Source organism: Perna viridis, chromosome 13 (assembly GCF_037379345.1).
Source record: "Perna viridis isolate PV_CMFRI_1.1 ecotype Kerala chromosome 13, ASM3737934v1, whole genome shotgun sequence".
Classification (NCBI taxonomy): Eukaryota; Metazoa; Mollusca; class Bivalvia; order Mytilida; family Mytilidae; genus Perna; species Perna viridis.
The window spans coordinates 19,722,444-20,002,742 of record NC_142457.1 but is presented as its reverse complement, the minus strand read 5'-3'; the positions used below and the strand labels follow the sequence as shown (position 1 = coordinate 20,002,742).

Genomic DNA, 280,299 nt, shown 5'->3' with positions numbered 1-280,299 from the left:
TAGTGAAATATGGCATACTTTTGTTTGAATTGCCATGAAGGCCGAGTATGTGCAAAACTCTTGGCTGGTATGTGTTAACCACTGATGCCAAGTTGCTCACAATACCAGGTGGGTTCAAAATAAAGAGAATTGTCACTAATCTACAGTTTATTACGATTATCCATAAAATACATGTTACAGGATGAAAAGTTATTTTGACATCAGAAAATTACGAACACTCACATATACGGTGCGCTGAATCAAGTTATCGTCTAGAAATTCTTAAATTCCTTAATATGGATGGGATCCATATGGCACAGGGGAACAACACAACAGACGTCAACAATCGAGGAATTCTCCATACAGCAATAACTTCCTGTTAAGGCAAGTCACACTATCGTCAACGCATGCAATCTACGATCTTGGACCACCATCCGGCACCTCGGAACATATTGTCCGGAACACGGTAACTTCCTGTTAAGGCAAGTTATACTAACGTCAATAATTCACAATAACCTCGGACCATTGTCCGGAACCTCGGAACATATTGTCCGGAATACAAATACTTCCTGTTAAGGCAAGTATACTTCAGAACGTCAAAGAAACATCATCAAGATTGAGTGAACTTCAGTTACGGCAAGTTGTAACTCTCAAAAACAATATTCTTCTGGCATCACTTGTCTCCAAAAACACACCCCTTAACCACATAAAATAAATCCAATTTTACATTCAGTCTGCAACGGTATATTCCTACTATACCAACTATTTCAATTATCATAAATTACATAACTGACCTAATTTAAGCACCAATTCAACACCAACTTAGCACCAATTTCCAATCAAAAACTTTGACAAATACTTATAACAACATCCTAAATGGGTAACATGACACTTTGCTTCATCACTTTTCCTATAGAAAACCACTTAAAATTATAATAAAGATAAACTTCTGGATATAAGACTAATGGTACAATGACTAAATCAAACTATGCTTATCTAGACATACAACTAATTGTCATGAAAATATACATCTCTACAAAATTACGGTAATTGTCCTTTAAATAGCTTAAAGCCCTATATACATTTTTTTCTTTTAATTTCAAGTTAGATGATCCACACCCTATATATCAAGTGTAGTTGCACTATTTCAGCTGAGCAGTTTCAGGTGGTCGTGCGACACACCTATAAATATGAAGGGTCAATATCTAACGTAATAAAACCATAACCAACATATTCATACAGTACCATACATCTTAAATAATATGATCTTTCATTTTTCAATGAAGAAAAACAAAATAATGTATAATTGGAATAAAATAAAATTAATCACCTGATATGGGGTTCCACAATGCAATTTATTTATACACAGTCTCTCATTTTATTTATTTATTTTTACTATTATTATTTTTTTTTTGTTAATCATGTACACATTTGCTTATGACTTATATACCGCGACGATAGCTCTAGTCGTGTGTAGTATAATGTCGCGTGCGTTCTTAAAAAAACTCCGGTTTATACCTAGTCATAAAGCTAAACTCCTAAACTTTGGCTTATAAATACATTTTTTATTTACTTCTTCGGCTAAACTTTTGGCTGTTCTAAAGTCCACGTGTAAATATTGGATTTACATTTTACACTTGTTAAATTCTAAAAGTTGACCAATCTAACCAATGATAATCAATCCAGTTTTCAAACTTTAAAAAAAATTGGTCAACCCATTCACCAGAAGCATGAGCTGGAACGGTGTCGTGTGGCGTTAGTAAAACTGCGGACTAACGTCGTGTGCTAGCACGGTAAAATCTGGGAAATACGCCCGGCTAGACAAGGCAGTCTAAATTTACATACACTTTTTGGCTCGGCATAAACTTTTCGGCATTCTAAAAAAGCATACGCCTTTGGTAACTAAAACTGTAACATCAATAACTAAATCTGCACTTCACCTTTGGATATACACCAAACCACACCCAGTTGACTCTAAAATGCATACACTATTTGGCAAACTAAATCACACAGGTCTTCCGCCTTCTGGATCTGACTGGTTGTCCTTGGCTCTTCTCCATTCAACTTTGCATTTTCCTCCTTTACATGGTCCATTTTCAAATTTCATTTTTATTATTTACTATTTGATATCTAACATTTCAGCTATTCATAATTTATATTACCTTTTTCTTATCTTTTTTAACATATTACTTCTTTTTTTTTTTTAGTTAAAAATACAATTTTAATAAATAGCAAAATTATTAAAAGTCCACCAGATTGGGCCGTCCGTGCGTGACCCGACAGGGTAGTCAAGGACGTTAAAAACCCCCTTAGTTGGGTTAATTCAGGGGTTAATGTAGCGATCGATAATGAGTGGTATATAATGGCTGAATTATTCGTTAGTCCTATATTGGTAAGGAGCTGTCGTCATTAAGCACGAGACCACAATTAATTTTCAAGCGTATGGCAAGCCAAAGTGGACAAAAATCAATATTTTGTAATATTAGAAAATGAATTTTTAATATTACAAAATCATTTTCTAATATTAGAAAAGATTTTTTAATATCAGAAATTCATTTTGTTATATTAAAAATTCATTTTCTAATATTATAAATTCCTGATTTAGTAATATTATAAAATATCACACATTTTCTAATATTAAAAATTGAATTTGTAATATTAGAAAATGAATTTGTAATATTAAACATCCCTTTGCAAAATTGCAAAATCAGTCACATTTTTAAATATTACAAAATGATTTTCTAATATTAAAAAATCGTAACAGAATACGACAAATCCATTTTCTAATATTAGAAAATCAATATCTTATATTAAAAAATCGTTTTTCAATGTTAGAAATTCAATTGAATTTTTTTTTATTAAAAAGTGTTTTGTGATATTAGAAATCTGATTTGTAATATTAGAAAATGAATTTGTAATATAAAAAAAATCATTTTTTAATTATGGCGCAGTGAACAAACGTTTAGGGTGTTAGTCAGTCACTTCCAGTTGTCATACCGGTTAATTTTTAAGTTATTAAGCGTTATGCATTTATAAGCGATATGCACCATTGTTTTATAGCAAAGGTTTTGTACTTGGTCGAATAAACTATGTGTTTCTAATGGTGTTTTCATTAAGACAGTGTTATAGTTACAGAGCCCAGTGCACGAACGTACCACACAACATGGTGTCTTAATAAGGTTATTGAGTCTGAAAAAATGTAGTTGATGTAGACACACAAAATCTAGAAAAGTGAATACATTAGTGAATGTTCGAATATTTTCCATAATTTATTAAAAGAATAACACACTACTTATATGGTTAGATTGGTATTGCTGTTTTCTTAGTCAGATGCCCCGTGCAGATCCTGGTGTTAAAAGAATAGGCCTGCAGCAGCGCTAAGCTTGTCGTATAAGGCGACTAAATAGTGCTCAGACACCTAGCCGGAGGCTAGGCGCTCTGCCCACAGAGCAACTGGGATGTGTGCCCCAGGTGGTGGAATGGGGTACCCCTGGCGTGTTACATGCTGGGGTTGTCAGGCTATAATACGGAAAACCTGACCACAAACCATAGTGGTGCACCGCGTTGGGAAAGATGCCACGTTCCTCGCACGTTAAAGAACCCTGCTGTGGCATCGATAGGAGTAGGAACCTTTGCGCTCCGCCACAGGAGGCTAAATTGCCCGACCTTACCCATCCCCCCTTTTTCCAGTGGCAATCAAAATTTGTCGACCCTATTATCCTTGTGACCCATCCTTTTTTTTCATTTCATGTTCAATTTATCATCCATTTCATGTTCATTGTCTGAATATAGCTGAAATATTGCTGCTCGGACGTTAAACCCCAACAAACAAACAATCTTAGTCAGATTTCAAAGTGTTCACTCCTCATTTTCACTGAGAAACTTGCACATACAGAAGACTCCCGTTACATAAACATATCATTCACTTCTTTAAATAGCTAAAACACATTAGAAAAAGACTTGAGAACTATCAGAAAAGATGAATTTATTTTTACTGAAACGTAATCTTAACCCATATTTTTTTATTTGTTTGATTGAAGGAAATGGTGATTTTTCTCCGTAAGGACAGTCACTTTTTGTTACTTCCGGGACATAACTTTTTTCGTTAGTATATTGGGGAATCTTAAGGGTAATTTAGGAAGTACACGTAATAACGGTAGAGCTCACCCCGCTTCGCGGCGCTCGCTAATATGGCCACTACTTTTGCACGCTGCAATTACACATTATGCCCTTTATTTCAGATGCAAAACAAGACTTTATTGCAATGACATTAACTATAAAACTAGACATTGGTAACTATTCCAATGTCAGCAAACCGTTTATTGGTCATTCTTGAATGACGATATTGTATCTTTGTCGTTAGACCACGCCCATTCAGTTCCTCGCATATTTGTTGACAATCATGCATATATAATCCTGAGGCTTTCTGAATGTCGATCGTCCGCACGGTAACATGAAGCTCCTTAATCGTACGGCTTTTTTTCAGGAGATTCCCTACGCCATCTTTATCAATATTGAAGTTTCGCAAAAGCATTAACTTTTCAATATTTTGTCCATTATCACTGACTGAATTTAGGACTTTATTTGTAAATTCAGATATACCTAAAATTGACACACAAGAAATATCTAGCACTTTTAAAAACTTGCATCTTTGAAGTAGGTAATCTATCGCATTGTCTGTGACTTGGAATGTTCCGGTGAGGTAGAGCTCCCTTAAATCAGGACAGGAGTTAGATATCTCCCTAATAGCACTATCATTTACATTTGAACAGAAGCCAAGACTTAGCTTCCGAATGTGTGAATGTCTTTTAACTTTAGTAAACCCGTCAAATTCATGTAACTCGAAGTTGATCATCAAATCCTTGATGAATGTACATCCGTCTGCCTTCAACTTCTTAAGCCATAAACATTTTTCAATTACTGTATTGATACTTTTGTGAGTTACCTTAGCGCACTTAGCTAGATTTATATGACGCATATTTTTGCAGTTATTAGCAATAGATTCAACTCCGGAGTCGGTGATTCCGGAACATCCAGCTACTTTCAATACAGACAATTTTGAACAGTTTGATGCCAGAGCCAGTAAACCTACATCATTGATACCCTGGCAGTATTTAGCAACTAATGTCTCTAAACCTTTACACCCTACTGCCACATATTCTAAACCGACGTTGGTTATATTACGACTTTCAGAAGTCTCGTGTTTATCGATAATCAGTTTCTGTAGCTTATCGCAGTGTTTCCCAATATATGATAGTCCGATATCGGTAACGTATACACATTGTTCCATAAGGAACTCCCGGATATTAGGAATACTTTCAGACATTCTCTCCAAACATTTATCTCCTATGAACGTATTACTTATATCTAAGTAAGATAATTGATTGAGTACTGGCATATCTTCAAATCCTTCTTTCGTTAAATCGTCGCAATTTCTGAGTGAAAGATGACGTAGTTTCCTGTTGTTTGCAAGGAGACATCGTAATGCGTCGTTCCTCATAATATCTGTGCTAAACTCTGTAATATTCAACATACCTCCTAACAATAATTGAAAACATTTGTTTACATTATCTTTGTCAGAATCGACTAGATTATTATCGTCTTCATGTTTGAACACTGAGTACATCTCGAGTGTGTCAACTTTCGTAAGATTAGAAATGTGGTTTGTTGAAACTTCTAACAAGGGTTTCGTTGTAATTATTCGAAGAACTCTGATGCTGCCAATACAGTTTAAAAAACTGTTGAGATGTTCAAAATTAAAAGAGCGTGTTGTTTCACGGATTTCAATACCATCCAAGTGTAGGTTCCAAGTTTGTTTGTCAGTACCATTATTTCCAAATCTACTATTACTTTGCGGAAGATAATTTATTGCATCATCATTTTCATTTCTTGAATCAAAACCGTATTGAGATGTTTTATTAGAACCCTGGTCACAGTCAGCATTCCGTGATTCCTTACTCTGGTCAGAAAAATTACTTTTCTGTTCATTTTTCTGATCGGAACAGATTTTAACATCGCTACTGGAAAGATTGTGTTCACCATTCGGTCGAACAATAGCTTGTGTTCCGTCTGAATTAGCACTACGATCGCCATTCTGGATTTCAGCAACCTTACCATCGTCGGAACTCAGAAAGTTGTTGCAAATTAGTTCATATAAACTTCTCACAGTAGTTTCTTCTGTGATTGGTCTCAATCGTAATGGTACTGATTTGGTATCAAAACTTAACTTTCTTACGTTATGACACACAGTAGATATCATATCAAATAACATCGCGTCTTTATCATCCTTTAACTGGATGCTGTTTCTTTCCTCCTCCACATCTAAAGATTTCCACAATGGCTGACTCATACAAACACAGTTCCATCGTGAACACACATATCTAACTGTAGAGAAAAGTTCCAAGTGTGGAAGATAGGAAAATATTTTGAGCAAAATTTCCTCAGGAAGATCACTCACAAACATGACCACTTATATCTTAACTATGGAGGGTCTCTACCGGAAGTCTCTGAAATTAAAGTAAGAAATAGAAGTACAATTTAATAACACACATCGTCCAGTATGCATGAAGGGCGGACAGAGATATCTTTATTCTTTCTCCCATCCCTTCTCTCATTTCTCTCACCCCTTTCTCCTTCCCCCTTCTCTTGTCTCCCACTCTTTGTTACTTGAAAAACTAATTTTCAGAAAAAGCGATCAATGTCTTGGTTTATTTTAATATAGCTAGTTACTATTTTGTTCTTCCACAAGATAAAAACGATGTTTCTTGCAATTAAAACTGACAAAAGCATCGCCATGGAGAATTAAGCATTGCGATGAAAGACTTACTGAAAAAATCAGGATGACGTTAAAAGCATCACAATGAAAATCAAAGATCGTAAAAGTATCACGATGGAAATCAAAAGCACCATGATGAAGTAAAAAGCATCATGATGGAAGTCAAATGCCGTTTCACCATGATGCTTCAACTTTAATAGAGGACCCTTGTAACAGTATATGATGAACAGATTAGATTACATCTATTAGTGTTTATCACATCAATTAATGTGGGGTTATATATATCAAGTTTAAACTACACCCCAAATCTAGAATCGATGTGAGGTTGCAAATTTGCGATGCATAATGCATAGCATGCACGGTGATGATCAACATAGTATGTTAATACAAGGATGCATATATATATATATATATATATATATATATATATATATATATATATATATATATATATCTTTATAATCAAGTCTAAACTACAATCCAACTCTAGAATCGATGTGACGTTGCAAATTTGCGATGCAAAGGATGAAGGTACATAAGGCTTTGTAGGGCCTACTAGAAGAAACGAAATTATCTCCCTTTATTAAACTCGAAATTGGTTTATTTTTTAAAATTAAAACAATTTATTTTTGTTGTTAATAAAATCATAAGAAAAAAATATTTCTGTTTATAAAAGAAATAAACAAAGTTGTATGCATATTCAATCAGTATATGTTGAATAAAGTAAAAAAAAAAAACAATTATACCTTAATGTTATGTTTAACGCAATCTGTTAGAGATATAATATAACAAGATATGTAGAAAAACCTTCTCATCAATAAAATTGTTTATATAAATATCTCCTTTCTTCTAACATGTAATGGCTAAATTTGGCTAAATTCAAAATTAAGTATATCAAAAAGACCAAAAAGACATGAATTTATGTTCACACCCATTTATATCGTCATATATATATATATATATATATATATATAAACGTCTCAGAATGTGACGACTCTATTCACTACACTGCTCCATCGGATCAAATTGATACAGGAAAGATATGTAAACGTATAGAAAGGTCTGAAAAATTCCCAACGATGTTAGAACTGTCAAATTTGCGATGCAAATTTTTTGTCGTTCCCTCCGCGGGACTCGAACTCGTACCGCTGTGACATCTATGGCAACACCGCCTGCACAAAATACAGCGCCCTAGACCACTCGGCCAGCTAGGCCAGCTAGGCTATATAAAAATATAGCTTTCTCTGGCCGGGTCATTCCTACTCATAGGATTAATCTAGGGGTGTAACTTAGTACACGATGTATGGTAGTACGGGACAGTTCATTTAGATGTTAATATGTAGGATAGAGGATCAAATTAATAATGCATGTCACAACAAATCAATATTATACAAACGTCTCAGAATGTGACAACTTGTATTTTTTTTATCATATATGATGATATTAATTGATTATTAAAAATAAATAAAAAGTAATAAATAAAAAAAAGCCTTAATTTATCTTAGTTTCATTTCGCGTTAACGTTTTTCAAATTATATTATTTTGGTACTTCTAGTTTGTTCAATCCAAATATCTTTCGGTAATATTTATGAAAAATAAAGATTTGATATACATACAAAAAAAAACTTTTATTTTAAACCACTAAAAAAATAGAAGTATCACATACTTATTAGCGTCTTGTGTCTACTTTTATTGTTATGATGTACTGTATACCGAATAAACCAGTCATATGTGAAAGACCTCATTTATTTAAAGCATTGCAGAATCAGGGGGAGGGTCATATTACATCAAAAGGGGGGTCCGATCCAGATTTGTTTCACTCTTTGGTACGTTTACTTACTTTAGCGTGTTTAATACTCTCAGACCCACATAGGGTACGTATGGTATTAACAGCTTGTTTTATTTTAAAAGACGATTCTTATCAAATGCCCATCATTTTGCTTTAAATGGATTAAATTCTCAATTGCAAAGGGGATAAACACACTTAAATAAACATTAACAGTACCTACATGTGTATACATGTAATAAAAAAATTATGTAACATATGTGACATGGTTTTAATAGTCTAAATTTGAAGATTTATTTAAATGAGGAAAAAAATAAATATATCCCCCACGTCATTATTAACCTAGACCCCGCTTATTGGTATTACATTTTGAATCCTATACAATATTTCAAATTTATATGTACTGCGTGAAAACTGAACGAAATTGTCTGTAAACATATACCGTATTTACAGACATGTAGATGTAATCGGATTGTGCGCTGTTTACATCATCAATAAAACCATAACAAGAGCCATTCCCGATTATTCTTTTGTGTTCAAATATCAAGTGTTTTATAAATATTTTTTAAAATATTGTCTTTTTTTCTGATCTTGGGTTTTGTATACCCCGTGACGTGAAGTAGCGAGGTATTATGCGAATCAGGTTACTGCTTTGAAACTATGCATAGTATGTTTAAGTACCATGCAATACAGGGTAAGTTCAATATGCAATCAATTCAGTTCCATTTTTGAAGAGTTGGTGCGTATTCCCTAAGACACCGATAAATCTTCATGCAATTGAGATATAGGTACATGTAGGTATGCAAATGATTAGCGGTTGAAGAAGCATCAAGTATTTGTAGTGGAATAAGCAGGAACGCAGCAGCAGGAACGGTTGATTGTTTTTTTTTCTGACCTGTAAATATTAATATTATTTGCGTGTACACATTTGAATGATGGTGTATTTTATACCTACATGTTTATCGGGCCAATATTTTTTGTTTGAACCGCACGCCGTGTGTATGCTCTTTTCGCTGTACCAATCGAGGTTTGAGTGCTAAGCCACACCTCTATGTATAAACATGTAGGTATAAAGGCTAAAAACCACTAATTCCACTTTCCATAGGCTTCTATGCTAATTTCACAATATTCAATGGCTTCTCTGGACTTTACCTTAACTTTAACCTGCAGAGGACTATATATCAGCATGATTCTACATATGTCAGCTCACAATCCTCAGAATGGCATGTGGGGTTAGCAGACTTGCAGTGCAGTACTGGTCACCGGAAGTGAAGGGTCTATAAATAGCATGGGAAATCCCAGTGTTTTCACAAGATAGGGGTATATTTAAAAATCATTATGGAGATTAGGCTTCACATCATAAGAAGCAAAATGCACCTATAAAATGTACAGAAATGTTTTTCCTTTCAGAAACTGTTTAAATTTTTTAAAAAAGATGAGAACTTTTTTCACAGCACTATGAGGAACAGGGGTAATTTCTGCGTAGGACTATTTTTGCGTACGTTCCGAATGCTCATTGGTTGAATTGGTGGTCTGTAACCTAAAGAGTCACTTTTTGTCTTAGAAAAAATAAATAACTATACAGGTATCTTCCTACACACATACTGAATGCATTTGCAAAGTTTCAGTGAAATGTGACAAGCACTTTTTTAAATATTTGATTTTTAAATATAGGGTAACCAAGTTGTGCGAGCAAAAAAGTGACAATATTCTACCATACTTAAATGCATTAAATATTTGCAAAGATTTTTTTCTGACTTTTCAAATAAAAAATATCAATCACAACTTGTTTTTTAACAATATTAATGAAGAAATAGTTTTAAAAGTAATCATTTTCTGCGAAATTGGTCTATTTTTAAAAAAATTATTTCTGACATGCCTCCCCCTTTTTCTTGATCACATGTCAAAAATCCTAAATCTTTAAATTTTCACAAAAGGTGATATATTTGGCTTTAAATTTGTAAATACAGTGTTTTCACATTAAAACATGACCAGTAAAGGGCACCTAAAGCAAAAAAAGGACTCAATAATGGATTTTCCATGTTGCCATAGGGGAATGTTGATATGGCCTTAACCGCAGTAATGAAAGTGAGTTTTTCCTCATTTCTAACCTAATTTTTGCTCAAATCTACACAAAACTTGATTTCAAGTGCTTATTACCACCATATTTAGGTAAATATAGCCCTCAAAGTTTAATATTTGATATTTTTACTAAATTTTCTACACTTTTTACAAGATAGGACATAAAAATCAGCCAAAAAGACCAATTTTCCATAATTTGGACCTATAACTTAAAAAATGCATATTTTGAAGGATTTTTGTAGTGTATTCCTCTCATGGCAAAGTTAACAAGATCTTCAAGTAGTTTAAAGCTATTTCAAGAAACTTTTCATTTTGCCATGGCTTCAACTTAAGGCTAAAAACCACTAATTCCACTTTCCATAGGCTTCTATGCTAATTTCACAATATTCAATGGCTTCTCTGGACTTTACCTTAACTTTAACCTGCAGAGGACTATATATCAGCATGATTCTACATATGTCAGCTCACAATCCTCAGAATGGCATGTGGGGTTAGCAGACTTGCAGTGCAGTACTGGTCACCGGAAGTGAAGGGTCTATAAATAGCATGGGAAATCCCAGTGTTTTCACAAGATAGGGGTATATTTAAAAATCATTATGGAGATTAGGCTTCACATCATAAGAAGCAAAATGCACCTATAAAATGTACAGAAATGTTTTTCCTTTCAGAAACTGTTTAAATTTTTTAAATAAGATGAGAACTTTTTTCACAGCACTATGAGGAACAGGGGTAATTTCTGCGTAGGACTATTTTTGCGTATGTTCCGAATGCTCATTGGTTGAATTGGTGGTCTGTAACCTAAAATACACCATCATTCAAATGTGTACACGCAAATAATATTAATATTTACAAGTCAGAAAAAAAACAATCACCCTTAAATGTCACATTGACAAGATTGTAACATGTTTAGCTATTTAAGTCCAAATTCGCATTTTGAAAAGACTGATTACATTGTACATCGATTTTTGAGACTCACAATCTTACAAAATATTGCTGACTCTGAAATACAATAAAAGTATCTAAAATGTATCCCCAGGTAACAATATATATGACAACCAAAGACTGTTTTTTTGCTCCTTCAAATATAATTATTTTTGTTTCGGCAAGGATTTATATTTAACTCCTTGGTTTCCGAATAATCTATTCTACGCTACATTTTAAAAAATCTTGATTCACTACCTATAGAACGGTTTAATCTGCAAGCACGAATCCAAGGACGGGTGTACCGGGTGTAAGCCCCTCCACCTAAAATAAAAGTTTTTTTTTTGTATGTATATCAAATCTTTATTTTTCATAAATATTACCTAAAGATATTTGGTTTGAACAAACTAGAAGTACCAAAATAATATAATTTGAAAAACGTTAACGCGAAATGAAACTAAGATCAATTAAGGCCTTAATGACCTTTGTCCCTCTTTTTAATCTCATGTATATATTATCAAAAGTATGAATAATGGTATGAAGTACTAAAAAGTGAAATAAAAATAGCATACATGTACAACAAACAAAAAGACTTGGATAGAATTTTTCGGCAATTGGGGAGGGGTACACAAGCTTTTTTCCTGCAATCCGGACAGTTAATGTTATAATATTTAAGTGGATAGATCTCCTCTAATAATTTGTACCACAGTATTAAACTCATCAAAAAGTAATTAAGGGACTGACTTTGAAAACTGTAAATGAAACATTTAGGAATTGGGAAAAAAATAGGGGATAGTGTGATTTTGATATTATATTATTCTATGTCAAATATTAATCACAATCCAAGTTTAGATACATGTAAAGCTAGAATAGTTATTAATTTATTTAAAGTTGATATAAACGATTAGTGTCGATTTCAGTCTGGCCATGGACAAACATTTCTAGCCACACCATTAATGTGAATTAAACTTATCTGACCCGTTTTAGCAAAAAAAATAGTTCTTTGATTACTTGAAGTATGTTAAACGAACCACGGAAAACAGAGGCATAACGACTGTTTGAATTTTCGAGATATACACTCAGATTTATGCACGTACGCAGAATATAAGAAACAATATGAAGTGCATTGGACCGTTAATTACATGTATATCACACTGTCAGTGCAGGGTGTGTACATTTATTTTACAAAACCGTATCCGCAGACCTCTTGTGAATTCGCTTGACACACGTGTGTATTGCATAGCCCACCGTAAGCAGGTAATCCTGGCCCAGGGGCAAAGTCATTAATTAATGATACACTCTACCAAACCAAACAATCAAACCAAATAAAAAAACTGTATTGCAATTAAACATATGATATACGTAAGTAAGGACTATGACAAAAATTTGAACATTACTGAATATTTAACATGTTGTGATAATAATATTGTCCTCAGTTCCTTTGACGGCTTAAAAATAAGTCAATAAGCCAAACTACTCAACAACAAAAAAAAAAAGGAAAAAGCAGTCCTATTAAAAAGATGTTCTTTTTTGTGTTATTGTTATATAAATACATATAGGGAAATAATGTTATTATCTAAAATATTCTATCGAATTATTATGTTAACAACTAATACAAAACTGAGCTTCATCTTCAATTTAAGTAATAGAAATTTTAACGCTTGCCATCCGCCTCGGCGGGATGGCACATATAACGATGCATTCTACTCTCGTTTTACAATGAAGCCTGTAAGTCAAGTGTTCATTTTTGGAAACTACTAAGATAATAGCATTGTACAGTAGGCTAAAAAGGGTTTTGTCTGTCTTTAAAGACAAATTCTAGCCCCGTGCTGATCCGGGTGTCAAAAGAATAGACGGCAACAGCCTCAGGCTTGACGTAAAAGGCGACTAAATAGTGCTTAGAACCTTGACCGGGGGGCGCTCGGCCCACAGAGCAGTAGGGTTGTGTGCCCCAGGTGTACATGGCATGTTACTGATAAAAAAAATACTGAAATCCCGACTGTACATCATATAAGTGCAATTTGGGAAAGATACCACGCTCCTCGCACGTTACAGAACCCTGTATGGTATTCAATCGGAGTAGGAAGCTTTGCGCTCCGCCACAAGATGCCGCTAAATTACCCGACCCTACCAACCACTCCCTATTTCCAGTGGCAATCAAAATTTATTTACCCTACTATCCTTGTATCCCACCCCATTTTATTCATTTCATCATAATTTCATGTTTATTGTATCATTCATTTTATGTTCATCGCTTGGATATTCTTAAAGTTTATATTTAATAGCACTTCTTTAAATGACAAAAGATTATCTGAAAACGAATTGTTCGAAATCAACTTGATAACGTGATCATTGAAAAATTTTCTAAGATATTACTAAGACAGGATCTATAAAGGGTTTATCTTATCCGTGCACCGACAGTTTATACCAGTATCAATTAAATTACACACTTTAAGTAAAGTGGCTTTTTATCAAAATCACTACATATTCCGTCCATCAGAAAATAGAAAAAAAATTACATACATGTATATGTTATTTTATTACCTAATTATAAGGTTTTATCTTGTTTATTAAATATACACAAATTTTTCTCTATTTTCAAAATTTATTCAGGACAGGGGGATCTATTGCACTGTCGATGTACTATTGCACGGTGCAATAGCCTCCTTGAGGAGTCTATTGCACTGACCCCATAATGACCTTTATTTAAGCCTTTTGATTGTTTGAACTTTTTTTAAGCTCTTCATTGAATTGGAATTTACACACAAAAAATTCGTCTGTAAAAACGTAGATGTGACTCTCGTCTGCCCATTCGTAAACATGGAGCGGTCAATTTCCCATGCCTGGTCGAATGGTTGTCTCTTTGACATATTCCCCATTTCCATTCTTTATTATATCTCATAGACAAATTAGGTAATAAAACAGTTATTAAATGGGTTGGATGCAATAGACCAGAGCATTTGTCCTTTGGTACTGAGAATGATCAAGTGTTCTCAGTACCTCAGGACAAATATTCTGGTCTATTGCATCCAACCCATTTAATAACTGTATAATATTATATGTTTTATAGCGATTTTTAAAATAATTATAAAATCAACGATATACATATCTGAGTTGTTCCTTTGCTGAATGAGAAACTCTTTTACTGTCATAAAAAAGTTTGGTTGCGCAACGGAAAATACTAATAAAAACATGCATTGTTTTAGTAAAGAAGCTGTAGTTCCCCAAAATTGTGGCGTGCTTGTGCATATCACACATACAAAGCATAATTTGAATTGCCTTTTAATATTTTTTTTTCCAAAATCGTTGACAGTTGGGTAGAACAACGCAGCTGCTCATCCCTATCACATCGAAAGTTACCCCCCCCCACCACCCCCAAAGAAAACCTCGAGGTTGAAGACTCCGATTGTTGCCACGTTCCTCGCACGTTAAAGAATGGGGTACCCCTGGCGTGTTACATGCTGGGGTTGTCAGGCTATAATACGGAAAACCTGACCGCAAACCATAGGGGTGCACCATGTTGGGAAAGATGCCACATTCCTCGCACGTTGAAGAACCCTACTGCGGAATCCCCTGCAGACAAACACAACGGCGTTTCTAAAATTTACAGGGTGTTTCATTTTGTTGGTGCCCCGTGCAGGTCCGGGTGCTAAAAGAATAGGCCTGCAGCAGTGCTAAGCTTGTCGTAAAAGGCGACTAAATAGTGCTCAGAACCCTAGCCGGGGGCTAGGGCGCTCTGCCCACAGAGCAACTGGGATGTGTGCCCCAGGCCCAGGTGGTGGAATGGGGTACCCCTGGCGTGTTACATGCTGGGGTTGTCAGGCTATAATACGGAAAACCTGACCGCAAACCAGAGTGGTGCACCATGTTGGGAAAGATGCCACATTCCTCGCACGTTAAAGAACCCTACTGTGGTATTCTCCCGGAGTAGGAACCATAGGGCTCCGCCACAGCCGCACAGGAGGCTAAATTGCCCGACCCTACCCACCTCTCCCTATTTCCAGTGGCAATCAAAATTTGTCGACCCCATTGCCCTTTTGTACCGTCCCTTTTCCATTTCATCATCATTTCATGTTCATTTTATCATCAATTTCATGTTCATCGTTTGAATATAGCTGAAATATTACTGCTCGGACGTTAAACCCCAACAAACAAACAAACATTTTGTTGGTAGGTTACATAAGGATGATTTTCATTAGTATCCCAGGTAAAGAAAGTTTATGGCAGGGTCAGTACAACGAGAAATTCCCTTTTGACTTTCGAGATTTTCTAAAGTATCGTCGATATCGGATTTGTATTCTATTTTTATTTTATATTCATAAAACCTTACGTGTTCCGAATAGATACCTGCTACAAAGGGAGATAAATGTTGACAAAATGTTGGTCCGCAAGTCGGGAATCGGTCTCAGTATCGTATTAATTTTCCCATAGACTTCTATAGTGAAGTGCATTTTTTTAGGATTAAAAAAAGATATGTAAATTGATTCAATAAAACTTTCACTTATGTAGCATTTCTAAGGACATGTGAAAAAATAATTTCCCGCAAAGAAAATAGGGTGAGTCCACGAAGGTCGGACAGAAAAGTAGTCTCGAACTATAAATAGCCATTTTCCCTACTTTCACTTTCGTTTTGCACTAACCAAACCAACCTTTTCAGTGGAACATTTTTATGATATTATGTTAGATTTTCTTTTTAAAAAGTTCATCTTACAGTGTGATGTTTGCTCTATTTTATAAGTCATTGTTCATATCTTTTGACAAAACATTAGTTTGTAGAGAGGCAAAATGAAAATGCACTATATTTTTATAGCATCCATGTTTTGACGTACACCCGCTCAGGGATATGCAATACGATACTGGTACCAATCATGGTGTGGTTGCAGTGCAAGGGAGGAAACTGATGGACGCTGTAAACTGCTACCACAGTGGAGAGGATTATGGGCTTCTGTTAAATCAAATTAACTATTTTTTGGGGTTTTGTTTGTTTTGTTTTTATTTTGGATGTTTTTTCCTTCTATTTTTATTTTATATTCATAAAACTTGAAATAACTTATATTAATTATTAACTCTTATATATAATGTTTGCTCCTGAGCTAGTGAGTTTTTGTGGAAAGCAATCGATACGTAACAAAATACTTCAGAAATTAATAGTTACCGCCCAGCATATTTCCGTAAATCGACAATTTTGATGTATACCATCATACATGTACGTTGTGTCACTCATCTAATTTCCCCTTTTATTCTTAAAATGAAATTTGTCATTGTGAAAAGCTAGAATTTAAAAGTTATTACATACTATTCGATTGAGAATATATGCATGTATAATGTACGTATTGACCATGGAATAGTGACCTCAAGTAGTAAAGCTATATTATATACAGTCCTTGATACAGTCCTATAAGATGAAAAGGTATTGCGGTTACTGAAGTACGTGTTTACAAAGTTATTTTTTTTTAAAAGTAAAACTGAAATATTTGTATGAGAATATACTTTGTAAAGTTAATTTTAGAAGTTAAATTGTAATTATAAGGTCATCCAGATTTCCTTTTTACAGTTTAGTTGAATATTATAGTTTTCTTTAGTACCGCACAACCATAGACCTGTAACTATATGTCTATGGCACTACCCGTGGAGACATGTAATGCAGTAGGTAGATGCCGAATACTAGTAAATAATATCATTAGAAACAACGCGTGCATGCAAAAATCTATAGAATTTATAAGAGTCATAAAATTATGCCAATCTTGTATAATATATATTTTTGTCTTCGAGAGATCACCCATCAGTTAGGAATATATGGACCCGACCGCCGTAATAGATAAATAAGCTAAAATGCCACATACAGTACTAGTGTACAGCCGAATCTGTTCGAATCTGCTTAAAAATATGACATACCGGAAATCAGAATTTCATATGGTTGTCTTGCTGTAATAAAAAACCAACAAAACAAAAAAAAAAAAAGCCAAACAAACAATAAACCAATACACATCCCTAAAATACAGCATCAACCTTTCTATCTACTGGCCCGAGACAATTAAGCAATGACACTAGCATTTTAAAATCTAGCAAGTGATATTATAATTATATAAGAGGATGGAATTCCACATTCGTCTATACTCTGCTCTCAAGCATATAGTTCCAAATTACAACATTTATTCCTTGAGAAATACCCGTTAACTACCCGGCTCCTATAAAATTGTTTTAATTTACAACGGCATAAAAAGTACTTTTTTGCAGTGGTGGTATCTATAGTTCACAATTTTATATTTCTTGTTACACTACAAAAATTCATGCTGTTGTACATTGAATCCAACACCTTTTAGCATGTTCACGTTTTAATTTTACAGATTACCGCGTCTTGAAAGCATTTACTCCGGGCACTAACATTTTCTCTGTACGAAGGGCGCCACCTACACTCGTGAAAAAAATTTAGGTTTTAAAAGAAATTAATGACACATTTTAAACAAAATTTGTGAAAATTTAACTGGAACATCACCGAATTTAACCGAGAACAACGTCGAATTTAATAGGGTTTGTAAGTCTCGTTCTAGATTCAGTTTCCCTTAAGGAATTTCCGATGTAGAACGTATTGAAATCCGAAGACCGATTTGCATTTTGTGTGTACTCTCGGGAAATTCAAACGCTGCTTCACAATGCAAAATCTTCTATTCTAAACATTTTTATCGCTTAGAACTTGATAATTGTCATTTTTAATCAGTATTTTTTACCACAAAATGATACCTCGCTTTTAATATAGAACTCAAAAATGCCATGTTAATGACGAATCTCCATACATTTGAATGGTAGAGTAGGGCCCATTCTTACGAAACCACGGAGTCACGTGACGAGACTTACATATCCTATTAGGAACAAGTTCGAATTTAAATGGGAACAACCCCGAATTTAAATACGCTGTGTATCCTAATTTTATCGTACACACCGAATTTTATCGGGAATATCCGAATTTTAAATCGATACCCTAATTTAATTATTTTACTCTGATTTTAACGGCACAAGTCCGAATTTAACTCGGAACATCGAATTTAATATGTAAATTATAAAAATTAGCTATTTCACTTATAAAATTCTGTAAAACTAGGCATTTTTAATGATCAGTGATTAACTATTTAAATTTTGACGCAGAGAGCTGGACTATTTAGTCAAATTGCCCCGAACATTCGCAAGGAGGAAAGCTCAATCGAGAATTCCCAATTTATTTCTTTCGATCTGACCCTGTTAATGAAGAGATCGGGAGCTTCTAATGACGGATTTTCGGAGCTGAAATGTACACTTTTTGTTAGTAAGTATAGATTACAGGGGCGGATCTAGGGGAGGGGGCATAGGGTTGGCACCCCTCCTTTTTACTGGAAAATTGCATGTGTGGTTAGTTTGATCCCAGGAATTTAACTTCTATACATAAAATGCAAGCACTATGTACATATGTGTTAATTACTACATGTACATAAATAAAATAAAATGGTAAACACACATGTACATACATGTAGCAAACAATGAGGTGTTTAAAGTAGAAAATACACAGAACTGATAAATTATTATGATTTCAAAGCAGAGACTTAAACAAAGTCTCTGTTTCAACGGTAAGGATGAAAGGAGGTCATGTGGCATATTCATCACATTCAGTGGGTAATCTTGAACTATAAAAAAGGGGGGTATGCAGTGAAATAAAATAATGTCTGCTACAAAAAAAAAAAATCTCTCTTGTTACCGAGACAAGTGCTTCAGTATGGTGACAACACCCGGAGTTTGCATTACTATGACATTTATTACCATTTTCTTAAAGCTTTAAAATATCTATAATTTCCCCAAAGCAATTGCTTTCCGGCTCACTTTGATTATTTTATTAAAATTTTAGTCTCCCTTTTCTGTCCCGTTTCCTCCTTTCTCCTGCCCCTTCCCTTCGTTCTCCCGCCTCAACTCTTTCTTCCGACTTTCTCCCGACTGCTCTCTCCTATCTCCCGCCCCATCTCTCCCTGTCTCCATTTACCCTGTCCGCTGTTCCATGTATGCACTGATTTATATATACCAATTATTTTATTTGCTTAAAAACAAAATAAAAAGATAGAATTACAAATCTCATATCAAATGTAACAGATATCAGATAACGAACTGGCTAATTAGGAGTAATTATTCTTTTTTCATCTATTGATTCTCGCATGTGTTTGGTAAATGTAGTTCTAGGTTGATGAATATAATCAGAATCATAAGAACATTGGCTGAAAATGCAAAGAACATTTTTTATACAGGTCATAAATACATCAAATGGGTTCAACTCACCCCAGAAACCATACTTACTGATTCGTGTATACTACATCAAATATATTCCATTCACTCAAAAACCATACTTACTGATAAGTGTATACAACATGAAATGTATTTTATTTACTACAAAAAACATACTGATTCGTGTACACTACATGAAATGTGTTTTATTTATTCAAAAAAACATATACTGATAAGTGTATACTACATAAAATGGTTTCCATTCATTCAAAAAAACTTACTGATTCATGCAAATGTATTCCATTCACTGAAAAAACATACTGATTCATGTATGCTACATCAAATGTTTTCCATTTACTTAAAAAACATACATACTGATTCATGTATACAAATGTATTACATGAAATGGTTTCCATGCACTCAAAAAATAAACTTACTGTTTCGTGTATACTACATGAAGTGGTTTCCATTCACTCAAAAACCACACTTACTGATTCATGCAAATGTATTCCATTCACAAAAAAAAAAAAACAAACAAACAAACAAAACAAAAAAAACAAAAAACAAAAAACAAAAAAAAAACCAACTGATTCATGTATACTACATCAAATGTTTCTGTTCACTCAAAAACCCATACTTACTGATTCACGCAAATGTTTTCCATTCACTAAAAAAACATACTTGCTGACTCGTACAAATGTTTTCCATTCACTCAAAAAAACTATATTTATCGATTCATGTATTCGTGATTTACGTGTAGTGAACTAAATGTATCAAATAAACCTCAGGAATCATACTTACTGATTCACGTATAATGCACCGAATGTATCAGTTACACCTCAGAAGTCATACTTACTGATTCATGTGTATTGCACTAAATGTATCAAATAAACCTCAGGAAGCACACTTTCAGATTCACGAGTAGTGCACTAAATGTATCAAATACACAACAGGAATCTTACTGATTCACGTGTAGTGCACTAAATGTATCAAATACACCTCAGACGTCATACTTACTGATTCACGTGTAGTGCACTAAATGTATCAAATACACTTGGGGAATCATACTTACTGATTCACGAGTAGTGCACTAAACGTATCAAATGCACATCAGAAGTCATACTTACCGATTCACATATAGTGCACTAAATGTATCAAATAACACCTCAAGAATCATACTGATTCACGTATAATGCACATAATGTTTAAATTACACCTCAGAAATCATACTTACTGATTCATGTATAAAGCACCAAAATGTATCAAATATATTTCAGAAGTCATACTTACTGATTCACGTGTATTGCACCAAATGTATCAAATACACCTCAGGAATCATACTTACTGATTCACGTATAATGCACCAAAATGTATCAAATGCACCTTAGGAATTATACTTACTGATCCACGTGTAGTGCACAAAATGTATCAAATACACCTCGGGAATCATACTTACTGATTCACGTGTAGTGTACAAAATGCATCAAATACACCTCAGGAATCATACTTACTGAATCACGTGTAGTGCACTAAATGTATCAAATGCACCGCAGGAATCACTTACTGATTCACGTATTATGCACCAAATGTATCAAATACACCTCAGGAATTACACTTACTGATTCACGTGTAGTACACTAAATGTATCAAATACACCTCAGGAATCACGCTTACTGATTCACGTGCAGTGCACCAAATGTATCAAATACACCTCAGCAATCACACTTACTGATTCACGTATAATGCACCAAATGTATCAAATACCTCAGAAGTCATACTGATTCACGAGTAGTGCACCAAATGTATCAAATACACTTCAGGAATCATACTTACTTATTTTATAGTAATGGTAAAACATAGCAAATCATTTGAAAATACTTTGGCAAATGAGAATGAATCTCTGAATACGTGTGGCATGATACGCGTATGGACATCCACAAAAAGACTAACGAATGCGCCATATGTACGTTCCCTAAACTGTCCACAGATTGGTAATACATAATTCAAATTCGTTGTCATGTCAGAGTACAATGGTATGGAAATCCACGTGAAGCATAAAACGAATTGCCAAATGTGGAACTTACCTTGATCTTTTCATAAACCATTAAAAGTACACACATTTTTGTATTAAGACTTCCAAACACATGTATAGTATCAGTTAATTTGTGGCTCGGCGGTGAATAATCTATATTTCACTTTTTGTTGAAGTGTGTATTCAACAATACTTTGGACATTTAAACGTGAATTTGCTTTTCATGTGATATTTAAAATCTACTAAATAAGTTACAGGTATAGGGGATTCCCCGGATTGACCTACCAATCAAGTCAATAAGATACCAGAATACGTCATTATACATATACTGCATATTGCTGCGCCTCTGTCCAATATGCCTAGCCTCGGACCAATAACTAAGTAAATATGGAAAATCTTACTATATGCATATTTACTATAGTATATATGAATCGAGACGTAGTCGATGGTGATATATTTTCTGAGTGTGTTACTCGGTTGCTGCTGGCAGTATATGTAATATACTGAATACCCTTTTCAATGCATCACACTGTTATGTACATGTGCAAGAGCGTTAAGAAATTTTTGTGAAATTAAAATATGGTGTAATTGATATTTTCTGCATTAGCAAATCTCAGGAGCCTATTATATTGTCCGAGGTTTTGCACCACATGAACGTGACACAGTCTCATAAAATTGAAGAAATCTATTTCGTCAGATGTATTTACTAATTTACCCAGAAATATTTCAAATAAGTCAGATTCATCACGCACGTACAGGTTGATAAACAAACACAACGGAAAATGTTCAATAATAAGGTCCCAGAAAGAGTTTGGTAATGGTTTGGTCGCAGGGCATCCGTAGCAGGCGTGAATTTATATGTCTGTAAATAATCTCTTGCACAGAATACATAAACCAGCGGTTATATTTGGAGTTTGTAAAAAAATAATATTTTTTTTATCATACAGTTTTTCTGCTTGTTTCCAAAACGGTGCTAATTCGACGTTGTTGATGACATTTCGAAACCGAAGAAAGTCTCCATCAAAACTAGCGCGGGATTTCCAGTTAGTCTCTTGCACATGCCAAACTGAATTATTCACGACTGATTTCCATTCACGTTTAGTAGGAAAATGGCCAGTAAATAAAAAATTCTTTTAGGTACCCATGGAGCTGATAATAAAATATAATTTCCAAAATGTCAGGAATGGAACCAAAATAAGAGCGTTCCGTATCAACGAGGAATGAAAAGAGACGAATAAGGAATATCTTCTTTGTTAGGCAGTTGTCATCTAACGATACAAGTTTCGGTAAAATTTTTCTTTTTTCAATAGCAGCAGTTATCGGGTAGAGTCCTAACAGACTTTCGCACATGTCCGATCTAGTTCTAGTTTTTTAAGTTGAGTATTTGTTTTGCAATAAAATGTTGAAAACGTTCAAGCACTGTTTTTTCCGCAGTTTTTAGGTTAGTCCATACTTCACATCCGTATAGGGTAGATGGTAACACAACATTTTATGCAAACGTACAAGAACATTCGGGTTAGTGAACTTGGAATGAAGTTTATTCAACGCAAATAATACATTACGCCCTTTCCTGTAGGCATTCGTAGTGCTTTCTAAGGATTGGAATCCATAGTTCATTTGCACACCTAGGTGAATATAGTCATCTTGTATTGGAAATAACTCATGGCTTATCTTATTAGAAATTTAATCGAATTTTTAATAACAAAAAAGGGTTTTGTAATATTAGAAATCAACTTTGTAATATTAAAATTGAATAAGTAATATTAAAAAACACTAATTTTTGTCCATTTGGCTTACCATATATATGTCTACATGCTTATATGTTTTAATATTTGTATGTCTTGTGTTTATTTAATGTATAATTCGTTACGAAAGCTCATAGGCCGGAGCTTATGGTTATTGTTAATATGAAACACGCGACCAAAACTACTTACTGACTTACATTTGTAGGCCTACTTTCTTTTTTATTTCGTTTCGCCGTTCTATTTCGGCGCAGTCTTACTTCTTGATGTAGTCCTCGGACTACATCATACACAATATAGTCAACCGAATATAAATGAAAAAAAATAATAAGGTAAAAGTGACGACGGATAGAGGTGACGATTTATCGCACTTACAACCGGATGTTCTGCAATTTAAAAGGTAAAGGTTATATTTGGTTTTGGTATGAGTTGGCATGTTATGCCACTGTCAGTGTTTATGCCCGCTTAAAATTCACCGTTATTTTAATGGAACACACTATATCTTCTAGAGACACGAAAAATAGTATTGATTAGAACATTGATTTGATTAGTTTTCCTACAGAAATACGACATGACACTGAAGAGAAGAGCCGCTAACAGGCGGAGAAGTTGAAACAGGGAAGTCGTTCTCAGCGGCTCAGGCCCAGACCCGCACAATGGAAGGCGTTCTATGGAAATGGACAAATTATTTTTCTGGTAATTAAGGGAAAATACCTATATTTTGTAACAAAGAGCAATTGTACGTTCGTGGACACAAATGTAGCATTGCAGACTACTGACGTACTGTCAACATAAATTTTAATTTCTCCCCTCTCCACAGTGGAGATAATATGAGACACCTTAAACACTCCCAGAAAGAGGTGAATTAAAACACCTTAATCCTGTCATAATTTTTGTCACACCTGTTTTTTTTAACTTCCAAATTAGTAAAATTTGTCATGATATACAGTTTTTTATTGTCCTTATGCAATCTCCTATTGTCATGGTCTGATATATGTATGGGCCAAAATGTCCAGCTTTGGTAAGGAACTGTGGGTTGTCATGGTTGAAAATGTCTTTGAGTCGAATTTTCTGGTATTGATAAGCTGATTAGGTCATTTTCGTAAACATTAAGCCATAAGGTGCCATGTTTTGACCATCCCTATCTGAGAAAAAGCGCAGATTCGATATGTACAATGTATTAAAACATCAAATCTAGCTAATGTTACTTGACTGGTGTGGTCCTTAATTGCATTTACCAAGTACACGAAAATGAAGCTGCTATTGATATTGTTTATAAGCTTCTGATTTTACATGCACAAACTGCCCAACAGTATGGCGGACTCAGTTTGATAATGTATTATAAGTGAAGTCACAGTGGAGTCACCATTTCAAGAATTGTTTGTAGTTTATTAACCCTGTCTATACCAAGGTACATTTAATAGTTCTAACAGTTTAATAATATTTCTCAGTTATGTGCAGAAAAAAATACTGAAAAGTAAAGAGATCGAGCAATTTTATCTTAGTTTTTACTTTGGTGGAGTCACAGTGGAGGACACAAGTGACTCCACTGTGAAGAGTGGAGAAATCAGAATTTTGGTTGAGTATGTATGGTGTATTGAGTGTGCATAATTTGCCTATGAGTGAGCACAGCATTCTTTTTTTACAAGTATTAAGTTTCACTGTAAATGACAAATAGTTGTAGGCACATGCATTCTTTGGCAGTACTTACAGTACCTGAACCAATCCGGGCAACTATAATTGGTTTCTGATCAGTCATTGATCCATCAAACTGATTCATTAAACCAATGATGACATCACATGACCACTGAGCAGTAAATATATTCTACAGATTTCATTGTTTCTTTTGTCAATGTTTACAATACTTACTACATTGTATTTTAAAATCAACTAATTACTATTATTTTACATTTGTAATATTTCTATAAAAAAACTAATATGTGAATTTAATATCTTAAATTTCAGATCAATTTAATATGGTATTATATTGGATTCATTCCAATGAAAATTCTAGAATTGGTATGAACTGATCATTTGCTATTTTACATGTAATGCTCTGGTTCTTGCTTTCTGCGCTGGCTATTACTGCCAATATACAAGTACATAATACAGGTGTATACTGGTTTAATCTCTTTCTGAATAATGGTCTGCTGTGATAGAAGATGATCCTAACCAAAGTCTGATGATAATTGAATGCACCCATGACCAAGAACTTTGTCTTTGCACTGGAACAAGATTTAACAAAAACATTAATGAACCTTGTCATTCATTTATTCCTTAAGTAGGTCAGCATTTACAATCTTGATGAATATTCATGCTACATGTATAGAAACAAAAATACATGCATTTTGTATACACGTATGTCCATCACTTGTTGTTTTTGAATTTTTATCAAAGACTAGCATTTTGACCACTGGAATGGAATTAACCCAGTATATTCATGTATTGATTTTGTGATTACATCCCCTGGAATCAAATAAATGCTAGATGAGAAGCCTCAATTGGAAATACTTTCAAATGTCCACAAAAGAGAGTTCTTGAGTAAAGTGTAAATTGAATAGAATGAGCATTTTGAATTTGTTTCCTATCATAGTCCATGACTTTATATACATGTACATATACACTGCCTAGCATACATGTACATTTCCAAGCAGAATATCTTTACAATATTTTCACAATATCACCTGCCTTACCTATTTATCTTTGTTACCGTATAAATTCCCTGAAAAGTGAAATATTTTCAATTTTCAGATGGACCCAAAATGTACCAGTACCTCTTTTTTACATGTACATGTAGGTGCATTGTCTGATCAGGGACTAAATAATACTTTCAGTACTAAATAAATAGTTTGCATTGTCCTGATACACTGTCCATGTTATCATAGTTTGAAATGTCAGGGCAGAATTGCTGTGCATTCATAATAAATTGAAGGTAAGACTTACGATGTCATTTTAGTATATCACACATGTGTATGCTTTAGTGCCATCATTTAAGCATGCTAAAAGAAGCATTCCATCATTCTGTTGAATGTTTGGCCATCCCTTTCTTAGGAAAAAAGCTATGTTTTTATTATTTTTTATCAATGAAGTTAGCAAGTGCTTCCCAAGACTTGTTCCCTGAAAATATACAAACATGAATTTCTTGATGCTATTTTTAAGTTCCTTAATGAAAATGCAAACTATTTCAAAACTTGTTATTGTAATAGGATACAATATCTAGTAGATCATTTTGCATTATTTTTTTAAGGTTGGCAGTCTCGATGGTTTGTACTGTCTAATGATATATTATCATACTACAAGTCCCAGGAAGAAGTTGTCAATGGCTGTAAAGGATCAATCAGAATGGCTGTTTGTGATATAAGAGGTAATTAGTTGTTCTGTTAGAGGTACACGTTGAGGTTCTATCATCATTGTTACAAGTAAGATACAATGGACAGGTACACAAAATACAGTTATTGCCTTTAATTTTCTGAATCATCTTTGAATTGAGGCTTTTGTACATGTATGCATCTCCATAACATGAGAATTAATGCATGGGTTTGTATATAGAATTTTTTAAACACACGGTTGGGTATATTGAAAAATGGTAGGCCTTTTTAGATCTGTTAATGTATGCACTGATATTAGTGTGTGACCCCCACCTTTTAAGGTGATTTTAGTGTGTGATCTATCTTCAAGTTGCACCATTGTACCTTCAGTGTTATACCTATATATGTTATGGTGATTTCAGTGTGTATCCCTACCTTCAGTGTGGTACCCTGTCTATTCTGGTGATTTCAGTGTGTATCCCCACCTTCAGTGTGGTAGCCACTCATGGTGATTTCAGTGTGCAACCTACCTTCAGTGTGGTACCCTGTCTATAATGGTGATTTCAGTAAGTGACCTACCTTCAGTGTGGTACCCTGTTTGCTATGGTGATTTCAGTGTATATCCCTACCTTCAGTGTGGTACCATGTCTGTTATGGTGATTTCAGTGTGATACTCAGTCTGTTATGGTGATTCAGTGTGTGATCTACATTCACTGTAGTACCCTGTCTGTTATGATGATTTTAGTGTGTATCCCTTACCTTCAGTGTGGTACCCTGTCTATTATGGTGATTTCTGTGTGTAACCCTACCTTCAATGTGGTACCCTGTCTGTTATGGTTATTAGTGTTTGACCTGCCTTCAGTATGGTACCCTGTCTATTATGGTAATTTCAGTGTATGACCTACCTTCAGTGTGGTACCCTGTCTATTATGGTGATTTCAGTGTATGACCTACCTTCAGTGTGGTACCCTGTCTATTATGGTTATTTCTGTGTGTAACCCTACCTTCAATGTGGTACCCTGTCTGTTATGGTTATTAGTGTTTGACCTGCCTTCAGTATGGTACCCTGTCTATTATGGTAATTTCAGTGTATGACCTACCTTCAGTGTGTTGCCCTGTCTGTTATGGTGATTTCAGTGTGGGATCTACCTTCAGTGTGGTACTCTCTATAATGGTGATTTCAGTAAGTGACCTACCTTCAGTGTGGTACCCTGTTTGCTATGGTGATTTCAGTGTATATCCCTACCTTCAGTGTGGTACCATGTCTGTTATGGTGATTTCAGTGTGCAACCTACCTTCAGTGTGGTACCCTGTCTATTATGGTGATTTCTGTGTGTGACCTATTTTCAATGTGGTACATTGTAAGTTATGTTGATTTCAGTATGTGACCTACTGTACCTTCAGTCAGTGATGGTGATTTCTGTGTGTGACCTACCTCTAATGTGGTACATTGTAAGTTATGTTGATTTCAGTTTGTGACCTACTGTACCTTCAGTCAGTGATGGTGATTTCTGTGTGTGACCTACCTTCAATGTGGTACATTGTAAGTTATGTTGATTTCAGTATGTGACCTACTGTACCTTCAGTCAGTGATGGTGATTTCTGTATGTGACCTATCTTCAGTGTGGTACCTAGTCTGATATAGAACTAAGGAGGTGCCTTTTTAAATCAATTTACTTGTTTCTATTAATTGCAAATATTTATTAATAAATTATTAACTCACCCAGCTTAAAGGCTGTGTGAGCAATTGTCATGACTTTGCGTCGTTCATTGTCGTGTATCATTGTTAGTTTTTTTTAAACATCTTTTTCTCTGAAACTGCTTGACAAATTGGAATGAAACTTGGCATGGTTGTTCCTTGGGGTATCTGCACAAACTGATATAAAATTTTTGAAATATTGAAAAACATAGCATATGTTATTAAAAATAGAACATAGGAGTCAAAATTCATTTTTGTTTGCAATTGACTCAAAAACTGTTGAATTAAGCAAAATTCTGACATTTTCTATTATATTGCTCACCACCAGAAAACGGACCTATGCCAAAATTTTCATAACGGTTTGTCTCCTTAACTAGGAGTTATAGTCCTTGAAGCAGATTTGTTTGTTTTTTTTTCACATGTACAATTTGAAAATCATCTTCCCTGAAACCATGTGGCAAAATTCAATGAAAGTTGGCATAATTGTTCCTTAGTGTATCCTGCACTGACCAATCATTTAAAATTTTTCATCAATTGGAAAACATGGCCATTGTTGCTAAAAGAGGAAAATAGGGGTCAGAATGCCTTTTTTGCTATTTTTCCTCAACTAGAGAATAAAGAAGATGGAAGATACTCATCAGATAAACATGATATTCTGAGTTGACTGGTAGTATTGAAAATTTTTTTAGGTGGCTATTTTCAAAATGGCTGCCATTTTTCAGTCATTTTCATCAGTTGCTCAGATTCAAACGATTGTTTGGTTTCTCTAGGAGACATGGTACAAATGTATTCTAAGTTAAGGTACGAGAACACAATTAATTTCCCTTGGTTTTCATTGTATACGAATATAGTTCCAAATACACATAATATGATGCAACCAATGTAAAAAATCACAAAAATATTGCATTTAAAAAAAAATGTACATTTTAGAGGGGCCTTATTTCCTTCGACCATTGGACATGCGAGTCATGCAATGTACCACTGATACTAAATTTGCTATATCTTATATATTTTTCAACTAATCATGATTAAACTTTGTACTTGAAGTCAAAAAAGGTTCATCTTGACATGAGTGCAGTTTTTATTCAAATTGGGCACATTTATTGATCTAATAGGTACGAGAACACAATTAATTCCCCTTGGTTTTCATTGTATACGAATATAGTTCCAACTTTGGTAGTAGGTACCTTCCACATTTTTTCATATTTTTACTGGAAACTTATTTGCTGAAGTTTTGCCTCTAATTGGTAGAAAATAGGTTAAAATTACATGGGATTTTTTTTCATTAATCAATTCTGACTAAAAGTTGTGATTTGGTTCAGTGGAAGAAGGTTAAAATTTAGGACTTTTAACTCAGTTCATTTGTCATGTTTACCCCATCTCCCAATTATATGTATTAATTTCAGAAAATGATGGTAAAATTTTCTACAATTTATATATAAAATCCTGTTTGTACATATCTTTAGGCCAGAGAAGTTTCATTCAGTTTGCGCCGGTGGAATTTTTTTAATCTGCTCAAATGTGTATATTGAAATGCACTTGAAAATTAATTGCGGTCTCGTGCCTTAAATTGTGGTGATGAAAATTTGTTTTGGACAGCCATTTTCAAAATGGCTGTCATTTTATTAGAAACTAGATAAATAACTAGATTTTTATACTTGTTTTGATTTCAAAGATATTTGGTTTATATTGTATGGTCTCACGAGTTGAATGGTAATAATGAAAAAGTTGTACAGCCCATGAATTACATGGAACCTCATTTTATGTTCTTTCTCAGCAAATGTATAGCAGGCCAATGCCCCTCTGTATTCATTAATTTATGCTGTTTTTGTGGTCAAACATGGTAACAAAGCATTATACATTTACTTACTTAGTTAACAAGGCATTGTTTGCGAGGTGAACGATTCAGGCTCTTTGAGAGCCTCTTGGTCCATGCTACCAGTTTTTAGTGGAGTCCTGAGTTGCTCATTTGCTTTTGTTACTTTGAATGTATTATTTTAGTTACTTTATGTTCTTTGTTGTGTATGTGTTTTCCATGTCTGGTCTTTGTCCCTGGATTACATTCTTTTGATTACTGCTAGAACCTTTGGTTCCCTTGATTACACTTTCATTCACTTTCTTTCAAAAACCTATACAGTATCAAATATTTAATGATTTAAGAATGTGTCGAGCTTTAAAAAAAATGTTGATCTATTAGCCTCAGTGGTAATAAAACCTCATTTTGCAGACATTTTATTCCTTTAATGTACTTTTGTTCTATTTTGTTGAAAGTTAATTACATTGTTGTTATAGTTCACCAGACAGATACTTGTAGACTCGATCTTATTATACCTGGGGAGCAACATTTTTATGTCAGAGCTGCCACTCCTCAAGAACGACAGCAATGGCTGGTAGCATTAGGATCAGCTAAGGCATCAAAGATGAATGGTAGAAAACCAGAAGATGTTGTGATTAGTACAGGTAATAGTCTCACAATAACCTGGTATATCAGCTAAGTCTGGTGAAAGATTAGTAAAAGCTGTACAAGGTTTTTCATACTTGGCCCATTCAATGAGTCTTTGGTTTGCATTGTAACTGAATGTCGTCCGTCGATCAAATCTTTTTCATCACAATTGTTTTTTCTCTCAAGGGATGGATTGATTGCAAAGGAGAATGTTCAGTTATGGCCAATGTTGAATTTTGAAATTGTTCAAAATGAAGATTTTTATTGTTTTTGTGGACATAAATGTTTACTAAAGCTAGTTCAATAAGATTTAGGCCAAAACAGAAAAAGCATCTCGTCATTGTAGCACCAACAAAATTGCATAAATTTTGAAAAATCCATAAAATCTCAATATTTCAGCATATTTTTGATGATTTTTGTGAAAAATATATATTGCTCATGTGTGTTCATTCTTGATCTTTGTATATCTTTGTAAGACACAACAGTCAATATATATGGCCCCGTGCAGGTCCGGGTGTTAAAAGAATAGGCCTGCAGCAGCGCTAAGCTTGTCGTAAAAGGCGACTAAATAGTGCTCAGAACCCTAGCCGAGGGCTAGGGCACTCTGCCCACAGAGCAACTGGGATGTGTGCTCCAGGTGGTTGAATGGGGTACCCCTGGCGTGTTACATGCTGGGGTTGTCAGGCTATAATACAGAAAACCTGACCGCAAACCATAGTGGTGCACCGTGTTGGGAAAGATGCCACGTTCCTAGCACGCTAAAGAACCCTACCGTGATATTCTCCCGGAGTAGGAACCATAGGGCTCCACCACAGGAGGCTAAATTGCCCGACCCTACCCATCTCTCCCTATTTCAAGTGGCAATCAAAATTTGTCGACCCCATTGTCCTTGTGTCCCATCCCTTTTTCATTTCATCATCATTTCATGTTCATTTTATCATCAGTTTCATGTTCATCGTCTGAACATAGCTGAAATATTGCTGCTCGGACGTTAAACCCCAACAAACAAACATACAACATATATGGGGATGCGGCCTCTTCACTTTTAGGCAAAAACCACAGAAAAATATGTGCATAAATGCAACAAAATTGAAGATTTCTCTAATATTGTGCTAAGTTTGGCCGCTATTAGGTCAGAAACATTCATGATGTTGCCAAAATTGGCTGAGATGTATTTACTACAACCATTATCCTTTCTAATAAACTAACTAGTAATAGACCAATCCCCATATTTCATATGTTTTTTTAAAAAAAAAACTTTTTCTCTGAAACTGCAAAACCAATCAGAACAAAATTTGGTATGATTTTTCCTTAGTGTGTTCTGCAAAGAACTGTTGTGTTTTTTTTTTATTAGTTGAAAAACATGACCACCATTACTAAAAATAGAACATAGGCGTCAGACAAATGTTTTTTGCATATATCTCCAAAGCTGTTAAGTTTAGCAGAATTCTATATAATGTTCACAACTAATTTTTATTAAGCCTTTGTGTATAATAATTGTTTAATCAACAGTCTACCCTGGATTGCAATGAAAAGATAAAATATTGCTAGAAGTGTTAAAATCAGGAAATCTATTTTTTCACTATGACATGTATCAATAACATTTATTTTGTAGGAGATATGTCACCTGACCTTTTACGAACAAAGAAGTCTGAACTTCGTCTTTACTGTGATTTACTGATGCAGCAGGTTCATTCTGTTAAAAGTTCAGTACAGGACCAGAAGGATGCTCAGGTGAGAGGTCAAAAGTTGCATACAGGGCAATAGTTCAATACGGAACTAGCAAGATCTTCAGGAGAGTTGGTAGGGTTGAAAGTTCTATACAGGACTAATAGGATGTTCAGGTGAGAGGTCAGAGTTCAAAACAAGGTCAGCAGATATTCAGGTGAAAGTATAGGGACAAAAGTTTAATTCAGGACTAGCAGAATGTTCAGCTGAGAGGTCTGAATTTCAACACAGGGCCATCATTGTGTTCAGATTGAAGTCAAGATTGGAGGTCAAAATTTCAGTACAGGGTTAACAATGGTAAGGTAAAGTAGCTTTGTAGTCTGTTTTTCAATTATTGAAGGTTTAGGAGTATAGGTCCATTATTAACATGTTTGATGAAGTACAGAATATATCAATATAAAACCTTTGTTATGATGCAGATGTAACTTTTAAAGCAGATGAATTTCATTTTATTGTAAAATATGTTAAGCAAGTTACAATATTTTATTTTTCTTGTTTCTGAATATAGAAGCTGGAAGAAGCAACATCTTTGCTGGGACCAACTTGTGACACATTTATACAGACATTAGAAGAGTGTATGGCTTTAGCTAAAGCTGGTGTTGGTATGGAGACTGGAAAACAGACATCTCCTATACATTCCTCAAAGCCAACCCTTCCATTACATATTCCCCCTAAAAAGGTTGGTTTTTTTGTCAGAGATTAGAACAACAATGAAGTACCAATCCACATAAAATTCAGACACTGCCAATTGTAGGGTAGTTTGTGGTGCAGAAAGAAACCCACCAATAAAACAATGCTTTAAAATTTTAAAATCTACATACATCGTTTCTATGTGATTATATAGTCTGAATGACAAATAAGGACTGGCCATGTGGTCACAGTTTCCTAATAAAGACTGGCCATGTGGTCACAGTTTCCTAATAAAGACTGGTCATGTGGTCACAGTTTCCTAATAAAGACTGGCCATGTGGTCACAGTTTCCTAATAAAGACTGGTCATGTGGTCATAGTTTAATAATAAAGACTGGTCATGTGGTCATAGTTTCCTAATAAAGACTGGTCATGTGGTCATACTTTCCTAATAAAGACTGGCCATGTGGTCTCAGTTTAATAATAAAGACTGGCCATGTGGTCACAGTTTCCTAATAAAGACTGGCCATGTGGTCACAGTTTCCTAATAAGGACTGGCCATGTGGTTATAGTTTCCTAATAAAGACTGGTCATGTGGTCATAGTTTAATAATAAAGACTGGCCATGTGGTCACAGTTTCCTAATAAAGACTGGCCATGTGGTCACAGTTTCCTAATAAAGACTGGCCATGTGGTCACAGTTTCCTAATAAAGACTGGCCATGTGGTCATAGTTTAATAATAAAGACTGGCCATGTGGTCACAGTTTCCTAATAAAGACTGGCCATGTGGTCATAGTTTCCTAATAAAGACTGGTCATGTGGTCATACTTTCCTAATAAAGACTGGCCATGTGGTCTCAGTTTAATAATAAAGACTGGCCATGTGGTCACAGTTTCCTAATAAAGACTGGCCATGTGGTCACAGTTTCCTAATAAGGACTGGCCATGTGGTTATAGTTTCCTAATAAAGACTGGTCATGTGGTCATAGTTTAATAATAAAGACTGGCCATGTGGTCACAGTTTCCTAATAAAGACTGGCCATGTGGTCACAGTTTCCTAATAAAGACTGGCCATGTGGTCACAGTTTCCTAATAAAGACTGGCCATGTGGTCATAGTTTAATAATAAAGACTGGCCATGTGGTCACAGTTTCCTAATAAAGACTGGCCATGTGGTCATAGTTTAATAATAAAGACTGGCCATGTGGTCATAGTTTCCTAATAAAGACTGGCCATGTGGTCATAGTTTAATAATAAAGACTGGCCATGTGGTCACAGTTTCCTAATAAAGACTGGTCATGTGGTCATAGTTTCCTAATAAAGACTGGTCATGTGGTCATAGTTTGCTAATAAAGACTGGCCATGTGGTTGCAGTTTCCTAATAAAGACTGGCCATGTGGTCACAGCTTCCTAATAAAGACTGGCCATGTGGTCACAGTTTCCTAATAAAGACTGGTCATGTGGTCACAGTTTCCTAATAAAGACTGGCCATGTGGTCACAGTTTAATAATAAAGACTGGCCATGTGGTCACAGTTTCCTAATAAAGACTGGTCATGTGGTCATAGTTTCCTTATAAAGACTGGCCATGTGGTCACAGTTTCCTAATAAAGACTGGCCATGTGGTCATATTTTCTTAATAAAGACTGGCCATGTGGTTGCAGTTTCTTAATAAGAAATAAAAGTGAACTTTGTTAGTTTTGACATGCATGAATCACCTCTTGTCTGATAATTATACTTAAAAACAAAAAGGTTAATGATAGTTAAGTGAAGTTGTTTACCATGTTGTCATCTGAAGACCTAATAACTTACATATTTGAGTAAAAGTCAACTAAAGTAACTAAAGGAAGAAAGATTGGGAAGTTTGGTTATAGGCACTACCGTTAATAACCAGGGACAATGATTGTGTTTGAAATCCTATTTTTTGATTCATTTGTTACCAGGGTTTGTTCAAAAGTACCGATAGTATAATTCTGGCTTTTTCTGAAACTTAAGTGTCTTATCTAGAGCCTACATTTTTGCTGTGATCACCATTCTATAGACAATTAAGTTTCCAGACTTGAGTATAATTATATGGATTTTTATGAAGTTATACATGTACCAAAAGTTGCAATACCAAAAAAAAAGAGACTAGGATTCATTTTTTGGGTTGTCACAAGAATCGTTTAGGAATTAGGGACGATAAACAAGCATTTCCATGATTTATGGCCAATACTTGACTATAAGTGAATGGATCTTTATTTTTAACAATGTTTAAGTTATACCACTTGGTGCCATAACACAAAAGGAATGCTTGAATGGATTTAGAGGGTTGTCACAAACTATTTAGGAATTTGGGGGAAAAGGGGCAAGAAACAAGCGTTTTCATGATATCTGGACGATAACTTGACTAAAACATGTAAAAGTGAATGCATCTTTATGGAATTACACCACAAGGAGCCATACCTGAGAAGGAAGGCTGGGATTGATTTTGGGGTGGTCACTTGTAAATTGGTGCCAAAAGGGGAGGAAATGATCAGTTTCATTATAGAAAATATACCACAAATGAAGACTGCCATTAACTTTTGTATTGTGACTTGAATTGCTGAGGAATTAAGGGCCAAAAAAGCCAACATTGTCATGATGTCCTGAAAATTACTTGACTGAAAAGTGACATTTTTTCAAGAGGGTGCCATACCTTTAAAAGAACTGAAATTGATTTTTGGGGTTGTGACTAGAACTATTTATGAATAAATGGCCAAAAAGGGGACACTTTGATTCTGGTCAATTTCTTATCCTGTGTTAAACATTTAGTTGAAATCAAAATTCAGAGCTGTATCAAGCTTGAATGATGCATTCATACTCAACTATTCAGCTGTATCAAGTTTGAATCATGTGAATGATGTGTTCATACCCAACTATTCAGCTGTATCAAGTTTGAATGATGTGATCATACTCAACTATTCAGCTGTGTCATGTTTGAATCATGTGAATGATGTGATCATACTCAGCTATTCAGCTGTATCAAGCTTGAATGATGTGTTCATACTTGAGTATTCAGCTGTATCATGTTTGAGTGTTGTGTTAATACTCAGCTGTTCAGCTGTATCAAGCTTGAGTGGTGTGTTCATCTTCGACTGTTAAGCTGTATCAAGATTGAGTTGTGTGTTCATACTCACTACTCAGCTGTATCAAGCTTAAGTGGTGTGTTTATACTCGACTATTCAGCTGTATCAGTCGTGAGTGGTGTGTTCATACACGACTATTCAGCTGTATCAAACTTAAGTGGTGTGTTGATACTCGACTATTCAGCTGTATCAGTCGTGAGTGGTGTGTTCATACTGGACTATTCAGCTGTATCATGCTGGAGTGGTGTGTTCATCCAGGACTATTCAGTTGTATCAGTCTGGAGTGGTGTGTTCATATTCAGCTTTTCAGCTGTATCAGGCTTTAATGATGTGTTCATACTCGACTATTCAGCTGTATCAGTCTTGAGTGGTTTGTTCATATTCGGCTTATCAACTTTGTCAGGCTTGAGTGGTGTGTTCATATTCAGCTATTCAGCTGTATCAGGCTGCACCCAGCAGTACATTTTATTGACAGTTAATGGATAAGGGTGAAGTGTATGTACAAGGTACTTTATAGCATCTGAAAGTTTCTGACTTATTTTAAAAGGTTGTTTGCTTAGGCATCTAAAAATAAGGGAAAAAAAGGAAGTGCAAAAGTGTTTTTCCTGTAGTAGTTTACTTAATTTATTTCAACACAACATAAATTGTTTGAGGGTATATTGATTGGTTTTGTGTTAATGTTATATAAAAGTTTGCATCCAAATTTAAAGATGTGTAAAGCTGAGTCAGTGCAATGTAAATGATTTTTTTTTATTAATTACATGTTTTGTTTATTTCTTAGAATGTTTAAGAATTGGGAAAATAAACTGGTTACCTGTTCATTTTGATGTTTTTCTTCCTTGGAGTACATATAATAGATGTAGGATGTAACAATGAGTTCATTTTGGATTTTGTTCATCCGCGACTATTCAGTTGTATCAAGCTTGAATGATGTGTTCATGCTCGACTATTCAGCTGTATCGGTCGTGAGTGGTGTGTTCATACTTGACTATTCAGCTGTATCATGCTGGAGTGGTTTGTTATTGCTTTGTTGAGTTTAAAATAGAATTTTGATGAAGTCACTATTTCAGTAAGGTCAACTGGAAGTTCTAGTTCCAAACCTTTGATGTTTGAAACAAGTTATCATCATTGCAACTCACAAATGTAATAAGTTTTAATGTGTTATTCTGAGTAAATACTTTTGACCTCCTGGATCATATTAACCTGAGGCAGGATCCATATTTTATTGCATGTTTCTTGTAATCAATTTTTTTTATTTCAGACAAAACATGGCTTGCATAGGACAATGTCTCACGAAGCGTAAGATCATTTCCATCAGTTACGGGACAAATGTTAATTGATTATCAGTGGATTATATAACATTTACCTCAAAAGCAAAATTAACTGTAATTTTTGGGTAATTTTCAAAACTTTGATACTGAGTATCTTCATCTCCATTTTTAAAAGAAATATTTTGGCATACATTTAATTTGTTTGAGTCAGGTTTAACCAGTTTTTGATGTGTATTTGTTTTGGATGGTTTGTTTTTAAAACAAACAGATTTTTGGTAAATACTTGTTTAGGTTTTTACCAATTACTATTGACTCAATTAATTTTGCCTCAGAAAGTAATTTATTCATGAATGTAAACTGCCAACATCAGCTGTGCAATATCAATTGTAATTGAGATGCCAAGAGGTGAGTATCACAAAATATGGGTGTGTCAGAAAGACATTGTTAAAAAAAAAATTATAAATTATGAAATGTAACAATTCATAGTCTGGTATTTGTGTTATACAGAATATTCTATTCCGACATTTTGTAAAGATTACCAAGATAAAATCAAGTCTGATTAAACTAAGATGAAAGCTATTAAGATCTGACATATAAATTTTATCTTTTTGTGAACCAATATATACAAAAAAGATATCACCATGAGGTACAGACTTTTCAGTTTCTGTGAAGTGAGTGCAGCAAACCTGCTCTGTAAAGCTGGCTATCACCTACAAGTTACATTACATTAGATCATCACAATAGCAAATTTCTAGTAATATGGTATTAGGCTTTCTATAGAACAAAGCTTTTAAAGTAACATTGTTTATCAGTTATAAAAAATATTATGTTTTGCAGACACTCACCAAGGAGTAGATCAGGCAGTGAGTCACCAATCACAACTAACTCTACCAGGAATAGAACTACTTCTGAGTCATCAATTTCAAGTCACTCTATTTCTGAAATGGACATCACAGGTGTTCTTACTTCACCAGGCAGTCAATCACAAAATTTTTCCCATAATGCATTGCCACAAAGTGGGAACAATTTTCAGAATATATCCCACAATGCATTGCCTTCAAATAATATGGACCATGATTCTGCACACATTCCATCATTAGATAGGATAAAACAAGAGACTAACTTGATCAGTGTTGAATCAATGTCAACAACAAGTGTGAATAGTGAAGAGGAATTTAAGGACGCCATTGATGCTAAAATTCCTACATTTTTCTCGACAATGGATACCAGGTATTATTTTATCTCCATACTAGTTAACTTCTAATAATTCAATTGGCTTAGAGAACATGTCTTCACATATACTCAGGTCATATATCCATGCAACTTAAGCACTAGCATAAGGTTAACTTTAAACAGAGGAATTTATGCCTAATGTTGACTGGGAACATTCATTTTCTAGCAAAATGTGAAACATATTTTCAATTTAATCCTACTCTAATCTGTTATTACCATAGATGTGGTTATTTTACTTTTGTCATGTGTTTTATGTACTTGTGTATATCTCCAGTATATTTAGATTAACTTTATTGACGTAAGTATATGTATGATGGCATTAGTTGAGAAATATGGCACGAAAATCGAAACTGTAAATTCCAAAGAAAGAAGTCTTAATACCTACATGATCAATCAATCTAGAATATAAATAAGTTTTATAACTCTTGATGTCAGCTGCCTTTCAATTTTTTTTTAATGAAATTCTGATTTTTTTTTCTATTTTTAGTCTTTAGACTTTAATAAAATGGGATGGTATTCTGTTTTTGGGCTATGATACTAAATATCCTGCAGAAATGTATATGAAACTTTAACGAAATGTTTATTGTACCCCACAAAGTTTAGGAGGAATATATACGAATCACAGTCTGTTTGTGGCCACATTTATTGTAAGTGGGACTACTCCTAAATTGTTCAAGTGATGAAATCTTACTAGAAGGTTTGGCATCATATATATAGATGGAAGACTTATAGTTTGTCGGATGACTCCTTAGGATAATTTATAGTTTGTCGGATGACTCCTTAGGAAGATAATCTAACAATGATTTTACTTGTCAAAACCTCTTGAAGACAACTCCCCCTCGAAATGTACTTATGTAGTCATCCTAAATAACTGAAGGGATTATGATGAAATTTTATAGAAAGGTTATACATGGTATGTAGATGAAAGAATAAAATTGGTATTGAAAGACTCTAAAAAGAGATTATCCAACTTAGAGATATAACATGTTACAGTTTTTTATTCATATTCCATTCCTTTAATAATCTCTATTTTTGTTGCAGTTTTATGGATATCCACCTAGATAACGATGGAAGCATTCCTGTAGAAGATTTCCTTAGAGCAGCGAAGGCCATATTACCCTTGTTTGGTTAGTAATTATCAACAGGGACTTGCAGGACAACTTACTTCTGTATAATTATGTGTCTGTTTGTCAGTTTGTCTTCCCTTTTAAGCATATGAATTAAATGTCCATACTTGTGAAGATTACTCAAGGTCTACACACTTAATCAAGCTAAACATGCCATTAAAAGTTTGTTAAGTCTTAGAAATTGATCTTATGAAATTAATCTGCAGAATATTTTAATTATTGAAACCAGTGTTTTGATAACATGCTTCTTTGTTTGTAGACAAGTTTAATGCCACGGCTTTTGCTCCAGTGAAAATGGATTTCCAAGGCAATATTAGGGTATGTGTGATCACAGGGTATAATCAGGTCAAAGGTTATAGAGCAAGGCAGCATGCTGTAATATAATCATAGATTACAGGCTGTAATTGGTTCATATTTTATATAAGTGTTTTAAATTCAATGCATTGTAAGACTACGATTGAAAAAGCTTTGATTACCATGGAAACAAACCAGAGTTATTGATTTCTGTTTTCCAAACTACAAAAGGAAACTTGATGTGGATGTCATACTTGTTTTGGAACTAAGAGCCAAAATGAAAGCATTTCAAAAGTATGTAACTCATGTAGAAAATCACAATGTTCTATATTGCAAAAGTTAGACTGTGATTGACTTGAGTCATTATTTGTTATTTACATGTAACAGTAATAACTAGTAACATGAGTAAGATTGTATGTTATAAATCAAAGTTTTTCACTGGATACCAAAGAGATATGTTTTATAATCTCCATTCACGAAGATAAATACTCATATATGTTCAATACAGCTCTGCAGTTCTTTTCACAAAAGATTGTAAGTGTGAAGTTAGTCATAACTGATGATGTCATAATAGATCAAGGTATTGTGACATCATAACTTATAACTAATTTTGCTCTTAGGATTTTTTGTGAAAGGGCTGCTGTAAGGAAACAAAGTAATGAGAATAGGTATGGTGTATATGTCAAAGAGACAAAAACCCCAGGTTAATGAAATTGTCAGCCAAAGGCCACCCTTTGGTCTTCAATGAACAACAAGGAAACCTCTCATACCACAGGGCTGGCTGCAACTGGTTTCAAAACGTCATTATACACAGGTACAGTGATTTTCCCCTATATACCAAGTAACATAAAAATAAACTAAAGGTGAAAACAAGACATATCTGTACAGTGGCCATAAATACATGACTTGGGACAGGCCCAAAAAAAGACTGGTGTGGGAGTATGTTAATACTTAAATGATTGCGTGATTATTATTTTACAGAAAATCCACCAGAAGTATTCAACCAATACAGCACATTTCACAACATTACAAAAGATGATTTTAGCAGAACTGAGTCAGAAACAACATCTACTGTCTAACTCAGCTACAATGGCACTGCTCTGGATGAAAAGGTTTGGGTAGATTAGTATGATTACCTCTGGGGGGGGGAGGGGTTACATGGGAATCACCCTGACTGCCAGACAAAAATAACATCATTTGGATTACTGCCATGTCACCAAAAATGAATCTTCTCCTATCTGGATCACTGACATGTCACTAGTAACAATCTGACCCTATCTGGATATCTGTCATGTCACTGATAAATTTTCCCCCTATCTTGATCACTGCACACATTACCAGTTACAAATATCCCTTTTTCTGGATCCCTGCCTTGTCACCAGTAACACATCTGCCCATATAGCTATAGGGTCTCAATGCCTCATCTCCAGTAACACATCTTTCCCTATACCTATAGGGTATCACTGCCCTGTTACCAGTAACACATCTTCCCCTATAGCTATAGGGTATCACTACCCTGTCTCTAGTGACACATCTGCCCCTTTAGCTATAGGGTATCACTGCCCTGTCTCCAGTAACAAATCTACCCCTATAGCTATAGGGATTCACTTCCCTGTCACCAGTAACACATTTTCCCCTATAGCTAGAAGGTATCACTGCCCTGTCTACAGTAACACATCTTCCCCTATATCTATAGGGTGTCACTGCCCTGTCTCCAGTAACACATCTGTCCCTATAGCTATAGGGCATTATTGCCCTGTCTCCAGTAATACATCTGTCCCTATAGCCATAGGGTATCACTGCCCTGTCTAAAAAGTAATACATATTCCCCTATAGCTATAGGGCATCACTGCCCTGTCTCCAGTAATACATCTGTCCCTATAGCCATAGGGTATCACTGCCCTGTCTCCAGTCACACATCAGCCCCTATACCGACAACTTGAAACTTAACATCATAAACAAAAGTCACATTATGAGTCGCAAGTTATTATTGAGATTTTCTATAATGAAATCAGTTACTTTCTTTCATTTGTCTTATCATCATAAGCATTTTTCTATACTTAACCCCACTTACATAGAGTATGATTTTTGACATGACTGTATCAATATATGATATTTTAGGTTTATGCTTTGGAATCATCGAAAGTTGTTGTCAGAACCTTTTTTGAATCTAGATTTACTTAGATTACTGCATAAATATGCATATTTTCATCTAAATGAGGCTAAAACAGCTTTTATTCATAGTAGTACCATTTTCTAAAACCACATCACCAACTCCATTCCACACTTTAGTATAACCAAGAAAATATCAGAAATTATTATTGATGTCTGAATTTACATTGTAAACTAATAAAACATGACTAAAAGAGGAAAAATAAAGTATATCTCCTAAAAACTATTAAATATAGTGATAAACATACTCTCATAGAACTTAAACATATTTCCTAGATTGCTCAGTCATGTAGGTAATATAAAAATTACTTCTGGTTTGCATAAAAGTGGTTTAAATGGAAGCAAAATATTGAATTATTTCAATTTAGGTCTATTTTATGCAAAATTTCCAAAATGTTAAGAAGGATCACCATGAAAGGCTGATATAAGGTTTTTTAATATGCTTAGTTCCACAACTTTCCTTTAAAGTTGGCCACCTGGAGCCTCTTTTTTACCTTATATTTCACAATAAACAGACAGCAAATTAAAAATATTCTACTTATCCTCACAGGTTGTTATATTATAGAATTTCTCATCCCTGAAATTTGGTACTGCCTCGAAAGATGCAATTTTAATTTGAATTTGCATTATGGACCATATACCGGCCAAAATTATGCATTGTTGGGTGGTAAAAGAAGCATAATTACATGATCATTGTTTTAAGTTCTTAAATATAAGAAAAGTGCCCAATCAACATGAAAATATAAGAAATGGAGCAAAAAATAGACAAAACTTTATTTCAGAGCATTTTTATATCTTCCCATGTTGAATAATGGGAGCAATCTGGAAATGTTGACTCAGCAAAATTTCATGAACCTGCTCAACAAATGATTTTAATATTTGTGTTTTTCAGCTATCTGGGCTGATTTCTTTAATTTCAGGTACAAGAAGAATTAGAAAAAAACCGGGAACGTTAAATTTCTCAGTTTTGCCAAAAATCAGTATAGGTAGAACGGTACTATTTATTTCCCATATTGACCATAGTGAAACTTTTGAAAAATTCACACCTTTAAAACAATGAAAGAACTATAAACTGACTTTTTTACAGTCATATCTTCATTTCCCTAACTAAAATTGCAATCAAAGTCATAGCAAAACTGTCTCGATTCTTTGGTATTTTAAGTAAATAATGTTTGGGGTCAAAGTTTTCCCCTTTTTCTGTGAATAGCACATAAATTTTAAAAAATCATAATATTTATATAAAATGGTTTGAAAAATAAATTAATGCAATTTTTTTTTTATGTATAATAATGTTAGTGCCTGGAATTAATTAAACATTTTAGGTATCAGCACAATTTGTCCAATCACAGTGTCCGGGAGTATTTACTTAAGTAGGGTACACAAAAGGCCAACCTAAAACAATGAGAAATAGTACCATTCTACCTATAGCTATAGGGTATCACTGCCCTGTCTCCAGTAACAAATCTGCCCCTATAGTTATAGGGTATCACTGCCCTGTCTCCAGTTACACATCTGCCCCTATTGCTATAGGGTATCACTGCCCTGTCTCCAAGAACAGAACTGCCCCTATAGATATAGGGTGTCACTGCCCAGTCTCCCCCTATAGCTATAGGGTATCACTGCCCTGTCTCTAGTAATACATCTCCCCCTTTAGCTATAGGTATCCCTGCCCTGTCTCCAGTAACAGATCTCAACTTATAGGGTATCACTGCCATACTGGTGATACTATCTATACAAATTTTAGAAATGGAGAAATTCTACATATCTTTTAAAAAGTACCTTATGAAAGCCCTTATCTAAAGCTTAGAACATGATATACATGTGCTAGAGTTGATAAACAATCAGTGGTGTTCACCTTTACAGATCTGCTAGTGTTTCTGTGAATTATGGATTGTGTATCTGTCCATAGTATCTATGTTAAGTCACAAAACTCAGAATTTTATAACTGTATTAAAATATGCCCATAAAAATACTGATTGTCATACACAGGAATAAACAGGTCTGTGCTAGTTTTCTTAATCACATGAATGAATCTCATATTGGCTTGTAGATTATGTTTTATTTATTAAAACTGTGAACACTTATAACTTATATATGTATTTCTTTTCAGGGGACTGGAATTTATCAGAGAGTTTCTGCATGAGATTTTGAGAGGGGAAGTAGATTTGTCTCTTGCTGTTGGAACAGCTTATGGAAAAACTCTTAGGAACTACCATGGCTGGGTTGTGAGAGGTGTATTTGCAGTAAGTGTGTAGTCCTTATAGCCTCTTTCTTTTGGTTCACAAATGATATTTAAAAAAAACTTTTAAACATTTATTCATAGCTGAGAACTGAAAAATAGTGGTTATACCTCCTGCAAACAAAGTTAGGTTATATATGATTCATCCTGCCCGTATATCTGTTTAAATTTCTTAGAAATAAACAAGTCATCCTAAACCACTCAAAGGGTTGGATGTCGTTTTATAAGAAGGTTTTATGATGTTTTTGGGGCCAGCTGCAAAAACATCATTGTTCATTGAAGACCAATGGATGGCCTTGAGCTGCTTTTTTCATCCCAGTGGGGTTGTTTTCTCTTTGACTTATACACTGTACTTATTCTTGTTATATTAGTTTCAAATTTAGATATATATAAGGAATTATGATTACTTTCAAGAATTCCAAAGGGAGATATCAACTTGTGTTTTACATGTTAATGCACTGTAATCCCAATTCCTCCAAAATCACTTGAAGGGATTATGATTAAGTTTTTAAGAAGTATTGGGCATCATATATAGATGTGAATATTGTTGGATGTTAATCCAGCTAAAGGTTTGTACATTCAGCTGTGTTTCCTATCCCTAATTGTTTATTGGAAATTTATTGACAGGTGTGTGTCAGTATATTGGCCAAGTCACCTGTGATTATGATTTATCTGATTAGTTGATTTTATGATTAAACAGTACATTTGCAGCACCATTGCGTACACGAATGAATTGAAGTGACTGGGAGAATTTTCATACATTACCTGATTTATTGTCCCCTTTCGGCCAATGCCGAAGGGGGCTTAGGTTTGCGCTCTGTCCGTCAGTCTGTCAGTCCTTCAGTCACACTTGGTTTTCCGGACTTTTTTTTGTAATGCCTCATTCATTTGGTATATAGTCTTATCATGACAAGTTACAAGTTAAGTTTGAATGACGTAACGGTTGAACGATTTTTACAGAAGTTATGGCCCTTGGACATAGAAAATCTCATGCAATTTTATGTTTTTCGGACTTTTTTTTGTAATGCTTCAACCAATTGATTTCATATTTGGGATATAGTCTTATCATGACAAGTTACAAGTTCGAATAACCTTACGGTTGAATGATTTTTACAGAAGTTGTGTCCCTTGGACATAGAAAATTTCATAAAATTTTATGTTTTCCAGACTTCTTTATAATGCCTCATCTAATTGATTTCATACTTCTTAGCTAGTCTTATCATAAGTTAAAAATGAAATTTAAATATTGCGGCAAAATGGTGTATATGGAACTGATGGCCCTTTGACATAGAAAGTTACATAAAATTTTATGTTTCATCATTTTGATGCAAATTGCTGCTGTCATTCTAGAGTTATTTGCCTTTTAATTCATAATAACGAAGTTTGTTTCAACTTTCCAGGTGATAGAAAGAGAATGTCTTTATGCAGCTTTCTGTAATGCAAAAATGTTATTATCTACTGTAAAATGAAGCTCAGGTTTGATTTTGATGGAATGTGCTTTTGCTGTTCAAGAGTTATTTTCTCTTGATTGTTAAAAAATAACACCATCCATTGTTAGTTCACATATATAAAAAAAATCTCATAAAGGCAATGAGTTCAAAGGTTGGAAGGGGACACTGTATTGCATCAGCAATACTGTCAGAATGCTTGTTAAATTAAGAAATAAAATTAAAAATCCATCATTGTCATGTCAATCTTTCAGTGGTAACAAAAACATGTGATGCCGAAACTGCAAATCATTCGTAGTTTTGTAATTATTAATTATCGAATGAATAAATTGGATAGAAGCTGTACCACTTCCTTGTAGGGTTGTCAGGTTGATGAAAAGGAAATATCACAAGCTGTACCATTTTCATGTAGGGTTGTCAGGTTGATGAAAAGGAAATATCAACAAAACTGTACGTCAAGTAGGAATCTACTATGTGGAAGCTTTATACAGAATGTTTTAAAATGTTTAAAGAAATTAATATAGATGTTAGTTTACAGAAAAAATTATGAACCCTATACTGACAAACTAGAACTCATTGAAATTTCAAGTGATTTGACATACCACATAGTGGGTAATTATGTTCAGGTTCTATTTTTGACATACTTTATTGTCTGTCTATAAACCCCAAAATAAATTATGCCAAATATTATAGTCTGTGCTTAAGTACTAACTGCACATTTAAGCTTCCATAAAAATTAAAAGTGCCAATGTTTATACCTATTTGCCTCAATGTTTTACACCCATCAATATAACTTCCATATGGTAAATAGCTGCTGGTTTTAGAGGAACATCTTGTTCTATGGCTGCTGGTTTTAGAGGGGCATCGTATTCTGTGGCTGCAGGTTTAAGAGGGGCATCGTATTCTGTGGCTGCAGGTTTTAGAGGGACATCTTGTTCTATGGCTGCAGGTTTTAGAGGGACATCTTGTTCTATGGCTGATGGTTTTAGAGGGGCATCGTATTCTGTGGCTGCAGGTTTTAGAGGGGCATCTTGTTCTATGGCTGCTGGTTTAAGAGTGGCATCGTATTCTGTGGCTGCAGGTTTTAGAGGGGCATCTTGTTCTATGGCTGCTGGTTTTAGATGGACATCTTGTTCTATGGCTGCTGGTTTTAGAGGGGCATCATATTCTGTGACTGCAGGTTTTAGAGGGACATCTTGTTCTATGGCTGCTGGTTTTAGATGGACATCTTGTTCTATGGCTGTGGTTTTAGAGGGGCATCATATTCTGTGACTGCAGGTTTTAGAGGGACATCTTGTTCTATGGCTGCTGGTTTTAGATGGACATCTTGTTCTATGGCTGCTGGTTTTAGAGGGGCATCGTATTCTGTGGCTGCAGGTTTTAGATGGACATCTTGTTCTATGGCTGCTGGTTTTAGAGGAACATATTGTTCTGTGGCGGCTGGTTTTAGAGGAACATCTTGTTCTATGGCTGCTGATTTAGAAGGGCAGGCATTGTATTCTGTGGCTGCAGGTTTTAGAGGGGCATCTTGTTCTATGGCTGCTGGTTTTAGAAGGGCATCGTATTCTGTGGCTGCAGGTTTTAGAGGGGCATCTTGTTCTATGGCTGCAGGTTTTAGATGGACATCTTGTTCTTTGGCTGCTGGTTTTAGAGGTGCTTCTTGTTCTATGGCAGTAGGTTTTAGAAGACTACTAGACTTTAACTCTTTGCCACAACTTTTGCTTCACTCCATGACATTTTCAACTCTTGACCAGAACTTCTGCTTTACCCCATGTTAATTTTAACTCTTTTAACTCATTTTCAATTTTCCTTCTCCCCATTTGCTTTTGGTAGGCATCTTTTACCTTGTAGGGCCCATCAAAGGGACAGGTTTGTTTTATGGTGGCCAATTTAAAAGTTTAAGACTTTTCTTTAATTATGACATTTTAGTTTTCAATGTGTAGTAAATATCATAATAACTTATATATATTTTCAGGTAGCTTCTAAAGCTTTGCCATACAGAAATGTGTTCTTGACCCATTTATCCGTACCAGGAGAGGAGAGAAGTGGGACACTATTTACCCAATCACTCATGTCAGACATTGAGCAGTATATTACAGCTATGGATGTTGTTATTAAGATACTTAATGACTTTTATCGATTACATGATTTAGATTCTAATGATACTGTATGATTGGTACTATGTAATAATACATGATTTAGATTCTAACGATACTGTAGAATTGGTACTATGTAATATCCAAACTCCCAATATGAAGGATTTATTTCAAATTTGGTATACATTTGTGTCTATATATAGATGGGGGATAAGTAGTAGCAACCTATTACAACATCAGGTGCAGCTTCCTGGTATTACTTTGATCTATATTTTTAGAGTTTGGGGTATGTTAATTGTTAGTCTGTGTTAAACAGGACTTATGTTGAGGGATACTCAAACATGTCATAGCTTTTTAGGTCTCTTTGTCCACAGCATTTGCGAAGATCAAAGCGAGACGTTGCAATATTTTTTTTTTTTGCATCCATTGTCTCTTTTTGTTACATATGAACATGATAAACTTTTGCTCATTTACATGAAAACCATTGACTGATTTTAACCAAACTTAATTGGAATATGAAAGGGAGAATCTCTACAGAATCTAATTATTCTCTTAAAAATTTGATACAAAGATGATCTAAGTGGCCTCTACAGATGGTCTGTATTTGAATTGTCCATGGTTAAGTTACCATTGAAGACCTCTACAGATGATCTGTATTTGACTTGTCCAGGGTTAAGGTACCACTGAAGCTCTCTACAGATGATATGTATTTGATTTGTCCATGGTTAAATTGCCTTTGAAGACCTCTACAGATGGTCTGTATTTGACTTGTCCAGGGTTAAGTAACCATTGAAGACCTCTACATATTATTGCAAAGTCGTTATGGTTTGTTTTTTCGTTAATACTTAACCATGATACATGTCTAATAAGGGCTCTCTAATTTATTTTATTTTTTGTTTTATTAGATCAAGGAACATGCACTTTTAATTCCTAGGTTTTAAGATTTAAGAATCTAAAGAGCCTCTAATTGTTCAGTAAAAAGAACTTATTGAATTAATCGTAGTGCAGGCATATACCTTTAAACCATTTGAAGTTTTTATTGTTTTTGAGATCTGCACATTTCTGTTAGTGATGTTTTGTTAGATATGATTTGATTAAATTGCATTTATAATGTACTTCATTAATTGCTGTGGAAAATAGAGTAGCTATGATGCCTGTCATTACAAAAACTGTACTGTAACTGACCTTAAACATACTCTTCACATTTATTTAAGCTGGAAGTTGGTCCTTCAATACTCCAGATTTTTGTAATTCATCCATTCTAACTAATCATATTATATGACAAATCTTTTTCCAGAGGAATTGTATTGAATTTTATATAGTTAATAAGATGGTTGACTTCATAGTGTTGGTCAGAAACATGTCTTATGTAGTTAACCGCACAATTTACAAGGAGATATAAACTTTCTATCATTTCATAGGTATTTTAATATAAGTTTGATTTAAGGTTTAAATATATTTTCAATTATCCAGTAAAACTACACAATCAAATTCTTCACATGAATTTCACAAATATTTCACATGAAATTGGCATTAAGATAGTTGACATGATTTCCACATGGAACCTTGTGAACTTCACATGAAATTGGCATTAAGATAGTTGACATGATTTCCACATGGAACCTTGTGAATCTCACATGAAATTGGCATTAAGATAGTTGACATGATTTCCACATGGAACCTTGTGAACTTCACATGAAATTGGCATTAAGATAGTTGACATGATTTCCACATGGAACCTTGTGAATCTCACATGAAATTGGCATTAAGATAGTTGACATGATTTCCACATGGAACCTTGTGAACTTCACATGAAATTGGCATTAAGATAGTTGACATGATTTCCACATGGAACCTTGTGAACTTCACGTGAAATTATTGCAGATTAAGTTCATGTTGATTTAACATCAACTTCATATGATTTTCACATGAATTTTACATGATGAAAATTTGCCTAAGGAAGTTCATCAGTAGATTTTATAATGACTCGACTAGCTGTAAAACTCAAGAGCAGAATTATGTTTTTATAGCTTCCACTTACTGTAATTTTCTTTCACAGTTTAAGAACGTTTAATTGTTGGTAAGTACATGTATATATTGAACAAATGACTTATTTTTTTACAGTTACCTGAGCAGTTTGAAAACATTTCATAATTGTATGAGGTCCACAGCATAGAATACACAAAGATGTCATAGGATTCACTTATATTGTGTTGGATCTTATTAACAAAATGTCTAGAAACAATGAAGGGGAGCAATAGATGGAAGGATAATAATCCTATTGGTTTTTCATCATTCTAGTTCTTGACATCAGTTTGCATACAAACTTTTTTAAGTATTAAAATGCAGAAACACATTCTGAATTCTTTCATGAAAGAATATTTTATTACTAATCGAAAAATACTGAATTATATAATATATGGCCCAAGGCCAAAGGCATATATTTATATTTATTGTGAGGTAACTTAATATTAGATACTTTTCATTATAAATTTGTGATTTATTCTGGTTGTTTCTGATGGCTACTTTAATTACTGTTCATGTTGATCCTTAACACAAATTCTATGAATGAGGCTTCTCTTTGGGTTTTTGTTAAACAAATGAGGCTCCTCATGGTTTTTTTTTTGTTTAATGAATGAGGCTCCTCATTGGGTTTTTGTTTAATGAATGAGGCTCCTCTTTGGGTTTTTGTTTAATGAATGAGGCTCCTCATGGGTTTTTTGTTTAATGAATGAGGATCCTCATGGGTTTTTTTGTTTAATGAATGCGGCTCATCATGGGGGTTTTGTTTAATGAATGAGGCTCCTTACCGGGTTTTTGTTTAGTTGATTCTTTTAGTGAGTTATTTTATGAAAAGAAAACATCCCTACTGGTGCACCTGGTCCATGCTCCCAGTTTTTAGTGCAGTCCGAGTTGCTCATTTACTTTCATTACTTTGTATGTATGATTTTAGTTACTTTATGTTCTTTGTTGTGTATGTCTGTTTTCCATGTCTGGTCTTTGTCCCTGGATTACATTCTTTTGATTACCGCTATAACCTTGGTTCCCTTGATTACTCTTTCATGATGACTAAATGATTTATGAACAAAGAAAATCTTCCAGTTTTCAAAGCAAAAATTTTATGATTACAAGATTTTATTGGTTATCATTTTGAGTATTGTAACCCCCACCAATTTTGTATGAGGAACATTTTGAATGGGATCCATTATAGGATGCTGATATTATTTGTTCTAACTTGGTTGTGAGGTAGTCATTATTCGTGCTCTTGTGATATTGTTTTGTAATAGTTTATCTATTTATTTCAGTTTTCTTATTTTGTCGTTACTTCTATTTGTATATTTTAAGCATCGTTAAGTTAATCAGATATTGTATTCAACCATTTACAAAAATTTTTTTTTACAAACCCAAAACTTTTGTGGTTATATAATGGTATCATGTTGTCCATAGACACTTTCCCATCTACCCAATAACTGAGTATATAATGGTATCGTATTGTTGTCCATAGATACTTTTCCATTTACCCAATAACTGGGTGTAACTGTTTAGATTTTTATGAAATTATACCACAAGGTGCCATACAATAAATAGTGCTCAGAACCCTAGCCGGGGGCTAGGGCGCTCTGCCCACAGAGCAACTGGGTTGTGTGCCCTAGGTGGTGGAATGGGGTACCCCTGGCATGTTACATGCTGGGGTTGTCAGGTTATAATACGGAAAACCTGACCACAAACCGTAGTGGTGCACCGTGTTGGGAAAGATGCCATGTTCCTCGCACGTTACAGAACCCTACTGTGGTATTCTCCCGGAGTAGGAACCATAGGGCTCCGCCACAGGAGGCTAAATTGCCCGACCCTACCCACCTCCCTCTTTCCAGTGGCAATCAAAATTTCTCGACCCCATTATCCTTGTGTCCCATCCCATTTTTCATTTTATCATCATTAAATGTTCATTTTATCATCCATTTCATGTTCATCGCCTGAATATTGCTGAAATATTGCTGCTCGGGCATTAAACCCCAACAAACAAACAAGCCATACAATAACAGGAAATCTCAGATTTTTGGGATTGTGACTTAAACTGTTTTAGAATTAGGGAACAAAAAGGGCCAGAAACAGGCATGTTTTTGATGTGCAGTCAATGACTTGAGTATAGTGTATAGATCTATATGAAATTACATCACAGTCTCATACCACAAAAGGAAGCCTGGGATTGATTTTTGGAGGTTGTGACTTGAAGGGACCAAGAGCAATCATTTTGCTGACATTATCTGGACAATAACTTGATCTAAAGTGAATTGATCTTTTTGATGTTGGAGAGCAAGGTGTCATACTACCAAAGGAAGGCTTAGATAGATTTTTTGAGTTGTGACATGAAGTATTTTGGAATGAGGGGCGAAAAGTCAATTTTTTTATGTTTTGACAGTAACTTGAGTAAATTTGAATGGTTTTTTTTTCTTAATTTTACCACAATGTGTCAATCCACATAAAGAGAATTAGAATTTAATTCTTGGGTTGTTGCATGAACTTTTCAAGAATGAGAACCTGAAAGGGACCAGAAACAAAACTTTATCAAGTTTAGATAATGGCTTTAGTAAAATGTATTGGATCTCTTTTTAATTGTAACATAAGGTTCCACACCACCAAAGGAAGGCCAGAATTAATTTGTGGGGTAGGGGGTTGTGACTTAATTTCAGAATGAAGGGCCCAAAAGGGGCCAGAAACAAGTCTTTTTTATGTCATGACTATAATTTAAGACCTCCTTGAAATTATATGGTAAGGTGTCTTACAGTAAGAGGAAGACAAGGATTAGTTTTGGGTTATGTTACTTGTATTGACTAGGAATTAGGTGCCAAAAAAGGGCCACATCATTTCTGAGCTAATACATGTCCTGTATCAAACAGTTTATCTTAATCCTTATTTAGATCCATACTTGTTAAATTTATATGTGTTTAAATCTGTACCAATAGTGTGTTTCATTATACTATAAGATTTGTACATCAGATAAGGTCAAATACTTGGATGGAATTGCACAACCCACTATTTTTAGGTGTTACTCAATATAGTTGCACATTAACTGTTTATTGATTTTAACAGTTTATCTGTTGTTAATAGGACTAATTAATTTGAATGTATGTATATACTATTATAATTATTGTATACTATGTGATGAGAAATTTAATGATTTTTAAAACTTTCTACAACCATCCGAGTAACTAACAAATTTGTATAAATAAGAAAGGTTCAGTGTAATACCGTAGTTTTTGAGGACTTTCATTTATTATTCTCTTTTTATTACTAGGTATATTTTCATAGTTGGATCCAGGGAAAGGGGATATGGCATTTAACTGCCTTTTATGAAATTGAAATATTTTTAGTGTTATATATTTTATGTCAAAACTTGAAGAATGATTAACCTTTAATCCCAATCCAAACGGAACTGCATCAAGCTTGTATGTTGTCAGTAGTTGCCTCAACTCTTCAGGGTTGGCCATTGTGGTTGTATCAAGCTGCATCCTGCAAATCATTTTATTTCATGCTCCTTGGCTTTCTGACGCTCATTATCAATAAAGTTCATAAGGCCTATTAATGCCTTGCCTAATACCTTTTTAAGTTTCTGTTGATGTCTGATGAAATTTGTGTTACTGAAAATGCTATAAAATAACCTTTGAATATCGGCAGAAATAACCAATGTGACAAAGATGGGACAATTCAGGTTCATCAAAATACAAGTTCATGGTCTTCACGTATAAACAAGAAACAGAGACAATCTACATACACAATGAAGAGAATGGAATCAAAATATAAAATTGCATGTAAAAACTGAAAACAAAATATCACAAGAAAATATTGCATTAGCAATATGATCCCCCCTTCCCTACCCCCCCCCAAAAAAAAAATAAAAAACAAAAAAAACAAAAAAAACAAAAACAAAAACAAAAAACAAAAAACTAAACAAAATAAAACAAAACAAAAACAAATAACCGGGAAAAGTAGAAAATCTTTTATCTAGTTATAATTTCAAAGAAAATCGTGAGTACTAATGTCTCCAATATAATGTATTATTTTCTATTTAGTAACATTCTAATTAATTCCGCATGCGTCTTTACACTTGTATGTTTTTATCAATAAAGATCGAAGATATAGCAGCCGTCAGAGCCTTAAGATTTGTAAAGCCTGACAGCATCTGAAATTATCTTACATTACCACAATGAAATAGTTCCGTTGGCATACCCCATTCAGGTTCAGATGCAGATAGCTAGGTCCATTTTATAGGTACTTCTAATACATCAAATTCAATTCTATGTTATTTACTCCAATAAACAAACCCAATAAACAACTTTTACTGCGATTTGAATATGCTGATTAATTAGGATTGTACATCAGTATAAACAATGATACAATTAGAAATAGTTGACCTCTAATCTTTTATAAGTACTTACGTATTGTACCCCGCGACACTTTGCAAGGGGACATGGAAATGCCAGACGTTCGTCCGTCCATCGGTCCGCGTTTTCCACATTTTTTTTGTAATGCTTCTACCAAATAAGTTTGTTTTTGGTATACACCAAAATTATGAAGAGTTACATAATAAGTTTGACTTTGGTTACGGTTGAATGATTTTTACAGAAGTTGCGGCCCATGGACTTCGAAAATTGCAGTGAATTTAAAGTTCTCCGCACTTGTTTTACGCGGGGACATTGGAAAGCTGTTCTTTTATTTCTATGCAATCAATGTTGCACGGTCGATATATTCAATTTGTCTATTTATTTTCAGACGCATAATATGATATTTCAAGCAGGATCCGAATATTTACAGGGGGGGGGGGGGAGATTTCCCGATCAAGAAACTATCATTTGCCACTCATCTGTTTTTCTTTTTTGCCAAATGTTTTTAAAGCATCCCGATGTATCGCTCACTGTATCGTGTCTTTTATTACGGTTACAAACTCGTGAAATCAGAGATCCAGAGATGAAAAATAAAAATAAAATTCTGCTTAGACGATGGCATAGGAATTTCGATAATGCATTTCATCGGGAATGGTGTCAGTCTGTGGTCGGATGATATTGCTTTTTTGTGATAATCGTTCGATTGTTGGTCTATTTTGGCCATATGGAAAAACAATAGAGCAGCAGCTGTTCCAGGGCCTTAAACGTGTATGGCTAGTGTTGTCTGCACCATACATAATTGTTGAAATTGTATTCTTTTTATGTTAATGTACGTGCGTATGGAACTAGATGCCTAAGAAACTAAGCACTTTAAATGACACATAGGTGTTTATGCGATAACATGAAGCATTTATCAACAGAGAAACGTAGCTAGTTGAGAGGAACATGTATCTAAGGTCATTGAATTATTTCAATGACTGTGGCGGCTTAAGTTGAAATGATTTGACAGACAGTTTCGACCTGGAGGTCGGTAAATTAAATTTCAACTTGAAAAGCTTTGTGTTCATTTATGTAGATGTTTCGTGTAAACCGACATCGAACCTGCAAACTGCATTATGAAATTGGTATATGTGTTTTTGTAATGTCCTTCATAATCAAAATGGTGAATTTAAAAATAAATCATAGATCGAGTTCAACATTAACTACATGTATTTACAACAATAAGATTATGTTAGATGCGTTTTAATTCGATCCCCATATTTTCCTTTTATCACATTTTTTTTTTACAATTTAACGATTATTTGAGGCGTACAAATTCAGACGATCGATGTAAATTGATTTAGAATATGAGTACTTTGATTTTTACCAATTGCAACCATTACATTGAGCCACATACCTGCTTGTGTATAACTACTGGGAAAAGGATATATTATCAACAGATACCAATAAGGTTTTACGTACGGTGTGTCTGTTACGATGTGCCCGTTTCCAGTAAATCAAACAAAATACTTCACACTTGACAGTGGGTTGTTTTGCAAGAACCGTTTTACCATCGTTCATCTCTATCGGGCAATTATGTCGATGTTAATTCAGACAAATGTTTTTACTAATATTACAGGCAGGAGAAAATAAAGAAACGTGTATGATTGGCTATATCAAAAAGAAAAATGGTTTGAAAAATATACCAGGAGTAAGGAACTGAAAATGATTGATCTAGAAGTCTGCAGACCGTAAATGTGTATTTGATAAAGCAGGAGTAACTGAAAATTGTTGAATCGTTGAACTCGATAAATGCGGTATGATAGGTCATGTTTTTTTTTAATCAAAAGTTATCGGGTGTGAATTGCGAATCTTACATCAGATATGGAGATAAAGAAAAGGAATATGTAATTACAAATAAAAGACGGTTTTGTTTTAAAAAATGATGTATTTATACCCTAACCCAATTTAAAAACCGCCTTGTTCGGTCCAAACGCTTTGCCTTATGCAAACACATTATATCAGCAAAACCTGCAAAATTAAGTTTTCGGAAGTAAAACTTTGTGATAAAATGGCTTTGTACGTTTTCATGGCCATTAAATTAAAATTATTGTTAATTGTAAAAATGCAATATATATATATATATATATATATATATATATATATATATATATATATATATATATATATATATATATATATATAAAGGTCTGAAAAATTCCCAACGATGTTAGAACTGTCAAATTTGCGATGCAAAATTTTTGTCGTTCCCTCCGCGGGATTCGAACTCGTACTGCTGTGACATCTATGGCAACACCGCCTGCACAAAGTCCAGCGCCCTAGACCCATTCTGAGGACGTTGTATATATATATATATATATATATACCATTTTTACAATTTGCAATAATTTTAATTTAATATCCATCACAGATCTTAAGCTTGAATTTGTGCCTCACCGAATTGACTTACCACCAATTGTGACGCTGTATTCAACTCACTTGCAATGTGAAGGGTGCCGATGGCGAAGCAGAACCAATCTCCGAAACAGAGGTCCTTGTATCTCCTATGTCAAACAATCACCTCTCCCACGCATGCTGGATAAGCTCCATCTCCTTTTGCCTATGATTCCATAATTTTCATATAGGAAATTATAAGGCATTATTGTGTGATCCTTATAGAATAAAAGTGTTTAACTGATTTATTTGGGTTTTTGTCTTGAAAAATCTTATTTTAAAGTGATTGATTTAACTTACTAAAGTAAAGAAGTATTTTTCTATATGAAAAAAAACATGTAGCACTGTATTATTTATGTGTGGACAGGTGTCAACATGGCGCAACATCTCTTCAAGCTGGGAAGAGACATAAAATGTCTGAAGCCTCTGCAAGAAGTTTTTCATAATGTTAGCCGTTATAAAGAAACCCTTGGAATTTTGGAATAAGCTTGACTTATCAACTTTTGCAATACATACTGAATGGGACAGTATTAGTGTTCAGTCCTCTGTCGGCCAGTCAAGACCAATAACTTGACATGTCCGATCTCAAGACATGTATACTAAGTACAAAGTTTGCATCACTGAAATCACACATTAATGAGCAGCAGAACATGAGTTTTAAATCAAGCAAATGTCCTCGTGTCTTGAATGCGTGTAGTGGCGGATCGGGGGGGGGGGGGGGGTCAGAAGGTTAGCACCGATTCTTTTTATTGAAAAAATTGTCATTTTCATGTGTAAATTTGACCCAAAAATGGTATATAAGGTCTTAACACGCCACCTTTTCTATGGAACCGCGGCTGGCACCCTTTTTTAAAGTGTCTGGACCCCCTAATAATACATTTCTGCATATCCAGATCATGAATACACGATAATAGTATTTTTTTACTCTGACCATAGGCACAAGACGTTCAAGAATGGGGAAACAAATGTTAATAGGAATGCAAAGAAGTAGAAATGGGGAGGCTTCAAAGATGGCATAACTATTTTGACTATATAATTATATGATATGATGATTTAATAGGCTAACAAATTATGTGTTCGCTGTAACTAGACCAACCTTTATTTTTGTCCCCCATTTGGTAATTATAATTGGAATTAGACTAAAGCCAAACTTACTGTAATTCAGCTTCTGAAAAATTTCTCCCGTAGGAAGTCAGTGAAAACAATGAGTAGTTTATCATTTACATATAAAGAAGGCGTCCTTTTTATCTGGAGATATACAATGAAAACCCCTTACAAGTATGTGTGGCACTAATGGCTGTGGAAGATGAAAACCCCTTACAAGTATGTGTGGCACTAATGGCTGTGGAAGATGCAGTGTATCTAAAATGTTAAATTAAGTAGACACATAACAGTGATCAAACACAAGTACACTAAATGGGGCAATAATAAAAAGTCTAATCTACTGACCATATAGTTTACAATAAAAACACATTTTTTGGCCTTTGTTGATTTGACGAGTGGAGAGTAGTACATGTAACAGGCATAGACTTGGACCAAAATATCCAAGATCTTCAGGTTGATTCTTCAAGAAGTGAAATAATGGCAGCTGATTTAATATTTTTACATCTTGGTGCCCTTTTTCTACATTAGAAGGAAACCAGTCGTTAGAGAGTGACATATATGGCATCATCATATGTACGTTACAATTATTACATGTATAAGTTGAAATTAGTGATTTAATTGTTGGTGTTTTTTATTATACAGATCACTTTTGATAGAATAATCAAGGGAACCAAGGTTATCATGGTAATCAAAAGAATGTAATCCAGGGACAAAGACCAGATATGGAAAATAGACAAACACCACAAAGAACATAAAGTAACTAAAATCATACATTCAAAGTAACAAAAGCAAATGAGCAACTCGGACTCCACTAAAAACTGGGAGCATGGACCAGGTGCACCGGTAGGGTAAGCGTCTTCTGGTTATCTAGAAACACCCGCCGAGTTGCTCATAAAAAGTCATGTCAAATGAAAGCAGGTGGTACTTGTATATATACTAATAGCGAAAATGTTTTTCTTACCTTTTAGCCTAATCGTCCAGATTTTCCTATTGTTTTGTAGTATGAACATGTCCCCGACCCCCAGCAATATTATTTGACTTGTACGGACTCAGATTGTTAAGTTTCATTATTCAGTAATTTTTTGTTTGTAAATAAAAGAAATTTTTTTTTCTTTTTTCAGTTATTGAGTTATCTTTGAACAAAATGTAAATTATTTACATGTAATCTAGGTTTAAATCATCAATAAGGGCTGATCCAGAAATGATTGTATAGGGAGTCGGAAGGCACTTTTTATTTGATCCCACCATCATACTTGTCAAATGTCACTATTTGTGAGTGTTTCTCCTCTTGAGGCTGCAAAATTTATAATTATAGATTCAAATGAGTGTTTTGTATTTTGTATTTGTTTTGTCATAAAGAAGCCAGAAAACGACAGTTTCATGAATTTGAAGGCCCCTGATATGGTTTTCCAAGTTGCTGAGGAGCATTTCAATCTTAAGCCCGCATTGACATTTTCAAAAGTTGGCAGGTACGCTCACCATGCACACAATTTAACCATATTTTAAGACAGGTGCCCTCTGACGTCAACACTCACAATTACATCTGGGAACCGTCTATGAAAGATTTACTGACACTGTCAGTTAGTTGTAGTTCTCTTTGAAGCCACTATGGAATTTGAATGTGCACTTTACTAGTAAAATAACTAATACATACAATCAAACAATAACAAAACTATAATGTAAAACGCAAACGAATACCAATTTTTCCTCACAAAAATCAAACTAAAATGCTTTTAAATGTAATGTTCAACATTAGATTGTAACTATTTTTCACATGAGTTGAAAGCTTATTGGTAAATAAATCATTTTGTAGCTGTTTCCATGTACCTGCTAATCATTTTGCAGCTGTTTCCATGTAACTGCTAATCATTGTTTAGCTGTTTCCTTGTACCTGCAAATCATTCAGCTAGCATATTTCCATGTACCTGCTAATCATTTTGCAGCTGTTTCCATGTACCTGCAAATCATTTTTTAGCTGTTTCCTTGTATCTGCTAATCATTCAGCTAGTATGTTTCCATGTACCTGCTAATCATTCAGCTAGCATATTTCCATGCACCTGCTAATCATTTTGCAGCTGTTTCCATGTACCTGCAAATCATTTTGTAGCTGTTTCCTTGTATCTGCTAATCATTCAGCTAGCATGTTTCCATGTACCTGCTAATCATTTTGCAGCTGTTTCCTTGTATCTGCTAATCATTCAGCTAGCATGTTTCCATGTACCTGCTAATCATTCAGCTAGCATATTTCCATGTACCTGCTAATCATTTTGCAGCTGTTTCCATGTACCTGCAAATCATTTTGTAGCTGTTTCCTTGTATCTGCTAATCATTCAGCTAGCATGTTTCCATGTACCTGCTAATCATTTTGCAGCTGTTCCCATGTCCCTGCAAATCATTTTGTAGCATTTTCCTTGTATCTGCTAATCATTCAGCTAGCAGGTTTCCATGTACCTGCTAATCATCTTTTAGCTGTTTCCTTGTATCTGCTAATCATTCAGCTAGCATGTTTCCATGTACCTGCTAATCATTTTGCAGCTGTTCCCATGTACCTGCAAATCATTTCGTAGCTGTTTCCTTGTATCTGCTAATCATTCAGCTAGCACGTTTCCATGTACCTGCTAATCATTTTTTAGCTGTTTCCTTGTATCTGCTAATCATTCAGCTAGCATGTTTTCATGTACCTGCTAATCATTTTGCAGCTGTTCCCATGTACCTGCAAATCATTTTGCAGCTGTTTCCTTGTACCTGCAAATCATTTTGTAGCTGTTTCCATGTACCTGCAAATCATTTTGCAGCTGTTTCCATGTATTTGCTAATCATCTTGCAGCTGTTTCCATGTACCTGCTAATCATTCTGCAGCTGCTTCCATGTACCTGCAAATCATTTTGTAGCTGTTTCAATGTACCTGCTAATCATTTTGCAGCTGTTTCCTTGTACCTGCTAATCATTTTGCAGCTGCTTCCATGTACCTGCAAATCAATTTGTAGCTGTTTCCATATACCTGCTAATAATTTTGCAGCTAGCCTGTTTCCATGTACCTGCTAATCATTTTGTAGCGAGCCTCTTTCCATGTACCTGCTAATCATTTTGTAGCTGTTTCCATGTACCTGCTAATAATTTTGCAGCTAGCCTGTTTCCATATACCTGCTAATAATTTTGCAGCTAGCCTGTTTCCATGTACCTGCTAATCATTTTGTAGCGAGCCTCTTTCCATATACCTGCTAATCATTTTGTAGCTGTTTCCATATACCTGCTAATAATTTTGCAACTAGCCTGTTTCCATGCACCTGGTGATCATTTTGTAGCTAGCCTGTTTCTATGTGCCTGGTAATCATTTTGTAGCTGGCCTGTTTCCATGTACCTGCTAATAGGTTTGTAGCGAGCCTCTTTCCATGTACCTGCTTATCATTTTGTAGCTGTTTCCATGTACCTGCTTATCATTTTGCAGCTGCTTCCATGTACCTGCAAATCATTTTCCAGCTGTTTCCATGTATCTGCTAATCATTTTGTAGCTAGCTTGTTTCCATGTACCTGCTAATCATTTTGTAGCTGGCCTGTTTCCATGTACCTTTTAATCATTTTGTAGCTAGCTTGTTTTCATGTACCTGCTAAAAATTTGGCAGCTAGCCTGTTTCCATATACCTGCTAATCATTTTTTAGCGAGCCTCTTTCCATGTACCTGCTAATCATTTTGTAGCTGTTTCCATATACCTGCTAATAATTTTGCAACTAGCCTGTTTCCATGCACCTGGTGATCATTTTGTAGCTAGCCTGTTTCTATGTACCTGCTAATAGGTTTGTAGCGAGCCTCTTTCCATGTACCTGCTTATCATTTTGTAGCTAGCCTGTTTCTATGTACCTGCTAATAGGTTTGTAGCGAGCCTCTTTCCATGTACCTGCTTATCATTTTGTAGCTGTTTCCATGTACCTGAAAATCATTTTCCAGCTGTTTCCATGTATCTGCAAATCATTTTGCAGCTGTTTCCATGTATTTGCTAATCATCTTGCAGCTGTTTCCATGTACCTGCTAATCATTCAGCAGCTGCTTCCATGTATTTGCTAATCATTTTGTAGCTGTTTCCATGTACCTGCAAATCATTTTGCAGCTGTTTCCATGTATTTGCTAATCATCTTGCAGCTGTTTCCATGTACCTGCTAATCATTCTGCAACTGCTTCCATGTATTTGCTAATCATTTTCCAGCTGTTTCCATGTACCTGCTAATTATTTTGCAGCTGTTTCCTTGTACCTGCTAATCATTTTGCAGCTGCTTCCATGTACCTGCAAATCAATTTGTAGCTGTTTCCATATACCTGCTAATAATTTTGCAGCTAGCCTGTTTCCATGTACCTGCTAATTATTTTATAGCGAGCCTCTTTCCATGTAACTGCTAATCATTTTGTAGCTGGCCTGTTTCCATGTACCTGCTAATAGGTTTGTAGCGAGCCTCTTTCCATGTACCTGCTTATCATTTTGTAGCTGTTTCCATGTACCTGCTTATCATTTTGCAGCTGCTTCCATGTACCTGCAAATCATTTTCCAGTTGTTTCCATGTATCTGCTAATCATTTTGTAGCTAGCTTGTTTCCATGTACCTGCTAATCATTTTGTAGCTGGCCTGTTTCCATGTACCTTTTAATCATTTTGTAGCTAGCTTGTTTTCATGTACCTGCTAAAAATTTGGCAGCTAGCCTGTTTCCATATACCTGCTAATCATTTTTTAGCGAGCCTCTTTCCATGTACCTGCTAATCATTTTGTAGCTGTTTCCATATACCTGCTAATAATTTTGCAACTAGCCTGTTTCCATGCACCTGGTGATCATTTTGTAGCTAGCCTGTTTCTATGTACCTGCTAATAGGTTTGTAGCGAGCCTCTTTCCATGTACCTGCTTATCATTTTGTAGCTAGCCTGTTTCTATGTACCTGCTAATAGGTTTGTAGCGAGCCTCTTTCCATGTACCTGCTTATCATTTTGTAGCTGTTTCCATGTACCTGAAAATCATTTTCCAGCTGTTTCCATGTATCTGCAAATCATTTTGCAGCTGTTTCCATGTATTTGCTAATCATCTTGCAGCTGTTTCCATGTACCTGCTAATCATTCAGCAGCTGCTTCCATGTATTTGCTAATCATTTTGTAGCTGTTTCCATGTACCTGCAAATCATTTTGCAGCTGTTTCCATGTATTTGCTAATCATCTTGCAGCTGTTTCCATGTACCTGCTAATCATTCTGCAACTGCTTCCATGTATTTGCTAATCATTTTCCAGCTGTTTCCATGTACCTGCTAATTATTTTGCAGCTGTTTCCTTGTACCTGCTAATCATTTTGCAGCTGCTTCCATGTACCTGCAAATCAATTTGTAGCTGTTTCCATATACCTGCTAATAATTTTGCAGCTAGCCTGTTTCCATGTACCTGCTAATTATTTTATAGCGAGCCTCTTTCCATGTAACTGCTAATCATTTTGTAGCTGGCCTGTTTCCATGTACCTGCTAATAGGTTTGTAGCGGGCCTCTTTCCATGTACCTGCTTATCATTTTGTAGCTGTTTCCATGTACCTGCTTATCATTTTGCAGCTGCTTCCATGTACCTGCAAATCATTTTCCAGTTGTTTCCATGTATCTGCTAATCATTTTGTAGCTAGCTTGTTTCCATGTACCTGCTGAAAATTTGGCAGCTAGCCTGTTTCCATGTACCTGCTAATCATTTTTTAGCGAGCCTCTTTCCATGTACCTGCTAATCATTTTGTAGCTGTTTCCATATACCTGCTAATAATTTTGCAACTAGCCTGTTTCCATGCACCTGGTGATCATTTTGTAGCTGGCCTGTTTCCATGTACCTTTTAATCATTTTGTAGCTAGCTTGTTTTCATGTACCTGCTAAAAATTTGGCAGCTAGCCTGTTTCCATGTACCTGCTAATCATTTTTTAGCGAGCCTCTTTCCATGTACCTGCTAATCATTTTTTAGCGAGCCTCTTTCAATGTAACTGCTAATCATTTTGTAGCTGTTTCCATATACCTGCTAATAATTTTGCAACTAGCCTGTTTCCATGCACCTGGTAATCATTTTGTAGCTGGCCTGTTTCCATGTACCTGCTAATAGGTTTGTAGCGAGCCTCTTTCCATGTACCTGCTTATCATTTTGTAGCTGTTTCCATGTACCTGAATATCATTTTCCAGCTGTTTCCATGTATCTGCTAATCATTTTGTAGCTGGCCTGTTTCCATGTACCTTTTAATCATTTTGTAGCTAGCTTGTTTTCATGTACCTGCTAAAAATTTGGCAGCTAGCCTGTTTCCATGTACCTGCTAATAATTTTGTAGCTGACCTGTTTCCAAGTACCTGCTAATAGGTTTGTAGCGAGCCTCTTTCCATGTACCTGCTTATCATTTTGTAGCTGTTTCCATGTACCTGTTCATCATTTTGCAGCTGCTTCCATGTACCTGCAAATCATTTTCCAGCTGTTTCCATGTATCTGCTAATCATTTTGTAGCTAGCTTGTTTCCATGTACCTGCTAATCATTTTGTAGCTGGCCTGTTTCCATGTACCTTTTAATCATTTTGTAGCTAGCTTGTTTTCATGTACCTGCTAAAAATTTGGCAGCTAGCCTGTTTCCATGTACCTGCTAATCATTTTTGGCGAGCCTCTTTCCATGTACCTGCTAATCATTTTGTAGCTGTTTCCATGTACCTGCTTATCATTCAGCTAGCCTGTTTCCACGTACCTGCTAATAATTTTGCAGCTGTTTCCATGTATCTGCTAATCATTTTGTAGCTAGCTTGTTTCCATGTACCTGCTAATCATTTTGTAGCTGGCCTGTTTCCATGTACCTTTTAATCATTTTGTAGCTAGCTTGTTTTCATGTACCTGCTAAAAATTTGGCAGCTAGCCTGTTTCCATATACCTGCTAATCATTTTTTAGCGAGCCTCTTTCCATGTACCTGCTAATCATTTTGTAGCTGTTTCCATATACCTGCTAATAATTTTGCAACTAGCCTGTTTCCATGCACCTGGTGATCATTTTGTAGCTAGCCTGTTTCTATGTACCTGCTAATAGGTTTGTAGCGAGCCTCTTTCCATGTACCTGCTTATCATTTTGTAGCTAGCCTGTTTCTATGTACCTGCTAATAGGTTTGTAGCGAGCCTCTTTCCATGTACCTGCTTATCATTTTGTAGCTGTTTCCATGTACCTGAAAATCATTTTCCAGCTGTTTCCATGTATTTGCTAATCATCTTGCAGCTGTTTCCATGTACCTGCTAATCATTCAGCAGCTGCTTCCATGTATTTGCTAATCATTTTGTAGCTGTTTCCATGTACCTGCAAATCATTTTCCAGCTGTTTCCATGTATTTGCTAATCATCTTGCAGCTGTTTCCATGTACCTGCTAATCATTCTGCAACTGCTTCCATGTATTTGCTAATCATTTTCCAGCTGTTTCCATGTACCTGCTAATCATTTTGCAGCTGTTTCCTTGTACCTGCTAATCATTTTGCAGCTGCTTCCATGTACCTGCAAATCAATTTGTAGCTGTTTCCATATACCTGCTAATAATTTTGCAGCTAGCCTGTTTCCATGTACCTGCTAATTATTTTATAGCGAGCCTCTTTCCATGTAACTGCTAATCATTTTGTAGCTGGCCTGTTTCCATGTACCTGCTAATAGGTTTGTAGCGAGCCTCTTTCCATGTACCTGCTTATCATTTTGTAGCTGTTTCCATGTACCTGCTTATCATTTTGCAGCTGCTTCCATGTACCTGCAAATCATTTTCCAGTTGTTTCCATGTATCTGCTAATCATTTTGTAGCTAGCTTGTTTCCATGTACCTGCTGAAAATTTGGCAGCTAGCCTGTTTCCATGTACCTGCTAATCATTTTTTAGCGAGCCTCTTTCCATGTACCTGCTAATCATTTTGTAGCTGTTTCCATATACCTGCTAATAATTTTGCAACTAGCCTGTTTCCATGCACCTGGTGATCATTTTGTAGCTGGCCTGTTTCCATGTACCTTTTAATCATTTTGTAGCTAGCTTGTTTTCATGTACCTGCTAAAAATTTGGCAGCTAGCCTGTTTCCATGTACCTGCTAATCATTTTTTAGGGAGCCTCTTTCCATGTACCTGCGAATCATTTTTTAGCGAGCCTCTTTCAATGTAACTGCTAATCATTTTGTAGCTGTTTCCATATACCTGCTAATAATTTTGCAACTAGCCTGTTTCCATGCACCTGGTAATCATTTTGTAGCTGGCCTGTTTCCATGTACCTGCTAATAGGTTTGTAGCGAGCCTCTTTCCATGTACCTGCTTATCATTTTGTAGCTGTTTCCATGTACCTGAATATCATTTTCCAGCTGTTTCCATGTATCTGCTAATCATTTTGTAGCTGGCCTGTTTCCATGTACCTTTTAATCATTTTGTAGCTAGCTTGTTTTCATGTACCTGCTAAAAATTTGGCAGCTAGCCTGTTTCCATGTACCTGCTAATAATTTTGTAGCTGACCTGTTTCCAAGTACCTGCTAATAGGTTTGTAGCAAGCCTCTTTCCATGTACCTGCTTATCATTTTGTAGCTGTTTCCATGTACCTGTTCATCATTTTGCAGCTGCTTCCATGTACCTGCAAATCATTTTCCAGCTGTTTCCATGTATCTGCTAATCATTTTGTAGCTAGCTTGTTTCCATGTACCTGCTAATCATTTTGTAGCTGGCCTGTTTCCATGTACCTTTTAATCATTTTGTAGCTAGCTTGTTTTCATGTACCTGCTAAAAATTTGGCAGCTAGCCTGTTTCCATGTACCTGCTAATCATTTTTGGCGAGCCTCTTTCCATGTACCTGCTAATCATTTTGTAGCTGTTTCCATGTACCTGCTTATCATTCAGCTAGCCTGTTTCCACGTACCTGCTAATAATTTTGCAGCTAGGATGTTTCCATGCACCTACTAATCATTCTGCAGCTGTTTCCATGTACCTGCTAATCATTTGGTAGCTGTTTCCTTGTACCTGCTAATCATTTGGTAGATGTTTCCATGCACCTACTAATCATTCTGCAGCTGTTTCAATGTACCTGCTTATCATTTTATAGCTGTTTCCTTGTTCCTGCTTATCATTTTGTAGCTGCTACCATGTACCTGCCAATCATTTTCCAGCTGTTTCCATGTATCTGCTAATCAATTCGTAGCCAGCCTCTTTCCATGTAACTTCTAATCATTTTGTAGCTGTTTCCATGTACCTGCTAATCATTTTGTAGCTGTTTCCATATAACTGCTAATAATTTTGCAACGAGCCTCTTTCCGTGTAACTGCTAATCATTTTGTAGCTGTTTCCATGTACCTGCTTATCATTCAGCTAGCCTGTTTCCATTTACCTGCTAATAATTTTGCAGCTAGGATGTTTCCATATACCTGCTAATAATTTTGCAACTAGCCTGTTTCCATGTACCTGGTGATCATTTTGTATCTAGCCTGTTTCTATGTACCTGGTAATCATTTTGTAGCTGACCTGTTTCCATGTACCTGCTAAGAGGTTTGTAACGAGCCTCTTTCTATGTACCTGCTTATCATTTTGTAGCTGTTTCCATGTACCTGCTCATCATGTTGCAGCTGCTTCCATGTACCTGCAAATCATTCTGCAGCTGTTTCCATGTACCTGCTAATCATTTTATAGCTGTTTCCTTGTTCCTGCTTATCATTTTGTAGCTGTTTCCATGTACCTGCTAATCATTTTGTAGCGAGCCTCTTTCCATGTAACTGCTAATCATTTTGCAGCTGCTTCCATGTACCTGCAAATCAATTTGTAGCTGTTTCCATATACCTGCTAATAATTTTGCAGCTAGCCTGTTTCAATGTACCTGCTAATCATTTTGTAGCGAGCCTCTTTCCATGTAACTGCTAATCATTTTGTAGCTGGCCTGTTTCCATGTACCTGCTAATAGGTTTGTAGCGAGCCTCTTTCCATGTACCTGCTTATCATTTTGTAGCTGTTTCCATGTACCTGCTTATCATTTTGCAGCTGCTTCCATGTACCTGCAAATCATTTTTCAGCTGTTTCCATGTATCTGCTAATCATTTTGTAGCTAGCTTGTTTCCATGTACCTGCTAATCATTTTGTAGCTGGCCTGTTTCCATGTACCTTTTAATCATTTTGTAGCTAGCTTGTTTTCATGTACCTGCTAAAAATTTGGCAGCTAGCCTGTTTCCATGTACCTGCTAATCATTTTTTAGCGAGCCTCTTTCCATGTACCTGCTAATCATTTTGTAGCTGTTTCCATGTACCTGCTTATCATTCAGCTAGCCTGTTTCCACGTACCTGCTAATAATTTTGCAGCTAGGATGGTTCCATGCACCTACTAATCATTCTGCAGCTGTTTCCATGTACCTGCTAATCATTTGGTAGCTGTTTCCTTGTACCTGCTAATCATTTTGCAGCTAGGATGTTTCCATGCACCTACTAATCATTCTGCAGCTGTTTCAATGTACCTGCTTATCATTTTATAGCTGTTTCCTTGATCCTGCTTATCATTTTGTAGCTGCTTCCATGTACCTGCCAATCATTTTCCAGCTGTTTCCATGTATCTGCTAATCATTTTGTAGCGAGCCTCTTTCAATGTAACTGCTAATCATTTTGTAGCTGTTTCCATGTACCTGCTAATCATTTTGTAGCTGTTTCCATATACCTGCTAATAATTTTGCAACTAGCCTGTTTCCGTGTACCTGGTGATCATTTTGTAGCTAGCCTGTTTCTATGTGCCTGGTAATCATTTTGTGGCCGGCCTGTTTCCATGTACCTGCTAATAGGTTTGTAGCGAGCCTCTTTCCATGTACCTGCTTATCATTTTGTAGCTGTTTCCATGTACCTGCTTATAATTTTCCAGCTGTTTCCATGTATCTGCTAATCATTTTGTAGCGAGCCTCTTTCCATGTAACTGCTAATCATTTTGTAGCTGTTTCCATGTACCTGCTAATCATTTTGTAGCTGTTTCCATATACCTGCTAATAATTTTGCAACTAGCCTGTTTCCGTGTACCTGGTGATCATTTTGTAGCTAGCCTGTTTCTATGTGCCTGGTAATCGTTTTGTAGCCGGCCTGTTTCCATGTACCTGCTAATAGGTTTGTAGTGAGCCTCTTTCCATGTACCTGCTTATCATTTTGTAGGTGTTTCCATGTACCTGCTTATAATTTTGCAGCTGCTTCCATGTACCTGCAAAAATCATTTTCTAGTTGTTTCTATGTATCTGCTAATCATTTTGTAACTAGCTTGTTTCCATGTACCTGCTAATCATTTTGTAGCTTGCCTGTTTCCATGTACCTTTTAATCATTTTGTATTTAAGAGGCCATTTAAAAATCAGGCAGATCCTACGTTATGCCACATTGGGTGACACGATTTTATTCTATTTACTTGTTCCAATGTGCTGTTTATGACATAAGGGGTCAAATAGTATATAAAGATTTTTTTATTAACAATGGATGGCTTACAAAATGATTTTATGTTTCACTAATAAAGCAACCAAATTTTGCATAAAATAGAGAGTTAGCTCCCAATTAAAATGAATTTTAATGCTTCCAATTTAATAAATCGTTGCAATTAATCAAAAAACCAATATAAACTTTGAGACAGCAAACATTTGTGATATGGAATGGATGAATATTATTGGAGAACAGAATATATCATGTACCTCCCATTGCCTAATTTTTACATGGACACTCTCTTATAAATACTAGCAAACAAGTCTATGGTAGTTTGACTTTATGTCCCGTAGTACACTATTTTACATATGAAATACCGATTTCCTGTTAAACCAAAAAAGCATCCACGTAAAGCCTACAATGCCATATTCTCAAGTGCAAGCGACTTATTCTGGTACATATATAAGTAAAGGGCTGCAACGGAAAGATTATGAGAGAATAATTGCTTTTCTTAGTTTGAAATTTTCATTTATAGTCAGCTTGTTCGTAGTAAATCTTATTGTGTGTATTCACATTGATTTCACCAGTCTAGTTCAATAAAATGAGTAGAGAATAATATGGTACCAACCTCATCACTGGTATTGTCTTTAACAGCTAACAAAGTTGTCATGCATTGAAATGCTGAATTAATTGCACCTACCAAACATAAGAATATGATAGCTGGTTACAATACTTTTCAGTATCTCATCCTAACTTTAGATGAATTGCTTTCAGTGGCAATTTTGTCCAAAACTTGGAGTATGTCTGAACATCAAAGAAAACACAAATATTTGCCATGATGTGTCATAAAATATGAAAGTGACGACTGTTTGTGTCATGTATATGATAGAGGTGGAACCATGTATGCTTGGAAGATATTTAAAGAAATACCAGTATTTCATGAATCGATGCATTTTTGTGCATAATTTGTTTTCAATATTTAATTCAAAACATCTGATTTCACCATGTTTAAATTATCAATTCTCAAGGTAATTCACTAGTGACCATCAAAATATGAAATTCTATGACCAAAAATTGCTTCAACTGGGTGGAGGAAAAGAGCAGTTTCCTCCATTGGCACCAGTTGATGTTTTGTGTATAAAAGTTATTATTAACATGTTAATACCATATTATAATTTTAATTCAATATATTTGTCCTTAAATGTAGTTTGAAATTAAAAACCTAATGAGAACACAAAAGAACTTAAAAAAAAACATTCATTAAACTTCATGCAAACTTAAACCTTGTACACAAGAAGTAATAAAGCTCTTGGTGGGAACCCACATACCAAGAGATGTAATCAATGAAGTAATAAAGCTCTTGGTGGGAACCCACATACCAAGGGATGTAATCAATGAAGTAATAAAGCTCTCGGTGGGAACCCACATACCAAGAGATGTAATCAATGAAGTAATACTGATTATGTAGCTACGAAGGACACGTGCAGAAAAATATTGGTAATGAGCTGTCTCCTTATTTGGATTGTGATTTATTAATTTATACAGTATATGGTTTTTGCAGATAGAAAATATGTGTTATTTAAGACCATGTCTATTACGAGAAGTTCCCTACTCCCTTCCCATATAGTCAACTCATATAGAAGAAATATAAACAATGTCCTCAGACAGGAAATTTAGTCTGAAATTGAATCCAACAATATGGCATACCTATATTAAGCTTCTGTAAAATATCAAAAGTCAAAAGTAGTGAAGCCGTGAATCTGGTCTGATTCTGAAACGACTTTTTTGAAAGGTTTGAAAGAGGACGGTTTGGTACACTGTAAAACCTTGATTTAACCCATCATTTTCTTGCAAATGCCTGTATTAAGTCAGGACCATTGGGATACCAGCTAATTCTCCTATGTAATATCTATTTTTTTCAGATTTATTTTGGACTTGACTTGATTATGGATTATAAGTGTTCGGTTATTTTGTTGTTACCCTTATTTGCAATTGTTTTACTTTTTTCCCTATTTATGACTATCTGTCTCATAAGGTGAACCATGTTTCCATGCTTTGCTCTTTGATGAAGGGATCCCTGTATCCATGTCTTGTTCTCCGATGAGGGAACCCCGCATCCATGCCCAGGTGTCTGATGAGGCGAACCCCATATCCGTGTCTTGTTCTCTAATGGGAACCCTGCATCCATGCCTAGGTGTCTGATAAGGTGAACCCTGTACCCATATCTTGGTATCTGATAAGGTGAACCCTGTATCCATGTCATGCTCTCTACGTAATATCCTTTCTAAAGGTCCCAAGTACCGTGAACCACGCTCCATAAATTGGAATTATAACTTTAAAGTTCTTATGGATGCCGTCGAGGACTATGCAAGAAAATGGATAAAACGAGAACAAGAAGACATTGATTCTCTGTCAGAGTGGTTAAAGACCGTGAGGTCTTTAATGTTGAAACGAATGAAAGTTTTAAGTAGGTCAATGAATGCCAAGGCAACATCATTTTTCAAAGACCCCGATGTAGCAAAACATTGTCTACTATACATGACAAATATGTTGTCGTACCAGCAGACAAAGCCCAAAACAACATTGTTTTTGTCTGCAAAACGTTTTATATCCAATGTTTATTATCAGAGGTAGACGTAGAAAATAATACCAGTGATAAGACCTATACTGCTACCACTCTCTCCAAAGAAGAGATTGTGGAAAACTATAAATCTGTGCTATCCTCTTTTGGTCTCTCTACCAAGGACGATGATTGTCATTTACCATCTATCTACTGGATTCCTAAACTTCACAAGAATCCATACAAACAGCGTTTCATAGCTGGATCTGCAAAATGTACCACCAAACCTCTTTCAAAATTTTCACTTCTATACTCACAACTGTCAAAGAGGGTCTGCAGTCCTACCACAACACTTGTTACTCCCGTAGTGGTATTTATTCAATATGGATCCTGACAAATTCGAAAGATCTTTTGGAGACAATCAGTTCAAGACTTTTTTCTGAATATAATAGCATTAAAACCTATGATATTTCAACACTGTATACTTCTATTCCCCATACTCACTTAAAATCCCGATGTTCTTTGTTGTGTATGTCTGTTTTCCATGTCTGGTCTTTGTCCCTGGATTATATTCTTTTGATTACCGCTATAACCTTGGTTCCCTTGATTACTCTCTCAGATGAGGGGATCCATGAATCAATTACTAGATGTCAGAAAAGGGACCCTTGTATCCATGCAAATAGCTCTTGATCCGGCGCATTGCGCGGAACGAAAGTTCTCTTTTAGCGGAGAATACAGCCATTGTCAACAACATGATAAAAATTCATGCCCATTAGGGTAGAGATATTTGTTAGTTGCATTTAGAGTTTCCATTAATTGCTTTGGCTGCTTATTTATGCAAATAAATAAATAAATAAATAAATAAATAAATAAATAAAAGTAATAATAATAATCCTTTTTTCTTTCCATTTGGCGACATTATCTAGAAATGTTCACTTCTCGCCAAGATCGACTTTGAATCGACTGTATCATCTCAGGGGCGGATCCAGGATTCTATGGGAGGCGTAATTGCGATAATCGGTATAAAAGGAAACCCGGCAATCATAGTTCCGATTGAACAATCTTAAAGAGATATGTCTATCTATTATCTTGCGGAAAGGGTCATGTTTTAGAAGAGTGAATTTTTAAGAGCAATCACCCGAATGTTTTTGTTTTTTGTTTGTTTATTTGTTGGTTTGTGTGTATTTTTTCTAATTTAACCATTTTCTTTTGACGAAAATCAGGATTCAGTGTATATTACCTGCTTTTTCACAATTGTTTTTATCAAAACTGTTTAAAAAAAAACCAAAGCATTTATCCCGGAAAGATTAATAGTCGGTCCCCAAAACTACTGTTTAGTTCCATTTCATCAGTGGTTAACAGGAAACTTCATGTGTCTAGTTGACGAAGCGCTCAATATATGTTATTATAAGCATTGGACAGAGGACCAGAATATCAGCTGTGGTTTTAACACTTCAAGTTAGTCTTTACTTTTCGTCTCTTTTCCTTACTTAATTCTCGTATATCTATTGGGAATATTTGTGACATGGTAAGATGCATCTGTTTTGATATTTCCATGCCCAATCAATTATAGATGACCTCAAAATGAAAATGATGTAACAGCTGTACTCTTAGTATTAACTTCAAACTATTTTTCAGACTGAAAAGCTTCATTCTCAGATGGCTTGTCGGCATCAGAAGTCGCCCTCGTTTGTTTGAACATCTTCTTCAGTGTCCTCACTTTCCGCTTGTATTCAGTCATGATTATATATACCGTCTGGTCTCAATTGCAATGCATGCCTGTTAATAGTTAAGGACTTAGTGCAGACGGTGTTGCCATAGATGTCAGAGAAGGGGTTAGCTTCCCGCAGAGGGAAGCTACAAAATATACATCGCAACTTTGTAACCTCGAATCGATACTAGAGTTGGGGTGTGTCAACTACAGGCCACCCATGGGTTTTCAGTGAATGACGGGAAAAACTTCAAATCACAGGGCAGGCTGCAGTTGGCCATCATAACAGCATTATACACAAGTACAGCGAAATAGATGCCCTCATATAATCCAGCAACATAAAAATAAAATTGGAAGTGAATAATAGACAATACATACAAAGGCTGGAATTTTCTGACTTGGGACAGGCGCAAAAAAAAGCAGCGGTGTTTAAGTACTAATGTATGACCACTGTGCTGCTTTCCCCTCACGTGCAGACAGTGACTTCTTGCCTCTTATTATTGATACCTGTAGTTCAATATTCGTTTCTTTCGCCGTATATTCATTCATTCTATATTTGTTTTGATGACAAAATGTACATTCATGTCTTTTATAATTTTTGATGTGTACTCCTGATTCTAGTACAGTGTATGTTTTTATGCTTATTCATATTTATGACATACGAGAAGTTCAATGTGTATTTACACATTTTTCATAGTTTAAACATGATTTTTTTCCGGTAGTATGACCTAGAGCATGAGTCAACAATTTCATTGTGGTTTTGTTTATATTTTGCACAGATAATTTAAGGCACCCTTTTAATGATCCTTTGACCTTATTCATTCATTTTTTTGTGTAATTTTTGACGTTTCATACACCTCCCCTTTTCTATGTATTTTCAAAAAGTGTGGAACGCCAGTTTGTCACTTTAAATCACTGTCATTTTTTAAGACTTGAATTTAGGCTAGAACATACATGTATTTTGTCATATATTTTATGATTTTGAGTTAATTGAAGTAATTTCACGATATTTCTCATCAGAAAGTATGTTTCATGTTGTTGCATATGTATGGTGTGAATTTAGGTTCATTTTTACATGTTGCATTTTTGACTTATTATGATCACATGTGTTATGATAGGTTCTATATTGTCATTTTTTCTTTGATTTCAGCTTTTTACCGTTTTCTTGTTGTTTTACGTGTAACTCCTTTGAACATCAGCATACTTCTATGTCTTCATGCTACTTGTATTATTGGAAGCGTAAAATAAAGGTTAGCTCTAGTACATTTTTTATTTGTCCGCCCTTTGGAGGCACTACAACCACAATCCTCTCCATTTAAATCTCGCCAAATATACAACTAAACACACCTAAAAATCAGTTCAAAAAGATCTCAGTACCTTGTTAAAACAGAAGTAAAGAAACTGAATATATATTAAACAAATGCACAAACAAATGACTTCTAGCAGTAAACTGCCATACAACTTGAAAAAAAGTTATACCCTTCACCGTATGTAAAATCAATCCCAATTCTTGCCATGAGGGGTTAAGAACCGTGGTACATCATAAGTCATACAATATAAGGACACAACCCGTGTGATGCCGAAAACTGCTTTTAGATATTGTGTGTTGGTTTCTATGTAAAAACCTTATGATGGAATCAAATTGAATGTTAATACCACAAATGATATCTGTAACGATTTTGCAACAATATCATAACTATATCCATTATTTATGAATTAGTCTATTTTACAGTTTAGTTAATTTATCTGGTGACTATTGAGCTTTCTGTGGTTTGTGAAGAGTATTACAATAAAATATAGGATGGGAATACCAGCATGTATTAATTGTTTACATCTTTATTTGAGAATGAGTTCCAATTATAGTTTGAAAAAACTTTGTGAGTGTTTTTACAAGCTTGTGATGTAGAAAACTTTGATGTATTATTTTCTCATTATGAAAAGATTTCTTTCGTTAAAATTCGGAACATTGTTACAAATACAAGCACATCAAACCCTTGAACAGATTCTAAAGATTTCACATGGTCATGTACTTCATCAAGGTATTAAAGCCTGATTACTCATGCAATTAATCATGTAATTTTCTTTTATATAAAAAAATATTCTTCTAGTACGTGGGCTGAGATAACCCCCGTGCACCCAACACTCATCAACCAAAATATGATTGTCAGGTACCTTTATACCTCCCATTTACGCATCTTTTTGTCGCCACAAAATAAACTGAAGCATTTTTGTATTATTTGGTTACTTTTTATACCTCGTTGAGGCAAAAATCAACTTTTAAAGTTTTATGATTCTACGAACTACTTATGTATTTATCATCATATAGCCTATAATCTCAGCTTTACAATGGTACCAGGAAAGTTGCAGTAACACTTCGGTTGTTGCGGTATAATGAAAAAATGTACCCCTACCCGCCGAAAAATCGCTTAAATTGACATATTTTTAAATGTCAAAACTTCTAGAGTATTAATGCTTTAGTAAAAAATGTCTTATTTTGGCATTTTCTGTTTGGTATTATCACAATTTATACTTCTGGGGTTCTTTTGATGAATTTTGGCGAATTTCGTAGTCCGATTTCATAAAAAAATGCAAAAAAATGTAATTTTCGATTTTTCGGTCAAAAGTCGAATAAATTCGACTCTACAAGTTATTGCTCATCTATTTTGAATTTTCAGAATTTTCTTCTATATCACTGATATTTTTAATTACCCTAGTTTAAAGAAGATTTTGTGTAATACGGTACATTAATATGATGTCTTATTGGGGGGGGGATTGCACGGTGGATGGACTATTCGTTTTATTCCATTGTCATGAAGATCCCTCAATCCAATATGTCAGAGAATACAATATTGTTTATTATTTTGTGGGGGGGGGGGAGGGGGTCCTTGTCATTTTGACCAGTAGTTTTTATACGTGATATGCGCTTCTTCGAATGAAGCGTTCGTTGTCTCCAATGGTCTGCATATATCTGTCCATCTATCCTACTGACCGCCCATTCGTCCGCCTACACATTCACATCACTCCGAGACAACAATTGTCACTTTAACCATTCAAATACCGCGTGCTTGCATATATATCAAATTTCAAGTAGATAGGTCTTTGGTGTTATTTGGCTGTTGGCTGGAAATCGAACCCATGACCTCCCATACCGAGCACGCTACCCCGTAGGATTGACGAAGATATCTAGTACTTATATTTCATCTATAGTACAGTTCAGACATACAGCATGACGAATTTCATACAATGGCAGCTAAGTTTTCATACAAAGCAGTTCTGATCAGATTTCAAGTAGATAGGTCTTTGGTGTTATTTGGCTGTTGGCTGGAAATCGAACCCATGACCTCCCATACCGAGCACGCTACCCCGTAGGATTGACGAAGATATCTAGTACTTATATTTCATCTATAGTACAGTTCAGACATACAGCATGACGAATTTCATACAATGGCAGCTAAGTTTTCATACAAAGCAGTTCTGATCAGATTATGAAAACTGGACAAAAGTCTTTCATGTTTTATAATTTCAAAGTGCTTCATTATTGTTTAAAAGAAGGACCTTCGTGTCAGACCGCTTGATACGGTATCATTGTCATGGTTTAAATTTCAAGTAGTAATTGAGCGAAATATGACAACTTAATATGTTTGTGAACATTCAAAATTTGGCTAGGGTTTAAGCATGAAAGAATGGACCTCTCTATAAGTTTGAAGGTTCAAATTTTGATTAGAAAAAAAGTTCGTTTGGGAATACTGCCTTCTTTTCTATATTAGAAAATATCTGTCAATTTTGAATGCATAACGCGTTCGTAAAATTCAAGCTTCAGTGTTAATAGGTATTACTTCATTTTTCTTGATTATATAAAATAAAGCTTCACATTGATGTCTTGCAAACTAAGATTAACTTAATGTTTGTTTACATAACTGAAATGTACAATAATTGGAAACTAATTCTTTCTGTTGATTTGAACTACTTTGAATTCTCAAACTACTACATTTGTAAAAGAGTCTCATGCAATGCTATTAATGATGAAGAAGTAATACGATGAAGCGTAGAAAAACACATACTTAACGAAATTGCACATATCATAGTTGTCAGCTGAAATGGAAGGTGCAGTGGCCCGTCAAAAAGGAGTGCAGGGGGTTGGCCCCCTTTTTTGGGAAATTGTGTGATTTTCATGTGTAAAATTTATTTAAAAAATGGCAAATATATCCTAGTACCTTCTTTTATCCGAGGAACGTCGGCTGGCACTCCTCCTTTTCAAAGTGTCCAGATCCGGCCCTGAAAGTACATTAAAAAGATTAACTAATATAGCCTAGTACAAGTAAAAGATAAAAAAATCAATCTTACTGGTCAAGCTTACTGGTAGTAGGATGAAAGTCAAAGTGTTAGATACAAATTATATCTATGGCAATTCATATCAAATTTACAGAAACAATGGAGTTAAATTTGGTATAGACTACAATATATTACCATAGTAACAGGACAGTCAACCTCATGTGTAAAATATAATAAAATATACTAGTTTGGTATGTAAGTGGGACATACTTTATTATACATGTACGTGTTTTGGATATTAAAGGGACATAATTCATTGTAATGTATACATATAGTCTAATTGCATATTAGTGGAATATACTTTATTGTTGTGTATACATGCACTAGTATAGGGTATGTAAATCCCGTCATGTGACCCCGTGATTTCACGACTCAGAATGGGTCCTTATCTACTATTCAAAAGCATAGAAATTTGTCATTTAAAGAGCGTTCAGTCAAGTGTTAAGGGTAAAAATCTTCCTGTGTAAAAAATACCGATAAAGATGACAAATAACTATTTCTACGTGATAAATGTAGTAAGAAAAAAAACATAAAGTTAAATATTTTGCATTGTTATACATCGTTTTGAGTACCTGGAACTAAACACTAAAATCCAGGTCTGTCTTCGGTTTTCAATACGTTCTACATCGGAAATTTCGTTAAAGAAAATGAAACTAGAACGAGATTGAACAGCTATTTTCGGTCGTTTATTCATGTTTGAACTGATCTCGGAGCTCCCAAACTCAATGAACGGCCGAAGCACGTTCATGTAATTTTTGGGAGTGGAGATATCAAACTTACCTTCTGAGAGCCTCAGTCGGTTATATTGATACCCTGTATTCACACTTCAATACACACACATTTCTTTTCACACGTATGGAAGCGCGGAGAAATATTTATACATAATCAGCTGCACAACGACGGTGAAGGCGGCACGGACGAAGTGATAATTGGCATTGGAAAATACGAGATGTAAACAATTCAACAGGAATATAATTATTAAGGAAATACAAGAAGAAAGATGGAAAATTACAAGACGTTGTTTTCAAGGGTTCAGTCAATTATAAGTTCCTTTCCCCGAGCTGAAAATTACTCCTTGACCGGTAAAATCAATGTGCACGTAATAAACTATTTTTACGGCTATATTATGTCGTTCAGTTCGTTGCCACACTCTTTCGTAATACATGGCCGCCATATTGGTTTCAAGTTGACTGGCGTTCATGCATGTATGAACGATCTGGCGAAGGTCATGCATGTGTGAACTTTCTGGCAACGACGTTCTCGACCAGTAAAAAACGGCTATAAGCATGAAGAATCTCATGATCAGAATTATTTTGGTATATACATGTACTAGTATATATATACTGGTATAGCATGCTCTTTTTCTGTTTTAAGTTTTCCTGTTCCAACCTCAGTCACTTTTTAATTTGACAATACAATTAGAAATGTTTGGGTAGAGATTCGTAGAAGATTGGACACCATAATTAAAAAAAATCGTCTATGTTATTTCAGTTTTTGATATTGATTTCCTTCAAACCCAAAAGTGACTAAGATTGCATTTGTACCTGATTTTTACCGGAACCAGTTTAGCTTTTCACGAGAGGAAAAATATCATCCTCTGACACATGTGATACACTGAATATTACATGCCAAAATATGTATCCCATGCTGTATCAACCCGACACTCCTATATCATTCCAAAGGCCATGTGAAGGGATGCAATATAAGATATGCGATATAGGTCTAGGGGTGTGGTATAGGGTATGCGATATAGGTCTAGAGGTGTGATATCGGGTATGCGATATAGGGCTAGAGGTGTGATTTAGGATATGCGATATAGGTCTAGGGGTGTGGTATAGGGTATGCGATATAGGTCTACGAGTGTGATATAGGGTATGCGATATAGGTCTGCGAGTGTGATATAGGGTATGCGATATAGGTCTACGAGTGTGATATAGGGTATGCAATGTAGGGTAGACTATATAGAGTAGACAATATAGAGTTTACAGAAACACTTATAATGTATATATTAAAAAATATATTTAAATCTAAATATAATATATCAGAATATTACCCTCGTATTGGTACAATCAAAATTCTGAAATTTGAGATGAAGTATAATAATATTGTATCTTGGAATGACATACTTTACAGTAATATATACATGTACTAGAAGGGCATACTAAACTATAGTATATACATGTACTAGTATTAAATATTAGACATACTTTAATGTAGAATATACATGTATCAGTATTGTATATAACTGGGGCATACTTTTGTATATACGTGTACTTGTAATGTGTATTAAAGGGGCATACGTCCTGTAGCACATTGTATATACATGTCAAGTATTTAAGAGCAATACATTTCACTGTACAACATGATTGTTCCAGTATTGTATATAACTGGGACATAACATTGTTTATACGTGTACGTGTAATGAGTATTAGAGAGGAAATCTTACTGTAGTATATACATGTACATGTACAAGTATTGTATTTTAGAACGGAACACTTTACAGTAAAATTTAGACCTAAAAAATTGTTGTATTATAATGCTGGTCCAGGAAGTAACAAAGAGACGACCTAAAGAATTGTTGTATTATAATGTTGGCGCAGAAAGTAACAGAGAGACGACTTTAAGAATTGTATTATAATGTTGGTCGAAATAATTGAGGGACATATCTAATAGAAGTGTTAGTAATATATTACTAGTTAATGAAATGAACTTGTATTGTAAAGGTTAGAAACTATCAAATCCATTTTACACTTTACACTTTTCACAAATTTCAATGGGTTTACCTGAATTATACCTTAATTTAATTTTAATCTAAAGAAGACCATAAAGCATGATTGTACATATGTTGGCTTACAGTCCTCAAAGCAGTATAGGTGTTAGAAGACTTGGTGTGAAGCATTGAATGATCTTCAGCATGGCCATTGGGGGGAATCCGAATATTTTGTCAAGATAGAGGGTATATTTAGATATAATAAAGATAAAGCTTAACACCACAAGAAGATACCTGTACTAACAAAATGTACAAGAATGATTGTTCTTTCAGAAGCAGTTTTAATTTTTGAAATAAATTAAGTACTTTTTCGCAGCGCTATGTCGAAGAAAATAGTAATTTTGTGTACATTTAAAATGCCAATTGGTTGAATTTGTTGTAAGTAACCTCAATGGAGGGATATACTTGGTATTCAGATTGACAAGTTTAATTTAGTTTATACATTAGTTAGTATGTTCACGATTCCTTTCAAAGCCAATATCGTAATAGTAATCCCAAATAGTTAACAGATGAAACGAAAGAAATTGAAACTGAAATAACTTCTCTACAATATAAAGAGTTTATTGTAGTCCGTTAATTTAAAAATAAATAGAGTTATTTTGATATGATAGACAAATGAAATAAAACTTCCTTTAAAAGTCGCTGATAAAAATCTGATCAGCCAACACATGATTTAAATACTAAACTTTATAGTGAAGTTTTTAATGACTTTACAATCGAAAAGTATCATATATCAAATCATACGATATAAAGTATTAAAGTTGTTAATCATTGTGCAAAATAGTCACAATAAAGGTAAAAAGGGTTTCACGGCGAAAGAATTATAGTTGTTGTAAAAATAAAAATAGATTTAATAAACAATACCAGCGTATATCATTAATAGGCCATTACTTGTTCCATCATAACAGTAACGACTGCTAAACATACAAAATGTCGACGTCTATCATAGAAAATAGTAAAAGTGAAGAAACTTTAATGCAAAGAAATTCATTAGATCTGATCCACACTTCATCATAGAATAGTTCAGTCCTTAAAATTCAGAAATACACAAACAGTCTGCAACTTTATTCAAAAACATGACATGAAACCAAGACGTCTTTTACGTGTTTGTTATATGGACCGGCAGTTATTTCTAAATAAGTAAACAAATAAAATTCATAAAGTATTATATATAAATGTATTACATAATAATCGTATTCCTTTCCATTTCTGTGCATATTTTTTTACAATGAAATGCTCAGAAATTGCATTATCTCACCATTGAATTATGTGAAAGAGTAATCAAGGGAACCAATGTTATAGAGGTAATCAAAAGAATGCAATCCAGGGACAAAGACCAGACATGGAAAACAGACATACACAACAAAGAACATAAAGCAACTAAAATCATACATACAAAATAACAAAAGTAAATGAGCAACTCGGACTCCACTAAAAACTAGGAGCATGGACCAGGTGCACCGGTAGGGTAAGCGTCCTCTGGTTTTCTAGAAACACCCGCCGAGTTGCTCATAAAAAAACAAGTCCGGGGTAGACAAACGAGGAAAGGAAAACTATGACCCGTTGAATAAATCAGTTTTCATGGTGCTGCTGGATACACCATAACGATCCACGAGGTCATGATGACGACCGTAAAACCTCTGTAGTGATGACTTTAATCTTGTAGCAACATATCCCTGTTCCAGAAGCATATTTGTTAGAGTTCTAGCGCAATACAAAAAGTCTGCGTAGTTTCGGCAAGCTCTGGCATAACGTATGAGTTGTGATATGAATACTCCATATGCAGGAGCCGAAGGGATGTTGCCACAGATGAACGGAAAGTTGACAATTCTGAATGAAAAGTCATCACGTGTGTCGTAAAGTTTGGTCAATAGTTTTCCTTTACCATCGATTTTTAAGTGTAGGTCAAGATATGAGGCTGACTTCACAGTGTCTGTAGTATCCTTTATCTCAAGTTCTTTTGTGAGCATTGCTGTTCCCGTCTTCTTTACTTCATTCGGGACAATAGTTACTAATTTATTATTAACAACATGTCAGTGCTTCCCATTAGCTTATCTTTCATTGAAACACGATAGAAACCAATATTTCAAAATTCCCGAATACTTCCTGCAGATTTGAACTTAAACAACACTCGTGACAGGCTATTAATGATAAATCAATATTGCGGTGAGTCGTAGAAAAAAAACAAAACAAAACAAAAGCAACAACAACAAAAAAAAAAAAATAATAATAATAAAAAACTCCATACTGTTTACTTCTGATCAGCTCAAATTTCATTTCATTTCATACAAGAACCAATCGCTACATTTAAGAATAACTAACAAATAGTGCCGTCCGCAGCAGTTTTTTGGTATATGTCCGAAATGAAAGACCAATTTTGACCTTTGAGGTATCGAAATATGAAAGTAAATATTAAAAAAAACACATTCAGAAATAATTTTTTTAATATCTAACAATTATAACAGTGTGATAATCTGTTACTGCTATCTTCCATGGCCATGATCAATAAGCAGACGCACGACTGGTACTTTTATTATTCAGCAATCACAGTACAACAGCAACGTACAAACAATCAAAAACCCCATTTTCATCACTATGTTATGATTAATTTATTATGTTTATTTTCCCCTTTTATCCAGCATTAGCATTTTTCCGGGTGGATTAGGATGGATTTGCGCATGCACATGACATAACATCCGGTGGCCGTGGACCGGAAGTGACCGGTTGAGGGGACCGGAAGTGGCCCTTGGTATGACCGGAAGTGGACCTTGGGTGACGGGGAGTGGACTTAGATGAGGGGACCCATGACCAATAAAGGGAACATTGGGACCTATTGATGCAGGAAGGGTCATGAAGGTTAGGAAGGATGAAACGACCTCCATAGATATGCTAATTAGGTGTCCTTATTAGTGTCATTATATAGTATGGTGTTAACTGGTAAGTATAAAAAGGGGGTATTATGACTAGATTTACCTATCTTTTTTTTATATCTTTTTTATGTTTATATTTTCATTAACATTAATTGTTTTTTAATTATTTTTGTAAATTAATCATAGTTTCATTGTCTTTGTGTAATAATGTAAAATTGATTGGGCACTTTGAATTGATTTTAAATTTTGATTTTTATTGTGTTCAATGGATTGTGTAATTTGAATAGATGTCTCACGGTTTATACAGATGTTTAAAACTTCCATTTTTACTGGTGATTTCAATAGCCCGTGTATTGATTTTTAACTGTTCCTTTTCTGCTTTATGAATACATTACAGGTGTAAGGACATGTTGTGCAATGTTTACCACTAAGAAATAAATTTTTATCATTGTTTTTTTGTTTAATTATGTTTATATTTTTTGTATTCAGTTTGAAATTTTGATTAATCACCAATGATTATCCTGACAATTAAATTTCATTTGGAACGTTAATTAGTTGTTGAATATTTCATTTCAGATTTTTTATAGTCGACCATTTCATCACCTATTACAGACCCAGTCAACCTTTTCATCGATTTTATCTGTGTTATGGGTAAACCGATTTCTTTTTTATGGGTAAACCATTGTCAATGTTTACATGTCGCATGTACTTGATTTGACCCGTTATGGGGTTGTTTTGGGTAAACCATTGATTTGTTGATTTTTTTCTCTCCATATTATCATTCGGACTTTGTTTCTTACGCCCTTTTCTGTTTAAGTTTGAGACTTGTATGATCGTTTAATGTTTGTCTTTTATTATTATAAGGAGATTGAACTTTTTGCTGCTATAGTGTTTTCCATATTTGCATATCGCCTACACCCTTTGAACGTGTTATGAGGCTCTATCGGGTAAACCGATATCTTTTTCATACTTTCAATGTTTATATGTCGCGTGTACTAGATTTGACCCGTTATGGAGGTAAACCATTCAACTACGGAATATATTTTTTCTCTCAATATTTTCATTCGTGTTTTGTTTCCTTCGCCCCTCTTTTGTTTGTTTAAGTATTGTATTACGGGTTTTTTTATTGCTGTAGTATGTTTTCTTATACTTTGACCCGTGTTATGAGGCTCTGATAGTAAATATGTTTGTTATGCTATCGCTAACGGTTGTAGTAGGTGTTATCGATTTTGAGCTACCCTGTCTTGTAAGGAGGTCTTTCTTTAGTCTAGTTTTATTACATAACTCGATTATTTTCTTTTACATTTTATTTACAATATATATTCATTGTTCCATTCGTCGGGGTGTCGTCTGTATTTCAAATCAGGGTCCTGCTAAATGGTCTGTTCCATAAACCATATTTTATTTCTTCCTGATTAAGTAATTTCACGATCCGATATTCTCTTGATTCCGTTTTACAGTGAGTCTTTTTGCCGTCCGAGAATCGTTGACGTCAAGGCTTTTTTCCACTCCATTTAACCTCTTCCTTTTGTTTCTCGGTAACATGACTTCTGGTGGTGTTCGTTGTATTTCCCATACAGCTCCTCTTTTTTATGAACTATCCTCTCACTATGTAACATTCTGGCACCGTAGATCAATATGATTCATCTTGTTGAACTTTTGTAACTTTCTTGGTTTCTTAAGGTCGTTGTTTCTTATACAAGGATGCACGATATTCCGCTCTGGTTTCCACTTGTATTTGATATTCTGATGTTGTACATTTTACGTAATACAGCTACACGATCTTTGTTCCGAACTTCCCTCTATACAGTTCTATTTATAGGCGTCACATCTGTTTTCTGGTTGGCTTTTTTCTTTCCTCCAGCTGGTCTACCACGAGGTCTTTTTGGGACCTCCTTTTCTTTTGACAGTTCATCATTTGGTTTGCATTGTGCACGTTCTGTCGTCCATTGCACGTGTATGGCATCACGTCTGGTGACCTCCTTTAAATGAATCCCTCGACAGGGAACTATCTTTATTTCTCCGATGCGTTCATCTTCTTCGCGAGTCGGCCAAGAAGAGACCATACATCCTTTTTCATCTCTATACTTTTTTTCATTCAAGAACACATCCTGAATTTCCCATGGGAAAATGTTGCTTCTCAATCTCAAGTTGTCGGGAGTGCCCTGTTTCATGTCGATCAATGAATATCCGTGGAGTTTGGCGGTGGCATACTCGTACGATTTCATAAAGTAGTTTGTATTTTTGGGGAACATTTGTTGGACCATGGTCATTGCCTGTGATACGTCTCTGGGATTTTTAAACAGAACCAAGTAATGGGCATTCAGACTGATGGTCCTGTGATACTTGTTTTTGTTGAACAGATTCTGAACCAGCAACATGACGCTTATATTTTTATGGTGAGAATATTTCGTGAAAAGATGCGAGATAGATTCAGTGACCGAATTCATCATATCGTCTAGAATAAAAGAGTAATCAAGGGAACCAAGGTTATAGGGTAATCAAAAGAATGTAATCCAGGGACAAAGACCAGACATGGAAAACAGACATACACAACAAAGAACATAAAGTAACTAAAATCATCCATACAAAAGCAACAAAAGTAAATGAGCAAGTGTTTCTCTCTTGGGATCCAAGGTGTCAAGGTCGGGGAGTCCTTGTACAAAGTCGACAACCTCCATGGTTCCATAAATGGTCTGGTACACATCGAGGTACAAACATCTTCACTTCTGCTATGACACTGGTAAAGGGATGGGCCCACGGCATGAAATGGTCGTTCAAGTATCCTTTGGGAACGTCGAAAGCAAAGGGGTCGTCTGTCGGATGTATCAAAAAGTTTTTGTCAGTTGTGTCCTTTGGCAAGCTTTCTTGAGTTTCATCCTGGATCGATTGGCGTAGCCTTTTCATCAAATTATAAGGGTCTTGACGTAGTCCATTCATCAAAGTATCTTGGTTTTCTTTCCTCAAAGAATACTGGTGGAGTCCGGTCATCGAAGTATCATAGTCCGATACGTCGGTTTGACTGGGTCTTATCTGTGGGTAGGGTCTGTACTTTGTCGTATCTGAATTTTTACGGTACGGTGAACTAATCTCATATGTTTGTTTAAACTATCCATTATACTCAAAGACTTTGAACAGGTGGAACAGGGAAACATGTTTACTATACGACAGTCCATGTACAACTGTCACTCGTTTTTATATGGTTTCCCGAACATTGTTTGTGTGTGTGTGTTTGTACGTGTGTGTGTTTGTATGTACGTGTGTGTTTGTACATGTATATGCTTGTATGTACGTGTGTGTTTGTATGTACGTGTTTGTATATACGTGTGTGTGTATGTGTGTTTGTACGTGTGATTGAGGTCAGATACAACTTAACCCTAACCTATCCCTGACTCTTACCCTAACCTTAATTCTTGTTCTGTATGTTGTTCTGTTGTTTTAACACTAACTCTAACTTTGACTCTTAACCTAACCTTAATCCTTTTTCTGTAAGTTAGCCATTTCCTAACTCTATTCGACCTCAAAGTGCATCTCCTTCTAGAACTGTAACCTAATCGATAAACAATTTCTCACATTTATAGGTCATTGCCCTAACTCTAAATACCATGGCTTGACCCCAACCCTTAACATAACCCTAAGCCTAACACTTTGCTTAATCATACCCCTAACCCTAACCCGAACCTAGATCTAACGTTTATTTCTAACTTTCTTGACACTGGACCTTATCTGAAACTCTAACCCTAACCTTAGTTCTTTGACCCATGATAACACTCGTTACTTGTTTAGGTTCAGTGTTATGACTTGGATCAGTGTTAGGAAAACAGTTAGAAAGTTATCGTATGGGTCAAAGAACTAAGGTTAGGGTTAGAGTTTCAGATAAGGTCCAGTGTCAAGAAAGTTAGAAATAAACGTTAGATCTAGGTTCGGGTTAGGGTTAGGGGTATGATTAAGCAAAGTGTTAGGCTTAGGGTTATGTTAAGGGTTGGGGTCAAGCCATGGTATTTGCCTATGGTAAGAGTTAGGGCTATGGCCAATAAATGTGAGAAATTGTTTATCGATTAGATTATTTCTAGAAAGTCTAGAAGGAGATGCACTTTGAGGTCGAATACAGATAGTTGAAATTAAAAGGCTAAGGATAGAGTTGGTGTTAAAACAACAGAATAACATACAGAACAAAGATTAAGGTTAGGTAAGAGTCAGAGATTAAGATTAGGTTGTTTCTGACCTCAATCACACGTACAAACACACACGTAGAAACGCACACGTACAAACACACACACAAACAAACACTGTTCTAGAAACCATGTAAAAACGAGTTAACTTCGGAAAAAGTACAGACTCTACCCACAGATAAGACCCAGTCAAACCGACGTATCGGACTATGATACTTCGATTACCAGACTTCACCAGTATTCTTTGAGGAAAGAAAACCAAGATACTTTGATAAAAGGACTACGCCAAGACCCTTATAATTCGATGAAAAGGCTACGCCAATCGATCCAGGATGAAACTCAAGAAAGCTTGCCAAAGGACTCATCTGACGAAAACTTTTTGATACATCCGACAGACGACCCCCTTGCTTTCGACGTACCCAAAGGATACTTGAACGACCATTTCATGCCGTGGGCCCATCCCTTTACCAGTGTCATAGCAGGACCCACCGGAAGTGGAAAAACGCAGTTTGTATGTCAATTCGTACAAAACGTGAAACATATGATGATGCCTAGACCCGATCCAATAACGAGGTGCTACGATGTGTACCAGACCATTTATGGAACCATGGAGGTTGTCGACTATGTACAAGGACTCCTCGACATTGACACCTTGAATCCCAGAAAAAAAACACTTGCTTATTCTAGACGATATGATGAATTCGGTCACCGAATCTATCTCGCATCTCTTCACGAAATATTCTAACCATAAAAATATAAGTGTCATGTTGATGGTTCAGAATCTGTTCAACAAAAACAAGTATCACAGGACCATCAGTCTGCATGCTATTACTTGGTACTGTTTAAAAATCCCAGAGACGTATCACAAGCCATGACCATGGCCCAACAAATGTTCCCCCAAAAGACAATATTAAACATTATACAATACTAAAAAAAAATCAAGAAAGTTATAAAAGTTCAACAAGATGAATCATATTGATCTACGGTGCCAGAATGTTATATAGTGAGAGGATAGTTTATAAAAAAGGAGGAGCTATATGGGAAATACAACGAATACCACCAGAAGTCATATTACCGAGGAACGAAAAGAAGAGAGGGCTCAATAGAGTGGACTCACAGTAAAGCGGAATCATAAGAAGATCGGATCGTGAAAGGCCTTAATGGGGAAGAAATAAAAAATGGTTTATGGAACAGACCATTTAGCAGGACCCGGATTTGAAATACAGACGACACCCCGACGAATGGAACAAAGAATATTAATTGTAAATAAAATAGGAAAGAAAAAAAATGCACTGTAATAAAACTAGACTAAAGAAAAACCTCCTTACTAGACAGGGTATCTCAAAACCGATAACACCAATTAAAACCGTTAGCCATAGCATAACAAACATATTTACTATCAGAGACTCTTACCACGGGTCAAAGTATAAGTAACTTGAAAACACGTATTACTATAGCAATAAAAGGTTCAATCTCTTGATAAAAAACACATCATACAATATTAAACAAATAAAAAAAAACCAAAACAACAAAAAAAAACAAATAAAGAAAAAAAAAACCCAAACAAACAAAAAAAAAAAACACACAAAACAAAACAAAAACAAAAAACAAAAACAAAACAAAACAACAAAACAAAACAAAACACAAAAAAGCAGTTAAGGAAACAAACCACGATTGAAAATATTGAGAGAACAAATATATTCCGTGGTTGAATGGTTTACCTCCATAACGGGTCAAATCTAGTACACGCGACATGTAAACATTGAAAGTATGAAAAAGATATCGGTTTACCCGATAGAGCCTCATAACACGTTCAAAGGGTGTAGGCGAAATGCAAATATGGAAAGCACTATAAAAGGGAAAAATTCAATCTCCTGATAATAACAAAAGACAAACATTAAACGATTATACAAGTCTCAAACTTAAACAATTAAAAAAAAAAAAAAAAAGGCGTAAGAAACAAAGTACGAATAAAAATATGGAAAGGAAAATAATCAACAAATCAATGGTTTACCCAAAACAACCTCACAACGGGTCAAATCAAGTACACGCGACATGTAAACATTGACAATGGTTTACCAAAAAACAAGCCCATAACGGGTCAAATCAAGTACACACGATAGGTAAACATTGAAAGTATAAAAAAGAAATCGGTTTACCCGATAGAGCCCCATAACACGGATAAAATCGATGAAAAGGTTGAGTGGGTCTGCAATAGGTGATGAAATGGTCGACTATAAAAGTCTGAAATGAAAGGCAATACAATATTCAAAAGCTACTAACGTTCCAAATGTAAATCTTACAATTGTCAGGATAATCAATGGTGGTTAATCAAAATTTCAAACTGAATACAAAAAATATTAAACATAATTAAACAAAAAACAATGATAAAAATTTATTTCTTAGTGGTAAACATTGCACAACACATCGTTACACCTGTAATGTATTCAAAAAGCAGAATAAGAACGGTTAAAAATCAATACATGGGCTATTGAAATCACCAGTCAAAATGGAAGTTTTAAACATCTGTATAAACCGTGAGACATCTATTCAAATTACACAATCCATTGAACACTATAAAAATCAAAATTTAAAATCAATTCGAAATGCCCAATCAATTTGATATTATTACACAAAGACAATGAAATTACAATTAATTTACAAAAATAATTAAAAAAACAATTACTGTTCATGAAAATGTAAGAATAAAAAAGGTAAATCTACTCATAATACCCCCCTTTTTATACTTACCAGTTAACACCATACTATATAATGACTCTAATTAGGATACTTAATGAGGATACTTATGAAGGTCGTTTCCTCCCTTCTAACCTTTATGACCCCCTTCCTACATCAAAAGGTCCCCGTGTTCCCTTTATTGGTCATGGATTCCCTCATCTAAGTCCACTTACGGTCACCCAAGGTCCACTTCCTGTCCACGCCCACCGGATATGACGTCATGTTCATGCGTATTGGGGCTAATCCACAATAATCCACCAAAAAAAAAATGCTAATGCTAGAACTCATAGTATTCTACTTTTGTTTATATACTATCTGTCGTCCCCATTGGAATTTTATTATGTATTGGTAGTTATATTATACCTGTTCTCATGTTTTGTGTTGTTGTTTTACCCCAAATACAAATTAATTTAATCGATAGTCCACATGACAGTTACAAAGTCTCAAAATGACCATACACTTTCCTCCCTTTCTCAAAGACTAACATTATTTAATCAAGAATGTCTAACCACCGTCCTACCACATATTGGCAGTAAAATATCGACTTTTCTATTTAAATAGCAGCGTTGGAAGTGGCATTTCTCCATTTGTCCAAAAACAAGTTCCCAAATTGGACTATTTTGTGAATATTTTGTATATTTGCAATGATCATCATATAATACTAAACAAAACTGTTTAGTACACATAAGTTATATATAACCATCTCTGTTCTTGACAAAAATTTGTGTGTGAGAAACATGGAATATTATAAACTCAAAGAAAACACCACTTTAAACACGTTTATCGTGTTTAAACGCACGATAGACGAACGGCGAAAAATAATAATATTGACATATAATGAAGATAGGAAAAAAAATAAGAAAATAAAATTAATGAAATTATATAAATTAATATTAGCAAAATATATAAAAATAACAGTCGACTCAAGAAAAAAATCTAAGAACAAAAATAAACGAAAGCTTCCATCGTGCGTTTAAACGAACGCAAAATGATGTGTAAACGGACGATAAACGATGCACGAACGCTTAAATGGGAAACGTGAACGTCTCAAGGAGTGTAATATAGATATGAAAACTTCTTGCTTGAGTGTGATTTAACATGATAAAAATGCATATTTAAATGTTGTCAATCTAATTCCTCGTTAGTTCGGTTCTGTGTGTTCAGTTTATGTTCCCTTTGGGTCTAATGGAAAAAGTAAAATGCCGTTTGCGACATGTAGCAAACAACAATATTACCATTTCAGCCTGACATAGGTCTTAAAGTCATTAGTATTATTCTTCATTGCTTTGTAAAGCGTTCGCTCGCTGCGGTATATCAGATCGGTTGCTGCATGCATAAGCGGCAAAGAATTTTTCGATAGCCAAGACTCCTTGTTTTATACATTATATCTTGCTCTGGAGGGATGCGACAAGCAACTCTTTTTGGCAATAAGTCTCATTTGAAACTAGCATTCATATGTAAATTTTAAATGCAAGGACACAGTAAAAAAGAACTGTGTCTTGAGATTTTATAATGAGATAAAATTCAGAATTATGGTATATGACATTCGATTTAGACTACATGTAATAGTACATTAAAGAAGGGACAGCCTTAAATGTAGAATATTGCAATACTTTAGGGACATACTATACTGTATCATATAAATGCACTGTTATTGTATAACACACACAATCTTTTCTTAATATGTTCAGGCCAAATGAACGATAATGTTATTAACTCTTCATTGATACACAAAACTCTCGCAAAATACGCCATGTAAGCGTGCCATTAAATACCTTATTTGAGATTCTTTCCGCATTAAATTCTTCGGTCTAAATTTGAAAAACAGTTCATCGAAATTTGTGAGGAAGAACAGCACACGTACTGGGAGAGTAATCAAGGAAACAAAGGTTATAGCGGTAATCAAAAGAATGTAATCTAGGGACAAAGACCAGACATAGAAAACAAACATACACAACAAAGAACATAAAGCAACTAAAATCATACATACAAAGTAACAAAAGCAAATGAGCAACTCGGACTCCACTAAAAACTCGGAACATGGACCAGGTGCACCGGTAGGGTAAGCGTCCTCTGCTTTTCTAGAAATACCCGCCGAATTGCTCATAAAAAGTCAAGTCCGGGGTAGACGAAAGAGGACAGGAAAACTATGACACGTTGAATAAATCAGTTTTCATGGCGCAGATGGATACAACATAGCGATCCACGAGTTCATGCATGACGACCATAAAACTTCTGTAGTGATGACTTCAATCTTGTAGCAACATAATCCTGTTTCAGAAGCCTATTTGGTAGAAGTCTAGCGCGATACAAAAAGGTATCAGTCTAGCAGTCTGTTTGTACAACATCCGTACCGAATTCAGTCGGTATCATTCTAGCGCAGTCTGTTAGTACAGTATACGTACCAGTCTGAAAGTTACAGTCAGATCAGCCAGGTGAGTATAAAGATGACTGATCTCCGAAGTGTTATTAAGTCTGAGATTTACTGTCAGATCAATCAGTCGGGTGAGTATTAGGATGTCATATCAACTTAGTATTACCTGGTCTGACAGTTACAGACAGATCAAATGCTTGAGTATCAAGCTGTCATATCAACTGTGTATTATCAGATCTGAATCTGACAGTTACAGTCAGATCAGCCGGGCGAGTATTAAGCGATCTGATCACCTGAGTATTATCCATTCAGACAGTTAAAGCCAGATCAGCAAGGTGAGTAATCAGTAGTGCCTTATCCAATCGGGCAGTTACACTCAGATCAGATGGGTGAGTATTAAGCTGTCATATCAACATAGTATTATTCAGTCTGACAGTAACGGTTAGGTGAGTATTACGCTGTCATATCAACTAAGTATTATTCAGTCTCACAGTTACAGTCAGATCAGCCAGGTGAGTATTAAGCTGTCATATCAAAAGAGTATTATTCAATCTGACAGATACGGTCTATTCGTATTTGCAATATCTAATCTGAGAGTTACATTCAGATAAGCCGGGTTAGTATTAAGTTGTCTGATCAAATTAGTATTATTAAATCTGACAGTTACAGTCTGATCAGATGGGTGAATATTAAATTGTCTTATTGCCTTAGTATTATCCAGTATGACATGCAGTTACAATCAGATCAGCCCTTTGAGTATTTAGATGTCTGATTACCTCATACATGTATCGGTATAAAGCAGTCTCATTGCCTTAGTATTATCCAGTATGACAGTTACGATTACATCAACCGTTTGAGTATTTAGATGTCTAATTATCATATTCATGTATTGGTATTATCCAGATTGACAGTTACAGTCAGATCAGTCGGGTGAGTACTAAGCAGTCGTATTGCTTTAGTATTTTCCAATCTGACAGTTACAGTCATATCAGTCTGATGAGTATTACGCAGACAGAGTACCGTAGTATTATTCATTTTGACAGTCATTGAGCCACATTTCCTGTGTCAATAAGATACTATTGCCGTGCCTTTGAGAAAATGTGCATGTGCTATTGGGACACTATTTTTGAAGCATTGAGACACTGCACGTTTGACATTGGGACAATATTCCAGCGTCATTTAGACACTTTCTCTGTACAATTTGGAAACTCTCCCTCATCATTGAGATATTATGCCAGTGCCATTGAAATAATTATCAATATTCCCATGCTCCATTTTCAATTCCCTAAAAAGCCTGTCAATAATTCTTCCTTAGGACGAAATTCGTAGTGTGTGATTTGCTAAGAATTAACATCTATAAGGTCTTTGTTTTTACATTTCTCCTAGTTAAACAGTTCTCTAGGTAAAGAGAATAAAACTGAATAATGGAAAAATTTCCCACTTACAGTCATGTACTCAACAGAAAAACATTCGAAATTCTTATGAAACAAATTATTATACCAGGATATGAAGAACTTTAGACTAAATTAATCGATACTGGTTCACACTAAACACTTCAAAATCAATATTTCAACTAAATCTTGTATTAAACAATTTTATCAACTTCTAAATAGTTATATACATTTGTAGCCTGAAAACTGTTTCCTTAGACAAAAATGTATACGATAGTATTTGTTTTGCAGTTATATAAAAATATCCAAAGGCACTGCCAGTATCATTTGGTTTCAGAACCAACATATAACGTGTATGTACATTAAGCACTTCACAACACTGTCATTAACTTTTCTTTAGAATCTCTATTTCATTTAATCCTGTATATTTTCTTCACAATTTAACAAAACTTAGTTTTTTTACGTGTGTAATATTAATGTCACGGTACTTAATAAAACAGTCGCCCTCTTAAAACTTTACAAAAATGATCAAAAATGTTTTTTTTTTGTACATTGTTATACATCAATGCCTGCATTTGTTGATTGAGTATATGTTGTTACTCGTACATCTATAATCATTCAATAAGTTTTACTGTGTAATTCAAAATCAATATTAATTGAATATTCTATGGAAAACATCATCTGACATCACTATGACTATAAAACATTTTTAAAAGAATATTGCATGTACAATGTTTTTTAACCTACATGCAAATATGTATGCAATATCGCTCAGAAAAGGAGATTTTATTTCTTAAATGTTCAAAATCAAAAAATCAAATTTTCCCATTTCCAAGGGAGAAATAATGCAGAGGGAGAATCTTGAGTAATACAAATACACGCACATATATACAGAAATCTGAAAAAATAATCAGCATGTTTGTCAAGTTCAGATTTTGTTCGTGTTTACACATGTATTTAAGTGTTTTGATTTCAAAAAAGGCAGTTAACTTTATGTACTTTTGTAAATGCATAAAACATACTTGATTTAACGATTGTAGACTTGACAGACCCGTATGTCAGGAAATAGCTTTGAGCCTAACTCAAAAGTTTCTTTTTGTGATTTTGGAAAAAATAGTCTGCCGATTGTCTTTCAGAAAAAAAGAAGAAAATAAGACCAAATAAATTGTTTCTATCCTATATGGAAAAACAAAGACTTAGAAATACTGGTTGTTTATCGACTGGTTGTCGATAGTAAACACACAAGTCGTGAGTGTGCTCTTGGTCATGGATAATACCATTTGGGATTCGGCTCTTGAGATTTGTTTTTACCACCACCGTGAAAAAAAAAAAAAAAACAACAAAAAAAAACTTAGAAGACCATAATGGATTAGGCCGTGGACTAAGTTTAGTCATGTTTAGTCTTTGCATATTTGATTTTCATTGTATTCTGAGTTTGATGTCACTATAATGACTTATTTCATTTCAAAAAAATAAAAAAAATAAATAAATTAAATCCTATACCTACTAAACCTATAAAATTTGAAAACGGTGATCGGAAACCTAACATTATTCTTCTTGACCTTGGAGATTTGTCATCAATTGACTGGCATAAACCAATAAGCACGAAAAAGGAAATTAAACCAAGTATAGGAACAGTCAGCTGATGGTCAGCGCCTCTCATATCGTGCAAATGATTGGCTACATGTAACACTGTGTTACGAAAGATTTTTGGGGATTTTAGTGGTTTATATCCACAAAGACAGTCGAATTATCTGCTAGATGCAATTATGTCCTAGCTTTATAATGCACGAAATGAAGGGTGTAATGGATGTACGGAAAGTGCTATCTTTTTCAACTTTATTGTTATAGTGTAATTTAATGACCGTCATTTATCAGATATTTTGTATTTTTCACATTAATTATTTTTTATAAGTCAATTGTAATAAAGCGTGTTTTCTCCAGAGCGTTTCTCCTTTGACCTCTGAGATTTTACCTTAAAGGAGTTCATTATTATCTGAATTTTTGGAGCTTCAAAATATGTTACCTGTTCCACTGGCATGGCTGATTGCAACTTGACTCGTCAATTTTTTGTATACTATTATTTTCATCAGTTGTTGAAATTTTGACTTTATTTCCCAAAAGTTTGCTATCATTAAATATAACTGCAGCTTAAATGATATATTGCGTTTTTTCTTCTAGATTTAGCCTAGAGGGTATCATTGTTATTCATGATTTAGCGTTTTGTATTTGTGAACTTCAGTAAGTATTTAGAGCATTTATAGCTCCGAGTATTTCCTTTTTTCCTTGACTACCATTATAATCTATTTTAATTCAATAATCTTCCTAAAGATCGTAAGTTTCCATTTATATGCATATTTATTGATGAAGAGAGATATTTTATTATTTTACCATTTAAATAATGACTTAAGTTAGTTCTATGTGTTCTACTATCCTCTATACATCACTCCCATCAATAATTATCTGAAGAAGCCTCAACCGTCTTTAAAAGATATTAACAAAATATACTAAAACTAAAGTACTGTTTTCTAATTGAACCAGCTTATATCATACTCAGTGATTAATCAAGCTCAAGCTAGCGAACAATAAGCCAGCGAACAATAACCTAGATTATGCTAGCGAACAATAACGCAGCGAACAATAAGAAAGCGCGGGAAAACTTCAATACCTAAAAACCATAAAACAACGGACTGTGTCATTCACATGTGTCATTGTGATAACTTCGTAATAAAATTTTTGACTACACTATTTTTATACAGGTACTTCAAATGTATTTCAAATTGCTTTATTAAAATTGAGATTAAAAACTTTTAATCTAAAGGCGACAGAATGTCGAGTCTACTAATTCCTATTTTTTAAATGTTTTATTTTCCATGTAAAAACAGATTGAAAAATTGAATTCATTCATTATTTAGCTTTTCCTAGATAGGCGTTAGAAAGTAGTTTTCATACTGATATAATCTTTTTTGGACACTGGGTTAGTGCCCTCATTTGTTGATCTGAGATTGATATCTCCGTTAATTTTAATTTTATGACGCAAATCAGTTACAGGAATAATAAATCAGCAATTCCACTTGTATATAGACACAAAAATAAATTTCACCCACTTTTTGTCAAAACACTGAAATAAAATCATATAAACAGAAAAAAATAACCAACAGAAAAACAAATTGTTAACGGTCACTTTTAAATTTCAATCCTGAAAAACATTTCTATAAATAGTTAATTCATGAAAAGAATGAGAAAAATAATGTGTGTTTTTGGGGGGTCCCGATTTTGGGGGAACAATCTATATGCACATCGTAGAAATTGGGCGGTTAACTAACCTGTAATATTGAAAACTCAGGTCGTGATTTTCCACAAAAGCTTTAGGCTTATAACTACTTCAAAAAGGGTCCCCTGAGTAATTTATACTGTCAACTTTTAAACGAGACACCTAGATACAAATATATAGTTCTTGGTAGAGATTCCTCATACTTTGTAAGAAATAATTCCAAATATACAGAAGAAGATGTTTACAAAATGCTGGAATATTTAATCGACAACATATTTGTCCAGTGTGGTGGACGTTTTTTTCAACAAACGGTCGGCATTCCAATGGGTCCTAATTGTGCTCCTCTACTTGCTGACCTATTCCTCCACTCCTATGAGGCTGACTTTATAGCTGATCTGATCCGAAAGAAAGAATCTCAGTTTCCGCTATACAGATGACGTATTATCTTTAAACATTCCTAATTTTGGGGATTTGATAAATCGCATCTACCCAAACGAATTTGAGATAAAGGATACTACAGACACGGTGAAGTCGGCCTCATATCTTGACCTACACTTAGATATCGATAGTAAAGGAAAACTATTGACCAAATTTTAAGACAAACGTGATGGCTTTTCATTCAGAATTGTCAACTTTCCTTTCATCTGTGGCAACATTCCTTCGGCTCCTGCGTATGGAGTGCTCATATCACAACTCATACGTTATGCCAGACCTTGCTGAGACTACGCAGACCTTTTGTATGGCGCTATAATTTTAACAAATAGGCTTCTTGAACAAGGTTATGTTGCTACAAGATTGAAGTCATCACTACAAAAGTTTTATGGTCGTCATCATGAATTGGATCGTTTCGGTGTATCCATCTGCGCCATGAAAACTGATTTGTTCAACGTGTCATAGTTTTCCTTTCCTCTTTCGTCTACCCCGGACTTGACATTTTATGAGCAACTCGGCGGGTGTTTCTTGAAAAGCAGACGACGCTTACCCTTTCGGCGCACCTGATCCATGCTCCCAGATTTTAGTGGAGTCCGAGGTGCTCATTTGCTTTTGTTACCTTGTATGTGTGATTTTAGTTATTCTATGTTCTTTGTTGTGTGTGTCTGTTTTCCACGTCTGGTATTTGTCCCTGGATTACATTCGTTTGATTATCGCTATAACCTTGGTTCCCTTGATTACTATCTCAGTACGTATGCTGTTCTTTCTCGTGAATTTCGATAAACTGCTTTTCAAATTTAGACCGAAGATTTTAATGCGGAAAGAACCTTGGTTCCTTTGATTACTCTTTCAAGGTGCCATAAAAAAGTTCCTACGGCAAACATCTACAGACCATATAGGGTTAGTTAGTCACAATACCGCTGAGTTCACCACTTGATTTCCCGGGTGTGCATATGAACCGTTCTCTCAAACATGGAGTTCAAATTTGGCAAAAACGTCATGTAGGGGACCACTCTTCAGAGTGTAATAAAAAAGTTCCTACGGCAAAGCTTCTACAGGCCATTCAGGGTTAGTTAGTCCATACCGGTTAGTTAACCACTAAATTTCCAGGATGTGCATATGAACCGTTCTCCCAAACATGGAATCAAATTTGGCAAGAAATGTCATGTAGGGGACTCCTCTTTAAGGTGTCATAAATAAGTTCCTACGGCAATGCATCTACAGGCCATTCAGGGTTAGTTAGTCACCATACCGGTTAGTTAACAACTAAATTTCCAGGGTGTGCATATGAACGGTTCTCCCAAACATGGAATTCAAATTTGGCAAAAAACGTCATGTCTTCAAGGTGTCATAAAAAAAGTTCTTACGGCAAAGAATCTACAGGTCTTTCAGATTTAGTTAGTCACCATACCGTCATGTAGGAGACCAACCCTGCATGCTCTGAAAAAACCTATGCCGAAGGAAATTTTTATGTCCTTAGGCCATTAGAAGTATTGTGTATAACATGTATAAACACAATAGTGTCAACAATTTTGTACTTACATATCAAAAGAAATCTTGACACTTAAGACGGTAATAAGCATTCAAATCAAACAAATATTTAACATTAGCGTAAAAAGGCAGCGTTCCCGAACAAATATTTTTTCCTCTAACAGTTGCAGTCTACCTTTCCCAATTTTTAATCTTTTGTAAACTAAGATTTCACTTAATTACTACGTGAAATTTAAACCACGTAAAAAAATTTAGATTGAATAATGCGACGTTTGATGGGAACAGGATCTGTAAAATGAAACGTGGCATTATTGTCTTACAAGTCAATGTTAGCTTAATGTTTGTTTATTTAGCGTACAAAACACACATTTTCATGAGGAGTCATTGTATCTGTTATTTGAACTTCAGAATCATAAATAACGTAAAGAAATAAATGACGATTAATAATACAAGGAAGTCTCAGAAGTTTAACATTCAAGATAAGTACACGTTCAAGATAAAAATGTAGATTGAAATAATTGTATTTCACATCGAAGTATTGAACACAGTACACATAATGCTTATGGCATTTCAAATCTCTTATCATTGGATTAAACTAAAAGTATTCGCTGGCGTAATTTTTGACTAAGAAGATATGTTCGGCTTAAAAGGCATCATCAGATATTTCTTTCCCTGAATCGATTGTATATATAATCTGAAGGCTATTATAACAACAAAGTATGATACTACTTATGCATAAAAATTAATACAGTTCACAATAGCAGAAACTTTATTCGACGACATCACTGTAATTTTCAAAAGCATTCATGATCCCCAAAAGACGCCGATTTAACAAAAATAAATACCATACGATAATTTTACGACCGACCAAAAGTAAAAAGGACAATTATAATAGAATACATATACAAAAATTCAGCTTTGTGTAAGGTGGGTGCAATAAATAACTAAGCGTCTTTTTAAAAAAAGATATCACTCGCCCATATTCTTTGAGTAGGGACAAAGCACACTGTAGTTTAAACATGTATTTAGTAGGGTTTAATGGATGGAAAAACCTCAGTGTAGTATATACTGTCCCATACTTCCAGGCACCGCGTACTAAATTACAGCCCTAGATTAATCCTACGAGGAGGAATGACCGGCCGGCGAAAGCTATATTTTTATATAGCTTAGCTGGCCGAGTGGTCTAGGGTGCTGAACTTTGTGCAGGCACTTTGCCACAGATGTTACAGCGGTACGAGTTCGAGTCCGGCAGATGTAACGACCAAAAATACAGATTTTACCTTTAAAATGATCAAAACGTCTGTAAAATCATACTGGTCTGGCGAGAAAAATGATGTAATTACATATCAAAATAAATCTTGACACTTAAGAAGGCAATATGCATTCAAATCAAACAAATATTTAAAATTAGCAAAAAAAAAAAAGCGTTCCCGAACAAATAATTATTCCTTCTAACAGCTGCAAAATCTACATTTCCCAATTTGAAATCTTTTGTAAACTAAAATTTCACTTGATTACTACTTGAAATTTAACTCACGTAAGAAATGATTTTTCGATTGAATAAAGCGACGTTTGAAAGGAACAGGATCTTTAAAAAGAAACGTGTCATTGTTGTCTGACAAGTCAATAATAGCTTAATGTATGTTTATTTAGCGTAAAATCATACATGATGAAATTTCACAAGCGATGATAGACTGGCAAAGTACATTAATGTCTTTTTCTATATTAACTTGTACATGTTCAAGAAAAAAAACAATTTGGTACATGTATTCTAGTTTTAGTTGGAACTAGTTTTATTTCAAATACAAATAGTGAATAGCGTAATTTAGTGCTCAGTATGTAAAGATGTGAGCCTCTGTTGTAGGATGTGGCTAGTTCATATCATTATTGTATATTAGAGGATCATTCTTCTTTGTAGTTTTTACATGAAATTATTTTATATCTATAAAGGCCATACTTTACTTTAGTCTATACTAGTTTTTTATGTAAAGGGGCCTACTTTATTGTGGTACTGCTGTTGTATATTAGAATAGCATTCTTCATTGTAGTATATCAAGGTATTATTGAATGTTATCGGACAAACTTTATGGTAGTGGATTCCACTAAAAACTGGGAGCATGAACCAGGTGTACCGATAGGGTAAGCGTCGTCTGCTTTTCAAGAAACACCCGCCGAGTTGCTCATAAAAAGTCAAGTCCGGAGCAGGCAAACGAGGAAAGGAAAACTATGACATGTTGAACAAATCAGTTTTCATGGCGCAGATGGATACACCGTAACGATCCACGAGTACATGATGACGACCATAAAACTTCTGTAGTGATGACTTCTATCTTGTAGTAACATAACCCTGTTCCAGAAGCCTATTTGTTAGAGTTCTAGCGCGATATAAAAAAATTGTGTAGTTTCGGCAAGCTCTGGCATAACGTATGAGTTGTGATATGAACACTCCATACGCAGATGTTGAGGGGATGTTGCCAGAGATGAAAGGAAAGTTGACAATTTTGATTGAAAAGACATTACGTTTGTCGTAAAGTTTGGTCAATAGCTTTCCTTTACAATCGGTTTCTAAGTGTAGGTCGATATATGAGGCTGACTTTACAGTGTCTGTAGTATTCTTTATCTCAAGTGATTTTGGGTAGATGCGATGTATCAAATCCCCGAAATTAGGATTGTTCAAAGATAATACGTCATCTATATAGCGGAAACTGAGATTAAAGGATCTAGCCGAACGATATTCTTTCTTTGGGATCAAATCATCTATAAAGTCAGCCTCATAAGTGTGAAGGAATAGGTCATCAAGTAAGGGAGCACAATTTGTTCCCATTGGAATGCCGACCGTCTGTTGAAAAACACGTCCACCACACTGGACAAATATGTTGTCGATTAAAAATTCTAGCATTTTGTAAACATCTTCCTCTGTATATTTGGAAGATGATTGGGAAATATTTCTTACAAAGTATGAGGAATCTCTACCCCGAACTATATATTTGTATCTAGGTGTACCATCTTTTTTGGAAAAACAACGATGTATAATGCTTTTAAGTCGGGATTTTAACTGAGTATGGGGAATAGTAGTATACAGTGTTGAAAAATCATAGGTTTTAATGCTATTATATTCAGACAATAGTCTTATCTGAATATAATAGCATTAAACAAGAACAAAGAAAATCTTGTGTCTCTGTTAGAGTGGGTAAATGAAAAAATATAAGTGTTTCATATTGAAGCCCGTATGAGTTATAAAAAGGTTATTGGGTGTCAATGCTGTGATCTGTCATCGATCACCGATCAGTTTCCGGTCAGTCATCGATCCGTCAACCCGATCCATTTAACTGGTTATCGTATCACGTGACCAAATAGCGGCCAATGTATTTTACTGTTTTTGTTGTTTTCTTTATTAATTGTACACATATTTACATAATATAATAGATATAAACATTAATTTATGCTTTTATTTTACATTTCTTTAATTTAAAACAGATCTTACGTCTTTTTACGTAACAAGACTGCGATTAGATCGGTCACCGGTCATCGATCCGTCAAATCGTTTCGCGGATCGGTTCAAGACTGTACATAAATGCACATCTGAAATATGAACCAAGTTTATAAAAAGACTTAAATTTTAAATGTACTAACTATCACATTCATTACTTGAGTTTTATTTTCCCGCCTCCTTGTATGATCAAAGGTGTATCCTAAGTTTTAAGTTACAGATCCACGTGTCTCAGTCATCTCGTATTCTATTTTGTTACGAAGATTATAAGTGTCTATTGAGCAAAATTTACCAATTTTTAAAAAATCATACAATTCTTTTAAGTTATGTAATGATTGCCTTGCAAGACGACCATGAGACGTTTATTTTGCACAGTGTCTAGGTCTCAAACATAGCCAAATACGGTCTTATTAAATAATGTTACCTTAGCCGTAATATAGTGAAATATGCATAGTTTTACATAACCAACATTTAAATTGGAAACTGTTTATAACACATTCGTTTCTAGATATTATTTATATCGGCAATACTCCCGAAACTGCAATAATAGGCAGTTCAGGTACATCAAAATCCAAGTATACAGGTTTTTAACTGGAGTGCCAGGTGCTCCGTAATTATACTCATGTCTAACACAGCCAGCGGTATCCGTCACACAACAAGTGATTATAATCTGGCAATTATAATAGAGGTGATCGACGGGTCACAAGGGAATCCCATAAAACAACGAAGCGATTTGCACTTCGGCGATATCATTTGATTCAACAAAAGAGTAATCAGGGGAACCAAGTTTATAGCGGCAACAAAAAGAATACAATCCAGGGACAAAGACAAGACACGGGGAAACAGACATACACAACAAAGAACACAAATCAACCAAAAAAAAAAAAAAACACACACACATACAAAGCAACAAGAGCAAATGAGCAGCTCGGACTGTACTAAAAACTGGGAGCATGGACCAGGTGCACCGGTAGGGTTAGCGTCCTCTGCTTTTCTAGAAACAAAGTACCATGGTGTTAACAAAATAAACAAAAAAGAAATACTGGAAAGCAATCAAAAACGAAAAAAAAAACCAGTTTATGTTAATAAAAAATCACATGAGACAATACAAACTACACATGATCGCTAGAACATTAGATTCTGAACTAGATCAAATAGCAATACAATTGTAAATCATGCGAAAAACTGACACAGCTTTTAGATATCAAAATAAATAAAATGCATTTCGGGGTAATTTCAACATCCTCACTTGATGTGATTAACAACTATAGTTTGAGAAAGACACAGTTGTGAAGGACTACACCACTGCAGCTAGTGTTAATTTCTTGATAATTCATTTCTCATCCTTGGAGACCATAAACCTCCAGTATAATATTAACAAAATCTGAACGTACTCCTGATTAAGAAGATTATTTATTATTATTTGTGTTTTACAGGGAAAATACGTGAGCAGATTACATGCTCCACAGTAACGGATGAATAGTAAAATATTTACTCTAGGTTGAAAATGTTGGTTGCTGAAGTTTAGTATTTAGAAATCATTACGGTTGTCATAAATCTTCAATGTCCTAAGTTAAGGCCTTGGTATAAAGCAGAAAAAAATGTATCAGTTTAATTTTAAGATCATTTGGATGGATAAGATGTAAGTAATCTTTGAACGTATTATCCTGAAACTATCCCAATTTCGGGGATTTGATACATCGCATCTACCCAAAAGAACTTGAGATAAAGAATACTACAGACACTGTAAAGTCAGCCTCATATATTGACCTACACTTAGAAATCGATGGTAAAGGAAAACTATTGACCAAACTTTACGACAAACGTGATGACTTTTCGTTCAGAATTGTCAACTTTCCTTCCATCTGTGGCAACATCCCTTCAGCACCTGCGTATGAAGTGTTCATATCACAACTCACACGTCATGCCAGAGCTTGCCAAAACTACGCAGCCTTTTTATATCGCGCTAGAACTCTAACAAATAGGCTTCTGGAACAGGGTATGTTGCTACAAGATTGAAGTCATCACTACAGAAGTTTTATGGTCGTCATCATGAACTCGTAGATCGTTACGGTGTACCCATCTGCACCATGAAAACTGATTTATTCAACGGGTCATAGTTTTCCTTTCCTCGTTTGACTACCCCGGACTTGACTGTTTATGAGCAACTCGGCGGGTGTTTCTACACTAAACACTGGGAGCATGGACCAGGTGCACCAATAGGGTAAGCGTCCTCTGCTTTTCCAGAAACACCCGCAGACCTGCCAATAAAAAGTAAAGTCTGTGGTAGGAAAAAAGTCCTGAAGGAATAAGAATGGGTAAAACAAAATGCTTACGAGAAAATTGTGAGTATTGAAGAAGAAATAAGTAATGATTAAGTAGCACAAACAAAGAATAAAGACAAATTAGGTTTTCACGAATAACGGATAAAAAATAATAATTGTAAAATGATACGAAGAAGTTGAATAAAATTTCTTTTTTGGTTAAATTGCAAAAATAACCTTTGATGTAGACTCAATATTATGCAGATAGTCTCATAAATAAGAATAAAAATGGTTGATTTGATAGTGCTTCCAAATATTGTAAAGGAAGTTACGTAACGACTTTTTAAAAGATATAAAAGAAGTTTTATGAGTGTTTATACGGGATAATGTCTTGTAACTGGAGTAGGTTAGCCTTTGATTTTGAGAATTTTAAATCACATCCCAATCATAAAACCATCGTTATCTGAAATCGTATCATATTTTATTAACCAAAATTGTTAGATAACAGATAATATTATTGGCATAAACATGTCAAATATTTCATCCTTAAACAATGATTGTTAGTGAAACACGATAAACAGAAATATGAATATGTTAAACATTTAATGTCTTTCCTAATTTGTCCACCGGCTAAATTGTAAAAAACAAGGCATATGCAGTTTTCTGCAGATGATCGCAGAACACAATCATTCAATCTGTCTAAAAGATTGATTTTCAAGACATACATAGTATTCACTCTTTTATTGCAACAAATTTAAGTCGTACGTTTTACTTTAATACAATAATGACCATATTACCAGGACTTTTGTTTTATACTCACATCGTCAAACACGTATCTGCACTCATGAATATGGCGCATTCTATAAGATGTAATGAAAGCATTATGAAGATATATATGAATCTGTTTCAAATTTATTCAATGCTAATATGTTATTATGAACAAATACTAGAATCAGTGCCAGAGGACGATATTGTAAGACTTTAACATCATTTCACATTATAATATTGTGTGAAGACGCGTGTTTGATAATTGTTACAATTTTGATAGAGACGTATGTAAATAATTCATAATTCATAAGTTTGTTTTTAGTGTAAGGGTTTGGGTTTTTTTTTAATAAAAAATAAGACCTGTCTGACTGCATACTGGCCTTTAATGTGACGTCCTGTCGTTTTTTCCCACTTATTAGTTTGTTTTGAAGGAACACTAGTGTCATCGTTCTTTTACCGTGGACGGTGTATTACTTTTAATGTCGACGCTTTTCATAGCTTACTTGAAAGTGCGTTTACACCTATTGAAGACCTTTTGGCGATCTTTTTAAGTATAAAATATTTTTTATAGGTGTTTACGATGGTGACTTTTTTTTGCGTTTCCCCATATCTGTTTTCTTTTCTACCTATGTCATCGTAATCCAAAACTAGAAGGTGATTCATCATTTCACGAACATCTTTCCAAATGATGAGCCACCTTGGCTTAATAATATCATCATTTGATTAAAAATATTTATTTGAAAGTGTCAAATTTCTTAACCGGTTGAATTAAAAACATTCATTCTATAGAGTAGTCTTTTCTGTCATCTTATAATATCGTAAAGACAAATATATTTTCAATGAACTAATAAAATTGAAAAATAATGTAAAAACAGCGACATAGAAAATTGTATGGTAAAATTACAAACATCAATTGTAAAGATAAACATTACATATGTTTTGAAGGGGGTCAGTTGAACATAAATAAAAATAATGAACAAATGAACAAAAGCAACGATTAAAAGGTAAAAACGAAATACATACAGATGAAATACAAATTAAAAACGTAAAAATATGAAGAATATGGAGCCCAAATTTTCGGCCTTCAGGCCTTTGTCAGGGGTAAGAAGTATTGAAAAGTTGGAGTCACCAAACTTGTTTTCAATACTTTTTTTGTCTCTGACGAAGGCTGTGAGGCCAAAAATTTGGGACTAATATTCGCCATAACATAAATATTGTAATACTGTCAATTTTAATTGTCAATTGTAAAAGGCGACTAAATAGTGCTCAGAAACCTAGCCGGGGGCTAGCCGCTCTGCCCACAGAGCAACTGGGATGGAAAATTCGTCTTATCAAAGAGGAGATTGGGAGGAATTGATTGTTTATCTCAGCATTACTAATGACATAAAGCTAATTTATTCCAGTGAACACCGTACATTACCGTGTTATTATAGATTTAATGCTACAATAAAGACCTTAGGTCCTGCCAGAGTTTGCCGAAATTACTCGGACTGCACGATGCTAGATTTCTTACAATTAGGCTCATGGAAGAGGATTATGTTGGAAGGAGTGATCAAAGAAACCAATATTCTAGTGGTAATCAAAAGAATGTAATCCAGAGACAAAGACCAGACATGGAAACAGACATACACAATAGTGAACATAAAGTAAATAAAATCATATATATAAAGGAACACAAGCAAATGAGCAACTCGGACTCCACATAAACTGGGATCATGGACCAGTTGCATCGGTAGGAAGTAAGTGTCCTCTGCTTTTCTAGAAACATCTGCCGAGTTGCTCATAAAGTCAAGTCCGGGGGAGACGAAAGAGGGAAGGAAAACTATGACACGTTGAACAAACCAGTTTTCGTGGCGCAGATGGATACACCGTAACGATCCACGAGTTCATAATGACGACCATGAAACTTCTGTAGTAATGACTTCAATTTTGTAACAACATAACCCTGTTCCAGAAGAGCCTAGTTGTTAGAATTCTAGCTCGATGCAAAAAAATCTGTGTGGTTTCGGGAAGCTCTGGCATAGATGAAAGGAAAGTTGACAATTCTGAATGAAAAGTTGTAAAGTGGTCAATAGTTTTCCCCTACTATCGAGTTCTAAGTGAAGGTCAAGATATGAGGCTAACTTTACAGTGTCTGTAGTAACCTTTATTTAAAATTCTTTGGGGTAGATGCGATGTATCAAATCCCCATAATTAGGAATGTTTAAGGATAATACGTCATCTATATAGCGGAAACTGAGATTAAAGGATCTAGCTAAACAATATTAATTTCCTTCGGATCAGATCAGCTATAAAATCAGCCTCATAAGAGTGCTGGAATGGGTCAGCAAGAGGAGCACAATTTGTTTCTATTGGAATGCCGACCGTTTGTTGAAAAACGCGTCCACAACACTGGATAAATATGTTGCCGATAAAAAATTACAGCACACGGTAAACATCTTCTGTATATTTGGAACATGAGTTGGAAATATTTCTTACAAAGTATGTGGAATCTATACCAAGAACTATATATTTGTATCTAGGTGTACCATTTTTTGGGGAAAACAACGATGTATGATATTTTTAAATAGGGATTTTAACTGAATATGTGGAATAGAAGTATACAGTGTTTTATAGGTTTTAATGCTTATATATTCTGATAATAGTCTTGAACTGCTGGTTTCCAGATCTTCCGAATTTTTCAGGATCCACATTGAATTACTACCACTACAGGAGTAACAAGTGTTTCGTAGGACTGCAGACCCTCTTTGACAGATGTGAGTATACATGTGAGTTTTGAAGAAGGTTTGGTGGTACATTTTGCAGATCCAGTTATGTAACGTTGTTTGTGTGGATTCTTGTGGAGTTTAGGAACCCAGTACATAGATGGTAAATCACAATCATCGATTTGGTAAAGAGACCAAAAGAGGATAGCACAGATTTATTGTTTTCCACAATCTCTTCTTTGGACAGAGTATAGTTCTTATCACTCCTATTATTTTCTACGTCTACCTCTGATAATAAACATTGGACGTAACACGTTTTGCAGACAAAAACAATGTTGTTTTGGGCTTTATCGGCTGGTATGACAACATATTTGTCATGAATAGTAGACACTGTTTTTGCTACATCGGGATCTTTGAAAACTGATGTAGCAATGGAACTCATTGACCTACTTAAAACTTTCATTTGTTTCAAAATATTAGACCTCACGGCCTTTAACTAGAGAATCAATGTCTTCTTGTTCTCGTTTATCCACGGCATCCGTAAGCAATTTAAAATTATAATTCCAATTTCTGGAGCGTGGTTTACGGTACTTGTGACCTTTAGAAAGGATATTACGGAGAGATTCGTTTTTGATGATCATTAAATCTCCCATAACTACTTGACCGGAAGGACAACAAATTCTCTTTTCCTGTAAAAGGAATGAATTAACATACACTTGCAGCTTCAATCCTTTTTTTTTGTTAACGCTGGACTTCACTAAAAAATAAGTTGTAAAAAAGTGAAAAAATGCTATTTGCATTACTGAATAGCATTCAAGACTTAATGCATAAAATTGAAAATTTACATGATGAATTATTTTATTATTAAGTTTACTTCCGATCTTTTTTTTTAAATAATTAGTTTACCAATTATATCAGTAGGCAGAATAATGCCTTATTGGCCCTCATCTTGTGGACCTCATATCTTCAATTATTGAAATATGATATGCTTATGAAAGTAGAACAACAAGCTAAATTATTCATTTAGCATTTTAAAAACCCCAGAAAACAAACTTTCCCATATAAAATTCAAATTTCAAGTAATGTCCTTTTTCAGCAAATACAATTGATTTTTGTAAGATACAATGTATTTTGTGAAACATTTTATGCAAAAATATGTAAAACAACAAAAACAATTTTCCAACTAGAGACTAGAAATATCATAATTCAATTACGGACGTAACAGTAACGAGAAATGTCATGTTTTATCCATATGAATAACCCTTTCAATATTATCTATGAACCAATACATCACCGTTTCGACTGACGATTTGTATGATAAAATTATGTTAAACTTTTACTACTTAATCATAAGTAGAAACATTAGTGAATTATTAAGAATTATCGTTTAAAAAAAAGAGTGGTTGAGATTTTCTATAATTTTGCATAAATAACGTGTAGTATATTCAAATCCTAATTAAATCATTTTGGTAAAGAGACCAAAGGAGGATAGCACAGATTTATGGTTTTCCACAATCTCTTTTTTGGAGAGTGTGGTAGCAGTATATGTCTTATCACTGCTAATTTTTTCTATGCCTACCTCTGATAATAAAACTATTGAACAAACTTTACGACAAATGTGATGACTTTTCATTCAGAATTGTTAACTTTTCTTTCATCTGTGGCAACATCCTTTCGGCTCCTGCGTATGGAGTGTTTATATCACAACTCATACGTTATGCCAGAGCTTGCTGAAACTACGCAGACTTTTTTTGTGTCGCGCTAGAACTCTAACAAATAGGCTTCTGGAACAGGGTTATGTTGCTACAAGATTGAAGTCATCACTACAGAAGTTTTATGGCCGTCATCATGAACTCGTGGACTGTTAAACACCATGAAAACTAATTTATTCAACGGGTCAAAGTTTGCCTTTCCTCGTTTGTCTACCCCGGACTTGACATTTTATGAGCAACTCGGCGGGTGTTTCCAGAAAAGCAGAGGACGCTTACCCTACCGGTGCACCTGGTCCAAGCTCCCGGTTTTTAGTGGAGTCCGAGTTGCTCATTTGCTTTTGTTACTTTGTATGTATGATTTTAATTACTTTATGTTCTTTGTTGTGTATGTCTGTTTTCCACATCTGGTCTTTGTCCCTGGATTACATTCTTTGGATTACCGCTATAACCTTGGTTCCCTTGATTACTCTTTCATATCACCTGTTTTACTGATTGAAATCTGTCAATTGTGATAACGAGTTCAAGTAATTGTGTATTATAAAGGCGTTTTCCACATAACAACCAACCAATCACATGCTAAGTTAAACAAGATTTTAGTTTGATGACAGTGCAATTGTGATACAGACAATTTCCCTTGTTAAATAAAGCAGTGATACTTTCCGGTTTCTGTGAAGTGTCTTGTCTTCGTCTAGTATAAGGTAAGTTCTTAATTCTATTTTTTGTTTCCCGATATTCAACTGTATTTCTATATTTTTTTACTGTATATATATAATCAAAAATATTTTAAAAAAGGGTCTATGTTTGAATAATATCGTTATATCCATTAACATTATGTTCGGTCAACACAGAAATAATTTAGAAAGCGTGATGAACTTAACATATGCATTAGTTTGTTAACAAATCTAAATTGTGAACTCCAAACAAAAACTTTAACATATTTTTAACATATTTTAACTTGTACAGACAAATGTTACGCAGTTTAACAAGAGATACTTCTACTGTTCTCGAATCAATTGACCTTCGAATAAAAGTTAGTGTCGGATGTTTGCCGTAATATTCGTCAAACCTCCGAAAGAAAAAAAAAGGTAATTTGGTCAGCAATTTTATCTCACATTCAGTATTAATGATTGCTTAATTAGCAATTAACGTGATTGTGATCTCCATTGAATATTCATAAAAAAAATTTGAATCCATTCGTTTATAAAAAATAATGTAAATGTACGTGTAAAACTTTAAAATAAAGATAGATTTCTCCCCTCTATGAGATATTCCGTTTTAACAATTTGAAATAGAAATAAATCCTCCCTTGTCTGTGATATTTTGTAATATATGACATTTTTATAAAATGTTAAGGTGTTTTTAAGAGAAAAAATTTCTAATGTTTCTAAAGACGACATTAAACGAAAAAATTGTAAAATTGTACAATAAATAATAAGTTATCGAACTTTAATTCGAGATAATTGAGCCTAAATATAGAAGATTCTTTAACAATATGCTATATAGATTCTATAGGGAATTTTCCCAGTTTTGCAAAAGAACTGGTAGGTACAATTACCTAAATATTTGTAAACTGAACACTTATCTGAAATTATTTATATTTCGAGAAGAAAACAGGAGTCCCGAACGTTTTTCTTGTACTATTAAAAAAATCAAAAATTCTCAATACATTTCTATAGAACATTTTACCGTCTATTATCCCCTCCTTGAAAGAGGGTTTATAAACATAACGCTCATGATTATACCAAATATAGGTGTATCCAAAACATATTTTAGTTAAATTAATTAAAAAAAAAAAAAAACTTTTGGCATCTTTTCAAACACTGTTTGCTGATTGAAAATACATACTTTTCTATAATTTTGAATTATGACAGACACAAATGCTACGTGTAATAGATTTAATCTACCTTAATGAAACATTTTGACATTAAGTGATATTCAAGCTATTAAAGGAAAGAGTAATCAAGGGAAACAAGGTTATAGCAGTAATCAATAGAATGTAATCCAGGGACTAAGACCAGACATGGAAAACAGACATACACAACAAAGAACATAAAGTAACTAAAAGCATACATACAAAGTAACAAAAGTAAATGAGCAACTCGGACTCCACTAAAAACTGGGAGCATACTCCAGGTGCACAGGTAGGTATGTAATTTATAATTAATAAACTAATCATATTTTAATATCAGAATATTCAAACATATACATCTAAACAGATCAAATATGGTCAATATATATATATAGAAGGGTCTGAAAAATTCCCAACGATGTTAGAACTGTCAAATTTGCGAAGCAAATGTTTGGTCGTTCCCTCCGCGGGACTCGAACTCGTACCGCTGTGACATCTATGGCAACACCGCCTGCACTAAGTCCAGCGCCTTAGACCACTCGGCCAGTTAGGCTATATAAAAATATACGTCATTACTATTATTTACCAACACTATTGATTGTTTCAGTATAAAGGCATTTAAGAAAGATAATTACTTTTAAATATTTATCATTAAACTGTACTCCGACAGGCTTATGCGATATTTGGCCCTATAACTTTGCAACGTACTCCCAAAAATACCTTCTTTTTTATTAAAATGTATATATTTTTTATGAAAAAAAATAATGATAACAATTAAGCTTTGAAGATAACTGATAGTTAAAATAAGATTGTAGAGAACTTGCTACAGTTATAAACAAAAAAAATGGTCATTCCTTAACAGACTGTTCATGTTCTAAGATCGATCTGTTTTCCAGTATATCTATATTGCATTGCTCGAATGAAAAATATTTCCTAATCGAGAACGGTTCAGTTGTGTACAGGACAATGGCGTCAGGGGAATAGGAATCTTTATTAATTAATCATTGGTTAAGAAATGCGTTGCGTTATGTAAAATTATTCAATATAGTGTTATAAAAAATCAATAATTAATTTAATACGTGACCTATACGTATTGGCCCATTGTAACTTTGAATGGGGAGTTGGAAATTTAGATAGAGTGAAAAAGGGAGAGTAGGAATTTAATCTTAAGGTCATACCAACCACTTCCGTGTCAAATGGTCAGGTCATTACCCCTATGTAGTACCAAAAACACACTGAATACAGATCTATACATTGTTAGTGCATTATTTCTGTTTATTCGGATCAGAAGTAGTCAAAATGAAGCTGAGAATGCGTACTTAATACGCATGTTTGTAATTTACTACAAAAGTGCATGACTATTGTTAACATGTGTAAATAATTTGCTTCCATGCAATCATCGTACCATTAGCATATTAATTTTGAAAGCCTTATTTTCCACGCTTTGCAAAGGCATGCAACTTGAAGATATCATTTGTCCTGGGAATTCACAGTGAAACATTGAAATTTACTTTTTAACATGTAAAGTAATGGAAATGTTAGAAGTGGTTAGTGAGACTTTATGGAAGACGTTATAAAATGTAAATGCGCAACCTGTTCTTGTTAAAGAATGGTTTCAGAATCATTGTTTAGATGGAATATGTTTTTTTTCTGTAATGTTGTTTTCAAATGACAGGTTTCTTACTTTATAATGATTAAATGGCAATATTGGAAATACCAGGAGTTTTGACTGCACTTAGTTCCACTTTTATCCTTACACGGAAATAATTTTCCTTAGAAAATTCTGGATATCGGCAAAAAATAAATAAATGAATAAAATATATTTAGATTGAATTAAACAAATAAAAATTAAAAAAGCGTCAATAATTTGACAATTCAGATACATGGAATGTTCTTCTGGTACTTCTAACAGTAATAGATTTATGCAAAAGAAAAATCTACACAATAAAAGTTTGTACATTTTAATTTTTTTTTAATATAAAGATAACGTATTCAAAAATATTTGATATATTTTGCCATTTGAATTCTGCTTAAAAGTGTGGGTTTAGTCTTCTACCATAAATGTGAACTGCTATAGCAATGGTTTTGTCTGTCTGATTCAATCATTTGGTTGTAACGATTAAACCAATTAAATTTAAATTATGCTTTGTGAAGGCGTATACCACATGAGTAGACCAACGAATCACATGCTTTGTTAAACAACATTTTAGTTTGTTAACTCTTAATTTGTGATGCAGTTTTTGATAGAGTTTCTGGTACTTGTTCATTGTAAGGTGAGTTCTTTTAAAATTTTAATGTTTTCAAATGTTCGAAATGTATTATTTTTGATTATGAGTTGTTGCATAAGACAGACATTCAGAACTGTATCACACTAAAAATGCGTAAGATTTTATCAGTAGTCGGAGATAAAACTTTTACAATATAAACAAGTAGAATTGCAACATAACTTACAAAGCATATAGAAATATATATTTAGAACCGGTAAGGAAATATATCTATTTTTGCCTATAAAACTCATGAACTGCATGTTTTGACTCAATTCAAATGAAAATAAAATATGCCTTTAATGATTGAAATCATCTTGGAAACTGTTGTTTACCTATTCATATTTTAATAAGAGAGTATCATATATTGAAATTTTAATTGAAAACATATATATTTTTCTTGTGTTTTTTCGTGATGGTCCTTGACATATGAAAATCACATGAAAAGTAATCAAGGGAACCAAGGTTATAGCAGTAATCAAAAGAATGCAATCCAGGGACAAAGATCAGACATGGAAAAAAGACATACACAACAAAGAACATACAGTAACTAAAATCATACATACAAAGTAACAAAAGCAAATGAGCTACTCGGATTCCACTAAAAACTGGGAGCATGGACCAGGAAAACAGGGCGTTTACAGATAAAAAGGGCGTCCTTCCTTCCTTCCGTCAATACTTCCGTCCTTCCGTTACTCCTCCTACACCAAGGAACGGAATTGAATGACATTTTTTTCAGAACTTTTATTACCAGTAGCCATTGTGCACCTTTTTTAAAAGATTTTGCTCTGAAGTAATCTAGGAAATTCACATAGTAAATCATGGACTTTGTCATATGTGAATATGAAGTTATTGGGGCCTTTCTCTTATCCATTATACCTCCTATACCTCAGAATAAAATTGTATGGAACATGTTCTTATTGTGCTCACTATATTTTATATTATAATCCGAAGCAATTAAAGGTTTCATATGGCAAAATGCAGACTAAATCTTTTATGCATATTGGGACATCTCTAATCCGTAAATCGCCCTACACCACCGAATAGAATCGAATGAAACTTTCAAAGAAATTTTATAACATTTTTTTTCATTAGATTGAACAAGTTCTGTACTCTTGCTAATCAGTGCCTTCGCGTCCTTGGACACTTATGATCATATTTTGGTTATTCAATACGTACATGACTTCTAATAATAATGATTAATAACTGTCATTCTGTCATGACGGAGCCTATTCATGAAAATAAAATACAAATTCTGCACACTATATTTGCAAATACTGATGCGATAAATAGGAGCTACATGTTTATCCGAAATGACATAATGTAAGAGATATTGCCTTATTACAAAATTGTTTCTATAGCTTTTGTCCATTACTATTACAACTCCATTGCCGAAAATTTTCAACTATGAACAAACATCGCAAGCCCTAAGCACTTAAATGTAATTCAAAAATCTGTTCTAAAACCAATCATTCAAGGAGAGAGAACTTTTGAAAGTTTGAAATATTGCATGTCCCGAAATTCGATAAGGCGCAGCAAGTAGACTGGTATCATAATTTCAATTCATAATGGATGCAGTTATAGATTATGCGAGCGCATGGTTGAATGAGGGAAACACCAAAACTACCGTACACTAATCCGACCCAGGATCAAGTCAAGTCCTAAAAAATCTGACAAAATAGATATTACGTCACCGGAATAGATGGTACTGCAAGGGTCCTGACTTGGAATAGGTATTTCAAATTTACAGCGCGCCAAACCTACCTTTTCTACCGCGGAGTAAATAAACATCAAATGCATGCAATTGTGGCATAATCAGAAAAATCAGTATCAATACAAAGCACAATTTACAAAAAGCAACCATCTCTCATTGTTTTAAAAGAAACTGGGTATTTTTCAACCAAGGACTGATATCTGAAAAAAAAATGTTAGAGACATTTAGAGAGATATTTCCTCATATCCCTGATTCAGGAGGCTGTTACGGAGATATGTATGGCATTCAAGGAAATCAGAGCAGTAAGTACTTGCTCTGGCATGGCGAATCAATTGTAAAATATAAACACTATATACAGGAGATGAATTTATATTACTGCATGTAAAGATATTATAATTTTATAATTGAAATCGTCTCATACATCATAAATCTTAGTAGTGAAACGACCCATGTTGTCGAATTAGAGATGAAGGTAAAAAAAGATGCTGAACAAGTTGTTCTTTAGTCTCCTTAATCTCAAGCTCTGGTTGATATATTGAATTATTAATAAACAGAAGAGTTGTTAATTGACAATACATCATTATTAATATTAACTTTGCACTTCTGTATGTTTCAGAAAAATATTTCGGTTTTTAACGTAGAACAACATAGAATTTGTAAATTAATACTTTTAAACGAGATTTCAATTTATCATGTGGCAGTATAGTGTAAAGTGTTGAAAAGTCAAAAGTTTGAAAAGGATTTTAGGTTTTCAAGTAAATGTGTAGAATTTGTAGGTATCCAAATATGGTTAATGCTACTACGATTTTAGATGGTTGTGTTACTAGCGTGTTTCCACCAATATCGTTGTAAGGTGAATTGACATTTCTTTCGTGGAGCGAGATGACAGAAAGATACATTACACGATTTTGACTATGAAAATATAAATGTCCCTTCCATAAGCAGAACTATACCAACCATTTGAGCATATGGTGTAAATATTAAAGTTTCCAATATCGAGTACATGTACCTACTATTATGTGGCTTCTAAATAAGCCGTCCTTGCTTGAGAGACGGGGTTTTGGACCAAGGTTAAAAGACATTCTATACGCTGTCAGAAAAAAGTTGTGCATTCTGATCTTATGAGAAATATTCTGTTTCGGGCAAAAATTATACGTGGACACGGGGCCGCTACGTTACTCTCCGCACCCGATTGAATGGAATTGAATGACTCTTTTACATAATCTTTATTACATATTTCCATTGTGTACCTCATATTCCAGAATTTGATACAAATCAATTTGGGGGTTTCACATAACAGAGCATAAACTCTGTAATTTTTAAATATGGGGACATGGGTGATTTAGCTCTTATCGGCTGCTTCTCTTGCAATTCAGAATGGAATTAAATGAATTTTTTACCGATTTTTTATTACATATTCTCAATGTGCACACTTTATATTGAAGATGTTGGTCTGAATCAAGGTGAGGGTTTCATAAAGCGAAACACTCACTTTGTCATTATAAATATGGGGACATGGGGATATATCTTATCCGTTATTCCTCCTACACCACTGAATGTAAATGAATGAACCTTCTAAAAGATTTTTATTACATGTTCCTATCGTGACATCATATTATAGATGTAGATTTTACATTAAATCAATGTAGAGGTAAAGTTCATGTCATTAAATTGAGGAGTGGGTTATTATGCTTGTAAGGATTGCTTACAGATTTTCTAAGTTTTTTTTTATTCCTGATTTGTTTACTCCCTGATTACTTTTTGTGCTTTCCAAAAAGTAACATTCCAATTCAATTTTTATAATAAAATATATACGTCAATGAAGCATGATAGACACATCTTGCTCGTCATTTGTTTTGAGTCACATTGTCTTTAACTATGAGTTGCTTGAATGCGTTTTCGTTGGCTGTAATTTGAACGTCATTTCTGTCGCAGTTTTGCCCTTATTTTTGTTATCACCTTCGCCACACATTATGAATCACAAAGAAAGCGTAAGAGAATTTCAATTTCTAATTCAGACTTGCCTAGAAGACTGAACCATATTTTAAAGAAACTACATCGGAACCAATATTTTTCGGGTTTTGATCAGTATACCATAACTTAATACTTTAATATTTTAGATTTCAGAAAGTAACAAGGAAGAGGATGGAAAGTACCACTGCGTAACTGTCGAATGAATATCCTGAACTGGTAAGAACATTGCACTTTTGTATTGAATGATGCCTTCGTAACATAAGAATACAAAAAAAAAAAAAAATCAATACAAACCGATACTCGATATAAAAGAAAGCATTGATGTCGATTTTCATGATTTATTCCATATGAATTGGAAACATTCGAAGAAAATGTACAGTCAAGGGGAGGTAACGCCAAAAAAGATTAGTTAAAATGTTTTCGAAAAATAAAATCTAAATCAAGCACCTTTGTTTAGGAAGTATGTTAACACACAAATACGAACAGCTCTAAAGATTACAACCCTGTACCAAAGGTATCTACCAACATAAGCTAATACTATCAACTGAAATGACATAATGTAAGTAACGTATTGAGTTTTTCAATTCCATCATTTCTATAGAGATATTGTAATCCTACCTATATTAAAAAAATGTCTTTATTTCTATATCTGATCACGCAAAAAATACGAGCATGGTTTATTGCCATTATCATTTCTAAATTGCACCCGCAAAAACGAAACTAAGGCACACACACACACACACACACACACACACACACACACACACACACACGAAGCGATGATTAATGTTAAAATTGTAGATTTTTTTATTTTGGAAATCATTTTGATGACAATAATGTAGAGATATTTATGCAATATATGTTTCACTGAATCTCCAACTCACTGTTTTCATCGTTCTGACCCCAACCCGACATATCAATATCCAAATACAAAAGAGGAGGGTTCCATGGTCAGAGGAAATTCGGACTAGTATAAATGTAGCTAATGAGTACAAAATATAAATATTCCTTGAACAAATATACATGCAGTGTTCTTCAAAGTTTCCATCTCTCTTTTGCTTTTTTGAAAGATTTCCAATAAAAAATCTGTTTATTTACACAAGTTATCACAATTTGATGACATGCGGAATTTAATGCAGAAATGTGCATGTAGTAGTCCAATCTTGCCTTTTTTCCGACATGATACTTTGTGGTTAATGTTTTAGGGAAGAAAACCAGATCACAGTATACAGAAATACATATACTGTAAATATATACCGTCATTTGACTTTCTTAACTTAGAAGATTAATTGATATTTACACTTAAAAAGGGGGCACCAATATCAGAGGGATATGGACACAGAAAGCATCTCCAAAATTACTGAGCATATATTAACTTTCTCAGTAAGTACACTTGCACTTGTAAAGTTGACATAGGTAAGAGAAATATAATTGGTTGGTAAACAGTAGTTGGTTAATAGTGTATTACATGTTTTAAGGGGAGGAAATAAAACAAATACCCTAACTATTTAAACAGGCTAGCTTCGCTGAAACTGAATTTACCTCGAGTGAAGGTTACTGCACCAATTACCTTTATGAGATGTTGAACAGAAAATTAGGTGGCCTACCAGGCAAGCACTGTTTAACATTGCTTTGCCCATCAGGAAAACTTGCCACATGCGTCCTGGAAAGTGTAATTTGTATACTTATGCATTATTAAATAATTTTGTATCGTACAGTCCTTGAACCGATCCACGCAACGACTGAATGATCGCTGACGGATTGATGACCAATAAAGGTACTGTAAAAGTTTTGCAACTGTGAAAAATATTAGACAACTAAACACACCTAAAAATCAGTCTTTAAAGATCTGAGTCCTTGGCTACAACGGAAATAAAGAAACTAAATATAAATTTTACAAATGTACAAACTATTTTTTTAATAGCAATTAATTGAAATGTCAGCTCCAGACCAGTTTAAATCTTCAAAACGTTATGCCTCCATCATATGGTTAATAAATCCCAATTCTTTCCATACGGTGTTGAGAACCACATTTCATCAAAAGTCAAACAATAAGGACACAACCCATATCATCCCAAAACACTGCTTTTAAATTTAGTGTTTTAATTTCTATGTAAGTTAACCATTAGCGAATCAATGTTAATACCACTTAAATACTACCAATTAACGATTTGACAACAATATTATGACTATATGTCTTACAAATGAGCCTATTCAATGGTTCAGTTAACTTATTGGGTAATTATCTAAGTGTATCATGTCTCAAAGTTCTGTCAAAATGCCAAAATGGTATTTAGATCAATTCTTAATGAATTGATCAACTTCAAATGTTACACTGTCCTTATATATGATAATAATGAAGGAGAACAATATATTTTTGATAAAGAATAATTTTGTCTGTTTTAAAGGAGAACTATTATGAGCTTATTTATTTCAAGAAGTCAAATTGAAAGTTTATATAAAATTGACTGCAGGTTATTTTAATGATGCCCTCAGTCAAGGGGAGGTAACGCCAACATTATTTTTGCTGATAATGTTTAAGAGGTCATAAAAATGTTATAACAATTTCCCTAAGTTATGCTAAGCAATCAAGGTAATCATATTCAGATAAATTGAAGGATTTTATTCCTATTGTTTTTCACAGGAATATCGCTAAAAACGAATGTTTAACAAATGTATGATATAATTTATGTTTAGAAAAAGAATCTCTATTATTTAAATGAAGAAAGTGTATCTTAAAAACATGATTTAGATATTATCATTATGCAGACTAAAACTGAATGATATGGTCATTTTTGATTGTAAAGTTATTCATTAAAAATGAATAAAATGGATCTTCGAAAAGAAATATTGTGAAATATGAAGTACAGGATTTAGATAAGATGAGTCATCAAGTAATTCGACAGAAAAGTCATAAAATACAAATTGAAGACACATCGACGAAGTAACACATTTGTAAATTCCTATAAGAGATAGTCTCACCTGAAGTGTAAAACATTACCCGTTTTCTCATTTGCAGAGAATTTGTTGATTTTCAGAAAATGATAACAAAACATGAACCCTTGATCAAAGAAATATTGGGGAAAATACACGATTTAGTTAAAATGAGTCATAAAAAATGCAAGACATATCGAAGAAGTAAAAATTTGTCAATTCCTGTATCAGATAGTGTGTCCTGAAATATAAAACTACCCTCTTTCTTCATTTGCAGAAAGTTGGTAGATTTACATCATAGAGGACAGAAAGAGACAAGAATAGAATGAAGAACAAACTAGAATTTTGAAAAGGTAAGTAGTTTGTTCAACACTCAGGCAAACAAATATTATAGTCTTTAAAAATATATTTTGACCTTTCCTTGTAAAAAATTATCAATATTTAGATGTTGTTAAATGTGCTGTAAAAATGCTAAACGTGAAACTGTATGAATGTCTGTGAGATGGTTTACACGATCATATTCTATAACTCAAAATGCCTGTCAAAGGCATAATACATATTTAGTATTTCGGTTTTTAACGTAGAACAACACAGGATTTGTAAATTAATACTTTTAAACGAGATTTCAATTTATCATGTGGCAGTATAGTGTAAAGTGTTGAAAAGTCAAAAGTTTGAAAAGAACTAATTTTAGAAAAAAAAAACTGCGGGATTTTAGGTTTTCAAGTACATGTTTAGAATTTGTAGGTATCCAAATATGGTTAATGCCACTACGATTTTAGGTGGTTGTGTTACTAGCGTGTTTCCACCAATATCGTTGTAAGGTGAATTGACATTTCTTTCGTGGAACGAGATGACAGAAAGATACATTACACGATTTTGACTTTGAAAATATAAATGTCCCTTCCATAAGCAGAACTATACCTAACATTTGAGCATATGGTGTAAATATTAAAGTTTCCAATATCTAGTACATGTACCTACTATTATGTGGCTTCTAAATAAGCCGTCCTTGCTTGAGAGACGGGGTTTTGGACCAAGGTTAAAAGACATTCTATACGCTGTCAGAAAAAAGTTGTGCATTCTGATCTTATGAGAAATATTCTGTTTCTGGCAAAAAATATACGGGGACACGGGGCCGCTACGTTACTCTCCGCACCCGATTGAATGGAATTGAATGACTCTTTCACATAATCTTTATTACATATTTCCATTGTGTACCTCATATTCCAGAATTTGATACAAATCAATTTGGGGGTTTCACATAACAGAGCATAAACTCTGTAATTTTTAAATATGGGGACATGGGTGATTTAGCTCTTATCGGCTGCTTCTCTTGCAATTCAGAATGGAATTAAATGAATTTTTTACCGACTTTTTATTACATATTCTCATTGTGCACACTTTATATTGAAGATGTTGGTCTGAATCAAGGTGAGGGTTTCATAAAGCGAAACACTCACTTTGTCATTATAAATATGGGGACATGGTGATATATCTTATCCGTTATTCCTCCTACACCACTGAATGTAAATGAATGAACCTTCTAAAAGATTTTTATTACATGTTTCTATCGTGACATCATATTATAGATGTAGATTTTACATTAAATCAATGTAGAGGTAAAGTTCATGTCATTAAATTGAGGAGTGGGTTATTATGCTTGTAAGGATTGCTTACAGATTTTCTAAGTTTTTTTTATTCCTGATTTGTTTACTCCCTGATTACTTTTTGTGCTTTCCAAAAAGTAACATTCCAATTCAATTTTTATAATAAAATATATACGTCAATGAAGCATGATAGACACATCTTGCTCGTCATTTGTTTTGAGTCACATTGTCTTTAACTATGAGTTGCTTGAATGCGTTTTCGTTGGCTGTAATTTGAACGTCATTTCTGTCGCAGTTTTGCCCTTATTTTTGTTATCACCTTCGCCACACATTATGAATCACAAAGAAAGCGTAAGAGAATTTCAATTTCTAATTCAGACTTGCCTAGAAGACTGAACCATATTTTAAAGAAACTACATCGGAACCAATATTTTTCGGGTTTTGATCAGTATACCATAACTTAATACTTTAATATTTTAGATTTCAGAAAGTAACAAGGAAGAGGATGGAAAGTACCACTGCGTAACTGTCGAATGAATATCCTGAACTGGTAAGAAAATTGTACTTTTGTATTGAATGATGCCTTCGTAACATAAGAATACAAAAAAAAAAAAATCAATACAAACCGATACTCGATATAAAAGAAAGCATTGATGTCGATTTTCATGATTTATTCCATATGAATTGGAAACATTCGAAGAAAATGTACAGTCAAGGGGAGGTAACGCCAAAAAAGATTAGTTAAAATGTTTTCGAAAAATAAAATCTAAATCAAGCACCTTTGTTTAGGAAGTATGTTAACACACAAATACGAACAGCTCTAAAGATTACAACCCTGTACCAAAGGTATCTACCAACATAAGCTAATAATATCAACTGAAATGACATAATGTAAGTAACGTATTGAGTTTTTCAATTCCATCATTTCTATAGAGATATTGTAATCCTACCTATATTAAAAAATTGTCTTTATTTCTATATCTGATCACGCAAAAATACGAGCATGGTTTATTGCCATTATCATTTCTAAATTGCACCCGCAAAAACGAAACTAAGGCACACACACACACACACACAAACACACACACACACACACACGAAGCGATGATTAATGTTAAAATTGTAGATTTTTTTATTTTGGAAATCATTTTGATGACAATAATGTAGAGATATTTATGCAATATATGTTTCACTGAATCTCCAACTCACTGTTTTCATCGTTCTGACCCCAACCCGACATATCAATATCCAAATACAAAAGAGGAGGGTTCCATGGTCAGAGGAAATTCGGACTAGTATAAATGTAGCTAATGAGTACAAAATATAAATATTCCTTGAACAAATATACATGCAGTGTTCTTCAAAGTTTCCATCTCTCTTTTGCTTTTTTGAAAGATTTCCAATAAAAAATCTGTTTATTTACACAAGTTATCACAATTTGATGACATGCGGAATTTAATGCAGAAATGTGCATGTAGTAGTCCAATCTTGCCTTTTTTCCGACATGATACTTTGTGGTTTATGTTTTAGGGAAGAAAACCAGATCACAGTATACAGAAATACATATACTGTAAATATATACCGTCATTTGACTTTCTTAACTTAGAAGATTAATTGATATTTACACTTAAAAAGGGGGCACCAATATCAGAGGGATATGGACACAGAAAGCATCTCCAAAATTACTGAGCATATATTAACTTTCTCAGTAAGTACACTTGCACTTGTAAAGTTGACATAGGTAAAAGAAATATAATTGGTTGGTAAACAGTAGTTGGTTAATAGTGTATTACATGTTTTAAGGGGAGGAAATAAAACAAATACCCTACCTATTTAAACAGGCTAGCTTCGCTGAAACTGAATTTACCTCGAGTGAAGGTTACTGCACCAATTACCTTTATGAGATGTTGAACAGAAAATTAGGTGGCCTACCAGGCAAGCACTGTTTAACATTGCTTTGCCCATCAGGAAAACTTGCCACATGCGTCCTGGAAAGTGTAATTTGTATACTTATGCATTATTAAATAATTTTGTATCGTACAGTCCTTGAACCGATCCGCGCAACGACTGAATGATCGCTGACGGATTGATGACCAATAAAGGTACTGTAAAAGTTTTGCAACTGTGAAAAATATTAGACAACTAAACACACCTGAAAATCAGTCTTTAAAGATCTGAGTCCTTGGCTACAACGGAAATAAAGAAACTAAATATAAATTTTACAAATGTACAAACTATTTTTTTAATAGCAGTTAATTGAAATGTCAGCTCCAGACCAGTTTAAATCTTCAAAACGTTATGCCTCCATCATATGGTTAATAAATCCCAATTCTTTCCATACGGTGTTGAGAACCACATTTCATCAAAAGTCAAACAATAAGGACACAACCCATATCATCCCAAAACACTGCTTTTAAATTTAGTGTTTTAATTTCTATGTAAGTTAACCATTAGCGAATCAATGTTAATACCACTTAAATACTACCAATTAACGATTTGACAACAATATTATGACTATATGTCTTACAAATGAGCCTATTCAATGGTTCAGTTAACTTATTGGGTAATTATCTAAGTGTATCATGTCTCAAAGTTCTGTCAAAATGCCAAAATGGTATTTAGATCAATTCTTAATGAATTGATCAACTTCAAATGTTACACTGTCCTTATATATGATAATAATGAAGGAGAACAATATATTTTTGATAAAGAATAATTTTGTCTGTTTTAAAGGAGAACTATTATGAGCTTATTTATTTCAAGAAGTCAAATTGAAAGTTTATATAAAATTGACTGCAGGTTATTTTAATGATGCCCTCAGTCAAGGGGAGGTAACGCCAACATTATTTTTGCTGATAATGTTTAAGAGGTCATAAAAATGTTATAACAATTTCCCTAAGTTATGCTAAGCAATCAAGGTAATCATATTCAGATAAATTGAAGGATTTTATTCCTATTGTTTTTCACAGGAATATCGCTAAAAACGAATGTTTAACAAATGTATGATATAATTTATGTTTAGAAAAAGAATCTCTATTATTTAAATGAAGAAAGTGTATCTTAAAAACATGATTTAGATATTATCATTATGCAGACTAAAACTGAATGATATGGTCATTTTTGATTGTAAAGTTATTCATTAAAAATGAATAAAATGGATCTTCGAAAAGAAGTATTGTGAAATATGAAGTACAGGATTTAGATAAGATGAGTCATCAAGTAATTCGACAGAAAAGTCATAAATACAAATTGAAGACACATCGACGAAGTAACACATTTGTAAATTCCTATAACAGATAGTCTCACCTGAAGTGTAAAACATTACCCGTTCTCTCATTTGCAGAGAATTTGTTGATTTTCAGAAAATGATAACAAAAAATGAACACTTGATCAAAGAAATATTGGGGAAAATACACGATTTAGTTAAAATGAGTCATAAGAAATGCAAGACATATCGAAGAAGTAAAACATTTGTAAATTCCTGTATCAGATAGTGTGTCCTGAAATATAAAACTACCCTCTTTCTTCATTTGCAGAAAGTTGGTCGATTTACATCACAGAGGACAGAAAGAGACAACAATAGAATGAAGAACAAACTAGAATTTTGGAAAGGTAAGTAGTTTGTTCAACACTCAGGCAAACAAATATTATAGTCTTTAAAAATATATTTTGACCTTTCCTTGTAAAAAAGTATCAATATTTAGATGTTGTTAAATGTGCTGTAAAAATGCTAAACGTGAAACTGTATGAATGTCTGTGAGATGGTTTACACGATCATATTCTATAACTCAAAATACCTGTCAAAGGCATAATACATATTTAGTATTGTCGGACACATTGAGTATAAAACGTAACCCACTTTTCTAATCTGCAGTGAATTGGTCGACTTAGATCCAACGCGACAGAAAAGGATAACATTAGAAGGGAAGAACAGACTGGAATTCTGAGTAAGTTAGTAGTTTTACAACACTCAGGCAAACACAAATTATAGTTTTTTTACAAAAATATTTATTTTTTTTTTACCTTTTCTTGCAAAACTGTCGCTATTCAAATGATGTTACATGTGCTGTAGAAATGCTAAACGAGAAACTGTTTGAATGTCTGCGGTAAAATTTGAATGATTATATTCTATAACTCAAAACATCTGTCAAAGTCATAAGACATATTTAGGATTGCCGAACATATAGTTATATACAATGTAGCACAATCTGTATTTATGAGATTACGAATTATACCTCATGTGAACAATATGAAGTGACATTCGTAGTCTAAGCGAAAACGAAAGAGTTGCCCCTCTATACTGAAGTAACATAAAAATAAAGTGAAGAAACAAAAAATAAAGAGTTACGAAATTCCTGACTTGGGACAGACGCAAACAATGCAACGGGGTTAAATTATTTTGACGTGATTACAACCCTACTCCTTACAGTCCATGTATGGGATAAACTTACCACTTGCCCAATATCCCATTTCCCCATCCCCCCATTCCTCATTGCCCTATACCCCATACTCTATTGCCCCATGCCCCTTTACCCATAGCCCCATACCTTATTCCCTATAGCCACATTACCTTTTTGCTCCATCCCCATTGCATCGACGCATTTCCCGTTGTCTAATGCCTTTTCCCATTCCGAAAGGAAAAAGTAAAGTAAACGTTACGCATATAATGCATTAGGATGTAGACATTTTTTGTGCGATCAATACTATTTTTAGAATCTCGCCGGCGAGATCGAAAATTACCGAAATCTCGCGATATTTGCATTGTTTACATGCATATGTAGTATCGCCACTCCGAGCTGCATGAGAAATAATCATGCAAAATGTTTTAAAACTATAGATAAATGTATAAATTGTGAATGAATATGATTTATAAATTATTCTTAAAAAAAATTAAAATTGCTCAGATAAGATTTTTGTTGATTGTTGTCATACATACATTTCGAACCAGATTCTTGAAAATGAGATATTTTCTTTGCAAATTGAATGATTGCATACACTTGAAATATCCTTAATGGCCTTATGTTATTGTTTAAAATGTTAAAATTGTCAAAATAAGCATCATATGTGTGGCTGTGATACATTTATTTCAATCAAATGTTTCAAAAATGACATATTTCTTCAGATTGTAAGGGTTCGAACAATTTTAATTTCAATTATGGTTCCAAATTATTGTTAAAAATTAAAAATGGCAATATTAGTATTAAAAATGTTAAAATTGTCTATGTCATTATTATGTTGATGGCTGTGATATATTACAGACCAAATTCTTGAACATGAGATATTTTTGCAAATTAAATGAGTGTGAACACATGAAATAACCTTTATGGTTGTATATTATTGTTTAAAATGTTAAAATTGTCAAAATAAGCATATGTTTGGCTGTGACATTTTAATTCAAGTTAAATTACTCAAACATGACATATTTCTGCAGACTGCAAGGATGCGAACAGTTTTAATTCAAAAATAGTCTAAAATTCTTGTATAAGAGTAATCAAGGGAACCAAGGTTATAGCGGTAATGAAAAGAATGTAATCCAGGGACAAAGACCAGACATAGAAAATAAACATACACAACAAAGAACATAAAGTAACTAAAATCATACATATCTAAGTGTATCATGTCTCAAAGTTCTGTCAAAATGCCAAAATGGTATTTAGATCAATTCTTAATGAATTGATCAACTTCAAATGTTACACACTGTCCTTATATATGATAATAATGAAGGAGGACAATATATTTTTGATAAAGAATAATTTTGTCTGTTTTAAAGGAGAACTATTATGAACTTATTTATTTCAAGAAGTCAAATTGAAAGTTTATATAAAATTGCAGGTTATTTTTATGATACCCTCAGTCTAGTCTCATTATTTGTGATAATAATGTTTCAGAGAACTCCCCTGAAATATAAAACACTACCCTCTTCCATCATTTGCAGTTAATTGGTCGATTTACATCCTAGAGGACAGAAAAAGATAACAGTAGAATGAAGGACAGAATAGAATTTTAAAAAGGTAAGTAGTTTTTACAACTGTCAAGCAAACAAATATTATAGTCTTTAAGAAAAAATATATATTTTGACCTTTCTTTGTAAAAATATCACTATCCAGATGTTTTTTACATGTGCTGTAAAATGCTAGACCAGAAACTGTTTGAATGACAGCGATATGATTTACATGATCATATTCTGTAACTCAAAAGATCTGTAAAAGGCATAAGGCATCTTCAATATGTCCGGACATATGTTTATATACAGTGTAGCGCAATCTTAACTTATTATATTATAAATGATACCTAGTATGAACAAAACTAATTTTATATGTATGTTAACAATTCAAGCTATAAAAGTCGTATGTATAATAGTGCAGCAGACAGGTATCAAAAAGTGCTTTTGTTTTCGAGTTTAATGGGCCTAGAGGGTATACGGCTTTATCATATGTCAATGTAGCTTTTGAATATCGTACTTATCAAAGTGAAAAGACTTTTCTGCTATTTTGCATTAATTAGAGGATGGGTCAAAGATCAATGGACTCCAATACACTTTGAAAAGTATCTTATCTTACATGACTCTAGTTGACTCTTGAAAAACATACTGGGAAAAAGTACACGAATCAGTAGTGCTGCAGACTGGTATCACAAAGTACTTTAGTTTTAGAATTTAATAGGTCTAGAGGGTACACGGCTATATCACATGTCAATGTAAAGATAAATTAGTATAGTTTTGGAATATTGAACATATCAATGTGAAAAACGGTAAAGTTGAGGAAGGGTCAAATATCAATCGACCTAAATATACATTGATAAGTAATTTGAGTGAAATCGTTTATTGTAGGTATCAAGTAACATGTAAAAATCACATGTATAGAATTTCAGAAATATTTAAAAATTTAAAAAAGAATTTTATCCGACAAAAGTTGACTATTTAATCACAAGACAAAATTGCCTCTAAAAATGATTGCTTTCTAGTGGTGTATTTTCAATGATTAAGAGATAATAAGATACCGTAGAATATTACAATGCATTTAAGCCATTTGTTTATTAATATCTTTACAATTAAAAATGACCATTTCATTCAGTTTTAGTCTGCATGATGTAAAAATCTTTATCATGTTTTATAAATATATTTTCTTTATTTAAATAAAGGAGAATTTCTACAAAAAACATTTTTGTACATTTACAGAAGATCCGGCTTCAGCAATTTTCCTTCAGGAATTTCTGGATTATGCATGTCTTTCGTTTCGTTTTCACATTTAGCTTATTTTATTTATGTTGCTTGAGCATGTAGGGGCAACTCTTCCGCTGTACCTGTATCTACTGATATTGTGGGGCCAACTGCAGCCTGCCCTGTGGTGTGAGGGTTTCCTTGTCGTTCTTTGAAGACCAATGAAGTGCTATGAGTTGGCCTTTTTTATTCCGGTGGCGTTGTTTTCTCTTTGGCATAATCAACATACATATTATTGTTATGTTATGTTTGATTCCTTTACTACCATATGTATCAAAAAAGGACAAAATGCAATAGCCTGAAACATACGCAAACAGTATGAAAAATGACTCGTCTGCGTATTTTCATCATCACATTGATTCCCCTGATTACTGTTACTTGAAACATACGACTCCTTGAGTTGTACAGTTGAAATTAGTTTTGTTTATGTGAGGTACCATTCGTAATCTAATAAATACAGATTGGGCTACATTGTATATAAATATTTCTTCAGCAACACTAAAGATGCCTTATGCCTTTGACAGATGTTTTGAGTTATATAATATGGTTATGTAGATTATCTCGTCGGCATTCAAATAGCTCCATGTTTAGCATCTCTACAACAAATGTAACTACATCTGAATAGTGATAATTTTGCAAGGAAATGTCAAAAAATATATCGCATTGTAAAAAAAAAACAGTTTGTTTGCCTGAGTGTTTTAAAAACTACTAACCTATTCAAAATTGTAGTTTTTTTTCTTCTTTCCATTGTTATCTTTTTCTGTCCTGTAGGATGTAAATTGACCAACTCAATGCAAGTGAGAATGGGAGGTTATGTTTGTATAGTCGTCTTTAACAACGATTAGTGTGCAAACAAAACCTCAAACAAAACATATAGAAACTATTTCGGAAACTTATTGATCCTTATTACAATGTAAAGATAACAGTAATTGACTGGGTTTAATAATTAGATTAGTTACTAATCTTGAATTGTTAGTATCTTCTAAAGTGTGCTGTTTTTGTCCCCTGATACTGCATTCGTGTTTTTTTTTTCATCAGCTAGATAAGGCCCTAAAACGGCTACTATGTAATCCGTTGTAGTTACGATCATTATTGGCTTCACCAAAGGTCGATGCTTGTGCATGCTATATAATCGTTTTTAAATTAAAAATCTGCGCTTTTCTGTACATATACATACGTTCTGTCACGTACAAGTCTCTGACGCAGGTCTTTGGAAAATTTGACAAAATCATTTGTTACAGACGGACGAATAATGAACAGACAAACGCTCATACATGTATGTGGTGCCTGAAAGAAGTGTGAATTTTTGATAGAATACTGTAAGTAAAAGAAACATGCATAAAATAAAAAAGGTTTCATTAACCTGCTTTTTTGCCATTGTACCCAATAAATGTTCTTCCCAGATCTCATTATGGTTAACAATACTTAAAAACAAGTTTTTGTACTTCTACCCTTATAATTGTTGATATCTGTGAGATAGGTCATCAGATCATCGAATTCTTCTTTGGCTATACCAGTTAATGTCATATACTCTTCATTGGACAGTCCATACAGTCAAAGTCTAAACGATTTTTCACCTTAAGCATTTGCCTAATCTCTCAGTTGTTGCATGAGTTCCATTATTGTGGTTTTGTTGACACAAGGCTGATCAAATAAAGACTTGACATTCTTTAAATTTTCAATGGTGCCATTCGTGATATGACAGGGACAACACCGAAAACCTTTAGGGATCAAACTATTGTATACCATAAACACTTTCAACCTGACATCAGCAGAAACAACTATCAGTTTTGGACCTGGTTTCTGTGCTTTGTATTGGTAGGCTGACTGACGGTGGACTTGAAACAGCATTTGACGTCACAATATCTAACCTTGCTTTCTGAAGTGACAGATTTGGTGTTACTTGGACTATTTTTTACCCGTTTGGTTTTGATCTTATAACATTTATGTTTACATTTATTACAAATTACTCCCTCTGGTTTATCTAGTAGAAAATATTTTCTCAGTAATTTTGACAACAATTTCGATACTGACGAGGACCAGAACTAAGCAAAAATAAGTATACAGTTAAACCGTGACCTAAGAAATTTAAGAAACGGTATTATATTATTCGAGTAAAAGACGAATAACTATGGTAGTAACAAAAAAAAAAAAAAATAAATAAAAATAGAAAATAAAAAAAAAAAATACAAATAAAAAAATAAAATAAAAAAACCCAATAAATGAATAAAAAAGAAGAAGAATATCCTCAAATCCTTCGATAGTAAAATATATGATGTTGTAAATGCAATTACCATACGATTTACGGTGATTGGACCTACTAGAACAACATTCGGTTAGATCTTACATTTTACGATTGCATGTTTTAACATCAAGCACAAAACAATTGGTATGCTATTTTTCATTGAAATGGCTAACAATATTTTTCGTAATTGGAAAAAAAAACATGCTGTTTTAAAACAAATTCCATAGGAACAGTTCATTTAAAAATGTCGTATTGAAATTTAATTTAAATTTAGTTTTTAAATGATTTTTGATATAGTCGTTTTTTTTATTGCAAAGATATTCTGTATAAAGATTACTAAAACACTCTGAAAAAAAAGAGTAAAAAAAAAAAATACCAAATTTGTTTTGAAAACCTAATTAAATTACTCAAATAATTGATGAGTAAAAATTATTAGACTGATATTAACAAATTATCATTTCTCAATTCTTGTTATAGTCTTTTATGAAGAATAAAATATCATTATCTTCTCTTATTTGCAGTGTCTTGGTCAATTTACATCATACAATTTAGATTTAGGAATGCAATCAGTAGAAGAAAGAAAATAAACTTGGATAATGAATAGGTCAGTAGGTTATTACTACAATCGTCTCTTATAAGATAAACAGACATTTACGTTATTTAGTAATATGTATAATTTTTCTTTGATGAAAATAAAATAATTTTGATATTTGCTGTTGAAAAGTCAATAGGCTTCCATTTTAATGTCAATTTGACATTTGTGATGACTATAGTAATTACTTCAAATATTTGACAACGGTATACGGCCTCTTTAGTATTACTGAAAATCTGTTTGTATACAATGCAGTACAATGTTTTTTTTTATTGTTTTCGAGAGATACATCAAAGAGACCATTAAATATAAAAATATTTGGATCTATTAAAACGCTTCATTTTCATACTATTTTAAGGTTCTTTAAAACTGAAGATCTAGAACACAAACACTTGCACATAAAATTTATATATGAATGAATAATGAACGGGAGTTTCTAAAACCATACAATATATACTTCTTAATATATTCCTTCTTTTTCATATCGAATAGATGAACATATGTATTGATATGTGTTATATTTTCCACATAAGTCAAATGCATACTTCACCTATAAGTTTCTATAAATTTCTCTCTTGGCATCGTGTTGAGGTCCTTCTAAATTTTGGTTACAGGATTAAACAGCTATTTTCGATCGTTCACGCTTGTATGAACAGATCTCGGAGCTCCCAAACTCAATATTGGTTTCAAGTTGACTGGCTTTCATGCATGTATGAACGATCTGACGAAGTTCATGCAAGAATGGTTTTCCTTTACAACCGATCACTAAATGCTGGTCAAGATATGAAGCTTACTTAAAATTGCAGTTTAGATGTTCTATATTTACATAGACTTATAGAAGTGTCATTTGAAGTTTGTATGGAATATTTACTTTGTTTTAATGTTTATTCTCCTAACATTTGCGTCATCCGTAAGAAATAGTTTTCACTTTTTTCTATCAAGAAAAGAATTGGTCTTGAATTTAATAGTAAGAAAAGGATGTAGTTGGTTTCGTTTTCGAACATCTTTGAAAATTAAAAATGTTTTATTGTAAAATCAACAATCCAATAAATATCTAGATTACACATTTCACCATCTGCTCGGGGACTATCTAATGTATCTTGTGTAATTGAAAGAAATAGGCCACCATACATTTGATAGCAGGTCAATAAGGGTAGATTCATCTTCAGCTGGTAAATATTATTGCATGATAAAACTTCAAGCAGTGTTAACCTTGTAACTCGGTAAATTTAATTTAAAAATATCACCATTTTATATTAATCAACATGTGATGTATTTGTAACGATGCTATTGGTGTTTATGATAGACTAAGCTAATGATATTCAACTCGTGACTGCTTTATATCAAAGCCATGCATTACAGAAACAAAGAATTTCAAATCATGTTTCTTTAATATTGCTTGGGCTAATAAACGCTGAACACAAGTCCTGATAAAATGTTATCTTTAAAACTATAGACTTCGAATACATTTTAAGTATCAAACCAGTCTTTCCTTATAAAATTTCACTCTGATACATTTTTCTCTTTCAGCTTAACAAATGATGATCGGAATGAAAAATTCATTGAAGTTGAAAGCAACACAATCCAAGATAAGTCATATATTAGGCGAAGAAAAAAGTGTATTAGCACAAAAAACTCTTAATGCATCTAATGCTCTCCTTTGCGAACGAGATGAAACTTTTATAACCTCTTGACCCTGCTTGCTTCTGTTCTTTAATCATAATTAAGGATTTAGTTAAAAAGGAAGCTTTATATCAATACATGCTTTATGTTATTTGACAGGTGTGTGAATTATGTGACAAGGCAAGAGTCACGGACGGTATTAACAGTATATATAAAAAAACCTAACACAAACAAAACATAAAAATCTTGTAGGAAGTACATTTTAATAACAGAAAAAAGTATAACGTTTTTACATGCTCGTTAGTCCTTTTACCTTCTTTATATTTGTAGAACAACATAGAAGTTCCATCACAATAATGAAAGCCAAAAGGAATATATGTTACATATTTTTTTGTTTGAATAAATTTCATCATAGGAAGGTTTACCAGAAAAAAAAATATATGTTATACGGACAGTTTTGTTTTAACTTGGTATTTTTAGTTTTTTTAAGTTCTCTTTCGCATGTTTTGTCGTATTCGTATATTTTCATTCACTCAAGGAAAGGAAATGGAGGAGAAAATCATTCTTGTGAAATGTGAAATACCTTTAGGTATCCATTCAGCATATTTGCCTTATAAATTTATTACAAATGAATATGGTCAATGGAGATGTTTGCATTCAAAATATACAGGAAAAGTGTATAGTTGGCTGGTTGTGATTTAGTCTCTATGGTGTCATTATCTCCCATGCGTGTGTGTCCTATGCCAGTACATTTTAATTCAAGTCGGTCTACAAAGGAAGAGAAATGAAATGCTAGTCTTGAATACAAAATATATATATATATATATTTTGGTGGTAAACGTTTTAGTTTACAAATGCAATTATTTATTCATGGATTATCAATAGAGTGATGTATCCTGTTCGTGTAGGAAACAACGTAACAACAGCTCATGTTCATCTTTTTATGTGATTGTGTGATTGTAACAAATCCAGAAAGTCAATGACTGAAAGTTAAACACGCTATAATACGTTATATAACGGTATGGTTAATATATATATATATATCAGGATGTGATAACTGTCAACGGACTTATTAGATATTAGATATTCATAGTCATAGCAATTATTTTAATAGTTATCCCATTTTATTTTAACAGATTTTTTTCTGAAAATCAGCACACTATGTATATGATAATAACACAATATCTTGTGTCGATATCATAGTATTGTTTTTTATATGAATTAAGTATCGACAGAATAATACAAAAGTGTATGTATGATTATATGACATGGCAAACTTTTTATGTGACTTCAAATACAACACAACGGCCAATTTAATGTCATTTTATATTTGGAAATTAATATATAAAGATGTAGTGCAATGCAAATATACTGATAATTTTTGCATCACATTATTCTCAAATGTTGCTGAAACATACTACTGGTTACCAATAATTGCAGACTCTTTCTTTTTCAGACGCAAAAATTCGAAGCAAATACATCAGTGACGTGCAAAGATATATTTTTTAGATAAGTAATATATTTATAGTTATACATTACACAACATACCTGTTCGTTTTGCATTTTACAACAGGTATATTGTACTTCTTACATGTAGTTTGTAATATCTTTGATAAGATATTAATGAATTTAATTGTAATTTTTTGATTTTCCAATTTAATTATGCTATTTTAATTTTCCAGTGAAATATTTTGTTATCATCATACAAATAGTTTAAATGATATTTGTACATATTTGTGGTTGATTTAACTGTCTCTGAAACCTATTAATTACTCCAAATGCAAACAATAAATAAAGCAAAGAAAAAAAAAATGGAAACACAATTGAAAACAAGATGACGATAAAGAATTTGAACGAAAGTAAATGTTCAGAAAAATGAAAGTCGGGAACTGTTGATTGCATGGATTTCGATGGATACGCTCTCACTGACATGCACGGTTTTGTGGCACATTTTGTTGTTCTTTTCTATGAAAAAAATGATTGCCAAGAAGTAATAACCTATTTTAAATATGTTAAGGCCCCGTGCAGGTCCGGGTGTTAAAAGAATAGGCCTGCAGCAGCGCTAAGCTTGTCGTAAAAGGCGACTGAATAGTGCTCAGAAACCTAGCCGGGGGCTAGGCGTTCTGCCCACAGAGCAACTGGGATGTCTGCCCCAGGTGGTGGAATGGGGTACTCCTGGCGTGTTACATGCTGGGGGTTGTCAGGCTATAATACGGAAAACCTGACCGCAAACCATAGTGGTGCACCATGTTGGGAAAGATGCCACGTTCCTCGCACGTTAAAGAACCCTGCTGGGGTATTCGATAGGAGTAGGAGCCTTTGCGCTCTGCCACAGGAGGCTAAATTGCCCGACCTTACCCACACCCCTTTTTCCAGTGGCAATCAAAATTTGTCGACCCTATTATCCTTGTGACCCATCCTTTCTTTTTTTTCATTTCATGTTCATTTTATCATCAATTTCATGTTCATTGTCTGAATATAGCTGAAATATTGCTGCTCGGACGTTAAACCCCAACAAACAAACAAAACATAAATATGTTAAGTTATATCAAACATTTATAAGTTACTTGCAACACAATTGTGTGTATGGTAACCTTATCGAATATTTTCTGGAATATCTAGATAGAACTTATTGAATTTTTAGAATAATTGAGCAATTTGGACTGTATTTGAATACGCATAAGTGCACCAATAAAGTGATCGTTCCCTGCTTTAATAAGACATCTGTTGATTTACTCATATGATGTTAAATCCATGTTTAAACAAACAATGGAAATGACAACGTCGTATGCGTATCAATTTATGAAATAATGGAAACAATTTTGCTAAAAAATTTGCATATAATACCTATGCATTTATTCTAAATGGTAAACTTTCCACATTCCGCATACTTATTATCCCGTCCGTTGAAGTAAAAAATGGTTTTGTGTCAATGCCTTTCTAATTAATATCACACCCAATCTCACTTGCTCAATGTTCCATGCGTCGCGTGTGCCCTCATGTCATAGATCCTTTTAATTCAATACTTTACTATCTGAAAAAATTACCCCATGGAAGTACTGTAAATTCGCATACAAAATTGGATATAGTCAAACAAATTTCAAATTAAAATAAAATGCAATATCCTTGTAAATCACTAAATTAGACGTTACGAATGTCTTTTTCAGGTGGACACAAAGTAATGTGCAGCCCTCCTTAAAGAAAGAAAGATCAAGAATGTTTTCAATTTTATTTGAATAATAAAAGAAATTAGTATAAGTAGAGCAAAAAGGGAAGCTGCGGTTAGAACAATAATCATCGCAAAGTGTAAAAAAGAAAATTCTAGTAAATTCAACACATTAAATTATACAAATCGAAAATAAAAAGAACAGTCGAATGTAACATGAAGACCACAAACAAGAAGAAAACAAATTAATCATCAATAACAACAACAACTGGCAATCGATAAATATTCATTAAAAAGTGTCTCCTTCAAAACATTTATGGAGAACCTTAAAAATATTTATGGATTAGAATACACATAATACATAAACCTTGATTACTCAATGCTATTGTAGAGAAATAAACTCATCATATAAAGAACTTATGGTTGAAAATACATGCCCATAACAAGCAATCATCAAACATGAATCATACTTTAGCTAGAACAATTGAAAAGGCATGATGTTTAATAAAAACATTGACCCTATAAAACAATATTATTTATCACCACCAATGTAAGGGTCTGACACTTCCCAACGATCTTAGAACTGTCCAATTTGCGAAGCAGTTTAGCGAATAGAGTTGTCACGTTATGAAACGTTTATATCTCTCTCTCTCTATATATATATACCAAATTGTAAAACGATACTGAAATAGATGTTATGAGAGAATATAAACGAGCAAAAATTTTCAGTCAACTTTAGACCTTCTTCATTGCCAGGCATAAACTGAGTGTTTATATATGTATAAAAAGAGCAAAATGCAAGAAAAAGATTCAATAATTTTACAATACGAAAGAGTGAAGGCAAATAAATGTAACTCTACAGGACACAAATGTGAAACAAAATGTAAAAATCAAGAAGAAATATCGATAATAAAACATGAAATGTTGTATGATTGCCAATGTCAAAGGCATCCACCAAAATCCGAGCAACAAAGAATTAAACTTCTACAGCAAATCCCATATCATAAAGTAAGCTGTAAAAACCCTCAAGAAATGAAGTGATATTATTCATAAAAGGCGAACATCAACCATATCTATAGTAAACACGTACAACGGATAAGAATGAACATAAAAAAACGACAACCACTTGATCATAAGGTTCCTAGCATGGAACAGGCACATACAATATGTGGCGGGGTTAAACATGCTTGTGAGCACTCAAACCCCCTAACCTTGGAGGCTGGTGGGACCGTACAACAATTAAAGGAACAATAAAAAACTAATTTCTTTATTTAACTCTTACGATCGACGCAGAATGCAAACTTCGTAACATATAGGGCAAACAAAAGTAACAAGCTGTACCAACTTCGAAAGAGTTCTCATTTTTTCTGTAAGTTATTTTATAATCCAAAAACAACAGCTAGGTAAACTTGATCCTTTTAACAATAATATAAAGAATGAACGTACAATAAGTCTGATCAAAAAAAAAATATATATATAATGACTTAGTAAAACAAGCCTTCGTGGAAATACCAAGAAAAATTGCATTGTTCTTACTAAGATAAGAAACAAAATAACCTGAGCAATCGAACAGAAAATAATAACATATATATCATATAAACTACAGTAGCAAGATTTTGAATTTTACTGAACAAACAAAAGAAAACAAAAATAAATAGCTGAATGAAAATTGTAGGTCAGGGTTCTTTAATGAAAATTAGTATTGTAAAGAAGTAACGAAATATTATGTTTCAATGAAAACTGAACTTTTAAAAGAAACCACTGACTTTGCATTCAACTCAATTTGAAGAGCTCTGAAGGAGACGTCATTGTTGAAAACGTTCAATACAAAAGGAATAGCAAAAAAGAAACACAGCTTTAGCCATGAAAAATGACTTAAATATATATATAAACACATTGTATTCAACAGCTTGGTTGCAAAAAACTCCCACTAAAAATTGATTGCAATGCAAGATTTAAGAAATTAATTTGTTTATCAAAACATCCTTTTCGCAAAATTGAACGGTAAAAATCGGGAAAATTACTTCCGAGGTAGATAACGCTTGTTGTCGTTTGTCCTATTTGTTAAAGTGTTTGTATTCTATATCGACATCAAAAGTTAAATCTAATTTAAAAGATAGATATAGATCGTTTGACATTGTTTTTTAATTTTCCAACTACTTAACCAGGTAACGTAGATAGTTGATCGCTACCAAACATGTTTATTCCTATCACATACTCTATGTGCCTGCCCCCATCCAAGAACTTGTGGTCCAGCCGTTGTCGTTGTTCTTTATGTTTATTGCTTTTCGGTTTACATTTTTTTCTATATATGAGGTAGTTTTCGTTTATTATGAATAGTTTCACTGAGTTTTCTTTAGGGCCTTTTACAACTTGATTTAAGGTATGGGCTTTGCCAATCGTTGAAGACCATGTGTTAACCTGTAGAAGTTAAATTGTTAATTGAATGTTGGTGGATGACAGTCTAATACCATACCACGTCTCTTATTAACAGGAAACCAACATAAACAAGTAATCGAATCAACACCAATACAACATGTCAACAATGTTGAATTAATTCAAACACAAAACTAAATTTGAATGAAGCAAATGAATTCTGACCTGTACCTTTAAGGAAAAATAACAGTCTGTAGTAATATATACGTAAACCATGATAAACAAATGATATCAATGAAATGAACCACAGAAAGTAACTTTCATAAACAGAAATAATTGAATGTTTTTTTAAGTATAATTGGAAACAAGAAGAAGTTACATGAATATATTTAATGAACATAAACACACACACTTATCAATTATTAGCAAAAAGCACGAGAGAAATAATTATTTTAGCCAAGAAATAAGAATTTTCATCTTTTATATTAAACATTGACCCTTAAACACGAAATGAATCAGTTACGGGGACAACTTTTGAACTAGTACATTATTTCGCTTTATTTTTTGATAAAAGATACATTCATTCCCATGTAAATATGAACAGACATCTATGAATTAAAGATAAAATTTATTTTATTAAAAACAGAACTAGTTATCAATAATGCAAACGAATAGGTTAATTGTAATCAAACAATTATTTTACCTTGCATTAAAAAAAGACTTGAATAAATATCTTCACTTTTAAACACGATATCAAAATTATCCAAAAACCAAGAAAGAAAATAATAACGATAAGTGGCTTTAATACAATGTTATACTCAAAAGTTACGACAGAAACTCCAGATAAACTACCGCTTATAAATTTAAAAATGCAAGGTTCAAGAAATGTATACCATTTACAAATTAAAAAATAAAAAAAAATGAAAAAAGAAAATGTTATTTAATTACCGAATGTTATTGGTGTGATAAACAACAAAAAAGCAACATTAAAAAGAGCAAACACTAAATGGATACTGTTGGAGATGTTTGTAAATGATTTTAGATGCGAGATAAAGTTGGCTAAAATATCAAAAGGAGAATACACCCAGAAATAAATATGTAGTTCTTGCTAGAGATTCTTTATAGTTCAAAATAATTCCAAATCATCCATCAAATATTCCGAAGACGATGTTTCCAAAATGCTAGAAATTTTGATCGACAACATATTTGTGCAGTTTGGTATCCGCTTTTTCAGCAAATGGTCGGTATTCTAATAGAAAAAATGTGCTCTTCTCCATGCTGACCTATTCCTTCATTCTTACGAGGTTGACATTAAGCCTGATCTGTTTAAAATGAAGAAATATCGTTAAGCTAGATAATTTTATCTCAGTTTCCGCTATATAGATGACGTATTATTGTTTAACAGTCTTAGTTTCGGGGATTTGATAAATCGCATCTATCCAAAATAACTCGAGAAAAAGGATACTACAGACACTGTGAAGTCAGCCTCATATCCTCACCTACACTTAGAGATCAATGGTTAAGAAAAACTGTTGACCAAACTATACGACAAGCGCGATGACTTTTCATTCCGTATTGTCTGTCATCTGTGGCAACATCACTTCGGCACCTTCGTATGAGGTTTTCATATTATAACTCATATGTTATGCCAGAGCTTGCAGTAACTACGCAGACATTTTGTATCGCTCTAGCGTTGTTCCAATTAAGCGTATGGAAAAGGGTAATATTACTACAAGATTTATGTCATCACTACAGAGGTTAAATGATCGTGATCATGAACTCGTAGATGCATCTGCATATCCACTCCGAACTTGAAACTGATTTGTTTTACGTGTCAAAGAGTAATCAAGGGAAGCAAGGTTATAGCGGGAATCAAAAGAATGCAATCCAGGGACAAAGACCACACATACGCAACAAAGAACATAAAGTAACTAAAACCATACATACAAAGTAACAAAATCAAATGAGCAAGTCGGACTATACTTAAAATTGGGAACATGGACCAGGTGCACCGGTAGGATAAGCGTCCTCTGCTTTTCTAGAAACACCCACCGAGTTGATCATAAAAAAGTCAAGTCCGGGGTAGACAAACGAGGAAAGGAAAACTATGACCCGTTGAATAAATCAGTTTTCATGTTGCAGATGGATACACCATAACGATCCACGAGTTCATGATGACGACCATAAAACTTCTGTAGTGATGACTTCAATCTTGTAGCAACATAACCCTGTTCCAAAAGCCTATTTGTTAAAGTTTTAGGGCGCTACAAAAAGTCTACGTAGTTTCGGCAAGCTCTGGCATAACGTATGTGTTGTGATATGAACACTCCATACGCAGGTGCTGAAGCGATGTTGCCACAGATGAAAGGAAAGTTGACAATTTTGAATGAAAAGTCATCACGTTTGTCGTAAAGTTTGGTTAACAGTTTTCCTGTACCATCGATTTCAAAGTGTAGGTCAAGATATGAGGCTGACTTCACAGCGTCTGTAGTATCCATTATCTCTTTGGGGTAGATGCGATTTATCAAAGCCCCGAAATTAGGATTGTTTAAAGATAATACGTCATCTATATAGCGGAAACTGAGATTAAAGGATCTAGCCAAATGATATTCTTTCTTTCGGATCAGATCAGCTACAAAGTCAGCCTCATAAGAGTGATAGGTCAGCGAGTAAAGGAGAACAATTTGTTCCAACTGGAAAGCCAACCGTTTGTTGAAAAACATGTCCATCACACTGGAAATAAACATTTTATGTGTCCAGTTTACCCGCCTTGCGTATGATGTACTGACCCATTTTACTATTTGTGTACAAGTATATATTGTCCTCCAGGTAACAATACATATCTTTTGACTTGTTTATTACTTGTTTTTCACCGAGGTATTTTTGTATATATGTGCAGTTGCTGACACTTTCATTGTTTAGCCTTAGGTATTTTTGCTATTGTATAGTTACTTGTTTTTTTATATGTTCTTTTAATTCCCCTTCTTGGTTATTTTATACCCTTAAGTACATATAATGCTAATTACAATTAACACGAACAATACTAATTCTTAAAGTCATTAACACATTCCTTCCATTCTCAAAATAACAATTTAATAAATAATGTCTAAGCACTGTCCTATCACAATTTAAACACAACGTGTGTCTATAACACAATGTCCAACATCTTTTTAACCGTCAATAAAGTTTATACGTCACAGGTATTCACCTGATTAGACCATGAGTTGTGTTCACAGACCATTTACTTTCATACACACTCAGTTTATTTAAGGCACCGAAGAAGGTCATTTGTTAACTGAAAATTTTGCTCATTATATATTTTATTATGGTGTATTAAAATCTTTTTCGGTATCGTTGTACAATCCTTTAGACTTATAAATTGGTTGGGAGGTTCCGGTGTGTTTTGAAGACGGGGGTATTCATCCGAGATATTAGTTATTTGTCATTGCCACAACTTAGTCTCTTTTTTGATAACGTGTTTTCAGCCACGACTTCCCTTTCTGAGTCTTTCGAAATGAGTTATATGCACCCAGTGGTATCTTTTAAAAGTTCTGTTTTAATTGAACCATATATTTTATTACTTTTTTTACAATACTGATATTTATTTAAGATTCCTGACCTACAATGGCTATTTAGTAGTTGCTATATATTATCTTTCCTTTGTTAAATAAGATTCAACAATTTGACACTGTAGTTAAGGTATAATTTATATTATCATTTTCCTTTTATCTTGGAATTCACAAGAAAGAACATCGTTTCTTAAGATCCTTAAATCATGTTACCCTACCTGTGCATCTGGTTCATGCTCCCAGTTTCTAAGTGTCCAAGTTCCTCATTTGCTTTTGTTGCTGTGTATGTACTATTATTCTCACTACTAAGTTATATAAGTTTGAATAATGTACATTTTGTCTTACTTGTGCTAGCTCTGTCTTAACTTCTCTAAATATGTCTGCAAAATATTTTAATTGTCTTGACTGAGTCTCACCATGTCCAATCAAGTCTCAAAAAGTTTTGACTGTGTCTCGACTTGTCTTATCTTGTCTTGACCAGTCTCGACCAAGTTTTCACCAGTGTCAACATGTCTCGAAGAGTCATGAACAGTGGTAACAGTCTTGAATAGTCTTAAAGAAGTCTCGACCAGTCTCAAATGAATCGCAAACTGTCTCGATAACATACATTTAACAATTTAGGACTGAAAACAGTCCTAATTTAAGACTTTAAAGATAAAACCACTGAAATTTTTTTATGCATGAATTGCATTTTGCATAATTTTTATGGAGACTGTTACTGCATTATTCAGGTTATAGGAAAGAACATTCATAGTGATACTATGATATGGAAAACATAAAAGTTTGGATGGAAGAATTTGAAAAGAAATTCAAATAAAAATAGTTGAATTGAAAAATTTGATGCTTCAGCGCTGCCTGTGAAATAAAAAAAAATATATTAAATACAATTTACTCTGCCTAATTTAAATCAATGCATGCATACAAACATTTTCAGTAGATAACAAATTCTACATACTCTTAGATTTAAACAACGATATTGTGTTGTGAGATTGAATCAGTAACAACTGAAAAATGTAAAAATATCGGCCAAAATTGATTGTGCAAATTATAGCTTGAAACCCGTTCGTGGTTACCTCTGAAGCCCGTCTTTTTAAAGACTCCTTTTCGTCCCCGAAGTTATTTTTTTAAAAAGAATCTGAATCGCCTTTCGGTGCATCTTAACACCACTCAAGAGTCCTTGGTACACACAGGACCAAATAAAAATTCTATGTATCTTTATGTGAGGTTCATCATTATACTAGAGAAAATTGTCTACTAGTATTTACGCTATTCAGACAATATACAATATACCGCACAACCGAATTAATTTGCGCGCTGGGGATTTGAAATATGCAGCAGATAGATCAGGCACCTAGTAATACCATTTATAATTGAAGTACTCTCTGTTTTCGATAAGTTACATGGGCTATGTATACATGTGTATAAAGAATTTGTGTTTATATCGAGTGAAAAATAAAGCGGAATTAGCGAGAAAACAACAATGCAATTTTAAGAGATGCCTCATTGGAATAAATATAAAAATAGAACTTCATGTATTTCAGCGATTAACTAACCTCAACGGTGCAACCAAATTTGAGATCATTAATTAAAAATATGTTTACATGTAATATTAGACTAGGAGCTTGAAACTAGTATTTCTATATTAAAAATTAATTCTTTAAAAAAAATGACGGTTTATGTTCATTGTGCCACAACCCTGTTGTCGGCTATTTATTTCAGTTAATCGGATTCCTTGGGATAAATCCACGATGATATATATACTTATAACTTAATTGCAAATACATTATGTATCGGACTTCATTTGTAGGGGCGATTTTCCCTCAATTAAAGATAGCGTGGGCAGCTTCTTTTATCTTTTCGCGGTTCGAGAATCTGTTGACACAGGTGTGGGCTTGCAATTAACAGATAGGTATACACGTAGGACTTCATATGTATACATATCTAAATACATGCATGCAAGTTGTTAAAAAGTGGCAATATTTGTGTAATTTTAAGTAACTTTTGAAAATGAAGTACATTTTTATTTTCATTAATTCATAAATTACAGGCCCAAGTAAAGCGCAATATTTCAAGGTCCATAACTTTTTAGATATATCTCGGGTTAGAAAATTAAGAATACTATATATTTGAAGTGGCTCGAATAAAATGTTTATGATAATAAGTGAACAATAGCCTCTTTTAAAAGGTAAAAATGAACTACATTAAAAAATATAAATTAAAGGTACAAAATTGGAAGGTATATCTAATATTTAGATATTAAAAAGTACCTTTATTCAGAAAAATTATACTTAAAATACAATATACATTCCCACTTTAAAACAAATTAAGACAATTTCCAAACATTCTAATGCTATAATGGATGAAAAACTCATGTCTAAAGCTTTGAATTAAATTGTTGAGACAGTTTAAAACTTATTCGAGACTGGTTGAGAGTAAGTCGAGACTATTTGAGACTGGTCGAGACAAGTTAAGACTTGTGAAAACTTGGTCGAGACAGGTCAAGACTGTGTCAATACAAGTCGAGACATGGTCTAGACTAGTTGAGACTAGTATGGACAAGATGTGACTCGGTCAAGATAATCCAAGTATTTTTCAGTCATATTCAGAAACGTTAAGACAGAGTTAGCAAAAGGTAGAACACAATGTACCCTACTGGACTAATATAACTAAGTAGTGTCTTTGTTGTGTTTGTCTGTTTTCCATGTCTTTTCTTTGTAACTGGATTATCGATAAGTCCTATTTTTCGTTTAATTTTTTGGTATTATGGTTTTAGTGAACTGGGTGTGTCTATCTATTTGTTTTTTGAATACATTACAGAAAAATCGAGTACCCTTTCGAGGTTTGTACAGCTTGTGGCCTTTGTCATACAAGATACGATGTTTGCATTCAGTTTTTTGTTGTTTGTTTTATTGTTGAACTGTCTTGCCAGTGTCCAAGGTTAGGGGGTTCAGCGCTTACAGACGTTTAACCAAGTAACATACTTTATGTGCCTGCCCCATGCCGGGAACCTATATTCAAGTGGTTGCAATTTTTCTGTTTATGTTCTTTTTCATCTTTTTTAAAATACATTACAGAAAAACGAGTACTCTTTTAAGGTTTGTACAGCTTGTGACTTTTGCCATATAAGATAAGACGTTTGCATTCTGTATCGATTGCAAAAGTTTAATAAAAAGACATTTAACCTTGGTTCCCTTGATTACTCTCTTACGTGCTAAATATATAGATTACGTCGATTTTCGCCTTTTATGGAAAAAATCACATCATTTGTTTTGGGCTTTTACAGCTTGCTGTTTGATATGGTATTTGCCAATTATTGAAGACCGCAGGGTGACCCGTCAAAATGTAATTGCTGTTTCGTAGTTTGTGATTGATGAATGTCTCATTGGCAACCATACAACATTTCATTTTTTATCATCAATATTTTTTCTTGATTTTCACATTTTGTTTCACATTTGTGTCCTGTCGAGAAACATGTTTTTCCTATACTCTTTGGTATTGTAAGATTATTGAATGTATTTCTTGTACCTTTCTCTTTATATATATATTTGCTCAAATTGATACTGGGAACGTAAACATAGAAGGGTCGTTTTAATTGTCCGAACTAAAGTATATTCCACATTTGTTGCTTGCTTAAAATGGACATGTATTTTCAGCCATAAGTGATTATTCAGATCTAATCAATCATTTTTTAAAGGTTTCCGTTCATGTGATCTCTATATTAAATACAATTTAAAATCTGTTCTAATATTATTTTCAAATCTAAATCGCCCTTCATATCGTGTTTTCTTTCTTTACGATTGCTCAGCTCTTCTATAGCATTTAGTAATCAAGGTTTATGTATTATGTGTATTCAAATCTCATTTTCCATGTTTCTCTTTCTTGTTTTCAACGAAACATTTTAATGAATATTTATTAATTGTCATTTATTGTTGTTGACGGTGATTGTATGTTCTTCGTTTTGCTTTTTTTGGTCTTTTCGATTTGTATAATTTGATGTGTTGTATATACTGTTTTCCTTTTTGCACCTTGTAATGATTATTGTTCTAACCGTAACTTCCCTTTTTACTCTACTTATACTAATTTCTTTTATTACTTGTAGGCAAAACAGTATTCTTTTTTATTCTTCTCTCTTTAAGGATTGGTGCACATTCTTTTGAATCAATCTGGAAAAGATATTCGTAACTTATAATTAAGTGGTTCGTCAAGTAACTGTATTTTATTTCAGGTTAAAGTTCGTTTGATTTTATCCCATTCTATGTGAATTTATAGTACATTCATGGGGCAAACTTTCAAAACAGTTAATAAAGTATTGGGTAAAGGAGTCTTTGGCATGGGACCTGGGGCAATGAGGGAGCATTGAATATTGAGCGTGATATTTATCAGAAAGGCATTGATACAAAAACATTTTTTACGTCAATTAAAAATGGAAAAATGTATTACCGGTGAAATGATTGTAAAAAATCAGACAAATTCGAAGCATTCATGTTTCCTGTTTATGATTTATGGGTCTATGTTGAATTTAGATAGATAATGAGATATTGGGAATATAATTTCGGGCAATGCAGGATTAGGTCTGGAGCATTAGAATGCGGAATGTGGCAAAGGGCGTTGGGAAAAGTGGACAGTTTACCCTATAAAATAACTATATATTTATCTCCTTTTCAAAGGTTATTGTTAATTTTAATGCAAAAATCCTTGTTTCCATTCCATATATTTACATTCAGCTTCCTTGTGTTTTGAATTTTACAGTTGTTTTATTATTATTATTATTATTATTATTATTATTATTATTCCTATATTTTTTCTGTCTCGAAACTTGTATTGCATGAGTGTTTAACCGTCTCGTCTTAATTCTTATTTTTTGTTTGCAATTAAGCATGATTGTTTCCATTATTTCATAAATTGATTAATCTTTAAATTTGGATTTGACATCATAAGAACAAATTGGTAGATTTCTTAGTAAAACAAGGAACGATCATTTTATTGGTACACTTATATTCAATCCTGAAATATTCGACAAGGTTTCAATACACACAATTGTGTAATTTTTTTTCTGAACAGGAATAACGGCACAAGACAATACACGTCAATGAGGCCGTATCCATACCAATCAATCAACAGTTAACGACTTTAATTTCTCTGACCATTTACGTACATTCCAATTCTTTTTCATCATTTTTTTTTATTTAAAAAAAGTTCGTGTATGCAGAGTATATTCAAATGATATGTTTAAGAGATAGTTTAATCTAACACAAATATGTGCAAATATCATGTAAACTATTAGTATGATGAAAAGATAATATTTCTTAGGAAAATTAAAAAAGCATATTTGAATTCATCTCATAACGATTACAATCTACCTGATGTAAAACACAAAAATGAACCAGCATGTTGTTAAATGTATTACTGTAAATATATTACTTAAAAATATATCTTTCCTCATCGTTGATTTATTTGTTTCGTATTTTACGCCTGGAATAGAAAGAGTCTGCAATTATTGTTAACCAGTATTAAGTAGTAGCAACATTTAAGAATAGTATAATACAAAGAGTATCGATATATCTGCATTGCACTGCATCTTTATAAACACATTATCAAATGTAACATTAAATCGACCGATCTGTATTTTGTTTGAATATTTTGCCATATCATTTAATTATAGATACACACATACACTTTTGTATCTAAAGACATCGACAATTACCACATCCCGATCTATACATATCTTCCCTGTATCAATTTGATCCGATGAAGCAGTGTAGTGAATAGAGTTGTCACATTCTGAGACGTTTGTATACTATTGATTTGTTGTGACATGCATTATTAATTTGATCCTCTAACCTACATAATAACATCTAAATGAACTGTCCCTTACTACCATATATCGTATACTAAGTTACAGCCCTAGTCCTACGAGAAGGAAAGACCCGGTCAGCGAAAACTATATTTTTATATAGCCCAGCTGGCCGAGTGGTCTAGGGAGCTGGACTTTGTGCAGGCGGTGTTGCCATAGATGTCACAGCGGTACGAGTTCGAGTCCCATGGAAGGAACGACCAAAAATTTGCATCGCAAATTTGACAGTTCTAACGTCGTTAAGAATTTTTTCAGATCTTTCTATATATGTTTTGTGATGTAGTAATTATTATAACTTGTTTTTACCTTTAGTCATCGACTTTCTTGATTTGTTACAATCACATAAAGATGAACATGAACGGTTGTTATGTTGTTTCCTAAACGAACAGAATACATCACACTTGTCATAATCCCATAATAAAAAATCGCATTTATAAACTAAAACGTTTACCACCAAAGTACTTTTGAATTTTGTACTCAAGATTAAAATTTCACTTCTCTTCCTTTATTGACCGAATTAAATTAAAATGGATTTATACGGAATATACACGCGTGAAATATAATGACACTATAGAAACTAAATCACAACTAAACCAAATATACACTTTTTTCTATGTATTTGGATATGTATCTCGTCCTTTGACCATATTCTCTTGTAAGAAGTTGCAACTCCTAAGTGATGCTACAAATATAAAAATGTAAAAGGCCTGATGAGATAATAAAAACGATATAGTTTCCGTCATTAGTTTTCTCTTTGAAGATCTTTATGTTTTGTTTGTGTATTTTTTATATCCTGTTAATGCTTTTCGTGATTCTTGTTTTGCCACATAATTACACCTGTCAAATTACACCAAGCATGTACTAATATAATGCTTCCCTTTTTTAAGCTAAATTCCTAATCATAACTGAAGAACAGAAGCAAACATGGTCAAAGAGTAATCAAGGGAACCAAGGTTATAGCGGTAATCAAAAGAATGTAATCCAGGGACAAAGACCAGACATGGAAAACAGACATACACAACAAAGAACATAAAGCAACTAAAATCATACATACATAGTAACAAAAGTAAATGAGCAACTCGGATTCCACTAAAAACTGGGAGCATTGACCAGGTGCACCGGTAGGGTAAGCGTCCTCTGCTTTTCTATAGACGACCATAAAACTTCTGTAGTGATGACTTCAATCGTGTAGCAACATGACCCTGTTCCAGAAGCCTATTTTTAGAATTCTAGCGCGATACAAAAAGTCTGCGTAGTTTCGGCAAGTTCTGGCATTACGTATGAGTTGTGATATGAACACTCCATACGCAGTAGCCAAAGGGATGTTGCCACAGATGAAAGGAAAGTTGACAATTCTGAATGAAAAGTCATCACGTTTGTCGTAAAGTTTGGTCAATAGTTTTCCTTTACCATCGATTTCTAAGTGTAGGTCAAGATATGAGGCTGACTTCACAATATCTGTAGTATCTTTCATCTCAAGTTCTTTTGGGTAGATGCGATGTATCAAATCCCCGAAATTATGATTGTTTAAAGATAACACGTCATCTATATAGCGGAAACTGAGATTGAAGGATCTAGAAAATCAAGAAATCAAAGTTACAAAAATTATATCTCGTTGGTAAAGCAAGGCACTAGATGGATGTAAGAATACAAGTTTTTATTAGGGCTGGTATCAAATTTCCTAGGACACCTTTTTTAGCATATACGCTTACCATATTACTTATCTTGGAATGTTTTGTTTTCAAATTCAATGACTCTTTAATTCTGATCATCATTTGTAAAACTGAAAGAGAAAAGTGTTTCATAGGAACGTCTCTACCAAGGAAGATGATTGTGAAATACTTTCTATGTACTGGATTCCTAAACTCCACAAGAATCAAGACAAACAACGTTTCATAGCTGAATCGTACATTTTTCATAGCAAAATGTACCACCAAACCTCTTTTAAAACTTTTAACTTCTATACTCACAACTGTCAAAGAGGGTCTGCGGTCCTACCACAACACTTGTTACTCCCGTAGTGGTATTAATTCAATGTGGGTCCTGAACAATTCGAAAAAGATCTTTTGGAGATAATCAGTTCAATGATTTTTTCAACACAGTACATCTATTCCCCATACTCAGTTAAAATCCCGACTGTATACATCGTTGTTTTTTCCAAAAAAGATGGTACACCTAGATACAAACATATAGTTCTTGGTAGATATTCCTCATACTTGTAAGAAATTATTTCAAATCATTCATCAAGTATACAGAGGAAGATATTAACAAAATGCTGGAATTTTTAATCGACAATATATTTGTTCACTGTGGTGGACGTGTTTTTCAACGGTCGGCATTCCAATGGAACAAATGGTGCTCCTTTACTTGCTGACCTATTCCTTCACTCTTATGAGGCTGACTATATAGCTGATCTGATCCGAAAGAAAGAATATCGTTTGGCTAGATGCTTTAATCATAGTTTCTGCTATATAGATGACGTGTTATCTTTAAACAATCCTAATTTCGGGGATTTGATACATGGCATCTACCCCAAAAAACTTGAGATAAAGGATACTACAGACACTGTGGAGTCAGCCTCATATCTTGACCTACATTAGAAATCGATGGTTAAGGAAAACTATTGACCAAACTTTACGACAAACGTGATGACTTTTCATTCAGAATTGTCAACTTTCCTGGTCTCTGTCCTTGGATTCTTTTTTTTATAACCGCTATAACCTTGGTTCCCTTGATTACTCTTTCATAAGTTAAGACTAGTTTGATACTGAAAACGTTATCGAAGTCTATAGTTTTAAAGATGACATTTTATCACGATCTGTTTTCAGAGGTTGTTTTTAGCTCTAGCAATATTAAAGCAGTTGAATATCATTAAAGGGAAAGACCACCTTTGTATGAAGTTAGACTGTTATTAAAAACCATTCCCATGTAAACTTTTAATGCAAAATGCGTTTTTTTTTTCAAAATGCACAAGATATGCAAAATTCGAAATCTTTGAAAAATACTTTGGTAGCATATTGCAGAACTCTTCTATCTGAAGGGAGATCGTAATAACAGACTGTATTGATTTTCACCGATAGCTTCCGATTAACTCGTGACGTCACTTAGTCGGATTGATACAAGTACTGTACATATAATGTATAAACAAGTAATATTCCGTAAATAGTTGTACGATCATGTTTTTTTTTCTGATCACCAAAACATGCTGTCTTGTCAAGCTTACGGCTGCACAATTGATAAAAGAGATATATTCAAAACGTTTTTTGACCACGAACAGTCATCAGATTTTCCTCAGCCGTACAAGCTTTCTAGCTACAAACCCTGCATTTCTGCACTTCTGTATTGTTTTAGTTGAAATTGTAGGGAAAAATTTGCGCTTTCTTCGGACGTCGTAATCAATAAACTATTTACTTACTTTTTACAAACTGACTTCTTGATATCACAGCTCAAACGATATAGTGGCGCATACAGGCACATGAAATTCAAATTCCCTTATTATAAATAATAATTAAGTGGGAACAGGAAATATTTTTTTTACATTATTTTTTCATGATCATTTTACAGATGAGTTTCGATATTTATGGCTTGCACAATAACATGGTCTTTTCCTTTAACTAAGTCTATCGTAAACATCAATATCATCTTTAAAAATACATCATATGTTGATGAATATAAAACAGGTGATTTTCAAATTAAATTTACTTAGTTTCAAAGTTTACACTACTTTACGTTTTATCATGCCATAAAGTTTACCAGCTAATAATGAATCAAACATTATTGAACCAGTTGACCTGCTATTAAAAGTATGTTGGCCTATCTCTGTTTATTACACTAGAAAATCCGCGAGCTAATGGTGATTTGTGTGAACAAAGTATTCATTGAATCGTTGAATATACAATATAACATCATTAAGACCCAAATCTGAAAATCACAACGGCACCAACTACATTATTTTCTTAACTTGAAGTTCTAGACCACTTCCTTTCATGACAGAATTTAGTGAAAACGATCTCTTACGGATGACGCAAGTGTTAGTGAAAATACTCTGAAACAAAGCGAATATTCAATACAAACTTCAAAGGACACTTCTATAAAACTTTAGAACATACATACTTCAAAAAAGTTAAAAAAAAAAGCAAGTTTTCCATTATATGTCGTAATTGATTAAAATGACGAATATTCCCCATTCATGCATCCAAGCTCTCTTGATTTTAAAATTTCTATGGTACTGAAATATATACAAATATAATTAAATGTGTTATAATGTACTTGACTTTCGACTCAAGATTAACAATATTTTCAGTGGATGCCAATCAAAATATGTATAGAAAACTTGAAAATAAATCTTAAAGCAATACGTTTATGTTATGTTTGTGTTGCTTCTTCATCATGAAATAACATATGGAAATATAAATACATAAATATGTCTACAAATTTTCCAACAATGTCAGAACTGTCAATTGTAGCCGTTCAGTCCGCAGGACTCGAACTCGTACTGATGTCATATTTATGGCAACACCGCCTGCATAAATTCCAGCGCCCTAGACCACTGGGCCAGCTAGGCTATATCAAAAGCATAGCTTTCGTTGGCCGGGCCATTTCTCCTCTTAGGATAAATCTAGGGTTGTAACTTAATACACAAAGTATGGCAGTACAGGACACCTCATATGGTGTTTCATACCGTAAGGAAGAGGATCAATTAACGACACATGTCACAACAAATCAATATCATACATACGTCTTAGAGTGTGACTACTCTATTCACTACGCTTCCATCGGATACAGGGAAGATAACATAAGCATTTAAGGATCTGAAATAAAAACTCAAACGATATTAGAATTTTCTCTTTTTCAAAGCATTTTTTTGGTTGATCACTCCGCGGGGTTCGAACTCGTACCGCTATGACATCTATGGCAACACCTCCTGTACTGAGATCAACGCGCTAGAACACTCGGCAAGCTGGGCTATTTGAATATATTGCTTTTGCTGGCCAGGTGTTTACTCTTCACAGGTTAAATCTAGGGTTGTAACTTAATATGATAGAACAGTGGTAAGACATTATTGATTAAATTGTTATTTTTTAGAAAGGGAAGAATTTGTTAATGACTTTAAGAATATGCAATAGCAAAAATACCTAAGACTAAACAATGGATGTGTCAGTAAATGCACATGTATAAAAATATCTCGGTGAAAAACAAGTAATAAACAAAATGTATTGATACCTGGAGGACAAAAATACTTGTACTCAAATAATAAAATGGGTCAGTACATCAAACGCAAGGCCAGTAAACTGGACACATAGAATGTCCAGACTCACATTGATTTAAGGATGTATCTTATATAATTGAACAGTATATATTTGAACATGTTGTATATTCTGAGATCCTCGCTTATACTATCATAATAAAAGTTACACTCAGTACTTAATCGTTTTGGAATTATTAATTCGTACCAGACTCTACCATATTAATATACGATATATGTATGATAGTACAGGATAGCTCATCCAATACGTTGTGGAATCTTATAAGGATTTCCAAAAACAAGATATAGGACGCCCACATACACAAATAGAAATAAAGTTTAACCTGGAACATCTGGAAAGATTTATATTTTTATACTTCAAACTGTATTTCTGTACTTATCTGAAATAATTTGTAATTTTATTATGCACATCATATTTTTGTAATTATAGAATTGGTCTAAAAAATACAATGGCAGGTACAAAAGTATTTAATTAAAAACGTTCTTGGGACAGTTAATAGAATTGAAGCAAAATATTTAAAGTATAATAAATGAGTTTTTGTGGAGAGAATACATACCCACGACACGGATAAATCAGAGCAATCAAAATATTACTTGTTTATGTAAAATAATTATCAACCAAAATTTAGAAGGTTCTCAACACGATGCCAAGAGAGAAGTTTATAAATCCTTTACTTTGAAAGAGTAATCAAGGGAACCAATGTTATAGTTGAAGTATGCATTTGACTTATGTGGAAAATATAACACATATCAATAAATGTGTCCATCTATTCCATGAAAAAGAAGGAATACGTTAAAAATTAATATATAGAATTATGTATTAAAATACAAAAGTTTGAGAAATCCCCGTTTATTATTCATGTAAAAAAATGAAAATGAAAATAATTAGAGTTTTATGTGCAAGTGTGTGTTCTAGACCTTGAGTTTGACTTTGACAGAACCTTAAAATAGTTTGAAAATAAAACCTTTTACTTGATGTGAATAGAATTACCAATAATTTATTGGTCTCTTTTATGTAACATTTGAAATAAATTAAAAACTGATTGTACTACGTTGCGCATGGACAAAGGTTTGGCAAAACTAAAGAGGCCTAATACCTTTGACAGATATTTGAGTTATTTACTATGGTCATCACAATTGATTTTAAAATCGAAGCCTATTGACATTTCTATAGCAAACGAGACATCCAAATGATTTCATTTGTTTTTATTTAAGAAAAGTCAAATATTATACATATTTCTGAATAAAGTGAACGTCTGTTTTCCTATAAGAGATATAAGGTTTCATATTTTATTTTTAATTAAATTCACGGAAAAAATCGAGAAAAAATGGATTTCCCGGTAGAAACTGTGTCCTGGAAATTTTATTTGTGGTTAAAATTCGTAGGCATAGCAGCATAAAGGACGAAAACATCCATTGGGCTTATCACGCTGGATTTTTAGCTTTTATACATCTTGTGGGCTGAAATTTGTCCCATAACATTTTGCAAAGCACACAGGTAATCAATTTCGAATAATATATATGTGTATGTTTTAGTTTTAAGAAATGTAAAAGAAAAACCTGTTGATTCTGTAATCAAAAGAAATGAAAAAAAAATAGTCTCCGAATACCTTAAAAAAAATCATTATTCAATATATCTCGTGGCAGCATTATATCATTTGATATAAATTAGTACATGTATGACTATTAACTCCAGAATTGAAAATACTAAAAAGACTGAAACCTACTAGAACGTAAAATCAATAAACATATTGGGCTAGCATTATATCTCAATTTGTACTGATTTATTTATCATTGCAAGCTCACTTACTTCCTTTCAGAAAATACAAAGAACAACTGTTTATAAAAATAAATGTCGCTAGACTCACATTCAAGCAATTAGAATAATTTTGCAATCAAATATCAAGTAAATATATCGAATACTACATAACTCGAATCAATGTAGATAACTACTTGTCACTGTTCCCAACATTTTATACAAGAGTAACAAAGTAATATTAAAGGAAGCAATTATTTAAACATTATAGTATTTGTTAACCGCAAATATATATTAAATTACGCCTCATTGATTTGGTTTATGGCAACAAAAATAAAAAATTGAGAGAAAAAAGTATTAACATTTACTGTTTTTTCTTCATCAAAATGAGAAGAAACATGAAGATTTTTGAAATTCCAAAACAAAGAAATGAAATGTTATATACAGGGAAAAAAACTGAAAAAAAAACTAAAACCATACTTTTTCTTTAAAATTTGATTAGTCCAATTTATATTATCTACTTCTTGTCGCTAAGTCTTACAAAACTAAAATACTTATTTTTTTCAAAATACATCATGTATTTAATTTCGTTATCAAAATAATTTGGCTATATTTTTTTTCAATGTTCCAGTTTGTGCACTTTATTATTTTTGTGAAAAATTCAGATGTTTTCAATTTTTCAAATACTTATGTTTGTTTTATTTTAATCCATAAACAAGGAAGAGTCTAAGTGTGGTTAAATGGAGTTAAATGAAAATTACACGGGATATATTGTCCTTTTCGTTGATTTAATCCAAAAACAACTTATTTAGCTTTTTGCCCATGTTACAGTGTCTCTATATGTACGTTTCAGTTGGTGCACTGTAATATACGTGTTTATTTAAATTGTTTGATGCGTTCAATCACTGTGAAGAATATATGTCTAAAATTTTTTTAAAGTTATTATCAAAGATTTGTTTAGATGTAATTTACGTCGCTGTTTTGTTCGTTTATTCATTTTTTATTCATTGGTTTAATAAAAATAAAAGGTAAGATTTAATGTAAATCGTGTTGTTTCCTATCATTTAATATGTAATAAAGCGCATTAAACCAAATCATTTGTCAGACGAGTAATTTGTGGGTTGTACATGATGCATATATTTATGATCGGTGTAAACTACTGGACGTCGTATCTATCATGATCCAGACGCAATAATAATAGGATAATTAATTGGGAAGAGTAAATAACCAAAATATGATCACGAGTGCCGAAGAACACCTAATGATTTACCATATTTTGGTTATTTTCGTTAACAATTAGATTACCCTATTTATTATATAGCTTTTCTCCATTGTTCGTTGCAATATTCAACATTAATTTGGAATTTTGTGAGCGGCGGACTGATATTCGGGCGATGGCGTCTTTTGATATTTTGTCGGGAGGAAGTCTGAGAGTGAAATGACCTAATTTATTTCATATTTTAAATTATAAAAATGTTTACACTGGGAACATGCAGTAAGTCACTGCTATCTATGAAATAATACTTAGGTGTATGAACGCCTGTTATCACGTTTATTTATTTGTTTGTTTTTGTTTTTTTTTTGTGGGAGTTTGTAGATTTCTGTGTGCTGATTTTGATTTTAGGCTATGCCTAAATGAAGGACCCACCTCATCCTTTGTTTATGGTTCACAGCAATGTTGCTTTGGGTGAAAACTTACTCGGTAACAAGAATGATTGAGACTTTCTTCTGGGAAACCTCAATACATTTCTAAACCGAATAAACAGATTCAAAATCGTATTCAGCTTATGCAGTCTAATATATGTCGGTGAAACACAAGAACGATTAAACAATAAAAGTATGCAATCATCGTTTGGGATTTAATACCACCAAATCCTCGGCAGTGGTTAAACATTTCGATCAACAGTTGCATTCAGTTGTCCCTACAAATATCGTACTCTTGAAGTTTACCATCCAAAGAACAGTCCTAAGTAAAAATTATTGTAGGGAAAGAAAGGAATACTGGATATGCAGATTAGGTACTGCAATACCTTACAGGTGCAATGACAACATCAAAAATATAGGAAACATTTTAAGCCAATATAACAATAACATAAATAAGATAAATTTATTTGATAAAATCCAAGACGGATATGAAGTAATGGCCATCGCCATTATACATCATCTAAGATACATGGTGTCATACAAAAACATTTTGGACTTCATTACATTTGAACTAAACTTTTTTTTATGCCATTTACTCTACTACTCTCAATTTACAAAACAAGTCTTGACACTTCTGTTTCTGAACCAACCTAATCACTATACAGAAAACGTCACTACCGAATTCCCCCATCTTTCACAGACAAATCAATACCAATTATTTTATATTCCTTTACTTCTATTATTGCATCCAAAATTTTCAATTATAGAAGTCTATTGCATGACTTCTAAATTAAGGACTTTAAAGCTTAATCACCTGGCTGTTCTTACCAATATTCTTAGTGAAGGTCCAAGGTACCAGTTTTGAATGTGTAAATAATATGCATTATTTAAACCTTGCATTTTAGAATCTATAATAGGTAATTCATTTGAAGTTGCTGCCGTAACATTTGAATAAAACATTCTATGAAAGGCCACTTTTTTTTATTATAATTATACTTTTATTTGGATAATTTTATATCGGGCTTAACAGTGAGGATATTGATCAAGTCATTTTCTATTTCTTAATAGAATAGTTGTTTATTTATAATTAACATTTGTTTATATATTTGTTAACCAGTTTTTCCTTTCATAAAAATGAATCTTATCTTTAATTCATAGATTTCCGTGCGTGCATATTTTCATGGTAATGTAATTCCTATTTATTGTACACATATGAAACTTCTTACAACAAGCCAGCAAATTGAACTACGATGTTATTTCAATATTTGCTCTTAATAATTTGCTTCCGTCGTTTGTATATTATATCGATATTATTTTATTATTTCCGCTACACAGGAAAACATATTTCACATGATTTTCACACGAATTTCACATGATTTTTATTTGAGCTGAGCAAATAAACTTTGTGACTGAGTTCACGTGAAATTCGTGTGAATCAAGCCTTCACGTGAAATTCACATGATTTGTTAGCATGCAATTCATGTTCAGTCAATTTCACTTGGAAATCACGTTATTTTCATGTGAAGTTCAAGTGAATTTCATGTGAAGCTCGATTGAAATGAATTTCACGTGAATAATATCTGCCTGTGTGATGTATATACATATCATTGTACATTTTAATTTCATTTTAAGATTTTTGATGTCATATAGTTGTTCCAATTTTTGATGATGTTCACAGTACTTATTTTTTTGTCTTCTGTTACATAAATATTTATCTCGTGCTACATGGTAGTAATTAAAAAATGTGTTTTTTTTTCATTTCATTTACCTTTTATGTAATTCAATTTAAAGTTGGAGTCTTTTGCGACGAAGGTGTTGAATACAATGTTTTGCATATATATAAAATCACCGAATGATGGTAACTTTTTTTTAAAGATACCGATATCCTTCCTCAAAATAGTTCAAGATCAAAACATAGATTCTGAAGCTGAATCACGCTGTTGGTGATTGTACCCTTATCAAAGGCACGCATAAGCAAATAAGGGATCTGAATGAAAACGATAACGAGAGTGTTTTTATCAAAAGCTAGAAATGAATTAACAGTTGATAACAGTCACAGTGGAAAAGTCAAATTATAGTAGTACGGCGTATTGTTGTATAGCATGTACTACTGTATCAGCTTTAGACCAAGGCCAAAAAATGAATTATTTTTTTTCTCGTTTATTCCATGCGGAGAAATTGTTTGTAATCTGTTCCAAAAGCTATCTCGAGACACTCTATTACACTTTGACCAGTTGTTATTATGTTTTATGGTCGTAAAAACAATGTTGTGGAGATCCTCCTGGGTGTGTCCGGCAGATCTAAGATGGCGACTAAGAGGGAGGTCTGGTTTACATTTGTAGTCATTGTGATGACCATGCATGCGCCTGTTGAATAGTTGTTCTGTTTCGCCTACCCACTGCATACCAAATTGGCACTTGAGAAGATATATGTTGTTTTCGGTTTTTAAAAGATGACAAATCCCTTTCCAGTGCAGTAGCTTTTACACGTTTGGGTGTGCAGTATCTGGGTACAAGTCTTACATGGAGGGCTTAGGATGTTTTTGAGTAGCTTTCCAATTCGAATGAAGTAGATGCGAGAGTTTTCCAGACGCTGGATGGTAAGTAATCACAAAAGGAACCCTTTTGTTCTTTTTCTTTGGTTTTACTTAATGAGATCATTACCCCTGATGTTGTTAGCACGCTCAAATCCCCAATCCCCCGAAAAAAACGGGGTAACCATCATGACAAAAATGATGTATCTAAGAGTAATGACGAAGTCTGGCCCTAGTCCTGTTTAAAATTCCCATGGTGAAATTTATTCAATAGGAAAATATATAGCATATGTGCATTCCTTATTGTAATATATCTCCTAGGTTATGCTTCTAATATAAGAAAGTAAAAGGTCTAAATGAGATCATAAAACTTTATATATTTTTCCGATATTTTTTTTTCTTAGAAGATCTTTATATTATATTTGTTTTTTCATATCCTGTTAATACCTTTCGAAGTTCTTGCGTTGCTACATAATTACACCTGTCGAATTACACAAAGCATGTACTTATATAAAGCTTACGTTTTTCTTTAGTGTAATCCTTAACCATAATTGAAGAACAGGAGAAAACATGGTCAAGAAATCAAAGTTATATAAGTAATATCTCGTTGACAAAGGAAGGCACTAGATGCATGTAAGAACACGAGTTTTTCTTAGAGCTGGTATTTATTTTACTAAGGCACCTTTTTTGTAAGTACCAGGTGTTAAAGTGGCATAAACACATTTGTAACATACTATGTTTCAGTTGAATATAAATTGTTAACTTCACTAATGTATTGCTTATTTTAACAAAGGACAGATAATAATATTATTGATTACAAATACTGTTACACTATGAAGATATTACGGTAAGCTAAAGTATTTATTAAATTGATTTTAATGAGACGGCAAAATATCTATCTTTACTGCCTTATCGAGTTAATGAAATCACTTCAACGAGAATAGTTGTATACATCTATATATGATTTATATGTGTATGTTTTAGTTTTAAGTAATATAAAATTAAAAAAAAAACCTGTTGATTCTGTAATCGAAGCAAATGGAAAAAACATTCTCCGTATGCCTTTTAAAAATCATTATTCAATGCACATATATTTCATGGCAGCCTTATAGCATTTGGTATAAGTTAGTACATGTATGACTATCAACCCCAGAATTAAACAATACTAAAGAAGACTGAAACTTACTAGGACTAAAAATCCATAACATAATGTTCTTATTTTATATCTCAATTTGTACTGATTTGTTGATCACTGCAAGCACAATAACTTTCTTTCAGAAAACACAAGCACATCTTGTTAAAAAGTTAATGTCGCCAGATTTACTTTTAAGCAATTAGTCTAATTTTGCCATCAAATATCACTTAAATTTTTAAGAATCGAATACTACATAACTCGAATCAATGTAGATAACTACTTGTCAACATTTTTTACACGGGTAACAAAGTGGTATCAAAGAAAACAATTATTTCAACATTATAGTACTTTTTAACCGCAAACATATTTTTAATTTACGCCTCATTGATTTGGTTTATGGCAAGTAAAATCAAAAGAGGTAGAGAAAAAAAAGTATTGACATTTGATGTTTTTCTTCATCAAAATGAAAAGAAACATAAAGATTTTTGAAATTCTAAAACAAACAATTAAAAATGCTAAATAGAGAAATAAAATTGAAATTATAAACTCACTATTTCCTTTAAATTTGATGAGTTCAATTTACTTTATCTGATTCTCGTTACTAAGTCTTGCAAATGTACGATATGTTTTTTTAAAATTCATCATGCGTTAAATGTCGTAATCAAAATTATTAGGCTAATATTATTTTTCAATGTTACAGTTTGTGCACTTTTTTTTAATTTTTGTGAAAAATTCAGAAATTTTCGACTTTTCAAAAGCTTATGTTTGTTTTGTTTTACCTATAAACAGGGAAGCGTCTAAGTCTTGTTAAATTGAATTACCACACGGGATAAATTGTGATTAATCCACAAGTAACCTATTGAGCTTTTTTTACCCATGTTACAGTTTCTCTGTATGTATGTTTCGGCTAGTACACTGTAGTGTACATGTTTATTGAAATCATTTGATGCATTCAATTACTGTATTAAAGAATATATCTAAAATCAAAATAAGGTGTGGTTTTAAGGGATTTGTTTAGATGTAATTTATGTCGCTGTTTTGTTGTTTATTAATTGTTTTCATCTATTGGTTTATTTGAAAATAAAAGGTAAGATTTATTGTTAGTTTGACAGTTTTCTATCATTTAAACTTTGTAATCTAGCACATAAAACCAATTATTTTGTCAGACGTGTAACTTGTAAGATATACATGATCGGTACGATTTTAAAGTATTCCATATTATATATAGCAAAATACTCAAAGTTCTACTTATCATGACCCAGACGCAATAATAATAGGATAATTAATTGTAAAGAGTGAATCAACAAAATATAATCACGAGTGCCGGAGAACGCCTATATGTAATGTGCGTGCAGAATTGTTCTTGGCACTAGTCGACATACTTCAGTTATTTACGATTACCAATCGATTATTCTTTTTATTATATAGATATATAGAATCAGTAAATCACTGCTATCTGTATAATTACTAAAGAGTGTATAAAGTTGACAGTTCTAACATCGTTGGGAATTTTTAAGACCCATCTATAAGTTGATATCGGATCCGTTTTATTCCATAGAGCAGTGCAACGAATAGAGTCGTCACATTCTGAGACGTTTGTATAATATTGATTTGTTGTGACATGCATCATTAACTTGATCCTCTATCCCACCTAATAACACCTAGATGAACTGTTTCGATCTACCATACATCGTGTACTAAGTTAAAGCCCTAGATTAATCCTGCGAGGAATGACCCGGCCAGCGAAAACTGTGTGATAAGTCTTATTGAAGGAAATATATTTGATGATCCACAATAATTTGACATTTTATAGCTAGATGGAAAATGAAAAAAAAAAATAAAAATCGTACGTATACACTGGTTAATCATACATTTACGTGCACGTACATGCATGTATGACTAAGGTATCTCACACAACAGACCCTTACAGGGATATTGGTAGCTGTAAGTCTGTAACTAATAAAAGTAGGTACATTAACAATTGTGGATAGAACCAGCCTTCGGGATACATGTACTGTACCTGACAGACAAACTTGCATGGTCAGGGTATATGTCCTGCATTACATATGACGAAGACTGTAAGGCCCAAATTTGGCACAAATTCTTTAACTTGTTTACATTTTATTTATATTTGATTTGTATGTACATGTAGTGTTTCATTTATCTTTTCAAAAAGGCTTTTTAGGAGAGCTCTGTTATCTTTATATTGCGACAATAACACAAACAATTTTTGATTAGTCTAATACCGAAATTCTTTTAAGGTATATGAAGACGACAATTATACACTTATTGAAGAGTTGGGAATATGCTAGAAAGAACGATCCTGAAAAAAAATTCAATCAAGATAAAAAAACGATTCAAGAAGAACACATTTGGTTCACCAGCAATCGTGTTAAATCGGAGACTCTGTCCGCCTTGTCACTTCGAGATTGAAGCCGAAGTACATTTCCATATTGATTGTGATGTCTTTAAACACATAACTTGGTACTTCTTGATCTATTGTCGATTTGTCAAATAATATGATTATACTTTTTTCTTGTTCTTGCATGAATTAGTTTTCTAACAATCGTACAATTTATCCTGTTTAAATGAGTCTTAATCACGCTTTACTTTTTTCATAATTGTTATGATCAATTAAATTATTACATTTCTACTTTTTTTCTATATTATTTTAATTAAATATTCGTTTTTTTCCGTATAATAAAATGAATAGGCTTTATATATTTAAATCGAAATAAACTATCTATATTTATTTTTTAAGGAATGTCAACACAAAATACATCTGCTTGAAAAAAATATAGATTCTTTATCCGTATTAATAAACCTTTCAAAAATTATAGATTTATTTAACATATCGTGATATCGCCGGATATGCACATTTGTCCAATATCATACCGATTCGAGATCCGATATTCAAAATTTATCAAAAAGTATTTGCAAAATGTGATGGGACAAATATCAGCCCAACAAGATGCATAAAAGCTAGAAACCCAGCATGATAATCCTAATGGATGTTCTCGTCCTTTATATTTCTAAAATCTCTGCTATTTTGCCCATCTGAAAACTGATATGCCTACGAATTTTAACAAAAATAAAATTTCCATGACACACTTTATACCGGGAAATCCATTTTTTTCGATTTTTTTCAGTGAATTTGATTAAAAATAAAATATGAAACCATACATCTCTTACAATCACCTTATTCAGAACTATGTATAATATTTTTCTTTTCTTAAATAACAAAATGAAATCATTTGGATGTCTCGTTTGCTATAGCAATAGGCTTCCATTTTAAAAATCAATTGTGATGACCATAGTAAATAACTCAAATATCTGTCAAAGGTATTAGGCCTCTTTAATTTTGCCAAACATCTGTCCATGGCAATATAGTACAATCAGTTTTTAATTGATTTCAAATGATAAATAAAAGAGACCATCAAGTTATTGGTAATTATATTCGAATCAATTAAAAGGTTTTATTTTCAAACAATTTTAAGGTTCTTACAAACTCAAGACCTATAACACATACACTTGCACATAAAACCCTAGTTATTTTCATTTTTGATATGAATTATAAAAGGGGATTTTCTCAAACTTTTGTATTTTTTTATACATAATTCTATATATTATTTTTTTACCGTATTCCTTCTTTTTCATATGGAATAGATGGACACATTTATTGATATGTGTTATATTTTCCAAATAAGTCAAATGCATACTTCATTTTGTATATATGATTTTAGTTACGTTATGTTCTTTGTAGTGTGTGTCTGTTTACTATGTCTGGTCTTTGTCCCTGGATTGCATTCTTTTGATTACCGCTGTAACCAATATGTCTCCAAAAGTCTCTAGAATTAGGTTTTTCCAGTTCATCAAATAAAATATCCTGGAAATTAATTTGGTACTATCGTTTAAATTTTCGTAAATGTTTATCAAAATCATCACGCGCAAGGCAGTATTCTTGTTTCAGTTTACGCTTAATGTTTGTGTGCTGAGTACATTTAAACAACAGTTTTTTTCTTTACTATTGGCAGCATTCCATTTATCTTGTAACACGTCATTCCAAGGCTTATTCATAAATTTGGTTTTACTGTTCATGGTATGAGAAGTGTTTGAACTTTTCACTGTTCCACCTAAATCCATTTCATTCATTAGAAAGTTAACAAATGTATCATACGCTTTATTTACACTTTTATTTATTAAGAGTGCATTTTCAATGCGATGTATAGTATCTTGAAGTCTCTTAATGTGAGAATTCAAAACATCTGCTGATAATTTTGAAGTATCAACTCAAACACGTCCATCATTTTCAATGACAGCCGCTTCATCGGGAAGAATAATTTTTATCCAAGTAGAGAATGGTCTGGATGCTTGCCAGGCACATACATGCTATGTTTCTCAATCCAATATGACATCGTATTTATTTTAAATTCCAATACTATTGGCAAACTTTCGTATGGAACTAAAACATAGTCAACGACTGAGTTTCTTTTCTTTGACACACATGTGAAATTATTCTGGATCCCAAGGCGACCATTTAAGACACAAAAAGTTACGTCTACTTAAAAGTCTAAGAATAAATCTCCTAAATGATTTTCAGTTGTATCGAGAGCGGTACAACTTAGAGCAATATCAACATCTTCAGGATGCCGTGGAGGACTACGCAAGAAAATGGATAAAACGAGAAGAAGAAGAAGAAGACATTGATTCTGTCAAAATGGTTAAAGGCCGTGAGATCTTTAATTTTAAAACGGGTGAAAGTTTCAAGTAGGTCAATGAGTGCCAATGCTACATCAGTTTTCAAGGACCCTGTTGTAGCAAAAACATTGTCTACAATACATGACAAATATGTTGTCGTACTTTCCCATTTATTTGGATTCGCGCCTTTACAACTTTCATGTTGGACAGTTTCGATTTACGCGTACAATTGTTTAACACCATAGACTTTTGCTTCCAGCGTGGACATTTGGTCTTTAAAATCATTTTATTGTGAGTTAAACTCCCGTTTCATTTGATCGACTTCATGTTTCACTTTTCGCTCTATGAGCACTGCTGCTAATACTTTTGACATGTTATTTTCCAATGTTTAGGAAATACGCATATTGTTTATACATGTACTATTTGTTTGACCAAGAACCATCACTTTGAGCTCACTCATCTCTGTATTTGAGTGCAAACACTTAATTTCCATAACGGTCTGAATTCATTTACTAAAATGCTAAATTTTTCAATATAACTATCATGTGGGTGGCCGCAACATATAAATATGAGTCAAAATTACTTAAAAAATTAATATTCTAGCAAGATGTATGAGTGCGAGCACTTTTATTTTCCATAAGGGTCTAAAAATATTTACTAAAATACTACATTTTTTCAATATAACTATCAAATGAGGGAGTGCGACACATATATTTCAGTCAAAATTCTTCAGAAATATCATATTCATGCAAAATGTATGAATGTGAACACTTAAGTTTCTGACAGTTTAGAACTGTTCTATGACAGCAACCCCTGACAGAATCGAAGAGAGGTTAGAAGTGATCGCAACTGTGCATATCTTCATTCATTGGTGTTATGTATTTTTATTTCTAGAAAAGCAAACAAAGTTTGCTGTGTGAATAATTTGCGTCATATATATTGCACTTTCGTAAAATTTCGGGAAGACGTGGTTGACTTTTTTATATGAATCAATGCATTTAAATGTCAAGAAAATAAATTTTGCGATGGTGACAGCCACAATTAACACTAAATGCACCATTTATATTGCTCGTCTATGAAACAGAATAATGGTGTACTTAATATAAATTGACCAAGCTCAAGCTAGCGAGCAATAAGCCAGATCAAGCTGGCGAATAATAAGGCAGCGCACAAAATGAAAGTGCGGAAAAACTCCAATATCTAAAAACCATAAAACATCACAAATCCACAACGGACTATGTCATTTTATTTCATATTATATATGCAGCAATGGATAATTTCGTGATAAAAGTTTTGACAATATTGTGTTTCTGGATCTGACATCGATAACACTGTCAAGTTTAATTATACAACTCAATTCAGTTACACAAAGACGGAATAATGCTAAAAACAAATTCCCCTTCCATATAGACACAAACATGAATTAAATCACCTTTTCTTAAACACAAATTATGACCCACCTCTGATGGATTTCACTCCTCCTCGAGAAAGCATTTGTATAAACAGTGTATTCGTAACTAGAATGAGAAAATTAATTTGTTGGGGGACCCTGATTTTGGGGGAACGATCCACATACACATCTAGAAACTTGATGGTAACCTAACCAATATTTTGAAAACTAAGTCGTTAATTGTCCGTAAAAGTTTAAGGTACGAAATATGACTACTTGAAAAGAGGTCCCTTGCATAATATTAACTGCCAAATTTGAAACCTGACTTTGTAAGAACAGTTCATATATAGAATGACAAATCATTTAGAGCCCTGGAAGTGGATATTAAAGTGCCGGATTATTTAAAGCAGAAATGTGCAGAGACGCCATCCATTTTTTCAAAATACAGACATTTCAAGGAACGTCATCGGCAACCACATGCGTCAATATGCTGTCGACCGAGATGTCATGGCACATCCGAGAAAATCGTTGATCGGTAGCATGTTTAGCGAAAAATTCATGATAATTACTCAGTTGTTAAGGTGATACATAGTCCAAGGACTAGTGGTTACCAAAACACATTAAGTCCTGGAATACACACCGTTTAAATGTCTTTGTTCCTCTGGAGATGCAGTAAGCAAAGCTAGACGAGAGGGGAACGCGGATCCCAGCAAAATAATCATTGCGGACACGAATAAACTTGACGGAAATTCATCCTACGACAAAACAGTGACAAATAAAGAAAATCACACGGAAGTCATATTTTGTAAAACTTCCAGGGTGTACCAATGCCTCGTAGACCATTTTTTCTCAAATGTAATCAACTGAATGATAATACCTCTGAAATTTAGATTTACCATTACAAATTGAATGTTTTGTGTACCAGTATGCTAAATTACGCATGTTGCAATATTATTATGATTTCATTGATGTATTTGTGGATCGTAGGGACTTTCAATACTGTTCCGTGGATTTGGATTCTGTGTACATGGCTCTTTCCGCAGAGTCTTTATAACAGGTGATACGTCCCCATTTAAAACAAAAGTTCGAGGGGGAAAAGCATCTCTGGTTTCCCCGATCTGACACTCCAAAACATGTCGCTTTCGGTAAAATGACTCCCGGTCTATTTTAAGAAGAATACAGGGGGAATGGGATTGTTACCCTTACGAATATATTACTATTTCGGCCATTCTGATAAATTTAGCTGCAAAGGGGTCATTAAAAAATTGAATGACATTAATAAATCGACCTACATGGACGTCCTCTTATCGAAAAAGTCTGGATCGGGTGTCAATCGCGGATTCCGATCTGTTGACAACAAAATGTATACATATTTACAAGAAAGGGCCGGGTTTTCCTATTTTTACCCTAATCCGTTTTGTCCACGGAACCTCTATTTTTAGTGGATGTTTATAAATGGTTTATTTGAACTATTTCCTCAATACTTATTGAATGTCAGTTATTTGGAAATATCAATAATTTTAAAGTGGTCTTATTTGTTTACTCATTGCCTGTCTTCCTCAAAATTTTTGTCATTTTTTTATACTTATAGAAAGTTGTCCTCGGTAATTAAATGGGTAGCGTAGGTCTTCAGAATAATAGTTTGAATAGTACTATTTTACTTGTCATTTTTCTGGTTTACTTCCTCAACAGTTTGTCCTTTTTACATACGCATTACTTATAGAAAATGATCCTCGGTGGCCTTAATATTTGATAATAGTTAGAATATTTAATTATTTTCTTGTCGTCATTTATCGTCTTAATCGATGTACATTTTTGAGTGATTTTTACTCAAATTTTCGTCATAGATTCAATGATTTAAATGTCCCAGTGGTTTGATAGTACTTCGGTGGTTCAATGGGTGGCGTCGGTCTTCATTATATTAGTTTGTATATTTTACTCTTTGTATTTGTCATTTTTCGGCTTACTTCCTCAAAAGTGTATCTTTTTTACGTATTTATTACCTCTCCTCGGTGGTTTTACGGGTGACGTGAGTTAAAATTTTATAATAGTTTGAAAATTTGTATATTTAATCATTTTTACTTGTTATTTCTGTAATTTTTTTTAATGATTTTGACTCCAATTGTCTCCAATTTAAATGACCCATTTGCTCGATAATATTAAATTGTCCTCGGTGGTTTTTCTTCTCTAAATTAGTAGTTAATTTTATACTAGCTCTATATTTTTGAGTGTGATTTTAAACAGTTTGTACTAAGTGATGGTGGAATTGATCAATGTTCCAAATATTTTTTTTTCGATTTTATTGAATATGTTATATAAATTTATTCTATACATATACCACAATGAAATATATGTACTTGATAATCGTTCGCATATGACTTGTTTTGTATATAAATATGAATAAATTTGTATTTGACTTTGTTCTTTTTTTGTGAAACGATGGAGATGGACCTATTGAAACCAAAGAGTTGTAAAAAATAGAACCACTAAACAAACACAATTGAGGTAAATACCAAAACAAGCCAAAAAAAGGAGGATATTCTAATGGATATTATAATGGAAATACACCAAATGAAAACAAGAGACGCAATTATAGAGTAAGACACGCTAAACACTTATTACAATGGAGATAGACCTAATGAAAACAAAGAGACACATAAAAATAGAATCTGACCCACTACACAAACACTTAAAAAACAATGGAGAAAAATACAAATGAACAGTTGAAACCTCTTAAAAAGGGTAACACTTAGAACAATAAATATAATACTAAATAAGCAAGCCAGTCGTAAAAATAATGGATATTCTAATGGAAATAGACCAAATGAGAACAAAGAGACGCACTAGCACTTAAACAGTGATACAGGCGTAAAAAATAGCGATAAAAACAAAGAAGATAGACCCAATAACAAACAAAGAGACACACTTATAAAAAAAACAAGCTACACAAACACTTAAAACAATTTGAGGTATGGCAATAGAGTATAGGTTAATGAGATAATTAAATTATAAATGCACACGATAAAAATAGAACAATAGAAAATCAATCTAAACATCACGTGATGAACAGGGTATAAAAATGAGCACATAATAAACACACTAAAAAATGGACGTCAACACGTACGAAACGATAATGTCTACTTTTTTAACGATGGTATAATCAACCGGGAACAAGTGATAGTGTTTTTTTCTGCCTCGCAAAAATAGGCAGTGAACATTACCCCTAACACGCGGATAGAATACTGAACTTGTACCAAACCAATCTCCAAGATAAGGAGTTCGATTCTTTTAAACAAAGAGGACTCGTCGAAGCGCAACGCAAAAAAGTGACCAATCAAAACACTAGAAAGCAACTATAAAAAGAAAAACAATTGACGTCACGGTGCATATTTATACTACAAGTCAAATGCAGTCTAAGATCCTGTGTAAGCTCGTTAAACAGAAAGTATGATTTTCATTTTGATATCGTGAAAATGACTGGAGTCGTCGTTCTGCTGTCACTCACAAAATGTACCAGGACGAAGGAACCGCAATCACGAGAAAAGAATACGCCAAAGGATACATATTATTCGCCTTTGATTTGACACCGGACATGTCGTAAGTGGGAGCATTTCAGCTGATCAAGCAAGGCAACCTGAGACTAGATTCATTTTTCGGAAGCCCTTCACTCTACCAGCAACGTCGTATTGTATGCCGAATTTGACAACGTCATCGAAATAGATAGAAACAGACAAGTGTTGTTTGACTACAGTGCATAATGAACACGACAAACATTGACGCCATACTGAAAAAGCACCCGGTCACCAGACACGTATTTAAAGGGGTGTATGCGCGGAACAGATTGTCAAGAGACTCTCTTTGCTTTAATGGGAAACACGGATACTGATAATCTCCCTGCACACACTGGGTAGCCGTATACGTAGACGCCAATTCGAGAGGAGAATACTACAACCCAACGGGAGGACCACCCTTTTAACATGCCTACCTGAATTTTATTAACAAACATTGCAGTAGTTGGACGTACAACACAGTACTAGTACAAGAAGAAGATTCAATCGTGTGTGGACAACATTGTATATTTTACCTAATACACAGATATGCAGGACGACCCATGACGCACGTGACCAGGACCCTGGACGACCCCGAAGAAGCTACAGATAAAGTTGTCGATTTTGTCAATAAGTATCGAAAATGTATTATGGCGATGCTATTCATGAAGCCCGAGACGAAAATATAACATTTATTCATAACATTACAATAATCCGTCTGGATTACGTTCAAAACAACACGCGGCATCTTCTACTTTTTGATGCGCCATATAACACCGGAGTGCCTACTTTAAAACCGGAGATAGGTCCGGAATGACTTTTATCACGTCGGATGTATCATATTGATCGAATGTCAAACTGATTCCATGCTCACTTGGTTATCGTTGGGTGATATCCAGTAACGTCTGATATCAATATACTAACTATCGTCTCCGGTCGTGACGTAGACGTTTGGCCCTAAATGTTCGCTCATGTAACCAAATCAATTGTTCTTTATACGTTCCACTACACCGAAAATTTTATCCACGTTATTTTACAACACCTTCCACGGACCGACCGGAAAGTTTAGTGTCACCGGATCTTGGATCAGTTGAACGATTCCACGGTCCTCTTCGAGGTGTACGCCTCCGCCGTTTTAGTTCCTTTAAGGTCTGTTAATATACATCGAAAGCCTTTGGTCCTCTTCTGGGCAGGAGTTCCAGGAAGGATCTCACCCTCGCCGCTCTGGTCGGTTGATCCACGATACATTCGCCCATTTCTTCGGATAAGATACAACTTTCTACGAGATACGGTATGACATTTTTGGTATGTGTTGCTTTCACCAGTTTCATATAGTTTTCCGTCAGGATGAGTCTGTTCTAGGAATTCATTCTACAAAGAAAAAAAAAACCGTCATAACTGAACCTTCCCCACAAGGGCCCCAGGTTACAAGTAAACGAGCATACTTCCAGGTTTGTGTTCAACACAAACACTACAATGAACCCAATTCCCGGAGGAAACCAGGTGCCACGTAAGCAAAACTAACTTCGAGGTTAAGGTTCTTACATTTTCTCTTCTGGAAGTCCGTAAATGTCCGGAGTATTTATCCTCCCCCCGGCCACACGCGATTGGGTCTCACACGTTTGAATTGCATTGGTCACAATTAAAAAAATTAAATTTTAATTGTTGCCATTGACACATTTAAATCTATAGGACAACGCCAACGAAGGAGTGCTTTTTTGTAATTAACGATTCGAATCCATAGGAATACGCTAATGAGCAGGCAGGTCCATTTGAACTCGTCCGTATCGGACTTATACACTACAGAGTGGGGGTGGTAAAGGTCAGGGGTCAGAAGGGTCAAAAGGGTAAAAAAATACAAAACTGAGCATTGTCCAGACGGATCAATGGTCAGAATGGTCAATGGTCATTGTCTAGAATTGTCAGTGGTCACTTCCGGTCAAACCCAAGGGTCACTTCCGGTCCACGGCCAGTGGCTGTGACGTTATGTACATGCACATTGGGTGTAATAAATCCGAAAAATGATAAGCGAACCCAACATGTATACTACGGTAGAATTAGTAGTAGGAACACTTCTGACAGGTTCGATGAGTTCCTTCTCGGGGGAAAACACCGTACGTAAGATCTTTTACCTCGGAAAAGTAATAATTTAGTGTGCTCATTCTTAAAACTTCGTCCGTCATTTTGAGTATACTGTATCTATACACATTTTAAAAGTCAAATGCACCTTAGAAATAATGCGAATGCATGTACTCTCATGATAAATTGTAAGCTTTTTAAAATTGTTATTCACGTGCTTCGTATAATATATGACTTATTGTAATGTTCTAATATTCACTAATTGTTTCCTGCCACATGTATTTAGGTACTGTGTGAGCCACTCTATTTTAATTGAAAATATAAAAACGCCTGTCTGTGTTGTACGTTCCCTTGAAAGTCTGGTCCATATTAATAGAGAACAGATTGCCTTTTGTAGTATAACCAAGTTAATATGCTGTTTTGAAGGTTTGTTGTCTCCTAATTATGTGATGTTTGAGCTAACTTAGAAGGATTTGATTTAAGTCTTTTCACAATCACTACTATAATTTAAGTTTCTTATTGACTCTGATTCCGACACAATAACATTTTTTAAAGTTCTTCGGAAGTAACGCTAAGTTTGTGGTACTCCTGGTTGGTCCCTTGGTTATGGTATCAGTTAATTCCTAACAACGTACATATAGGTGGGTATAATACTTAGTATCATTTACTTAAACTACACATTGGATAGTATAAATATACTTATTTTCAGTACGTAAACATGTCCTTTATACATGTACATGTAGGTAGTAATTTCAGTAATGACACAGAGAGCTCAACAGGTAAACCCTACTCAAAGTCAAAACACTGAAACGTATGTAAGAAAATATTTGATACAAAAAATCTTAATGAAACGGACATCATGCATTTGTGCTTATATTAGTTTTAAAAGCACCCCATTAGCACTAATAGATGCTCAATTTCATCAAGTACATATAAATACATTCCGACACTATGAGTTTGTAAACACGGAACCACCGTTCTTTGAGGATTAGGGACTTTTAAATGCATTACAAATAAGCATTTTTAACTATCAAATTTTCGTTTAATCAATTAAGAATTAATAAAAATCAAGATAAAATGCACGTTTATTGTAAATCGGCCCATATCGGCCCACTTGCGGGTAATGACAACGTAAATCTGTCTTAATCGGCCCGTTGGCAGTATAAAGGTTAAAAACAAACAACAAAACAAGCCATTTAAAACTTCAACTTATGGTTTTAGAATAAAATGTTCCATTTTTATTGCATTAATGGCATGATTTCGGGTCCAAATTTAGTTGGTGTGCGTTTTGTCACCGGTGACACGATACACTCTTTGCCCAATAATATTGCAATAAAAAAAAAAACACTGCATATTGTTTTTTGGTTTTTAACGATTAATAATGATTTTATCCTTTGTCCAAATGTGTTTTCTAGTTGTTTTGTTTAGCCTTTGTGGCGACATTCATGAATATATCTAAAATATCGAGATTGACATGAGATTGTGCGCATGCGCATTTGGTTAGCGATGTGTAGTTGGTCATGAATCAACGTGGATTTTCTTGAATTTATTATAATCCTCTTCTCATTATCTTATATTAAATTATATGATTGAGCCCATGTATATTTTATTTTTTTTTACTTTAAATAAATGCTCTTTTTATTCAGTTTTGAGAACAATTATTTGGGTATATATATCTACTGTACTGTAGTCAGATAATTGGCGACGCTATCATTTTTTCGTCATTTATCAGTCCAAAGCCGAACATTCAGAACAGAACATCACTTGCATTTTTGTTATGACTCATTTCTAAAGTTATACTTTTTTTTCATAGTGACAAGATTGACCTCTGTGAACATGCATAGATCTAGCCGATGTCCGGATCTACGTAAATGTCTAGACACACCACTTATAAAGTTGTGTTACGCTTCCCACCAATAGTATTCATTTCTTTTTAATTTTAGCTTTAAAATAAGTCTTTATATTTCTTTTTATTTCCTACTTTGTCTACACACCACTACACCTGTGTTACGCCAGTGGCGGAGCCAGAAGTGGGTGGTGGGGGTTGGTACACCCATTTTATTTAATGGAATTAAACAAAGAATAAATAATTTCTAAAGAAGAATAAAAGTGTTCTTATCTTTTAGAAAAATGACAAAAATAAAGTGAAAATATTGAGAAGAAAATGGAGATGAAAAAGGGAACATGTTGATGAATAAAGTTAATTATTGAGAAAATTTGTCATGTCTATCAAATAATGTTTAATTATTCTTAAAGTCTATACAAAGGAGTTATAAATAAATCCTTGCCTATAATAATAGCTGCTTTGAAAGTATTTATCATATTCTTAAAGCTTATATTTTTACATTGCTACATTTTAATGAATAGATTTTTGAAATTAATTTAGAGGTAAATCCAAAATATTGACAGGAAGAACTAAGTCTTCATTAATCGATATAATTAGGCTTACAATTAAAATATATTTGTTTTATGAAAATGTAATGTAGTTAAAATAGAAAATTGGAGGTAATCTGTTCTACATAGAATCTTAATCAGTCTTACAATAGTGGTTTTATGAGCTGAAATCTTGTCAGGTCGAACTACATAAATGTTTTTTGTAATCTTCCTTAATTGGATGGATTATCTATAATTGGCTTGTAAAATTTTCACACAATATTAATCTAGTTTACAAATAATCATGCATGTAAATAGGTTTTTTGACCAATTTGATGGACTTTTTGATACGGACGATAGAAATACCCAAGAAAACCCCAGAACACCCAAGAAAACCTCAAAATATGCTCCAAATTGATTGAAAAGTGTTTTATTTGATGGAAGATATTGTTTTTATTCATTTTTTCTGATTACTTTTTCGACTAAAACCCGGAATTTATCAATGTGACCAGTTACGCAATGCTAATCATGAATGATAATCGATTTGTTTTCTTTGATGTATGTTGACTTAGATCACGGTTTTGTATCAGTAAGTCGAATTATTCGGGAAAATGTTTAACCTGAATAATCCAGTCCCTCTCCGTATCCGTTTCACTTCACTCTCGAGGAATGGAGTTATCGTAGGGAAGATAATATAACGACTGGATTATTCGGGTTAGAATGTTCTGAAATTTCAATAAATAAAAGTAAAGCGCTGGCCACTCGCTGCATTATCATTTGATGTCATGTTCAGGTCTACAATGTTCGATCAAGCGAATTCGGACAGTAATTGCGGCGGTAATTCCGGTGATTGATTTTATTGTTATTTATGATTATTTTCTATTGATAACTTTTATGTGTTTATACAATGATTTTTGGTTAGTTTTTGTAAACATTGATGATTTACTCACAGTTAAGAGGTTCCCAATGTAGAATAAACGGAAAATCAAACATAGATCAAATATTCGGTAAAGTTTCCTCAAATATTAATAAAAGATGAAAATATATAAATAAGATACACTAAATTCATATCATTCGCAAATCAATTAGTTGATACTTTGTTTTCCTGAATAAAATTATTATCAAAGCAAGTATAAACCGACATATCCTTGAAATATGTACTTTCATTGCTTGACTGATTAATATTGTAAAGGGTGTTTCTCGTAAATAATTGAACACTAATGGGTACCCTTGTTATTTTTTCACTCCATGTTTCAGGTGGGGTTTGTTTTCCTTATTTGGTATATTTAAAAAAAAAACAAATACAATATTTTCTTGAGAATCACGTCAATGTCCATCTACAACAACATGCTTCCATATCCTATCAGCAAACAATCAGCATAGAACTTGAACCTATTGAAAAAAGAACCGTTGTCAATCTTCAATTAATAACGTACATAACAACAGAAAAAAACAATAGAAAGAGAACAATTGGATTTAGAGACAGTCGAGGAAGATGACACTCTGAATGAAACACGTACATGTACATGTATAGATGTCAGTCCAAAATGACAACATGCTTTTCAGCAAAAACTGGACAAGCATTACAGACAGTGAACTTAACCTATCTATGAAAAAGAGGAAACTCGATTTCAACGCAAAACAAATCCAGCAGATAAACATACCTTTGGTAGGGACGTTATATATATTTTTTGGGGGGGGTGGTCACGGCTGTAAAGTGTAAATGAAGAAACAGAACGGCATACGTGACGACAACTAGTTTTATAATAACGTAAGATGTAAAAAAAAATATAGCCAGTATCTATTTGTACTATCTTATGTATCTTACGTTCAATCATAGTTCATATTGTCTTAACATATTGTTAACATGTTACTTTATAGAATTTATTCAGCAATAGTTACATGCCGATATTTTTGTTTACAACTTGTGTACAATTGAAATAAATAGTGAAACACAAATCTGCACCATCGTATATCTGGAATCAACAAAGGTAAGTGCATTCAGAGATCACCAAAAGTCAAATGTTGAATGATTATCATGAAGCTATGTATCAAAGGTATTTATGGTGTTTATTTCATTGTATTGTCATCTATGAATGAAAGAATCACAGGAAATCGATCTATAGGGATATAACATCCTTAACTTTCGAAACTTTGCACCTGTTCTCGTTATCAAGAAACCAGTGCCCATACTTCTTCGCACGATTTACTTTTAGTGTATCACCTATGATCCAGTTATTATGAATTACATAAGGATTCCATGATTTTCTAACTGACGGCTTTGTCCGATACCAAAGTCCACTAGGAAAATTTGAAAAAAGCATAATATGATACTTCACTCCTGCATATTTTTAGTGATCAAACTGCTTAGAAAAACCTGGTCGTTTTCGTTTTCTGGAACAGGCTTTTTGTAATCTAAAGAATCAAATTTTTTATCTATGTTTGTCATCATCGATGTCAATTTACTGAAAAAAGACTTTGTTCTATTTGTAGGAAACATATAATAAAATCCTCCATTAATAACTCTCCCGTCTTTTGTGTCTGGTATCAATAACATATCAAATCTTCCCTTTTCAGACATGACATATCTCAAAAGGTTCTGGATCCATAGGAAATCACATTCAAACAAAAACACTTCCTTTTCTTACTGAATTAGCATGTCTATCATTTTAGTTCTAAAATTCATTAATCGTAAGTATCCAACATGACTATAATCGGAATTGTTGTGTAATTCATTATTAACTACAACTGTTACAATATTCACACTCGTTGATATTGCAGTAAGTTCATTTTGTATATGATCGGCTGTTGTGACTATAAGAACTTTTATTATAAACAGAGGTGTACTGATATGTAAATATGAAAGGCAAGTAAAGATAAAAGCAGACACTTTTGAACAAAGTTAAAGAAAATCCAATGTGAAATCATAAATTTCTGTGTTTACATAACTAATATGTGTATTACTATATATTTATATGTTATGAATAAATATTCAAATAAAGTCTAAAGGTCAGTCAAGATTCAAAAAAAAAAGATGCAGGGCTGCGCTTCCTTCAATCTCTGTTTTTATAACTTCAGACACATCGCCTGCACCATGTGCAACACTTCGGGCGATTCAACTAACTTCACTTTGTGAAACTATAGCTTTAAATTACTATGTAAATGTTCGCAAGTAATTCAAGACCGTATACACCAAATACATTAAAATATAGCATTTTTACCAATACTGAATGAAATGTCAATATTTTCATACTCCTAGAACGATGTTTATGTTTTCGCGATATTCCATGTATAAAAAATGTGATTTTATTTCAAAATACATATGGTCATTAAAAAATTGTATATATCGAATGGATTTGTTAAAGCATAATACATATTAGTTTACAAATTCATGTAAGATGTTAGCAATACGACGAACAGACGTACACTGTATACCATAATATATCATCAGTTTCGTTTCGCAAGTTAAATTCCGAAATGTATCAACTACAGGGATGAATACGTTTGGCGAACACGATCATTCGTGTATCGTGCTTCGTCATATTGTTTCGTGTTGCTTTCGTGTATCACGTGCTTCCTGTTCGTACTTCGTGTGCGTGTTTTGTGGGAATCGTGTGAATGTTTTATATGCTTACTGTGCGTGTGATTACAAATGTTACACGTTTCTGGGATGTACCTGCAACATATTTGATGTGACAATCTCTGATTGAATATGGTAAAACGGCAGAGGACCTGCATCAGTGCTTACACAGCCACACCAATTACTATACAAACAGGAATGATATGGGACGGTCTACCTTATCAATAGAATGTAGAGAGAACAGAAACGAAAAATGTGCATCGGAAAGGCTTAGTGCCTGAAGCATACGGTTTGTTCTTATAAGTAAAGCTAACAATACCTTGGAATGAATTCCCATTTCAAAGGTATTGCATAACCAGTTCTGTGCCAAGGTTACATATCGTAACCATCATTGGTTCAGTAGTTACATTTGATGCTGCAATCAAAACTTTTCTTAGAGCTTTGTACTCCCACTGTATTTTATCACTGAACGATTTTGAACTTATTAAAGAAAGTTTTTTTTTGACATTTTTAGCTCTTTGGTGCAAATAATACATAATTTGCGATCTGCGAAAAATACTATTTTAGGTAAATAGAATACAAAGTAAATAGTAGTAAGAAGACACAGTGTTGTAATTATAAAACGACATTTTGAGCTGTATCTAGTCATTTTTTTTATTTAGTTCTTTAAGCCAAATAAATTAAAACAAACAATGAAGAAAAATATAAAAAAAGAAGTACATATACATAATAAATATCTCGCTTGATAAGGTATCCGTCTTGTATCAACATTCATTTGCTCTTTCTATAAACTGATCATCATTTTTAACAATCGGAATCAAATGTCTTTGTTCGTTTTAATTTAATAATTAATATATAAGGTAAACAAAATAAATTAAAATTATTTTGTCACATGCTTTAATTGGTCGCAAAAATAGCTTTAAGCGTATTATATTGTTGATGGGCTGAGTGTATGAATTGAAAAGAATAATTTGTACTTAAAAATTTTATGTTTAAACAGGTCATTATAATAATACAAACGTACTTTCTTACATACTAATAAGTATCATTGATGAAAAATATGTGAGCCTGTGTTATTAAAGTCACCAGAAAATCATATGGCTTTAAAGTACATTGTATTAAATGATATTATAAGTTTGTCAGAGTGATTTGTTCCCGGTTTTAAAAGGTAAATTATAAGGTTATTATTGGCTTTTTTTATATTTTCAGTGTGGGAAACCACCGCTCGCCAGCTCGCCAAGTACGAATAGATGTGTATTTTGGCGAGTTCTCATTAGCTTACACTTCTCAATTTGGCGACTGTCATTGGCAAGTTCCAAGACAAGTTACCCAGCCAACAGGTTATTTAGTCAAACATCCCTTAATAACATACATTAAAAGTATGTTCCCTACAATTTAAGTTGTTAAGCTTCAATATGTCAAGTGAATTCCGGCATGATATGCACAATTTTATTGACTTGTAAAGCATTGTTTATGATCAGCCATTTTAATTTCCGGTTATCGGGATGTGCAAAAACCTACACGACGGTCCTGATCTCGTATAAGTATTCAAACCAAATTATTTTTTTAACTTAAGAATTGTTACCTTGCAAATTAGTTGTTTATTGTCATAATAAAAATGAACAAGAAGCAAATGATACACATTTACTTGTTTCATAATGATGAATCTGCTGAAATATAATTTTATTTTTAAAATGCGAATTTAGAAATGGAGTATATATTTTGTTACTGTGAAGTATATGACAATTTCAATGTGAGGGGAAATTTGAAAATGGAAAACGTTTTTGATAAATTTAAAAAAAAAAAAAACAGATGAAAAGATAATTGAAGAAAGAAAAAGAAAGACAGAAGATAGCAAAAAAACATTGGCTATTTGAATTACTATTTGGTTAGCAAGATCAGTATTCCACTAGCCAGGATGGCAAGTTGGGGAAAAATGGTATCCCACACTGATTTTGCGTTTTAAGAAACAATAATACGAACATTTTTTCTGTATTTATGACCTACTTTGAACTCTAGGTTTCCTGAAATGAAAAATTACCTTAAACTGACCATAAATGAACCAATGTCATGTGTCATAATCTGTAATTATATAAATACATCAATCATGAAATGACTTTTAATGAATAAAGAAAAAAAACATGACATCACACACAAAGCGAAAAAGAAGGGAAATAAAAACCATATGCATTATCAACATTGTGATTCGTTCCAGTTCAATGCCAAGTATTATATTTGCTAAGAAAGAGAAGTTTAATGAAAGTATGTTGAAGAGAAAGGAGTTAATACCCTACTTTTCTTGACACAGAACATGTCAACGGTCCATTTGAGGCCAAAGCTAACGAATCATGAATGAAACGCCGGCAACCCGATCATGTTTCGAATTGATAACAAATTAAAATGCCAAAAATATAATATTTTCCAATGATTCCGAGGCTCGTTTGAAATGATGTTAAATTTCAGTAAACACTCAATGTCACTAAGATCCTACATCAATACCCTAAAAATAGCAGCAAATGTCTTTTATCAAAAAGGTATTGCAACTTGAAGACTTACGAATAATTAAGGGAATAAATAAGTTAAAGCGGAAATCAAAAGAATGTAATCCTGGGACAAAGACCAGACATGGAAAACGGACATACACAACAAAAAACGTAAAGTATTTAAAATCATACATACAAAGGAACAAAAGTAGATGAACAACTCGCACTCCACTTAAAACCGGGAGCATGGACCAGGTGCACCGGAAGGGCAAGCGACTTCTGCTTTTCTAGAAACACCTGCTCATAAAAAGTCAAATCCGGGGTAGACGAAAGAGAAAGGGAAAACTATTACACGTACAACAAATCAGTTTTCATTGCGCAGATGGATGCACCGTAACGATAAATGAGTTCATGATGACGACCATAAAACTTTTGTAGCGATGACTTCAATCTTTTAGCAACATAACCATGTTCCAAAAGCCTATTTGTTAGAATTCTAGCGGGATACAAAAAGTCTGCTTATTTTCGGCAAGCTTTGGCATGGCGTATGAGTTAAAATTAAAAGTAAATTTCTGTCCAATTTCTTTTTTGACGTTCAATGGAAATTAATACTTGAATAATATGCCAGAAATGAGCCAAAAAAGAGGAAAAATTTGACACCCTCTTATATTGGAGAATGTGTATAAGGTCATTCACATTCACTCAAATGCAATAGAAAAGAACGTCAGTGGGTGCTGAAACGAGGTATTTTGTGAACAATCCATTGGTTTAGTGACTTTATCAAATATTTTTTTTTTCATACTTTGTCCTTCTATAAACAGACATACGTTTACGTGTACAAAAGACAATTCATTGATTGTGTAACTAAGGAAATGGGTCTTGATAATCCACTAGAATTTCACTCAGCACACGATGGACATATTAAAGAGTTACATGTCTGTTCATACTTTTTTACGTATAACTGAGTATTAAGAAATGGTTTTCCATTCTATATATTTGACGTTTCAAATCTGTCACTCCAAACAGAAAATATACAGCTGGATTTGCCAAATGTAAAATCAAAGCCGCTGTAAACCTCCCTATTTCGTTACTCATAGCAGTAAATGATGAACTCTAGAAAAACTTTTAAAGGAAGTGTATACTACTACTTGCATGAAAAAAGTGAATTCTCCAAAATTTTAAAGACCAACAGGGTTGTGATTTGCAAAGACATAGTAACGACGTAAATGGAAACTGAACAAGTTGGTTCACATTTCAGGCCTTAAATGCACTGTCCAACCTATTTACTTTCAGATCAGCTCTGTACTATAAGTCTTGTAACGCAAACTTATAAGTACACAAGAGAAGTTGTATGACTTTTATTAATAATCATGGAATATGTTTTAATACAAATTCATATTCACTTTTTTTATCATTTCGGTAGTTGGAATTAGGATGATAAATACAGGAAACTGACGAACTCTTTACATTTGTAGGAGAATGCTATTTTTCACAATTGTGTTAAAGTACTGTTTCAATACCGTATTCAACAGAATGCTTGTTACAACCTGTTTAAAATAATAGTTTTATGGTATAGCTGAGGATGTACTGAGATCATGATTACAATGTTATCGATTCTGGAAATTTTTATTCCCCTTTTTTTTCAGTCCGGCAGGAAGACTCTTCAAGATTTCGAATCATAGAAGCCTAATGGTCTTAGTATGTCCGAATTACACAGGAAGCGGTAATACACAAGTTTGATAGTTTTGAGTCTTTTTCATTTCAATTTAAACGCCAATGCATATTTAAATATGTAGTCTTTCCCACGATCTATTTTACTTAAAAAAAAACCATTTTTACCGCTTTTGTAGGCTATTACTTTATTCATATTTATATTGAAAGTAGCAAAACAAAAAAGTAATATCACAACTGTTCCATAAACTGCATTGTATGGAAGTTTGAAATTGGACACATCTTCGGCTCACAGACAAGTTGTCACATATCTACTAGATGCATACTTTTTGATAAAGCAATTTCAGCTTTCAAGAAAAAATAACATAACAAAAAACGTGTGATAACCACTAAAAACTTGTATCATGGATTATGTGCGATGGAAAAGTAAGCGGCCCCTGCTTTTTTAAAAACACCCGCCGAGTTGCTGAAGTCCGTGTGAGCAAATGTAGGGAAGGAGGAAAGACAACCAGCTAAATGGTAAACAAATCGGTTCTCAGGTGCAGATAGATATATCGTAACGATCCACGAATTTATAATATTGACCATTAAACTCCTGTACCGATGACTACTATCTTGCGCAGCAAACCTCTGTTCAAGAAGCCTAATTGTAAGAAGTATAGCACGGTACAAAACGTTTGCGTAATTACGGCAATCTTTGGCATAACGCATGAGTTGTGAACTGATAATTCCAAACGCATGCACAGGTACTGAAGCGATGTTCGGACAATGAAAGGAAACTTGACAATGAGGAAGGAAAAGTCATTGCGTTAGTCGTATAGTTTGGTCAAGTGTTTTCCTTCTTCATCGATCTTTCAGTGTCGTTTACCATATGAGGCGGACTTTAAAGTGTCATTAACGCCATCTATATGGCAAAATCAAATCGAAGAATCTAGCTACAAGATGTTCCTGCTTTCGGATCAGATCAGCTGAAAAGTCAACTTCTTAACAGGAAACAAATTCACCGAGTGGAGGAGCCTAACGTGTTCTAAATGGAATGCCAAATATTTGTCGAAATACACGTCCACAACACTGAACAAATTTAATGTATTATCTATAAAAAAGTTCCAGCATTTGTAAAACATCTCCTTCAGTATATCTGGAAAATGTTTTGAATTTTGTTTTAAAGAGTTAATAAGGAAATATATCATTTAATAAATAACTTGATTATGATTTCTGATTGTTTCAAAAACCAATTTCAGGTCATGTAAAGTTTTGACAAAAGTTCAAATTCGCTCAAATATTATTAATCCTGTACCCATGAACGCATTACGATTCAAATAGATCAATTGCGTTCATCCGGTATTTAATAGCGTAAGAATTAACCAAAAAATAGTATGCGAAAGTAGTCTCTCAAGCACATTGATTGATGTGAAAAAAAAATATATTAAAGTCTTTATATACAACCGCTTTTATATTTTATCACCACTAAAACCTGTTCTATTCACCTCTAGCACGGCTTGGTGAATACAACAGTTTTTGGGTGCTTAATTAATGCTAGCGATATTATCAAAGAGTAATCATGGGAACCAAGGTTATAGCGATAATCAAAAGAATGTAATCCAGGGACAAAGACCAGACATTGAAAACAGACATACATATCAGGTCCAGGTGCACCGGTAGGGTAAGCGCCATCTGCTTTTCTAGAAACACCCGCAGAGTTGCTCATAAAAAGTCAAGTCCGGAATAGACAAACGAGGAAAGGAAAACTATAACACGTTGAATAAATCAGTTTTCATGGTGCTGATGGATACACCATAACGATCCACGAGTTCATGATGACGACCATAAAACATCTGTAGTGATGACTTCAATCTTGTAGCAACAAAACCCTGTTCCAGAAGCCTATTTGTTAGAGTTCTTGCGCGATAAAAAAGTCTGCGTAGTTTCGGCAAGCTCTGGCATAACGTATGAGTTGTGATATGAACATTCCATGCTGAAGGGATGTTACCACAGATGAAAGAAAAGTTGACAATTCTGAATGAAAAGTCATCACATTTATCGTAAAGTTTGGTCAATAGTTTTCCTTTACAACCGATTTCTAAGTGTAGGTCAATATATGAGGCTGACTTTACAGTGTCTGTAGTATCCTTTATCTCAAGTTCTTTTGGATATATGCAATGTATCATATCCCCGAAATTAGGATTGTTTAAAGATAATACGTCATGTATATAGCGGAAACTGCAATTGAAGGATCTAGTCAAACGACATTCTTTCTTTTTGATCAGATCAGCTATTAAGTCAGCCTTATAAGAGTGAAGGAATAGGTCAGCAAGTAAAGTAGCACAATTTGTTCCCATTGGAATGCCGAACGTTTGTTGAAAAACACGTCCACCACACTCGACAAATATGTTGTCGATTAAAATTTCCAGCATTGTGTAAACATCGTCTCCTGTATATATGGAAGACGATTTGGAATTATTTCTTACAAAGTATGAGGAATCTCTACCAACAACTATATATTTGAATCTAGGTGTACCATCTTTCTTGGAAAAACAACGATGTCTATTGTTTTTAAGTCAAAATTTAACTGAGTATGGGGAATAGATGTATACAGTGTAGAAAAATCATAGGTTTTAATGCTTTTATATTCAGATAATAGTCTTCAACTGAATGTCTCCAAAGAATTATCAAGGGAACAAAGTTATAGCGGTAATCAAAACAATGCATTCCAGGGACAAAGACCAGACATGGAAAACAGACATACACAACAAAGAACATAAAGTAACTAAAATCAAACATACAAAGTAACAAAAGTAAATGAGCAACTCGGACTCCACTAAAAACTAGGAGCATGGACCAGGTGCATCGGTAGGGTAAGCGTCCTCTGCTTTTCTAGAAACACCCGCAGATTTGCTCATAAAAAGTCAAGTCCGGAATAGACAAACGAGGAAAGCAAAACTATGACCCGTTGAATAAATCAGTTTTCATGTTGCTGATGGATACACCATAACAATCCACGAGTTCATGATGACGACCATAAAACCTCCGTAGTGATGACTTCAATTTTGTAGCAACATAACCCTGTTCCAGAAGCCTATTTGTTAGAGTTCTAGCGCAATACGAAAAATCTGCGTAGTTTCGGCAAGCTCTGGCATAACGTATGAGTTGTGATATGAACACTCCATACGCAAGATCTATCGAATTTTTCAGGATCCACATTGCATTATTACCACTACGGGAGTAACAAGTGTTTTGGTAGGACTACAGACCGTCTTTGACAGTTGTGAGTATAGAAGTTAAAAGTTTTGAAAGAGGTTTGGTGGTACATTTTGCAGATCCAGCTATGAAACGTTGTTTGTATGGATTCTTGTTAAGTTTAGGAATTTAGTACATAGACGGTAAAACACAATCATCGTCCTTGGTAGAGAGACTAAAAGAGGATAGCACAGATTTATGATTTTCCACAATCTCTTCTTTGGAGAGAATGGTAGCAGTATAGGTCTTATCACTGCCAATATTTGTTGCGTCTACCTCTGATAATAAACATTGGATGTAAAACGATTTGCAGACAAAAACAATGTTGTTATGGGCTTTGTCTGCTGGTACGACAACATATTTGTCATGTAAAGTAGACAATGTTTTTGTTACATCGGGGTCTTTGAAAACTGATGTAGCCTTGGCAGTCATTGACCTACTTAAAACTTTCATTCGTTTCAAAATTAAAGACCTCACGGCCTTTAACCACTCTTACAGAGAATCAATGTCTTCTTGTTCTCGTTTTATCCATTTTCTTGAATAGTCCTCGACGGCACCTATAAGAACTTTAATGTTATAATTCCAATTTATGGAGGTGGGTCACGGTACTTGGAACCTTTAGAAGGATATTACACAGAGATTCGTTTTCGTTAATGGTTAAATCTCCCTTAACGACGTGACCACAAGGACCATATTTGAATGGAGATTTTGCAAGAACAGTCAGGCGGTTTAGCCTTGAAGTCCTCAATCTCGAGGTTCTGCAATAGCCTTTTATAATTGAAAATTTTTAATGCAATGGGTAAAGTATGAAATATAAAATAATTGGTATGGATTTGTCTTTTTGCTGGTATCGTTTTTGTGATGGAGGATGTTAGCCAAATTAATTGCATCTATACCTTTGTTGACAAACGGTAGTGGAAGAAATGATCATTTTTCTTCATCTTGACTTCTCACACAAACTGGTTTAAAGAGTCTGTGGAAACAAATATCCAAAATGATGGCAACAAATCTGTATAATGATGAGGTGGGGTCAGAAACAGAAGTGTCAAGCTTTATTTTGTAAAGGGAGTGTAGTAGAGTGAGAGATATAACATAAAATTTGGTTCTAATGTGATGAAGTCAAAGAGGTTTTTGTATGAAAGGAGGGCGACCATTTATGGAGACATCATGTAACTTAGGTGCGGTATAGTGGCGATGGCCATGACTCCTTTCCCGTCTGAGATTTTTGTCAAATAAATTCATCACATTCATGCTATTGTTATATTGGCTTGAAAGGTTTCCTATACCTTTGATGTTGTCATCAGTCTTTAATTGTATAATATTATATTACAGGTATCAGTGAGGGAATCTACGAAAGAGTTCAAGACATTGTAGGAAGTGTATACGAATAGTTTGTATCTAGCAATTCCTTTGTGGTTAACATGCCAGCCGTTTATTGTATTCATGAGGAGTGTGTACGGTAAATAAATGAAATAGTAAATGTAAATATGCCATGAATAGATGTACGCAATTTTGAAAAATGTGCTATATTTTAGGCACCAACCATTTTTTATATTGAGGGGAGCCTGGGATATTTTGGAAAAAAATATTAATTTCATTTTGAAGAAAAATAAAAAAGCTATTTTTGCTGTAGCAAGAAAAAATAAATGAAGTTTCTTAATGATGAAAAAAATAATGTTGTATTCTATATTTTTTTAGAAATTAGAAAAAAAAAACATTAAAACAAAGAAAAAGGAAAGGAGAGGAGAGAATTCACATATTAAATGATGTATGAGGAAGTATGTAACAAATATTATTAACATTTTATGGTTGGTAGTAGAAAATGCATAATACTATAATGAGCAACTAAATGGATATCAATATCAAGAGACTTCAGTGTTATATTTATCCAGTGTGTTAAATGAACTACTAGAAAGGTGCAAAAAAACTACCACTAACATTATATATAAAGATAAGAATACCATGTCGTCCCATTATTTCCCATCGTGGAAATTGAGTAGACTTCTTGACTATTTTTGCTACCAATAGATAAAGACCAAGGTATTTATGTACGAGGCAGTTCGGAACTTTTACTTTACAGTTTCTAAATTTCCTATGTACTTATGACTTGACAAGCATGTATACAAGCATGTTCAGTAATGAAATAATTAAGGCGGCTGAAAACGTACACTTTGAAATGAAAAAAAAAGAAGACTATGCTATACTTTTGAGCAATGAGAACTTACTTCTAATATTATAATTTGTTCTATAAAAATTAGTTCTTAATGCGATGTGCAATGAGGACAGTCCCTAGACCTGATATATGCGACATACAACCGTAACTAATTAACTTTACGGTTGAAAAGTTCCCAAATAAGCACAACATAATTAACTCCGAGATTAATGGCTTTATTGTCTATAATAGCTCTTTTGATCAACTTCAAATGTTTTTTAACGTTGCTAATAAGAACCTGAACTACTTAACTACTTAAAGCCATCAATGTGGAGTAGAAATCTCACTCAACATGAAGGCTAAATCTTCATTCATCGAATGGAATCATGTGAGTGAAAGATTTATCGTGGCAAGATTTATGTCAAAGATACAAAAAGTTGATTGATTGATTGATTGATTGATTGTTGAGGTTTAACGCCCGAGCAGCAATATTTCAGCTATATTCAGGCAATGAAAATGAAATGGATCATACAATGGACATAAAATGATGATGATGAAATGAAAAAAAAGGATGGGACACAAGGATAATAAGGTCGACAAATTTTGATTGCCACATGACAAAGGGGAAAGATGGGTAGGGTCGGGCAATTTAGCCTCCTGTGGCGGAGCGTAAAGGTTCTTACTCCTATCGAATACCACAGCAGGGTTCTTTTAAGTGCGAGGAACGTGGTATTTTTCGCCCACTATGGTTTGCGTTCAGGTTATCCGTATTACAGCCAGACAACCCAAGCATGTAACAAGCCAGGAGTACCCCATTTCACCACCTGGGGCACACATCCCAGTTGCTCTGTGGGCAGCGCGCCTAGCCCCAAGCTAGATTCTTGAGCACTATTTGGTCGCCTTTTCCGCCCATCTTAGAGCTGCTGTAGGCCTATTTTTTTGACACCCGGACCTACACGGGGCTACAAAAAGTAACAATGCTACGCCCCTACCAACGTAGCAGAGGAAGAAGACAACAAAAAGTTTTACAACCAGTTTCAATCTACCCTAGATTGAACAATACTTTTGGCAGCTTGATTGTAACGGGTTATATGAATGTCAACGTTTGAAAAGATAATACAGGGAGAGAACTCATCACGGGGAAGGATTTAACATCAACGAAAATAGAGAACAACTCAGAATGCAGTGTTTTGCTCCAAGAACAATCTGGACATAGGAGGTATGACATTCCTACTCCCTCAAAATGATACACACAAAACAACCTGGGTATCTCTAGAGATGAAAACTAGAACCCAGATAGACCACATTACAGTCGCTAGGATATGGAGAAAGATCATGACAGCCGTTAGAGCTTATCGATGTGATGGCTAAAATTAAGATCAAGATAGACATGGAAACTAGACAAGATATAATATACAATCGTGAATTTACTTATGGATTGCTTCTTGCCTAATTGATTTTTGGGGTGCTAAAGTCTATAGACTATAGATTGGCCATACATAATTTATTGTGACGTGGACTGCTTCCCTGCACAAGTCCCAGACTTTCTCATGCTTTGTATAGTTTGTCAAAAGAAACGGCTCTTCATCAATTCCTGGCTTCAGACAAAGCTAAATTAAGTAAATTTCATCCAACCCTCACCGAACATATGGGGTGGTTGGGAAAATTTTTTTATTGTTTACTCCTTACCAGATATCTGCAGGCCTAATTTTATCTTTTTGGTGTATCCGTAGACTTGTCTAATTATATGATATTATCATGCGATATATGCTAGGTAAAGCCTTGAAAATCTGTAGCCATAGACAGAAATATATTATAATCCAGTAGAGGTTTAACTCTGAACATTGTTTTATCAACACATTTGCATTATGAAAAATATCGCCCTTGACGGGGGAATACACTGTAACCTTACACGGTCAATAGAGAAAAGGGATTATGAATTAATCGATAATACTGGGATGCACATAACGACGAGAAATTGTGAATAAAATAGACATCGATTAGATGTCCTTATTTTTTTTAATTTTTTTTTTTGTTAATTTGTTTAGAATTTAACAATAAAGAGTAAACAACGCAACTGTCAACGTGTAACATTTAAATTCAAAAATTAAAACACATTAAAAGTTGATAATAAGTTCATAAAAATGTGTGTATACAATATTAATAAAAAAATGAATTTAGTGTGAAAGGAAATTCAAGAGAACCAGAAATCGAACGAAAAACAATGCATGGAGGCAATATTCTACTGGTTATTGAAAAAATGTTACCAAGGGACAAAGACCAGACATTTTAAACTGAAACACGCAATAAAGAATATTTAATCACTGAAATAATACGTATAAAGCAACTGAAGTAAATAAGCAACCCTGACTCCGCACAAAAAAAAAACTGAGAGCATTGACCAGGTGCATCGGTAGATTAAGCGCCCATTGCTTTTCTACAAATACCCGCCGAGTTGTTCATATAACATCAAGTCCGGGGTAAACAAACGAGTAAAGAAAAACCATGACAAGTTAAACAAATCAGTTTTCATAGTGTAGGCTGATACACCGTAAGGATCGACTAGTTCATGATGACGACCAAAAACCTTCTGTAGTGATGATTTCAAACTTGTAGCAACATATTCCTTTCACAGAATTGTAAAAAGTCTAGCGCGATACAAAGAGTCTGCATAGTTACGGCAAGCTCTGGCATAATTAATGATTTCTGATATCATAACTCCATATGCAAATGCGGAAGGGGTGTGTTGCCAAAGATAAAAGGAAAGTTGGCAATATGGAACGAATAGTCATCGCGTTTGTCGTATAGATTGTCTAAGTGTAGGTCAAATTAGAGGCCGACTTCACAGTGTCTGTAGTATCCTTTTTCTTAAGTTATTTTTGGTAGATGCGATATATGAAATCCCCGAAACTAGAATTGTTTAAAGCCTGTCAAAAACGTGTCAGCCACACTGGACGTATATGTTGTCGATAAAAATTACAGCATTCAAAAACAAATCTTCTTCGGTATATTTGTAAGATGACTTGGAATCGTTATTAAGGGGAAACAAAGAGTAGACAAAATAACGATTCACAAGTTCATGATGCATATGATGACCATAAATCTTTTGAACGTGACCACTATATCAACATGCCCTATTCAGGAGCCTAGAAGTATAACGCGCTAAAAAACGACCACGTAGTTTTTTACTAGTGTGGTTTGTGTCTGTAACTGGAGGTAAGACATTATCATTTTAGAAATATTTGATATGCAAAGTTAAGTAAATCGCAGAGCAAAATCGGGATGCAGTTGCAATTGAGGGTAACTTACAAGAAATCCATAAAATCTTTCAAGCATCAATGGTGCAAAACGTCCAGCACATCCATGTGGTGTTGGAGAAAATTCGGCGAAAGACAGATTTCCGCTATACCAAAAGAAATCAATACGCATGAAAGGAAAAGGTCTACCTATTTTCTCAGAGAAGTAAAGAAACTTTTCTAAGAAATCAGGTTTCTTTCTAGCGTAGTTACGTGGTGCCTTTTCTTGATCAGGAACTCTCGTTAAATTAAGACGTGTCCAGCTTGGTGTAAAATAGTCTTGCATTACTGGTTCCGTATTTTCTATATGTTCTCTTACATCAATGATAAAAGGCCTTCCATAAAAGGTAAAAGACTTTATGTCAATAGGCCGAATTCCTTTAGTATCTAGGTACTCTTCAAATAAACATTTCCTTGTTGTACTTTTATAATAATTTTCACCAAACAAATCGTTATATGATCTTTCTAACCAGAACTTGCAGCTTTCTTTTAAACAAGTCAACAATGACGCTTTTTTGCATATCTTTGTCGGACCCCTAACCATATGTGTTTCTGGTGACCCATTCATTACTATTATCACTTCCCCACAGTAATGGCTTGGCTTAACTACGTAATTTTGTGGTAGTTTTTCTAATAAACTCTCTGTAATTTCTTCATCTGATGACACATAAGCATATTCTTTAGAAATTTTTATGTCTGGTGCTACTTTCTGTATGTATTGTTTAACCCAATGCTTATCTACATACTGGCCATATGTCATATTATTGAGTTGATGGTTTCTACACCATTTATGTAGTCCGATTGATGATTTTATGTCTAAAATCAGTTTCTTAATTATAGTTGACTCTTTAGCTAGGTTATTCTCGTATCCTCTTGACTCTGCATGTTTATCAGATTTATTGGTGTTACCAGAGAAAAAGTGAATGGTGATAACAAAGATGATTACAATCACTGTTATAACTACAGAGCGATTTAATCGATTTAACTTCATTGTCTTAGATTGGAGTGTCTTGTCACCTGGAAATAATGATAACCATTTGTTGCTAAGTTGTTTGATTATATTAACGACATTTGAAATATTAAATAATAATAACAACAAAAACACAATACGATACTTAAGTAGCATTTAAAAATTACACAAAACAACAAACAAAAACAAAAACAAAAAATAAATAATCTTCTTCAATTCAAAATAACAAAAACAAAAATAATAATCTTGATGTTTTGTATACACATAAAATATACGAAAAAAAAACTTTATTTGTTAAGTACACGTATACATTAGAGGGAGTTAAATCAAAACTAAAATATTGCAAACGAACGATTTCATACTTTTTGGTATGTGAACATCTATTCAGAACGTATGGTTATTTTTCAATGAACCTATTTGTTTTCTTATTAGAATTTTATATGGAATAGTGTATGGTGCTTTGTTATAATTCAGAAAATAAATCTATTGATTATGAAATATTCATGACTACCCAGCAGAGACTCTAATGCTGTTTATTGTGAATGGTCGAAAGTATGCTTTTTATGACTAAAAGTAAACATACATATTACTTTTGAAAAGATACCTTTAACAATTAATAAAAGCAAGGGTTCAAATATGTTCCGTTTTTCTTTAATTGTCTAAGTCATTTTGGTTTCTAAATATCATTTCCAAGAAAAAGTCATATTCATACAAAATTTATCTTTGGGTTTATACAAACCTTTGAAAATAACATGAATAATAACCACTCATAATTATTCATAGATAATAAAATAAACTTACAAAAACCATATCTAATTAATAATAAACCTATTTTTTAGGAAAATTAACGATGCATGTTTATTTTTTTAAATATTCTGAAGTTTGTAGTTTGACAAAAACATACTGCAAACGGTAAGGGTGGTAACTTGATTAGAACTAAATATTTTATTTTTAATAAGTTTATGCGCTAAGGAGCTTTATTAAGCAAAAATGAGCCCTAAGAAAATCTTAATACAGTAAAGAAAAGATATACTATGAATAATTAAAGGAAACCTTAACACAGAAAAAAAGAAAAGAACTGAAAGGTTTAAACTACTTTTTTTCCTAACTGGATTTCAATTGCATTATTACATTACAGTTAACAATATATGTAATATTCATCAATTATCATTTGGTTACTAAAAAAAAAAAAAAAACATATGTCAATAATCATTCAGTCACTAAAAGAGAGAAAAGGGAGTTAAACTTTATGCCAATGATTGTTTGGTCACTTATACAGAGAAAAATATATCGAGTCAATAACCATTTGATCACTAAAGCAGAGAGAATAATAAGATAATTAATTGGACAGAGTGGATAACCAAAATATAATCACGTGAGCCGAAGACCCCTGGATTTCGCGAGTGTGCGGAACTTGTTCCGCGAAGAAGTTAAATCCTCAAGCGTTCTTGGCACGAGTGGTCATAATCATATTTCGGTTATTCATTCTCTCCAATTAATTACCGGATTTATTTCAGTGTGAATAATCGAAATTTATTACACTGGGAACATTCGATAAAACATTGTTATCTTTTCAATAAAAATATATCATGTAAATAATCATTTGGTCACTAAATCAGAGAATCAATGCAAGGTAAACACGAATAAATTCAGCGATTCAAAATAGTACATAGATTCATAGTTAAAAAGAAGCCACAAAAAAGAAGTATAACGATTAATGTTATCGGTGTATAAACGCATTGAGAATGATGAATTAAAAGTAAAAAAACAAACAAACAAACAAACAATCAAACAAACAAACCTGAAAATTTCATTATAAATGCTAGATAATTTACAAAACATGATATTTTTGCCAAATGATAAAAACAGGAATGTCATTAATTAGCAAACGTTCTGAAAAGAGTAATCAAGAGAACCAAAAGTGTAGCGTCAATCAAAAGAATGTAATTCAGAGACAAAGACAAGACATGGCAAGCAGACACACACACAACAAAGAATATAAGATAACCAAAATAATGCACACAAAGTAACGAAAGATATATATATATATATATATATATATATATATATATATATATATATATATATATATATATATATATATATATATATATATATATATATATATCTCTGGCATAGTGGTCTAGGGAGTTGGACGTAGTGCAAGCGGTGTTGCCATAGATGTCATAGCGGTACGAGTTCGAGTCCTGCGAAGGGAACGACCAAAAATGTGCATCGCAAATTTGACAGTTCTAACATCGTTGGGAATTTTTCAGACCTTTCTATAGGTTTATATATCTCCCCTGTATTAATTTGATCCGATGGAGCAGTGTAGCGAATTGAGTCGTCACATTCTGAGACGTTTATATATATATATATATATATTAGATTTTTGATGAAAAAGGAACTTGCCTTGTATTTCATGGTAATAAAACAATGAATAGTTTCAAAGAAATTCTCTGTTGCAATTTTGCATTTTGCAATTCACGAAAAAATACGGGGGAACACGAAATTAGGGTATCACATAATTCCTCGCCGCTACGTGTTGCGGAAAAATTCGGGAACGGTCCTTGTTTTGGTTTTGTTGATGGTATAAACAGCGGATAATCCGAATACATCTATGTAACTGTATATACATAACATACAGACAATTTCGTCCAGTATTCATGCAGTACATATAAATTTGAAATCTTGTATAGGGTTCAACTCGCAATACCCAATGAGGGCCTTCTAGGTAAATAATGATGTGAGATGGGTGCATTTATTTGTTTTCCTAATTTGAAATAAATCGTCACACGTGGACAATTAAAACGGTGCCACATCAGTTAATACATATAGTTAATGTAGGTACTGTTAATGTTGATTTAAGTGTTTTTACCTCTTTTATAATCAATAATTTAATCTATTTAGAGCAAACTTTGTACAAAATGGTCATTTGGTAGCACCTTAAAAAAAGACAAGCTGCTACATGTTTTGTATGGACTTGTATACAGTTTTGGGTCTGTAATGATCACCCATTACGGTGATATTAGTTATTAGATGCTGGCAGAGCAAGCCTTCGTGAATACTGACCAAAGAACTGTCCATATGACAAAATATGACTTATCTTACTACATGTAAGCTGTTGTGTTGATTGTCTTGCTCACTCTCATACAAATGTACACTATGTGAGTCTGTAAACATTTCAAAACGCTGCACTAAGTCAACCAAAGCGTGAAACAAATCTGGATTGGACTCCGATGTAATTAAACGCGATTAATAAATTAATATGATAATTGAGTTAATAAACATCTCGTCGGATAGGGCTTCATTGGTATGGTAGCATGCGCAACTTAATTCCTTTATTTTAGCACGGTGTCGGCTAGCGACTTCCCTGATATGCAAATGCGTGTCTCAGATTGCAATCTTGTATTTGATGACTTCAAAAACAAACTGCAAAAAAGCGAAACAAAACAAATTAACAATATTATAGAATACGCCCATTGTTAATTGGTGTTTATGGGTCTTTTAATTCTACGGAAAATTCCTTTTTTTTTTAATTAGATAAAAACTTTTTATAGATTTATTCCAGTCAGATAATTAGAATGCAAGTTAACTATAAACAGAAGTCGGTGGTAGTTCAGCACATAGTGGCGCGTGCAAGTTTTTTTTTCTACGATTACCCGATAAATTGACCATATGTATTCAAAAATCATCCGTATAAGAATTGTTTTAAGTCGGTGGGATATTGAATACACTCTATATGGATAAGAAAGTTTAACAAAAAAAAATCTGACTTTAATATCTTTTTTTAAGTAAATGTATATAATAGTTAGAATTGTCATTTATATTTTTTTAAATGCATATAATATTCAGAATAAAAATGCATTTATATAAAACAAATTCTTAAAAACGGCGAATGAATATTGTTAAAGGGGGACAATTCATGTACAATTTTTTTTATGACTTTACAATTCTAGACGCGATCTTATAACATTTTAACACAGAATTTTCATACAATTTAAAATGATCGAACAAAGTCTGAACTACATGTAGTCTGAACAGAAAACAAAACAGCTGGTCTTGTTTATTTGAACTAGACTGAACACTTCTTACATGTGTCGAACTGAAAACAATCATGTAGTCTTAAACGGTCTTAACTAAAATCGATCTAACTCTCTCAAATAGTCTTGACATTTTTTGTTAAGATTTTTCAGTATATTTTAAGACTGTGTAAGATTGCTTAAATCGAAATGGCCGTTTGAGACTTATAACTTAGTCCTAGTGTTGACGTTGAAAAATCAATTGAGAATAAGAAACCCATGATTTATGAAATGAACTCAAAAGTACCAAAAAAATAAAATACATCATAAGAACAATACAAATAGGCAATTATTTCGGAACTGCATATCATTTTGATGTTTTGACCTTAACTAGAATAACCCTGTTTCTGTGGCTTTAAAATTTACACCTGGATAATAGGTATCAGACTATTGGCATTGGAAATATAACTCTACACTCATTTCCAACAACATTTGTAAAAGAGAAATCAAGGGAACTTAGGTTATAGCGTTAATCTAAAGAATGTAATTAAAGGACAAAGACAAGACATGGAAAACAGACATACACAACAAAGAACATATAGTAACTAAAATCATATACACGAAGTAACAAAAGCAAATGAGCAACTTGGACTCCACTAAAAACTGGGAGCAGATGCACCGGTAGGGTAAGCACCCTCTGCTTTTTTAGAGTCATCCGTCGAGTTGCTCATAAAAAGTCAAGTCCGGGGTACACAAACGTGGAAAGGAACACTATGACCCGTTGAATAAATCAGTTTTCATGGTGCAGATGGGTACACCATAACGATCCACGAGTTCATGATGACGACCATAAAACTTCAAAAGTCAAAAGGAAGTGTCGTTCTAAAATTATTGCCTATTTGTTATGTTCAATGTTTTTGTTTAAGTTTCAGCCAATTTCTCTAAAATTATGAGGATAGAAAGAAGCTTTCAATTGCTGAAATGATCCTTATGATAAGTCCTATCAAAATCTGTTTGAGTCAAAATTGTTGGACAATTCCTTGTTAAATTTTATTGCCCTTGAAAGACAAACTTTAACCTGGGAGCATCATGTTATTACCTTCATTTTCCTTCGACATGTCAATATAAAATAGATATGAATTTATTTGGCATTTGTTTATTATGAACTTTAACATCATGTACACATATTTGTGGTGGATTCAATGATTGATTGATTATTTGGGTTTAACGCCCGAGCAACAATACTTCTATGGATATTCAAAACTAGTTAATCACTCATGATTTTAGAAGATGCAAGGATTGCTATCTAAACAATATTGGTAAGAGACCTTTTCGAGATGCATATTTTCATACCCTGATTCAGGAGCTTGATATGTATGGCTTTCGATTAGCCTTGCGAATCAATTGTGAAATGAAAACATCATTTGCATGATATAAAGGTATTTTACTGCACAGGAAAGGAAAATGTAAGACATTGAAAGTAAACTCGTCTCTTTTTCATAAATCGTTGTGCTAAGAAGGGCAGTGTTGTCAAATTCGAGAAGAAGGTAAGAAAAAAGATGCAGAACTTTCTGTTTATTTCGAGCCCTCGTAGATATATTGAATGTAAACATTAAGCAAAAGGAGGGTTGCTGATGGAAAATAAATTTTCAATAAATCTGTATCATGTGTATATTAAATTAAATGATTTAGCAATTTTTATATTTTTTATTCTTTACCAGATTTTGAAGAAATTATGTCTCGTATGAATTTAAAAACATTCGTGTCCTTCGTAGATCAACATAATATCCTTTTACATACCTTTCTTTGTAAGAATTCTTATGAGGTTTAGGAATGCAATACAAATAAGATAAAACCTCACATTTGTTGTGATGATGAGAGAAAACAAGAAAGACTTGTGGTTGTTTAGGTCTTCATCTATATATAGTTGATATTGCTTTATGTATGATTTTGATCTTTAAATTACAACCTTTCATTGTTTAACTGATTGATTGTTGGGGTTTAACGCCCAAGCTCAGGAAATGAACATGAAATTTGTGATAAAATGAACATAAAATGATGATGAAATGATAAAAAAGAGATGGGACACAAGGATAATAGGATCGACAAATTCTGATTGCCACAGGAAAAATGGAGGGATGGGTAGAGTCGGGCAATGCCTGTGGCGGAGTGCAAAGGTTCCCACTCTTACCGAATACTACAGCAGGGTTACTTAACATGGCATCTTTCCCAAAACGGTGCACCAATATGGTTTGCGGTCAAGTTTTCCGTATTATAGCCTGACAACTCCAACATGTAACACGCCAGGGGTACCCCATTCCACCACCTGGGGCACACATTCCAGTTGCTCTGTGGGCAGGGCGCATAGTCCATGGCTAAGTTTCTAAGCACTATTTAGTCGCCTTTTACGAGAAGCTTAGAGCTGCTGCAGGTCTATTCTTTTGACACCCGGACCTACACGAGGCAAAAACTTTGAAATGTGTATTATTCCCATTTGCGCGTGTTTCGTGTGTTTCACGTGCTTGTATCGTGCGCTTCATGTGCGCGTTTCATGAGTTGTTTAGTATTTTATTTTTGTCAAAAGTAGAACGTTTGTATGTGGCATTACCTGGGATGTTACTTTCAGTGCCCAATTCCTCAATGAGGCCATTGGGTTAATGTGCTTAAAATACAATGTTATTTGAAGCTTAGTCCGTACGGACGATAACATATTTATCACATAGTGAGGAAAAGAAGTTACATTGTATGTGCTTCACGATCGTGGAATATGGACTAGGGTCTTTTATTGACACATTTCTTGAGATTACCCATATAATTCTGAACCAACGATTAGATGGTAGGTATCCAACTTGAAAAGGACTCGATTTCTGGTTCTTTGTCCTTTTCTCTCTTTATCCATGATCTGGCATAATCCTCCCTTATGGTTTTCAATTTAAGTATCGAATTGAGGCGCATTGGTTCTCTGAATTTTGAACCATGAGAGGCTTGTAGAAGTTCATTCTCCATGATATTCAAATCACCAGAGATGACATGTCTTCCTTTTTTTCTCTTACCATTATGCCGTATTAGCTTTTTTACTACCTTTCGAATACTGGTTCATTGATGTCCATTCGACATCCACCACTAAATATAAAAAAAAACACTAATAAATTGAGGACTGTTGCTAAATAAAATTGCATTTAGTGTCAAGAGTTATAAAATTTTTCTTTGTATACTTCTTTCACATCTGTTGTCACAACCCTTCAGCACCTTCATGAGGAGTTTTCATAACCCAACTAATACGTTATGGCAAAGCTACCCTTTTCTTCGGAGATGTTTTGTACCACTCAAACTTTTACTATTAGGCTTCTCGGTTATGCTACTTCAGTATTAAAGTCATTTTTAAAGATGTGTCATTGTCATCATCGTTATCTCATGGAGTATAACGATGTTTCGATGACAATTCATTCAGAATTGTCAACTTTCCTTTCATCTGTGGCAACATTCCTTCGGCTTCTGCGTATGGAGTGTTCATATCACAACTCATACGTTATGCCAGACCTTGCCGAAACTACGCAGACTTTTTGTATCGCGCTAGAAGTCTAACACATAGGCTTTTGGAACAGAGTTATGTTGCTACAAGATTGAAGTCATCAATACAGAAGTTTTATGGTCGTCATCATGAACTCGTGGATCGTTATGATGTATCCATCATCACCATGAAAACTGATTTATTCAACGGGTCATAGCTTGCCTTTCCTCGTTTGTCTACCCCGGACTTGACTTTTTATGAGCAACTCGGCGGGTGTTTCTAGAAAAGCAGAGGACGCTTACCCTACCGGTGCACCTGGTCCATGCTCCTAGTTTTTAGTGGAGTCCGAGTTGCTCATTTGCTTTTGTTACTTTGCATGTGTGATTTTAGTTACTTTATGTTCTTTGTTGTGTGTGTCTGTTTCCCATGTCTGGTCTTTGTCACTGGATTATATTCTTTTGATTACCGCTATAACCTTGGTTCCCTTGATTACTCGTTCAAACTACACCATGATAACCGATCTGTTCAACGTGTCACAATTTTCACCCTACCGATGCACCTGGTCCCCCCTCCAAGTCTGTAGTGACATCCGCGTCGCATATTTATTTCGTTGCTTTCTATGAGGTATTTTAATTATTTCATATTCTTTGTTGCGCGTGTCTGTTTCCTGTCATCAAAATCACGGGCTTGCATTCTTTAGATATCCGCTAGAATCTTGACTCCTTGATAAATTATCACTTTTTATCTTTTTTTACTGATTAAGGGTATACCTTAAAGAATGAATTATATATCAATAATGTTTTTTATTACATGTGGTCACTTTTCAAAACATTCCCGAAATAATGTTATCCAATGTATTGTTGTTGATAACAACAACATTCCAGGTTTTATTTTTTTATTTATTTTTTATTTTATTTTCTGTCGCCCTTTTAGAACAAAAATACAAAGATGTCAACGGCAATGCAGGCATAGCTTTCACAATTTTAAAAATGATTTAAATATCATTTAATTAGAACATTTTTTTTCTAAATGTGGGGTACATATTAGTTAACAATACTTGAAACTTGATTGTTTTAACACAGAAAACAAACCCAGTCAACTATATAAACATTGAAATCTGGTGTTAAATCTGGTTTTACTGTGATGGCATTTTTTAATTTTTTATTTATTACGCAGTTTAAAGATGATATCTTCCATTCCACCATTCCCACTTTGTAATGTTAGAAGTGTTTCATAACCCTTTCCTTCCATAAATTGCCTTACTATTTTACTTTTTCCAGGTACATGCATATATTCAACAGTGATCATTCTTAGCGTCAATTTGTCAAATGGAATAGTTTTTAGAACATTTAGCTCAACCCCTTCAACATCAAGGGTGAGAAAATCTATCAATGTTCTGTTCATAGCAAGCATAAATGAATACAGTGGAAAACATGACTGTGTTATGATATTACTCTCAATATTCTGTTCTTTAATCCAGGCTTTAGAGTCTTTATTATGCACCACTCTTCCTCTGTTAATTGCTTTATTAAATGTTAACTGTAATGAAAACAATATTCTTATCAAATTAAAAAGATCGCACTTACTTGTATTTGTATTGCAGTTAAATGATTTAGGGAAGTAAGGGTCGGGTTTAGGGTTAGGAGTAGGTTTAGGATAATGGTTAATAAAAAAAAAACAAAGGAATATCACCAGTAACTGAAGTGATAATTTATGTCATTTAATCTGAAATTTGATCGAATGCATTATAATTACTCTGCTTATATTTTCAGTTAAATAAAACCTGATGTGCAGATAATCAAGGGAATTAAGATTCTAGCGGAAATTAAAAAAAATATATATATAATCCAGAAACAAGAAAGACCAAACAAGAAAAACAGACATACACAATGAAGAACATAAAATCACCGAAATAATACGTAAAAAGCATCAAAAGTAAACGAACAACTCGGTCTCCACTAAAACTAGGAGCATGGATCAAGTGCAACGGTAGAGTAAGCGTCCTATCCTTTCTAGGAACACTCACCAAGTTGCTCATACAAAGTCAAGTCTGGGGTAGACGAAGGAGGAAAGACAAATCATGATACGTTCCGCAAGTTGGTTCTCGTGGTGCGGATAGATACACCGTAACGATCCACCACAGTTCATGATGACTACCATAAAGCGCCTGTAGTTATGACTTTAATCATGTAGCAATATAACCCTGCCCCGGAAGCCTAATTGTAAGAAGTCTAGCGTGGACAAAAAATCTGCATGGTTACGTCAAAGAGTAATCAAGGAAACCAAGGTTATAGCGGTAATCAAAAGAATGTAATCCAGGGACAAAGACAAGACATGGAAAACATACATACACAACAAAGAACATATAATAACTAAAACCACACATACAAAGTAACAAAAGCAAATGAGAAACTCGGACTCCACTAAAAACTGGGAGCATTGACCAGGTGCACCGGTAGGGTAAGCGTCCTCTGCTTTTCTAGAAACACCCGCCGAGTTGCTCATAAAAAGTCAAGTCCGGGGTAGACAAACGTGGAAAGGCAAACTATGACCCGTTGAATAAATCAGTTTTCATGGTATAGATGGATACACTATATAGTTCTAGCGCGATACAAAAAAAGTTTTAGTAGTTCGGCAAGCTCTGTCATAACGTATGAGTTGTGATATGACCACTCCATTCGCAGGTGCTGAAGGGATGTTGCCACAGATGAATGGAAAGTTGACGATTTTGAATGAAAAGTCATCACGTTTGCCGTAAAATTTGGTCAATAGTTTTTCCTGACCATCTATTTCTAAGTAAAGGTCAAGATATGAGGCTGACCTCACAATGTCTGTAGTATCCTTTATCTCAAGTTCTTTGGGGTACAAGCGATGTATCAAATCCCAAAAATTAGGATTGTTTAAAGATAATACGTCATCTATATAGCGAAAACTGAGATTAAAGGATCTAGCTAAACAATTTTCTTTCTTTCGGATCAGATCAGCTATAAAGTCAGCCTCATAAGAGTGAACGAAAAGGTCAGCAAGTAATGGAGCACAATTTGTTTCCATTGGAATGCCGACCATTTGTTGAACACACGTCCACCTCACTGGACAAATATGTTGTCGATTAAAAATTCCAGCAATTTGTAAACATCTTCCTCTTTATATTTGGAAGAAGATGATTTGGAATTATTTCTTACAAAGTATGAGGAATATCTACCAAGAACTATATGATTTATGGTTTTCCACAATCTGTTCTTTGGAGAGTGTGGTAGCAGTATAGGTCTTATCACTACTATTATTTTCTACGTCTAACTCTGATAATAAACATTGGATGCTAAACGTTTTACAGACAAAAACAATGTTGTCTTGGGCTTTGTCTGCTGTCACGACAACACATGTGTTATGTATATTAGACATTGCATTTTTCTACATCGGGATCTTTAAAAACTGATGTAGCAGTAGCACTCATTGACCTACTTAAAACTTTCATTCCTTTCAAAATTTAAGACCTGACGGCGTTTAACCACTCTGACAGAGAACCAATCAAAATATTGAAATTCCATAAAGTTGGAGTAAAAAAACTCAATTTCTAGATAATAGAGTATTTTTTTCTTTATGCGATACCATCGTATTGCTCTTAATATGAAACGAGAGTAATTTTATGTGGAAAAAAATGTTCATATGTTTTTGTATTTGAATCATTGGCAACATATTTTCTTTGTTCTTAAAAATAAAAATTCCAAATTTTGAAATAATAAAGCTATTGTAACTGATGTGATACCATCTTACTTGTTTAAAAGAAATTACATTGTTAATATGAGAAAATGTCCGTTTTTTATCATACATGGTACATTGCTTAAATATTTCTATTTGTCAGGGTATATGGAAATATTGCAAAGTTCATAAAATTGGGGAAAATATACTCTATTGTTAGATATTAGGTTCTTACTTATGCAATACCATCTAAATTGCTCTGAATATTGAAACGAGTATTTTTATATGAAAAATGTTCATAGTAGCTGAATATGGACAATTGCGGACACATTTTCTTTGTTCCAGAACAATACAATATCAAAAATTTCAAAAAAGTATCAGTAAAACATATTCTTTTTTAGGTAATTTAGCTGTTTTATCTGATGCAATGCCATCTGACTTGTCTAAAAAGGAAAATATTGCATTGATAATTTGAAAAATGTCCATGTTTATTATACATGATACATTGTGACTATTGTCGCTGGTCTGGGAGTATGAAAATATTTAAATTTCATAAAATTGTGGTAAAATATACTTAATTGTTAGATAATAGAGTTTTTTTCTGATTTATGCGATACCATCTAACTGCTCTGAATATGCAAAGAAAGTAGATTTTACGTGACAAATATCAATATTTGTTGTATACGGATCATTTGGAACACATTTCCTTTGTTCCAGAAAAATAAAATACCCAAAATTTTAAAATGTATTGGTTAAACATAATCTATTTTATCTAATGTGACAACCATCTTACTTGTCTAAAAAAGTAAATGTTGCATTTTGGATATCAATTTTTTTTTATCATACATGGTACACTGCAAAAACATTTTCTCTGTTTTGGGGTTATGAAAAAAAAACTACAATTTCATAAAACTAAGGTAATATATACTTAAATATCATTCTCAAAAGAAAAAAAAAACAACAGCCATAGTCCGGAAAACTTTTCCCTGACCATTTCGTAAAGCCCTCAATTTTTGCAATATTTCAATATTTGTACAAATAATGTTCGAATGTTCGAATGTTTGAAACCAATCACTTCCTACATGCATGGATTCCTGACAAAAATGTCTTTTCAAATTAAAAGGAATATTGGTTTTGGCGTAGAAAACGAAATTACAACGGTATTCCGTAAAATTGATTTACCAAACGAACTATTTTTATCATCCAATCAGAATATAGAATCGTTGCACGAAGAACGTTGCACTATACACGAAGAACGAAGCACGAAGTGTACACACAAAAGGCACACGCACACGAATCCCACTCTGCACGTTATACAATCCCACAACACACGCACACGTAGCACCCGAAGCGTGCTGAAATGGGAATGTTACACGTTTCAGGAGGTGTATCGAATTTGTATCCACAGTTTTTGACAAAAAGAAAACTTTCAAAGATGTTAAATCACATGTTTCTTGTTTTCTTTACTAACATTCCGAAAACAAAGTTTGAGTGATGAAAATTTCTCAATGTTCGTGAAGTCAATTAAAAGATAGGATAAAATTCTATTCCATCAAATAGTGTCCAAGTTCGTCATTTGATACACCTAATTCACTTACCAACTTTCAGATGAAAGCAATTTGATAATTGAATTGATTTTTTACAGGAAGATTTTATATGAACGATTGACTTGTCTCGAGAAAGAATGCTTGAACCAATAAATAAGTAGTTTATATGTAGTGATGGCAAGGATAAGGCTTACTCAGTTTTCAAGCAATAATCACCTTTTTGTACTGGAAAAAGGCAAAAAGTGCTAGATTTCTAGTTGACAATCTGGCATGATTGAATTTGCTTTTCAAGGGCAATAATTTAACAAAAAGTCGTCTAACAATTTTGACTCAAGAAGTCTTCAGTAGGAAGGCGGATGCCAATTGACGGCAAGTGCTCACATGGCTTTCGGCCATATGAGCTAAAAAGGAATCATCACTAAAGTTGCTACTTTCCTTGGTGCAAGCAAACTGGTAAACGAAATTGAATTTTTTTCACAAGAAGGAGGATTGCACATCAATTATTTAGTTGTTTCCAGAAAGAGTTTTGAGCAATTAGATGGGCTGTCTTCATCAAGAGAAAAAATGGGAATGATTTAGAAATCAAACAAAATCATTTAAATGATTAACGGATTAAACCTAATACACGGATCATTTTTCTCCGATCTGGTTTAATCATACAGAAGTATTTTTTTCCATGAGCAAGTTGTGTTTGAAAAGATGAAAAAAATAATTGTCAAAAAGACTTTTTTCGCATAAACTTTTTTTTATGGTTAAATTGCAGTAATTTTAAAACCATCATTAACGGTAGAGATAATTAGCGGGAAAATATTCTATAAAAATGTAATTGGAATTTTATAATTTACATATTACATGAACAAAAAAGTTTGGTGACCCCGAATTTTCTTTTTGAAATATGAAAGATTTCCCGAAAACTGTTTATTACACATTTTTTCAAGAAACTTTATCTATCAGTTTTTAAAAACAATCTCTGTAAAATCATTGTTCGTTCAAGGTCATCTTTCAGAATGGAATTGGAAAATCTATCTACTAAAAGTATACGGTACGGTCTACCTTAAAGCGATAAAAAAATAATTTCTCAAAAGAAGAATAGCGATGTTCTTAAAGAAAATTTTCTTGAAGAATGTCTAACCACGATTGACACATATGATTGGTTTAGGTCAAGTCTCAAAGATACTTTGTATACAGTGAGGGCTGATATCATCGTTTATTCTGACCACAAAACTATTCCTTAGTTAATTGTTCATGATGGTTGACAAGGGAATGATAGCAAAAGTTAACCAATGTCTTATGAGATGGTATGTTGTTGATGGTTACAAGGTTGAAAATGTGACACTACGGGACCTACAATATCCTGATATTTTGGTCGAGACTCAATGTGGCTAAGTGGCCTGGATTTCTATGTCAGTATAGTAGTGGCAGATTTGCAAGGATAACTTTAAAACAGAAAAAAAATAGCAGATGCTATTGACATATGTATATTCGAATGTCTATTAAAATAAAGTTGCCCTTGAAAGGGCCAATTCGTGTGAAAACATGTTAAGCAGCCAAAGTGATGCCATTCAAAGGTGCTGGCATTAGCACGACTGTCGATGATCTGCCACAATAGAAAAAAGAAAAGAAAATGCCATGTATTGCACACTTAAGAATTAAGCGGAATGTATACATGCAAGCATAGATTTTTTAGATGATCGTTACAACGATTAACAATAATAGTTATTCAAATCTTGATGCTACGAAAGTTAATTTTAGAAATAAAAAATATTGGATAGGCGTAACCAAACTCAAACTAATTTAGAAAACCATACGTCGATGTAGTGTCTATAAAACAGCAATTTAGGCTGACTATATAGCTGATCTGATCCAAAAGAAAGAATATTGTTTGGCTAGATCCTTTAATCTCATTTTCCGCTATATAGATGACGTATTATTTTTAAACAATTCTAATGTCGGGGATTGATACATCGCATCTACACTTAGAAATCGATGGTAAATGAAAACGAAGGACCAAACTTTACGACAAACGTGATGAATTTTCATTCAAACTTGTCAACTTTCCTTTCATCTGTGGCAACATCCCTTCAGTTACGGCGTATGGAGTTTTCATATCACAACGCATACGTTATGCCAGAGCTTGCTGAAACTACGCAGACATTTTGTATCGTGCTAGAACTCTAACAAATAGGCTTCTGGAACAGGACTATGTTGCTACAAGATTGAAGTCATCACTACAGAAGTTTTATGGTTGTCATTATAAACTCATGGTTCATTATGGTGTATCAATCTGCAACATGAAAAGTGATTTCTTCAACGGTTCATAGTTTTCATTTACACATTTGTCTACCCCGGACTTGACTTATTATGAGCAACTCGGTGGGTGTTTCTAGAAAAGCAGAGGACGCTTACCAACCGGTGCATTTGGTCCATGCTCGCTAAAAAAAAAAACATCAATAAAATACGGAAAACGGAATAACACCCAAACTCTATGTTTGTGTGCACACATCTTCCATTTTAGCCTTATAATTTTATCATTTTGTACATAACCTTTAGCTTCTGCCTTTTTTAAAAACCCAATGAGAATTTTCATGCATTAGAAACAAAAATTTATATCCATTTGATTACATACAAAAAATGCCATTTATAGGTTACCATATTTATAACGACAAAACAGACCATTTTATAACCATACTAGCAAAGATTTTTTTATGCTTCGGCAATTTATGGATTACTTCCGGAGTGTAATGCAACCGGATAGAAGAAAATGATTGATATTAATAAAAAAAAATAAAAGCCCTTTCAAGATGAGGTTGCATTAACCAATATGAGCGAAAACCATATGAGTTTAAAAAAAAAAACATTGGAACAATGAGAAGACCAAATAAACGAGTGAAAAGGACTCCTTAAATATCAAAAAGGAACGTGCTTTTGTCGAATCATATATTTGGACCTTTCAAAACAAATACAACCGAGAATAACTGAAAGCGAAATCAAAAAGAAAAAAAATCAGATGTCATATATGTTAGTATAGAATGGAAACAACAGGGGACGGGTGTCAGCTCAGGATATTTTGTTTCATTTATTAGCCATTTCAAATTTTTTGTTGCTATATCTATTACATTTTGTAAAAATAATAGAAGACAGTTCTGCGTTGACAATATTATTACGCAAACAATAGTATTTGTTGGAGAATATATATTTAGAATATATAATATACAGAACCGGGATTCGAAGGTTTCCATAAAAAATACAATCATTTGATAACAAGTAAATAAATAAGTGAATACCAGACGTAGCCAAAATTGACACATATACAAATATATTTTTTACAATATATGATTATCATATGGTATGATAAAATTAAATGTTGCAATTTTTTTTTGTGTATGCACATGGACTGCGGCGTTGCTCATTGAATGGTACGTCCAGTTAGGCGAAAGTGGAAAACCAAAATATTCAATGTCTACGGTCGCGATATTGACACATCAAACAAGCATAAAATATTCAATGTCCTCCAACGTGTCAGTTTTCCTGACCTAAAAAATGGTGCAAATTTCCTTTCGGGATTTTTTTCGGCAACGTGCTACGTGACATCACGTATGTTAGCAGTAGTTATACACATTATTTTGAAGAATATCGGTTAACTATGACGTTCGCGTTTGAAATTTTAGGATAATGTTTTTTTTAATTAAAATAATAATAAAATGGTTATACAACCAACAAAATCAGCGAACGCAATTCCAGTGAGCTTGATTTTGAGTTTTAATATCAATTACTTAAATGGCAAGGTTCGATGTAGTGCAATACTAAACAATGACTTAGGGTTTACGCATGGATGCAATTAGGAGTAGAATACATGTATATATTTGTATGAACACAAAGTTCAAAGAATAAGGGATGTTAACTGAATAATGACAGTGGCGTTAACGGAATATTAAAACAGTATTGACAATATTGACTTTAAATGTATTTTGATAGCTCCGACAATACTATTCCTACACATACACATCAACCAAAATAGGAATTTCAGCTACATATATACAAAGAGAAGTAAAATTTTCATATAAGAGTTTCATCAGGCAATCAAATATCTCAGGGGAGGTGGCCAAAAAAACAAACGAACAGAAAGTACAGAAAGTCGACGCTATGGAAGAGTATTTGACGCGTTTGTCGTGAAGGTTTGGTAATGATTTTTCTCTATTTGTGACATTACATTCAATCGTTAACCCCCCCCCCCCCAAAAAAAGCATAAATTTTAAACTATTCGTATAACATATAGCTAACCGAACTTATCAAAATTGATTTCGAATAATCAGGTAACGATGCCTTACGAAGCGTTAGGAGTAATTTGTGAGTTTTTTTTTTATATAAGAAGTAATAAATATTCGGGGAAATGTTGCATCATACATAAAAACTTATCCTCCTATCAAGAATCAAAACAAATGTTTATGAATGTCAAAGAGTGGTCAAGGTTTATTTACAAATGCCAACAAGTTCAGAACGATTTTTTTAAGAATAACGAGCAGAGTATTCTTTGATAAAATGAGTTTGTGAAAGGGTGAGGTAAAACATTAGAGGTGTTTAACAAGCACCATTAGTAAAAACGTGTTAAATCATATCAGCCTTACTGCAAACGTACCTTCGAAATTATAGCTAGTTTTTGCCGAATTGCTTAACTTAAGCGCGAATAAAGTGCCAAAAATATTCAACTGCATATATCAAGATTTATATTCTTTAAACAGAGACTATTTGTTTACGTCAGTTTTCTATTTTCGAAAATGTCTATGTTCGAATTAACATTAAGTATTTTGAAAAGTGATATAAATACAGTTTTACGTCGAGGTTTATAGCCCGAGAGAGGTCATATTGAAACAAAATATGGGTTCCGGTAACATATCCCCTTAAAACAAGTGACATTGCCGTTAAGAAGAAAACTCATATACTGTGCACCATATTTTATCTTGTGAAAATTGGTAATAGTGGTTTGAAAAGTAAGTCTCTTACTTTGCCTGGGCTATCTGTAGGGCTTAAACAGGCATTCACTGTGAACGCTTTTCTGTTTTTATGTTTCAGCTTTCGATAGTTTTCAGGATCAGCTTCAACCAGCAGTCCAGTCCAATTACGCATTCTTTCAAAGAATAAGGAGGTAGATCCAAGCTCACCGTCTAAGGCCCCACATTCAACAAAGAAGCCATTTCTCTGCCAAGAAAAAAATGCAATAAGAAAAAAAAATATAGAAATAACATTCAAAAGTTCATTGTAAACAACATAGAACTTCTAAGAAAAAAAAAGATACTTTCGATTCTTAACTACGTGTTGTATGATTTCTCCAGATATTTAAATATCTGACACTAAAATGTGTAAACCATATTTTTCACGAGACCAAAGGTTCTTCGTCATGACTGTAATAAAAGTTGTCATTACTAATTGATCTCATGTAATTGATAATTACAGTCCCTTTATGGGATTTACTTCCCACTTGCCCCATACCCCATTGTCCCACCCCCCATTCCCCATTGCCCCATATCTCATTCCCAATTGCCCCATCCACCATGGCATCATCCCCCATTGCCTCATCACCTCATTATATAGCCCCATTCTCCATTGCTCCATCACCCATTGAATCAACATAGATCCCATTGTAAAATGCCTTTCCCCATTACGAAAAGAAAAAGTAAAGTAAATGTTTTATCAAAGAGTAATCAAGGGAACCAAGGTTATAGCGGTAATCAAAAGAATGTAATCCTGGACAAAGACAAGACATGGAAAACAGACATACACAACAAAGAACATAACGTAAAGAAAACCATACATACAAAATAACAAAAGCAAATGAGCAACTCGGACTCCACTAAAAACTGGGAGAATTGACCAGGTGAACCGGTAGGGTAAGCGTCCTCTGCTTTTCTAGAAACACCCGACGAGTTGCTCATAAAAAGTCAAGTCCGGGGTAGACAAATAAGGAATTGAAAACTATGACACGTTGAATAAATCAGTTCTCATGGTGGATACAACATAACGATTCACGAGTTCATGATGAGACAATAAAACTTCTGTTCTTGAAGCTTACTTGTAAGAGTAATAGCGCGATACAAAATGTCTGCGTAGTTTCGGCAAGCTCTGGCATAACGTATGAGTTGTGACATATACACTCCATACGCAAGTGATGTTGCCAGATGAAAGGAAAGTTGACAATGCTAAATGTAAAATCATCATGTTTGTCGTTAAGTTTGGTCACTAGTTTTTCTTTACCATCGATTTCTAAGTGTAGGTCAAGATATGAGTCTGAATTCACACTGTCTGCAGTATCCTTTATCTCAAGTTCTTTGGGGTAGGTGCGATGTATCAAATCCCCGAAAATAGGATTGTTTAAAGATAATACATCTATATAGCGGAAACTGAGATTTAAGAATCTAGCCAAACGATATTCTTTCTTTTGGATCAGATCAGCTATAACGTCAGCCTGAAAAGAGTGAAGGATAAGGTCAGCAAGTTAAGAAGCACAATTTGTTCCCATATGAATGCCGACCATTTGTTGAAATACACATCTACCAAACTGGACAAATATGTTGTCGATTAAAAATTCCAGCATTGTGTAAACATCTTCTTCTGTATATTTGGAAGATGATTTGGAATTATTCCTTACCAAGAATAATGAATCTATACCAAAAACTACATATTTTTATCTAGGTATACCATCTTTTTTGAACAAAAAACAACGATTTATGATGATTTTAAATCGGGATTTTGAGTATGGGGAATAGAAGTATACAGTGTTGAAAAATCATAGGTTTTAATGCTATTATATTCGATAATAGACTTGAACTGATTGTGTCAAAAATATCCTTCGAATTTTTCAGAATCCACATTGAATTAATACCACTACGGGAGTAACAAGTGTTGTGGTAGGACTGCATACCCTCTTTAACAGTTGTAAGTATAGAAGTTAAAAGTTTTGAAAGAGGTTTGGTTGAGCAGATCCAGCTATGAAACGTTGATTGTCTGGATTCTTGTGGAGTTTATGAATCCTGTACATAGACGGTAAATCACAATCATCGTCCTTAGTAGAGAGACCAATAGAGGATAGCACAGATTTATGGTTTTCCACAATCTCCTCTTTGAAGAGTGTGGTAGCAGTATACGTCTTATCACTGCTATTATTTTCTACATCTACGTCTGATAATAAACATTGGATGTAAAACGTTTTGCAGACAAAACCAAACCAATGTTGTTTTGAGCTTTGTCTGCTGGTACGACAACATATTTGTCATGTATAGTAGATAATGTGATTGTACATCGGATCTTTGAAAACTGATGTAGCCTTGGCACTCATTGACCTACTTAAAACTGTCATTCGTTTCAAAATTAAAGACCTCACGGCCTCTAACCACTCTGACAGAGAATCAATGTCTTCTTGTTCTCGTTTTATCTATTTTCTTGAATAGTCCTCGACGGCATCTATAAGAACTTAAAAGTCATAATTCCAACTTATGGGGCATGGTTCACGGCAATTGGGACCTTTAGAAAGGATATTACACAGAGATTCGTTTTCGATGATGGTTAAATCTCCTGTAACGACGTGACCAGAAGGACCATATTTGAATAGAGAGGTTTTGCCAGAACAGTCAGGAGGTTTAGCCTCGAAGTCTTCAATCTCGAGGTTCTGCAATCGCCTTTTATAATTGAAAATTTTGGATGCAATGGGTGAAGTATACGAATATGAAATAATTGGTATGGATTTGTCTTTGAAATATGGGGAAATGTTGTTGGTAACGTTTTTGTGATGGAGGATGTTAGCCAAATTAATTGCATCTATACCTTTCTTGACAAACGGTAGTGGAAGAAATGATCGTTTTTCTTCAATTTGACTTTTCACACAAACTGGTTTAAAGAGTCTGTGGAAACCAATATCCAAAATGATGGCAACAAGTCTGTATAATGATGAGGTGGAGTCAGAAACATGAGTGTCAGGACTTGGTTTGTAAAGGGAGTGTAGTAGAGTGAGAGGTATAGAATAAGGTTTGGTTCTGGAGACATCATGTAACTTAAGTGACGTATAGTGGCGATGGCCGAGGTCTATCTAACCACGTCTAACATTTCCATTACTTTACATGTTAAAAAAGTAATTTTCAAAGTCCCACTGTGAATTCCCGGGACAAATGACATCTTAAAGTTGCATACCGTTGTGAAGCTTGGAAAATATGGCTTCCAAAATCATTATGCTAATGGTACGATGATAGTAGAAATTCTTCACAAAATTTACTTGAATAAATAATACTGAAAATCCACATTTTTACCTGTTCTGCTAACTGACAACATGGAGGCAAATTACTCACACATGTAAACAATATTCATACGCTTTTGTAGTTAATTACATATATGATTTTGAAGTACACATTCTCAGCTTCATTTTGACAACTTTTAATCATAATACACACAAATAATGCACTTACAATGCATATGTCTAGGTTCAGTGTGTTTTTGGTACTACATAAGAGGGTGGCAATTTGACCCGGAAGTGGTTAGTGAGACCCGAGACTCCTTTCCCGTCTTGGATTTTTGTCAAATAAATTCATCGCATTTATGCTATTGTTATATTGGCTTGAAAGGTTTCCTATACTTTTGATGTTTTCATTGAATCCGTAAGGTATTGCAGTACCTAGTCTGCGTATCCAGTACTCCTCTCATTCCCTACGATAGTTTTTACTTAGAACGGGACTGTTTGTAGGATGGTAATATTTTTTTCTAAAATACGATCTTTCATGGAGAGGACTGAGTGATCTTGTTGATTAAAGTGTTGAAAAAATTATAAAATATTAAAAATGGCAATATTGTTATCCTTTTCGAGGTTGCGACGAACGACATATTTCTGTCAATTGAAAGCTAAGGAAATAAACGGTTTATCATTTTTTCACAAAATTATTTCAGTATAAATTTTCAAAAATAATTTACATCTAGAAATTGTATGAGCGCGAACATTTTCAATCAATGCCAAATGTACTTCCGTTAATATTTAAAAAAATGTCAATGAATAATGAACAATTTGTTTGATTGACCATTAAATAATATTCCCTCGCCCCATTCCTATTGCCCTATTTATTGACCACATTCCCAATGCCACATTCCCCATTGCCGCATACCCCGTTTATCCCATACAGGTACTGAACAACAAACAAAAAAAGGCAATGTTGAAACATTATGAACAAAAATCCACCAGACGTGTTCGTTATCATACTGATAAAATCCTAGTTTTTTTCATTTTATTCCCATATAAACAAGTAGTCACTGAATGCATTTTATAATAATTAGCCTGATAATGATCTTAAACAATTCACTGTACCATATCTCTATTCGAGGTGAGAGGACACAGCTACAGTTCCTGCATCGATTTCCACAACTATTTGACAAGTAAATGAACACTGTTGAATCAAAAACGAAGACCGATGCACGATCTGATCGCGGCTTTGTTGTTTGATGACAGATAATGGGTTCATGTATATTTCGGAATATTCGTTAAAAAAATATAAAATATGACATTAAATTTATATTGAATTCAAAATATAAGACCCGCATTTCGTATTTTATTTAAAGGAGTAATCAGCGGACCCAAATTTTCAGCAGCAATAAACAAAAAATAAAAATTCAAATAAATATGAACATAATTGAACAAAATGAACAAAAGTGCAAAAAAAAAAACAAAACAAAACAAAACAAACAAACAAACAACATAAAAGTAATAAGCATCCTGATAACATCAGTTGAGTAAGCATCCTCTCCTTTTCTCAAAATGCCTGGCAATTTACCCATGTCCATGGTAGACAAAAGGAAAAGGATGGCTAACACATGGTAAATAAATCGAATCTGTGGTGAAAATGGATGAACATCCATAAGCTTCCAAAAAGCCAAAATACACACAAAATACGTAGCCTTGCTGCTGGTTTTCCTAAAATTCCTTGACCTTTATGGGGACATAGAGTTACAAGAGTCCAGTCTGTAACCTGGTGCATCGACACGAAGGAAAAATCATGTGATAAACTTGTGCATTTTGAGTACTTTTGGTGTCGGAAGTAAAACGGCATATAATTTTGATACTTAAAATCAACTGTTTACAAATTCAGGGAACATAGCGTTGAAAAAAGTAGTTCAGCATTTTGTCGACATTAAACAGGTAATGGGTACAATTTTTATCATCACTTTTTTTATTACGAGTTATATATGCAATATATTGAAAAAGGTTATCAAGGGAACAAAACATTCTAGCGAAAATCAAAAGAATAAAAACCAGGAACAAAGACCAGACATTGAAAGCATAGACACACAAAAAAAAGAACATAAAAGTAAGAAAAAAATCATACAATGTAAGAAAAGTAAATGAGCCACACGGACTCCACCACAAACTGGGAGCAGGGAACAGGGTAAGCGTCCTCTCCTTTTCTAGAGACGCACGCTGACCTGCTCATTAAAAAGTCCGGGTAGTGATAAAAGAACAGGACAAGTATGACATGTTGAATAAATCGGTTCTCATGGCACCATGTTAACTGATTTATTCAAAGGATCATAGTTTTCCTTTACTCGTTTGTTTTCCCCGGACTTGACTTTTTATGAGCAACTCGGCGGTTGTTTCTAGAAAAACAGATGACGCTTACCATACTGGTGCACCTGGGCCATGCTTCCAGTTTTTAGTGAAGTTAGATTCTCATTTGCTTTTGTTACTTTGTATGTATGATTTTAGTTACTTTATGTTCTTCGTTGTGTATGTCTGGTCTTTCTTATGGATTACATTCCATTGATTACTACAATAACCGTGGTTCCCTTGATTACTCCTTGATTCACCGTAACAATCCTCGAGTTCATGATGACGACCATGAAACTTATGTATTGATGACTTCAATCTTGTGACAACATAACGCTGTTCTAGAAACCTAATTGTAATAAGTCTAGTGCGGTTCAAAAAGTCTTTGTAGTTACGGCAAGCTCTAGCATGTCGTATGAGTTGTGATATGGAACTTACATACGCAGGTGCTGAAGGGCTGTTACCACAAAATACCACAAATGATACGGAAAGAAAAATGATCGAAATAAAACATGTATGCAATCATATCCTGCAACGCCAAACTTATAGGGGATTTGCATCGTGTTATACTGTAGATTACGGTAAATATTCGATGATATAGTTTTGAGTAAGAGAATTTTGAGCTTTTGAATACCCTTGAAGCGTTTGGTCAACCAACAGTAATATTCATTACAAGTGGACAAATATATGAATATTGCAAATTTCAATAAGATGTACGTGTGTTAAATAGAGATAACTCTTACCAGCACCAACACGTTTTAAATCTACAATTGAAGACGAATGTACCCTTTTGTCTTGTATTTCTATGAAATTTGCTTAAAAGAAGTTTTTTTTTTTTTTTTTTTTTTTTTTTTTTTTTTTTTTTTTTTTTTATATATTAAAGGTTAACTTATCATGAAGTTAAGTCTATTGTCAATAAACGGTGTTTGTCCTGAAGAATGGTCTAATTTGTCTGGGCGATTGAGTCGATACAAATCTGAGGATGGTGGTTCTATATAATATGAACGGAGAAGCTTTACCAGAACGGGACTATCATATTGTAAATGACTCAATATTGTTGACGCATGTTGGTTATCACCAGAAGAGTGACTTTTTTTAGCGATATTGTCATAGTTTACATTGATTAAATCTTTTGATGAACGGTTTCTTTTAATAATGACGTTACCGTTCCCTTCATCATTGCGAATAATAACACATGTTCCCATGAAATAAATTAACATTAAAGTCATGATAGTTTTTCCAGCAAACTTCAAACAGAATTTTGGCGAATATTTCCAATCACGAAGGTCTAGCTGTTAAAAATAAAATAGTCTTTTAATCACAAAACTATGGAAGTCTATTTTTGTCATCCCGATAAATAACAGTCGCGAAAAATTACCCCGAAAAGTCGTGATAATGTGGGTATTTTGTCGACAAAAATGACAATTTTATCTCAAAAAGTCGAGATAATTTTTCGTGATAGTAATAATTATGTCGACCGTTCGAGTTAATTTTCACGACTTATAGAGAGCCATGCCAATATGTAGCTTCGACATAAATATTTTTGCAATAGCTTTTTACCAATATCACGACATTAGAGCTAATTATTGTGACAAAATGGTGACAAGTTATCTCAACTTGTCGTGACCGTATTGATATCTGTCGACATAAACTTTCGCAATTTTATAGTTTAAAGTTATGAAAATTTATCGTGAAAATATTTTATGTCAAAAGCACAAGTTGTCGTCGGTTGTCTTAAAGTTGCGATAATTCATGTACTTATATCGAACGGTCGACACCATTATCTTAACTATTGTGAAAATTTATCGTGACTTTTTTAAATAAAATTATCATTTATGTCGACTTTACGAGTTAAATTTTCGCGACTTTTATGTTTCACGATGACAGAAATAGACTTCCATACATATACAAATGTGTCTTTTTTATATGATATGAAATGTAATCGTATCTTGACAGAGCCTACGGTTAATACTTTGAAGCAGTCAATATTAGGCGCTTCATATGCATAGGTTGAATGAGGATATTTTATTATCATACTATGGATGAGTAATAGTAAACAATGAAATTATCTATATTCATTTATTGTGAAAGCTAGACAAAAGATTATTTTGATTTATATTATGTGTTAAAAAACTGGAAGTACTCCGAGTACACAGCAATCATCCTTATTTATTTCTTTTGAGATACAAAAAAAGGAGAAATTAAAAAAAATATTGTAATTTTTGGAGTCGTAAAGAATAAACATCTATCACTAATGCCGCAAATTGTTTGGTAAAACCTTCTTGCCCTCTTTTATATAATAGACAATCAGGCGTACTCATAGATATGAACGAGCAATATGAGTTATTTGTATCTAGAATTTGGTATAATAAATTTTGGTCAAAAATTGTCACCGATTGGACAATGTGTATTCAATAAATATCAAATATCTTTTTAATAAACATGCAAACGAGACACATCCATTAAAGCAAAATGCACTTTTTCTTTGTTGCTATTCAGATAGATGTATCTTTGAACAGAGTGAACCATTTTTCACCAAATTCGATGCACATTAATTCATTACCTTTTTAATCGTTACTAATTGTAGCCTTATCATATTACAAACACGGTTTCATGAAAGCTCGAATTCCTTATGTGCTTGATCTTGTATTCACAATAAATAATGACCACGAAATTTATGATTTAACGATCATGTACGTATTATCTGTGTTTTCAATATACATGTACAATACAAACAATACACTTAAGTGTCATCAAAATATACTTTAAACCTTGCACTGCCACAGATGAATTGATGTATAAAGGTTCGTTAAGATTTGCTCCAAACGTTCTATGCCTTTTAAATTTGTTTTACCCCTATATATAAAAATGCAAAAACATCATTTTTTTTCTGAAAATTCAATACAATATTCAATGTGTAACGTTTCTATTCATATTTACCATCATACAAATTACTGCTATCTTTCGGCAAATATGTGAAGTTACTAGCTCCGGACAAACTCAATATTCATGCTTCGTTAATTTTTGAAACTTAACTACAATAGATATTCAGATTTCAACCCAATATCCACCAAGTTGTAGTGGGATGAAAATCAAGTTACTTTGATAAAAAATGTTTGTTTTTTCTTGTTTAGTCTTTGTACTTTTTTAACTACTAACTGTCACTGCTGTTGCTATCCTCTATCCTACATAATAACATCTAAATGAGCTGTCCCTTACTACCTTAGATCGTGTACTTAGTTACAGCCCTATATTAATCCTATGAGGAGGAATGACCCGGCCAGTGAAAACTATATTTTTATATAGTCTAGCTGGCCAAGTGGTCGAGGGCGCTGGACTTTGTGCAGGCGGTGTTGCCATAGATGTCACAGCGGTACGAGTTCGAGTTCTAACATCGTTGGGAATTTTTCAGACCTTTATATATATATATATATATATATATATATATATATATATATATTAGAAGTCTAATATAGTGAGGCAACTCTACCATCTTACTTGCCAGTAAATTACTACGTAAATACATAACATGCACGGCGAGGATCAACATAGTATGTTAATACAAGGATTCTTACATATATTTAATCAAGTCAATTTTGGTCGCTCCCACAGCGGGATTCGAACCCCTTCTCTTCTCTGACATGAATGGCAACACCGCCTGCACGAAGGCCAACGCTCTAGACCACTCGGCCAACTAGGCTATATAAAAATAAAGCTTTAGTTAACCGAGTTATACCTCCTCGTAAGTGAATATAGCGCGCGAAGAGTAGCACATGATGTAACTTAATAGGACAACCTCTGATGGTATCGAGTAAGACAGTAGATGATCTGAAACAATATAGAAATACAGCCACACAAAATATATAATATAAGAAGTCTAATGGGGTGAGGCAACTCCACCATCTTACTTGCTAGTGCATTACTACGTAAATACATAGCATGCACGGCGAGGATCAACACAGTATACAAGGATGCATACATACATAAACGTCTAAATATGTTAAACATCACCAGAAGATGGTAAAATTTACATTGAATATTTCGGCTAACTGATATCCTTATTCAGCATAAAACTTTATGAGCAGAAAACTCATACAACGTTTAAAAGCATAAAACTCATAAAGTTCAAGATCAAAACAGATTCGGAAGCTGAATCACACACGCTGTGGGTGATTGTACCTTTAAAAAAGGCTCACATAAGCAAATGATAAGGAGCCTGAATGAAAATAACGAAGGGGGTCTTCTTATCAAAATTAAAAATAAAAAATAACTGGAAAACAAATAAAAAAAGTAGTCAAAATATAGTTGTACGGCGTATTGATGTGTAGCATGTAGTGTTGTACCAGCCTTAGACTAAGACCTAAAAATGGATTATTGTTTCTCGTTTATTCCATCTGGAGAAGTTGTTTGTAATTTCTTCAAAACAGATTCAGAAGCTGAATCACATACGCTGTGCGTGATTGTATCGATATTGAAATAACGAATGGGGGTCTTTTTATCAAAATTAAAAATAAAAATTAACTGTGGAAAACATTTAAAAAAATAGTCAAAATAAAGTTGTACAGCGTATTGATGTATAGCATGTAGTGCTGTACCAGCCTTTGACCAAGACCTAAAAATGGATTATTTTTTCTCGTTTGTTCCATCTGGAGAAGTTGTTTGTACTGTCTTCATCCAAAAGCTTTTGTGAGACACTCGTTTACATTTTGACCAGTTTTTATTACGTTCTATGATCCTTACAACAATGTTGTGGAAATCCTCCGGGGTGTGTCCGGTGGATCTAAGATGTCGATTTAGGGTGAGGACTGGTTTGCATTTGTAGTCACTGTAATGACCATTCATACGCCTGTTGAAAATTTGTTCTGTTTCGCCAATGTACTGCATCCCACATCGGCACTGGATAAGATATATGGTGTTTTCGGTTTTCCAAGTCACGTTGCGATTGATGGCAAAATCCTTTCCGTGCTGTAGCTTTACATTAAATCGACCGTTTTGTAGTTAAAGTTTGGATATTTTGCTGTGTCATTTAATCATACATATTTTTTGTATTATTTTGTCGGAGTTACATGGACACTTAATTCATATGTACAAGCTCCAGCCCTAGTCCTGTTTTAAATTCCTATAGTGAAATTTATTCAATAGAAAAATATACAGCATATGTTCATTCCTTATTGTAATATATCTCCTTGGTTATGCTACAAATATAGGAAAGTAAAAGGTCAAAATGAGATCATAGAAACTTTATATATTTTTTCCGATATCTCCAGATATCTCCAAAAAAACGTTAGGTTTAGCCAAACTCTTTCAATTGATAAAATGATCCCTATTATAAAGCCCTCAAACTTCGTCAGGGATCAAGGTTGTCTTGCGTCTCTTTGTAAGAGATATTTCGCCTGCAAGATGAAAAATGACATTTTTCTTTTACAGTTTTCAGCCATTATCTTGAAAACTATAATAAATAGAAATTTTCAATTGATAAAATGAGCCTTATGATAAGTCGTACAAAAGTGTTCTTTAGTCAAAATGGTTGGAAAGCACCTTGCAGAGTTATTGCCCTTGAACGATAAAACTTAACCAGTTGAGCGATTCAGGCCTCTGGGGGCCAGTTGTTGCTTAAAAAGGGAATACGAAATTATCTTTTATTTTGATGGCAAGCTCGCATGGGTCTTTTGAAAAAAAAATTCCAACAACGGGACAGCTGTTACCACAGTGTTGTTGTCTTGGTTCAAGCGTTTCTAACGAAAAGTTTGGATAAATCTAGGTTGTAACCTTCACTTCCATACATTATAACAGTATTTTATATATTGATTTAATAGATATTATGTATTTGTTTCCTTCATTGCAGTTGCAGCTTGGGGTTAATCATTTTTAGATATAATCTTGAGAACACTTAACAAGCGAAATACAAATGGATAACCGATTTAAAATATCCGAATATCAAGTGTAATTCTTCTCTTTTCATTTTTAAACCCCGAGGCAATGCCTTAATGTCTTTTGGTACATCAAAATTATCATCAAATTTGCAGATAGTTTACACTATCCATCTTATTGTCAAACATTAATAAAGAATATCCATTTCTTGATCTTAGTATTCATTTTGATAATGAAAACCCAATACTAAAATTTAGTGACGTCTCCTAATCACCATCATATGGTGTTTACTTATCACAATTAGTTCGATTTGCTCATAACAATATTTCGAATTCTAAGGGAAGAATGGGATTCGAACTCGTACCGCTGTGACATCTATGGCATAACTGATATCCTTCTTCAGCATAAAACTCATAAGGTTCAAGATCAAAACAGATTCAGATGCTGAATCACGTACGATGTGAGTGATTGTACCTTTATCAAGGGCACACATAAGCAAATGATAAGGAGCCTGAATGAAAATAACAATTAACTGTGGAAAACAATTAAAAAATATCAAAATATGTTAGTACGGCGTATTGATGTATACATGTAGTGCTGTACCAGCCTTAGACCAAGACCTAAAAATTGATTATTTTGTCTTGTTTATTCCATCTGGAGAAGTTTTTTGAAATTTGTTCATCCAAAAGCTTTCCCGAGACACTCTTTTACATTTTGACCAGTTTTTTTTTACGTTCTATGATCGTTACAAAAATGTTGTGGAGATCCTCTTGGATGGCGACATAGAGAGAGGTCTGGTTTGCATTTGTAGTCACTGTGATGACCATTCATACGCATGTTGAAAGGTTGTTCTGTTTCGCCAACGTACTGCATACCACATCGGCAGTGGAGAAGGTATGTGATATTTTCGATTATGCAAGTCACGTCGCAAAAAATGGCAAATTCCTTTCCAATGCAGTAGCATTTAAACATTTTGGTGTGTAGTATCTGGGTACAGGTCTTAAATCTTTTATCTCCATATGGTCGACACTGGCCCGTTGTATTTTGTTTGGGCTGAGATGAAATATTTGCTCTTACTAGGGCATTTCTTAGGCTCCTAGGTCTACGGAATGCCAGGACCGGGGCCCCAGGAAAGAGCTTGGAAAGCTTAGGATGTTTTTGAATGTCTTTCCAATTTGAATGCAGTAGCTGCGAGATTTTCCCAAAGGCTGGATAGTATGTAAGCACCAAAGGAACCCTTTTGTCCTTTGTTTGTGTTTGTACTCGAGGAAATCTTTGCTGCTGATGTTGTTAGCATCTTCAGATGAGCAAATGCGCCGAATTCGAAGTGCCTGGCTGTATGGTATGCTTATGGTACAATGTTTTGGATGACAACTACTGGTAGATAAGTATTGGTGACTATAAGTAGGTTTTCTTTGAAGATCCATTGACATTTCCCCGTCTTTTACAAACGTAATAGTATCCAAAAATGTGATTTTAGTGTCAGAAATTTCATGGGTGAATTTGATTGATGGATGAACATTGTTGGCATGTGTGATAAAATTGTCTAAATTTTGTTTCGACTAAGTCCATTTCATGTCAACATCATCGATGAATCGAAACCAAGAGAGGGGTTTCGATAAAGATTATTTATTTGATTTTCTTATTTACCCACGATGACGTTAGCAAACAAAGGAGCCATTTTAATTCCCATAGCTGTACCATTGATTTTGAGGTAGTGTTTGTCGTTGAAAGTGAAGTTGTTATACTTAAAAACTAAAGCGAGTACATTTACTAGGCAGTCAGTAGGGGGTCAAAAATATCTCGTGATTCCCAAGCTTTTCGCAGGCTTCTATACCGTCATCGTGTGGGATATCAGTATAGAGTGAAGTGACATTAATGGAGACTAGACGTGTTTCGGGAGGTAAAGGATTCATTGATTCCATTTTCCTCAGGTAGTCCGTGGTGTCTTTTAAATATGACAGGAGCTTTTGCACAAGGGGTCGGAGATGGTAATCAACAAATTCAGAATTTTTTTCCTTTGGGTGACCAATAGCAGAAACTATGGGCCGTCCAGGGATATATCGTTTTTGTGATTTTTAGGCAGAAGGTAAAAACGTCCGGGTCTTCAGTAATGCTGCCATCCTTGAACATTTTGTTCAATTCTGAAGTGATTTTTTTCACTTAAAAATTTAGTAGGGTCGTTGGGTAGCTTTTTATAAAATCTTTCATCCGAAAGTTGACGCATTCCTTCTGAGATGTAGTTACTTTTATTCATAACTACTATGGCACTGCCTTAATCTGCTGGTTTTATAACTATATCGTCACGGTTTTTTAACGACTGTATTGCTTTTTTCTCATCGGGCGTGATGTTGAAGAAAGATGGAATGTAGTTGTTGGATAAGTGTTTGACATCTGATTTTATTTCGTAAATGACATTTTCTAGCGTGCCACATTTATTCGGTTTAGGAGCCCATGGATTTTTCTTTTAGAATTTCCGAGTGTATAGATCACTTTCTTCATGGTCGGAGTCAGAAATGTCAGGGTCCATATCTTGGCCTTCATATTTGTTCGCAAAATGTTCTTTGAGCCTGCGGGACATAGCAAATTTGACTAGGTCATCTTCAAGTTGAACTTCATCTACATTGTGAGGAGTAGGACAGAAATTCAAACCTTTAGATAAAATCCTGGTTTCAGTTTCAGGTAGAGCAAACGATGAAAGTTTGACGTGTTGGAAGTTCTGAATATTACAAAGTTCAAGATCAGATAGAAAAGAACTAGCATACTTCAGTAAATATTTGATGAGATATGTTGAAATTGGCTAGTTGATGCTTAGCTTCAAATGTGGGATTTTTCTTTTACTTAGCCATGGACGGAAAAAAATAATATTCAATAGTTACCCCATTGTAAGTAGTCAACACTGTAAGTTGTCCAAATAAAAAAAAAGTGAACTCCGGCTACTGTTCCCAGCCCCATTGTTTTACATAACAAAATGACCACTGAATGAGAAAAAAAGAACAGGATTGTTTTCACAAATTCTCTATTATATTGTTAAAGTCTTATTGACAGAAATTCATGACGTCTGGGTTGACACCAATTGAAAGTTCCAACGTCATCTAAGAAAACTTGGCAACGCTAGTTTGATATAATGGAAACGAGTATCACATCGTTTCACTAAAAACTACGATGAAAAACGACCCGCGAGACAACAGTTTAACTTAGAAAAATCAGGTTGTTACATGTATACTTCTTCATGGATGGGTATTCGGAGGGATGATTAAACAAAGTCATCGAGGGTAACTTGGAAAGGCTTCCTTCCCCGTCTTTCATAATAATACCAAGATACAAGTGGGTCCAAATGATTTTGGTAATGTGAAAAGTTACTAGTTAAAATCTTTATACAAAAATAGAATGTGATTTGACACGTCTCCACACAATAAGCTAATTTGCTCGAATAATTTGTTCTGATATTTTAATGCGCAGATATTGGTCCGTAACTACAAATGGAAAAAGCTCTTGAAACGGGTACGAAAAGAGTGTTTCTGGTTCTAATGATGGAACTGGGCGTTATGTCATACGACACTGTCAGACATGATAATTTGTATAGAGCAGTTGGCACTGACGTAACAGACCAATGGTGGATTTAGGCGGAGGTGTGGCAGACGTGCGCCTCCCTAAAATTTGCAAAGTATAGGTATTCAGGGGTAGATTTGGGCGGTTTTAGGTTAAAACTTTAATTTCTCGCTGATTTTACCACAAAGGATATCTACATTGTGCCCAATTTAGAAGAATATTTGAAAAAGTTGACCTCTTTTTTTTTCGAAATTTCAATGTGCGCCTCCCCTAATATAAAATCTTGGATCCACCCCTGCAGACTCTGGTAATGATATCAGGTTTGGTTCGTACTAAAGCTCGAAAAGTTAATTGGTCTGTTAATCGTGAATGAAAATCTTGGATCGAAGGACTGAAATATCTAAATTTCTTTAAAAACGAAATATTATTAGTGGAGTGACTTCGCTGGTAGAAGGATATGTTCATCAAGGCTAAGTTCATTTATTAAACAAAAAGCCTTTTTTTCTTGAATCGTCAAACATATTCATTATCTTGTAAATCTAGATCTACTCAATGGAATATACATGACGTCGAACCACATCACGCAGTTCAAGACTGTGTTTATTAATTATGTTTTGTAAATTTTCGGACGAAAGCTTTTCTATGAAGTTCTGTATTGTTATTTCGTGGAAATTAAGCAGGATTCTTTTTGGATCAGTAACATACTAGTATACAAGCAACTGTTTGGGGAAGAGGGAAATTATCAATGATAAATTGCCGAATGTCTAGGCTGATTCAAAAGTCGTTTATATTTATATAGTATGAGTCTCATCATTATACCAGTATGAAAACTTACTGGCTTGTTATATTTTCGTCATTTTATTTCATCTTTTTAATTAGTTTTTAGCGGTCACTTATAAAAGTCCATGCCGGTGTAGTCTGGCAACTCAGAAACTTTCCGAAAAGTCCGTTACTATTTCGCATCGTGATCATGACCTTTATATGCTACATACAACTTACATGTACATGAATGTTAAAGAAAACCAAATGTTTAACTTCAGTTAGAGAAATATCATCGGCTAGCACAGGGGAGCTATCATTTAGTACGTGGAGTGCATAGGGCTCCTGTTCGGCAGTTCATTATAAATTGATTTATGAATTGTTTAGCAGACAGAACACTTCCTTGTCGGATACCACGAAAAATTGGAACCAATCCTCCAAACAAGATCAGTGTACATAATGTCAAGGGTTAATTTTCCCCTAATACCGTCTTTAAAGGGCGGTAATGTTTGAAATTTCGGATAGTGAGTGCAAATCAGCATGATTATGGTAATCTAGTTTTGTGACAATTTTGGTTCCAATCCGTTTGACAGTATACAATGTACTACCAGTGGTAATATAGTTTTTCTAGAGGGCCATATACCGGCAGCTTATGGACTTGGTAATACAGCACTCTTCAAAGTTATGGAGGAATGAAAACAAGCAGTCGATAAAAACTTCTACGCTGCTGCTGTGTTTATTGACCTTTCGAAAGCTTTCGGTTGCCTACCACATGGTCTTTTATTATTAAACTACAAACGTAAAAGACTAAAAATGGAAATAAAAAAATCAATTTAGACAGTAATGAAATTAAATATCAAACTCCTGGGTGTGATAATAGTCTATGAACTTAAGTTTGTTAAATATGTATCTGAAATTGTCAAAAAGAACTTCAAGGCAGCTAAATGTAATTTTTTAAAACATTTAACAAATTTGGGGAGGTTAATTATCTACTATCATTTCATCATGTCAAACTTTAATCATTGTTCAATTATTTGGCATTTCTGTGGGGAGGTACATTTTTGTAAATAATAAAAAAAAACATTGGAAAAAATGAAGAACACGTCTTGAGATTTATTAACGAAGTCTATAACAGCCCCTATGAAATTTTACTTCAGAAATCTGGTCTTCCAACATTAAGAATAAGGAGATTATGAACAATGGCTACATAAGTTTTTAAGATACTATCCAAACAGTCTTCTTTATACTTACATGATATAATTAAATGCATAAATAATTCTTATACTTTTGGAAAGGTAAATATAGTAGAAAAGAATCACAGGTAAAACGATAATATTTGAGTTACACTCATTCAGATATGAAGAAAATTCGAAAAGAAACATTGTACAATGCAAGAGTTTCATTAATAACTGGAATGGCAGCTTATGCAAATGTCGTTCTCGCAGTTCTTGCTAATTTGGCTTAGTCATCTTTATTCATATAGCTTAGCTTTATCTCTAGCATGGTCTTGCCTTTATTTTACTCAGTTATTTAATTATAAAATCAGTGCTGATTTAAGCTTTCAGCATGCTTTGATTAATTTATCAATGTGCTGTCATATCTTCGAGACAGGTTCATACTGGTGAATACTGGGTTTAACAGTAAACTCGGCACTCCACTCTCTATGGCTTGAAAAATTGTTTGTGCTATTGTCGCAATATACAGATAATAGAGCTCTCCGAAAAAAGGCCACTTTGAAAAGGTAAAAAGGAACTACATGTACATACAAATAAAATATAAACAAAATGTAAACAATTTAAAAAAAATTGGGCCAACATTTTTGGCCTGTCAGTCTTCGCCACGGCCATATGAAATGCAGGACATATACCCTGACCATGCAAGTTTGTCGGTCAGGTACAGTACATATTAAGCTTGCTTAATCATAATTGAAGAACAGAAGCATACATGGTCAAGACATCAAAGCTAAATAAGTAATATCTCGTTGACAAAGGAAAGCTCTAGATGCATGTAAGAACACAAGTTTTTCTTAGAGCTGGTATCTATTTTGCTAAGGCATTTTTTTGTAAGTATCTCTATCAGGTGTTTAAGTGGCATAAACACATTTGTAACATTCCATTTTTCAGGTGAACATAAATTGTTATTTATCTACACTAATCCAATGCTTATTTAAATAAACGACAGATTATAATATTATTGATTTACTACAAAAACCTGTAACACTATAAAGCTATTACGGAAAGCTAAGGTATTTATAAAATTGAATTTACTAAGACGGCCAAATATCTATCTTTACCGCCTTACCGAGTTACTAAAATCACTTTAATTAAAACAGTTGTATACATCTACATATAATATATATGTGTATGTTTCAGTTTTAAGAAATGTAAAATAAAAAAGAAAAACATGTTTATTCTGTAATCGAAAGAAATGAAAAACAAAAAAAAATTCTCATTATGTCATTTGATATAAATAAGTACATGTATGACTATTAATTCCTGAATTACAAATACTACAAAGACAAAAGACTGAAACCTACTAGGACTTAAAATCAATAAACATATTGTGTTCGCATTACATCTCAAGTTGTATTGATTTGTTTATTACTGCAAGCTCAATAACTTTCAGGAAATACAAAGAACATCTGGTTATAAAAATAAATGTCGCCAGACTTACATCCAAGCAATTAGAATAATGTTGCAATCAATATCAAGTAAATGTCCAATGTATCGAATACTACGTAACTCAGTTAATGTAGATAACTACTTGTCACTGTTCCCAATATTTTATACAAAGGTAACAAAGAGATATCAAAGGAAGCAATATTTAAACATTATAGTATTTTTAACTGCAAATATATATTAAAGTACGCCTCATTGATTTGGTTTATGGCATCTAAAATCAAAAAGTGAGAGAAAAAAAGTATTGACATTTGCTGTTCTTCTTAATCAAAATGAGAAGAAACATGAAGATTTTTTGAAATTCCAAAACAAAGAAACGAAATATTAAAGAAGAAAAAAAATGAAAAAAAAAAAAAAAAAAAAAAAGAAAACCTTACTTTTTCTTTAAAATTTGATTAGTCCAATTTATCTTATGTACTTCTTGTCGCCAAGTCTTACAAATCTAAAATATTTTTTTTTCAAAATACATCATGCGTTTAATTTCCCTATAAAAAATAATTTTGCTATATTTATTTTCAATATTCCAGTTTGTACACTTTTCTACTTAGTTAAGTGTATGAACACCTGTCGTAACGTCTGTTTGTTTGTTTTCGTTTTTTTTTTGTGGGAGTTCGTAGATTTCTGAGTGCCTGTTTTAATTTTAGGCTATGCCTATATGATAGACCGACCTCATCCTTTGTTTATGGTGCACAGCCATGTTGCTTTGGGCGAAAACTTACTCGGTAACAAGAATGAGTGAGACTTTCTTCTGGGAAACCTCAATACATTTCTAAACCGAATTTCCAGATTATTTTTAAATAAATAAGCAGGTACAAAATCGTATTCAGCTTATACACTCTAATATATGTCGGTGAAACAAAAAACGATTAAACAATAAAAGTGTGCAGTCATCGTTTGGGATTTAATACCATCAAATCTTCGGCAGTGGTTGAACATTTCGATCAAAGTTTCATTCAGTTGTCTCTACAAATATCGTACTCTTGAAGTATACCATCCAAGAATAGTCCTAAGTAAAAGTTATTGTACGGAAAGAAAGGAATACTCGATATGCAGATTAGGTACTGCAATACCTGACAGGTGCAATGAAAACATCAAAAGTAACATAAATCTGATGAATTTGTTTGACAAAAATCCAAGACGGATAAGGAGTCATATCCATGGCCATTATACATCATCTAAGATGCATGGTGTCTCCAAAGATGGTCTCTCCTTCATACAAAAACCTTTTGGACTTCATCACATTTGAACTAAACTCTTTTTTATGCCACTTTCTCTACTACACTCCGTTTAAAAAACAAGTCTTGACACTTCTGTTTTTGAGCCTATCTAATCACTATACAGAAAACGTCACGACCGAATTCCCCCATCCTTCACAGACAAATCAATACCGATTATTTCATATTCCTTTACTTCAACTATTGTATCCAAAATTTTCAGTTATAAAAGTCTATTGAATCACCTCTAGATTAAGGACTTAAAAGCTTAATCACCTGACTGTTCTTACCAATACTCGCCGTTCAAATACGGCCTTTCCCATCCTTACGGGAGATTCAAACATCGAAAACGAATCTCTCCGGAAAGTCCTATTTGAAGATCCCAAGTACCAAGAACCACGCTCCATAAATTGGAATTATAACTTTAAACTTCTTATGGATGCCGTGGAAAACTACGCAAGAAAATGGATAAAACGAGAACAATAAAACATTGATATTTTGTCAAAGTGGGTAAAGTCTGTGAGATCTTTAATTTTATACCGTAAGAAAATGTTTAGTAGGTCAATGAGTGTCAGTGCTACATCAGATTTTGAATACCCAGATGTAGTAAAAACATTGTCTATTACACATGACAAATATGTTGCCGTACTAGCAGTCATAGACCAAACAACATTGTTTATGTCTGCATAACCCAGATTATAGTAGAATTCTAAATAATATAATCCGGTAACAAACAAACAAAGAAGATACACACAACAAAGAACATAAAATAATCAAAATAATACATACAAAGTAGCAATCGGACTACACTAAAAACTGTGAGTTGCTCATAAAAGTTAAGTAAAGTGTAGACGAAAGTTGGAAGGATGACAATAACACGTTGAACACTCCGTTAGAAAAGCAAAATACACTTAATCTACCGTTGCACCTCGTCCATGCTCCCAATTTGTATTGTAGTCTTTGTTCATTCACTTTTGTTACTCTGTATGAATTTTTGTAGTATGATCTTAATTGTGTTTGTCTGTTTTCCATGTCTGGTCTTTGTCCCTGGACTACATTCTTTTGATTTCCGCTAAAATCTTGGTCTCCTTGATTACTCTCTTAAACACCAAATATAACAAATAGGCTTCTGGAGCAGGGTTATGTTGCTACAAGATTGAAGTCATCACTACAGAAGTTTTATGGTCATTATCATGAACTCGTGGATCGTTATGGTGTATCCATCAGCACCATGAGAACTGATTTATTCAACGGGTCATAGTTTTCCTTCCCTCGTTTTTCTATCCCGGAATTGACTTTTTATGAGCAACTCGGCGGGTGGTTATAGAAAAGCAGAGGACGCTTACCCTACCGGTGCACCTGGTCCATGCTCCCAGTTTTTAGTGGAGTCCGAGTTGCTCATTTACTTTTGTTACTTTGTATGTATAATTTTATTTACTTTATGTTCTTTGTTGTGTATGTCTGTTTGCCATGTCTGGTCTTTGTTCCTGGATTACATTCTTTTGATTACCGCTATAACCTTGGTTTCCTTGATTACTCTTTGATATATAGAACACATTAATAAGCAATATGAACTATAACTTAAAAGCATACTAAAAAATAACATCAAGGAAGTAATGGATGAAACCACGACAATGAATTAGAATGACACAACAAAAACCTTGAAGATGATGTGAGATTCTATAATAATATATATTATACGCAGACCACAATACTCAATTGACATCGAAATAATATACAAAAGAAAGAAAACATTGTAGGGATAAATTTTGAACGGACGTTGTATTTCTATATGCTGTATTAAGTAGTAAGAAAATAAAGATGTACGAAAATATCGTGTTCACATCAAATTAAACACAAGAAAAATGTATCAACTCGCACTAATATTTATTTTAAAAAATGAATGGTCTTCATAGCTGCAAATACGGATGAATTAAAAGCAAGTCACAAAAATTAGCTTCGGTGCTAACGCAAAAAAAGCCCTGCATGTGGAAGCAATTGATACCTTTACAAATCATCTGCTTGCATTATATTACAATGAAACGGGAGAAGGAAATTAAACAATTTTGGTTTGATTTAGTTCCATCATATTTTCGGAGGGAGAAACATTTATCACATATTAATCTGTTTGTCGTACTTTTAGTTGCTTCTCCTCTTTTAATATTTATTTTGTTTTTTATTGAAACATGTTAACAGCTACAGTTACCCTTCTTTCCTTTTCAAATAAGTGTTTATACTTATTTATAAATGCCCATAGACAACTTCATCTCATGTTGAATCCAATATATTCTATACAACTTTAACTCGCTTCCAAAATGCTTAACACACATGTCCAATAATATCAATTGAGCATTTGCCCGTTTTTATGTTGCCTTTATGATGTTGTTCATCGGTATGCATTCTTTAAACCTTGCATTTTAGAATCTATAATCGGTAGTTTATTTGGAGTTGCTGCCGTAACATCTGAATATAACATTCTATAAAAGGCCACTTATTATTATTATTATTATTATTATTATTATTATACATTTTTTGATAATTTTAATATCGGGTTTAACAGTTAGGATATTTTTCAAGTCGTTTTCTATTCCTTGGTAGAATAGTTGTTTATTTGTAATTAACATCTGTTTACAAATTTGATAACCAGTTTTGCTTTTAATAAAAATGAATGTTATCTTTAATTCAGAGATTTCCGTGCGTGCATATTTTCATGGTAATGTGAATCCTATTTATTGTATACATATGAAACTTCTTACAACAAGCCAGCAAACTTAAATACGATGTAATTTCAATATTTGCTCATAATAATTTGCTTCCGTCGGTTGTATATTATATCGATATTATTTTATTATTTCGACTAATGTATATACATAACATTGTACATTCTCATTTCATTTTAAGATTTTTGAATTTTTTGAAGATGTTCACATTACTTATTTTTATTTGTCTTCTGTTACATAAATTTTTATCTCGTGCTTTATGGTATTAATTAAAAGTTGTTTTTTTTTCATTTCATTTACTTTGATGATTTAATTCAATATTAAGTGGGAGTCTTTTGCGACGAATGTGTTGAATACAATGTGTTTGCATATATATATATATATATATATATATTTCAGACCTTTCTATACGTTTAAATTATCTTCCCTGTATTAATTTGATTAGATGATCCTCTATCCTACATAATAACATCTAAATGAGCTGTCCCTTACTACCTTAGATCGTGTACTTAGTTACAGCCCTATATTAATCCTATGAGGAGGAATGACCCGGCCAGTGAAAACTATATTTTTATATAGTCTAGCTGGCCGAGTGGTCGAGGGCGCTGGACTTTGTGCAGGCGGTGTTACCATAGATGTCACAGCGGTACGAGTTCGAGTTCTAACATCGTTGGGAATATTTCAGACCTATATGTATATATATAATTTATTCTGATAAAACTGATGTAGTCAAAGGTATGCAGAAAAAACATCGCATTGAGTTGTACAGTTGCGGAGGGAAATACAATTATAATTTTGTAGGGGTCGGAGAGAATCCAGAGTGTCATTTATAATTCTAATGAATTTGCACAATTTTCTTAGTTCGGGTTGCTGTTTTTGATTCATAATAGCACTAAATTTTAAAATATTACAGTTAGATATGAATTTATTATCAATGTAAAGCTGTCTATCGTTCCGAAAATTTGGACATTCCATCAGGTAGTTTAACAAACAGAACCAACAAAGAACATAAAAATTATTAAAGATACGTACAAAGAAACAAAAAGTTAATTAACAACTCGGACTCCACGAATTACTGTAGGAATGAACCATGTGTATCAAGAAGGTAAGCGTCTTCTGTCTTTGTTTTCCTGGAACACCAGGCGGGTTAGATGAAAGGGGTAAGGAAAACTAAGACACAGTGCAGATGGATACACCATACCCATCAAAGAGGTCATGACTTCTGTATTGATAACTTCAAATTGTAACAACAATACCCTGTTCCAGAAGCTTAATTGTAATAACTCCAGCACGGAACAAAAAAATGCGTAGTTACTACAAGCTTTAGTACAACGTATGAGTTGATATTATAATCAAAGTATTCGGACACAGGCTTGCTCGGTTTTGCTCAGTTGTCCAATTGCATATACATGTACTTGATTGCACATTATCTTTTATGGTAATATGTCTTAAATGCTGATGCATATTTAATCTATATTCGCGTTTTAATTTACAAAATTGCCAAACCCCCTAGGAAACATAGTTGTGTCAATCCAAGGTCCCTAGGGTACAGACATACACACTGAGCGATTGTGTTTTTTTTGTTAATAACCAACGTAATTTCATTTCATTAAACATAAAACACATAGTGGAACTTAAAAAAATCAAGTAGTCTCAGAATCACTCCAAATTTACAACGTGGAACATTCAATTCTCCTTGTCAAATTTTGAACCCGATAGTCAAGTATGTTTAACTCTTATAATTGAAAATAATTTCCCTACTTCATCAACAAAACATTACCTGGCGCTCATGTGAATATATGATGCCTTCTGCCAGTTAGCTTATATATAAATTGTCAATATTTTATAAAGTCAGCTGGCCGAGTGTCCTAGGGCGATGGACTTCTTTCAGGCGGTGTTACCATATATGACATAGCGGTAAGAGTTCGAGTGCAGCAAAGGTAATGACCAAACATTCTTTTCGTAAATCCGACAGTTCTAAACAACGTTAGTATTTTAGTCCCTCATATGGCTACTTTATCTTCCCATTATCAAACAAGGTCCCATGAAACAGTGCAACGAATAGAGTCGTCAAATTATAAGACGTACACTATACATATAGTATTTATTTGTTGTGATATGTATCGTTGATTTCGTCCTTTATCCTACATAACAACTCCTAGCTTCCTGTAGTACCATACATCATGTACTAAGTATATTTATTTTACGAGGAGGAATGATGTGGCCAACAAAAGTTATATTTTCATTTAAATTCGTGGCGGAGTGGTCTAAATAAATATAGAGAGTGAACTTCAGCAAATGCAATAATTCGTGAGTTAATTCCTTCGGCTTAATTTGATTAAGAACATCATAATTTTTTTTATTTTTGGCTATGCGAAAAATCTATTCGAATCATCGACAAATAAATGAAATACGTAAGTGTCTTTACTCAGTAAAATGACATAAAACATTTATATATGAAAAAATAGAGTCTAAAAAAAACACCTGGAGCAAGATGCATTAGAAGACTATTTATAGAGGAATTTCAACCGTTTAAAGTGTTTACTTCCCCGTTAAGACAAAGTCAAAAAGAATAAATTGAAAAATAGAGTGAGTAGTAAAATTTTTATTCAATTTTTATTCTTTTTGAACAATATTTTTATGAATAATTATTTACTATTTCGTCAACAAGAGACATATTGCATTTATTGTCAGTTGTGAGAAACCAATGTCGTCTTTTCTTTGCACGATCTTCTTTGTTTCCGTTACCTATAATGTAATTATTATGAATGACGAACGGATTCCACAGTTTGGTTACTGATACAGGTGTTCGATACCATTGGCCACTAGGAAAATCTTGAAAAGGCATAATAATGGGATTGATACCTGCAAAACGCTTTCTTAGAAGAGACGTAAAAAATACTTGATCATTTTGACTCTCTGAAACAAATGTGTCCGAACTTAAATGTTGAATCGTGTGTCCTAATTTAATCATCATTTCTGTAAGTTTCCTAAGCACTGTTTTTGTATTTTGTGTCGGAAACAAATAAAAAAACCCTCCATTAATAACGTTTCCGTTTTTTGTATCAGGTATGACAATCAAATCGTGTATTCCCCTTTTAGATACAAACAAATCCAACGGATTGTTCAACCATAAAAAGTCACATTCAAACAAAAATGTTTCAATATCTTTATCAAGTAAAAAACTTAAAATCTTTGTTCTGAGTATCATCAATCGAAGATATCCTGCATGACTGTACTGTAGATGCTTGGTGGCTAACTCATTTTCTACACTAATAGATATAACTTTCAATTTTGACGATGTAGATGAGAGCTCTGATTGTATTTTATCGTTTGTTGCAATAATCAGTATCTGGAAAGAATTGGTATTAATGAACATTTTCCCGACTCAGTACGGGCTAATGTATGAGGGTTATATACTACTGTGTAAGAATATTGTAATACATTATGAAGTTATCGTTGACGGTGAATATTATGCTTTCTTTTCTGCCATCTTCGTGATATAGATGGGAAAAAAGAAAGGCGTTCTACTAGCAGCGTAGAAAATAGTTGTTTCATTATAGTGTATTAAGTCGTTGTCGTGTATAAATACTATCCATGAAGATGGTGTTTTCTTCATTGAAAAAAACAACAACAATAACAAAAACAAAAACAAAAACAAAACAAACAAAAAATATGAAAACAAGGAAGTATCAGATAGTGTCTTTTTAGACTATATACCAAGCTTTCATAAGTGTAAATGTAAAGACCACGTAATTGTTGGGTTGGCATAATGTACCAGATTATTTGCTTTGACCGTAACAAATTCAAAATATCAAATTGTGAAATTGCGAAATTGTGTTTGCTGTACGATATACATGTATTTCATGGATTATCCAGCATCATTCTAACAAAAAACATAAGAAATTGTCGATTCTACAGTTACAACTGAAAAAAAAAAAAATAAAATAAAAGATATATAGAAATTTTTGCTTTTAGTTTGTAAAACAGGGAAGTATCATATCGTGTCTTTTTTACATATCTTTCATAAGTGTTTGCTGTACAATATACATGTACTTCATAAACCAGCATCATTCTAACAAAACGCATAAGAAATTTTAGGCTATAAAGTTAGCACTGAAAAAAAAGATATATAGAAATAGGAAGCCAAATACGGTTTCTACCATACAAATAAGGCCAAACATATATATTTGAATAACTGACAAAGAAATAGTATTCATTTTGTAGTTTGTAAAACATTTAAAGTAGTTAAGAGGAAAACTTCAATTAAAAATATTTCTGAATAAGGATTGAAACTCATATACTACTTAAATAACTAAAAGGAAGGATTACAGTTAACTTCAACGGGGTTTACAAATGAGATGGAATTAGAGAAATCATGTTTCGTGAAAATGAAATATAAATCCACATTTTCAGATTTTACAGTTTAAATTTTGATCACCACCACGATCTCTGAATTTACCCTTCACTCGTTTGGGGCGGACTGAATACGAAACCTACACCAAACGATCGCATGTACTCATTAAACAAAGAAACTACTATAAATTCTATAATCGTAGATTTATGTTTATATATTCATTTTATCTTTATCAATATAATAACATTCTAGTATTATTTGTTTTGTTTTTGTTGTTGTTTTGCTTTCTTTTTTTTCAAATCAAAAACCTTGTTAAATTGCGACTGACACAAGTTTCAGGACAGGGTTATTTTACCTACTAATTAATATTATCATTTTAAAGATCTAAGTCGTTACAATGACTTTAGTGAAGATATGGACAGTGTTACCTACTTTAAGTGTTCTTCAAACTATAATGTTTTTTTCAAGAAGCTGGCAATATAAACCCTTACAGAGTACAAAAAAATATTACGGTGATCAGTTGGTTCGTTATGTGAATGTGTGTATGTGTTGAAACTATTTAGTATGTCTACTGCCACATGAATAATCAGGACTTTGATTAGACAAATTATGTTCTATTCTATTCTTTTCTTAATCTTATTCAAATAGAACAAAACAAAGTAGAAAATGTTATGAATAACTGACCTTTTCATGGATACCCATTTTCATTGTGTTGCAAAGCCAGTTTTTTGCTAAATTGGCGTATCCATCATTAACAATTGTAAACATAACAGTCTTCGATGATATGCTCAATAATGCAATGGTTATCTTTTTATAAAGTGTCTTTTCCAATAAATTATCGTTGTGACTAGTCGATTCATTTTCGAAAAAAATATTTGTATTTTCTCTTCTTATGTGATAATTTGCATACTCATATTTATAAGTCATTTTAAAATTCCACATGATAAAAAAAAACAGAAGCGAAAATATAATTCCTAATATTGGAAATGGAATTGAACGTTTAATGTTCATGATTTTAATCATAATCATTACCTAATATCTGTATAACGAACAATGTCTTTTAGAGCAAATAATATGCATGGGCGATTTAAAAAAAAAAAAAAAACAAATTGCAGAGATAATCCATATCGAAATAAAGGAATGAAACAACAAAATTGGCACTCGTCTTGTGAGGTTAAACGAGAGGCAACTGAAATTAGCAGTAGGTCAATATCATTGTTGAAAAAGGGAAGTTTTCAACTAAATTCTAGCTACTAGTAATGAACGAATTTGATTTCTCAATTATCAACTAACTTGTGATGTATTACACCAGTTGTTTCAATTCATACCGCAAAGAAAAAAAAAAGTACAAACATGTTATACTTTGGTTAAATTCTTGACTTCAAATCTGTATGTCACCATTATCTGATTTACTGTTGTGCCAGAGGATATTTTCAAAGGGTTCATTGTATAACAAAAATGTGATTAGGGTATCAAATGTTTCCTTTAATTATAACCCATAAGGCTATGATTTAATACTAAATTGCAAGACGGTAGTATAGTGACCCCTGTCCAAAGGGGATTTAGGTTTGTTTCTCTTAGACAGGTGTTCGTTGTTTTTAGTGTCACTTACAAACAGACACTTTCAGTCTCCATTTAGGTCTCAAAGTGTAACTGGCAGTAATTAAACACTACAAATAGACCATGATTTATCTGTTTTGTTTATGATGTTGTGACAAAATCAAAGTGTTCGTTTTAAAATGTGTTTTTTTTTAAAGAGTAATCAAGGGAACCAAGGTTATAGTGGTAATCAAAAGAATGTAATCCATGGACAAAGGCCAGACATGAAAAACAGACATACACAACAAAGAACATATAGTAACTAAAATCATACATACAAAGTAACAAAAGAAAATGAGCAACTCGGACTCCACTAAAAACTGGGAGCATGGACCAGGTGCACCGGTAGGGTAAGCGTCATCTGCATTTCTAGAAACACTCGCCGAATTGCTCACAAAAGTCAAGTCCGGGGTAGACAAACGAGAAAAGGAAAACTATGACTCGTTGAATAAATCAGTTTTCATGGTGGAGATGGATACACCATAACGATCAACGAGTTTATGATGATGATCATAAAACGTCTGTATTGATGACTTCATAACGTAACCCTATCCCATCAGCCTATTGTTAGAGTTGTAGCGCGATACAAAAGGTCTGCGTAGTTTCGGCAAGCTCTGGCATAACGTATGAGTTATGATATGAACACTCCATACGCAGGTGCTGAAAGGATGTTGCCACAGACGAAAGGAAAATTGACAATTCTGAATGAAAAGTCATCACGTTTGTCGTAAACTTTGGTCAAACGTTTTCCTTTACCATCGATTTCTAAGTGTAGGTCAAGATATGATTCTGACTTCACAGTGTCTGTAGTATCCTTTATCTCAAGTTCTTTTGGGTAGATGCGATGTACCAAATCCCCGAAATGAGGAATGTTTAACGATAACAGGTCATCTATATAGCGAAAACTGAGATTAAAGGATCAAGCCAAACGATAATCTTTCTTTCGGATCAGATCAGCTATAAAGTCAGCATCATAAGAGTGAAGGAAAAGTTCAGCAAGTAAAGGAGCACAATTTGTTCCCATTGGAATGCGGACCGTTTGTTGAAAAACACGTCCACCACCCACTACACAGGACAAATATGTTGTCGGTTAAAAAATTCCAGCATTTTGTAAACATCTTTCTCTGTATATTTAGAAGATGATTTGGAATTATTTCTTACAATCATACAACCTAGAAAAGATTGAATGTTAATTGAACCGTATTGTAAGTTAGAGAGATAATCATGAACTACGCATGTGTAATCAATCAAACGCACATGTCCGATATTAAAAAATTCTAATAAATCAACTATCGTAGGGAAAGAGAATAATACTGGATACCCAGACTGGGTACTGCAATACCTTACGGATGCAATGATAACATTAAATGTATAGGAAACCTTTCAAGCAAATATAGCAATAGCATAAATGTGATAAATTTACCTGACAAAAATCCAAGACTGGAAAGGACTCATGTCCATCGTCACTATACGTCACCTAAGTTACATGATGTCTCCATAGACGGTCTCCTTTCTTTCGTCCAAAAACTCTTGGACTTTATAACATTAGAACCAAACTTTATTCTTTACCTCCCACACTACTCTTGTTTCTGATCTCACGTCATCAATATACAGATTTGTTGCCATCGCTGAGTTCTCATAAAAAGTCACGTCCGGGGTAGACAAACGATGAAAGGAAAACTATGACCCGTTGAATAAATCAGTTTTCATGGTGTTGATGGATACACCATAACGATCCACGAGTTTATGATGACGACCATAAGACTTCTGTAGTGATGACTTCAATCTTGTAACAATATAACCCTGTTCCAGAAGCCTAATTGTAAGAATTAATTAGTAAAAAAATAATGGCCTGCTTAGCCTGGTGCATTTCCCGTCAATTTGCAATTAAATATAATTCAGCAATAGGTAAGCTACAGTATCGCAACTTCCCAACACAAGTATCACTTGCGTAATATTGTTTGATAAAGTATCGTAATATAAATAGAATAAGACGGAAGTCATGCAAAATTATCTGATAAAAAAAATTAAATTAAGATAATCAGTTATTACTATAAAATATTGGACAATACAAGCTATATTTATATGATTGGTAAAGCAGTTGATCTTGAACTTGATTTAACTTTGCAATAAAAAACTGACACAGTTTTAAGTTGTTTTTTTTTTCAAGATTTCCAAGGAAATAAATGTATCGCTGCATAATTTCAATGTCTTCACGTGATCTGGCAACATAACCCTGTCCACGAAGCCCTTATTTTAAGAGGTCTTACTACATACAAAAAAGTATGCGTAGTTATGGCAAGCTCTGACATAAAGTATGAGTTGTGATATGAAAACTCCATAGGCAGGTGCTGAAGGGATGTTGCCACGGATGAAAGGAAAATTGACAATACGGAACAAATAGTCATCGCGTTTGTCGTATAATATGGTCAATAGTTTTCCTTAACCATCAATCTCTAAGTGTAGGTCCATATATGAGACTGACTGCATAGTGTCTGTAGTATCCTTTATCTCAAGTTCCATGAGGTAGATGCGATGTATTTCCGAAATTAGAACTATTTAAAGGTAATATGTCATCTATATAGCAGAAACTGAGATTAAAGGATCTATTATAATATGTTCCTTCTTTTGGATCAGATCAGCTATAAGGTCAGCTTTATAAGAGTGAAGAAATAGGTCAGCAAGTAGAGGAGCACAATTTGTTCCAACTGGAATGCCGACCGTTTGTTGAAAAATGCGTCCACCACACTGGACAAATATGTTGTCGATCCAAAATTCCACTATTTTGAAAATATCTTCGGTATATTTGGAAGATTGTTTCTTACAAAGTGTTAAGTATCCCTACCGAAGATTACTTATTTGTATCTAGGGGTACCGTCCCTCTTATAGTAACAATTAATAATGTTTTGAGTTAGCTTCTAAGGGGAATACAAATATAGAGTTCAAACTGCCAGAGCTTGCCGAAACTACGCAGACTTTTTGTATCGCGCTAGAACTCTAACAAATAGGCTTCTGGAACAGGGTTCTGCTAGCGGAAACTGAGATTAAAGGATCTAGTTAAACGATATTCTTTCTTTCGGATCAGATCAGCTTTAAAGTCAGCCTTATAAGAGTGAAGGAGTAGGTCAGCAAGTAAAGGAGCAGAATTTGTTTCTATTGGAATGCCGACCGTTTGTTGAAAAACACCTCCACCACACTGGACAAATATGTTGTTGTTTAAAAATTCCAGCATTTTGTAAACATCTTCCTCTGTATATTTGGAAGATGATTTGGAATATTTCTTACAAAGTATTAGGAATCTCTACCAAGAATTATATATTTGTATCTAGGTTCACCATCTTTTCTGGAAAAACAACGATGTATAATGTTTTAAGTCGGGATTTTAACTGAGCATGGGGAATAGAAGTATACAGTGTTGAAAAATCATAGGTTTTAATGCTATTATATTCAGATAATAGTCTTGAACTGATTGTCTCCAAAAGATCTTTCCAATTTTTCAGGATTCATATTGAATTAATACCACTACGAGAGTAACAAGTGTTGTGGTATGACTGCAGACCCTCTTTGACAGCTGTGAGTATAGAAGTTAAAAGTTTTAAAAGAGGTTTGGTGGTACATTTTGCAGATCCAGCTATGAAACGTTGTTTGTATAGATTCTTGTCCAGTACATGGACGGTAAATCACAATCATCGTCCTTGGTAGAGAGACCAAAATAGGATAGCACAGATTGATGGTTTTCCAAAATCTTTTCTTTGGAGAGAGTGGGAGCAGTATAGGTCTTATCACTGCTATTATAGTCTACGTCTACCTCTGATAATAAACATTGCATAGAAAACGTTTTGCAGACAAAAACAATGTTGTTTTGGGCTTTGTCTGCTGGTACGACAACATATTTGTCATATATAGTAGACATTTTTTGTGCTACATTGGGGTCTTTGAAAACTGACGTAATCTTGGCATTCATTGACCTACTTAAAACTTTCATTCGTTTCAAAATTAAAGACCTCACGGCTTTTAATCGCTCTGACAGAGAATCGATGTCTTCTTGTTCTCGTTTTATCCATTTTCTTGCATGGTCCTCGACGGCATCCATAAAAACTTTAAAGTTATAATTCCAATTTATGGAGCGTGGTTCACGGTACTTGGGACCTTTAGAAAGGATATTACGCAGAGATTCGTTTTCGATAATGGTTAAATATCCCGTAACGACGTGACCAAAAGGACCATATTTGAATGGAGAGGTTTTGCAAGAACAGTCAGGAGGTTTACCTTTGAAGTTCTCAATCTCTAGGTTCTGCAACAGTCTTTGATAATTGAAATTTTTGGAAGCATAGGAATATGAAATAATTGGTATGGATTTGTCTTTGAAATATGGGGGACTTTGTTGGTAACGTTTTTGTGATGGAGGATGTTAGCCAAATGATTTGCATCTATACCTTTGTTGACAAACGGTAGTGGAAGAAATAATCGTTTTTCTTCATCTTGACTTTTCACACAAACTGGTTTAAAGAGTCTGTGGAAACCAATATCCAAAATGATGGCAACAAGTCTGTAAAATGATGAGGTGGGGTCAAAAACAGGAGTGTCAAGACTTGTTTTGTAAAGGCAGTTTAGTAGAGTGAGAGGAGAGGTATAGAATAAAGTTTGGTTCTAGTGTGATGAGTCCAAGAGGTTTTTGTATGAAAGGAAGGAGACCATCTATGGAGACATCATGTAACTTGGGTGCCGTATAGTGGGAACGTGAGAACATTGCTTAGCTTGATAATTTGATCTCAGTTTTCGCCATATACATGATGCATTGTCTCGAGTTTTTTGGATGTGATGCATCACATCTATCACAAAGAAATTGAGATAAAGGAAACTACAGACCGACACTACTAAGTAGCCTCATATCACGACCTACACTTACAGATCGATGGAAATGGAAACATCACCCAAACTCTACGAAAAACGCGATGACTTCTCATACCGTATTGCCAACATTCCTTACACTATCCCTTCAGCACCTGCTAATGGATTTTCATTTTGTAACTTATACATCATGCCAGAGCACGATACAATTACACAGACGTTTTGTACAATGCTAAACTTCGTACAATTAGGCCTTTGGATCAGGGAACAGAATCGATTTTTTCGCTATGCTATACTATTTTTTCCTTCGTCTACCCCGGACTTGACATTTTATGACAACTCGGGATGGTGACTGTTGTTTACTCTACCGGTAAACCTGTTAATGCTGCAATGTACAGTGGACTTCAGGTTGATATTTCTTTTGTATCTTTGGGTGCATTATTTTTTTTATATTATATTTTTCCTGTCTAACTTTTATCCGTAGAACATACCCAATGGAATTTCCAAACGCATCTTAGTTCCCTTGATTACTCTTTCTCAGCGTTTCCTCTTCGAAAACATTTTGCAGAAAACATTAATAAATTAATCTGATACATGTTATCTTCCCTAATCGTAGTGCATGCTAAGTGAAAATAACTCCGAAGAACAAGAGTCTGTATTAAAATTGGTTTTATGTGCCCAACAACTATAGTATTATATTGAATACACCGTAAGGTGTGATTGAATCAGGTTTTAACAAATTCCCTGCTTTTAACAAATGTCTGCAAATAATCTGCTAGATCTCTTGACCCAACAAAATTACAAAATAAATATTTACTCAATCTCATATTACAACGAGAAATGTACCAAGTACCTATTACGTTGTAGAACCTGCTGTAATATTCGGTAGGAGTAAAAAAAACCTGTGCGTTCCGTCAGAGGAGGCTTAATTACCCAACCATACCCCGTCTACCCATGTCAAGTGGCAATCAAAGTTCGTCGACCCTATTATCCTTTTATTTCATGCTCATTGTATCATCCATTTCATGTTCATCGCCCGGATATAGCTAAAATATTGCTGTTTAAGCGTAAAACACCAGCAATCAATCAATTAATCACTACTTGCAGCTCAGCTCTTGGATCGTGTAAACGTACCTTTCTATCGTATATCGTGTATCGCACATCATGTTTCGTACATCGCGTATCCTACATTGTATATCGGAAATGGTACTTTGAAAATGTTAAAAATAACGAATGTTTCAACTTTGTCACTATATATAATTTGGTGTTGTCGCAATGTTTTTTTTTCGAATTGTTTATATTTTAAAATTATAACTACTACTATTTAAAGTTAAAAATAGTTGTAAATGTAATGAAATATCCTATTTATATACCTCATGTACAACATCTTAATATTGTATATATAGAAATTTCTCCGCAATTATACATGTGCATGTACCTTAAAATTAAACGGGCTGCAATGTGCATCTAACTCGGATTTATTTCCTGTATATTATGTTCTATCATCACAAAATCAATTTGACCACAATAAAATACTGTCTTATATCAGCTGCCTCACAACTTAAAAAGAATACTTGCAATGCATCCAAATATTGTATATATCGACACATCTCGGACAATGAATCTTAAGTATTGCAAAGAGAGAAATCAATATGCATCTAAATGCAACATTAAAAAAAATGGTTCTATTTTACCTTATCTTTCTGAAAACTTATTGTCTTGCTGTCCTCTAACAGAGCAATATAGTTTTTAATGCCCTACATGTAGTGAAACGTACCAGTTTTTTTACTAAACATAATATCAAGAGTTACACAAATTTTCAAAGTTATGACATCCACCTGGTGTACTACATTTTTCATAATATGAAATATTGTCACAAAATGTTTTTTGAATTTTGATGTTTTTTTATCGAAAAAAAAAAAAAAAAAACATTCGCAATATCCTGTGTGCAGTGATAATTGGAGAGGGTCTAAAACGCGAAAAGATTGTAAGAGTAATTAAGGAACCAAGATTCTTGCGGAAATCAAGTAAAGAACACAGATTTTTTATTCTTTCAAAGGTCATATCCTAAAAAGTACTATACATGTAACTAGTAACAAAAGGAATCTGAAACGCATTTATAATATCCATTTTCTCGGATAAAAGTATTAGAAAACATGTTATTTAAGTTCCAAACAATTGACCGGAAGGATGTAAAATTCACTCTTAAGACGAACAAAATTTTATCTTTGATCTTAAATTCATTAAAATTCATATGCTCGGTCATTTATTATTTATATATTCTGAAAGACAATTTTATTTCCTATCTAATGATAGAAAGTTTTTATTTACGGAATAATTGGTGAAAACCACAAGGAATGGTGCCCTATCAGATTGCGGCGTCGGCAAAATTTTTACGTTGATCTAATATGAAGTTTTACAAATTAAAAAAAAGTCCAGTCAAAAACAATTTATGGAAATGCATTGAAATTACTATTAGATAACATCAATTTTTGTTTTGTGAAGTATTAGTGAAAATCATTAATTTGTACAAGAGTAATCAAGGGAACCAAGGTTATAGCGGTAACCAAAAGAATGCAACCCAGGGACAAAGACCAGACACGGAAAAACAGACATACACAACAAAGAACACAAAGCAACCAAAACCACACACACAAAACAACAAAGGTAAATGAGCAACTCGGACTCCACTAAAAACTAGGAGCATGGACAAGGTGCACCGGTAGGGTAAGCGTCCTCTGCTTTTCTAGAAACACCCGCCGAGTTGCTCATAAAATGTCAAGTCCGGGGTAGACAAACGAGGGAAGCAAAACTATGACCCGTTGAATAAATCAGTTTTCATGGTGTTGATGGATACACCATAACGATACAATTTCAGTTTCCGAATCGTTGAAATCTTTCACTTTTTAAAAATTCAAACTTGCAGTCAAACATTTCAGATTTTATTATAAAAATATTCTTTCGAATTTAATTATATAAGTCAGATTTAACATAATCTTCGGTAATCTTCAATGCGGTACATAAAAGGCAATCATACCTCAGTATGGGTCACACAAAATTAATTAATGAATTAAATTATTAAATTTTCTTGTATGTTATTTCAAAATTTATAACTACGGAGATATCCTGCACGTGGCTCGGGAATAACTGACGTAGTCCGCCATTAAGCTTTATTTAAAATGCTATTTAAAAATTTATAATATAATATTCACTTTATATACATGTAACACTAGCTTTTTAAGTTTCCTGCATGTTTTACCTTCACAACCAACCATATCGTCAATTGCATTTGGTTTCCAACATTCACAATTAATTTTTAGTTTAAGCGTAACCATCTTAATGTTTTAGGAGCAAACCCAATTTTATTTTTTGGGAAAGACGAAAAATATTGGGTAGATGCGATGTATCAAATACCCGAAATTAGGATTGTTTAAAGATAATAAGTCATCTATATAGCGGAAACTAAGATTGAAGGATCTAGCCAAACGATATTATTTCTTTCTAATCAGATGAGCTTTAAAGTCAGCCTTCTAAGAATGAAGGAATAGGTCAGCAAGTAAAGGAGCACAATTTGTTCCCATCGGAATGCCGACTGTTTGTAGAAAAACGTGTCCACCACACTGGACTAATATGTTGTGGATTAACAATTCCAGTTTTTTGTAAACATCATTCTCTGTATATTTTGAAGATGATTTTGAATTATTTCTTAAGTATGAGGAATCTCTACCAAGAACCATATATTGCTATCTAAGTGTACCATACTGTTTGGAAAAACAACGATGGATAATGTTTTTAAGTCGGGTTTTTGACTGAGTATGGGAAATATATGTATACAGTGTTATGGGAAATATAAGTATACAGTGTTGATCAATCATAGGTTTTAATGCTATAATATTATGATAGTAGTCTTAAACTGCTTGTCTCCAAAAGATCTGTTTTCAGGATCTACATTGAATTGATACCACTAACGGAGTAACAAGTGTTGTTGCACGACTGCAAACCCTCTTTGACAGCTGTGAGTCTAGACGTTACAAGTTTTGAAAGAGGTTTGGTGGTACATTTTGCAGATACAGCTATTAAACGTTTCTTTTTTAGGAATCTTGTGGAATTTAGGAATCCAGTATATAGACGGTAAATCAAACTCATCGTCATTGGTAGAGAAACCAAAAGAGGATACCACAGATTTATGGTTTCACAATCTCTTCTTTGAGAGTGTGGTAGCAGTATAGGTCTTATCACCGCTATTATGTTCTACGTCAACCTATGATTATAAACATTGGATGTAAAACGTTTTGCATACAAAAACAATGTTGTATTGGACTTTGTCTGCTGGTACAACATATTTGTCATGTATAGTAGACAACTAGTAGCTTTTGTAACATAGTTTTCACCCTGTTAAGATCTAAAGTATTATTTTTGTCTCACAGTACATGTTTAATTCCTCCGCCAAATTGATGATCTTACTTATACAATGATCAAACGACTTTGTACGAGCAATGAAAATTTTGATAATAGTAAGGATGAAGTTGAAGGACTATGGGAACGACTCCACTTCAATTTCTGAACAGACGCGCATCGCTGCGATGGTCTACTTCGTCTAACAACTTAAGGGGATCTTGTAGAATCAATACTTCCACTCTTAATAGAATATGTATCTACAATTCGGTCATCATTTGAATCACTTTGAAAATCGTTTATACTTACATTCTGGACACTAGGTTCTGAACTTACACTGAATGAAATATTTGCAATCTGCTCAATTGGGTCTTGACTTACATTTTCGGGAAAACTCAGCCATAATCGACGGCGTAAAAGACCGCGTTACAAACCAAGATAGAACTATTGGCGTTCTTGCTTTTACAAACATTTACACCTGTACCCCAAACTCCTCAGGTTCGTCGTATTTCAGATGTCGTTCACCTGTTCTTTGCATTTTTTTTAAATTCTTATATGTATCTTACTAGGATATAATGGTAAAAGAATATGATTAGCACTATGGAAGTAAAAAGTTCCTCAATAATCAGTAGGAAACTTCGGATTTGACTCGTTTTTAGATATCGGCGTATTTGCGTTGCACTATCGCGAATAGGGAAAGACGCTCAAACAGGAGAAGGCTCAGTTACTTTAGCATGAGAAAACACGCTATTTGTAACAAGAAAGGGAGAAGACACACGAACCGAAGAAGGCTCACACACTTTAGTAGGAGAAGACACGCCATTAGTATCGCGACAGAAAAGTGATAAAACCAAAAGTGGCCGGTCCTATATATTCGCCTTACGCTTTGGTTATAATGTAAAGTCGTCTGGACAGTTAAGTACAGGATGGGTAATCTGTTTGCTGAGTAGTTGGTTTGGTAGATGACTTTAAGGTGTCTAAGTACGGTTTTGTTTGATCTTTTTCGGTAGGTGTTTCCTGAGTTATATAATTAGTAGTTGACTGAGTAGGGATCTTTAAGTTTTGGTCCGGAGTGGTCGTTGAAGTAGATGTCTCAGTAGATGCATAATCTTACCATCTAAGTTTCAGTGGCCGCACCTGCACTGCTCAGATGAAATCCATCTTTTCTCAATAGGTGGCATTTTAGCTTACCACCTATATCAAATGAAGTTGGTTCAATATAAGAGAGTCGGGAAATAGACTATACTATATTGAACAATTTGTTATTGATATATGCTGCCTTTATATTGATCATAGAAAACCTCTGTCTCCAGCTTACCAGGTACAAGTTCTGTGCACGGGGTAAGAGACCAAAGAGCAAGATCTTGCATCTACGGTAAGTCTGCATTATCATCTTCACTAGTTGCTGGTATTTACAGAGTTTAATACACTGTACAATAACACTGTAGTTGTTGGCCACCCTGTGACCAATGACACCCCACATCTACTCGATGCGGTAAGCTCACACAGTCACAATATCAATATTTTATAATTTCGAGAAAATGGTCAATTTACTTGACCTGAGAATGAGCTGCAATTAGAACACCGTTAGGCATGTTTCAGAAGAAATTGAAATTAAACTATTTTTCAAGGAAAGTGAAAAAAAAAACGAAGCACTATATGAAAAAAAACCACTGATAAATTGAAACACAGAAAACACCTATACAAAAGAACTCTTTCATTTTAATGAAATACTTAACTCAGCACTATTTACAGAAGGTTATATTTTTTTAAAATCAATTCAGGTTAAAAACACGATGTAGCGCGAATCAGAACACTTTTTATAATAAATATCATTCAGATCAGCTATAAGTGTTTATATAGAAATTTCTAGTAGTGCTCAAATTTAACATCTTGTTCATCTTCTTGATTAATGCATGCCAACCAATGTTGTTTGAAATCACTTAATTAAAGATAACTAACCTGGATAACAATTCTTTCAACAAAGGGTACTGATAATTATGTATTTTTTAATCAAATTGAAGATAATTGGGAACTTCTTTTTCAAACAAATTTTCGTCTATTTCTAATTTACAAATGTGGTTTATTCCGAGATAAAGTTCATTATTTTTTTGTTATTGATATTAAAGATAAAGGTAGGCTGCTTTTATAACTGTTTTATTTACGCATTCCGATATTGACTCTTCATGGTAAAACTGCCTGTTTCTTTAACTAATGCAAAATTTAAGTGTATTTGCAGTTTTTTAAATGGTTTTTGACCAGATTTTTTTTAACAATTTGTAAAATAATAGAGCAAAGTAACAAAATAAAAAACGTTTAACGCCTTACTCTTTTTAAAATAATAGAGCAAAGTAACAAAAAAAAAAAAAAAAAAAAACGTTTAACGCCTTACTCTTATGGGGCACCTTCCGGTCAACATTGTGGTTTTCACCAATAATTTTGCCTAACTATTTTTGATTATAACATAGGAAATAAAACTGTCTTTTAGAATATATTGATGGTTATTGACCAGGGCTTTCATAAATTTGTGAAAGTCGATATCAAAGTCAAAAATTTGCCGTCACCATACTCCGATAAGGCACATTCCGTTCAAGACTGTAGTTTTCACCAATGGTTCTGTAAATAAAACCTTTCATCTTTAGATAACTTGATGACTTTTCAAGTTTCCTTTCATGTCTGGCAACATCCCTTCAGCACCTGTGTATGGAGTGTTCATATCAGAACTCATACGTTATGCCAGAGATTGCCGATACTACGCAGACGTTTTGTATCGCGCTATAATTCTAACAAATAGGCTTCTGGAACATGGTTATGTTGCTACAAGATTGAAGTCATCACTATAAAAATTTCATGGTCGTGGTCATGAACCCGTGGCTCGTTACGGTGTATCCATCTGCGCCATGAAATCTTATTTATTCAACGTGTCATAGTTTTCCTTTCCTCTTTCGTGTAGCTCGGACTTGACTTTTTGTGAACAACTCGACGGGTGTTTGTAGAAAAGCAGATGACGCTTACCCTACCAGTGCACCTGGTCCATGCTCCAAGTTTCTAGTGGAGTCCGAGTTGCTCATTTGCTTTTGTTACTTTGCATGTCATGTGTGATTTTAGTTGTTCTTTGTTGTGTATGTCTGTTTTCCATGTCTTGTTTTTGTCCCTGGATGACTTTCTTTTGATTACCGCTATAACCTTGGTTCCCTTAAATACTCTTTAAGAAATGACCTTTGAAAGTGTCAAAAATCATTCCGTGTTTTCAACCCTTCTGCGTTTTAGACCCCACCCCAGACAATTTACATCTTTCAGACTAATAACCAAAGTCGATGATTGTGATTTACCGTCTATATACTGTATTCCTAAACTACACAATAATCCATATAAACAACGTTACATAGATGGATCGGCAAAACGTACTACCGAACATCTTTCACACCTTTCAACTTCTATACTCACAACTGTCAAACAGGGTCACCAGTCTTACCACAACACTTTTTACTCCCGTAGTGGTATTAATTCAATGTGGATCGATCCTGAAGTATTCAAAATATCTTTTGGAGACCCTCAATTTAAGATTATTATCAGAATATAAAAGAAATAAAACCTATGATTTTTCAAAACTGTATACTTCTATTCCCCATACTCAGTTAAAATCTCGACTCAAAAACATTATACATCGTTGTTTCTTCAAAGAAGATGGTACACCCAGATACAGATATTAATTTTTGGTAAAGATTCCTCATGCTTTGTAAGAAATAATTCCAAAGCATCTTCCAAATATACAGAAGACGATGTTTTCAAAATGCTGAAATTTTGATCGACAACATGTTTTTTCCAGAGTAGTTTTTCAACAAACGGTCGGCATTTCAGTGGGAACATAATGTGTTGCTCTACTTGCTGACTTATTCCTTCACTCTTATGAGGCTGATATTATAGCTGATCTGATCCGAAAGAACATCGTTTAGCTAAATCCGTAGATCACAGTTTCCACTATAAAGATGACGCATTATCGTTAAACAATGCTAATTTCGGGGATTTGATACACCGCATCTACCCAAAAGAACTTGAGATAAGGGATACTACAGACACTGTGAAGTCAGCCTCATATCTTGACTTACACTTAAAGACCGATGGTAAAGGAAAACTATTGACCAAACTTTACAAAAAACGTGATGTCTTTTCATTCAAAATTGTCAACTTTCCTTTCATCTGTGGCAATATCTCTTCAGCGCCTGCGTATGAGGTTTTCATATTACAACTCATAGGTTTTGCCGGAGCTTGCCAAAACTATGCAGACTGTTTATATCACGCTAGAATTCTTACAATTGAACAGGGTTATTTTGCTACAAGATTGAAATAATCACCACAGAAGTTTAATGGTCGTCACCATGAAGTGATGAATATTTACGGTGTATCCATCTGCACCATGAAAACTGGTTTGTTCAGCATGTTCCTTTCGTCGTCTACCCCGGACATTTATGGGCAACTCGACATGTGTTTATAGAAAAGCAGAGGACGCTTACTCTACAGGTGCTCCCAGTTTTCAGTGAAGGCCGAGCTGCTCGTTTACTTTTGTTACTGTTACTTGTTATGTATTCTTTTGATTTCCGTTAGAATCTTTGTTCCCTTGATTACTCTTATGACATATTGTAATAAATTGAATCCACCTGAACAACTGAAGTACTTTGTGCATCCAAATATGATATATTTTTTACAACAAAATTGTTATTTTGATAATTTTCAATCAAGAAAAACTGTTAGCAATATCCTGTGTGCACTAAAAATTGATATTTTTCAGAGTAAAACACATATTTTGGATTTGTGGACATACAAAATGTATACCATCCACTTTAAGTACTGCATTTTTTCCAAATATTATATGTTTGTACAAAAAATATTTTGTTTTGATAACTTTCAATTAAGAAAAACTATTCGCAATATCCTGTGTGCAGTAAAAATTTACATTTTGCAGATTAAAAACACATATTTTGGATTTTCGGACCTACAAAGAGTTATACCGTCCACCGTAAGAACTAAATTTTGTCCAAATATGATAGGTTTTACATATGTTTTTGTTTTGTTAAGCGTCAAGAATAAAAGTTTGCATTATTCAGTGTTCTTAGAAAAAATGACATTTTTCAGGAAAAAAAATAAACCCATATAATTTGGATATGTATACATATTAAGAATTGTCGCATCAACCTGAAGTACTACATTTTTTCAAATATGATATATTTTGACACAAATTTGTTTTTGAGATATTTTGTTGTTTTGATAATTTTGAATAATAATTAAAAAAAAAACTGCTCACAATATCTAGTGTCCAGTGAAAATTGATATTTTTCATATTAAAAACATACATTTTGGATTTTTAGACACATTGAGTGTTATGGCATCTACCTTAAGTACTACATTTACCAAATATGATATGTTCCTATAACAATTTTGAGAAATTTGTGTTGTTTTGATAACTTTGCATTGAGAAAAACTTTGTGAGGTGCCCTGTGGGTAGGGAAAAATTTACATTTTCCGACTTGAACATATATTTTGGATCTTCAGACTTATTAAGAGTAATCACATCTAGCCGATGAGCTATTCTTTTAATGACAATGTTTACCTGAATCACAAATCATGTATGTTTTGTTCAGCTAGTGAGCTAAAACATGCACTATTCATTGTTTTGATTAATCAGAAGTTATCCCATGCATCCACAAAGAAAAATGACCATATTTTATTTCAAATCACTCATTCGGTGCCATTATAGTATAGATATGTATTGATATTTAAAGACAGGTCTATTTATGATTGAATTTTGGGTATTTTATTTCATATGGAATCCAACTATTTTTTATTAATTTTACGATTAAACTCTGATTTTATTCACATGCCATTGATGGACGGACAAAGTAATACTATAAGAAAAGATATTTAATATGAAATTGGATACATAACTTTCTAAATAAATTCGCTTTCAACAAAAATTTGATTCTTTTTCCAAGATTCATTTGCAAACAAAAAATTACAATATGGGTATTTATCGCTTGTCGAAAAAAATAGTGATATCTTCTCTTCTCTTCGTTTATTGCAGGGCTAGCTCGGGAGCATCGTCGTACTTTTGTTCAGGGTGTATGTACAGATATGAAAGTGATTGCAATCTGTTTACGGTGTGCTAGTTAAAATCGATAAAACGAAGTAAATTGACATACTGAATTCTGAAAATTCCCCTTTTTACGATTTTATAGTAACTGTAACCCAAAAAGGAAAATCGTAGCGTCTAAATTGATCAGATATGTTGAGTACACCATTATCTTAATTATGAAAACCTAAAATGAGTTTTACAGTGTCGGTGTGCTTTGAATGAGAAATCTATTTCATACTGAGGCCAGTTGTTTTAGTTTTCAACTAAAAGTACGCAACCACACGTTCAGTCTGCAGACGATCTATTCCAGTACAAAAATTCTTACTATTTCAAAATTATCAAACCATGTTCCATCACTTTAAATGATATATTTGACTACAATGATGACGAACCACATTGTACCATATCAAAATGTGGTATTAAAAATTGTAAAACATGCATTATTCTTATAACCAACTCTTAGTTCCCTTACAAACAAAACCGTTCATACAAGAAGTCACGATGACTTAAGTTACAAATCAACAAACTTGATATATGGATTAGAATGCAACTTTTGTGGTTTAGTATATGTCGGAGAAACGCATCAACGATTAAACAAAAGAATATGCAGTCATCGTTCGGGAATTAACACCACCGAATTCCCGACAGTTAATCAACACTTTAATCAACAAGATCATTCAATCCTCTCTATGAAAGTTCGTATTTTAGAAAAAAAACCATCCTACGAACAGTCCCGTTCTAAGTAAAAAATATCGTAGGGAAAAAGAGGAGTATTGGATACGCAGATTAGGTACTGCAATACCTTACGGATGCAATGACAACATCAAAAGTATAGGAAACCTTTCAAGCCAATATAACAACAGCATAAATGTGATAAATTTATTTGACAAACATCCAGGACGGGAAAGGAGTCATGGCCATCGCCAATATTCGTCACCTAATTTACATGATGTCTCCATAGATGGTCTCCTTCCTTTCATACAAAAACCTCTTGGACTTCAACTTCATCACATTAGAACCAAACTTTATTCTATACTTCTCACTTTACTACACTCCCTCTAAAAACAAGTCTTGACACTCCTGTTTCTGACCCCACCTCATTGTTATACAGACTTGTTGCCATCATTTTGGATGTTCGTTTCCACAGACTCTTTAAACCAGTTTGTGTGAAAAGTCAAGATGAAGAAAAATGATCATTTCTTCCACTACCGTTTGTCAACAAAGGTATAGATGCAATTAACTTGGTTAACATCCTCCAACAGAAAAAAAAACGTTACCAAAAAATTCCCCTGTATTTCAAAGACCAATCCATACCAATTATTTCATATTCCTATACTTCACCCATTGCATCCAAAATTTTCAATTATAAAAGGCTATTGCAGAACCTCGAGATTGAGGGCTTCAAGGCTAAACCACCTGACTGTTCTTGCAAGAACTCTCATTCAAATATGGTCTTTCTGGTCACGTCGTTACGGGACATTTAACCATCATCGAAAACAAATCTCTGCGTAATATCCTTTCTGAAGGTCCCAAGTATCGTGAACCACGCTCCATAAATTGGAATTATAACTTCGAAGTTCTTATGGATGCCGTCGAGGACTATGCAAGAAAATGGATAAAACGAGAACAAGAAGACATTGATTCTCTGTTAGAGTTGTTAAAGGCCGTGAGGTTTTTAATTTTGAAACGAATGAAAGTTTTAAGTAGTTTAATGAGTGCCAAGGCGACGTCGGTTTTTAAAGACCCCGATGTAGCAAAAACATTGTCTACTATACATGACAAGTATGTTGTCGTACCAGCAGACAAAGCCCAAAACAACATTGTTTTTGTCTGCAAACAGTTTTTACATTCAATGTGTATTATCAGAGGTAGACATAGAAAATAATAGAGTGATAAGACCTATACTGCTACCACACTCTCCAAAGAAGAGATTGTGGAAAACCATAAATCTGTGCTATCCACTTTTGGTCTTTCTACCAAGGACGATGATTTGATTTACCGTCTATGGACTGGATTCCTGAAGAACACAAGAATCCATACGAACAAAGTTTCATAGCTGGATATGCAAAATATCCCACCAAACCTCTTTCAAAACTTTCAAAGAGGGTCTACAGTTCTACCACAATACTTGTTACTCCCGTAGTGGTATTAATTCAATGTGGATCCTGAAAAAATCGAAAGGTTTTTTGAAGACAATCAGTTCAATACTATTATCTGAATATAATAGCATTAAAACCTACGATTGTTCAACACTGTATATTTCTATTCCCCATACTCAGTTAAAATCCCGACTTAAAACATTATACATCGTTATTTTCCAAAAAAAAAAAAAATGGTAAACGTAGATACAATTATATAGTTCTTGGTAGAGATTCCTAATACTTTGTAAGAAATAATTCCAAATCATCTTCAAAATAAACAGGAAGATGTTTACAAAATGCTGGAATTTTTAATCGACAACATATTTGTCCAGTGTTGTGGACGTGTTTTCAATAATCGGTCGGCTTTCCAATTGCAACAAATTGTGCTCCTTTACTTGCTGACCTATTCCTTCACTCTTATGAGGCTGACTTTAGGTTACAGACCAGCAATTCAACCAATGAGCATTTGGAACGTACGCAAAAATAGTCCTACGCAGAAATTACCCCTGTTCCTCATAGTGCTGTGAAAAAGTTCTCATCTCATTTAAAAAATTTAAACAGTTTCTGAAAGGAAAAACATTTCTGTACATTTTATAGGTGCATTTTGCTTCTTGTGATGTGAAGCCTAATCTCCATAATGATTTCTAAATATACCCCTATCTTGTGAAAACACTGGGATTTCCCATGCTATTTATAGACACTTCACTTCCGGTGACCAGTACTGCACTGCAAGTCTGCTAACCCCACATGCAATTCTGAGGATTGTGAGCTGACATATGTAGAATCTTGCTGATATATAGTCCTCTGCAGGTTAAAGTTAAGGTAAAGTCCAGAGAAGCCATTGAATATTGTGAAATTAGCATAGAAGCCTATGGGAAGTGGAATTAGTGGTTTTTAGCCTTTATAGCTGATCTGATCCGAAAGAAAGAATATCGTTTAGCTAGATCCTTTAATCTCTGTTTCCGCTATATAGATGACGTATTATCTTTAAACAATGCTAATTTCGGGGATTTGATACACCGCATCTACCCCAAAGAACTTGAAATAAGGGATACTACAGACACTGTGAAGTCAGCCTCATATCTTGACTTACACTTAAAGACCGATGATAAAGGAAAACTATTGACCAAACTTTACGACAAACGTGATGACTTTTCATTTAAAATTGTCAACTTTCCTTTCATCTGCGGTAACATCTCTTCAGCTCCTGCGTATGGAGTGTTCATATCACAACTCATCCGTTATGCCAGAGCTTGCCCAAACTACACAGACTTGTTGTATCGCGCTAGAATTCTAACAAATAGGCTTCTGGAACAGGGTAATGGAACAGGGTAATATTGTTACAAGATTGAAGTCATCACTACAGAAGTTTTATGGTCGTCATCATGAACTCGTGGATCGTTATGGTGTATCAATCTGCACCATGAAAACTGATTCATTCAGCGGGTCATAGTTTTTCTTTTCTCGTTTGTCTACTCGGTGGGTGTTTCTAGAAAAGCAGAGGACGCTTACCCAACGGTGCACCTGGTCCATGCTCCCAGTATAACGAGTTAGTGTTAAAACAACAGAACAAGATACAGAAAAAGGGTTAAGGTTAGGGTAAGAGTCAAGGATAGGGTTAGGGTTAGGTTGTATCTGACCTCAATCATGCGTACAAACATACATACAGACATACACACGTACATAAAACACGTACATACAAACACTCATGTACATACAAATACACACACGTACAAACACACATGTAGAAATACACATTCAAACAAACAATGTTCTATAAACCATATAAAAACGAGTTTAACCCGGAAAAAGTGACAGTTGTACATAGACTGTCGTAGAGTAAACATGTTCCTCTTTTCCATTTGTTCAAAGTCTTTGAGTAGAATGAATAGTTTAAACAGACATATGAGATTAGTTCACCGTTAAAATTTGGGTCAGATGTTGATGTTTGTCCAGGGTTATGATTACGTTTGGGTTAGGGTTAGTTGTTAGGGTTAGTGTTAGGGTCAAGGGATAAGACTAGACTCCTACATAGAAGTAGTATCTTGGAATGGGTTGAGGATTCAGTTTAGTTAATTCGTTGGTTAAGTTATGATTTACGTTTGGAAAGATCAATATCAAAATAGCTGTAGTAGGAGGAGGTAGAGCTACAGTTGGAATCAGATTAAAGTTTTGGAACGAACAATAACAAATGTTAGATGCAAAGAAAGAATGATGAAGCGGACAACTACGTGAATGATAATAAAAGAGATTAAGGGGAATTTCAACAGCACGAATTTTATCTTAAATTGAAGTTCAATGAAGCACATGATATAGTTTCATAAAAATTAAATATAGAGAAGATTGATCTAAGCCCTAATTTTATAAAAAAAAAATAGCAAAAACAAAAAAAAATATATACAATAAAAGACGGTAGGTAATGTATGAAGGGAATCAAAACATCGAAAGTAATAAAGAGGTAAAAAACAAGCTATAACAGACCGTAACCAAATTCATGCCTTTGGTAACAATAATACCCCACTTAAAATAACAGAAGTCAAGTTACTTAGGAGATGACAAAATGAAATAATCTTGCAAAAAAACTAAATCTTGATCTTCCGATTTAAACTTGAAAAGTAAACACGACAAAAACGAACCCAGCAAGCAACACTTACCGTTTGCAGCAAATGAATGCTGCAGAAAGAACGATCCCGAATACAGCCAGCAACAACTAGAATACGCCCATATTCGAGCACCAGCAGATAGAAGCAGTAGGAAGAATGAAGCCAAATACGACCAGCAGCAGCAGAAATATCCCCATATGTAAAAAGCAGCAGCAGAAATACCCCTCCCCAATTACGAGCAGCAGCAGCTGGAATACACACACCTCCTTATTCGAACAGCAGTAGCACCAGCTACATTACTTCGACAGTCGAGCACCAGCAGATAGAAGTAGATAGGACCCGTGCAACCTGGTTTATCTGACGATATTAACGATATTTTTATGACTGTGCAAAACCAAGATGCTTTGACGACAGTAATACACCAAGATGCTTTGATGAACTGGCTACTCCATGACCCGTATACAACCAATGCACTCATGTTTTCCAAAGCACGAAAGCCTGATTCCGAATGAAACTCAAGAATTGCAATCCAAAAGCCCAGCAGATGGGAACATTTTGTATGTATCCGACAGTTGACCGCTGAATGCAGATGACTATAAAAAGAAATGGAAAAGAATACTGGTTCACTTCGTGAATGACCAGCGAAGGAGATGGACGTACATGGACAATAAAGATTTACTATGTAGTTCCCTGTAGAGGAATTCACTTAGAAGAAGTCACCAGTAGTGATGCCGTACATGTGTAATGGACAAAAGAATGTGCCAACTTTAAACCAAAGAATGAACTGACAAAAGAAAGTGAAGCCCCAAAAAGACCTCGTGGTAGACCAACTGGAGAAAAGAAAAAAGTCGACCAGAAAACAAATGTGATCCTTATAAATGGAACTGCATTGAGAAGATTTCGGAACAAAGAAAATTTTTAGGATGTATTAATAACGTAAAACGTACAACGTCGGAATATCAATTACAAGAGGAAACCAGAGCGGAATCCTTGTATACGACTCGATGACCTCAATAGATCAAGAAAGTTTCAAAAGTTCAACTAGATGAATCATATTGATCTAAGATGCCAGAACCTTATGCGATGAGAAGATAGTTCATCAAAAAAGGAGGAGCAATATAGGATATTCAATGAAAATCTAGTTCAAAGACCAGAAGTCATGTAAACCGAGAAATGAAAGGAAGTGAACATTAAATAGAGTGAAAAAAACAGCCTTGACGCCAATGATACTCAAATGGGAATACTACCTATAGTAAAATAGTATGAAATTTTAATTTTTTCATATCCCAGTCCAGTCAAAATGTTTTTGCGATGTACCATGTATAATAAAAATGGACATTTTCATATCAACAATACATTATTTTCTTTTTTAGACCAATACAATGGTATCGCATTAGTTAAAATAGCTTAATTATTTAAAAAAAAAGTACTTTTCACCAATATTTTATGACATATTGGTATTGTTATTCTCCTGAAGCAAGGAAAATGTTTTCCCAATAATCCATATGCAACAAATATGGATATTTTTCACATAAAAATTACTTTCTATTCATATTTAGAGCAATAAGATGGTATCGCATAAGTCAAAAATACTCTAGTATCTAAATATTGAATATATTTTACACCAATTTTATGAAATTTCAATATTTTCATACTCAAAGACCAGTGAAAATGTTTTCACAATGTACCATGTATAATAAAATGGACATTTGTCATATCAACAATGCAATATTATTTTTTATAGACCAATGAGATGGTATCGCATCAGTTAAAATAGCTAAATTATTTCGAAATAGATTGCTTTTATCACGATGATCTAAATTCAACAAATATGGACATTTTACACATAAAAAACAGTTCTATTTATTTCATATTGAAAGCAATATGATTTTATGGTGAAAAATAACTGTGGTACATTTAGATGCAACATGAAATCGATTCTCTTCTTCACTTTCGGTCGTGTTTGTATCTAGAAAAAAATTATACACGATGCGGAACGGCAAAATCTTTCCCATTTTTTGCATTGTTTTTATCCATGTTTTTCTTTGAGAATCCCTCCTTTCACGAAATTCAGCACCGCTTAATATTCCCATCACCACTAATGGACGTTTGTCCCAATTCGTGTCTGAACTTTGATCTTGCAGACATCTCAAGCGAACTGCATTTCTAGAACAATTAATTTGGCATTGATATACCCAGTATGTACATAGAACTGAAAAGAGTACCGGTAGATAAATTATTGGTGTTGAATATAAATTTTTAAGAACCATATCTACATCAAAAAATCGAATTAATTGTTTACACTGGACTTTGATTTCTTTCTATAATGTGCATTGAAATTTTTTTACATGGTTTTTATACAATAACTAACACAATGGCGAGATGGTATAATCATATATTTGTACATGTTGGTCCTGAAAATAACTATGTTTTCAACTGATTTTTTTTAAACTTATGAACTACTGCGTTACTATTTCTATAATGATTTATCGTAAAAAATGATAGATGTAAGCATGGATGTACGGAATCGTAAAAAACCTTGTGTATTAAATGGCTTCTCTTGATACAAGTATTGTTTTAAAGATATGCTATATTGAATAGGCACACTAAGAAAGCAATTTAAATTTTAGTTAAAGTAATAAAGTCAAAAAAAAATTGTAAAGATTTGGAATTCATCATACCTGTAGCTTCGTTTGCTGTGTATATCAACTCGTTTTGATAATCCTTTAAAGTATATGAAACAAAAACAAATAAAATTAAGGTATTTAACCATGATGATATCCTTGAAACTAACGTGTGATCATACGGGTATAAGATATATATTTAAAGTGCTTATTTCAAGATTAGAATGATTGTTGGCACAATATTTATAGTTTTGATAGAGTATAGATTTCCAGTGACTACTGTATTGTTTACAATTTACTCATTCATAGACATTTAGCATTAGGACAAACATTTGTCACTTTATCAAACAATTACTCTTACAATGTATGCAGGTATAGACGTAATACTTTTCATACTTTAAAACAAAAGATGTAGTGAGTAACTTGTTAATCCTTTGTGTTTCTAAGCCCTTGGACGTACATTTTGATAATTGTTTTCGAATACAGTCTAATATTTATGAATTTTATTTTGTTCTTTTTTTTATTTTGTTTTGTAACAAAACAAAAAACAAAACAAAACAAAACAATACAAAACAAAAAACAAAAAACAAAACAAAACAGAACAGGAATAAATGAACAAATTGATTCATGAATATAAGGCAAATAACAGAGGTAACAAAAATACATGCATTTACCAGAATTAAACGTATCTATTACACAAATCATCACACATTGTTTTGACAAAATGATTGCCTTGAAGGTAAAGAATAATCAAGGGAACCAAGGTTATAACGGTTATCAAAAGAATGTAATCCAGGGACAAAGACCCGACATGGAAACAGACATACACAACAAAGAACATAAAGTAACTAAAATCATACGTACATTTTACAAACTAACAAAAACATGAATGAGGAACTTCAGGGATTTGAAGGAAAAACATACAACCTACCCTGTCAGAGCTACTTCTTACAAGTGTATACTAGTTTAAACATTATCAAAAAATGAAACTGTTGTTGAATTACAAAATAAAACAGAAATCCAAAAATCGGCGATCCACAAAATTTTGAAAATGTGTGCGTATTTGAGAAGGTAAAAGGAGAAGCTGTGATGTCTTGTCTGTGAAATTTAAGAATGATAATATAATGATATTTGCTTTCACATATGCTTGAAACAGAATGCGGCAGATCGTACTTAGGTCAATACAAGTGTTTATCATTTTTTCAAGTTAATTTGATAAAATTAAATATAGAATTATTTTTGCAGCATCAACTATATCTTCATTCAACAATCCAATCAAGATTGCATTGCCCCATTCCCCGTTGCCCCATACCCCATTGCCCCATGCCCCATTCCCCATAGCCCCATCCCCCATTATCCCAACCCCCTTGCCCCATTTGAACCATCCCCAATTACATCGCATTATTTCTTGTTGTTTAATCCCTCTTCCCCCAAAAAGAAAAATGAAAGTAAATGTTTTATCATGCACATATAATGCATTAAGATGAACAAAGATTTGTGCAATCAATATCAATTTTAGAATCTGGCAGCCGGGTTTGAAAATCACCGAAATCACGCGATAAATACATCGTAAATTATCATTACTCGGGGCTGCATGAGAAATAATCATGCTAAATATTCTAACTATTAAAACTATAGATGAATATATTAATTGTTAACAAATCTAGGTTTTGAAATGACTGTTAATTCAATTATATTTCTCAACAATGACATATTTCTGCATATTGTATGAATGCAAACAGTTTTAATTTCAATAATGGTTCAAAATTATTGTTTAAAATATTTAAAAAATGAATATTAGTATCCGGTTGGTGGAACACTCATATTTCAATAAAAAATTTTCAAAATGAAAAGGTTTTGCAAAGTCTATGTATGCAAAGAGTAATCAAGGGAACCAAGGTTATAGCGGTTATCAAAATAATTTAATCCAGGGACAAAGACCACACATGGAAAACAGACATACACAACAAAGAAAATAAAGCAACCAAAATCATACATACAAAGCAACAAAAGTAAATGAGCAACTCGGACTCCACTAAAAACATTTTATATATACCTATCAGGGTAAAACTGTTGTATGGAATGTTAGAATTGTCAATATAAGTATAATGTAGATGGCTGTGATGCATATATTTCTGACCAAACTTGTAAAAATGAGATGCTTATGCAAATTAAATGGGTGTGAACACTAGACATTTTCTTAATTGTCTTAAATTATGTTTTAAAATGTAAATATTTTCAAAACAAGCATCATGTATGTAGCTGCAACACATGGTCATAGTTTTCCTTTCCTCCTTTGTCTACCCCGGACTGGACTTTTTATGAGCAACTCGGCGGGTGTTTCTAGAAAAGCAGAGGACGCTTACCCTTCCGGTGGACCTAGTCCATGATCCCAGGTTTTAGTGGAGTCCGAGTTGCTCATTTACTTTTGTTACTTTGTATGTATGATTTTAGTTACTTTATATTCTTTGTTGTGTATGTCTGTTTTCCATGTCTGGTCTTTGTCCCTGGATTACATTCTTTTGATTACTGCTACAACCTTGGTTCCCTTGATTACTATGTCAGTCAAATTCCTCACAAATGACATATTTCTGCAAATTGTTTGAGTGCAAACAGTTTTAATATCAATAATGGTTCAATAGTATTGTTTTTAAAAAAAATGACAATATAAGAGTCCAGTTGGTTGTTGCAACACTCATATTTCAATCCAAAATCTTCAAAATGACGTATTTTTGCTAGATATATGTGTACAAACTTTATATATCAGTCTTAATTTTTTTTTATAAAATGTTAAAATAAGTATTATAATAATGACTGTGATACATATATTTCAGACCAAATTCTTTAAAATGAATTTTTTTGCAAATTGAGTTCGATCACTTGAAATTTCCTTAATGGTCTCAAGTAATTGTGAAGAATGTAAAAAAAATGTTAAAATAAGCATCATATGTGTGAAAATTGTATGAGTGCGAACAGTTTTAAATTTAATAATGGTCCAATATCATTGTTTAAAATATAAACAAAATAGCAATATATGTATCCGTTTGATGGTGGCGACACTCATATTTCAATCCAAAATCGTATAAAGGACATATTTTTGCTAGATGTATGTGTACAAACACATTTTTATATACCTGTCAGTCTAAAACTATTGTACAAAATGTTAACATTGTCAATATAAGTATTATGTTGATGGCTGTGATACTTATATTTCACACCAAGTTCTTAAAAGTAAGATGTTTTTTGCAAATTAAATGATTGCAAACACTGGATATTTCCTTAATGGTATAATATTATTATTTAAAATGAAACAATTGTCAAAAAAGCATCATATATGTGACTTTGACACATTTATTTCAGTCCGTTTTCCTAAAAATGACATATTTTTGCAAATTGTATGAGTGCGGCCAATTTAAATTTCAATAATGGTGGATTATTGTTATGTTAATATTACACAATGGCAATATGAATATCGAAAATCTTCAAAATTACATATTTTTGCAAAGTGTATGTAAGCAAACACTTGTGTTATATACCTAACAGTCAAACACTATTGTATAAAATGTTAAAATTGTCAATATAAGTACTATGTTAATGACTGTGATACAAATATTTCAGTAAACCTCTTATAATGAGATATTTTTGAAGTTGAATGAATATGAACCCTTGAAACTTCTTTAATGTTCTATAATAATTGTTAAGCATGTAAACATTGTCAAATTGAGCATCGTAAGTGGGGCTGCGGCACATTTATTTCAGTCAAATTTTTGAAAAATGACATATTTCTGCAAATGGTATGAGTGCAAAAAGTTTTCATTTCAATAATGGTCCAAAAGTTTTCTCTACAAAATGGCAATATTAGTATCCGGTTGGTTGTTGAGACACTCATATATCAATACAAAGTCTTCAAAATGAGATATTTGTGTGATTTGAAAAATTGTAATGACTTGAAATTTCCTTAATGGTCCAAAATAATTGTTTGAAATGTAGAAATTGACACAATAATCATCATATGTGTGGCTGTCAAAGATGGCAATATTAGTATCCGGTTCGTGGTTGCGACACTTATCATATATGTCAGACAATTGAAAGGGAATCAACGTTTTCAATTTAAAAACTGGTCTTGTTTTTAATTTTTAATATAATCAATATATCAATATTAAAATAATGCAAGTGTCTGTGACAAAATTATGTCAGTCTAAATTTTCAAAAATGATGTATGTTTCGGAATTGTATGAACGCGAACATTCTACAAATAAACAAAACATTTACTCTTTCAATTGCTGTGACAATCATAGAATTATGATAAGTACGTTGCTTAAGAAAAATCAAGGCTAAACATTTTTTTTTTCGATTGACCAATCAAAATTATTCCCTCGCCCCATTCCTCATTGCCCTATTCATTTACTCAATTCCCCATTCCCCATACCCTATTCTCCATGCCCCATACCCAATAAAATGGGAGGTTTATTCCAAACAAGTACTGTAAAATTTTCATGTCCCTACTCAAACATTATGACAGAGCTTGCCGTAACTACGCAGACATAAAAAAATTAAACTTCTGGAAAAGGCCTTTGTTAATACAAGATTGAAGTCTGATGATTTCCGCTAGACTTTTGTTTCCCTTGATTACTCTTTCAAATACGTCGTTATTCGAAAGCTGTTTTGGTTTATGTAGTTTCACAAATTTGTTATTTGTGTCTGTATTTTCCTGAATTACATTATCTTTTGCTCGCTAGAAACTAGGTTCCCCTGATTACTTTCTTACATACACTACATATACTGTTGTTATTGAAGAAAATGAACACTATATAGTAATAATTCATTTCCACTTTTAGAGAGTAGCAATCACTCTGGAGATAGATTATTCACTAACAGACCAAATTTGTCTCTGAAAATATTTAATTTATCTTTTTAAAGGTACACATATTCAATAAGTATCAATTTCTCATTAAAGAACTTAAAAGGGAAGAAAATGTGCGATAAAACCAACAAAAAATGTGTTAAAATAGGGATATAGTTGTAGGTAATGGGTACATTTTATGTAGACACTTTTGTTACATGTCAAAATAACTTTTTTCTTCAAAAATAATAATGTTTACAATGTTTACGTACATCGAAATTGTTTAACCCGGCGGGGTAGTTGTCTTTTTGACATATTCACCATATCCTATTCTCATTGTTTCACCGAGAGTGCTAAATATATACAATGTAGCTTCTATTTTAAGTTTCGTTTTTAACTGCTTAGCGAATAAAACAGATACTTTTTTTCTTTTTCCAATCTTTCAAATACAATTATAATTTTCATGTATTGTATTTATGTTTACCTGTAATTATAAATATGTAGGTATAATTTATGTAATACATGTAAATCAAGAAGGTACACTTACAGGTGTTCTACCCCCTTCTGGACTGAAATTCTAAACATAGTAATAAAATGCAACCAATCAGAATTTTTGTTAGGAACTTCATGTTGTACAACAAGATAACTATTTTAGAATTTTTCAGATAGTTCTTATTGACTAATGACATGTCAGATAAATTTAAAACTGAAGTTTTTTTTTCACAAAATAGCTAGCATATGGTACAATTTTTTTTACCTGCGTCAACGTAGACTCACAAGTTTTCTTGGAATTCTGGCCATCTGTGAGAAGGCATTTTTGGGAGAGGTGCCACAGATCATATTATTTCAATGGATGGTTATCATGGTACTTTAAATGACGCTCAAGTGGCTTTTTTTGTTCACAACATATTCTAATGAACATCGTTTAATGCAGGTATTAATGTTTTAGAGAGTCTTAAGTGAACGTGCTTTTCAACAAATGGTCGGCATTCCAATAGGAACAAATTGTGCTCCTTTACTTGGTGATATTTTCCTTCACTCTTATGAGGCTGACTTTATAGATGATCTGATCAGAAAGAAAGAATATCGTTTAGCTAGATCATTTCATCTCAGTTTCCGCTATATAAATGACGTATTATCTTTAAACAATCCTAATTTCGCGGATTTGTTACATCGCATCTACTCCCAAAGAACTTGAGATAAAGGATACTACAGACATTGTGAGGTCAGCCTCATATCTTGACCTATATTTAGAAATCGATGGTAAAGGAAAACTATTGACCAAACTTTACGACAAACGTGATGACTTTTCATTTAAAATTGTCAACTTTCCTTTCATCTGTGGCAACATCCCTTCAGCACTTGTGAATGGAGTGTTCATATCACAACTCATACGTTATACCAGAGCTTGCCGAAACTACGCAGACTTTTTGTATCGCGCTAGAACTCTAACACATAGGCTTCTGGAACAGGGTTATGTTGCTACAAGATTGAAGTTATTACTAAAGAAATTTCATGGTCGTCATCATGAACTCGTGGATCGTTATGGTGTATCCATCTCCTCCATGAAAACTGATTTATTCAACGAGTCATAGTTTCCTTTCCTCGTTTGTCTACCCCGGAATTGACCTTTTATGAGCAACTCGGCGGGTGTTTTTAGAAAAGCAGATGACGCTTACCCTACCAATGCACCTGGTACATGCTCCCAGTTTCTAGTGGAGTCCGAGTTTGCCCATTTGCTTTTGTTACTTTGTATGTATGATTTTAGTAAGTTTATGTTCTTTGTTGTGTATGTTTGTTTTCCATGTCTGGTCTTTGTACCTTGATTACATTCTTTTGATTACTGCTATAACCTTGGTTCCCTTGATTACTCTTTAAGAAATGACCTTTGAAAGTGTCAAAAATCAATCCGTGTTTCAACCCTTCTGCGTTTTAGACCCTCCCTGAACATTTACATGTTTCAGACTAATAAGATATATTTTGGTTTTTAGACATATCAAGAGGTATCACAGCGCGAGGTACTATTCTCATTCGGACTATCTACCAAAGACGATGATCGTGATTTACCGTCTATATACTGGATTCCCTAAACTACACAAGAATCCACATAAACAGCGTTACATAGCTGGATTGGCAAAATGTACCATCAAACCTTTTTCAAAACTTTCAACTTCTATACTCACAACTGTCAAAAACGGTCTCCGGTTCTTACTCCTGTAGTGTTATTAATTCAATATGGATCATGAAATATTCGAAAGATCTTTTGGAGACCCTCAATTTAAGATTATTATCAAAAGATAAAAACATTAAAACCTATGATTTTTCAACACTGTATACTTTAATTCCCCATACTCAGTTCAAATCCCGACTCAAAAACATTATACATCGTTGTTTCTTCAAAAAAAAAAAAAATACAAATATTATTTCTTGGTAGTGATTCCTCATACTTTGCAAAAAATAATTCCAAATCATCTGCCAAAAATACAGAAGACGATGTTTTCAAAATGCTGGAATTTTGATCGACAACATTTTTTCCAGTGTAGTATACGCGTTTTTCAACAAACGGTCGGCATTTCAATGGGAACAAAATGTGCTCCTCTACTTGCTGACTTATTCCTTCACTCTTATGAGGCTGATATTACAGCTGCTCTGATGGACAGAACATCGTTTAACTAAATCATTAGATCACAGTTTTCACTAGATAGATGACGCATTATCGTTAAATAATCCTAGTTTCGGGGATTTGATACACCACCCCTCTACCCAAAAGAACTTGAGATAAAGGATACTACAGACACTGTGAAGTCAGCCTCATATCTTGAACTACACTTAAAGACCAATGGTAAAGGAAAACTATTGACCAAACTTTACAAAAAACGTGATGACCTTTCATTCAAAATTGTCAACTTTCCTTTCATCTGTGGCAACATCTCTTCAGCGCCTGAGTATGAGGTTTTCATATCACAACTCATATGTTTTGCCGGAGCTTGCCAAAAACTATGCAGACTGTTTGTATCGCGCTAGACTTCTTACCATTAGGCTTCTTGAACAGAGTTATATTGCTACAAGATTGAAGTCATCACTACAGACGTTTTATGATCGTATTCATGAACTGATGGATTGTTATGGTGTATCCATCTGCACCATGGAAACTGGACAACTCGACATAGAAAAGCAGAGGACGCTTACCCTACATGTGCACCTTGTTCATGCTCCAGTTTTCAGTGAAGACCAAGCTGCTCGTTTACTTTTGTTACTGTTACTTTTTATGTATTATTTTATTTACTTGATGATCTTTGTTGCTTTGTCTGTTTTCCATGCTTGGTCTTTGTCTCGAGACATTCTTTTGATTCCCGTTAGAATCTTGGTCCCCTTGATTACTCTTTAGACATATTGTAATATATCGAATCCACCTGAACACCTGAAGTACTTTGTGCTTCCAAATATGATATATTTTAAAAAAAAATGTTATTTTGATAAATTTCAATTCAGAAAAACTGTTCGCAATATCCTGTGTGCAGTAAAAATTGATATTTTTCAGAGTAAAAACACATGTTTTGGATTTTTTGACATACAAAAAGTTGAACTTAAAAATTACATTTTGTCCAAATATGACATGTTTGTACATATGTTTTTGTTTTGTTAACTGTCAAAAGAGAATAACAGTTTGCAATATTCAGTGCACAGTGAAAAATGAAATTTTTCAGGAAAAACAATAAACCCATATAATTTGGATTTTTATACATATTAAGAATTGTCTCGTCTACCTGAAGTACAAATATAGTATATTTTCACACACATTTGGAGACATTTTGTTGCTTTGACAATTTTAAATAATAATAAAAAATCTGCGCGCAATATCTTGTGTGCAGTGAAAATTTCATATTAAAAACACACATTTTGAATTTTTAGACAGGTTGAGTGTTATGGCATCTAATTTAAGTACTACATTTACCAAATATAATATGTTTCTATAACAATTTTGAGAAATTTTTGTTATTTTGATAACTTTGCATTGAGAAAAACTTTGTGAGGTACCCTGTGGTTAGAGAAAAAATGACATTTTCCGACTTGAACATATATTTTGGATCTTCAGACTTATTAAGAGTAATCACATCTAGCCGATGAGCTATTCTTTTAATGACAATTCTTACCTGAATCACAAATCATGTTTTGTTCAGCCAGTGAGCTAAGAACTATTGTTTGCAATGGAACATGAATAATACAAATTAGCATTTTTAAGGCTAAAACATGCACTATTCATTGTTTTGATTCAGAAGAAAAATGACCATATTTATTAATGGCATGTCTATTTATGATTGAACTTCGGGCATTCTATTTAATATGGAATTCAACTATTTTTAATAGTTTTTAGAGTTAAAACTCTGATTTTATTCACTTGCCATGGATGGGCGGACAAAGTAATATTAAAAGAAGATATTTAACATGAAATTGGATGCATTACTATCTAAATAAATTCGCTTTCAACAAAAGTATGATTTTTTCCAAGGTTCATTTGCAAACAAAATATTGCATTATGTGAATTTAACCTTGTCGGAAAAAAAAGGTGATATCTTCTCTTCTGTTCATTTAGTGCAGGGCTTGCTCGGAAACATCTTCGTACTTTTGTACAGGGTGTATGTACAGATATGAAAGTGATTGCAATCTGTATACGATGTGCTAGATAAAATTGATAAAAACAGGTGCGACGTCTACTTCGTCTGTATAAGCCCTGACTTTAAGCATTCAAGGGCTTTAGTACGTGGGCTTAGATAACCCCCATGCAACCCCCACTCATCAACCAAAATATGATTTTCAGCTACCCTTATACCTCCCATTTACGAATCTTTTTATCGCCAACAAATACCTCGTTGAGGCAGAAATTCATTTTTTACGTTTTTTTATCCTTTGAGCCTCTACTTTATGCAAAACAAAGTAAATTGATATACTGAATTCTGAAAATTCCCCTTTTTACGATTTAATAGTAACTATAATCCCAAAAGGAAACTCTAAGCCTATAAATTGATCAGATATGTTGAGTACACCATTACCTTAATTATGAATACCCGAATTTTACAGTAACGGTGAGAAATCTGTTTGATACTAAGGCCAGTTTTACAGGTGTGAGGGTAATATTTTTATCATTTTTTTGAAATTCTTTGTTGAAAATTAGTTTTTCTGGTTTATTTTTGTAGAAAATGCGATCATTTACCGAATTATATCAAATTTGAGACGTTTTAGTTGAGCAATGACTTATTATGAGAATAGTCGAAATTATGCATTTTTTTGTACTTTTGATAAATTCTGACCACAAGTTTTCAAAAGAACCTCAGCTCAGAAGTATTAATTGTGATAATACTAAACAGAAAATACCAAATAAGCCATATTTTACTGAAACATAAATCCTATAGTGTTTTTGAGTGAAATATATGTCTATGAAGCGATTTTGGTGGGGGTATGGGTACATTTGTTCCATTTAACTCTAAGATAAACCGCAACTTTCTCTATACTTTCGTAAAGCTGACACATATGGCTACATGATGTTACAAATACAAAAATGCTTCAGTTTTTTTTTTGGCGACAAAAGTATTCGTAAATGGAAGGTTAAAACCATAATTTGGTTGATAAATGTGTCTATCGGGGAGTAGGTGTACGGTGGACCGTCCTAACATATAGACTACTTGTGCCATGGGCATGTATTTAGGCAGCTGAATACATAGTCTAACGCTGTATGGAAATAATGGACATCTGTATATTTCAGTCTTGCAGAAATGTACGATTAATTGGATAGTGTTCCCTCTAGTGTTCAGGCTTGCTGGGTAAAATTTATTGTGCTGCAGGGATGTCCACCAAGATGTACACTATGCAGTACATAAGCACGAATTTGGTGTTGGTTCTTCGTTGCTGCAGAGTTTGCCATTCAATGTCTTCAATCATTTTGGTGGCACTATTAGTTGTTCTGTAGTCTCCATTGGATTTGACTTGATTATGAATCTGATTAGTGTTCGGTAATTTGTTGGCATCCTTATTGAAGACCCTCGCTTTGCTCCTTTGCACTTATTCTTTTCCCTGGATTACATTCATTTAATTACCGCTATAGCCTTGGTTCCCTTGATTACTCTTCCAGGTGGTTGGTACAAATCCCATACTGGGTTGGCATGTTCAAAGAGTAATCAAGGAACCAAGGTTATAGCGGTAATCAAAGAGTAATCAAGGGAACCAAAGTTATAGCGGTAATTAAAAGAATGTAATCTAGGGACAAAGACTATACATGGAAAACAGACATACACAACAAAGAACATAAAGGAACTAAAATCATACATACAAAAATAACAAAAGCAAGTGAGCAACTCGGATTCTATTAAAAACTGGGAGCATGGACCAGGTGCACTGGTAGGGTAAGCGTCCTCTGCTGTTCTAGAAACACCCGCCGAGTTGCTCATAAAAAGTCAATGTCCGGGGTAGACAAACGAGGAACGGAAAACTATGACTCGTTGAATAAATCAGTTTTCATGGAGGAGATGGATACACCATAACGATCCACGAGTTCATGATGACGACCATAAAACTTCTGTAGTGATGACTTCAATCTTGTAGCAACATAACCCTGTTCCAGAACCCTAATTGTTAGAGTTCTAGCGCGATGCAAAAAGTCTGCGTAGTTTCGGCAAGCTCTGGCATAACGTATGAGTTGTGATATGAACACTCCATATGCAGGCGCTGAAGGGATGTTGCCACAGATGAAAGGAAAGTTGACAATTCTGAATGAAAAGTCATCACGTTTGGTCAATAGTTTTCCTTTACCATCGATTTCTAAGTGTAGGTCAAGATACGAGGCTGACTTCACACTGTCTGTAGTATCCTTTATCTGAAGTTCTTTGGGATAGATGCGATGTATCAAATACCCGAAATTAGGATTGCTGACAGACAATACTTGAAAGAAAAAAATCGAACTTAACATATTCTGAAACACGTTCTTGTATGCATTACTACAAGGATGATCGTTCACGTTTCTTTATTTTGCAACGATATCTATTGTCATATGATATAAAATATTATGGTACTGTATACACTTTGGTTAAATGTTTGCCAGACTTTTTCGATGATTTATCAGTAAATTAACATTTTTTTACATTTCTTTTTATTTTATCCATATTTCTATTTTGAAACAAAATTGAAGGTTTTGTCCCATGCTCTTATAAACTCTAAATCATCTTCATCTATATAGAGTCTTTGGTACAAATCATCGTACAGACTCACTATATCGTTATAATCATTGGATGATAACAACTCTACCAGTTTACCACTCTGTTCGTAGAGAGGAGTTTCTGCATGAAAATCCCCCATGATGTTATGAACAGTTCTATTGTGAAATACGTAGGGAGGGGAAAAAGCAACTTTCAGTTCAATTTTATTGAAAAAGTATTCGGCAATATAGCTTCTCCATATATCAGTTACTCTTCCAGTGACACTTATTGGCAAAGCCATGTATTTAAAAGCTTTAGGAAACCATAATGTAGCTTGAGCATTGAAAGGAGCATACGTGTTTTGAGGAAGTACAAAAATTTTGTCAATATCAGGCTTAGCAGTAAAGTTAAATGGGTTAAATGTCAAACGATAAATTGCGTCAACATCTGCCTCACCGTTAGCTAGTGATTGAATTATCGCTAGGTTTGGCTTAGCAATTTGCACACATGCCTTAGGAAGGATATTGGGATTTTTCAGTAAATCTAAAGGAAATCCTCTTGGCCAAACACGGGTTTTTGTTACACTGAAATAGGGATATGGGTTTATCGGTACAGATGTACGTTTATCCTCACACGCGCTAAAATAATCTTTTATCCTTTGATATCCTTGTTTGCTTATAATGCCGAAATTATCATCATCAAAATCCCATATCAATTTCGCCTTGTTATGTATTGCAAACATATAACCGATATTTTTTCGTGCAAATGAGCTAAAAGGAATAGATTCCGCTAACATAGGATACAAATGCAACTGTTCATCAACCGAAAGATACTTAGTATTAAGTTTTTTTTCTGATCCTAAATTTGAAAAAAAATGTTTTTCTGAAGGTGTTTTGATATCAGCCACAATAACAAGACACCAATCTTCCAAACTTGAGACATATTTGATCGCTTCTGATGGGTTGAATATTGTTGTTACGACAGCCCAGTATGAACATCTGTGTAATGTATCGATTTGACGGGCTAATGTATTATTAACAAAGTCTGTGTAAACGGAAGAAACTCTCACTTTTTCTCCAGAAAAAACCTTTCCAGACACAGATACATCTCTTAACCTGTTTTCTTTTAATATTTCGTTGTTTTTGTGCATGGTCTTCATGAATGTGGTGATTTTAACCTTGTGAAATACTATATGATCTTTGCAATAATTAGGGGTAGCATATTTCATCCAATCTTTACTATCGGGTGGAATATTAATATGGTTAATTTTGACATTCTCTGTTTTCAAATCAATATCTTTAAATCTTTTTAACCAGTTTTGGAGTGAGGTTGATCCTAAATCTGTGCCCTTTAATGTTTTGCGATTGCATTTTGAAGACCGACATAAAGCCTGCTGAGCTATCCATTTGATAACATTTTTCCCAAGCACAACAAACATTTCGTCTATTGGTCCAGTTTTGTGCCATTTCCATCCGTAATACAAATTTTCAGACATCACTTTTTTCAACCTTTCAAAAACTTGAGGTACGCAAAGAAATACATCATCATCTATTCGTATTCCAAGTTCAGCTTCAGGATAGGTTTCATATATGTATTTCAATATGATGTACACTTTTTTACCATACTTGTTACGAGTTCCATGCTCTGGTACATTTAAATACAACATATCTTTATGAAATCGGTTCTCTTCTTCACTTTCGGTCGTGTTTGTATCTAGAAAAAAGTTATACACGATGCGGAACGGCAAACTCTTTCCCATTTTTTGCATCGTTTTTATCCATGTTTTTCTTTGAGAATCCCTCCTTTCACGAAATTCACCACTGCTTAATATTCCCATCACCACTAATGGACGTTTGTCCCATTTCGTGTCTAAACTGTGATCTTCCAGACATCTCAAGCTAACTGCATTTCTAGAACAATTAATTTGGCATTGATATACCCAGTATAAACATAGAACTGAAAAGAGTACCGGGAGATAAATTATTGGTGTTGAATATAGATTTTTAAGAACCATATCTACATCAATAAATCGAATTAATACACTGGACTCTGTCTTCTTTCTAAAAAATGCAATGAAAAATTATTTCCATGGCTTTTATGCAATAACTAACACAGTGGCAAGATGGTACAATTTATTTTTTTAAACAAATGAACTACTGCGTTACTATTTCTATAATGACTTATCGTAAAAATGACAGAGGTAAGCATGGATGTACTGAATGGTAAAAACAAGTTGTGTATTAAATGGCTTCTCTTGATACAGGTATTGTTTAAAAGACACACTTTATTGAATTGGCACACTAAGAAAGCAATTTAAAGTTTAGGTAAAGAAATAAAGTCGAAAAAAATATTGTACAGATTTGGAGTTCATCATACCTGTAGCTGCGTTTGATGTGTATATCAACTCGTTTTGATAATCCTTTAAAAGTATATAATACAAAAACAAGTAAAATTAACCATGATGATATCCTTGAAACAAACATGCGATCATACGGATATAAGTTATATATTTAAAGTGCTTATTTCAAGATTAGAATGATTGTTGGCACAATATTTATAATGTTTTGATACAGATTTACAGTGACTATTGTTTTCTTTACAATTTACTCATTCACAGAAATTTAGCATTAGGACAACCATTCGTCACTTTATAACAAAAAACTTACACTTACAATCTATGCAGGTATAGACGTAATACTTGTCATACTTTAAAACAAAAGATGTAGTGAGTTAACTTGTTAATCTTTTGTGTTTGTAAGCCCTTGCACGTACATTTTGATAGTATTTTTCGTATACAGTATAATATTTATGAATTTTGTTTTGTTTTCTTTTATATTTTGCTTTGTAACAAAACAAAAAAAAAACAAAACAAAACAGGAATAAATGAATAAATTGACTCATGAATGTAAGGCAAAAAGCAGGGTTAACAAACAAGTGTATGCATAGAACCAGAATTAAACATATATATTACAAAATCATCACACATTGCTTTGACAAAATAATTGCCTTGAAGGAAAAAGGAATAATCAAGGGAACCAAGGTTATAACGGTGATCAAAAAAAAATGTAATCCAGGGCCAAAGACCAGACATAGGAAACAGACATACACAACAAAGAACATAAAGTAACTAAAATCAAACATACATTTCACATAGTAGCAAAAACTTGAATGAGGAACTTCAAAGAGGGATTTGAAGGAAAGACATACAACCTACCCTGTCAGAGCTACTTTTTACAAGTTTATGCTATTCTAAACATTATTAAAAAAAACTGTTGTTGAATTACAAAATAAAACAAAAATCCAAAAATCGGCGATCCACAAAATTTTGAAAAATAAGTATAATGATACTTGCTTTCGCATATGCTTGAAACAAAATGAGGCAGATCGTACTAAGGTCAATACAAGTGTTTATCATTTTTCAAGTTACATTTGATAAAATTAAATATGGAACTATTTCTGCAGCATCAACTATACTTGCGTTCAAAAATGCATTCATGATTGCATTGCCTCATCCCCCATTACCCCATACCCAATTCCCCATTTATTTCGGTAATTTTCTCAAAAATGACATCTTTCTGCAATTTGTGTGAGTGTGAACAGTTTTGATTTCAATAATGGTAAATTATTATTGTTTAAAATGTATATTAAAAGGCAATATTAGTAAACTGGTTAGGGGTGGCGACACTCATTTTTCAATTCAAACTTTTCAAAATGAAAGTTTTGCAAAGTCTATGTATGCAATCTATTTGTATATACCTAACAGTCTAAACCTATTGTATGGAATGTTAAAATTGTCAATATAAGTATAATGTTGATGGCTATGATGCATATATTTCAGACCAAATTCCTAAAAAATGAGATGTTTTTGTAAATTAAATGGGTGCAAACACTAGAAACTTCCATAATGGTCTTAAATTATTTTTTAAAATGTAAAAATTGTCAAAATAAGCATCATATATGTGGCTGCAACATATTTATTTTAGTCAAATTCCTCAAAACTGACATATTTCTGCAAATTGTTTGAGTGCGAACAGTTTTAATTTCAATATTGGTTAAATAGTATTAGAAAATTTAAAAAATGGCAATATATGAGTCAAGTTGGTTGTTGCAACACTCATATTTCAATCCAAAATCTTAAAAATGACATATTTTTGCTAGACGTATGTGTACAAACATTTTTTATATACCTATCAGTCTAAAACTATTTTATAAAATGTTAAAATAAGTATTATAATGATGACTGTGATACATATATTTCAGACCAAATTCTTTAAAATGTTATTTTTTGCAAATTTAATGAGTGGGAACACTTGAAATTTCCTAAACGGTCTAAAACAATTATGAAGAATTTAAAAAAATGTCAAAATAAGCATCATATGTGTGGCTGCGAAACATGTATTTCAGTTCATTTTCTCAAAAACTGACATTTTTTGGAAATTGTATGAGTGTGAAAAGTTTTATATTCAATAATGGTCAAATATTATTGTTTTAAATATAAAAATGGCAATATGTGTATCTGAATGGTGGTTGCGACTCTCATATTTAAATCCAAAATCTTGAAAATGACATATTTTTGGTAGATGTATGTGTACAAACACGTTTTTATATACCTGTCAGTCTAAAACTATTGTACAAAATGTTAAAATTGTTTATATAAGTATTATGTTGATGGCTGTGATACTTATATTTCACACCAAGTTCTTAAAAGTAAGATTTTTTGCAAATTAAATGATTGCAAACACTAGATATTTCCTTAATGGTCTAATATTATTATTTAAGATGTAAACAATTGTTAAAAAAGCATCATATATGTGACTTTGATACATTTATTTCAGTTCATTTTCCCAAAACTGACATATTTTTTCAAATTGTATGAGTGCGAACAGTTCAAATTTCAATAATGGTTCATTATTGTTGTTTAGATATAAAAACAAATTGCTATATGAATATCAAAAATCTTCAAAATGACATATTTTTGCAAAGTGTATATATGTAAACACTTTTTATATACCTAACAGTCAAAAACTATTGTATAAAACATTAAAATTGTCAATAGAAGTATTATGTTGATGGCTGTGATACATATATTTCAGTAAAGCATCTTAAAAATGAGACGTTTTTGTAAATTGAATAAATGTGAACCCTTGCTGAAACTTCCTTAATGGTCTATAATAATTGTTAAGGATGTAAAAATTGTCAAATTGAGCATCGTATGTAGGGCTGTGCCACATTTATTTCAGTCATTTTTTTAAAAAATGACATGTTTCTGCAAATGGTATGAGTGCAAAAAGATTTAACTCCAACTTTTTTCCCTAAAATATAAAAAATGATAAAGTAGTATCCGGTTGGTTGTTGAGACACTCATATATCAATACAAGGTCTTCAAAATGAGATATTTGAAAAAGTGTAAACACTTGAAATTTCCTTAATGGTCCAAAATAATTGTTTGAAATGTAAAAATTGACACAATGATCATCATATGTGTGGCTGTCAAAGATGGCAATATTAGAATCCGGTTCGTGTTTGCCACACTTATCATATATGTCAGACAATTGAAAGGGAATCAACGTTTTCAGCTTAAAAAATGGTCTTGTTTTTATTGTTCAATATGTTCAATATAGTAATATTAAAATCACGCAAGTGTCTGTGACAAAATTATGTCAGTCTAAATTTCCAAAAATGACGTATGTTTCGAAATCGTATGAACGGGAAGATTCTACAAATAAACAAAACATTTTCTCTTTCAATTGCTGTGACAATCATAGATTTATGATAGGTACGTTGCTTATGGAAAAATTAAGGTTAAACATTTTTTTTTTTCGATTGACCAATTCCAATAAAATGGGAAGTTTATTCCAAACAGGCACTGTAAAGTTTTCATATCACTACCCAAACATTGCCAGAGCTTACCG

At 33.6% G+C, this 280,299-nt stretch overlaps 7 protein-coding genes and 7 long non-coding RNA genes across 52 annotated transcripts; 4 read left to right on the top strand and 10 right to left on the bottom strand.

Annotated features, from left to right (window-relative positions):
- Positions 1–4,195: 4,195 nt before the first annotated feature.
- Positions 4,196–22,028, bottom strand: LOC148599872 (uncharacterized). The gene is made up of 2 exons (XM_088558968.1): positions 21,869–22,028; positions 4,196–6,485 (listed from the first exon to the last, which is right to left on the bottom strand). The coding sequence occupies exon 2, from the start codon at positions 6,440–6,442 to the stop codon at positions 4,262–4,264; it is 2,181 nt and encodes a 726-aa protein (XP_088415094.1). The 5' UTR covers positions 6,443–6,485; positions 21,869–22,028; the 3' UTR covers positions 4,196–4,261.
- Positions 22,029–23,967: 1,939 nt separating this feature from the next.
- Positions 23,968–50,704, top strand: LOC148599871 (pleckstrin homology domain-containing family A member 8-like). Of its 2 annotated transcripts, none has more exons than XM_088557005.1 (12): positions 23,968–24,254; positions 26,806–26,922; positions 30,858–31,025; positions 32,624–32,742; positions 33,245–33,415; positions 37,730–37,767; positions 38,577–38,969; positions 40,014–40,099; positions 40,359–40,417; positions 41,375–41,505; positions 44,676–44,808; positions 48,228–50,704. In XM_088557005.1, exons 1-12 carry the CDS (start codon positions 24,215–24,217, stop codon positions 48,423–48,425), a joined length of 1,653 nt encoding a protein of 550 aa, XP_088413131.1. In that variant the 5' UTR covers positions 23,968–24,214; the 3' UTR covers positions 48,426–50,704. The 2 variants fall into 2 exon arrangements, with proteins under 2 accessions (XP_088413131.1, XP_088413132.1); XM_088557006.1 differs by lacking the exon at positions 23,968–24,254 and adding an exon at positions 26,368–26,490.
- Positions 50,705–70,287: 19,583 nt separating this feature from the next.
- On the bottom strand, positions 70,288–79,111 carry LOC148599870 (uncharacterized). Its single transcript, XR_015918080.1, has 3 exons — positions 79,043–79,111; positions 78,145–78,205; positions 70,288–70,355 (listed from the first exon to the last, which is right to left on the bottom strand). It is a non-coding gene; the product is annotated as an uncharacterized LOC148599870 (long non-coding RNA).
- Positions 79,112–106,104: 26,993 nt separating this feature from the next.
- LOC148599869 (uncharacterized) lies at positions 106,105–133,049 on the bottom strand. Of its 3 annotated transcripts, XR_015918118.1 has the most exons (3): positions 131,642–133,049; positions 127,630–130,874; positions 112,910–113,115 (listed from the first exon to the last, which is right to left on the bottom strand). It is a non-coding gene; the product is annotated as an uncharacterized LOC148599869 (long non-coding RNA). The 3 variants fall into 3 exon arrangements; XR_015918116.1 differs by lacking the exons at positions 112,910–113,115; positions 131,642–133,049 and adding an exon at positions 106,105–109,759 and having other exon boundaries at positions 127,630–128,954; XR_015918117.1 differs by lacking the exons at positions 112,910–113,115; positions 131,642–133,049 and adding an exon at positions 106,105–109,691 and having other exon boundaries at positions 127,630–128,954.
- LOC148599868 (uncharacterized) lies at positions 111,260–137,763 on the top strand. 8 transcript variants are annotated; one of them, XR_015918124.1, is made up of 14 exons: positions 111,260–111,412; positions 118,662–118,731; positions 118,973–119,074; positions 120,234–120,292; positions 121,727–121,802; positions 123,540–123,609; positions 123,849–123,950; positions 124,590–124,767; positions 126,596–126,671; positions 126,934–127,006; positions 128,995–129,070; positions 133,045–133,127; positions 133,730–135,757; positions 136,195–137,763. It is a non-coding gene; the product is annotated as an uncharacterized LOC148599868 (long non-coding RNA). The 8 variants fall into 8 exon arrangements; XR_015918126.1 differs by lacking the exon at positions 111,260–111,412 and adding an exon at positions 114,725–114,836; XR_015918125.1 differs by lacking the exon at positions 120,234–120,292 and having other exon boundaries at positions 111,261–111,412.
- A 5,070-nt stretch (positions 137,764–142,833) lies between these two features.
- On the bottom strand, positions 142,834–162,680 carry LOC148599867 (uncharacterized). 18 transcript variants are annotated; one of them, XR_015918189.1, is made up of 5 exons: positions 157,206–161,909; positions 151,416–154,514; positions 150,010–150,385; positions 149,210–149,321; positions 142,834–148,012 (listed from the first exon to the last, which is right to left on the bottom strand). It is a non-coding gene; the product is annotated as an uncharacterized LOC148599867 (long non-coding RNA). The 18 variants fall into 18 exon arrangements; XR_015918185.1 differs by having other exon boundaries at positions 142,837–148,012; positions 149,210–150,385; XR_015918198.1 differs by lacking the exon at positions 142,834–148,012 and adding an exon at positions 162,589–162,680 and having other exon boundaries at positions 148,802–150,385; positions 157,206–161,140.
- A 21-nt stretch (positions 162,681–162,701) lies between these two features.
- On the top strand, positions 162,702–165,934 carry LOC148599866 (uncharacterized). Its single transcript, XR_015918202.1, has 2 exons — positions 162,702–163,124; positions 163,466–165,934. It is a non-coding gene; the product is annotated as an uncharacterized LOC148599866 (long non-coding RNA).
- An 11,933-nt stretch (positions 165,935–177,867) lies between these two features.
- Positions 177,868–180,093, bottom strand: LOC148599865 (UDP-galactose:fucoside alpha-3-galactosyltransferase-like; the record flags this gene model as incomplete). The annotated part of the gene is made up of 2 exons (XM_088558103.1): positions 177,868–178,473; positions 179,923–180,093. Coding segments are annotated over 2 exons (399 nt in total), but the record flags the coding sequence as incomplete, so codon positions are not given.
- Positions 180,094–184,030: 3,937 nt separating this feature from the next.
- LOC148599864 (uncharacterized) lies at positions 184,031–195,254 on the bottom strand. Of its 4 annotated transcripts, none has more exons than XM_088557976.1 (3): positions 194,254–194,353; positions 192,558–193,561; positions 184,031–184,997 (listed from the first exon to the last, which is right to left on the bottom strand). In XM_088557976.1, the coding sequence occupies exons 2-3, from the start codon at positions 193,533–193,535 to the stop codon at positions 184,989–184,991; spliced, it is 987 nt and encodes a 328-aa protein (XP_088414102.1). In that variant the 5' UTR covers positions 193,536–193,561; positions 194,254–194,353; the 3' UTR covers positions 184,031–184,988. The 4 variants fall into 4 exon arrangements, with proteins under 4 accessions (XP_088414102.1, XP_088414103.1, XP_088414101.1 ...); XM_088557977.1 differs by lacking the exon at positions 184,031–184,997 and adding an exon at positions 185,025–188,069; XM_088557975.1 differs by lacking the exon at positions 184,031–184,997 and having other exon boundaries at positions 191,551–193,561; positions 194,316–195,254.
- Positions 195,255–195,656: 402 nt separating this feature from the next.
- Positions 195,657–230,204, bottom strand: LOC148599863 (protein Star-like). 5 transcript variants are annotated; one of them, XM_088557971.1, is made up of 4 exons: positions 219,427–219,797; positions 217,758–218,155; positions 211,295–211,490; positions 195,657–196,946 (listed from the first exon to the last, which is right to left on the bottom strand). In XM_088557971.1, the coding sequence occupies exons 1-4, from the start codon at positions 219,457–219,459 to the stop codon at positions 196,908–196,910; spliced, it is 666 nt and encodes a 221-aa protein (XP_088414097.1). In that variant the 5' UTR covers positions 219,460–219,797; the 3' UTR covers positions 195,657–196,907. The 5 variants fall into 5 exon arrangements, with proteins under 5 accessions (XP_088414097.1, XP_088414095.1, XP_088414094.1 ...); XM_088557969.1 differs by lacking the exons at positions 195,657–196,946; positions 219,427–219,797 and adding exons at positions 201,926–202,586; positions 230,101–230,204; XM_088557968.1 differs by lacking the exons at positions 195,657–196,946; positions 219,427–219,797 and adding exons at positions 201,926–202,586; positions 219,804–220,153.
- A 3,693-nt stretch (positions 230,205–233,897) lies between these two features.
- Positions 233,898–239,036, bottom strand: LOC148599862 (uncharacterized). Its single transcript, XM_088557973.1, has 2 exons — positions 238,699–239,036; positions 233,898–237,009 (listed from the first exon to the last, which is right to left on the bottom strand). Exons 1-2 carry the CDS (start codon positions 239,023–239,025, stop codon positions 236,296–236,298), a joined length of 1,041 nt encoding a protein of 346 aa, XP_088414099.1. The 5' UTR covers positions 239,026–239,036; the 3' UTR covers positions 233,898–236,295.
- Positions 239,036–256,031, top strand: LOC148599861 (uncharacterized). Of its 3 annotated transcripts, none has more exons than XR_015917840.1 (3): positions 239,036–239,219; positions 248,560–250,234; positions 254,939–256,031. It is a non-coding gene; the product is annotated as an uncharacterized LOC148599861 (long non-coding RNA). The 3 variants fall into 3 exon arrangements; XR_015917841.1 differs by lacking the exon at positions 254,939–256,031 and adding an exon at positions 252,689–253,901 and having other exon boundaries at positions 239,036–239,215; XR_015917839.1 differs by lacking the exon at positions 254,939–256,031 and adding an exon at positions 252,689–253,901.
- A 5,549-nt stretch (positions 256,032–261,580) lies between these two features.
- On the bottom strand, positions 261,581–263,426 carry LOC148599860 (uncharacterized). Its single transcript, XR_015918013.1, has 3 exons — positions 263,289–263,426; positions 262,415–262,457; positions 261,581–261,945 (listed from the first exon to the last, which is right to left on the bottom strand). It is a non-coding gene; the product is annotated as an uncharacterized LOC148599860 (long non-coding RNA).
- Positions 263,427–272,878: 9,452 nt separating this feature from the next.
- LOC148599859 (uncharacterized) lies at positions 272,879–277,751 on the bottom strand. 3 transcript variants are annotated; one of them, XM_088557986.1, is made up of 2 exons: positions 277,602–277,751; positions 272,879–276,447 (listed from the first exon to the last, which is right to left on the bottom strand). In XM_088557986.1, exon 2 carries the CDS (start codon positions 276,399–276,401, stop codon positions 274,359–274,361), a length of 2,043 nt encoding a protein of 680 aa, XP_088414112.1. In that variant the 5' UTR covers positions 276,402–276,447; positions 277,602–277,751; the 3' UTR covers positions 272,879–274,358. The 3 variants fall into 3 exon arrangements, with proteins under 3 accessions (XP_088414112.1, XP_088414113.1, XP_088414114.1); XM_088557987.1 differs by having other exon boundaries at positions 277,531–277,658; XM_088557988.1 differs by lacking the exon at positions 277,602–277,751 and adding an exon at positions 276,764–276,783.
- Positions 277,752–280,299: the final 2,548 nt, after the last annotated feature.

Coding starts and splice junctions, on each gene's coding strand:
- LOC148599872 (XM_088558968.1), bottom strand. CDS start 6,442: ATGTTTGTGAGTGATCTTCCTGAGGAAATTTTGCTCAAAATATTTTCC.
- LOC148599871 (XM_088557005.1), top strand. CDS start 24,215: ATGGAAGGCGTTCTATGGAAATGGACAAATTATTTTTCTG. Junction 40,100..40,358: donor GGCCATATTACCCTTGTTTG/GTTAGTAATTAT, acceptor CTTTGTTTGTAG/ACAAGTTTAATGCCACGGCT. Junction 44,809..48,227: donor TTGTGAGAGGTGTATTTGCA/GTAAGTGTGTAG, acceptor ATATATTTTCAG/GTAGCTTCTAAAGCTTTGCC.
- LOC148599864 (XM_088557975.1), bottom strand. CDS start 193,535: ATGAAGTTAAATCGATTAAATCGCTCTGTAGTTATAACAGTGATTGTA.
- LOC148599863 (XM_088557967.1), bottom strand. CDS start 219,459: ATGATAAGGCTACAATTAGTAACGATTAAAAAG. Junction 218,156..219,426: donor AATTAGTAACGATTAAAAAG/GTAATGAATTAA, acceptor TATTTTTAACAG/CTAGACCTTCGTGATTGGAA. Junction 211,491..217,757: donor GACAATAGACTTAACTTCAT/GATAAGTTAACC, acceptor TTTTTCTTGGCA/GAGAAATGGCTTCTTTGTTG.
- LOC148599862 (XM_088557973.1), bottom strand. CDS start 239,025: ATGAACATTAAACGTTCAATTCCATTTCCAATATTAGGAATTATATTT. Junction 237,010..238,698: donor AAATGGGTATCCATGAAAAG/GTCAGTTATTCA, acceptor AATTCTTTCCAG/ATACTGATTATTGCAACAAA.
- LOC148599859 (XM_088557986.1), bottom strand. CDS start 276,401: ATGGTTCTTAAAAATCTATATTCAACACCAATAATTTATCTCCCGGTA.